At 44.5% G+C, this 249,751-nt stretch overlaps 1 protein-coding gene and 1 pseudogene across 1 annotated transcript; one reads left to right on the top strand and one right to left on the bottom strand.

Moving 5' to 3' along the window:
• Window positions 1–52,242: 52,242 nt before the first annotated feature.
• LOC134958766 (calcium-activated chloride channel regulator 1-like) lies at window positions 52,243–170,269 on the bottom strand. Its single transcript, XM_063941502.1, has 16 exons — window positions 170,086–170,269; window positions 169,973–169,984; window positions 147,678–147,793; window positions 126,339–126,479; window positions 103,534–103,684; window positions 101,874–101,982; window positions 101,442–101,625; window positions 88,582–88,806; window positions 80,166–80,390; window positions 76,763–76,943; window positions 73,415–73,521; window positions 68,692–68,913; window positions 66,253–66,523; window positions 61,347–61,511; window positions 58,355–58,591; window positions 52,243–53,206 (listed from the first exon to the last, which is right to left on the bottom strand). The coding sequence occupies exons 1-16, from the start codon at window positions 170,267–170,269 to the stop codon at window positions 52,725–52,727; spliced, it is 3,012 nt and encodes a 1,003-aa protein (XP_063797572.1). The 3' UTR covers window positions 52,243–52,724.
• On the top strand, window positions 128,799–128,917 carry LOC134963802 (5S ribosomal RNA; annotated as a pseudogene).
• Window positions 170,270–249,751: the final 79,482 nt, after the last annotated feature.

The following is a 249,751-nucleotide window of genomic DNA, read 5'->3' on the forward strand; positions in this document are numbered from 1 at the left end:
GGGAAGCAAAGCGCAGTCGCTCGGCGGAGGGGGGCCAGCGGGTAGCGGCGGGAGAGGACCCCCAATGGAGGGGGGTGAAATGGAGTGGGGGAAGGCAGACCCGACCCCTGACGCGCCACCAACGGTGTAGGCAGGACACCACGCGGGAGGTGGAAAGTAACTGACCGCCCCCGGAAATCCCGACGAAACAGGATGGAACGGGGTAGGTGACGGGGGCGGCTGCCAAAAGTGGGCCAACGGGTTCGCCCCAGCCGGGGAGGACCCGGCATACGAGCCCGTAAAGGCAGGAAGGGGGGGGACCGTAACCCGGGGGCCGCTGACCGACCACGTGGGTTGGACGCCAACGGCCGAGCCAGTAAAGTACGGTGAAAATTGTGGCGAGGATGGAACCGTGAGGCCTAGGAAAGGCGCTCCGGAAGACGCGGGAAATGGCCAGGGAAGGCCGCCGGCAAAACCGTGAGGCGCGGCAAACGACAGAGGCGGGCCAGGCAAGTGGAAAGCCGCAGCAATGGACGACTGGGTCGCCACCAGCTGCACCACCCCCACCGCCCGGGGGAGGAGCCTGGAGCCCGACGCCCAGGGACGCCGACGCGGGAAGATGCGCAACGGGTGACCGAGAGCCAAGCAAAAAGGCTCCCGCTGTGGGACCCCCAGCCAGGGACCCCAGCCCCGAAAATGCATGAGGGGCAGGCACCACGGAATTCCCAGCAATACCAACCCCCCTGAACACCCCAGGGCCTGTCCCAACCACCCCATCCCCAATCCTATATGCGGGCAAATACGGCCCCCCCGCAGGGAGGGGCCCCTCTGCATCCGCCCCGGCCTGTTGAGCAGAGGGCCCAGGAGCACCCTGCAGCCCCACACTGATACCACCCCCCTGCATGAGATGCCCCCCCTTCCCCGCCGCAGCCCGGCCGCGGACGCCCGGCACCACGTGGGCGCCCGCGCCGCAGTTTGGCGCCACCGGCGGGGAGAGAAGGGGAGACGCAGCGCTGACCAACGCGTCGGGCGAGGGAGCCGCCCGGCACACAGAGGCCGCCGGGGACGCCTGCGACCGCGTCCCGGCCGAGCCGCGCACCTCAACGGCAAGTGCAGAGCGGCCGCCTGCCGCACGATCCCCGCTGGCAGGGGCGCGGGCCACAGCGGCCCGACCCTGCCGCGAACCAGCCACCGCCAGAAGCAACCTCCGGGGGGCCGCACTACGGGAGCGGAAGCGAGGGGTGCCCACGGCCTCCACGAGGCGGCGGGAGGAGGGGGCGGAGCGGCGTGGACGCAGCATCGTTGGGCAGCAGCAGCAACAAACCAAACGGGGTGAGAATGAATAAGGAAGGGAGAACAAGGGAGGGGACAGCACAGCACAATATAATGAACAAAAGGAAAACAGTACCAAATAACCTATGGCAAGATACTCAGCCTTCCAGGGCCATACAATAAATGGCAAGAGGAAGTCTGAGGCACATGACCATGCACTATATACTATCCTTAGACCAACCCCTTAAAGCTTGACGGACAACCCTCTGATCCTATAGGAAAAAACCACCGGAAACATTATCTACCTAGCAACTGCTTAGTCATAAAACAACCAATCACAAAAAGTTGGGCTCTTATATGGCTTCAGGCTTATGCAGCCTTCAGCTAATCTTATTATTATTATATGGCAGCTGTGGACATATAGCAGCAGCGTATACCACTGTGACTGCCTGGTCACTGGAATGACTGATGGCCAGGAACACTACCATTGGTCTGATGCAGCACAACACAGCAACACTGTGAGGGACTTGTTGTTGTTGTTGTTGTTGTTGTTATTATTATTATTATAAATCTGTAGCAGTGGACATTTAGCAGCAATGTATACCACTGTGACTGTCTGGTCACTGGAATGACTGATGGCCAGGACACTACCACTGGTCTGATGCAGCACAACATAGCAACACTGTAAGAGACTTGTTGTTGTTATTATTATTATTATTATTATTATTATTATAATATGGCAGCAGCGGACATATAGCAGCAGCTTATACCACTGTGACTGCCTGGTCACTGGAATGACTGATGGCCAGGAACACTACCATTGGTCTGATGCAGCACAACACAGCAACACTGTGATGGACTTGTTGTTGTTGTTATTATTATTATAATGCTGTAGCAGTTGACATTTAGCAGCAATGTATACCACTGTATACCTGTCTGATGCAGGGACTTGATGATGTTGTTGTTGTTATTATTATTAGTATTTTCTGCTGCGGGGTACACTGGGCTCCACAAGGATAGACATAGGGGGGTATAGAGTAGGATCTTGATCCGAGTCACCAACAGGTTGAAAAGCTTTGACTCTTCCCAGAATGCATAGCGCCGCCTCCTCTATAACCCCGCCTCCCTGCACAGGAGCTCAGTTTTGTAGTTGGTGCCGCACATAGCAGGCACATAACAGAGGGGCTGCTCTGGGCAGCCCTAAGAAGAGCTTTTTGAGAAGAAAAGTGAAGACTTCAAGGGCTGCAGCAGTGTGTACATGTCTAGTGACATTCACTACTGCAGCTCCATCTCTCCCCAGTGGTGCTGTACACTCCCGAGCCCTGGTTGCCAGGTAACTACAGCAGGAGGCTCTGGTTTTCTTTCATGGTCAGGCACACACGACGGGGGCTCTCCGGGATCGCATGGCCGCGCTTCGGGAGGTGGTAAGTGGGTCCCGCTTGCGGGACCCGTACTTTATCACGATCCGGCGCGGTCAGTGGGAGGCAGGCCGAGCGCGCTGGCGGTGGACACTGTGGCAGTACTAGATCACCAGGGCATGGGTGCAGGTCAGGTTTTCCCTTAAAACCAGTTTAATAGTAACCCACAGTACCCGGTGGTTTTGCCAGCAGGGGGATAAGGCTTAGACCTGGAGCCCCTCCGCCAGCCCCAGGGCACCATTTCCCGCAAATGTTCCCGCCCTGGAGCTGCATATCTGTCCCTCCCTCACTCCCTGTCAGTGTCTGGGCGACATTTCTCTCAGCTACACTGTTCCTGGGACTGCTTGGGCAAATCCGCCTGTGTAAAGCCGCCTGGTTGTCAGCGCTGTGACTTTACATGACACTTAAGTATTACACCTGCCTTTTTTAGTCAGTGTTAGTTAAGAAAGAGTGCATTTAGTCAGGGTTTTTTTTAGCACAATTACCCTGTGATATACACCCAGTTCTTACTGTGCAGTGTTATATCTATTGACTACATAGCTATATAAGCTGGTCCAGTGCAGTATTATTGTTATTAATAACCTCTGCATTGTACAACTGTGACTATGGGGGTAATTCCAAGTTGATCGCAGCAGGAAATTTTTTAGCAGTTGGGCAAAACCATGTGCACTGCAGGGGAGGCAGATACAACATGTGCAGAGAGAGATAGATTTGGGTGTGGTGAGTTCTATCTGCAATCTAAATTGCAGTGTAAAAATAAAGCAGCCAGTATTTACGCTGCACAGAAACAAAATAACCCACCCAAATCTAACTCTCTCTGCACATGTTATGTCTGCCACACCTGCAGTGCATATGGTTTTGCCCAACTGCTAAAAAATTTCCTGCTGCGATCAACTTGGAATTACCCCCTATATGTGTGTGCATTAGCTTGCTGAGTGGTTTCCATTTCGTGTCTCTCACTCAACTTGCTATCCCTATATTCTATAACCTGAGGGGGCTTGGTGCGTCAGGTTTTATATTTATGTAGGATTTTCACAAGATATACCTCAATACGTATTTTTCTCTGTGATTTTAGTTACCATATCTCTCCTATATCTCTGCTTGTGCTGACTACACTGCGCAGGGGTTTGGGTAAGAGGTATTGTGCTGCTGCCAAATGTACTGTGTTACCTGATACTGCAAGTTATATCATGTCTGCTTCTGAGGGTAACGGTTCTTGGGCGGAACACACTGCAGGTGTTGCTGAAGCCACAGATCCATATGAAGAGAATATAGCAGCTGTGGGCTATGGTTCTGGGGGCTCTTTGCCCCCAGTGGGACTGTGGCAATGGAGGTACATAATGACCCACCGTGGGCTGCTTTTTCCATGATTCTGCATATGCTAGTTAATAAACTAACACCCCCTATGGGACCCCCTATGTCGGTGCAACCGTATGTGGTCCCTGCAGCTAACCCGCCGTGTGCGGACAATTTATCTGCTCAATTGAAGAAGTTGAACCAGTCCCTGACTACTAAAAAGTCTGACCCTCGCTCGCCCAAGCCCAAGGGGTCCTCTAAGCGAGCTCTTATCTCCTCACAATCCACTGCTGTCACTGACACCTCGTCTGATGAAGATGGCACTTACACTGACCCCACAGATTCTGACACAGATACTGCTGATGGGGAGGGTAGTTCACATGTGGATGTTCCTGATCTTTTGGAGGCTATTAAGTTGATTTTACAGATTACGGATGATCCCGAGCCATCCGTCCCTCCTAAGAAACCAGATAGGTTCAAGCGTCAGAAGGTGGTTAAACAAGTTTTACCTCACTCTGACCACCTAGTGGATATATGTCAGGAACCCTGGGAAAACCCGGGTAAGAAGTTTGTGCCTCAAAAGAAGATGCTGGCTCGCTATCCCCTCTCACCAGAGCTGTCTAAAAATTGGAAACGTCTCCTCTAGTAGACTCACATGTGGCTAGGATGGTGGTTTCCTCAGCTGTACCTGTCACTACCGTCACGTCTCTAAAAGAGCCTACGGATAAAAGTGTGGAGGGTTGTCTGAAAGCGATTTACACCCTCACGGGTGCTGCACAAAGGCCCACTTTTGCAGCAACATGGGCTGCAGAGGCTATTGAAGCATGGGCCTTGGAGTTAGAAGCTGAAATCTCTTCTGAACATGCTAGACAATGCTTGTCATATATTGTCACAGCTTCTCACTATATTAAAGAGGCGGCTTCTGATACCGGTATCCTAGCAGCCAAGGCCTCTACTACATCAGTCCTGGCTCGCCGGATATTGTGGCTGAGATCCTGGTCTGTGGATCTGGACTCTAGAAAAACCCTGGAGGTACTCCCTTTCAAGGGAGATATTCTGTTTGGGGAGGACTTAAAAAAGATTGTGGTTGACTTGGCTACTGCCAAAACTGCCTGTCTGCCAAGTACCGCTCCTTCTGTGTCGAAGGCTAAAGGTACTTCCTTTCGCCCCTTTCGTCCTTCAGGTAAAGCAAAAGGTTAGGCGTACAACAAGCAGGCCCGTACTTCCAACCTGGTAAGCCAAAGCTCAAAAGAGCCTGGGCGGCCCGTCAGCCAGCTTCCAAGACAGATAAGCCTGCCGCATGACGGGGCGGGCCTCCCCCTGGGGGATCCCAGGGTGGGAGGCCGGCTTCTAGGGTATACCCAGGAATGGTTGAAGACCACTTCAGATGCCTGGGTACGGGAAGTTGTCACTGGAGGTTACGCCATAGCCTTCAAAAACCGACCCCCTCATCGATTTTGCCGGACAGACGTCCCGTTGGACCAGACAAAGGCAAACACTCTACATTCGGTGGTACAGACCCTCCTGGATACAGGAGTCGTAATACAGGTGCCTATTGCGCAGAGGGGCGGGGGTACTATTCTCCGCTGTTTCTAGTCCCAAAACCGAATGGGTCCTCCCGGCCCATTCTCAACCTCAAGGCATTGAACAGGTTTGTGAAGGTTTCCAAGTTCCGTATGGAAACCCTTCGCTCTTTAGTTCTGGCCTTGGAACCTGGGGACTACATGGTCTCCCAGGACATACAGGATGCTTACCTGTATATTCCTATAGCAGCGTCACATCAGCAATACCTGGGGTTTGCGATTGGCAACCTCCATTACCAGTTTCGGGCATTACCTTTTGGTTTAACAACGTCTCCGCGAGTCTTCACCAAAGTTATGGTGGTGATGACGGTGGTACTCCGCCGTCAAGGGGTCAGGATACTGTCGTATCTGGACAACTTGTTAATCCTGGCAAATTCCCCAGAACTTTTCCTACGTCATCTGGATATGACTGTCCGGTTTCTACAAGCCCATGGGTGGCTCATCAACTGGAAGAAATCCTCCCTGGTCCCTGCTCATAGCATGGTGCACCTGGGAGCGCTATTGGACACTCACAACCAGAGGTTGTTCTTGTCTCAGGAGAAAGTCCTGAAGCTTCAGGACAGGATTCGTTGCTTCCTCTCTCGAGCGCAAGTGTCGATACATTCGGCGATACAGGTGCTGGGCCTCATGGTATCAGCATTCGACATGGTGGAGTATGCTCAATTCCATTCTCGCCCCCTCCAGAAGCTGATTCTAGCCAAGTGGGACGGCCTGCCTCACCGGATCAGGTCTCACATGATCTCATTGACTCCGGAGGTCCGTCTGTCGCTGCTCTGGTGGCTCCAGGACCGACAATTGTGCAGCGGCCGTCTCTTCTGGATATCCAACTGGGTCCTGTTGACAGATGCCAGTCTAAGAGGTTGGGGCGCGGTGCTAGAGCAACACTCCCTTTAGGGTCGGTGGACCAAGGAGGAATCACTCCTCTCGATCAACATTCTGGAATTGCGGGCGGTCTTCAATGCGTTGAACCTGGCCCAGCATTTAAATCAGAACCGTCCTGTTCAGGTACAGTCGGACAACGCCACCACAGTGACTTACATAAATCATCAAGGCAGCACTCGAAGCCGTTTGGCAGTGAAGGAAGTCTCACGGATTCTACATTGGGCGGAACGCCATCTACCGGCCATATCGGCAATATTCATTCCGGGAGTCCTGAATTGGGAAGCGGACTTTCTCAGTCGTCAGGACGTACATGCTGGCGAGTGGGGCCTCCATCCAGAAGTGTTTCAACTCCTAGTGGAAAAGTGGGGCCTTCCAGACGTAGATCTGATGGCGTCTCGACACAATCACAAGGTTCCGGTCTTCGGAACAAGGACAAGGGATCCTCAAGCAGCATTCGTGGATGCGCTGGCGGTGCCGTGGAGGTTTCGGCTGCGGTACGTGTTCCCTCCGGTGTCACTCCTGCCCAAGGTAATTCGGAAGTTCAAGCAAGAAAAAGGAATTATGCTCCTCATAGCTCCAGCGTGGCCCAGACTGCACTGGTTCTCAGACCTGCAAGGCCTATCGTCAGAGCATCCAATTCTACTTCCACAATGCCCAGACCTCCTCGTTCAGGGCCCCTGTGTCTACCAGAACCTAGCCCGGCTGTCTTTGATGGCGTGACTCTTGAAGCTTCCGTCTTAAGGGCTAAAGGGTTTTCTGAGGCGGTCATTCAAACTATGTTGCGGGCCCGGAAACCGGCTTCGGCTCGGATTTACTATAGGGTCTGGCATTCTTACATTGTTTGGTGTGCATCTAACGATTATGACGCTTCCAAGTTTAGTATAGCCAAGTTGTTGGCTTTTCTTCAGCAGGGCCTGGACTTAGTCCTGTGTCTGGCCTCCCTCAAGGTTCAAATATCTGCCTTGTCGGTGTGGTTTCAGAGAAAAATTGCGCCCTTACCATATGTGCATACCTTTACTCTTGGTGTGTTGCGTATCCAACCTCCCTATGTCCCGTCTGTGGTTTCTTGGGACTTGTCGGTGGTTTTGGAGGCATTACAAGAGTCTCCGTTTGATCCTCTTGGTTCAGCTGATCTTAAGTGGCTTTCCCTTAAGGTGGTGTTTCTGCTGGCTATTGCTTCAGCTAGAAGAGTGTCGGATTTGGGTGCCTTGTCCTGTAGTTCCCCATATCTGATATTTCACCGTGACCGGGCGGTCCTTAGGACTCGTCCTGGATATTTACCTAAGGTGGTTTCTTCGTTCCACCTTAACCAGGAGATTGTGGTTCCGGCACTTGTTTCTCCTGATCTGTCTCCCAAAGAGCGGTCTTTGGATGTGGTACGGGCTTCTCCGTATCTATATGAAGAGAACTGCTTCTATTAGAAAATATGATTCTCTCTTTGTGCCGTTTGGATTTCACAAATGGGGCTGGCCTGCTCACAAGCAAACTTTGGCCAGATGGATTAGAATGGTGATTGCACTTGCTTATGTGAGGGCTGGTCTCTCGGCTCCTGCTCACATTACGGCCCATTCTACTCGGTCTGTGGGACCTTCTTGGGCGGCCCTGCCGTGGTGCGACCCTTGAACAATTGTGCAAGGCGGCTACGTGGTCCTCTGTGAACACGTTCATAAGGTTCTATGCCTTCGATACTGCCGCTTCCCAGGATGCTTCCTTTGGACGCAGGGTTCTTGTGCCCGCTACAGTGCGTCCCCTCCCATAAGGAACTGCTTTAGGACATCCCCTATGTCTATCCTTGTGGAGCCCAGTGTACCCCGCAGCAGAAAACAAGTTTTATGGTAAGGACTTACCTTTGTTAAAACTCTTTCTGCGAGGTACACTGGGCTCCACAAGGCGCCCACCCTGACGCACTTAGCTTCTTTGGGTTGGTATGGCATTAGCCGCTGACACTTCTCCTGTCGTGAGAGTGTGGTGTATGTGGCTACTAACCGTTGTTGTCTCTTTTCCTGCTACTGCATTGGGCTGGTTAACTAAAAACTGAGCTCCTGTGCAGGGAGGCGGGATTATAGAGGAGGCGGCACTATGCATTCTGGGAACAGTCAAAGCTTTTCAACCTGTTGGTGCCTCGGATCAAGATCCTACTCTACACCCCCCTATGTCTATCCTTGTGGAGCCCAGTGTACCTCGCAGAAAGAGTTTTAACAAAGGTAAGTTCTTACCATAAAACTCATTATTATTATTATTATTATTATTATTATTATAATATGGCAGCAGTGGACATATAGCAGCAGCATATACCACTGTGACTGCCTGGTCACTGGAATGACTGATGGCCAGGACGCTACCACTGGTCTGAGGCAGCACAATACAGCAACACTGTAAGGGACTTGTTGTTGTTATTATTAATATTATTATTATTATTATTATTATTATTATTATTATTATATGGCATCAGTGGACATATAGCAGCAGCATATACTACTGTGACTGCCTGGTTACTGGAATGACTGATGACCAGGACACTACCACTGGTCTGATGCAGCACAACGCAGCAACACTGTAAGGGACTTGTTGTCATTATTATTATTATTATTATTATTATTATTATACGGCAGCAGTGGACATATAGCAGCAGCGTACACCACTGTGACTGCCTGGTCACTGGAATGACTGATGGCCAGGACACTACCACTGGTCTGATGCAGCACAACACAGCAACACTGTAAGGGACTTCTTGTTATTATTATTATTATTATTATTATTATTATTTTCTCTAACGTCCTAAGTGGATGCTGGGGACTCCGTAAGGACCATGGGGAATAGCGGCTCCGCAGGAGACTGGGCACATCTAAAGAAAGCTTTAGGACTATCTGGTGTGCACTGGCTCCTCCCCCTATGACCCTCCTCCAAGCCTCAGTTAGATCTCTGTGCCCGAACGAGAAGGGTGCACACTAGGGGCTCTCCTGAGCTTCTTAGTGAAAGTTTTAGATTAGGTTTTTTTATTTTCAGTGAGACCTGCTGGCAACAGGCTCACTGCATCGAGGGACTAAGGGGAGAAGAAGCGAACTCACCTGCGTGCAGTGTGGATTGGGCTTCTTCGGCTACTGGACATTAGCTCCAGAGGGACGATCACAGGCCCAGCTTGGATGGGTCCCAGAGCCGCGGCGCCGGCCCCCTTACAGAGCCAGAAGGCAGAAGAGGTCCGGAAAATCGGCGGCAGAAGACGTCCTGTCTTCAACAAGGTAGCGCACAGCACTGCAGCTGTGCGCCATTGCTCTCAGCACACTTCACACTTCGGTCACTGAGGGTGCAGGGCGCTGGGGGGGGGCGCCCTGAGACGCAATAAAAACACCTTGGATGGCAAAAAAAATGCATCACATATAGCTCCTGGGCTATATGGATGCATTTAACCCCTGCCAGAATACATAGAAAAACGGGAGATAAGGCCGCCGATAAGGGGGCGGAGCCTATCTCCTCAGCACACTGGCGCCATTTTCCCTCACAGCTCCGTTGGAGGGAAGCTCCCTGGCTCTCCCCTGCAGTCACTACACTACAGAAAGGGTTAAAAAAGAGAGGGGGGCACTAATTAGGCGCAGTATTAACTATACAGCAGCTATAAGGGGAAAAACACTTATATAAGGTTATCCCTGTATATATATAGCGCTCTGGTGTGTGCTGGCAAACTCTCCCTCTGTCTCCCCAAAGGGCTAGTGGGGTCCTGTCCTCTATCAGAGCATTCCCTGTGTGTGTGCTGTATGTCGGTACTTTTGTGTCGACATGTATGAGGAGAAAAATAATGTGGAGACGGAGCAGATTGCCTGTAATAGTGATGTCACCCCCTAGGGGGTCGACACCTGAGTGGATGAACTGTTGGAAGAAATTACGTGACAGTGTCAGCTCTGTATAAAAGACAGTGGTTGACATGAGACAGCCGGCTACTCAGCTTGTGCCTGTCCAAACGTCTCATAGGCCGTCAGGGGCTCTAAAGCGCCCGTTACCTCAGATGGCAGATATAGACGCCGACACGGATACTGACTCCAGTGTCGACGGTGAAGAGACAAATGTGACTTCCAGTAGGGCCACAAGTTACATGATTGAGGCAATGAAAAATGTTTTACACATTTCGGATAATACGAGTACCACCAAAAAGGGGTATTATGTTCGGTGAGGAAAAACTACCTGTAGTTTTCCTGAATCTGAGAAATTAAATGAGGTGTGTGATGATGCGTGGGTTTCCCCCGATAACAACTGATAATTTCTAAAATGTTATTGGCATTATATCCTTTCCCGCCAGAGGTTAGGGTGCGTTGGGAAACACCCCCTAGGGTGGATAAAGCGCTCACACGCTTGTAAGGGCTCTACCCTCGCCTGAGATGGCCGCCCTTAAGGATCCTGCTAATAGAAAGCAGGAGGGTATCCTAAAAGGTATTTACACACATACTGGTGTTATACTGCGACCAGCAATCGCCTCAGCCTGGATGTGCAGTGCTGGGTTGGCGTGGTCGGATTCCCTGACTGAAAATATTGATACCCTAGATAGGGACAGTATATTTTTGCCTATAGAGCATTTAAAAGATGCATTTCTATATATGCGTGATGCACAGCGGAATATTTGCCGACTGGCATCAAGTCTAAGTGCGTTGTCCATTTCTACCAGTAGAGGGTTATGGACACGTCAGTGGTCAGGTGATGCGTATTCCAAACGGCATTTGGAAGTATTGCTTTATTAAGGGGAGGAGTTATTTGGGGTCGGTCTTTCAGACCTGGTGGCCACGGCAACAGCTGGGAAATCCACGTTTGTACCCCAGGTCGCCTCTCAACATGAGAAGACGCCGTATTATCAGGCGCAGTCTTTTCGTGGACAAGCGGGCAAAAGGTTCCTCATTTCTGCCCCGTGACAGAGGGAGAGGAAAAAGGCTGCAGAAATCAGCCAGTTCCCAGGAACAGAAACCCTCTCCCGCCTCTGCCAAGCCCTCAGTATACGCTGTGGCTTTACAAGCAGAATCAGGCACGTTGGGGGGCCCGTCTCAATGAATTTCAGCGCGCAGTGGGCTCACTCGCAAGTAGACCCCTGGATCCTTCAGGTGATATCTCAGGGGTACAAATTAGAATTCGAGACGTCTCCCCCTCGCCGTTTCCTAAAGTCGGCTTTACCGATGTCTCCTTCTGACAGGGAGACAGTTTTGGAAGCCATTCGCAAGCTGTATTCCCAGCAGGTGATAATCAAGATACCCCTCCTGCAACAGGGAACGGGGTATTATTCCACACTGTTGTGGTACCGAAGCCGGACGGCTCGGTGAGACCGATTCTAAATCTAAAATCTTTGAACACTTACATACAGAGGTTCAAATTCAAGATTGAGTCACTCAGAGCAGTGATTGCGAACCTGGAAGAAGGGGACTACATGATGTCTCGGGACATCAAGGATGCTTACCTTCATGTCAAAATTTACCCTTCTCACCAAGGGTACCTCAGGTTTATGGTACAGAACTGTCACTATCAGTTCAGACGCTGCCGTATGGATGGTCCACGGCACCCCGGGTCTTTACCAAGGTAATGGCCGAAATGATGATATTCCTTCGAAGGAAGGGAATTTTAGTTATCCCTTACTTGGACAATTCCCTGATAAGGGTAAGATCCAGGGAACAGTTGGAGGTCGGTGTAGCACTATCTCAGGTAGTGTTGCGGCAGCACGATTGGATTCTCAATATTCCAAAATCGCAGCTGGTTCCGACGACGTGTCTTCTGTTCCTAGGGATGATCCTGGACACAGTCCAGAAAAAGGTGTTTCTCCCGGAGGAGAAAGCCAGGGAGTTATCCGAGCTAGTCAGGAACCTCCTAAAACCGAGCCAAGTCTCAGTGCATCAATGCACAAGGGTTCTGGGTAAAATGGTGGCTTCCTACGAAGCAATCCCATTCGGCAGATTCCACGCAAGAACTTTCCAGTGGGACCTGCTGGACAAATGGTCCGGGTCGCATCTTCAGATGCATCAGCGGATAACCCTGTCACCAAGGACAAGGGTGTCCCTCCTGTGGTGGTTGCAGAGTGCTCATCTTCTAGAGGGCCGCAGATTAGGCATTCAGGACTGGGTCCTGGTGACCACGGATGCCAGCCTGCGAGGCTGGAGAGCAGTCACACAGGGAAGGAATATCCAGGGCTTATGGTCAAGCCTGGAGACATCACTTCACATAAATATCCTGAAGCTAAGGGACATTTACAATGCTCTAAGCTTAGCAAGACCTCTGCTTCAAGGTCAGCCGGTGTTGATCCAGTCGGACAACATCACGGCAGTCACCCACGTAAACAGACAGGGTGGCACAAGAAGCAGGAGGGCAATGGCAGAAGCTGCAAGGATTCTTCGCTGGGCGGAAAATCATGTGATAGCACTGTCAGCAGTATTCATTCCGGGAGTGGACAACTGGGAAGCAGACTTCCTCAGCACGACCTCCACCCGGGAGAGTGGGGACTTCACCCAGAAGTCTTCCACATGATTAAAAACTCGACAGGTATTGCGCCAGGTCCAGGGACCCTCAGGCAATAAGCTGTAGACGCTCTGGTAACACCGTGGGTGTACCAGTCAGGGTATGTGTTCCCTCCTCTGCCTCTCATACCCAAGGTACTGAGATTGATAAGATGGAGAGGAGTAAGCACTATATTCGTGGCTCCGGATTGGCCAAGAAGGACTTGGTAACCGGAACTTCAAGAGATGCTCACGGAGGATCCGTGGCCTCTACCTCTAAGAAGGGACCTGCTCCAGCAAGGACCCTGTCTGTTCCGAGACTTACCGCGGCTGCGTTTGACGGCATGGCGGTTGAACGCCGGATCCTGAAGGAAAAAAGGCATTCCGGATGAAGTCATCCCTATCCTGATCAAAGCCAGGAAGGATGTAACCGCAAAAACATTATCACCGCAATTGGCGAAAATATGTTGCGTGGTGCGAGGCCAGTAAGGCCCGACGGAGGAAATTCAACTGGGTTGATTCCTACATTTCCTGCAAACAGGAGTGTCTATGGGCCTGAAATTGGGGTCCATTAAGGTTCAAATTTCGGCCCTGTCAATTTTCTTCCAAAAAGAACTAGCTTCAGTCCCTGAAGTTCAGACGTTTGTAAAAGGGGTACTGCATATACAGCCTCCTTTTGTGCCTCCAGTGGCACTTTGGGATCTCAATGTAGTTTTGGGTTCCAAAAGTCACATTGGTTTGAACCACTTAAATCTGTGGAGTTAAAATATCTCACATGGAAAGTGGTCATGCTGTTGGCCCTGGCCTGGGCCAGGCGCGTGTCAGAATTGGCGGCTTTATCCTGAAAAAGCCCTTATCTGATTTTCCATTCGGACAGGGCGGAATTGAGGACTCGTCCTCAGTTTCTCCCTAAGGTGGTTTTCAGCGTTTCACCTGAACCAACCTATTTGTGGTGCCTGCGGCTACTAGGGACTTGGAGGACTCCAAGTTGCTAGACGTTGTCAGGGCCCTGAAAATATATGTTTCCAGGATGGCTGGAGTCAGGAAATCTGACTCGCTGTTTATCCTGTATGCACCCAACAAGCTGGGTGCTCCTGCTTCTAAGCAGACTATTGCTCGTTGGATTTGTAGTACAATTCAGCTTGCACATTCTGTGGCAGGCCTGCCACAGCCAAAAATCTGTAAATGCCCACTCCACAAGGAAGGTGGGCTCATCTTGGGCGGCTGCCCGAGGGGTCTCGGCTTTACAACTTTGCCGAGCAGCTACTTGGTCAGGAGCAAATACGTTTGTAAAATTCTACAAAATTGATATCCTGGCTGAGGAGGACCTGGAGTTCTCTCATTTGGTGCTGCAGAGTCATCCGCACTCTCCCGCCCGTTTGGGAGCTTTGGTATAATCCCCATGGTCCTTACGGAGTCCCCAGCATCCACTTAGGACGTTAGAGAAAATAAGAATTTACTTACCGATAATTCTATTTCTCATAGTCCGTAGTGGATGCTGGGCGCCCATCCCAAGTGCGGATTGTCTGCAATACTTGTACATAGTTATTGTTACAAAAATCGGGTTATTATTGTTGTGAGCCATCTTTCAGAGGCTCCTCTGTTATCATGCTGTTAACTGGGTTCAGATCACAGGTTATACGGTGTGATTGGTGTGGCTGGTATGAGTCTTACCCGGGATTCAAAATCCTTCCTTATTGTGTACGCTCGTCCGGGCACAGTATCCTAACTGAGACTTGGAGGAGGGTCATAGGGGGAGGAGCCAGTGCACACCAGATAGTCCTAAAGCTTTCTTTAGATGTGCCCAGTCTCCTGCGGAGCCGCTATTCCCCATGGTCCTTACGGAGTCCCCAGCATCCACTACGGACTATGAGAAATAGAATTATCGGTAAGTAAATTCTTATTATTATAATACTGTAGCAGTGGACATATAGCAGCAACGTATACCACTGTGACTGCCTGGTCACTGGAATGACTGATGGCCAGGACACTACCACTGGTCTGATGCAGCACAACACAGCAACACTGTGAGGGCTTGTTGTTGTTATTATTATTATTATTATTATTATTATTATTATAATACTGTAGCAGTGGCCATATAGCAGCAGCGTATACCACTGTGACTGCCTGGTCACTGGAATGACTGACGGCCAGGACACTACCACTGATCTGATGCAGCACAACACAGTAACACCGTGATGGACCTATTGTTGTGATTATTATAATACTGTAGCAGTGGACATATAGTAGCATCGTATACCACTGTGACTGCCTGGTCACTGGAATGACTGATGGCCAGGACACTACCACTGGTCTGATGCAGCACAACACAGCAACACTATAAGGGACTTATTATACAGCAGCACTGGACATATGGCAGCAGAGGACACCACCACTGTGAATGGTCTCTGGACTGACTGATTCACAGGACACTAGCACTGGTCTGATGCAGGACAACACAGCAACACTGTAAGGGACTTATTATACAGCAGCACTGGACATATGGCAGCAAAGGACACCACCACTGTGACTGATGCAGCACAACACACCACCACTGAACTGATGCAGCACAAAACAGCACCACTGGACAGCACTGGACATATGGCAGCAGAGGACACCACCACTGTGACTGATGCAGCACAACACACCACCACTGAACTGATGCAGCACAACAAAGCACCACTGGACAGCACTGGACATATAGCAGCATAGGACACAAGCACTGTGACTGGACAGATTCAGCACAAGACAAGTTCTGGTTTCCGAGTCAGGCGGGAAAACCCGACCCTGGCTCGGAACCGAACTCGAATGGTGAAGTTTGGTACTGTTCGGTTCTCTGAGAACCGTACCCGCTCATCTCTCCTTCAAAGGCGGGCTTTTTATTGACTGTGTTATGCAAGCTCTGCCCAGCAGTGCCTGTCAAAGCTATTATACCTGTGTGCTTACTATTATAAGGCAGATTTATTATTGACTGTTCTATGCAAGCTCAGCCCAGCAGTGCCTGATATAGCTGATACACATGTGTGTTTACTATTACAAAGGCGGGTTAATTAATGACTGTGTTATGCAAGCTCCACCCAGCAGTGCCTGTTAAAGCTATTATACCTGTTCCCGCAATTCATCTGCCTATTATTATTGTGGTTATAAGAGACTGTGCTATTGTAAAGACAGCGCCAGCTTGCTTACCTGTTCCCGCAACTCACCTGCCTATTGTTATTGCTGGTTATACGAGACTGTGCTATTGTAAAGACAGCGCCAGCTTGCTTACCTCTTCCCGCAACTCACCTGCCTATTATTATTGCTGGTTATATGAGACTGTGCTATTATAAAGACAACGCCAGCTTGCTTACCTGTTCCCGCAACTTACCTGCCTATTGTTATTGCTGGTTATATGAGACTATGCTATTAATAAGACAACGCCAGCTTATTTCAAGGTTTCCTTCTGTTGTGTACTCCAACAAAGAGTTCTAAATCTAATTGTTACTTATTCTGTCACTGTCACCATTAACATATAATAATAAAATGGAGTTGGATCCTGATTTTTGTATTTTATTGTGACTGAAGGGTAAAGCAGGTCTGCCTCTCTGATCTTAACTGAACCAGGTTTATTTAATTACCCACATGTAGTTTAAGTTCCGGCACCAGGTTTTTGGGCATTACACAAGGAAGTGGGGCAGCTGCAGTCAAGAGCACCTGGATAGGAAGCAACCTCCCATCCTGGTAAGTATGAGGCTGCCATCTGTAAGGAGCATTAGGGTGCGGTGCATAATAATGTGCAAGGTGCATTACGGTGTGGTACATAGTGTGTAATAGGCATTATGGGGCGGTGCATAATGTGTAAGGGGCATTACAGTTTGGTGCATAATGCGTAAGGGGCATTACGGTGGGGTGCATACTGTGTAAGGGGCATTACCGTGGGGTGCATACTGTGTAAGGGGCATTATGGTGGGGTGCATAATGTGTTAGGAGCATTATGGGTCTGTGTATAATGTGTAAGGGGTATTACAGTGTTGTGCATAATGAGTAAGGGGTATTACGGTGTGGTGCATAATATGTAAGGGGCATTATGGTGCTGTGCATAATGTGTAAGAGGTATTACGGTGTGGTGCATAATGTGTAAGGGGCATTATGGTAAAGATCTGTCAGGAATCGAAGAGAGAGAAACGTTCAGATACAGGCAGACTGCATTGCTTTTCTGCCACTGTATCACAGTCTGTCTTTGACAGTATCAAGGAAAAATGTAAGGCAGTATTTAACTTTTAATTAAGCAATTACATTTAAATTAAAGGCACCGGGTCGTGTGTGTATGTGTGTGTGTGTGTGTGTGTGTGTGTGTATATATATATATATATATATATATATATATACATATACTAGGTGATTCATCGCGCCCTATGGGCGGTCTTCACACCGTCGAAAGGAGCGCGGTTTTCTGCCATTTATACTGACAATGGCCACAGGTAGCAGAGCCGCTTATACACACAATACCCACAGGTAGCAGAGTCGCTTATACGCACAATGGCCATAGGTAGCAGAGCCGCTTATACACACAATACCCACAGGTAGCAGAGTCGCTTATACGCACAATGGCCACAGGTAGCAGAGCCGCTTATACACACAATGGCCACAGGTAGCAGAGTCGCTTATACACACAATGGCCACAGGTAGCAGTGCCGCTTATACACACACAATATCCACAGGTAGCAGAGCCACTTATACACACAATACCCACAGGTAGCAGAGCCACTTATACACACAATACCCACAGGTATCAGAGCCGCTTATACACACAATACCCACAGGTAGCAGAGCCGCTTATAGACACAATGGGCACAGGTAGCCGAGACGCTTATACATACAATGGGCACAGGCAGCCGAGCCCCTTATACACACAATGGCCACAGGTAGCTGAGCCGCTTATACACACAATGGCCACAGGTAGCAGAGCCACTTATACACACAATGACCACAGGTAGCAGAGCCACTTATACACACAATACGCACAGGTAGCAGAGCCGCTTATACATGCAATACACACAGGTAGCAGAGCTGCTTATACACACAATGCCCATAGGTAGCAGTGGCGCCTATACACACAATGGCCACAGGTAGCAGCGCCAATTATACATACAATGGCCACTGGTAGCAGCACCGCTTATACACACAATGCCCACTGGTAGCAGTGGCGCTTATACACACAATAGGCACAGGTAGCAGAGTCGCAGTGGCCACAGGTGACAGTGTGACTTATACACAATGCCCACAGGTAGCTGTTTCACATATACACGATGCCCACAGGTAGCAGCGTCACTTATACACATAATGGCCACAGTATTCGTGTTTCTTATTAAACAGTGGATGGGGGAAGGGGTCTGGAGGTGCTGTGGGTGGGGGAGGGGTGGGTGCAGAAGGGGTGCTGCGGATGGGGGAGGGGGTCAAGAGGTGCTGCGGGTGGGGGAGGGGCAGGTGTGGGAGGTCAGCGGATGGGGGAGGGTGTCTGTAGATGCTGCTGGTGGGGGGTGGGTCAGATGGGGGAGTGGGTCGGAGGTGCTGTGATTGGGGGTGTGGTGGGTGCGGGGTTACCGCGGGTGGGGTAGGGGGTCCGGATGCGCTGCAGCCAAGAGGGGCGAGTGCAGGGGTACCGTGGATGGAGGAGGGGGTCCGTGGGCGTTATGGGTGGGTCAGGGTCGTGGGTGGGTGCGGGAGGGGCAGGTTCTGGGGTGCCATGGTTGGGGGAGCAGTGCAGTTGGTGGGGGAGGGGAGTGTGCGGTGGTGGTGCGGGTAGGGGAGGGTGCTAGGGTGCTGCATTGGGGGGGCGATGCAGGCGTGCAGCTGGTGGGGGAGGTGCAGATGCGGGGGTGCCGCGGGTGGGGGAGGGGTGGGTGCACGGGGCAGGATGGAATTAGAGTCTGCTACACTACAGTGAGCTGATGTTATGGTGGTCACTGTGTAAGACAAACAATGATTCTGCAACTCTAATACTGCTGAGTATACAGGTATTTGCATTTCTCCTCATTGCACTGACAGCTCTCCTATCTGGTAACCCCATCACCCGAGGTCACCCATTCCAGCAGTCACTGAACTATTCCCAGTCCCAGCAGCACGGAGTCTCCTGTGTGTCACAAATCACCCATTGGCGGCTGTAGCAGGTCTCCTGTACAGGCTCTCATCCCAGGTAGCGGGAGCAAGGCTTCCGAGACGTCACTACTGGCTGCACACAGCATTCAGAATACTGAGCCGGCGTGCACACAGGAGGAGGGGGGCTGTTACTGCTGTCGGGTGGGGGTGATAACGCTGCACTGTGTGAAGGGGGAGAGGGTAATCTATCTCCGGGACTGCTGGCGCCCCCTCTGTCCCTGCGGCCAGAGCACGCACCCTGCTCGCCCCGCCTTTGTCTTACACCACTGGGCGAGAGTTATTCTACTAGGGGAGGGGGAGAGAGCTGGAGGCTGAGATGCACATCCCGGGCAGAGAACCAGTGCAGGTGGCTTGTCAGAGCAGGTGCTAGCCGCGGCCCTGCGGAGTGTCACTTTGCTGCCTATGGGAGAACGGGCAGCAGGCAATATCAGCAGTAGCGGGCGATATGAGTGGCCCGGGTCCTCACTCTCCCCCTTGATGGCGGCCCTGTCCAGATCTGTGTCTCTGACTCCTCCCAGCGTTACGCCAGATCTGGGCTATTATATAGGAGATATATATATACAGTTGGCATTCCGACCATAGGACCAGCCGTGGCAGGTTAAATTTAGGGACAAGAAGGGGGGTTAGGGTTACGTGGCACCTGGGGGGTTAGGGTTATGCTGCGGGGGGAGGGGGGAGGTTAGAGCTAGGCTACGGGAAGAGAGGGCAAGGGTTAAAGGGATTTTATGGTCAGGCTACAGGGGAGAGATTGTTAGGTTTAGGCAGCAGGGAGGTGGGTTAGGTTTAGGCACCTCCAGGGTGTGGTTAGTGTCAGGCACTAAAGGGGGAGGTTAGGTTTAGGCTACAGGACCGGAGGTTTAGGGGGTAGGGAAGAGGGGGGAATATATATGTTTATATATTTCACCTTCCTGCCTCTTTAATAGGGCCCCCCCTGCCTGAAGTGCTCCAGGTCCCCTGTAGCCTTAATCCAGCTCTGGGTAGAGCTACAGTGTTTAAGGTATGTCTTGTTATGTCAGCACTTGTTATGTGTACTGCCTGATGACGGGCTAATAAAGGCCCAAAACGTTGCAATCACGGCGTGGTAGGTGCCTTATTATACAGTTGTTTGGTCCACTGAGTGCCATTACTTGACCTGTATATTACTACTTCTGGCACCGTGAAAGCTGCAGGACTTAATCGGATGCCGGCTATTCGTCGATAGATAGAAATATTGCAGATGTATTCCTTGTATGGGCTGTATGTGCCATAGTGATACAAAGAAACACAGGCGGCACTCCTTGGGCTTTGAGAAAATGTACTAAGAAAAGTGCATCATGTAGTCCAACATTTCAACACTGTGCAAGGTGTTTTTTTAAGGACAAATACTGTGGAACAACCAGAATTAGTGCAGTGCTTACCTTAAATAGGGTGAAAAGTGTGCCCGCTGAATCCACAAGCTGGATGCGATGGGCGGGGAGTCGCAGCAATGCCATTTAGCAGTAACCCTGCAACCAGCATACACCTGTCGCGACACATCCAGATTGAGTGCAATGGGCACTGTAACAAGGGAGTGATTAAAAACTGATACAGAATGTTTAAGGGAAACTAATCTACATACAAGGGGTATATTTACTAAGGTCCCGATTTTATTAGAATTGGGTTTTATTTTCTAAGTGTGATCTCGGGAATTTACTAAACACAAATCTTAGCAGTGTTCTGGGTATTCGTATTTCTCTGACGTCCTAAGTGGATGCTGGGACTCCGTAAGGACCATGGGACTCCGTAAGGACCATGGGGAATAGCGGCTCCGCAGGAGACTGGGCACAACTAAAGAAAGCTTTAGGACTACCTGGTGTGCACTGGCTCCACTATGACCCTCCTCCAGACCTCAGTTAGAATCTTGTGCCCGGCTGAGCTGGATGCACACTAGGGGCTCTCCTGAGCTCCTAGAAAAGAAAGTATACTTTTAGGTTTTTTATTTTCAGTGAGATCTGCTGGCAACAGACTCACTGCTACGAGGGACTAAGGGGAGAAGAAGCGAACCTACCTGCTTGCAGCTAGCTTGGGCTTCTTAGGCTACTGGACACCATTAGCTCCAGAGGGATCGAACACAGGACCCGACCTCGACCGTCCGGTCCCGGAGCCGCGCCGCCGTCCCCCTTACAGAGCCAGAAGCAAGAAGATGGTCCTGAAAATCGTCGGCAGAAGACTTCGGTCTTCAACAAGGTAGCGCACAGCACTGCAGCTGTGCGCCATTGCTCCTCATGCACACCTCACACTCCGGTCACTGATGGGTGCAGGGCGCTGGGGGGGGGGGGGCGCCCTGAGCAGCAATATTAACACCTTGGCTGGCAAAAAAAAATCACAATATATAGTCCTAGAGGCTATATATGTGAAAAATACCCCTGCCAGAGATCCATAAAAAAGTGGGAGAAAGTCCGCCGAAAAAGGGGCGGGGCTATCTCCCTCAGCACACTGGCGCTATTTTCTCTTCACAGTGCAGCTGGAAGACAGCTCCCCAGGCTCTCCCCTGTAGTTTTCGGGCTCAAAGGGTTAAAAAGAGAGGGGGGGCACTAAATTTAGGCGCAAAATTGTGTATTATAGCAGCTATAAGGGAAAAATCACTGTGGGTAGTGTGAATCCCTGTATTATATAGCGCTTTGGTGTGTGCTGGCATACTCTCTCTCTGTCTCCCCAAAGGACTTTGTGGGGTCCTGTCCTCAATCAGAGCATTCCCTGTGTGTGTGCGGTGTGTCGGTACGGCTGTGTCGACATGTTTGATGAGGAAGGTTACGTGGAAGGCGGAGCAGATGCCGGTAAAATGTGATGTCGCCCCCTGTGGGGCCGACACCAGAGTGGTTGGATAGGTGGAAGGTATTAACCGACAGTGTCAACTCCTTACATAAAAGGCTGGATGACGTAACAGCTGTGGGACAGCCGGCTTCTCAGCCCGCGCCTGCCCAGGCGTCTCAAAGGCCATCAGGGGCTCAAAAAAACCCGCCCGCTACCTCAGATGGCAGACACAGATGTCGACAAGGAGTCTGACTCCAGTGTCGACGAGGTTGAGACATATACACAATCCACTAGGAACATCCGTTGCATGATCTCGGCAATGAAAAATGTGTTACACATTTCTGACATTAACCCAAGTACCACAAAAAAGGGGTTTTATGTTTGGGGAGAAAAAGCAGCCTGTGTTTTGTTCCCCCATCAGATGAGTGAATGAAGTGTGTGAAGAGGCGTGGGTTTCCCCGATAAGAAACTGGTAATTTCTAAAAAGTTACTGATGGCGTACCCTTTCCCGCCAGAGGATAGGTCACGTTGGGAGATATCCCCTAGGGTGGATAAGGCACTCACACGTTTGTCAAAAAAGGTGGCACTGCCGTCTTAAGATACCGCCACTTTGAAGGAGCCTGCTGATAAAAAGCAGGAGGCTATCCTGAAGTCTGTATATACACACTCAGGTACTATACTGAGACCTGCAATTGCCTCAGCATGGATACTGCTGCAGCAGCATGGTCTGTTACCCTGTCAGGACAGGGATACTATTTTGCTAACCATAGAGCATATTAAAGACGTAGTCTTATATATGAGGGATGCACAGAGGGATATTTGCCGGCTGGCATCCAGAATTAATGCAATGTCCATTCTGCCAGGAGGGTATTAGGGACCCGGCAGTGGACAGGTGATGCTGACTTTAAAAGGCACATCTGCCTTATAAGGGTGAGGAATTGTTGGGGATGGTCTCTGGGACCTCGTATCCACAGCAACAGCTGGGAAGAAAATTTTTTACCTCAGGTTTCCTCACAGCCTAAGAAAGCACTGTATTATCAGGTACCGTCCTTTCGGCTTCAGAAAAGCAAGCGGGTCAAAGGCGTTTCCTTTCTGCACAGAGTCAAGGGAAGAGGGAAAAAAGCTGCACCAGACAGCCAGTTCCCAGGATCAAAAATCTTCCCCCGCTTCCTCTGAGTCCACCGCATGACGCTGGGGCTCCACAGGTGGAGCCAGGTGCGGTGGGGGCGCGTTTCGAGAACTTCAGCGACCAGTGGGCTTGCTCACAGGTGGATCCCTGGGTTCTGCAAGTAGTATCACAGGGATACAAGCTTGAGTTCGAGGCGACTCCCCCTCGCCGTTACCTCAAATCAGCCTTGCCTGCTGCCCTCGGAGAAAGGGGAGGTAGTACTGGCGGCAATTCACAAGCTGTACTTCCAGGAGGTGATAATCAAGGTACCCCTCCTTCAACAAGGCCGGGGTTACTATTCCACAATGTTTGTGGTACCGAAACCAGACGGTTCGTGAGACCCATTCTAAAATTGAAATCCTTCAACCGCTCAGGGCGGTTATTACAAGCCTGGACGAAGGGGATTACATGGTATCACTGGACATCAAAGATGCTTACCTGCATGTCCCCATTTACCCTCCTCACCAGGAGTATCTCAGAATTGTGGTACAGGACTGTCATTACCAATTCCAGACGTTGCCGTTGGTCTGTCCCCGGCACAGAGGGTATTTACCAAGGTAATGGCCGAAATGATGATACTCCTTCAAAAAAAAAAAAAGGGAGTTATAATTATCCCTACTTGGACGATCTCCTTATAAAGGCGAGGTCCAGGGAGCAGTTGTTGGTCGGAGTAGCACTATCTCGGGAAGTGCTACAACAGCACGGCTGGATTCTGAATATTCCAAAGTCGCAGCTGGTTCCTACGACGCGTCTACTGTTCCTGGGTATGGTTCTGGACACAGAACAAGAAAAAGTGTTTCTCCCGGAGGAGAAGGCCAAGGAGTTGTCATCTCTAGTCAGAGACCTCCTAAAACAAATACAGGTGTCGGTGCATCAATGCACGCGAGTCCTGGGAAAGATGGTAGCTTCTTACGAAGAAATTCCATCCGGCAGGTTCCATGCAAGGATCTTCCAGTGGGATCTGTTGGACAAGTGGTCCGGGTCGCATCTTCAGATGCATCGGCTGATAACCCTGTCTCCAAGGGCCAGGGTGTCGCTGTTGTGGTGGCTGCAGAGTGCTCATCTTCTAGAGGGCCGCAGATTCGGCATACAGGACTGGGTCCTGGTGACCACGGATGCCAGCCTTCGAGGCTGGGGGGCAGTCACACAGGGAGAAGCTTCCAAGGACTATGGTCGAGTCAGGAGACTTCCCTACACATAAATATTCTGGAACTAAGGGCCATTTACAATGCCCTAAGTTAGGCTAGACCCCTGCTTCAACACCAGCCGGTGCTGATCCAGTCAGACAACATCACGGCGGTCGCCCATGTATACCAACAGGGCGGCACAAGAAGCAGGATGGCGATGGCAGAAGCCAAAAGGATTTTCCGATGGGCGGAAAATCATGTGTTAGCACTGTCAGCAGTGTTCATTTCCGGAGTGGACAACTGGGAAGCAGACTTTCTCAGCTGGCACGACTTCCACCCGGGAGAGTGGGGATTTCATCCAGAAGTCTTCCAAATGATTGTACACCGTTGGGAAAGGCCACAGGTGGACATGATGGCGTCCCGCCTCAACAAAAAGCTAAAAAGATATTGCGCCAGGTCAAGGGACCCTCAGGCGATAGCTGTGGACGCTCTGGTGACACCGTGGGTGTACCAGTCGGTTTATGTGTTCCCTCCTCTTCCTCTCATACCCAAGGTACTGAGGATAATAAGAAAAAGAGGAGTAAGAACTATACTCATTGTTCCGGATTGTCCAAGAAGAGTTTGGTACCCGGAACTTCAAGAACTGATCTCAGAGGACCCATGGCCCCTGCCGCTCAGACAGGACCTGCTGCAGCAGGGGCCCTGTCTGTTCCAAGACTTACCGCGGCTGCGTTTGACGGCATGGCGGTTGAACGCCGGATCCTGAAGGAAAAGGGCATTCCGAAGGAAGTCATCCCTACGCTGATTAAAGCTAGGAAAGAAGTGACCGCAAACCATTATCACCGCATATGGCGAAAATATGTTGCGTGGTGTGAGGCCAGGAAGGCCCCAACAGAGGAATTTCAGCTGGGCCGTTTTCTGCACTTCCTACAGTCAGGGGTGACTATGGGCCTAAAATTGGGTTCCATTAAGGTCCAGATTTCGACTCTGTCGATTTTCTTCCAGAAAGAACTGGCTTCACTGCCTGAAGTTCAGACATTTGTTAAGGGAGTGCTGCATATTCAGCCCCTTTTTGTGCCTCCAGTGGCACCTGGGGATCTCAACGTGGTGTTGGATTTCCTAAAGTCGCATTGGTTTGAGCCACTTAAAACCATGGATTTGAAATATCTCACGTGGAAAGTGGTCATGCTGTTGGTCTTGGCTTCGGCCAGGCGTGTGTCAGAATTGGCGGCTTTGTCATGTAAAAGCCCTTATCTGATTTTCATATGGATAGGGCAGAATTGAGGACTCGTCCCCAGTTTCTCCCTACGGTGGTATCAGCTTTTCATTTGAACCAACCTATTGTAGTGCCTGCGGCTACTAAAGACTTGGAGGATTCCAAGTTGTTGGATGTAGTCAGGGCCCTGAAAATTTATGTTCCAGGACAGCTAGTGTCAGGAAAACTGACTCGCTATTTATCCTGTATGCACCCAACAAGCTGGGTGCTCCTGCTTCAAAGCAGACTATTGCTCTCTGGCTCTGTAGTATGATTCAGCTTACACATTCTGCGGCTGGACTGCCGCATCCTAGATCAGTGAAGCCCATTCCACGAGGAAGGTGGACTCTTCTTGGGCGGCTGCCCGAGGGGTCTCGGCTTTACAACTTTGCCGAGCAGCTACTTGGTCGGGGTCAAACACATTTGCAAAATTCTACAAGTTTGATACCCTGGCTGAGGAGGACCTAGAGTTTGCTCATTCGGTGCTGCAGTCATCCGCACTCTCCCGCCCGTTTGGGAGCTTTGGTATAATCCCCATGGTCCTTACGGAGTCCCAGCATCCACTTAGGACGTCAGAGAAAATAAGATTTTACTCACCGGTAAATCTATTTCTCGTAGTCCGTAGTGGATGCTGGGCGCCCATCCCAAGTGCGGATTGTCTGCAATACTTGTATATAGTTATTGTTTAACTAAAGGGTTATTGTTGAGCCATCTGTTGAGAGGCTCAGTTATATGTCATACTGTTAACTGGGTATAGTATCACGAGTTATACGGTGTGATTGGTGTGGCTGGTATGAGTCTTACCCGGGATTCAAAATCCTTCCTTATTGTGTCAGCTCTTCCGGGCACAGTATCCTAACTGAGGTCTGGAGGAGGGTCATAGTGGGAGGAGCCAGTGCACACCAGGTAGTCCTAAAGCTTTCTTTAGTTGTGCCCAGTCTCCTGCGGAGCCGCTATTCCCCATGGTCCTTACGGAGTCCCATGGTCCTTACGGAGTCCCAGCATCCACTACGGACTACGAGAAATAGATTTACCGGTGAGTAAAATCTTATTTTTTTTTCTCCCGGTTGAGTTCACAAATACGAATGACTAGACCATTGGTCAAATGCAGCTGTTACTTTATACAACTCGGTAATTTACCAAAAAAGTTTGATTAGTAAATAAACGGAGCTTTCAAATTGACCTGCTTTGGGCTGGCATGTTTACATGTGTTTCAACTTACCCATGCCTTTAAAAGGGGCCTAGGCTCATTACTCACAACCCTCACATAGAAATGGCTTTTATGCTGTGTTGCCGTGATTTGCTGGGTGCTGTGGGATTCCCGAGACTGTGCCATCAGTCTTGGAGAAACCAGGGGCAGGAAACATGGTTAGCAGCATATACAGGTGTCGGTATTTTGACCTTGTCAGTATTTTAAATGTCGGTATTTTGTCCATGTCGGGATTTTGACCTTGTCGGGACTTTGACCGTCGGTCAATTGCTGTTGGGATTTCGACCGTCGGGATTTTGATTGGAGGTATTTCATACCGATCCCCCTGAGACAGCATTCTCTCGTTCTGTCTCAGGCCTGCACAAACTCCTGGATGTGTTGCACTTTCTGGCTTCTGACAGCTTTCAGGCTGTGTCTGGTGCTGTTATTGGGATGTCACAGCCCACCTTTTCGAAATTTCTAAACCAGGTGATGTATACCATACTTACTCATATATTTGTAATTTGCTTAACAGTAATGTTACATTACACAGTGTTTATGTTAGTAATAGTCCTCTCACTCCCTGCCTTTTTTCAATTTAACACACAGTTGTCGGATGTTTTGCAACCCCACATAGATGCCTCTATCTCCTTCCCTACCCAGGAGTCTCAGTGTCATGCAGTCAGGGTAGCTTTCTATGGCATCGCTGGCATGCCCAATGTGCATGGTGCCATAGATTGCACACATGTTCAGCTGAGACCACCAAGGGGCCGCCAGCACATTTACACCAATAGACATTTAGATCAGTCAACTAATATGCAGGTGGTTTGTGATGCAAAACTTAAAATAATGAGTGTTGTGGCTGGTTACCCTGGCGGCTGTCATGACTCCTTCATCCTCAGCCAGTCATCCTTCTTTGATAAAATTGAGGCCAGACAAATGCCAGATAGATGGCTGCTAGGTATGTAACTATATATGTGTAAAATTGTGTGTTGTAAACATTTCGCCACTATGCACCCAATGTGTAGACGTATGCCTACTTTATAGTCTATGATATATCTGTTTTTCAGGTGATGGGGGATATGGCTGTTTCTCTTGGCTTCTGACTCCATTGTCATGCCCTGATTCCCCTGCTGAACATATGAGGACGATGAAGGAAACAGTCAACAAGTAGGGGAGTTATCTGGTGACACTTGGAGTAGAGGTGTAGGGAGGCAGGTAGGGCAGGAACTCATTGAGCAACATTTTTCAGGTAAGTTTTTTTGTGTCAGTATGTGGTTTTTGTGTTGAATGGAGGACACTTTTAAAAGTGAAATTTTCAATATTTGGACAGTGCATTAGTGGCATACATTTGCTGTATGTCTAATATATGTGTGTATTTTTGGGCTAAAGGTTACATTATGTGTGCTGGTAATGGCTGAATAAGGTAGAGAAGAAACAAATTCACCAAAAAAAAAAATATTGTGGTGCTTTCTTTTGTAAAGGCCACATGATTGTGTGCCCAAACCACATAATAATGAAACATGCCATTTACTCTGACCTTTGTATTTCTGGTTGGTTCAAAACAGCATAATAGTGCGACAAATTAACATAATGAAAAAGCATATTATTTGCGAAATGTGTATACATTGCATTGGCTGATTGAAAACACATGGCCTTCTAATAATCTTAAATCAAGGCATTGTAATTCAGAAAAATCATGTTGTTGTTGTTTTTTCATTGTAAACTCATGACATTCTCATAATGAAAAAACATGGCCTGATAAGAATGAGACTGATTGTTACTGTAAATAAATTCGATTATGGCCTGGTAAGAATGAGACTGATTGATACTGTAAAGAACTGAGATTATGGCTTGGTAAGAATGAGACTGATGGATACTGTAAAGAAATGAGATTATGTCTTGGTAAGAATAAGACTGATTGATACTGTAAAGAAATGAGATTATGGCCTGGTAAGAATGAGACTGATTGATACTGTAAATGAGATTATGGCCTGGTAAGAATGAATCAACATGACATTTTGTGTGTCCTTGATACAGTGTAACTAAACATGATTTTGTTTTTCCAACAGAATGAACGGCCACCATTTTTTTATTTTTTTATCCTATCTTTTGAGGAAGCTGTGCCTTTCCCAGTGACGTGTGGCCGTGTCCGTGTGAAGTGCCTTGGTGGGGAGGTAACTGGGGAAATTATTGGAGTTGGGGTTCCTGAGCTGTTGCTTGGTTGTTCACCTTGTTGTGTTGTGAGGTGTTGGCTCAGGTTGCTCAGTGTAGCATTGAGGTCTCTAGTAGCTGCAGTGTGACTCTCCATAATGCGGCTGATGCTTTGCAGTAGCATTTGGTTTCTTTCCAAAATGTGGAGGTAGTTTTGGTGCTGCCTCTGATGTTTATCCATTACTCTTTGGAATGTGTCCATCATATGTGTGTTGTCTGCTCACATTAATTCAAGTGTGTTTGCAATTCTAGTCACTTGAACATTTACTCTGCTGATATTGTGGCTATTTCTGGGTAGATGATGTGCCAGACTTCCTATAAATTGCGTCTGTCTTCGCAGACAATCCAGGTTATTTGCCTGCTGAGTTATCCAAGAACTCCAAAATACCTGATCCTGTGTCTGCACCTGTGGTGTGGGGGGACTGATTTGTGGTGCAAGTGTGGTTGATCTTGGAGGCGTACTCACATGTGGTGTTGATGTTATGGCTTGCTCTATTCGCTCTAACTGTAATACAAATGATTCCTCCATTTGTGTGTCATGATGGGGGTCCTGTTGACTGTTATCCTCATTTGTAGGGTCTGTAATGAAAGAGCATTTGTGGTTATGTTGAGAAATAATGTCATAATGTCTTCTTGACCAATTGTAGACTAAAGACATTTAAATGATTACTAAAAATCGTGCTTGCGCCAACAACAAAAATAGTCCATTTACATGAAGGCCAAGCCTCTATAGTCTATTAGATGTGATGCTTTATAATGGCTTATTAAGCATAACACGTAACACAAATACAACACATCAAAGCACTGTTCAATGATGCCTAAAAATGCTTCATAAATAACCAACCGTACACATATTTTGGTGAGGTAAGGCACCAACAATACACAAATTCAAACTACATCACTACACACAAAATGTTGGAGGGCTTCTCACAGTAAAGATAGGCCTTGTGTTTTAGGTGCTTCACCTTCATGTTAATATGTTACTCTATGGCTGTAGTGGGCACCCATATATTTAGTGTACACCTGTAGTAGAGAAAGACCACCTTTCTGTCAAACTGACAGTTGCTCCACCCCTTTCTCCAGGGTAACGCCTCCTTTAATATTAAATTATAGTGTTTGATATCGCTTTAATATAAAATTTAATATAAAATTTATAGAGTTCGATATTAAACTGTATTAAAAGATAATTGCTTTGAAAAGAATGTCACATATGACACACACAAAAAAAAAAGATATATTTTAAAGTAACACAAAATGTTCTTACATTCCAGCAGATGAAACTTCATGCAAATATGGTACTATTTAAAAATCATACTATGTCACACATGATACTGGTTTAAAAAGCATATTGATTTTAATGACCGTGTCCATTTTCTTAGATGCACGGAAGCATCACACCTGGTACTGATTTAAAAAGCGTATTGATTTTAATGGCCATGCATGATTAATGATGACAGCACAAATTTCAAAATGACATTCTCACACGTTATTTTCTGCAAACATATGTAGAAACAGCGTATTTGGTTTTAAATTGAAGAATATTTAAAAAGCTTAACTGTATATTACAACCTATATATCGTTGCATACATGACATATGTTACTGTGTGTTAAATAGCACTAAGAAGTTTATCTTTATTGTGGCCGATCGCTGAACTTTGATTGCAAGCAGACATGACCAGACTTGTCGGTATTACAGCGTGACATGTCCATACCTGTATATTAACGAAAAAAGATTTACACCAAATACCACATATTACTGTGTATTAAACCATTTATATTGATGCATACAGACCACATATTACAGTGTATTAAAGAGCATATAGCACTGTATACAGACCACATGTTACAGTGTATTACAACGTGTATAACGCTGCAAGCATACCACATATTACTGTGTATTAAACCGTTTATATCGCTGCATACAAGCCATATGTTACTGTGTATTAAACAGTGTGTATATTGCTGCATACATGCCATATATTACTGTGTATTACAGAGTGTATAGCACTGTATAGAGACCACATATTACTGGGTATTACAACGTGTATAACGCTGCAAGCATACCACATATTACTGTGTATTAAACCGTTTATATAGCTGAGCACCATATATTACTGTATATTACATCGTGACATGTCCAGACCTCATACAGCTCGAGGACTGAGGGCTCACCTCCCCATGTTTTAACGATGATCTAAGAACTAATGACCACAATGAGCCATGAGGTACTACATGCCTCTGTGGCATAACTAGTTAAAAATTTGATGGGCGAATTGTAAATGATCTAGGAACTAATGACCACAATGAGCCATGAGGCACTACATGGCTCTGTGGCATAACTAGTTAACAAATTGATGGCCGAATATTAGAATTCTGCCTTGCCATTATCTAGGAACTAATGACCTCAATGAGCCATGAGGCACTACATGCCTCTGTGGCATAACTAGTTAACAAATTGATGGGCGGCCGAATATTAGTTTCTGTTTATAATGATTAAAACATATCATTTAGAGGGTTACTTACCTTTTGGTAAATTGGGCTGAACAGGGTTATCCCTGATTAGTGAATACATACCAAGATGCTTACACAAACAATGATGCAAAACTTTTGCAGGGCATAATTCTATATATATATATATATATATATATATATATATATACATATACTTGCCCCTGAGAATCGGAAAAAAATAGCAAAACTATATAGATATTTTGATTTTATTACGAATTAAACAGCATTTAGAAAATTCTAATTTATATTATACAACAGCGGGGTAGCAAATATTTTAGTATACACTTTATCAGAACCCCATAGATTTTTAATTATCCTTGAAATGACATACCTTGAGCTTTGTTGCTGTAAAATCACAAATGACATGTTTAAAATAAGGTCATTTTCAGGCCTGTTTCCTATATGTATACATATATATTTACAATTTCTTTATTATTAAAATGTACCTTTTGGCTGTGCATGGCAGCTGCCATTATCTCTGCTCTACCAATATAGATAAGAATTCAGCCTTTCCATTATCTAGGAACTAATGATATAACAAAATGCTTACATCAACAATGAAGCAAAACAGTTGCAGGGCATGCAGGTATGTGTAGTTCAACAACAGCTCGAGGACTGAAGGTTCAACTCCCCATGTTTTAAAGATGATCTAGGAACTAATGACCACAATGAGCCATGAGGCACTACATGCCTCTGTGGCATAACTAGTTAACAAATTCATGGGCGAATTGGATATGATCTAGGAACTAATGACCACAATGAGCCATGAGGCACCACATGGCTCTGTGGCATAACTAGTTAACAAATTGATGGTCGAATATTAGAATTCTGCCTATCCATTATCTAGGAACTAATGACCTCAATAAGCCATGAGGCACTACACGCCTCTGTGGCATAACTAGTTAACACATTGATATAGCAAAATGCTTACATCAACAATGTAGCAAAACTGTTGCAGGGCATGCTGGTATGTGCAGTTCAACAACAGCTCGAGGACTGAAGGTTCACTTCCCCACGTTTTAAGGCTGATCTAGGAACTAATGACCACAATGAGCCATGAGGCACTACATGCCTCTGTGGCATAACTAGTTAACAAATTGATGGGCGAAATCATTCATTTTTGGTCGACGCGGGCTGCGTTTGTTCGGGTTGATACAGCCGTGATGTATCCACATAGCCAACGGACTAGCATTCTTCTTTATGCTGTTATGTCCGATCGAGGGCGTTGCAAATTGTTCGTTCGCCGTTTCAGCGACGGTTGTGCGAATTGTTGTTTTGCCCAATTATGCTAGGACAGTGCATTAGCGCATCTGTAACATTGCAACTTGGTAAGCTAATGGGACTGATATATATGAATGGTATTGAATGTGAATTAAAACAAAACAAAACAAATCAATTCTAGGGAACAGGCTATATAATAGGTAGCATGTATCACCATCCCAAGTTTGTGATAATCCCCAGTGCAATTCCACTGGATATTTATCCTATAATTTTGGTATAATTTTTAAACAAATAATACTATGTGATCATGTGCAATCTGACTATCTGCACCAGTATTATGTGTTCCAGAATCATAATATATATGATAAATATATAGCGTTTAAATAAGATACCGTATTCTCACACTGACATACATATGAAAACCAATAATAAATTGCCCAATTATGCTAGGACAGTGCATTAGCGCATTTGTAACATTGCAACTTGGTAAACTAATGGGATTGATATATATGAATGGTATTGAATGTGAATTAAAAAAACAAAACAAATCAACTCTAGGTAACAGACGATAATAGGTAGCATGTATCACCATCCCAAGTTTGTGATAAACCCCAGGGCAATTCCACTGGATATTTATCCTATAATTTTGGTATAATTTTTAAACAAATAATACTATGTGATCATGTGCAATCTGACTATCTGCACCAGTATTATGTGTTCCAGAATCATAATATATATGATAAATATATAGCGCTTAAATAAGCGCTATATATTTATCATATATATTATACATTAAACTCCTGGCAACGTGCATGAAACCCCTGGCAACGTGCAGGAGACCCCTGGCAACTCGCAGGACACGCCTGACAATGTGCATGAAACCCCTGGCAATGTGCTGGAGACCCCTGGCAACGTGCAGGAGACCCTGGCGAGCATGGAACCCTGAACATGAAACCCTTAGCAACGAGCATGAGATCCCTGACAACAGGCAGGTAATTTAAAAGTAATTAGAAGCATTACTGTGTGGCATCATTTGTAAGGTACATTATTTTGTGTGGGGCATAAAATGGTTTCAGACCATAACTGTGTGGAGCATAACATTTAATAGACATTACGATGTGTGGCATAATGTGTAATAGGCATTACGGTGTATGGCATTGTGCATAATGGGCATTACGGTGTGTGGCATAATGTGTAATAGGCATTACAGTGTATGGCATATTGCTTAATGGGCATTACGGTGTGTGGTATAATGTGTAATTGGCATAATAGTGTATGGCATAATGTGTAATGGGCATTACGGTGTGTTGCATAATGTGTAATAGGCATCTTCGGTAGAAGTTAGCAAACCACAGGAATCGTTGAATTCCTTTAAGGGTAGCTGGAAGTGCCCAATCCTGAATCGCCTGGACTTTAGCGGGGTCCATCTGTAACCTCTGCCTCTGCCCGGAAAGAATTAAACCAAGGAATGGAATCGTGGGTACTTCAAAGGTGCACTTCTCTAACTTACAGAATAACTGATTCCTTCGTAAACGAGTTAACACTTCTTTGACTTGTTCCCGATGGGTCTTCAGATCCCTAGAAAAAATGAGGATGTCATCCAGATACACTACCAAGCAGTCATAGAGGAGATCTCTGAATATTTCGTTAACAAACTCTTGAAAGACGGCTGGGGCATTACATAGGGCAAAAGGCATTACCAGGTATTCGTAATGGCCGTCGCGGGTATGAAATTCCGTCTTCCATTCGTCCCCTGGGCGAATACGTATAAGATTGTAGGCCCCCCGTAAGTCCAATTTAGTAAATACAGTAGCTCCTTTAACACGATTGAACAGTTCTGGACTCAGAGGTAACGGATATCTGTTCTTAAGTGTTATGTCATTGAGACCTCTATAGTCAATACAGGGCCACAACCCCCATCCTTCTTTTTGACGAAGAAAAACCCCGCTCCGGCCGGAGATGTAGAAGACCTGATAAACCCTTTCTCCAAGTTCTCCCATATATACTCCGACATGGCCTGTGTCTCGGGAAGTGAGAGAGGGTAAATTCGACCTCAGGGAGGAGTCTTACCGGGTACTAGCTCAATGGGACAATCCCAAATACGATGCGGAGGCAAGGTGTCCGCCCCATGCTTACTGAAAACATCTTGAAAAGCTTGGTACTCCACAGGAAGGCTGGAAGGGCTGGAAGAACAGAGAGGTATAACTGAAGGTAAACAGGTCTGAAAGCAGTCTTGTCCCCAAGAGAGAACATCCATAGTTTTCCAATCTATGTGGGGATTGTGTCTGATTAACCATGGAAACCCTAGGATTAGTACATGAGAGACTTTAGGAATTACAAGGAAAGAGATTTCTTCTGAATGGAGAACTCCGACCTTCATCTTGAGAGGAATAGTACGAAAGGATATAATACCCTCAGGGATATAACTTCCATACACTGCGGTAACAGAAATGGTACGATCCAAATGAACCGTTTGTATTCCAGATCATTTGACCAGAGCTGACGTAATGAAGCTTTCGGCGGTTCCGGAGTCGAGTAGTGCAGGGATGAGAAGAGAAGAAGAAGGGAGCTTCAATTGGGTTAACAGGACAGACTCTTTCTTGGTATGTAATTCTGAGAATTCTCCTAGCTTGACCTCTCCAGCACAAACTAGGAGCGGGCGTTTCCCGGACGTAGATTGCAAGTTTTAACAAAGTGATCAGATGCACCACAATACAGGCAGAGGTTCCCTTGTCGCCATCTCTAACGTTCTTTATTGGAGAGGTGGGAGCGATTAATCTGCATGGGTTCTTCCGCAATTGGTGATGATGGTGTTGGTGGAAGAACAACTCTAGGCTTAGGGCGATCTGACCGCAACCTCTCCATACAGCGTTCTCTGTACCTCAGGTCTAACTTATTGCATAAAGAAATTAGTTTATCCAACTTATCAGGTACGTCCTGAGTTGCGAGGTCATCTTTGATCTTTTCGGAGAGACCGCTCCAGAAAGCTGCAATGAGAGCCTCCTCGTTCCAGTTCAGTTCTGGGGAAAGGGTGCGAAACTGGATCACGTACTGACTGACCGTACGCGTGCCCTGACGCAGGCGCAGGATCTCCAATGAGGCGGCAGATGTCCTGCCCGGTTCGTCGAAGATTCTATGAAAGGTGGCCACGAATTCTGGATAGTTAGATAAGATGGGATCCATCCTCTCCCACAAAGGTGAAGCCCATTCCTACGCTTGCCCGGTAAGTTCAGAAATTATATAGGCTACTTTGGTTCGTGCTGATGGGAAGTTGGCTGACTGTAGTTCGAACTGGATTTCGCACTGGTTAAGAAACCCGCGGCATTGTTTAGGATTCCCATCGAATTTACTGGGAGGTGGCAAATGCAACCGTGGAAGTGGTACTGGTACAGGAGGAAGCAGGACCAGAGGTGCTAATGTGGGAGCAGCTGTAGATACTTGAGGGGCCGTCATGGCAACACAGAGAGAATCGAGACGTTCGGACATACTCTGCATGAACTGCACGTTTTGAGATTGTGTGGCCTCCTGCTTACTTAAGCAAGACCAGATATCTGCAGTTGAATCCCGTCCTGAGGCCTGATCACCCGTCGAATCCATTGGGCCAGTGTTTACTGTCACGTCTAGCAAAGTTTGACGATCCGGCAGCTGAGATTTGCCCGAGGAGGTAGCAGGCTGTGAATGAACCAGATGAGGGGGCTGGATATAGTTCCTTTGCATGGGACACGGAGCAATGAAGAACGTAGGCAGGGTTGGAGAGTCAATGGAAAGTATTTATTATGTACAGGGCTGAGGTAGAGAACCAAGGTTGGAGCACGATGGTTAAAGACGTGGCTGGAGGCGAAGAACTGTGGACTGTGATTTGAAAGACGAGACTGTAGATGATGAACTGTGGAACTGTGGCTGGTGGTTGAAGACGTGGCTGGAGACAAGGACTGTGGTTTGGAAAATGAGGCTGAAGATAATCTGCAGGCTATGGTCGGGGGTACAAAAAGAATAAGTTTACAGTTAAAGGAGTATTTCCCAGCCGTAGTTAAATGGAACAAAATATTCTCCATTAAACAGAAGGAGTCAGAAACAGCTGCAGAGTATTTTCACAGAGCATTATCAGAAATGGCAAAATACACAGGCATAGAGGACATTAAAACAAACATAAACCATCGAGAAGTAGCAGTATCGGTACTGATGGATGGTTTAAAAGAGTCATTAAAGACTAGGGTACAGACCACACAACCATGTTGGCGAGGTCTGTCTGTGGCTACTTTGAGAGAGGCTGCTATTGATCACGACCGGAATATCACCAGACACAGGGAGTCACAAGGTGATAAGTTAATGTCAGTAAGTATACAGGCCCTGACCACAAAACAGCCTGTGTTAATATCACCAAACCCTGTGGGTAAGTCAAATGTGGTAACATGTTATTTTTGTCACAAACAAGGACACTTTGCACGAGACTGTAGATCGAGAAATGTACAAAAATCTTATCAACCCCCTAGACAACGACACGACACACGACATTGGGATCAGGGTCCACAGAGACGGAGTTATGAGCCACATACAGGGGAAACAAAAAGATACCCCCCGAACAGAGACTGGCACGCCTCTGGTAGTTCCCAGCTAACTCCCTCACAAGTAGTTGCTGCCAGCGGGATTCAGGGAGGTCACCATACCCAATAGGGGTGTGGCCATACCTGTAATCTGCAGCCAGTAAAATTGATTGCAAGCCTTGGAAGTGAACCCGAAGTTGCAATTAATGTAGCTGGTAAATCATTAAACTTTCTTGTAGATACGGGGGCGGCCAAATCAGTGATAAATTCGACAGTGGGCATGAGAACCACTGGTAGGACAATTCCAGCCATGGGAGTAACAGGAGTAGTCCAGCATTACCCTGTTAGCAAACCAGCCGAGATTACAATAGGGCCTTTACATACCAAGCATTCCTTTTTGCTGGCTGCATCGGCACCGACTAATCTCCTGGGAAGAGACTTACTGTGTAAAATGGGGTGCGTCATTTATTGTACTCCTGAAGGTGTATTCTTGGACATACCTGAGAATCACGCTCAGGAAGTGCGAGACATGTTAGACTCCCCATCAAAATTAATGTCACATACCATTATGACAAATAGGACTCCCTCCCAAGTAGAAGAAATGACATCTCAGATACCAGAGTCACTTTGGACTAAAGATGGACAGGACACTGGATTAATGGCAAACGTAGCTCCGGTAGTTGTACAAGTAAAAGATGGTAGGATAGCTCCAAAAATCCCACAGTACCCTCTGAAGCCAGAGGTGGAGTTAGGAGTTTACCCAGTAATAGAGCGCTTGCTACAACAGGGCATTCTGGTAAGAACGTCCAGCACTGCCAATAGTCCCATCTTCCCTGTGAAAAAGAGTGGGGGGAGGGGTTACCGGCTAGTGCAGGATCTAAGGGGGATTAACAAAATAGTTGAGAGTCAGTTCCCCATAGTGCCAAATCCAGCTGTCATCCTAATGCAAATCCCTCCCACTGCGAAATTTTTCACTGTTATTGACCTCTGCTCCGCTTTCTTTTCGGTACCTCTGCACCCTGACAGCCAATATTTGTTTGCATTTACATACAGAGGAGTCCAATACACATGGACTCGATTACCACAAGGATTCATAGATAGTCCAAGTATATTTTCCCAGGCTTTGCATGATTGTTTACAGTCTTTCCAACCAGAGAGTGGATCAGTATTAATACAGTACGTGGATGATCTACTACTGTGTTCTGATTCATTGGAAGCATCCTTGAAGGATACGAAACAGCTCCTGTTTCATCTTTCAGACACAGGACACAAGGTTTCCAAAGACAAGTTGCAATTATGCCAAACTAAGGTAAATATTTGGGACACTGTCTAACACAAGGACTGAGACACCTGACCGCTGATAGAATTCAAGCAATTAGAGACATGACTCTGCCACAAACCCAGCAACAGATCAGAACGTTTTTAGGAATGTGTGGGTATTGCCGTAACTGGATCCCAGGATTTTCCATTCTAGCGTTACCTTTGCAGGAGATGGTCTCCTCAAACAAACCTGATCGGATTTCGCATACAGACGAGTCTGAGACGGCATTTGAGAGACTTAAACAGTGCCTAACGCAGGCACCAGCATTAGGTATGCCAGACTATGGGAAACCCTTTGAGCTGTACGGAACAGAAAGTGCTGGTTGCGCGGCAGGCGTACTAACCCAAAAGCACGGTGATGCCAGCAGGCCAGTAGCATATTACAGCGCTCAGCTAGACACGGTAGCGCGATCCCTCCCCACATGCTTGCGAAGCGTTGCTGCGATAGCATTGCTAGTAACGAAAAGCGAAGATGTAGTGCTAGGTCACAACCTCACAATTCATACACCACATGCAGTGTCAGCCTTGCTGAATTCTGCCCAAACCAGGCACGTCTCATCAGCGCGGTTTACAAGATGGGAATTGGCACTAATGGCCCCCGTAAACATCACCATAAGGAGATGCAGTGCATTAAATCCTGCAACATATCTCCCAGGTGTGCCTGGACAGGCACAAAGGGTGGAGGATGAGAGTGGTGGGGAAGGAGGATTTAATACAAAGGAAGACACACATGATTGTATGGAATATTTGACCCAAAATTTTACCGCAAGGCCTGACATCAGTGACAACCCACTGGAAGATGTAGAACTTACGTTCTACACGGACGGTAGTTGTCATAGACAGTCAGACTCGGGAGACTTGTGTACTGGATACGCAGTCGTAGATGACCAAGGCACCATAGAAGCGGAACCGCTAGGCCCACCTCACTCAGCCCAGGTTGCTGAACTGGTCGCCCTAACCAGAGCATGTGAATTGGCTAAGGGCAAATCAGCCAATATCTACACCGACTCTAGATACGCATTCGGGGTAGTCCATGATTTCGGAGCCCTATGGCGCCTCAGAAATTTCATGACGGCAGCTGGTACACCGATAGCGCATGCAGCTCACATAAAAAGGCTTCTAACAGCGATACAGGAACCCGACAGAGTGGCTGTTATCAAATGTAAAGCACACACATATAGCCAAGACCCAGTATCACTTGGTAACAGCCGAGCAGACGAAGCTGCTAAGTTAGCAGCTGGTACCCCCAGACAGACAGACACCACACAACTGATGGTATTTAATACCATCAACACACAGAAGTTGTGTGAGATGCAAAATTTGTGTTCCACACAGGAAAAGGCAGTCTGGAAGGCAAAAGGATATGGCCAGGAGTCCTCAGGACTCTGGACGGATGGACACGGTAAACCAGTGGCCCCCAGAGCATACCTTCCATGTTTAGCTGAGGCAGCTCACGGGCTGACTCATCTGGGCAAGGAAGGGATGTGCAAGTTGGTAAGAGCATATTGGTGTGCCCCAGGATTTTCATCTCATGCGAGTAAAAGAGCAATGTCATGCCTTACCTGTTTGAGAAAGAACATCGGAAAGGCAATACCTACAGAACCATCTCATATCCCACCTGCCGGCGGCCCTTTCCAGGTAATACAGATTGACTTTATTCAATTACCCCCTTGTCGAAATTTGAAATATGTACTTGTTTGTATAGATGTTTTCTCAAATTGGGTCGAAGCATTTCCGGCGGCCACAAATACCGCTATGTTTACTGCTAAGAAAATTGTGCAGGAATTTGTATGTAGATACGGTATCCCTAGAATAATTGAGAGCGATAGGGGTACCCATTTTACAGGTGATGTCTTTCAAGGAATGTGTAAGTTGATGGGAATTGATAGCAAGCTGCACACTCCATACCGTCCACAGGCGAGTGCGAAAGTGGAAAGAGTGAACAGCACTATTAAAAATAAACTGAGTAAAGTGATGGCAGAGACAGGATTGACATGGCCAGAAGCTTTACCCATTGTACTGTACAGCATCAGAACCACTCCCAGGTCCCCTCTTAATCTGTCTCCCTTTGAAATCTTGTTTGGTCGACAACCGCATGTTATGATTAACCCTCAGGATGATTTGAAGTGTAACAATGAAGTGACTGTAAAATACTTGATTAACATGAGTAAACAGTTAAGGAATCAAAATGATAATCTGAAGTTGGTGATTCCTGATTTACCAGATAGTAATTGTCATGACATTGAACCTGGGGATTATGTAATGATACGGAATTTTCTACGCTCAGGTTGCCTTATTGACAGATGGGAAGGACCATACCAGGTCTTATTGACTAGCACTACAGCATTGAAGGTTGCTGAGAGAGAGACTTGGGTTCATTCGTCCCACTGTAAGAAGGTTGCTGATCCAGAGAGGTCCCGTGATAAGGAACAGACGGTAGAGGTTGTATCACTGGAGTGTCTGTTCCAGGAGGATTGAGGCGGCACCTGAGCATTGAAAATCACAAGACCAAAAGCAGTTGTCGATCCCCTGTTCCCTTTTATTGTTTTTCTCCAACTTCCCATCCCCTCTCCCTCAAATTATTTTTTCCCCCTTCTCATTCTTCTCCGTTTCCTCCTACAAGATGGACTTGCCCCAAGAGACTGTGATCCGGATTTTCCTGTTGACCATGATGTTGACCAGAGCAGTCTGTTCCGGCGAGAGTACCATGGAGGTCGAGAGAGGTTCTGGAATGGGTTCTGATGATAAAGATGGAGGCGTAATTTTCCAAGAACAACTTAACCAACAAGTAAAGGCGAGTATCAGAAAACGATCCGATAGCATTGACAATAGAAGGAATTGTGAAGGATTGTTAGCTGAAGAAAACTGTATCTGTAGGCTCTGTGACAACGTAGTGGAGGATGGGTGCATTAAGAAATGCCAATCAAGTTTTAATATCCATATGGACCGGCATCCATTGAGTGACTATCACTCCTTAGTGGGTAGTGTGTTAAATAAAACAGATTGTTGGGTATGCTCTCAAGTACCTCAAGGTCATAGCAAATCAGGGCTAGTACCATTTCCTTTAACGTTAGGGGAGGTACTTGAGTTAAGTGGTGGGAGACCGGTGGACAGGAGGTTTAATATCTCCAGCCCTCCTAGTTTGAAGCTCCACCAATACCATGTGGATAGGTCCCTATTATGTTTTAACATCTCCAATCCCCGAAAGCCAGGAAATTGGGAAGTGTCATGGAGTAACCAAACCATGACCTTTTCGCATAGAGCAGATAGAATGCCTACAGATACAGAGCTTATACGCCACATAGCCAGTAGAGGAAAATCTTTCCGATATAGGTATACCTTAGGAAATAGGATTACGAGAGTTGGAGAGGTATCACCAGGATACTGTGCACATATCGTACAACCTGATACGTGTACTAAGCAGATGGAAGAATTAGGGTTAGGAGATTTCACATGGAAGGTGTGTAATATGGTTATGTCCTACTCCGTCCCATATGTTCTCCCCGATGATGCATATTTCATATGCGGGAGAAAGGCGTATAAGTGGCTTGCCCCAAACTCTGAAGGATTGTGTTATATTGGAAAAGTACTGCCTGAAGTAATGACTGTATCACATGACAAAATGAAAGACATACACCGTGTTGCCCAAACTCCTTATACTCACACCCATTACGAGCACGTAGTTAAACGGCACCTGATAGAAAGAACAGAGCATCCGGCCTCTGACATGATCCATGAATCCACCGGGATTCAGTTTCTAATCGCGTTAGACATCACTCGCACCGCCAGAGGAGTGTTGAATCATAAATACATATCTGCGCTTGCAAATTTGTTAGATAATATCACTGAAATGTATGATGACACGTTTAGGTATACTGGAAGAGAACTTCAAGCTTATAAAACAGAACTGGTACAGCATAGAATGGTTCTTAATTACCTCACAGCAGTAACAGGCGGATATTGTGTCACACTGGCAACACAATACGGCGTGAAATGTTGCATATATATTACGAATAGCACCGAGGACCCGGTCGAGGTCATAGACCAAAAGATGGACGATATTCTCCAACTGAAGTGGGAATTTCGCAGGAGACACAATCTCACTCTCGCTGCTGTAGGTAATGAGCTGACTGGTTGGGTGTCATGGTTGAACCCACGAAATTGGTTCTCTGGTTTAGGAGACTGGGCTCAAGGAGTCATAATGGATGTTGGGAAGTTTCTTCTATGTATCTTAGGTGTTGTCATATCAATTGGTTTGATATTTAGATGCGGTCAGGCTTTAATGAAGTGCAATCGTCGTACTAGGGTAATGAGTCTGAGGAGTGAGGAAACTGTAATTCCAATGGATTTGATTTATGACCCAAATGTAGAAACAATGATGTGATGAAAATGCGATTTCTACGGTCCGTTTCTTTCACCTGTTTTTCCGTTTCCTCCAAGGTAAAAAGACCCACTTGGACGAGGAATTTGATGAGCCGATATACAGACAACAGATGGATTAAAGAAGAAGCTTTGACAACCTGATACACAGATTTTTGATGAACTTTGCCATAGATCCCCAGTTTCCCTAGAAATTTTAAAATTACGCTAGCCCAACACTTTTGTAAATCTATGGACATTGACAAAGCTTTTGCTCGCACCTTATGGGCAAAAGCACAAAGAAGACTGCATTCAACAGACACCGAACAAGACTTCAACCGACAAATGTTCATTTACCTGACATAGAATACCACTGCATTTACCGTAATTATGTCTTTTCTTCATCTCTACAACCTTCAGGTAATTACACACATAGTATAGGGAATACAGGCACAGATATCAGCAATCACATATTCCCCCATTCATGTATCATCAACTAAAATGTGCTCCCCCATTTTGTTACAACCAAAAGCCGAAAAGAGCTCGGTAAAGTTTGACAGGCCATCCACAGACCCGTACCACGGGATAAGAAGGAATTCAAATGTATACTTCGCAATGCCTCGAAGCTTGATGTACAACACGTACGGCACGATGATACATGACCCCCCCCAAACATGGATTCATACACACATGCTTCTACTATCTCACTAGGTCATACCCTCTTCACACCCTCTCCACTCTCCTCCCTTACCCAACCATGGAAATGTATTAACCCCTGACATATATTTTTCTCTTTTTGAAATGTTTTAGAAGGTGGCAGTTATTGTTGACTGCCAAAGGGTGGACTGTCAAAGTCAGAAAAATATCTCTATACACACTGCCATATTTGCACCTCATACACGTCCGCGCTGCGCATGCGTACGCTCTCCCGTGCGTGCGCATACTCACAGTCGCGGGCACCCGCAGGCGCACGGTATGCATATTTACGGTAGAGTTTATGTGATCGTAGCGTGCGACTCAATCGTTACATATTTTAACTATATAATGTATTTGGTAGATCATGGTCCCTTTGATAGATTCTGAAAGTTTAGTTAATATAGCATGTTCCTGGACAGAGGGATCCCTCTTTGTATTGTACGAAGGGTCTAACAGGAGTCATACAGTGGTGTTTAGTACCCATCGGAAGAGTATTTAATTAGCAATATTCCGGTGTTGGTTTGGAGCGAATTAATCGCTCGTGCGAATAGTTATGGACATAAGAAGTTTATGTCCATTTACTATTATTTGCTCTTACTTAGCCATGCGGCGGGAAACCCAGTATCCCACCCACCTGAGCTGTTGGAAATCGTCACAGCCCACCTGTATGAATCAACCTATGACCTTTTGTTATAATGCGAAGCCGAATTCCTGTGTCCAATGAACAATGAGATTGTAGGGACCATTGAATTGTATTGTGTGTGGGGCATAAATAGACAAGCCGATCACATCCAGCTCACTCTTCAACGGTTATCATTGCTGAAAATCGGGAGCTGGATGTCCAGAGGCGCATGCGATCGTTCCCGTTGTGCGTAAGTGTTTCTCCGCAATCATATTGTTCTTACTGTTATTGTGAGCCATTTCTCTCTATTTCTCTCTCTTCTCCTCTTTCTCTCTTATTTTCCCTTAAAACATAATTGTATTGTATTGTATTTCCTGTGTAGTTATCTGGTTAGGTAGTCTATGTTATATTGTAGTGTATGACTTGTATTGTGTTAATTCTTTTGCAAGTATATCATTCATAATATATATATATATTAGGCGTTGGACCCTAAGCCCAGGTATCTGTGTATTTCTTGTAGTGTTAAGTATTCACAGAGCGTCGGTGACGCTCAAACAGCTTTTAAGTTAATAAGGTTACACTAGGTTGCATCTACACCCTATCTCTACACTAAGGCTTTACAGCATATTACATTGTTTATGGTTTAGATATAAAGGTTTAACATTGTGAGCGTCAGCGCCGCTGGTGATCTCCTCGTGGTCCCGAGCGTCCGCTACGCTATAGCGAATCATTACGTTAGACGGCAGCCAATAGCGTGCCTGCCTGTGATCTCTTGGCCGTGAGCGAACGTGACGCTTGAGCGTCTCGACTACGGCTTAGCGATTGCTACGCAACGAGCGTACCCTTACGGTACTCCATACGTGAATAACGTACAGTGTTCTTAGACCTCATAAAGGGTTTTATATAAGATAAATATTTAGCTTTATCACTATGATCGCAATATGCGCAATAACGGAGATCATTTTAGAAAGGAAATTGGGCGTGATATATCATTTGAATCCCACCTAATGACTTAATTGCCGATTTGTGTCTTGAGTTGTGTGAACGATAATGCCCAATGGACAATTGGATGAAAATTTGGATTGTACCTCCAGTGTGTAGAATTTCAATAAACTACAAAATGCGGAAGCCCTCACTCACTCATCACTAATTCTCTTACTTTTCTACTTTTCTTTACTTTGCTCTTCTTTGATCCTTTCAATGTTCTAGATTATTGATTGTTTTCTTAGGATTTACTATCCCTTCTATTCTGTCTATAAAATGAGAAACTTTTGTTACTTTTATTGAAACAGTTTATATGTCGATTACATTTTTGTCTTGAACTATATGTTTACGTACTGTTGTATTCTTTGTATCCCCCTGTTCAAGTTTCTCAACTACTTTAATAAAAACTGATTGTACATCCCGATATGTTAGGAAGATGAAATTTAACATAGATATTCTGTAGGTGTGAAATAGGAAAACGACATAATTATAATTTTAATAAACCTCCCCTAAGAGGATAAAAATGGGGTTGACATAATGATATCATTACCGATACGTTACTTGCGTTGCCTGAACGATAACACCCAAACGGATAACTGAATAAAAATAAGGATTGCACCTCCATTGGGTAGAATTTAATAAGCTACGAAAATGGTCCTGTCACTTTTTACTGTATCTGCTAGGGGTGCTCCTCGGGCAACGCCAAGACTATTTATTTACATTAAGACGTCTCAAATTTGCATCTCTATAGATTTACCACATTTTTAACATTCAGATATATTTACAACTGTGAAAATCATAAACTCCGTGCAAATAAAGGGTAGAACAGCTAGTGTGTGTGTGTGTATATATATATATATATATATATATATAAATCCGAATGACCCGGTACTCAAGCAGTCCCTCCCTGCCACATTCCTTGCTACCGGTACCTTCCTAATTTGGGGTTTCCCCCTCGGTAGTATAGCAGTACAGTAAGGCGGTACTCGGAGGCTTGTAAAGCAATAAGGTGCAGTGTTTAATGTCAAAACATCTACGTTTCAGGGTCGCAGCCCGTCGTCAGGACAAGTAACTTATACAGATAAAGTGTTTAAATACCTTTCAGTGTGTGATCTCCCCCGCTGCCTCCAACAGAGTGGCCCTGTTTCCGGTCATGTCTCCCCGGCGCTTCCGGAATGACATAACGCTGGTCCGTCCAGCACACTTGTTGAGGGTGTAACAAAGTAGCCATGGATACATGTAAACATTACTTCTACCAGCGCTGTCAGTGCCCAATACATAGTGTTCTAAAACGTATTAACACACCATTGCCTACACATTAATAGTATAATCACAAACGGCAAGATCTAAACTAGTGCTCAATAATGTATATATATAAAAATATAAAAATGTTCAGCATTGTCTATTTTACTGCTGGGGGCTTTGTATATCTGTCACTGCTGGGTGGCATTGTGTATGTACTGCTCTGCTGGGGGGCATTGTGTATCTGTCACTGCTGGGGGCATTGTGTATCTGGCACTGTTGAGGGCATTGTATATATATGGCACTCCTGGGGTGCATTGAATATCTGTCACTGCTGGTGTGGCATTGTGTATATACAGCACTGCTGGGGCATTGTATATATATGGCACTGCTGGGGGGCATTGTTTATATGCGGCACTGCTGGGGGCATTGTGTATACATACGGCACTGCTGTGTGGCATTGTGTATCTGTCACTGCTGGGGGCATTGTGTATCTGTAACTGCTTGGCGGCATTATGTATATGCGGCACTGCTGGGGGTATTGTGTATCTGGCACTGCTGAGGGCATTGTGTATATATGGCACTGCTGGGGGTATTGTGTATCTGGCACTGCTGAGGGCATTGTGTATATACGTAACTGCTGGGGGCATTGTGTATCTGTCACTGCTGGGGGGTATTGTGTACGTACGGCACTGCTGGGGGGCATTGTGTATATGTCACTGCTGGGGGGTAGTGTGTATCTGGCACAGCTGGGGTGCATTGTGTATGTACGGCACTGCTGGGGGCATTGTATATCTGTCACTGCTGGGGTCATTGTGTATCTGTCACTGCAGGGGGTGTTGTGTATATACATCACTGCTGAGGGCATTGCGTATATACGTCACTGCTGGGGTCATTGTGTATATACGGCACTGCTGGGTGGCATTGTGTATCTGTCACTGCTGGGGGGAATTGTGTATATACAGCACTGCTGGGGGTATTGTGTATCTGGCACTGCTGAGGGCATTGTGTATATACGGCAGAGCCGGCCATAGGCATAGGCAAACTAGGCAATTGCCTAGGGCAATTGATATGCCTAGGGGCATCAGCAGCTTCTGCTGATTAAAATGATATGCGGCATGCCTATATTCTGTGCGTAGCATTTCATATGCAGATACAGCCACAGTCTCACACAGTATATAGGCATGCTGCATATCATTTTAATCAGCAGAAACTGCTGTGCATCCTAGCCACATAGCAATGCAAATAAGATGCATTTTCATTAAAAAAAAAAAAAAGTGCCCGACGTTAGCATTGAGGCAAGATTTATGAGGACACATCTGTATCCAAGCAGAGGCAGAGGTCACAGTGTTAGTGGCAGTGTGAGTGCTATGTGCATGTGAGTGGGTTGGTTGTGCAGTAGTGTTCGGAATATGTGTAAGGAGCATTATGTGTGTCATGTAAAAATGCATTAATAATGTGCAACATATGTGTAAGGGGCACTATGTGTGTCATCATGTGTATAAGGGCATTAATAATGTGCGCCATATGTGTAACAGGGTACTACTGTATGTACTGTATGTATCATTATGTGTATATGGGCACTAATAATGTGCAGCAAATGTGTAGGGGGCACTATGTGTGTCATTATGTGTATAAGGGCATTAATAATGTGCGTCATATGTGTAAGGGACATTATGTGTAAAAGGACATTAATAAAGGTTGTCATAATGTGTAAGGCGCATTATGTTTATAAGGACATTAATAATGTGTCTCATATGTGTTAGGGAGATTACTGTGTGGCATTATGTGTTTAAGGTGCTCTACTATGTTGCGTTGCGTATAGAAAGGGCACTACTGTGTCGTCTAATGTGAATAAAGAGTAATAAGGTGTGGTGTAATGTGAATAACGAGCAATTCAGTGTGATGTAATGTGAATAAGGGGCTCTACTGTGAGGAGTAACGTTTATAAGGTAAAGTGATACTACTGTGGGATGTAATATGAATTATGGACACTATCACATGATCAAATGGGAATAAAGTTGCAGTACTGTGTGGCGTAATTGGAATTGGGGTTACTATTGTGTGGCCATGCCCCTTGACAGCAAAAACACACCCCTTTTTGGGCTGTGCGCCAAATGTGCGAACTGTTCCTATTTAAAATATAGGGGGTACAAACACCAAAATAAGGACTGCTATGGATGAGGGGTAATGGTGCTGGGAAAATAGTGCAGGGTCAGAGGCGGAACCAGCGGTGGTGCTAGGGGGCACCAGCCAAAATCTTGCCTAGGGCATCATATTGGTTAGGGCCGGCTCTGATATACGGCACAGCTGGGGGGGCATTGTCTATGTTACTGCTGGGGGCTTTGTGTATCTGTCACTGCTGGGTGGCATTGTGTATGTACGGCTCTGCTGGGGGGCATTGTGTATCTGTCACTGCTGGGGGGCATTGTGTATCTGGCACTGCTGGTGTGGCATTGTATATATACGGCACTCCTGAGGTGCATTGTGTATCTGTCACTGCTGGTGTGGCATTGTGTATATGCAGCACTGCTGGGTGGCATTGTGTATATACGGCACTGCTGGGGGACATTGTGTATATACGGCACTGCTGGTGGGCATTGTGTATCTGTTCCATAGCACTGCCCACTTCTGCCCTTCCCACAGTTCTTGAACCTATTTTCCTACAAAAATAGCACTGGTACACACATATCCTCCTAATCCTGTCCCACTTCCACACACGAATCCTCAATTTGTATCGTGTCCTTCACATCAGATTCATCACCCTCCTCATCAGATTTATCATCATCTTTACTTGTACTGCTCCCCACATGTGCAGATGGTTCAGAAATGGTCGAAGGAAGTAAAAGAGGCTTTTCTATAAGGACAGTGTGAGAAATTCCTCAAGAATGTCTGATGGTTCTGATTCTGAATGCGCAGTTTGTCTTACTTTCTCTGCAGCTAACGTTCCTTTTTTTCCCCTTACCACTCCAAAATTAGATGATTTTACATACCCTTGCCTAAGCCCTCTTTGTCCCTAAGCATCTGCCTTAGAAGATGATGTTGATGGACTTGCATTGTCAATGTCATGACTAGTGGCAGCAGGTTCAGCACTGGTAGTAGCCTCCATTTCTATCAACACAAAGGGGGGTTGATCTTCACTGACAGCGTCGCACAAATGAGTCAGAAATTTATATAATAATATTTACACACTGCGGTTGACTTCACTGACAGCATCGCACAAATAAGTCAGAAATGTATATAATAATTACACACTACGGTTGACTTCACCGACAGTGTCACACAATACATGTATGAGTAGAAAATAATATACTGTGGTCTGACCAACAGTGTCATAACACTTACGCAAATAAAATACATTTTATATAGTACACTGGGGTACAGCACAAACTATTTTTTTTTTCAAAATATATATTTTAGAATTATAATTTTAGGCTTTTATTTTTAGCGTTTATTATTTTCATTTTACACTGGGGGCAGAGCCCTGGATGGATGGACAGATCACCCCTTTCAGATACACCCCTTTTTTAGATACAGCTGACAGACAGCACCCCTTTCAAATACAGCAGAGAGCACCCCTTTTTCATATACAGCTGCCAGAGAGAGCACGCCTTTTTCAGATACAGCTGACAGAGGGAGCACCCCTTTTTCAAATACAGCTTACAGAGAGAAAGCACCCCTTTACAGATACAGCTGACAGAGAGAGCGAGCACCCCTTTACAGATACAGCTGACAGAGAGATAGAGCTCCCCTTTACAGATACAGCTTACAGAGAGAGAGCATCCCTTTACAGATATAGCTGACAGAGAGAGAGAGCACCCCTTTACAGATACAGCTGACAGAGAGAGAGCACCCCTTTACAGATACAGCTGACAGGGAAAAAGCACCACATTACAGATACAGCTGACAGAGAGAGAGCACCCCTTTACAGATACAGCTGACAGAGAGAGAGCACCCCTTTCAAATACAGCAAAGATCACCCCTTTTTCAGATACAGCTGACAGAGAGAGAGCACCCTTTTAAAGATACAGCTGACAGAGAGAGATCACCCCTTTCAAATACAGCAGACAGAGCACCCCTTTTTCAGATACAGCTGACAGAGAGAGCACCCCTTTACAGATACAGCTGACAGAGAGAGAGCACCCCTTTACAGATACAGCTGACAGAGAGAGAGAGCACCCCTTTACAGATACAGCTGACAGGGAGAGAGAGCACCCCTTTACAGATACAGCTGACAGAGAGAGAGCACCCCTTTACAGATACAGCTGACAGAGAGAGAGAGCACCCCTTTCAAATACAGCAGAGATCACCCCTTTTTCAGATACAGCTGACAGAGAGAGAACACCCCTTTAAAGATACAGCTGACAGAGAGATATCACCCCTTCCAAATACAGCAGAGCACCCCTTTTTCAGATACAGCACACAGGCCCCCCCACCTGCCACACAGTACGGAGACGGAAACGTCCGTCCAGTATACTCTCCAATGCCAGAGTGAAGATGGTGCCAATGCACGAGGACTTATATAGAATCCAAAACCCACGAGAATCCGACAGCAGGATGATAACGTTTTGCCTCGATCACAAAGTTTGGGGGGTTTGGTTCCCGGGGAACCAAACCCGCTCATCTCCAACATACGAGGTACATACATACATACATATATATACACACACACACACACACAAGATTTTTGTTAAGGGAAGAGGGGGGGGGGTGCTATCAGTGCGTAATGCTGCTATGATTATAGTGCTCAGCGCTGCTGCTGGCGGTGGCCAAACGGGGTGGATGCTGATGGTGCACCATCCGCCCACACCTAGGTACGGCCCTGGTCATCAAGGATCTTCATCTTAGCTATTCAGTAACAACATACACAATAAGTATTACCTTTATTCTCTCCTCTCTGCTCTGTAGCTGTGCATAGGCTGGCTGGAGCAGTGTTCATTCCACCTAACAGTTTTTCTTGAGGATGAGGCATTATGACACTGAGGCTCATTCATGTGCGTTTGGAGTTGCTATCACATAGCGCTGTATGGTAATGCAGCAGGAGGCATCTATTACAATCAGTTTGTTACAAGCAGATACCTCCTGCTGCAGTAGTACATGTTACTTTGCACATGATAGCGCAGGTGCAATCGCACCTGAATGACCCCCATTGTGATATCAGACATTTCATTACCATGTGCCAGTACTACTAGTGATACCCAAACACAAGAGGAGGGGAGCCGGAGAAACCTGGATATGCCACTCGCATAGTGGGGGTCATTCCGAGTTGTTTGCTCGCTAGCTGCTTTTAGCAGCATTGCACACGCTAGGCCGCCGCCCTCTGGGAGTGTATCTTAGCATAGCAGAATTGCGAACGAAAGATTAGCAATTCTGCTATTAAGTATTTCTTTGCAGTTTCTGAGTAGCTCCCGACCTACTCCTAGATTGCGATCAGCTCAGTCCGTTAAGTTCCTGGTTTGACGTCACAAACACGCCCTGCGTTCGTCCAGCCACTCCCCCGTTTCTCCAGCCACTCCCGCATTTTTCCCTGACACGCCTGCATTTTTTAGCAAACGCCATGAAAATGCTGAGTTGCCGCCCAGAAACACCCACTTCCTGTCAATCACTCACCGATCAGCAGTGCGACTGAAAAGTGTCGCTCAAGCAACAGCAAAACTACTAAGTTTTTAGTAAAATAACTAAGCGCATGCGCACTGCGCACCATGCGCATGTGCATTTAGCAACAAATCGCAACATAGCGAAAATCGTCAACGAGCGAACAACTCGGAATGACCCCCAGTATACCTAGCTGCAGGTGTCCAGCCGTTCATTGCGGGCTGTCAGCAGCATTGTGCTGTAGGCGACAACACAACTGCATCAATCTCACTACAGCCCTCTGAAGCTAGGCAGCCTCCATCCCTTTATAAGTACAACCCACAGTTCTAGGGGTACATTACATTGTCTGTGTCTGAAGTTTTGAAAGGAAAAGACAACTGGTGGCCACAGTCTTAGATAGGATGCATGAGAAGTTGTATTTTCATTGGCAGCAACAACACACACCATTGGCGCTTTTCAAATGGCAAGCAATAAATATACAATCAACACAGATAGACAATTGGAGTTAACTGAAACACCAAGAACAACAAATGGGGTTTGCAAAATACTTTGATATCTTCTTTTGTGACATCACGCGCTAACTTTGTGCTTGTCAATGGCTGCTTCTGCAGACACTCATGGAATTTCATTTTTGTGATGGTAAAACAGACAATTTGCGAATGCCTCAAATTTGAATGTGTTCATTGGTAGACAGAGAACACTGTAAGGAGTTCATTTGTCATCTAATGCAGTGTCCAGAAAGAGCTTTGCCACCTGATCAGGGATGGCCGCCACAGGTTTATGCCCCTGAAGCTGTGAGCGCTTCTGGTGAGGATGCACAAATAATTAGTTATTAGCAGATCATGCACAAGTTTACAACCACTGTGTTTCTCAAATCTATTAACAACATACTTTCTTCTTTTGGCAGGTAATACAAATAATAATACATACAATTAAACAAACTAGAACTGCTGCGGAACATATTATCAGAGTTATTGCTAAAGAGTTCAGTCCACCAGAGTCGTTGGAGGATGCATTTCCAGCAGGCATGGTCAGTTTAGTAGATAAAGAAGTAGTGGTCAGTGTAGTAGATAAAGAAGTAGTGGTGGGTGCACTAGTAGTAGGTAGCAGTGGAACATTATAGAAAGCGACGTGTGCAATATTCGACATATCTGATTTCAGAGAAACTTTGTCAATAGCAATTATGGCAAAATACAGGAGCGTGCCATTTTGTATATTCATATTCTGAGGTGCGAATGTGAAGGTTTCCCTGGATCCAGCTGGCTGAGGGATGAGGTTATCAGTGTTAACCAGTGTGCTAGAGTCAAAGCTGTGTTTTATTTTCTTTATATCAGTGTTCATTCTTAGTTCATATCTTGAAGCTGAAACAATAAGAGACAAAAGTGCATATTTTTAATTGTTTCTTTATATTCAAAACTGTTTTATGTTATAGTTCCCTTATGAAGTGCACAACATGTAGACCCAGAATTGCATCCAGTTATCTGCTAAGGAGTATGCCCACTAACTGCTCCCTGCAAATGCTCATGTAAGAGCAGAGCCGGATTAAGGCAGGGGTGACAGGGGCGGCCGTCCCGGAGCCCCCCACACACTTCATTTTGAATTGCAGATGTCACCCAATTACTCTGGCCTGTCAGCAGGCATTAACTCCACGGCTGGGGACCATGCTGATGCTGCTGGGGGCAGGGATGGGAGTAGACTCCAGGGCGGAGCGGATGGGCTTACTGCTCGGGGTAAAGGTACGCGGCAGCTATGAGGCAGGAGACCCCGCTGGCAGCAGCGCACTAATGGCTCTGCTCCCACTTTCACTGTACAGGAGTACCTTGGCGGCTCAGCTGTTTAGTAACAGCGGCCGCCGAGGTACTCCTGCACAGTGAAACTGCTGGCGGATGGTTGGTTTGGGGGCCCCCACAACCTACATTGCCCTAAGAGGTGAATGTGTTCGCACATGTAATCGAAGGAAACATTAAAAACATTGCTACAAAGCCCACCCTAATAACATTTTAAGAACACCATTAAATTGGTTTAAGCTTTTATGGCTTTATCCTACAATCAGTGCTGACGAAAGTGGGGATGGCCAAGATACTAGCGGAAGGCGTGGGCATGCCCCCTACAAAAACGTAAAAATATATGTCATGCACTGCTAAGGGGGGTGCAGTCTGCTGCAAAGGGGACATTTGTCCACCTCAGCAGCACCACAAAGAGGGATAATGCTTCCCTCAGCAACTGACCCTTCCAACAAGGTACTCTAACCCCCACCCCCTCTCGGCGCCACAACCTACAATACGACTTGGTTGAGCTACATTTATCTTTTAATTATGAGAGTGAAAATGTATCAGTACTGTCTTTATATCTCACTTTTATGTGTTTAAAGGTCATTGCTTCATTTGTACATTAAAATTAGTTTTTTCTTCAAAGTACAAAATGCCATCCATTAACGTATATATTGAGTCTTGGGGTATACCACCTCTGAGCAGGCTGGAATATATATTCCTTTGTGGAGAGACAAATGGTGCAGACTCACCTGTAAAATTGGGAATACCTCCTAAAATGCACCATCTCATCTCCTAGCAACTTAAAAATGTCATACAACGGGACTCGGTCAGGAACCCGGCAGCCGAAATGCCGATGCCAGAATCCCGACAGTGATCGGAATGCCAGTGCTGGCAACCCAACTAGGATTACAATGCCGACACTGGAATCCAGACCGCTGGGATCCCAAACGAATGTTTGCTGAGCCGCCGGAGTCGTAAGCTACAGAAGGGGTGGGTAGGTTTAGACTGTGGTGGGGAGGGTTAGGGTTAGGCTGCAGGGAGTGGAGGGTTAGGGTTAGGCTGCAGGGAGTGGAGGGTTAGGGTTAGGCTGAAGGGAGTGGAGGGTTAGGGTTAGGCTGCAGGGAGGGGGGTTTAGGCTCCACCGGGGATGGTTAGGGTTAGGCTACATGGGGGGGGGGGGGTTAAGTCTAGGCTGCTGGAAGAGGGTGGGTTTAGGTTTAGGCTCCCCCGGGGACGGTTAGGGTTAGGCTGCATGGGAGGAAGGAGGGTTAGGTTTAGGCTGCTGGAAGGGGGAGGGTTTAGGTTTAGACACCACTGCAGAGGGTTAGGCTGTGGAGGGGGTAGGTTTATGCTGTCGGAGGGTAGGGTTAGGATTAGGGGGGCATTGTTGGGATTCTTGCCATTGGGATGCCACGGTCGGTGTTCTGACCACCGGCATTCCATCCGCCGGCATATCATACCAATCCCCATACAACAAAACAATATCATCCGTTTTCTATTTTATTGCAAAGCTACAGCATATCTAAATAACAATGTTTGGTATCCTTGGTATCCTTCTCAGAAATACATTTTAACATTTAATATTCCTGTAACTAACCCCTATGTATTGTATGTATGTCACCTTAGTATTAAAATGATAAACTGCATACAGTACTACAGTAGAAGATATGTTGCTCTAAATTTCATTGCAATTTCAATACATGTTACAATGTGGCTACGGTACAGAGGTGAAAGTGCTACAGCGAGGAACTGATGATGTGCGCACGGCCATTCAGCTGTGATTATAGGACTAAAATAGGTTGCAACTGTCCCAAAAATTGGCAATATCTATTCAATATTGGCAGTACTGTATTTTGTCTCCACTATGGCAGTGACATTTTTCATTTTTGTGAGCCTGAATTCTAATGTAGTTTAGTACAGTGCTGAAATCTTAATGTAAGTCTTAATTTAGTAGCTGCTATCATGGGCACATCCATATTGGTGAGTTCTCTGCTCAGGGGTTCAGATGGAAACATCACATTAAGTACGAGTTGATTCAGTTAGGAGCGAGTTTGACAGAACTGCGATCTCACACCGTCTATTGGGGGTCATTCCGAGTTGATCGCTCACTAGCAGTTCTTAGCAGCCGTACAAACGCATTGTCGTTGCCCACTGGTGAGTGTATTTTTGCTTTGCAGAAGTGCGAACGCTTGTGCAGCAGAGCGCCTGCAAAATATTTTTGTGCAAAACAAGATGAGCCCTGTAGTTACTCTTCGTGTGCGTTGATTCTAATGATGGAGGGACGGCTTTTGACGTCACACACCCGCCCAGCGAACACCCAGCCATGCCTGCGTTTTTTCTGCTACGCCTGCGTTTTTCTAAGCACTCCCTGAAGACGGTCAGTTGACACCCATAAATGCCCACTTCATGTCAATCTTCCTGCGTTCGGCTGTGTGACTGGAATGTTTGTTACACTCTGTGCAAACCCATGATGCTCATTGTACCCGTACGATGCGCCTGCACATTGCGGTGCATACGCATGCGCAGAAATTCAGATTTTTAGCCTGATCGCTGCACTGCGAACAATGGCAACTAGCGATCAACTCGGTATGACCCCCATTGTCTTTTCTGTGGAATTTTGCATTATTTGTGTGCAGCCCCCTAAGCAGGTGAAAGGAAGAGAAAATCTTCAAGGTACAAATGCCAGGACACAAGACCCTATTCTGTAAGGATTGCAGTTTCTGCTAAAAAGTAGTTTCTGCGATCGAATAGTTGCTGCCCAGAAAAAGAGAAAAAACACCCACTGTAAAAATTATGAATGCATAGCAATATGAGGGCTGATCGTAAAACCATATGCAATTACCGGACCATCGAAAAATAATTCCTATCTGCACCAGTCAAAGTTGTCCACAATTTTGCTACACAAGAGGCTGGAAGTGGTCATCGCTGACATCAGAGGCCCTCCTTAAAAATGCCTGGGTACGCCTGCATTTTTTCAGACACACCCAGAAAACGGCTGATTTCCACACAGAAACGCTGGTTTCTTGTCGGTCAAACAGCAGCTGCATTGCAGTCCCAATCTGTACGCAATTATCCCGCCTCTCTACAAGTTCAGCTGCATCCTCTGAAGCCGCTGAACTCGTAGAGAGGCGGAGAAACGCGTTAAGGGAACAAAATTATTGTACCAGCTGCTTGCAGTCCATGGCAACTGTTTACTCTGCACAAGGGATGTGGACACTCCAGAAAAGGCTGCAATAAAAAGGTTTAAAGCACCAGCAGTCGGGAGCTACCTGCCCACAGCAGGGCATTTGAGTAATCTGCTTTATACCATTGGGAACTTTTTACCAACCATCATCTACTATGCATTGTGCAATCCAGAGTACTACACACAGGAGGTGAATACTAACTGCCTCTATTTACTGCTAGACCAGCAAGCTGCATAAATTGCCTTGGAGTAATATAACCCAGGAGATGCAAGTACCTGCTTTTAATATTTAAAAGCCTTTAACAATGCTAATTGAATAAACTGCTTCCAATGCATGAAATGCTACTAACAATAGCCCACTGAGTACAAACAATCATTGTGTGCTTTATAGCATTGCTTTTATAATTTTATTTCATTGTATCAACCGGCAGGTGCTAACTTGTAAGCTATCTACTAGATATATTTTATTAAAACTGATAAACTCTTTAAAAGAGAGCACCTGTATCCTGAGCACCCTTTATTTCTGTGTTTTTGCTGATAGGGGCTTGGAAACTAATGGGCTTTAAAATGACAGTCAGAAACGATGCCTACTAAATGTTCTATTTGTAGACCAGAAACTGCTAGCGTTGCTCATCAGTTTGCAATTGAATGTGAAGCCAATGCTTAGTAAACTTTCCCCAGAGTTGGAATGTAGTTTAATTGTTTGCACGTGATATATGCTGTTGACAGTTAAAATATCTCAACAGTTTAAGGTCGAAGGGATGATGCAGATGTGTTAATAATGTGATTTTAAGCATGTTAACTGTATTGCCATTATAACTTTAAACATTATGTTTTGCTATCATGTTTGACGTTACTTTAAATCACATATTTACTGCATCTGCAGTCTCCCATTACTATTATGCCGTCAACATTTGCTGTCGACAGCATAAAAATGTCAACAAATTGTATATATCCTCCACAGTTTTCTGAAGAAAACAAGGTATCATTTAAGTGGGTATTGCATAAAAAGTTAGCGATATTGATATTTTAATATGACAAATGCAAATGTCAAAAAACGGTTCCAGCGAAGGGGTGAGAAAACCAGCAGCAGTGAAGGCTAATACATACGTACATTATGCATGATAAGATTTTTTTCCCTAAGAGGTGGAATTCAAAAGAGCTAATTGTATGGGGTAGAAAATAAGTGGGGATGCAAAATACTGTAATTGTATACATGTATAGACTGCATTAGTTTGTCTCCTGTTGGTTGTGACTCCCGTTTTGTTTGTAATAAGCAAAATACATACATTTTTCACCTGTTTTATTTCACAAAGTGTGAAATTAATCATGTTAGACCAGTGATGGCTAACCTTGACACTCCAGCTGTTATTGAACTACATATCCCAGTATGCCCTGCTACAGTTTTGTTATTTGGCTATGCTAAAACTGATGCTGGGCATGCTGGGATGTGTAGTTCAACAACAGCTGGAGTGTCAAGGTTAGCCATCACTGTGTTAGACTATATTTGGCAGGTAATTCGTAGAGTCCAGAATTTTAATGATGTACTTTACCTTGTCCTTGGTCCAGATCATCACCAGTTGCTGTCCAAGACAACACAGTCCTGTAATTTACTAGTCTTGCTTCCAAGTCAGATATTTTCTCAGGTTGCAGGATATCCGGTTGCTCGCCAGAAGGTACATTGGATACCAGGAACGAGCCGCCAGGGGCTGTCCTACTAAATGCTCCAAAATTAATCTGAAGATCATCATCATTAACAGTGGGTCTTGGAGGATTTAAAGTTATTTTACCTAGAGTAAAAATGCAACTAGTTATTTATGAATTTTACTACATTATAAGTACTGCATAAGTAAATTTTATGCAATAGAATTCCTGATATTTTACAATTAAAAAATGACTGACTTGGAGTATATTTAGTAATGGTAGCAAATCCACAATAATAAATGTAGTTTATCCATGTGTTTTCAGCTAAAAGTACTTATACTACACTAAAAATATTTGTTTTGAATTGAAGACCAAGCAGTGACGTCACTAGGGTTGGTGTCACTCTGTCACTCCCATTGCAGGACTTCTTGTGCATGCCCACTAAAGGGAACATGGCCATATGTCTGGAAAGAATACTTGATCTTTTACTTCACCTTAATGATGCCTTTTGAAGACATGGCCAAACCCTGTTTTCATCATACTACAGGTTTGCCCGGCACCCCAGGAGCAGCCCTCGGCCTTTCCCCAGTCTCACTGCTGTTCGGTGAGACCATCCTAGGAGATAGTTCCCCCTAGGATGGTGTCACTTGGTGCGATTCACTCCCCCACCCCCTCATGCGACAGCACTGAGGCTAGGTATAGATTTACTAAATACCAGCGGTGCAAGTGGGCAGGTACGGGTGGGTACGACGTACCCTTAAGAATTTAGCCGTGGGTACAACGTACCCACTGCCGACGGGCTGCTGCTCCTTGGAGCTCCCTCCCTCCACTGCTCACCTCTGCTGCTGCGAAGGGAGGAGAGCACAGCGTTCACCTCTACTGCCCATCAGTGCCTTCCTTCAATTCAGCGCTGGCCCGTGAGCCAATCAGAGCTCGCAGACTGGCAGCCAAGGTTGCAGGACCGCGAGCTTTGATTGGCTCACGGATCGGCGCTGAAATGAAGGAAGACACCTGCACCGCAGCCGGAGACTGAGGAGCAGGAGAGGAGCAGGCTGCACTCTCCTCACCTCACACACACACAGGACAGCAGCAGCAGCGGTGAGCAGCAGGGGAAGGGGGCATGTGTACCTGGCACTGGGGGCATATCTGGCACTGCGGGGACATGCGTATCTGGCACTGGGGGTATATCTGGCACTGTGGTGGCATTTCTGTATCTGGCACTGGGGGGCATATCTGGCACTGAGGGACATCTGGCACTGGGGGGACATGTGCATCTGACACTGGGGGCATATCTGGCACTGCAGGGACATGTGTATCTGGCACTGGGGGCATATCTGGCACTGTGGGGACATGTGTATCTGGCACTGGGGGCATATCTGGCAGTGGGGGGACATGTGTATCTGGCACTAGGGGCATATCTGGCACTGTGGGGGCATATCTGTATCTGGCACTGGGGGCATATCTGGCGCTGGGGGGACATGTGTATCTGGCACTGGGGGTATATCTGGCACTGGGGAAGACATGTGTATCTGGCACTGGGGGCATATCAGGCACTGCGGGAACATGTGTTTCTGGCACTGGGAGCATATCTGGCACTGTGGTGGCATTTCTGTATCTGGCACTGGGGGGCATATCTGGCACTGAGGGACATCTAGCACTGGGGTGACATGTGCATCTGACACTGGGGGCATATCTGGCACTGCAGGGACATGTGTATATGGCACTGGGGGCATATCTGGCACTGGGGGGACATGTGTATCTGGCACTGGGGGCATATCTGGCAGTGGGGGGACATGTGTATCTGGCACTAGGGGCATATCTGGCACTGTGGGGGCATATCTGTATCTGGCACTGGGGGCATATCTGGTGCTGGGGGGACATGTGTATCTGGCACTGGGGGTATATCTGGCACTGGGGAAGACATGTGTATCTGGCACTGGGGGCATATCAGGCACTGCGGGGACATGTGTTTCTGGCACTGGGAGCATATCTGGCATTGTGGGGGTATTTCTGTATCTGGCACTGAGGGCATATCTGGCACTGGGGGGACATATGTATCTGGCACTGGGGACATATCTGACACTTGGGGCATATCTGGCACTGTGGGGGCATTTCTGTATCTGGCATTGGGGGGCAATGTATATCTGACACAGTGGGGGCATTTGTGTATCTGGCACTGTGAGGCAATGTATATCTGGCACTCTGAGGGCATTTGTGTATCTGGCACTGTGGGGCATGTGTATCTGGCACTGTGGGGCAATGTATATCTGGCACTCTGGGGGCATTTGCGTATCTGGCACTGTGGGGCAATGTATATCTGGCACTGTGGGGCAACGTGTATCTGGCACTATTGGGTTCATATGTGTATCTGCCCCTCCCCCCATATGTGTATAACGCCCCCATTTTCATTGGCCACTCCCCATGTGGCAAGGGGCCACACATATTTTAGGGGGGCGCGCGCACATAGTACTTGTAAGACATTTTTTCTACTTGCACCACTGCTAAATAGATTATTTTCAAATTAGTATTGCTTAGTATTTATTTCTGTTCGCATTTGAAGTTAAACTGTCAAAGCCATCGATGATCTCAGAAGCAAGGATATGATACTGTATAAGCATATTATAGAGTGTTCCGCATAGGTGATTTTCTCATCTCCATCATGATGAGAAATTGAGAACATTATCATTCTTATGGAGCTACCAAACTGGATTAAGTGGAAGTTGTTAGTCACCCATAATTGGCAGAGAAGATAAGAGGAGTATATGGAAAGACAAAGGGTACATGTCTCCTATCTTAGCACATATGTAATACATACTGTATAATATAACTATATTAAATTATACATTTTCTAACGCACAGTAATATTTCATATGCAATGGAAAATGGGTTCTAACTTCTCACCATTATCAACAAAGCCAGGTATGTAGAAAACACGACTCTTGGGCAATGTGAGTCGACTTTTCTTATCTTCACTTATAGCTCGTACTTTTAAGCTGTATCTTCCATTGGTACTGAAAGTAGTGAAATATCTTGAGTAGATTCCGTCATCCTTGGCAATGTCAGCGCCTTAATAAAGTAAACAAAATATTAAAGTTATGAATAAAATGTCTAACGATACAAGTAGCCTAAAGTGGCAGCACTGGAGATCAATTGCATTGCTTTTGTCTTTTCCTCTATGTTATAGCAAGCCATTCTCTGTGCCACCTTACATTGACATATCACTCTATGAGCCACGATGAAGCTGCCAATTGTCTTCAAGGAGAGCTAATCAGGAGTCTCTTTCCTAAAGGAGTCAGCTAAATTACAACCTAGCTGCTCATCTTTTACAGTCTAATTTCTTTATAGTGTTACCCAGGGGCGGATTGGGAACAAAAAGCGGCCCTGGAAAAATTTGTACTAGTGGCCCCACATGGGCAGTACCAGAGGTGTAAGGTCTAGCCATGGGCCATGGCAGCAGCTCCCTCCCCACAAGACTTTCCAGATAGTGGGCATGTCCAGCATCAAGGGGGAAGTTAAAAAGAAATAAAATAAAATTTTATGAGCACATTATATGATACACCTTCAGAATTTAGGAAACTATATAATTCTTTAGAAAGATATATTTTCTTGCTTATTACACCAACCGTATCCCAATCACTATTCACTCAATCTTATATGTCAGCCAAGCAGGCAGACAGAGCATACACTAGATCATCTGAAATCACAGGCTAAGTGGCAAAGTAATTTTCATATATGCAAATAATTTTGCATCTTATTCATTATGTCTATAAATAGGACCACATGTCCTCAAACAAAACAGGCCCCACTGGTGCGCCGGCCCACCGGGAATCTTCCCTGTGAATCCTATGACCAATCCGCCTCTGGTGTTACCTATGGAGAAGCACTGAGTACAGCCCTCGCATTGGTTATAATCTAAACCTCAAGGATCATGGAAGGGCAACTTATCCAATTTTGTAAGGTGAGAATGTTGTTTCCGGTGTGACTAATCCAGGGGTAACAGAAATTAGGTTCTTACCTCACTTCCTTCACTCCTGCCTACTTTTGTTGCACCAGAGGGTGAAGGCAGTAAAGGTGCATACACACTTGCCGATAAAATGAACAACATCGCTCATTTTCTCCCTTTCTGAGCGACGTCGTTCACTTTCTCGGCAACTGCGTATGCCGGCGACCAATGCGCGATACAGAGGGTCGTTAACGACCCTTGGTGTCAGCAGTGCATGCATGCTCAATCTGGACTGTCATCCAGGAGCTGCCTGGACAGCCTGACCGATGCGTGACATCACTGAGCAATATCAGTGCCAGATTAATTCCCACATGTGCCTAGAGCTGAAATTTTTAAAGGGCCTTGTGTGCCGATGCAGGGGGTGTGATCAGCACCGCAAAGTAGTTCTCCTAGGTGGGCAGGGGTGATGTTGAGGCACGCTATATCACTGCAGTACCTCCCCACACAGCATCCACGGACACTGTCGGACTAGGGCATTAAGGGCCCACCGGGGAAATGCAGTGGTAGGGGCCCATACTTAGTGGTGTGGCTAGGCTCCAGAGAGGGTGTGGTAAGCCACCACATTGATTTGTCTAACCATTAGATCTGAGCCCCCTTGATAAATATAAATAGTAAATACTGCTAGTGCATGCATGATAATGCACCACATTAATCACAGCAATGTACTGTAGAATCTACACCATAGTTCTATGCATTATTAGGCAAAATATGTATAATGTTTAATTCAATTGCACTATCAGTCTGAGACCTAATCGCTAAAGGAGGAGATGAGACCCAGGCAGTGGGGCCCACCAGGGGTTTTCCCTATGCCCCTATGGGCCAGTACACCACTGTCCACAGACTATGGGGCCAATTTACTAATGATCAGGTTTTGACCTGATATTTATAATTGTTCTGCTGAACGTGGTTTGCAGCTCCACACCCACGGTTCTCTTCCGGCACACCTGAGTGACAGTGGCTGCATGTTTCTTCATCCAGGACTCTCACTCCACCTCCCACATATGCTCTTGACTTTCCTACTGTACATCCTGTTCTCTCCTAAAGCTCCCTCTTTTTCCCACTTACAGTTAAGTTCTCCACCCACCCTCTAACTATTCCCCTCTGTTGACCATATACCCCCTTGCTGCTGTAGGGATGGCCATCGACCATCAGTGATTTGAAATCGATGGTCTATAGCCAATGTTGAATACTTTCACCATCAATGGGGGAGAACCAGATGGTTTCCCACCATCGATGGTCTAGTGCTACCAATTTTTTTTCTCTTCAAAGTGTCAGGGCACGGAGCTCAGCACCACCCCTGACACCCGTGAAGCTTACTTTAATGCAGGGGTGACCATTGATGGCTTTCACAACCCACCAATGGCCATCCCTATGCTGCTGTCCTACCCTCCCCAGCTTTATTCCTCTCTGTTCTCCTGTAACCCCCCTGCTGCTGCCCTACCTCAGCTATTCCTCTCTGTTCTCCTTTAATACCCCCTCCTGCTGTCCCCCCTCCCCAACTATTCCCCTCTGTTCTCCTGTAAACCCCCCCTGCTGTCCTTCCCTCCCCAGCTTTTCCTCTCTGTTCTCCTGTAAACCCCCCTGCTGCTGCCCCCCCTTCCTCAACTATTCCTCTCTGTTCTCCTGTAACCCTCCCTGCTGCTGCCCCCCCCTCCCCAGCTATTCCTCTTTGTTCTCCTGTAATACTCTCTGCTGTCACCCCCAGCTTTATCTCTCTGTTCTCCTGAAACCCCCCCTGCTGCTGTCCCCCTCCCCAGCTATTCCTCTCTGTTCTCCTGTAACACCCCCCTGCTGCTGCCCCCCCCCAGCTTTTTCTCTCTGCTCTCCTGAATCCCCCCTGTGCTGCAGCCCCCCCCCCCTCTCCCCAGCTATTCCTTTATGTTCTCCTGTAACCACCTCCCCTCTTGCTGATGTTCCCATTACCAGCCATTCCTTTCTGTTCTCCTATACCCCTCCCTCCCCCATTGCTGATGTCCCACTGCTCCGAGACAGCAAGCCAATAATCAGCCCCTGCAGATGAGCAAGTTCAAAATGCAAGCTCAAACTCATTGGGTGCAGTGTTTCTGCCTGCTTCAAATGACTGGTCCTGCCTCTGTAGCAGCCCAACTGCGGCTGCTGTCATTGTGCTAAACAGATGCAGTTGTTTTTTGTTCAGGGGTGTGTGTAGCTGAGGCCATCCCTGTATGCTGCTGCTGCAGCTGCAGCATTGACATGATTCCTGACTCCGGCTGCCTGTCCACCCACCTGCACCCAATAATCTTCCAGCCTGACCCGCCGCTACTCATTAAGTCAGAGGCCACAACAGTTGCAGCCCGCCCCCACTACTCATCCAGCCCACTGCCACTATTCTTGCAGCCCGCTGCACTACTCATTCAGCCTGCCCTCATTACTGTGTCGGCTCACCCCTAACACCTCAGACGGTGACCACCCCCACTCCTAGTCCTGCCTTCACTCGTTTGGCACTGGCAGGCAGGGAGTGGGACAGCTTCTAAATACACCCTCATCCTTAACCTGACTCTGGATACAGGCAGCCGAGCAGAGCCTCAAGAACATCACTCCCCACCACCTGTGCGCACGCGACATGCCAATGACAGCAGGGTCAGGCAGCAAGGTTGGCAGGAAAACGGCAACAGGGCGGGTGAAAGGTGGGCACAGTGACTCTACCAGCGGCGGCACCTAGTCCTGCTGTGAGTCTACTTTTATGGGCAGGCCTGGAAATACAGCTCCACCCGCCCTATTGTTAATCCGGCCCTGAGCAACATGAACGGTCACATCGTTCAGTGTGTACGGCCGGCCGCCAACCGCCTGGCCCGGGAGGGGATACGAGCGACGTCGTCTAGTGTGTATGCACCTTAAAATAAGCACCTCATTTCTGGAAACTCATTTCTTGAACCAGAACAAGGATCCCGAATCCCTGACTGGCTGCAAAGGAAGCACAGTGTAATATCAGCAGCTGTGCTTTCTCTTGAGGTCAATGTATTGGGCTCTAGAACTGAGATTAGAAGAAGAAAAGACATACATGGGTGGATACTTTTTCCCAGACATCATGGAATTGGAGAGATGTACTCAACCTTGGAGAGTGATAAAGTGGAGAGAGATAAAGTACCAGCCAGACAGCTCCTAACTGTTATTTTACAAGCTGGATTTGAAACTAGGAGTTGATTGGTTGGTACTTTATCTATCTCCAAGGCTAAGAACATCTGCCCCTATGTTCCTGTACTCGTGCTATTAATTATATGAGCCCTGCACTGCAGCTCTACTATTTTGAAAGCTAGCTTCATTATTAGAAGGTAACTGATATTACTGAGGGTCAGAGTAAACAGCAATCATGTCGCTTCTATATCCCCTAGTGCAGAAAAAAAAAGTGGAGGCAGATTTTATCCAATTTTAAAGTGAGAATATCAAAATATGAAACAAAAAAAATTCAGTCAGAAAAATAAAGAAGATAAAAAAAAACAAAAAAGTCAGCCCATATTGTATGATGTGTAGGCACATGTTCATCATATTATAATGGCATATAAAGCAACATATAATTTTTTATTCACTTTTCAGTTTGGCAACCAGTCTTGACATGGGGGAAAATCTCCGGTCATCAAGTAGTTAAAAAGAAAACTGAATAGCTTATAATTGTGAAGTCAACTCCCATGATTCTGTGCTACCAACTTGGTGCCATGCTAAGCACCATGGGAGATTTTGTTGAAAAAGCCATAAGTAGAATTTCTTACATATTTGTGATTTTGTGAAAATATATTGCAAATACTATAGTGACAACATATCCCTTCATGGCAGCCTTTGCAAAGTTACCTGCTCCGTTGTCTAAAAGATCTACAGACACAGAGTTCCCACTCTCTGGTTCGATGATGGCCACCACTTTCACTCCTGTCACAGGGAGAAGGCCCTGGCTTACAGATGCATAGATAACCATAGGGTCTGGGTAATTATTTGTCATGGTATTCATGTGGCAGCTTGCAATAATTGGTGGTACATTTTCATCTGCGGCTTTGGTAGTCACGGTTATACCTATGACTTGGTATGATGTAAATGAATTGCAAAAGCTGTAATCCCAGCGGCCTCTCTAAAAGCAAAACAGGCAGTCAGTATTGCAGTTGACAAGCTATTGCATATCAAAAGACATATTTACCCATGCATATCCTCCAACTGTACCTTTTTGCCCGGTACAGTACCATTTTTTTATGGTCTGTACCGGCCAAAAAGGGCTTTGTACTGATTTTTTACTCACTAAATCTCCATAGAAAGTACAGGAAAGGGTGTGTGGCCAAGCCCCCTTTACCCGTGGCCACACCCCTTCCCCTAATTTGTACTGGTTTTCGAGGGTACAATGTTGGAGGGTATGCCGACGTAAACATTCCCTAATGTGAATTAACTTTACATGCAGGTAGTGGACAAAAAAAATTAAACTGGTTAAATGGGGGAACAACAAGCCTATTACATCCCAACATGGTCAGGTTATGAATAAAATGCTGGACTATGCTGGCTGCCTCTGATTATTACCAACATGGCAGAAAGGTTTTACCCATTGACACATCTGTAAGGGCTATACACATATATCTATCTCTTGACTCGATACATTGGTTAGTTGAATAAAATTTGTATTCTGAATATTAATAAACTTAATAAACTTCAAGCAGACTCTAAATTTCTATTCTGAAAATGTTGTAAATGTTCATAATTCTTATCAAAATATACATTGTTTTGACTTATTTTTTATTTACAATATATTAGACCAATGTATTTATATAGGAGAGATATTGAAATACAAGGGGACACTGAGGCTCATTCAGGTGCGCTTGTTCTTGCTGCTGCCGTTCCTGTCTATTGCCGTATGCAGTTGTGATTATATTGTAAATGGTAGACAGATCAAAAGGTCGACATGACAATGGTTAACACACATGGGTTACGGTCGTTAGGTCGACACAACTTAGGTCGACACTCATTAGGTCGACCACTGAAGTTCGACAATGCCATTAGGTCGATATGCATTAGGTCGACATGGCCGTTAGGTCAACAGGTCAAAAGGTTGACATGAGTTTTTAAAAAATGTTTTAATTTTTTGGATTTTTTCATACTAAACGATCCACGTGGACTACAATTGGAACGGTAATCTGTGCCGAGCGCAGCGGTAGCAGAGCGAGCCACCTTGCCCGAAGCATGGCGAGCACTGATTTGGGTTCCCCGTCACTTTACGGAGAAAACAACACCAAAAACAGTCAAAAACCTCATGTCGACCTTTTGACCCGTCAACCCAGTACATGTCGACCAAACGCTCATGTCGACCTAATGCATGTCAACCTAATGGTAATGTCGACCTTCAGTGGTTGACCTAATGAGTGTCGACCTAAGTTGGGTTGACCCAACGACCCATACCCACACACATATGCCGGCAAAACTTTTTTTTTTTCATTTGTTTAACCTCTGTCTGTACAGTTGTTTTCGTAGCCATTATCATAATTGGTGTGCACTATCACCAACCCTATCGAAGGTGCAAAAGAGCAAATTGAATAAAGGCATAATGACACATATGCCCCCATAGCCTGCCCTGCGTTTTACCCATATGAGAATGCCCAATTATAAACCAGTTATGCCTCTTCAGTTGGAAGTGGAGATGTGTTTGGTTTGCGCTTGTGTACACTTGGTTACATCGCTTGCCGAAAGTGAAAACAGGCAAGCTATGCTCCGCACATGGACTTGCATTCCGATCTGCATCAGCCTATTTGAGTTATTTTCTGCAAACGCAGGTAGTTTATGAGAAGACCGCAGGCCTATAGCGCACTTATTGTTTTTCTATACCGTAAAATCAGACTGTTGACCACGTTCATAAATTGGATGTGTTACGGATGTGTCTATGTTACCTTCATGCTCAGGACCTGGAAGTGACAAAACGAGAGGGCAGGAGAGAACTTCCGCCCTTACTGCACCAAAATGTTTGCTTCGTTCTCCGTTCGTTTGGGGTATTTTTTTTTTTCTATGCAGCATTGGACCCTCGCGGGCTTGCTTCGCTCACCACGCTTCGGGCTCGGTGTCTCGCTCCGCTTCGCTCGCCACACTTTACTATTCCAAATAGATTGTGACATGGACCCAGGGGGTTATGGGAAAGGTCCTCTCCACGAAGGTAAACTAGACACTACCCTGGTGTTACTGGCAGTGAAACAGGTTCCCCTGAATTTCATCTGAATTTTAGTAATATTACATAAAATAGCAGGTGTGCATTTAATATAATGTTACCTCTGCTGTTCCTGGGATTTGAAGTCTCGATAATTTAGAAGTTACATCAGTAGTGAATTGCAAAGCATCATATGTATTTCCCTTTGGATCTTGTACATTAATACTTGGTACCGCAGTTTGCCACGTGATTAGGAAAAATGTGTCATTCCCCACTGAGCCGTCGATGAAAACTGCACCATTCAAACATGCTGTTGGTTGAAGAGTTTCACCCTTGCTTTCTAGCTATGAGAAATAAAATGTACAGTTATTGTGTTGGCACACAGAATACAGAATGAATGGTTACAGTATGTAACGTTACAACAACAAGCTACGGTGGGCTTATGGTTTCAGTTGATAGAAGGATAAGCAAGCAGTGGAAAAAATTGTATAATACTGGGGGTCATTCCGAGTTGATCGCTAGCTGCCGTTGTTTGCAGCACAGCGATCAGGCTAAAAGTCGCCATTTATGCGCATGCATATGCACCGCAATGCGCACGCACGTCGTACGGGTACAAAGGCATTTGTTGTTTTGCACAGGTTCTAGTGAAGTTTTCAGTCGCACTGACGACCGCAAGAAGATTGACAGGAATGGGGCATTTCTGGGTGTCAACTGACCGTTTTCAGGGAGTGTTTGCAAAAATGCAGGCGTGGCTGGGCGTTTGCTGGGCGGGTGTATGATGTCAAATCCGGACACGAATAGGCTGAAGTGATTGCAAGCGCTGAGTAGGTTCAGAGCTACTCTGAAACTTCACAAACTGTTTTTGCAGGGCTCGGCTGCACATGCGTTCGCACTTCTGCTAAGCTAAAATGCACTCCCCAGTGGGCGGCGGCATAGTGTTTGCACGGCTGCTAAAATTAGCTAGCGAGCGATAAACTCGGAATGACCCCCACTGTACATAGAGATGTGCGCAGAGCCCTGTGTTTTGGTTTTGGTTCTAAATCATTTTCATGTTTTAGTTTTGCAAAATCACCCTCAAGTGTTTTGGTTACAGGTTTCATTAAAAATCAATATAAATTGATAAAAACTGTGACAAAGGCATATCCAATACTTGGAGCTAGAAAGAGGAATGGTGTACAAGGAAGCTGGTGGGGCCTGGCCATGAAGTGGAACTGGTTGGCCAGAAAGTGAGATTGGCGTGGGGTGTGTGAACTTGGAGGATCATTCCGAGTTGTTTGCTCGTTATTTTTTTGTCGCAACGGAGCGATTAGTCGCTAATGCGCATGCGCAATGTCCGCAGTGCGACTGCGCCAAGTAAATTTGCTATGCAGTTAGGTATTTTACTCACGGCATTACGAGGTTTTTTCTTCGTTCTGGTGATCGTAATGTGATTGACAGGAAGTGGGTGTTTCTGGGCGGAAACTGGCCGTTTTATGGGTGTGTGCGAAAAAACGCTACCATTTCTGGGAAAAACGCGGGAGTGGCTGGAGAAACGGAGGAGTGTCTGGGCGAACGCTGGGTGTGTTTGTGACGTCAAACCAGGAACGAAACTGACTGAACTGATCGCAGATGCCGAGTAAGTGTGGAGCTACTCAGAAACTGCTAAGAAGTGTCTATTCGCAATTCTGCTAATCTTTCGTTCGCAATTTTGATAAGCTAAGATTCACTCCCAGTAGGCGGCGGCTTAGCGTGTGCAAAGCTGCTAAAAGCAGCTTGCGAGCGAACAACTCGGAATGACCCCCTTGGTGTGAGGCTTGGATAGGATGGGATGGGGCTTATTGTGTACAGGTTTTTACAAATAAACATTACATTCACCAATCCAGTAAGGATAATTAAATTAACATCAAGGCAACTTGGGAATTAGTAAAAGATATTAATAGCATGTTTTATTTTAGTAATATCCAAACAATATAGAATGGTAACCTCCTAACAATAAACACACAACTGATATTTGTTTCGAAGATAATATAAACAGATACTACCACAATTATTCTAGCAAACTGTAGCGTAACACAATCCTATTAACTAAGATGATGTTTTTCATGTCAATATGTATAATATGTATAATAAATGCATTTGCAGGTATAATGTACTAGGCACTGTGGAAGCAGGTGTGGTCCCTACAAATGTGTATCTGAAACAAATTTCACTCGGTGTATTGTTCTGTAAAGATTATGGTTATTGGATAATGTTGGCTAATGTTGATGTCCAAACTTAAGCAGCCAAAAAAATTATAATTTTGCCCTGGGAGGGGTGGGGATCTTTTGGGGGTTCACAAATTAGGGGAATAAGGTATAGGGGTCAGTGTTTAAGGCTGCTGGGGGCCCAGGGGTACCAATGTTGTGGGGCCCCCACTAGTAAAATTACTGGCAAACCATGAGCATCCCCTTCCCAAGTACAGTTAAACACACCCGTGAGACTGACTGTAGATGGAGGCGCTCCCAGGCAACCGCTGTTAATAAACAGCTGAGCCACCATAGGGGACTACTCTGCTTGAAACAGCAGTGTGTGTGGGCCCCTAGTGTGTGGGGGCCCTGGGACAACCGCCCCTGTCTCCCCTCCCTTAATTTGGCCCCAGTGTTGGTATTAAAAAGATGAGACTGGGGATTGCTATTCCTGTTCTGTAGGACTATCCAGGAATTGTAGCGGCTCTGTCTGGCTATTAGGCTGGGTCATTACTTTAGGTCATTCTTACCTACTTTTCTATTCTCCTCTCAAGGTGAAGCCCAGAGAGGAGATGCAAGCAGCAGCTGATGGGGGCGGGACTGGTCTTGTTGCATTATTAGGACCCTCCCCTCACAGCAATATGCCATGAATCACGAATCCGAGAAGAGGGGAAGGAGAAATGACACAGTTTTCATAGAAAGGCATAATAATGGCCCAAATCTTCCCCGCAGACTTGATTACTGGCATTATTCTCCCCATCCTGCCCGCTTCATTAGGAAGTGGGCTGGATGTGGGAGGACTTCCAATTCTTCTTGGAGCCCAGGGGACTGTGAGAGTAGGTAAGTATGCCTTAGGTACATAATGAAGCCTTTATAAAGCAGGGATATTTCATAATCTGTTACCTGCTGGAATCTAGCAGTATTGAAAAAATGACTTTTGTCTGAGTAACCAAGCTCCCACTTAGTTACAGAAACCAAGAGCACTGGTCCCAATTTATATTTTTGCTGGTGGGTGCTCAAGCCTATGACGCCCACCCGTGAGGGGGCGTAGCCTTGCTTAATGGGCATGGTCTCACTAAAATGGGTGTGGTCTTGCAGAAAAAGACTACCTTACACCCCAGTTTTTGATCTTGCACCTACAGACCTCGGCCACCACAGGGAAAAAAATAAATTCCACTATATTAAGCCCCACACAGTAATGCCCCTTGCACCATATTATGCCACACACCACAATGCCCGTGATACGTTATGCATTACAGTAAAGCTTATAATTACTTTAAATTACCTGCTCATTGCCAGGGGTTTCATGGGCTGGGTGTCTTACTCGTTGCCTGGCATTTCATGCTCTGGGATCCATGCTCATTGCCAGGGGTTTTATGCTCTGGGACGGGTGTCATGCTCATTGCCAGGGGTAATGCTCGTTGTCAGGGGTGTGTAAAGCTAGTTGCCAGGGTTAATGCTAGTGGCCAGGGGTGTGTAATTCTACTTGCCTGGGTTAATGCTCATTGCTAGGGGTGTGTAATGCTAGTTGCCAGGGGTGTAATGCTAGTTGCCAGGGATAATGCTAGTTGCCAGGGGAGTTTAATGCTAATTGCCAGGGGGGTGTAATGCTAGTTGCTAGGGGTTGCTAGGGGTGTGTAATGCTATTTGCCGGGGGTAATGCTCATTCTCAGGGGTGTGTACAGCCAGCCACAGTCACCAGACCGCCCGCCAGCTCCCATGCCCACCTGCTCGCTTCCTCTCCTCTCTGTCATAGTAATCCGCTCTAGAGGGACATAGTTTCACAAAATGACGTTATGGGTCACGTCATTCTGCAAAATTCTGCCCCCAAGTGGAGTACTTTCACAGGAAGGAGGGGGAACAGTCGGGACAGGGGAAAAGTGCTGCAGTGGGCATAAACGGCACTGCCTGTGCACACGCCTATGGTTCCAGGACCGGCCGTGGGTGCTCTTCATTTTCCGTGGGTGCTCGGGCCCAGGAGCACACACGAAATTGGTGTCTAGGACCAAGAGCTATAGTACTTAATAGCAGTGAGAATATTCAGCAAAGTTCCTCGACTACCCAGTGTTAGTACGAGTGCTTCTTATGTAGTGTGTTAAATAGCTCTCTTTAAGGTGTTTATTTCTAAAAGCAATAAAAACATTTTTCCTGCTTTTCAGCAGCAGTACAGGTAGGTGTACACAACCTATAAATCTCAAAAACAGTGAGAAACACTCAGTTATCTGCTATTTCACTTCACTTACAATGGAGTCCAGGCACTTCAGCACATCAAATAACACAAAGTTTACAATGCTTTGTAAAGGAATATAATGCATCTGAAGAAGATGTTACAATACTGTATGTCTACTCATGCTGGATAAAATCAGAAGAGACAGATCTCTTTCTCTGTCCTTCCTGTGCTCACAGTTTTTGCAAATTTCTATGTTTCCGAGACAGTAATTATTTTAATTTGATCAACATAAGAAAACTGAAGTAAGTACACACAATGGGGCTTGGTGATTACGGAAATGATTTATGGCCACTTTGGCAACACATAGAAATTCTAGGCAACCACAGTAACTCTTACCAGTTAAACAAAAAATATAATTATCTTTTGATTTAGAGAGTACATTATCACTGAAAGCATATTCAGATACATCACCTGGATCGTCTGTTGTGAAACATTCTCATCTGCAGAAATAATCCCACTGAAGGCATCAATCAAGCCATTAGAATTCCGATTATCTGATGCAGCAAACTGGAGTCCTCCTAGAATGATTGATTATAAGTTATACTGTACCACTAAATATGGTAAATTTTTTCAGTGTTGACACCTGCTTATAGATGACATAAACAAATTAAGAAGCTATGCCCCACAACACACATCCAATATTTGGGTTTTCTAGATTATGAAAAGGTCACACACCACCCATAAAGATGGCGTGGCTGCAAACATGTACTGTAAATTGGGACAAATGTCCTAGTTGCTGGAATGTCAGGCCTCCCAGACAAAAAAAAAATATATATTATAAAAAAATCTTGGGACATTTTAAAGGTAAGCCACTGCTCGAGGGCCCAGCCTTCCTGTAAGGATCAGGTTCAGATTGTGCACTTGAATAAAACATTATACTGTATAGGACTATGATATATTTTCTACAGTGTATTGCTGTTATTAATGTAAATTATTATTATGCATGGACTAGTAGTATTTACTATAGGCCTATATATATTTATCAAGGGGCTCAGACCATGCACTCTCTAATGGTTAGACAAGCCTCATTGGAATTAGCCACACTCCCTCTGGAGGCTGGCCACAACCCTAAGCATGGGCATGTACGTCTGTTGTACAATTATAACATGCAGGGTTGGACTGGCCCACAAAGGTACAGGGAAAACCACCGGTGGGTTAATTCCTGGGGGCTCATTGCCTCCTCAAGGGATCAGGTTTCTGACTGTGCACAAATTATACATTATACATATGTTACCTTATACTGCACAGGACAGTGGTGTATTTTCTACAGTGCATTGATGTTACTAATCTGGTACATTATCCTGCATGCACTAGCAGTATTTACTATATATAGTTATAAAGTGGCCCAGACTATGCATTCGGTAACGATTAGCCAAGCCTAAATGCATGGCCCCCTACCACTGCACCCCCCCCCCCCCCCCTCGGTGGGCCCTTCACACCCCTGTCCGACACTGATAACATGTTGACAGGTTGAGTACCACACACTCTTACTATTGTGTAAACATGACTTTTGTTTGTGTACCATTACTTATGTAATATGGCAGGTATCCAATTAGCTGCGGTTAATTACCGCTGCTAATTGTCTCACCGGGGGCTATCCTATTAGCCCTGATGTTTGCGCTTATCAGGGGTTCTGTTTTGCCTGCCTCAGACAGGTGAAACCAAATACATGATAAGCGGGCTTTTTTTCAGCGATTGTGGACACGAAAGTACATAGGTCTATGGCCTTTTGCGGACCCAATGTATTTAAGCATGAAGAATGGGTGTTTCTCTATGTAACAATAGAATAGGTACAATAAAAATAGTTGAAACCCCCCTGTTCACAGATGGTGTTTGCCTATAAAAGGTATGTAACATGTTTTTAATGTTTAATAAAACCTGACAACAGTTGGAGAGACAACTGAAACGTTGTTAACCCCTAATTGGAAGGATTGACTCTTATTTTAAAGCCATGAGTGCCGCATCCGCATGTCTATTATCCTTTTTATGAGGGCATTGGCTAATTTGTCTATTTGCTTTTGGAGTGCCAAACCCGTTGGAGAATAAATAGGAATGATCACAATTAGTGAGCATTCTAGTTGGGGGACTCGGCATCATATAAGCATCTTATTGCCATCAGGTGATTCTAACCACTATAAGTTTACATTACTTATTTTTAACAGCTTCTTTTGCAACAAAGTAGCACTTTGGACATTCAAGCATTTTCAGTTACTAAACTGTTGAAAAGCATCTAGTCAGATTTAGACCCAAGACATTTCATAATTTAACATGGAGGACCAGGAGGAACAGATTGGTCATTTTAAGTTTCCCATTGGAGATATATTAACCTTTTCGGAATCAGAGGCCATTGTTTTTGACAAGGGGATAGTGGAAGTAAGGAAAGGCACATGAGGAAAGAAGTCCCTGCTCTTGTGAGCTTACAATCTAAAAGATGAAGGGCTAACAGACTGGGGTAGACAGTGAGCATAGACAAGAGGGTTAGGAGGAGAGTTAGCTAGGTTTGGTGAAGAAGTGGGTCTTGAGAGTACATTTAAAGTTTTGTAAAGAGGTGGATAGTCGGATGGGCAGAGGTAGAGAATTCCAGAGATAGGGAGCAGCACATGCAAAATCTTGTAGGTAGGAGTGGGAGGAGGTAATCAGTTGACAGGAGAGACGGCGTGCATTGGCAGAGCGAAGAGGACAAGTGAGAATGTAAAGAGAGATAAGGTCAGAGATGTAAGAGGGAGAAGAGTGGGTGAGGGCTTTGTAGGTGAATGTGAGAAGCTTGAATTGGATTCTGATTGGGAAAGGTAGTCAGTGAAGGTCCTGCAAGAGAGGGAATGTGGATGTAGTACGTTTGGTAAGGAAGATGAGACGGGCAGCAGCATGCAGCAATGAGGATAGATTGGAGTGGAGAGAGGCATTTTTGAGGGAGGCCACATAGAAGGAGATTGCAGTAGTTCAATCTGGAGATGACCAGTCAGTGGTTGAGGGTCTTAGTAGCATCCTGGGTGAGAAAGGGTCTGATCCTGGAGATGTTTTTGAGATAAAAATGGCAGGTTTGTGAAAGGTACTGAATGTGTGGTTTGAAGCAGAGGGAGGAGTCAAGGATTACTCCAAGACATCACACTTGGGAGCTAGAGGAGATAGTTGTGCCATCAATGGATAATGAAATTGTGGGTCTGAGGTTATGCGGTAGGGAGGGAAGATGATCAGCTCAGTCTTTTTAAGTTTAAGAAAGTGCTGGGAGATCCAGGAGGAGATAGCAGAGAGACAGTTGAGATACGAGTACGGACAGCAGGGTAGAGGTCAGGGGAGAAAAGGTAGATTTGAGTATCGTCAGTGTAGAGATGACATTGTAAGTCAAAAGAGCTAGTAAGAGGCCCAAGAACAGAACCTTGGGGGAAACCTACTGGTAGAGGAAGTGTGTGGGGGAGGGGGGAGGTGGAGTCACGAGAGGAGACAGAGAAGGAACGGTCAGAAAGGTAGGAGGAACCAGGAGAGAGCATTATTATGCAAACCAAGGGAGTAAAGGATTTGCAGGAGGAGAAGGTGGTCTACTGTCAAAAGCAGCAGAGAGGTCAAGGAGAATAAACAGGTAGTCGTGGCCCCTGGATTTAGCAGCAAGGAGGTCATTGCAGACTTTAGTGAGGGCAGTTTCAATGGAGTGCAGAGGACGGAAACCAGACTGGAAAGGGCAATCAGTGAGTGGGAAGAAAGGGAGACAGTGAGGCGGTTGTAGACAATACGCCTTAATAGATTTCATTTTTAAAAACTTACCAGTCATTTCTGCAATGCTTTCAAGTTCTTTTTCTGCATATGGCCCAAGTGCTATAACATGTATAATTGCACCACTTGCTATTATGTTAGGGAAACAAAGTCTTGTATCATAATTGTCTTCTCCATCTGTCAATAACACTATTTCAGTCCCAGATGCTGAACCATCAAGACGTCTGTTCACCTTAATTTGTGAATAAGAAGAAATGTAATATAAAACCCAAAAAATAAACATTCTCATGAAGTACACAAGACTAGAGCTTCCACTCTATTAATAATGCAATTGATTTTTCACATAAAAGACATCTTAATCACTATTCATTCTTGTTTGTTTTATTTGATTTTATTCTACTATATTCTTCTAACTTAAATGTCAATTTAGCAATTTTTTCATATCCATTCCTCTAGCTCACTCCACTGTTTCAAATTAATCGGAGTCTCATGCAATAATCCTTCCAATCATGGGTGTAACTATAGTGAGTAGAGGGGGTGCCATTGGTTTAGGGCCCAAAGGCTTAGGGGTCCCTGGACACAGTATATATTGTTGTCTACCAAGTTTCTAGAATTGCCCACTAATCAATTGTGTCTAGTCCATTGCCAGTCCTGAAGAGGGGAACTCTACAGCGCTCACATAGGTGGCATTGTCTATCTCTTTCTCTCAGTTAAGCTCCACATTCATATGGTCTCATATTTTAGTTCACCTTCACAGACATAGCTGATATACAGTAATTAGTGAGCTTGGCAATGTCAGACAATAGGCTTCTCCTTGATTACAGACTTTGTATAGTGAGCCGGGAATGTAGTGAGCAGTGTGGCATAATAAGAACTGGGGCAGTACAATGTGGTCTAATGTGAATTGTGGGCACTTTGATGTGCCATACTATATACTGGCGACATTGCTTCCAGCTGGGAATTCAAATCTAATACTTGTATAATAAAGTTATTTATTTTATTCTTCCACACCTTCGTGCCAGTCACTGCTAGAGCACTAACAATTCCACTCACCTACAATTCCTCCTACGGATTCTCCAGCTTTAGTTTCCAACTGCTGCTCCTCGTCTTAATCTATCTTCTCCTGACCCAGGAATTTCAGAGGCTTCTTGAATCAATGGGAAATTAATTTTGAGCTTCAGCCAAGTAACTTCTCTATTGACCACACCCTAGACGGCATTCATCATTTCACTTCTGTCGGGTTCAGCCCTGGATTTGGCATTAGCCCTCTGATTGAGATCATATTCCATACTGTCTTCATATAAAGACTTTGAATCAGCATTTTGTTGTATCTTCGATGAACCTGGGAGAGTTCTATCAGCTTCTTCTAATATCGTACAGCTATGACAAGTGACTCCTTCTGTCAGCCAATACCAGGTGCAGTTTCAAATATTATCTATGCAGCTTTATAAAGCAGTTTACCCAAAAGAATTAAGGATGAACTCACTCCTCAAGATCTACCAGTGAAATTGGAGGAACTCATCTCCTTGTGTACTAAGGGGGAACGGCGCTTCAGAAAAAGAGTAATTGACAGAGGGAGATCTACTTATTCCAAGCTTCAGGCTGTAGTTTTTCCTTGACAAGTCTCAAGGAAGATCCAATGTAAATTTAAGTCAGGTGAGGAGAGGCCAGGCTAGAACTTGTTAAATCCTCTCTACAAAAAGCTGATTGCATTCTCTCTCTGAAAGTTGCCCAGCACTTCAAGAATGTTCCTGCCCTACTTGATTTTGGAGCAGCTGAGAATGTTATTACCACTGCATTGGTCCAGCTGTAGTCTCTTCCCACTGAGAGACTCTCCCAACCTGTGTATCTTACTGCAGTAGATGGCAGCCACATTCTAGGGGGTACGATTACCCTTCAGACCCAAACTCTGTGAGTCAAGGTAGGATCCCTGCACTCTGAACTTTTACATTTTCTTGTCATACCCAGGGCATTGCATTCCATAGTTCTGGATCTGCCCTGGCTTTGCCAGCATAATCCCCTAATTGATTGGAGATCTTCTTGCTTCAGCTCTTCCCTCCAACTAGTCCTGCCTGCACATTATTTAGTACCATCTCATTCGGATATTCCTCCTTATCCAAATGAAGAATTTACTGATGTATTTAGCAAAGCTGGTGCTGATGTCCTTCCTCCTCATCGTGAATGGGACTGCCCATTTCATTTGACTGTAGGAAGTCTCCAGCGAAAGGGTGAACTTACCCTCTCTCTCTTCCAGAAACCAAAGCTATGGCAGAATATATGAAAGAGAATTTGGAGAAATTATTCTTCTGGCCCTCTACTTGGTGCAGGTTTTTTCTTTGTCAAAAAGAAGGATGGAGTTTTATGACCCTGTATGGAATATTGGGGCTTGAATGACATCACTATCAAGAATTGTTATACACTGCCCCTGATAACTGAGCTCTTTAATCATGTCAGTGTGCCACTATCTTTACAAAGCTGGATTTAGAAGGAGCCTATAACCTTATATGCATGTGAGGGTGACGAGTGGATGAGGTTTACAATACATTGTTATAATAAACCATAGAAAGCAGAGTACACTGTTAACCAATCATAAGCTTCCTTTTGGTTATTATGACAATACCTAAAGACTTGAGAAAGCTTTATTAAATTAGAAGAAGAGGTGAGAAATGATCTGCAGATTTCTGACTTAAAAAGAGAACTCCTCTCATATACACAGGCACATCACTGATTAGGAGGCTTCCTCACACCCCTTGCTGCCACATCACATTCACAATTTAAATGCTCTATATGTTTTATTAGCATGTAGTACAGTAGTTAGACCTGCTGCTAGGTTCATTAAATACCTGCAGTCCCAGGATATAGATAAAATTCACCCGGACCACAGAATTCTTACTTTAAAAATAAAACTTTCCCCCTCATAGACACATGCTCATTAGGAGGCTTCATCTCACCCTTTGCTACCACATCAAATCCACTGTTTAAAGGCTCACTGGGCGGGATGTACTAAGACTTAAATGTTTATTCAACTTGTACTTGTTAGATCTGCTGCTAAGTTCATTAAATAACCTTAACTGGTGTTCTAGTCTCGCAATGATCTCTTTACAGTATTGGTAGCTATAAATCAATATTAAAAAAATAAAAAATACAAAAAACAAGGAAATAGGTCACTGTGCTTTTGACTTGGAGTCTGTTCTTGGACATAATAATAACTGTCAGGGTTAATATTAACCTCATACCATTAGTATCTGTAAAGACTTGAATTTTGTCATTGCAATTTTCTACCATGGAATACCCCCTCATATACACAGTAATACAGCATAAAATATAAGTTTCTGAAACCTTCACATTTATAATAGTGTTACTAGTACATGTTTCATATGTAAAACAAGTACTGTAGCGCTTAGTAGTCATCTTTATGTCAAAAGCCCTTACTCAAAATTCAGCACTACAGTACCTCAAGTGCAGCGAGAATTCCAGAGCAGATGTTTGTCCCTTCCTCCGTTGCTGAATTTGGAACCAGCGATTTCAGCTTCTCGTGTTGCAGCTCATTGATTCTCTCCAGTGAAGAAATGACTGATGCAGAACTTGAGAATTGGACAATCCCAACATAAGCTGAGGTTTCAACGACCTCTGTAAGGAGAATGTCAACCGCCTGGTGTAGTCGTTCTATACGGTCATTCTACAGTTGAAGACGTACTCATTATATAGTGTTTTATGAGTTAGAGAATGAATAAAAATTTTTTTTTTTACAAGAGATGTATATTTAAAAGCTAGAACTATATGGTTGTGTACAGAAAAGGTATTTGTGCATTTATTTATCTAATCAGAATTGATTTACTGAATATCTTACTACCATTATCAAACTGTTGAAATTTGTATTTTGTTTACAGTTTACATCTTGTTTGGGGTTTTTATAATATATCTTTATTTTCCTTTTGTATATTAATTTGCTTGTAGAAACAATTACTGCTGTAAAGTCCAAATATGAAAGTAAGAGATATAAGTAAATAACCATATATGATATGTAATAACTATTCAAACTAACTAACTCATATACAGTAAATAAATCTGTATTTCTTCTGCAGGGATAATAGGGTGCCACAGGGAAACATGGGGTGTATTGTTGGATGAGAGTCCGGGCACCAAACAGTTAAAGCTTTTAGCATGTCCCAGGATGCCTAGTACTATAATCCCACCTCCATGCTCAGGCCTTCAGTTTTTTTGTTGGTGCTTGCAGAAAGCAGGTGCACCGCTAAACAGGGGGCTGCTTAAGCAACCTCAAAGCTTTTTAATTTTTACTATTTCTACTCTGGGCTGACAGCACTGTAGCTCCATCATCATCACCAACCCCCAACCCCTCCCCACGACGGTGCTGAAACTCCTGAAACTCCTGCATGGCCTATGCCTCAGATGGGGATTTGCGGCAAGGGACACCACACACACGACGACTAGCACCACTTGAGCTGATGGGACCCCTGGGACTGTGTGGCCGGCATTGGGGGGCAGGTTACAGGGTCTCCTCTCAAACTCACGGTCCGCCGCTCGTCCAGGGAGTCGGACGCACGGCGCTGGCATGGACACTGTCTCCGGGCAGGGACTCCACTAGACCACTAGGGCATTTAGGGGTACAGGTTATAGGGTATATTACACCCATTTAAAAGGCCAGCATTGTACCTGGCGTAGAAGACCAGCACAGGAGAGGGGCGCTTAACCTGTAGCCCCTCCCACATCTTTGGGCACCAGTCTATAACAGATTTCCCACCCTTGAGCTACCTTACTCTCCCTCCTTCCCTCAAGAGAACCGGGCATCCATTTTAGAGAGGCAGCAAGCAGGTCTCCAGAAACACTGGGCTCTAAAGTCTCCCTGTAAAAATGCCTGCAGCAAGCCAGATTTTTACAAACACTTACATCTTACCTGCTTCATATACAAGGTGAGTAGTTTATGCAAATGCTCATTGCAGTGTAATTGTACATTCCTCTGCATTGTATGTGACTGTGTGCTAGTTCTGCTGTCTGCTTTTCTTTTCAGCTTTACATTATATACCTATCACTATTATGAGCACAGGTGCTTTAAGGGGCATTATTCACAGCAATTTAGCTGTGTTTAGTCACATACCACACTCTGTGTACAGTAGCTGTATAACATACTGTATCAGAGTGTAAGGGCACCAGGCTCTGACTGGGCCACCGGGGAGCTGAGGAGATCACCGGTAGGCCCTACTGGTTCTTAGCCATGGCCTCTTTTGTGTGAGAGCGGGGCCTACCAAAGTTGGACCGAGGGGCAGGAGAGACGCACTGCGCTCTCCTTCCCTGGCCCTCAAACGGAGTAGGGCGCCAGGAGCAGCAGCAGAGCCCGGGCGGTGGCGGTGACTGCCCCGGGCGCCCTGTACATGCAGCTACATGGGAAGAGCAGCCACCGGCTGGAGCCACACGAGAGGCTGGTGCGGAACGACTTCCTCTTCCAGCTGTGATTCAGGGACCTGTGCTGGGTGCTGGAGGGGGGCATGGAGCCGGAGATCGGCTGTCTCATCTGCTTCTACACAGGCAAGGAGTCATGTGTGACCACCTATGTGCTGCTAGCACTGTGAATCCCCATATAGCTTAGAGAGCACCTGACAGGTAACACTTGGCTGGTGGCTGTTGTCTGTATCCAGCATACATAGTGTAGGCTTCAGGCTGTTGTATCATCATCAGGGACTATTTTGAGCTTTACCATTTGGATACTGGCATTGCCAAACACCTAACCATGGGTCCAGTTATATGTCTGGAACTAACAATTTCGGACCATGCTTGATGTTGCTGCATCCTAATCACTATACACCACTCTATGGGGTAAATGTATTATCTGCCCCATAACGTGCCTTATGTGCCTGGACCCTCTTCTCTTCTGGATCATGTGTAAGCGGGTCCACGTATCATCACCATATATTATCCCTGTTGTTCCCGATGTGAAAGAGCAGTAAATCCTCCTTACTGAGTTGTGTGCTCTCCTACTATCGGCTGCCCATACCGGCTCTCCAGTGTGTACAGCGCATGCATCTACTGCATGTCCCAGCGGCCCCTGTGTCTCCCCCAACTCCCTCTCCCCACACCTCCTCGGTTGGCTACTCTGGGCATGCGGGAGATCTCGCTACTCACGTGAGATCTCACACGGATCTGGCAGCTGATGCAGCGCTGTCCCTGGCAGTGGTGTATGGGCATCGACACCTGCGCTTGTCGATAGCAACAGCTGCAGGCATCGGAATGGTGAGCGCTGCTGACCGATCATACATTGCCTTACATATTGGCGTGCTATCTTTTAGATAGCAGCACCGATAAAGACTGGGGCGCACAGCGCTCCTGTCACTGAGCAAGCACAGCTGCTGTAATGCCTGGGGGAGAAGCGGTATCAGTGCACATAACGTGTGCTGATACCACTTTCCCCCTATATCGACTTTAATAAATTTACCTCAATGGCCCAAATGTATGAAGCCTTAAAAAGTGATAAAGTGGAGACGGATATAAATGACCAGCAAACCAGATCCTGTCATTTTTCAAACACAGTCTGTAACATGACAGTTAGGAGCTGATTGGCTGGTCATTTATCACTCCTTATCACTCTCCACTTTGTCCCCTTTTAAGGTTTAATACATTTGGGCCTATGTTCTATGGTTGCTAGATAACACACACAAAATACATTGCTTCGGTGTATGCAGATTCTGACTGAGGGGCTGCGCTCTCCTCCCTGGCCCTCAGACACAGGAGCAGCAGCAGAGCTTGGGCATAACTAGTAAGCAGTACCGTGGGAGCATATGTGTATCTGGCACTCTAGAAGGGGCAGTATGTGTAACTGGCACAGTTGGGGCAGTATGTGTAACTGGTACAGTTGGGGCAGTATGTGTATCTGGCACTCTACTGGGGTCATTATTCGTATCTACTGTTCTCCCCTGGTGTAACCCAGGCACATATACTACTGTTCTCTTCCCCGGTGTAACCCAGGCACATATAATACTGTTCTCTCCCCGTATAACCCAGGCGCATATACTACTGCTCTCTACTGATGTAACCCAGGCGCATATTCTACTGCTCTCTCCTGATGTAACCCAGTCGCATATACTACTGCTCTCTCCTGGTGTAACCCAGTCGCATATACTACTGCTCTCTCCTGGTGTAGCCCAGGCACATATACTACTGCTCTCTTCTGATGTAACCCAGTCGCATATACTACTGCTCTCTCCTGGTGTAACCCAGGCGCACACACTACTGCTCTCTCCCTGTATAACCCAGGCGCATATACTACTGTTCTCTCCTGGTGTAACCCAGGCGCATATACTAGTGTTCTCTCCTGGTGTAACCCAGGGACATATACTATTGTTCTCTCTCGGTGTAACCCAGGCACATACCCAACAGCTTGAAGTGGGCAGCGAGGTAGAGCTCTTTTTCTTTATATACTATACTAGGTGGCGCCTATAATGGCTGGCCACTCCTCTCTGGTCATGTGGCCACACCCCTTCCAGCATATGGCAATGCCGCTTAGTGGGCCCCTGTGATTGTATTTCCCTGGTGGGCCCTTCATGCCCCAGTCCGACACTGAAGGGCCCACAATGTCTAACAAAAAGGGTCGTTAACAAGCAGATTCCCCCCTGCTACTCTCCTGTAGAGTTTGCTCTGCATGGTTATCTGCAGAGGATGTTATACAGGGTGGCCTCTGTGTTAACTGTTTTACACCTCCTGGTTAGTCTACAACTCCTGCTCCCAAGCAAGAGCCTCCCTGAGCTGCCCTTTCACAAATGTTAGGTATTTTAGTGGACCGACTTACTCCTGCTATAGGACCCCAATTTAGTACCGATTGCAAATCCACCCTGGGTGGATACACTCTCTACTCAGGTTCAGCAGTTAAAGGCTCTACCTTGCATACTTTTCGTCCTCAAGGAAAAGCGAAAGGACAATTGTTTCCCAAATACATGTCATATAGAGCTCTAAGCCCAAGGCCAAGCAATCCTGTGTTGAATGTCAACCTACCACAAAACCTGACAAGCCTGGAGCCTGACGGTGCAGGCCTCTCTCTAGGGGACCACAGAGTCGGAGGCCGCCTTTTGCATTTTGCTCGGGTATAGACAGGGACTCGACAGATGCTTGGGTGCAAGAAGAAGTCTCTCGCAGGTACACCATCTCATTCAAAAAGCGTCCACCTCACAAATACTTTACAATGGGCCTTCCATCAGATCAAAGCAAGGCCCTGATACTACAAACCGTGGTCGATTCCCCTCTTCACTCAGGTGTGATAGTAAATGTACCTCAGCGAGGCAGAGGCTATTTCTCCACCCTGTTCCTAGTACCAAAGCCAAATTTGTCACACCGAACAATATTCGATCTCAAATCGTTGAACAAAGTTATGAAAGTTTCAAAGTTTTCGTATGGAAACCCTGCGATCTATAGTTTTGGCCATGGAACTTTGGGACTTTATGGTATCCCTGGACATACAGGACGCATACCTTCACATGTGAAAGCAAAAAAATTATATAACAAGTATATAATGGACAGGCGCCGAAATGAGTAGTTCCTCCTAGCTGCTGTAAATTGGAGATAGTCAATCTCCTATACAAAGAATATGGAAAAAGAATAGATTACAGCGCTAATACAACTGGTGCTAATAATGTGTAAATTTATTCATTTAAAACAGACTGATATATCAAATATCAATAAAATTCATGTAAGAAATAAAAAATGCTCATAGACCAATTCATGGATGTGTAATAAGCTCCTCAGCGATAGATTTTTTATACCTTCACATTCCTATTGCACTCTCACACCAGCAATTCCTGCGGTTTGCTACTTTTCAACCAACATAATCAGTCCTGGTCTCTGCCATTTGGTCTAGCTATGGCACCCAGGTTATTTACCAAAGTCATTCTGTTATGACAGCACATCATCATCAGAGAGTCAGAATCTTACCATACCTAGATGACCTCCTGCTTCTGGCGAACTTCTCCTCAATCATATCCAACTTGCAGTAGCCTTTCAACAACGTCACGGCTGGCTGATAAATTGGAAGAAGGCCTCCCTGGTACCGTGGATGATACACCTTGGAGCACTCCTGGACTCTCAATGTGAACAGCTTTTTCGATCACCAATAGACAAGATTTTGAAACTGAGGCACAAAATATGCCAGTTCCTTCACCAACCTCGATTATCCCTTCATGCGGCAAAGCAGGTTCTCGGTCTGATGGTATCAACATTCGACATGGTCGAATATGCTTAGTTTCATTCTCGCACTCTGCAGCAACTGATTCTCTCCAAATGAAATGAACCACATCGCATCAAGTCACAGATGATAACTCTAACTCTGGAGGTTCAATTTTCCATAACTTGGTGGCTCCAGGATCACCAACGAAGCAGGGGACGACCATTCTGGATCTCCAACTGGGTGTTACTCATGACGGATGCCAGTCTTCTCGGCTGGGGAGCGGTAACCGTACAATCCAAGGGAGATGGAGCATAACAGAATTTCAGCTGCCAATCAACGTGTTGGAATTGAGGGCAGTGTACAATGCAATGGTTCTAGGTCAGACCATTCTTCAGGGCAGACCTGTTCAGGTGCAGTCAGACAACACCACGACAGTGGCATATATCAACCTTAAGAACATCGCTTGCAGCAAAATGGCGATGCAAGAGGTGACCAAGATTCTTCAGTGGGCCAAACAGCATCTTCCGGCTTTCTCAGCAGTGTTCATTCCAGGTGGGAAGCGGACTTCCTTGTCGTCAGGAAGCTCACGACAGAGAATGGGCTCTACACCCAGAAGTCTTCCAGCTCCTAGTGGACAGATGGGGTCTTCCAGATGTGGATTTCATGGCCTCACGTCACAACCACAAGGTTCCTGTGTTCAGATCCCGGTCCAGGGATCCTCATGCAGCGTTTTAGATGCCCTGTAAATTCAGTGGAATGAGTTCTATGAAAATTCAAACAAAAAGGAGGAAACTTTATTCTGGTCGCCCCTGAGAGGCACAGGAGGCATTGGTTCTCCGATCTCCAGGGTCTTTCTGTAGGACGTCCCCTTCTACTTCTGCAATGATGAGTACAGTACTTCTATCTCATGGTCCTTGTCTCCATCCAGTACTGGGCCGCCTGTCTTGACAGCGAGGCTCTTGGGTTATTGATCCTGAGAATGAAAGGATTTTCGGATGCTGATATTCAAACCATGCTCAAGGCACGTAAACCTGCCTCAGCGTGCATCTATTATAGAGTATGGCATACCTACTTTGTTTGGTGTACTGACAAGCATTATGATGCTACTTTCTTTAAAACCACAAGAATACTTGCCTACAATGTGATTTGGATCTAGGCTTATGACTTGCCTCTCTCAAAGTGCATGATTCTGCATTATCTGTTTGGTTCCAATGCAGAATTGCCTCACTTGCAGATGTACGCACTTTCCTTTAGGGGGTCATACGCATACAACCATCTTATGTCCCTCTTGTTGCTCCATGAGATCTGTCTGTTGTGCTGGACGCTCTACAAGAGCCCCCCTTTGAACCGTTGGAAACGGCACTGTTTTTGCTCACCACTGCATCAACTAGGAGGGTGTCCGACTTGGGAGCTCTCTCCTGTCATCTTCCCTTTCTGATATTTCATCATGACAGAGCTGTTCTCCGGACTAGGCCAGGTTACCTCTCTAAATTGGTTTCTAAGTTCCATCTAAATCAAGAGATTGTGGTTCGAACCTTTGTTTCCACAGACCTATTACCAAAAGAACGTTCTTTGGATGTGGTTCATGCTCTGCGTGTCTATGTTGACTGTACTAGTTCTACCAGACAGTCTGATGCTCTGTTCATTCTTTTTGGTTGTCACAAGCGTGGCTGGCCTGCTAATAAGCAAATGCTGGCCAGACAGATTAGAATGGTCATTGCACATGCCAACCATCAAGCTGGACTGCCTGTCCCAGCTTCGATTTCGATCCATTCTGTTGGACCCTCATGGGCGGCACGCCATGTGGCGCCTGCCAAACAATTGTGCAAGGCGGCAATGTGGTCTTCGGTCCACATGTTTCTTAGGTTTTATGCCTTTGATACATTTGCCTCCCAGGATGCTTCCTTTGGATGCCGGATTCTCTTATTTATTACCAGTTATTTATATAGCGCACACATATTCCACAGCGCTTTACAGAGAATATTTGGCCATTTACATCAGTCCCTGCCCCAGTGGAGCTTACAATCTATATTCCCTACCACATGTATACACACACACACAAACATTCACGCTAGGGTTAACTTTGTTAGGAGCCAATTAACCTACCAGTATATTTTTGGTTTGTGGGAGGAAATCTGAGTACCCGAAGGAAACCCACGCAAGTACGGGGAGAATATACAAACTTCACACAGTTAGGGCCATGGTGGGAATTGAACCCATGACTTCAGTGCTATGAGGCAGTAATGCTAACCATTACACCATCCGTACTGCCCAATCCTCTTAGGCGCGTGCTCATCCTTAACGTACTGCTTTAGGACATCCCCAATGTTTACCGTTGGCACCCTGTGAACCCTGCAGAAGAAAACGAGAGTTATGGTAGACTTACTTTTGTTAACTCTCTTACTTCTATGTTCATAGAGTCCACAGGACGCACACCATGACGCCTCTCTGGGTTTGCACGGCCTTGGCCTCTGGTTCCCTTCTACTGTCCATGAGAATGTGTTCTTATTAGCCTAACATCTTCCTTTCTCCTTTTTCTGCTTTCTGCTCTGAGCTTGTTACAAAACTGAAGGCCTGAGCATGGAGGCAGGGTTATAGGTGGGAAGTACTAGGCATCCTGGGACATGCTAAAAGCTTTAACTATTTTGTGCCCGGACTCTCATCCATGAGAGTTTTCAGCTGCATCCTGCCCATCAGTACTCACCAGAGACATGCTTCCAGACACATCAATTACAAGAGTGATCACTCTGTCCCTGTACTGCGATAGTGAAAATGTGGGGGCAGTAATATTGGTGTCAGTTCTCGGTGGAGTTGAGCTTATATCAGTGGAGTTCATGATAACATCCCACGTACTGCGAAAGTTACACATTCTGTTCTGGAGATTTGGTGCTTCTGTGTTATGGTTACTGGAATCACAAAATTCAGTTATCTGGAAACAAGATGTCAGTAATGATAATATGTGAGTTCAAATTTCTAACACGTATACAAAGATAATTGATGTTACACCAAAATATAATTTAAAACAAATTATGCTTCAGTTTTCTACCTTGATTGTCATTGTACAGCTATCTTACTGTAATATGCAAACAATTATATATTGTGTGTACGGAAAAGATATCAGCGCCACAGATGCAATATCTAATATGTGTAACACTAGGATGGGAACCTTGCAAAAATTGTGTAATAACTGCTTGTTATGTTGGCACTCCCTTTTATTAAATCAGGGTGTCAGCTCGTTACCTCAAATAAATATAGGTATTGGTATCTTTACCTATGAAAGTGGTTATGTGGACAAAGGATGAGGTGGTAAAGAGCGACCAAAGGTGCCAAATGATACTTAAAAGCAGAATGGTAATATAAAAAGAGTGTACAAATTTATTGCAATGAAACGCACTACACAAAAATGGTTGTAAAAACACACAAGCTCATATAAAAAGATATATATATGACCCAAAAAGTACAAAGTTAAAAAATAAAAAATTTAAAAATGAAAACAGAGCATAGTATCATAGAACTTAAAAACCTTTGGAGTATCACTTTAGCATATCGGATAAAAATATATACTAAAAAAAGTTTCTTAAAGCCATAAAAGAATATAAGGCATTCATAAGGATATAAAAGAGGAATCGAATAGCTTAACTTATTGATGAGGTTAGACCAAAGAGAAGCACCCAACGCGTTTCGTCCTATCTGGACTTCATCAAGGGGTGATTTGAAACCAGAGACAGATCATACTTATATACCCAGACTAAAAAGGAAGTGATGTACGCATCACTTCCTGTAATTAATTAACATAATTGTTCTGATATTGTCTGAAACCTGTATATTACATAGCATATGCTTTTAGATAATGGTCAGAGCTTAAGAGAAGAGAAAACGAGTGAGAAATGCTGAAGGAAATGTTTTAAATCATAAGAGATTATTGTGACCTGTACTTTGTGCTGTAGATCAAAAGGATTTTCAAAGTGTGAAAATGTCTATAAAGGTCATAGAATGTCATGGTGACTTCTAATATGCTTAGAATTAAAATAGTCCATGTTACAGTATTCATTATAATAACACAATTAAACTCTTCAATCATTTGGAATAATAGCACAGGGAAATACAGTATATTAACTATAGTAAATCTCCCTGCACGCTGGACTATGTATATGGTGCTCACATTATTACGTGAAAAGTTTAGTATTTCTGTGTAAAGCAAATGCGGAGGTGACGCCTGGAAGGGGTGACACCAAACTGTGGGCTCCTCTGCAGTGACCGGAGCCAGGTGCTGTAGTGTGATAGTATGCTACAGCACCAGGCTCCTGTCATAGAAGAGGAGCGGACAGCGCTGGGATACAGTCTCCGGGGGCAGCCCATTGCAGCCGGAGATGCTGGCCACACCCCTGGAGTGACGATCCCGCGAGGCCACGCCCTCTTTATTTGCAGCCATGCCCCCTTTTTTGCTGTGAGCGAGCACACGCCGTGCTGGGATTTAAAGTGTGCGCACTGGGTGTCACCACACCCGGTGATACCTCTGTGTGTAATAATGCACACTGCACCACTTAGGATCTATTGCCTATGCACAGGAGTGACTTTTATATCAGGGGCAATTGCAGGATTTGTACGGGTGTGGTATAGAAGATCTTCAGTAATAGGTAGAAAGTCATTAGGTCGACCCTATTTTGTCAACATGCATTAGGTTGAAGGTATCAAAAGGTCAACATGGTCAAAATGTCGACGTGGAAAAGGTCGACCGGTACACAAGTTTGACAGGGTCAAAAGGTCGACATGGCAATGGTCGACACATTTTTGAGTGTTATTTTGTACTATATGTTTAACCATCAGGGGCGGATTTAGGCATGTGGCGCCTCTAGGCACAACAGTAATGGCTGCCCCCTGCCTGCCTAATTTTAGTATTTTTATTGATCCGTTATAAGCTTTCTTTTGATAATAGCCAGTTTAATAGATTAATAAAGAAAAAGCCACTAACTATGAATTTTTTTATTGTTCATTTTGTATACATATTTACTAAGTAGGACAGATTACAGGGGCAGTATGTTCATGTCCTACCCGCTTACACTCCATTCAAGGTGGCATACAGTACAGTGGAAATATTTTGCAGCTACTGGTAATTTTTGGGCTGACAGTAACAACACAAGCATACAAGTGCTGCCCCCAAAGAAGTGCCACCCCTAAGCACGTGCCTCACGTCAGGGCCGTTTTAACAGCAGTGTAGGCCCCTGGGCACAGCAATGCACTGTGGCCCCTACCCATCATCCAGCAGTAGGGGTGGGGGGTGCTATCAGCGGCAGCTTTGATGACCCGCGGGCGGTAGTGGGTGTTCTATCTTCCACTCAGTATGTAGGACCTGGAGCAGTAATTTCTGCTAATTACTCCTTTACTGCACAGATGGTGGGAGATGCGGTGAGAGGGAGAACACTAAACTGTAGAAGGGGCATAGCACTGAATGAAAGGGCCCCAGTACTTGACTTGCAGGTGGTAGGGGTGTTTAATACGCAGGGGAGGGGTAGATAGTGGAGTGGGCTTAATATTCATAATTTTCTGGTGAGAGGGCAGCTTGCTTGATTGCAGATATCTCAAATTCCTGGAAATAGATTTCTTAGCTTTCAATGGAATATAAAAGTAGAGAGTCCAACCTTTCAGGAAGTTCTGGGGACTTGGGGATCAGAGATCAGGAGCCAGAGCAATCCACCAACAAAATTATAAAACTACATACCAGGCATGTGGAGCTGGAGCAGGGACCAGCCGCTGGAAGGCTGATATCTCTGGTTCTGGGCGTAGTAGAGACAAGCTGCCAGTGTCCAGTGAAAGGGGAGAGTCCCAGCTTTTGTAGTATACCCTCAGAACTACTCTATGTCAGACAGAGCCCGATATATCTGGGGGGGAAGAGCAATTAACAGGCTCGGATGGGGACCAAAGCTTTGAAGTTGGATATGTCTGGTTCCCCAGGGCCGATTTTCAAAAATCTGGTACCCCTGGAAAGAGTGGACCCTCAGCTATCAGCATAGGGCCCTTATACTACTGGGGCCCTTGGGCAAGTGCCCATTGAGCCCATACGAAAAGACAGCCCTGCCTCACGTGCCTAATGGGAAATTTAACACTGTTAACCCAATTATGGAAACATGAACCCTCATGGACTCACTTTCCTCACCACGCTTCAGGCAAGGTGGCTTCCCAGTCTTAGTCTGCATGGATAGTAAATCAAGCCAAACATTGACCATATGTGTGTCTTCAATTGTCAAATCGACCATTTGAGCCTATCGACTTTAAGCACTGTATACCTTTCTCTAACGTCCTAGTGGATGCTGGGACTCCGTCAGGACCATGGGGAATAGCGGGCTCCGCAGGAGACAGGGCACATCTAAAAAAGCTTTTAGGTCACATGGTGCGTACTGGCTCCTCCCCCTATGACCCTCCTCCAAGCCTCAGTTAGGTTTTTGTGCCCGTCCGAGAGGGTGCAATCTAGGTGGCTCTCCTAAAGAGCTGTTTAGAAAAGTTTTTTTTTAGGTTTCAATCTCAGTGATTCCTGCTGGCAACAGGATCACTGCATCGAGGGACTTAGGGGAGAGATTTCCAACTCACCTGCGTGCAGGATGGATTGGAGTCTTAGGCTACTGGACACTTAGCTCCAGAGGGAGTCGGAACACAGGTCAGCCTGGGGTTCGTCCCGGAGCCGCGCCGCCGATCCCCCTTACAGACGCTGAAGAGACGGCAGAACGGAGGTCCGGAAAGCAGGCGGCAGAAGACTCCTCAGTCTTCTTGAAGGTAGCACACAGCACGGCAGCTGTGCGCCATTGTTGTCACACGGCTCACTGACTCAGTCACGGAGGGTGCAGGGCGCTGCTGGGGGCGCCCTGGGCAGCAATATAATTACCTTTAGTGGCAAAATAAATACATCACATATAGCCATTAAGGCTATATGTATGTATTTTAACCCAGGCCAGTTTCTTAAAAACCGGGGAAAAGCCCGCCGAAAAAGGGGCGGAGCTTATTCTCCTCAGCACTCAGCGCCATTTTCCTGCTCAGCTCCGCTGGTGAGGAAGGCTCCGAGGTCTCTCCCCTGCACTGCACTACAGAAACAGGGTAACAAAGAGAAGGGGGGCATAAATTGGCGATATTTATATATTAAGAGCGCATATATAGTAAACAACACCTTCTAGGGTTGTTTATATACATTTATAGCGCTTTTGGTGTGTGCTGGCAAACTCTCCCTCTGTCTCCCCAAAGGGCTAGGGGGTCCTGTCTTCGATTAGAGCATTCCCTGTGTGGCTGCTGTGTGTCGGTACGTGTGTGTCGACATGTATGAGGACGATGTTGGTGTGGAGGCAGAGCAATTGCCGATGATGGTAATGTCACCCCCTAGGGAGTCGACACCGGAATGGATGGCTTTAGTTATGGAATTACGTGATAATGTCAGCACATTACAAAGACACCGTCAGGGGCTGTAAAACGTCCTTTACCTCAGTCAGTCGACACGGGTACCGACACAGATGAATCTAGTGTCGACGGTGAAGAAACAAACGTATTTTCCAATAGGGCCACACGTTATATGATCACGGCAATGAAGGAGGCTTTGCAGATCTCTGATACTGCTGGTACCTCAAAAAGGGGTATTATGTGGGGGGTGAAAAAACTACCTGTATTTTTTCCAGAATCAGAGGAATTGAATGACGTGTGTGATGAAGCGTGGGTTAACCCCGATAGAAAACTGCTAATTTCCAAGAAGTTATTGGCATTATACCCTTTCCCACCAGAGGTTAGGGCGCGCTGGGAAACACCCCCTAGGGTGGATAAGGCGCTCACACGTTTATCAAAGCAAGTGGCGTTGCCGTCTCCTGATACGGCCGCCCTCAAGGATCCAGCAGATAGGAGGCTGGAAACTACACTGAAGAGTATATACACACATACTGGTGTTATACTGCGACCGGCAATAGCCTCAGCCTGGATGTGCAGTGCTGGGGTAGTGTGGTTGGATTCTCTGACTGAAAATATTGATACCCTGGATAGGGACAGTATTTTATTGACTCTAGAGCAATTAAAGGATGCTTTCCTTTATATGCGAGATGCTCAGAGGGATGTTTGTACTCTAGCATCAAGAGTAAGCGCGATGTCCATATCTGCCAGAAGAAGTTTATGGACGCGACAGTGGTCAGGTGATGCGGATTCCAAGAGGCATATGGAAGTATTGCCATATAAAGGAGAGGAATTGTTTGGGGTCGGTCTTTCGGACCTGGTGGCCACGGCAACTGCCGGCAAATCCACTTTTTTACCTCAGACCCCCTCCCAACAGAAAAAGACACCGTCTTTTCAGCCGCAGTCCTTTCGCTCCTATAAAAAGCGACCAAAAGGACAGTCTTATCTGCCGCGAGGCAGAGGAAAGGGTAAGAAAGGGCAGCAAGCAGCCCCTGCCCAGGAACAGAAGCCCGCCCCGGCTTCTACAAAGCCATCAGCATGACGCTGGGGCTTTACAAGCGGACTCAGGAACGGTGGGGGGTCGACTCAAGATTTTCAGCAATCAATGGGTTCACTCACAAGTGGACCCGTGGGTCCTGCAGATAGTATCTCAGGGTTACATGCTGGAGTTCGAAAGGTCTCCCCCTCGCCGGTTCCTAAAGTCTGCTTTACCAACGTCTCCCTCAGAAAGGACGTCGGTTTTGGAAGCCATTCACAAGCTGTATTCTCAGCAGGTGATAGTCAAGGTACCCCTCCTACAACAGGGAAAGGGGTATTATTCCACACTATTTGTGGTACCGAAACCGGACGGTTCGGTAAGGCCTATTCTAAATCTGAAATCCTTGAACCTGTACATAAAGAAATTCAAGTTCAAGATGGAGTCACTCAGAGCAGTGATAGCGAATCTGGAAGAAGGAGACTTCATGGTGTCCTTGGACATAAAAGATGCTTATCTACATGTCCCGATTTACCCCTCACACCAAGGGTATCTCAGGTTCGTGATACAAGACTGTCATTATCAGTTTCAAACGCTGCCGTTTGGGTTGTCCACGGCCCCTCGGGTCTTTACCAAGGTAATGACCGAAATGATGGTTCTTCTACGAAGAAAAGGCGTATTAATTATCCCTTACTTGGACGATCTCCTGATAAGGGCAAAGTCCAGAGAACAGCTGGAAGTCGGTGTAGCGCTAACACAAGTAGTGCTTCAGCAACACGGGTGGATTCTAAATCTTCCAAAATCTCAATTGACCCCGACAACACATCTGCTGTTCCTGGGCATGATTCTGGACACGGTTCAGAAAAAGGTATTTCTCCCGGAAGAGAAAGCAAGGGAGTTATCCGAACTTGTCAAGAACCTCCTAAAACCAGGAACTGTGTCAGTACATCAATGCACAAGAGTCCTGGGAAAGATGGTGGCTTCGTACGAAGCGATTCCATTCGGCAGATTCCATGCACGAACATTTCAGTGGGATCTGCTGGACAAATGGTCCGGATCGCATCTGCACATGCATCAGCGGATAACACTGTCACCGAGAACAAGGTGTCTCTCCTGTGGTGGTTGCAGACTGCCCATCTGTTAGTGGGCCGCAGATTCGGCATACAGGACTGGGTCCTGGTGACTACGGATGCCAGCCTACGAGGTTGGGGAGCAGTCACAAAGGGAAGAAACTTCCAGGGCGTGTGGTCAAACCTGGAGACGTCTCTTCACATAAATATACTCGAGCTAAGAGCGATCTACAATGCTCTAAGCCTGGCAAAATCGCTGCTTCAAGGTCAGCCGGTGTTGATCCAGTCCGACAACATCACGGCAGTCGCCCACGTAAACCGACAAGGCGGCACGAGAAGCAGGAGTGCAATGGCAGAAGCTGCAAGGATTCTGCGCTGGGCGGAGAATCATGTCGTAGCACTGTCAGCAGTGTTCATCCCGGGAGTGGACAACTGGGAAGCAGATTTCCTCAGCAGACACGACCTTCACCCAGGAGAGTGGGGACTTCATCCAGAAGTTTTCCACATGATTGTGAACCGTTGGGAAAAACCAAAGGTGGACATGATGGCGTCTCGCCTCAACAAAAAATTGGACAGGTATTGCGCCAGGTCAAGAGACCCTCAGGCAATAGCTGTGGACGCTCTGGTAACACCGTGGGTGTACCAGTCAGTGTATGTGTTCCCTCCTCTGCCTCTCATACCAAAGGTACTGAGAATTATACGGAAAAGAGGAGTAAGAACAATACTGGTAGCTCCGGACTGGCCAAGAAGAACTTGGTATCCGGAACTTCAAGAGATGCTCACGGAGGATCCGTGGCCTCTACCTCTAAGAAGGGATCTGCTTCAGCAGGGACCTTGTATGTTCCAAGACTTACCGCGGCTGCGTTTGACGGCATGGCGGTTGAACGCCGGATTCTAAAAGAGAAGGGCATTCCTGAGGAAGTTATTCCTACTTTAATTAAAGCCAGGAAAGAAGTGACCGCACAACATTATCACCGCATTTGGAGAAAATATGTTGCGTGGTGTGAGGCCAAGAAGGCTCCAACGGAAGAATTTCAATTGGGTCGATTCTTACATTTCCTGCAAGCAGGATTGTCTATGGGCCTCAAATTGGGGTCCATTAAAGTTCAAATTTCGGCCTTATCAATTTTCTTCCAGAAGGAATTGGCGTCAGTGCCTGAAGTACAAACTTTTGTCAAAGGTGTACTACATATACAACCCCCAATAGTGCCTCCAGTGGCACCGTGGGATTTGAACGTGGTTCTAAATTTTCTCAAATCTCATTGGTTTGAGCCTTTAAAATCGGTAGATTTAAAATACCTTACATGGAAGGTAACCATGCTGTTGGCCCTGGCTTCAGCCAGGAGAGTTTCGGAGTTGGCAGCTTTGTCATACAAAAGCCCATATCTGATATTCCATTCGGACAGGGCAGAATTGAGGACACGTCCTCAATTTCTCCCTAAGGTGGTTTCGGCATTTCACTTGAACCAGCCTATTGTGGTGCCTGCGGCTACTAGCGACTTGGAGGACTCCAAGTTACTGGACGTTGTCAGAGCATTAAAAAATATATATTTCAAGGACAGCTGGAGTCAGAAAATCTGACTCGTTGTTTACATTGTATGCACCCAACAAGTTGGGTGCTCCTGCGTCTAAACAGACGATTGCACATTGGATATGTAGTACAATCCAACTTGCACATTCTGTGGCAGGCCTGCCACAGCCTAAATCTGTAAAGGCCCATTCCACAAGGAAAGTGGGCTCATCCTGGGCGGCGGCCCGAGGAGTCTCGGCATTACAACTTTGCCGAGCAGCTACGTGGTCAGGGGAGAACACGTTTGTAAAATTTTACAAATTTGATACTCTGGCTAAAGAGGACCTGGAGTTCTCTCATTCGGTGCTGCAGAGTCATCCGCACTCTCCCGCCCGTTTGGGAGCTTTGGTATAATCCCCATGGTCCTGACGGAGTCCCAGCATCCACTAGGACGTTAGAGAAAATAAGAATTTACTTACCGATAATTCTATTTCTCATAGTCCGTAGTGGATGCTGGGCGCCCATCCCAAGTGCGGATTGTCTGCAATGCTTGTACATAGTTATTGTTACAAAAATCGGGTTATTACTGTTGTTGTGAGCCATCTGTTCAGAGGCTACTTCGTTTGTGTTATCATACTGTTAACTGGGTTCAGATCACAAGTTGTACGGTGTGATTGGTGTGGCTGGTATGAGTCTTACCCGGGATTCAAGATCCTTCCTTATTGTGTACGCTCGTCCGGGCACAGTACCTAACTGAGGCTTGGAGGAGGGTCATAGGGGGAGGAGCCAGTACGCACCATGTGACCTAAAAGCTTTTTTAGATGTGCCCTGTCTCCTGCGGAGCCCGCTATTCCCCATGGTCCTGACGGAGTCCCAGCATCCACTACGGACTATGAGAAATAGAATTATCGGTAAGTAAATTCTTATTTTTACCTGTTGACCTTTTGACCATGTCAACCTTTTGTATCTGTCAACCTAATGCATGTTGACCATATTGTGTCAACCACGTTACAGATGATCTATAGGGTAGCCTGACCTCTAGGGAAGACAGTCTAAAAACTAACTTTCTGTATCAAACATATTTACTGTTTCTCATATTAATAAATAAATGGTCAGGGAAAGGTTAAACATCCCATAATAAACAGACATGCATAATATAATCAATAGGAGACAGGACTAAGCTTTCTAAACACACATTGTCCAGCGACGTGCGGTGGTGTGAGGTAGGTGAGGCGGAGCCTTTCCTGTCATACTAATGTTTGTGCCAGAGTTTTGACTGTATAAAGAATATGAAAAATGCAAAGAATTTGTTTGAAATATCTTCTTTTTATTATATGAATAATTTTCATAATCAAAACTTTGAAGATAATAGTCTATGGCAGGTGAGGCAGTGCATCTCAGACCAAAACTCACCAAATTTCCAGGAGTTTATACTGCTGCACATGTGTATAATGCCCAGATGTACCCTCTGGCTCATATGTTGCGTGTATATCTGGCTCTGGTGCTAGCCAGTGCCACCTGAGCCATTTAGCTGATCGCACATCCCTGACGTCCTCCCCATGCTAAGACGCTGTCTCTTCTTGCTTGCACCTGCTCTCTGGTCTCCCTTGTTTGGTGCACTGATTGAGAACTCAGATCCTCAGATCCATAGCGCTGCAGGGTAGGGGGCGCTGTTGGCGGCATTTGTCAATTATCTGTTTTAATTACTTTCACTTTTCACTGAATTTTTTTTACAAAGTACCAGTAGCGTCATATAGTGTTCATATGTTTTTAATGCAGGATCAAATAGTTCAATGAGTAGGGTGTTTGATTGGAATTCAACAGGGTATAGGTTTAAATCCTGGGTATGGCAGTATATTGAAATGTGCTTTTTAATATAGGGTATTGTAACTGGATGCAGTGAGCTCTCAAGTTAAGTGCATGAATGTGGTATAAATAGAATTTGTGTCCAAATCCATTTTTTTGCAGTGGACTATAAATGTGTGTGTGTGTGTGTGTGTATATATATATATATATATATATATAAAGGAATAAAAATCATAAACCGATGTGGCTTAACAAAAAGATTAAGGAACTTATGGGCAAGAAAAGGCGAGCATTTAAAAAATACAAATCTGACGGGGAAGCAGAGTCATTTCAGCACTATAAGGAATGTAACAAAATATGCAAAAAGGAAATAAGAGCGGCTAAAGTAGAAACTGAAAAACTAGTAGCAAAGGAAAGCAAAGCGAATCCCAAAAAATTATTTAAATACATTAATAGCAAGAGATTAAAAAAGGAGAGTATAGGCCCTTTAAAAGACAAGTTGGGAGTCTTAAGCAAAAATGATAATGACATAGCGGACACACTAAATGAGTTTTTTTCAACAGTATTTACTAGAGAGGACCCAATTCAGGGACTAACATATAATCTCAATAATGAGAATATCCTACTGATAGGTACTTATCTAAGCGAGGAAGTAGTCTGTGACCGATTAAAACATTTAAAGATTAATAAGTCACCAGGTCCCGATGGTATTCACCCAAGGGTTCTAATGGAGCTTCATTCTGAACTTGCAAAACCGCTATTTTTGATCTTTAAGGATTCAGTAATATCAGGTATGGTTCCCAAAGACTGGCGTATAGCGGAAGTAGTGCCTATATTCAAAAAGGGAAGTAAAGCTGAACCAGGTAATTAGAGACCAGTTAGTCTTACATCTATAGTGGGGAAAGTATTGGAAGATATTCTAAGAGATAGTATTCAGAAGTTCCTTGAAGTCAATAAGGTCATTAAAAGGAATCAACATGGGTTTATGATGGACAGATCCTGTCAAACCAACTTACTTGGCTTTTATGAAACAGTAAGCGCAAACCTAGATCAGGGTAAAGAGGTGGATGTAATCTTTTTAGATTTTGCCAAAGCGTTCGATACTGTACCACACATGAGACTTATCTACAAGCTACAAGGATCAGGGCTAGGAAGCACAATATGCACTTGGGTCAAAAACTGGTTAGATAATAGGGAGCAGCGCGTTGTGGTTAATGGATATTTTTCAACTTGGACTGAAGTGCTAAGTGGTGTGCCGCAAGGCTCAGTATTAGGACCGCTATTGTTCAATATTTTCATTAACGATCTAACAGAAGGTCTAGAGAGCATGGTGGCAATTTTTGCAGATGATACCAAATTGTGTAAAGTTATAAATGCGGAGGGGGATGCTGAGTCGCTTCAGAATGACTTAGTTAAATTAGAAGCTTGGGCAGCGAAATGGAGAATGCGCTTCAATACAGACAAGTGTAAGGTAATGCACTGTGGTAACAAGAACAAAAATAACACCTACCTACTAAATGGGGTAAAATTAGGGGATTCTGTACTGGAAAAGGACTTAGGTGTCCTCATAGATAGCAAACTAAGCAGTAGTACCCAAAGTAGGACTGCAGCAAAGAAGGCTAATAAGATATTAGCATGCACAAAACGGGGAATTGATGCTAGGGACGAGAGTATTATACTCCCGTTATATAAATCACTTGTGAGGCCACACCTTGAATACTGTGTACAATTCTGGGCACCTTGCTACAAAAAGGATATCCTGGAGCTAGAAAAGGTTCAAAGGCGGGCGACCAAACTAATTAAGGGTATGGAGACGCTGGAATACGAGGAAAGGCTTGCAAGACTAGGCATGTTTACACTGGAAAAGAGGAGATTAAGAGGGGACATGATCAACATTTACAAATATATAAGGGGACAATATACAGATCTTGCGCAGGACCTGTTTTTGGTTAGATCAACACAGAGAACTCGTGGACACTCGCTCAGGTTAGAGGAGAGGAGATTCCACACAATACGGCGTAAAGGCTTTTTTACGGTAAGGATGATACGTGTTTGGAATTCCCTGCCTGAGGGAGTTGTAATGGCCAACTCAGTCAACACCTTTAAGAATGGGTTAGATTAATTCCTAATGGATAAGGATATCCAGGGTTACGGGGCATAGTGACGCACTGTGGTTATTATAAAAAAGAGGAGTTAATCGGAACGGCAGTCAGCAACTTCAGTCAAAATTTTATACAAAATAATCGTGCATAGGAGACCACAAATAGGTTGAACCCGATGGACAATTGTCTTTTTTCAACCTTAGATACTATGTTACTATTGAAAAAAATTGGGGGGAGGGGGAAGCGCCAATTCTCTTTCTGGCACAGGGCACCCAAATGTCTAGTTACAGCTCTGCTCAGATTCACAAACATACAGCAGACTTGATAATTCAAGCAGCTGCTACTAGGCATGCATAGCAGCTCCGTTTAGCTCCTTCTAGTGCATGTTGTGCCCCCAGCTCTAGTAAATTTGCATGATAAACAGTAGTACTGCTATTTTGAGCACAATTCCAGTTGATGGCCATGATGTGGTTTACACAAGCAACTGGACCCCCCTGCATTAGCCTATACATTTGGTAGGCTGAACCAAAATTCCTGAGGGTGTGGTTTAGGTACCAGTAATAAATCAGCTCTGGTGAATTTATAGTTGTGTATATTGGCTCAGTGCACAGAAAGGGTGTGTCCACTGTGGCGTATTGACATCACTGGTTTCTAGTAGTAAGAATTTATAGGCTGCATACATACCAGGGACTGCGCCTGTGAATGCATTATAGAACTGTGGACAAACTGGAATTTGTCATGCAAAAATACACAGCCCTCTTCATAAAGGCCAGTGTTCGGATCAAAGCTGCAAGCTTGTGTTGGACAGTCCACTCCATAGCATTGACCTGTTCGGATTATGTTGATCCCAAAGATATCCACAGAACACCTAGCATACACAAACAAGCTAGTATTACAGTAAGTGTTATATCTAATACACATACATTTTATAATAGAAAAGTGACTCATCTAGATCATAATGTCATAATGCAATTAAGGTCCAATTACATGACCATCTTGGGGACTTTCCCACTAAAAACTGCTACAGTAGCAAACGCACTAATTGTTGCCCCATCCCTGGAATGTTAAGCTGACAGACCTATCCTCAGAGAGCATATACATAACAGTACTGCATACCTTGTGGCTTCTATTTTTTGGTTTTCTGCAAAATAGTAAGGTTTGTCATCATTGTATTCATCATACACCCCCCAACGAAGGTGAGCCCATTCATGGACAAATACTCTTCCTAGAAAACAAAATGAGTCAGAAGACAAGGATCGTTCACTATCTTATGTGCATACAAATACAATTCCATGTGTCTTCTTCTTTGTCAGCTGTATAGTGTCTGTATAGTGTCTGTAGTGAAGCACTGTATCTGTATTTATCAGTGTGACACAAGAGTATTTCTATAATGGAGGCGGTACATGCATCTGCTGAGGGGCCTATAAATATGTGCGTGCTACAGGTTGGGAGCAGAAGACTGAAGTTTTTCCTAGGGTGTCGAGAAACCTCGCACCGTCCCTCCATGTGCGGTAGAGAAATACAGGAGCATGCTGCAGGCACCATACTCCCGGAGATCTGCGCATGCTCTGTAGACCCTGGCACAATGCCAGATTCTACTGCACTGAGGATATCAGGGATACCACACGGAGCTTACACATGGGCCCCCTCCTTGCTTATACTGCCACTGGTCACAAAGCAAGACCTTGTGGGCTCCTAAGTTTTGTTATTGGACCCAAAAAGTTATAATTACACAAAGATACATATTATATACTGTAGGCACTCCAAATGTATTAGTAAAAGAAAAAAGATACATGTGAATAGCAATAATGAAATACTGTAGCATTTTAAACAGTAATATCTTAAAGAGATTAAAATGATACAGTATATAAAAATATTTAAACCTTTACAGAGACCTAAGCGGTTTTGATCCCAATCTTTTAATGAACGTGTTTTTAATATAGGTTACACTTAATATAGGGGTACCTCTTGATCTTGCTCTTACACACTAAGCTATGTAATACAGTGGTTTAGATTGATAAAGACGTGGTTATTGTGTTACAGTTATGGTTACTGGTTGGGACCTAAATGTGGCACTGGCAACAGTAAATCAGAGTGTATAAGAGTGTAGCAATTGTGCCATAGTTGGGGTGTGGCTGGCAGGGGAAGGGAAATAATAAAAATGTTTAGGGAGTTACAGTACATGGCAGTTAATATGTGTTTTCTTTCGTTTATTGAGTAAATTGAAAAAACTTCAGTTGCTAGTACTCAAGTAAATTTATTTTTCATTGAACCATTTAATTTCAAATCTATCACACTATGGTAGAGTTTACGAAAAAGGACTTAGAGCCAATTGGATCTACAAATAGCAATGTGACAGCATGTGCTGGCATTTGAAGGCAGGTATATAAAGACTTAGGAGTATATTTACTATGGTGCGGGTTTATAGAAGTGAAGATGTTGCCCAAAGCGACCACTCAGATCCTACTTATCATTTATCTAGCACCTTCTACAAGATAATAGCTATAATCTGGTTGCTGTGGGTAACATTTCCAGTTCTAGAAACCCACACCTTAGTAAATATATCCCTAAGGAGTATATTTAGCAAGGTGCTGGTTTCTAGAAGTGGAAATGTGGCCCATAGCAACCTATCAGATCCTACTTCTCATTTATCTAGCACCTTCTAGAAGATAATAGCTAAAATCTGAGTGGTTGCTATAGGCAACTTATCCACTTTTATAAACCCACACCTTAGTAAATATACTCCTTACAGTATATGAATGAAAACAAATTTCACCTCTAGGTCCATACACTGAGAGTAGATTGTCATCCAGTAAGAAATTGGGTGTCAAATGAATGTATCTTCCTGGTTCTCCACAAAGTCCATACTGTAACGTGTAAGGGTCATCTCCATATTGCAGGTAGGGGTTAGCAATAATTATGTCTGCCTAGTGAATTGAAACACATATACACAACATTCAGTTAAAACATATGTTTCCTTCACCTCCTCCAACCCTAACATGCTACAGGGAGCAAATCCGGCTTCAAAAGCCATAGATACATTACTCAAGGCCCTTCAGGTTCGCCACCTCAAAATGAAATGCATTTACTCCATTCTTCTCTCGACTTCAAGAGAACGGAGGACATTTTATATGGCTGTAGTGACATAAAATTCTGAATAGCAGGCTGAATGAAGCAGCTGGAGAAGTGGTAGTATCCATGGTAACGATGGGCCTATGAGGTGACTGAGGAGTCTGTTGATGGGAGGGGCTTAGGCCTTATAAGGAGAGGACTGATTAGGTTCTCCCTCCTTTTTCCTCAGTGAAAATTGAACAGTGAAGTGCTCTGCATTTGTTTTGTACTAACTGTGTATTATTTGTGATTTTGTGGTGTTTTTCTTCTCATTTCCTTTCCATCTTTACTAATCTTTAAGCTTTTCATCCTCCTTTTATTCTTGAACTTTCTCTTATTTATCTTTCCTATCTTTTAACATGCCGAGGCCCAGTCGTGCTGTGCGGCCCCCTGTTCGTTTTATCGACAGTGGGGTAAGGGATGCTGCTGGCTTAGTGTCAGGTAGTGGACAGCAGCGGTCATTACAGACAAGAAGTCAGGCTGGGAATAATGTTCGTAATGCCGCCACCAGGGGTCGGGCTCGACAGCCTGAGAGAATTTTGGCGGGCGAAGGTGCGTCACACAGAGGCCGGGTCAGTAACGCGTTGGTGACACGAGCTGCTGTTGTGAGTGACAATTCTAGAAACTTCTCAAAGGAACCGGTTTCCGTGAATAACATGTCGCGAAGTGTGGGGGCTATGGCGGAGTCGCCGAGCGGGGTGTTAAGGAGAATTTTAACATCCCGAGGTGTTACCTCAGGAGTTCATGTGCCGGAGGTACGCCGCGGTCGCCCCGTGGGCCCGCGGGGGTCCGTGGCTGCCAGAGGTGGTCGAAGAAGTTCGATTCTTACTAGAGGTGAGCACATTGGGAGATGTACAAGATTACAAGAGTCGGTGCAAGGAGAGGGGGCACCCAACAGTGGTATTACAATGGGTTCGGTTAGTAATATAAACAACAGCGCTGACACGATTGTAGCGGGACAGGGCGCGAGCACATTGGGTATTAGTAATGCTGGAAGACAGCTTGTAAGGCCCGCCACGTGTAATATTAGGAGAAAAAGAGGAACTAGGGAGCTACGTGGTATGAGGGGCACAGTACCGGGGAGATCTGATGCTGATGCGGTATGCTTTGGAGGTAATGGAGCTGGATTCAATTCGTCTGAGGTAGCGTCTATATGCACCTCGGTCATATCAGCGCTGGTCCCGGTGCTGACTGCCAATAACGCTGAAAGGAATTTTTTGTGGTGGCAGAATTCTGCCGATTTGCAGAGGGATGGCGTTGATGAATCAGGGGCGGCTGTTTTACAGGCCAGATCGGGTGGAGGTAATAGGGGCAATAGGAATGTTAATGAATTTTTGGTAGATGTTTCTCCTTGCTTTTCTACAGAGGAGTCCCTTGCAGCCCCTGAGGTGCAGGACGATTCTGGGGAATCAGCTGCGGTGGTAGAGTGTGCCCTGGACGAGGGTGGTCGTTATGGTGAGTCGATGGTGCACCCGGCAGCGCGCCAGAATGATTCAGCGGTGGGGTCAGGTAACAGGGGCGCAGTCACAGATAAAGTATGTGGTAAAAAAGCGTCAAAAAAGCGTAAGCATAGGCGCAGAGGGCACAGGGACTCATCTACTTCTTCCTCTGAGTCCCCGGGTTCATGTGATAGCAGATGCAGGGGTTGCAATGGAAAAAATAAAAGGAAGCGTAGACATAGTAGCTCCAGCATGTCCTCGGAGGAGGGTCCTGAGGATTCTTTGCAATGCGCTAATACTGCAGTATTGAGAGGAGTTCGACCTAGAATTAGGGAGCGTATTAGACAAGGAAAATTCGTTAATATATTTGCTTTAACCAGCAAAGGGAGGAAAGCATTAGAAGAGGCGAAAAAGAAATCAGGTATAGGTGAGGAGGCTTATAAGTCTTACTCTAACTGGCAGAAGGGCATGCTTATCTTTGCAGCCTGTTATTTGGAATCCAGGCCTCAGGAGCACATGAACATAATTAAATATATGTATTTGCTACACGAATGGGCCAGATCCGGGCGCGGGACAGCTTGGAGGTCCTATGATGAGGAGTTTCGGAGAAAACAAAATGGGAAGGAGATTGTGGATTTTGGTAAAAAAGATGTGGAGATCTTTGTAGATGTTACCCAGCCTCTTAAGAGTGGTTTAGAGGGTCTGGTGGACAAACAAGGTAATTCCAGCAATAAATGGTTGTTGGGTAAGAATAGGACAGGCAAGTGCTATGCCTTCAATAATAGTCAATGTACCCTAGGGTTCAAGTGTCGTTTTCGTCATGCTTGTATCCGCTGTGAAGGAACACATCCCATAAAAAACTGCCAGCAAACAGTTAGTGGAAGAGGTAGTGGGCAAAAGCAGGATCAACGAATCCCAGCTGCGGCAGTGTCCAAGTAGGGCACTTGCTCCAGTTAAGTTAACAGGTTTACAATTTACGTGTGGCTTGCAGTTTACAGTTTATAAAAAAAAAAAAAAAAAATTTATAAAGAAGTTGCATTGGGTAGGATGGTAGGTCTTTTTAGTTGCCCTCCATTGCCTTATTTAATTTTTTTCACAGTTGGGGTTGTTCTTAAAAAGATTCCAGGTAAATTCCGGCTAATTTAGCATTCATCATTTCCAGTAGCATGTTTTAGGTAGGTTGTTCTCTGCCCCATGGCAAAAAATTTTGGGTGGAAAGGGGTCTCATTAGTAACTTGCGCTAAGCATGTTCCGGGCATTGGAAACGGAGTGGCAGATGCGCTATCGCGTTCTAGTGTCACAGGTTTAGGGTGCTAGCTCCGGATGCGAAGGTATCTGGTGACCCTTGCCCGTCTTATGCCTGGCAGGTTATACGCCCGGATTGGAGGGCTTAGCTTTTCGAGCCCTGGCTCCCTCCACTCTTCGAGGGTACAAAAATGCCATGGGAGAGTGGGAAAGATATGTGCGCCTGCATCAAGATCAAGGTAAGACCGATTACGCAATGTTATTGGATTATGTGTGGGAATGTTTTAGAGCAGGCAGACCAAGAGGGTTCGTAACACGTTTACTGTCTGCTCTTTCTTATTTCTTGAGACTTTATGGCCGGCATGATTTTACTAAATCTTTCTTTCTAGCAAAGATTCTTACAGGTTGGGCTCGAGTTATGCCCCCTGTACAAGATGCACGTAGACCAATAACTATTTCAATATTGCGGCGCATGGCGGTCGTGTTGCAGGATGTCTGTGCATCTGATTACGAAACACTTTTATTTACATTGTGTTTCGTCATGGCCTTTTTTGGGGCCTTTAGAGTCAGTGAACTGGTGGCTGCTTCGAAATCAGCAAGGTCACCTATGCTTCGTGAACACGTGTCATTGGAAGAGGGAGGCTTATGGTGCAAAGTACAACGTTCCAAAACGGACCAATTGGGCAAAGGTTGTTGGGTTGTTTTGAATTGTGTTGATGACATAGAGATTTGTCCTGTGTCTTTGGCGAGGATTTATTTGAAGACAAGGTCTGATGTGCCAGGTCCATGGTTGCAGCATTTGGATGGTATGCCGGTGACTCAATTTCAATTTAGATGGGTGATGGAACGTTGTATTTGCACGATGGGTTTGCCGGTATCGAGATATGGTACCCATTCGTTTCGAATAGGTGCGGCGACAACAGCAGCTGCGGAAGGCTGTTCGAGCGGGCAAATTAGAGCCTTGGGAAGGTGGAAGTCTGATGTATTTCGGAAATATATCAGGTTTTGACCTGTTTTAAAAAAAAAAAAAATCAGACTTGAGGTTTCAGCCACTCGCCATATTTGGGGGTCTTGAGGAATTTTTTATCCTGTCAGGTGCCTTAAGCCTGGGGGTTCAAACCCGCCTGGCAGGTGTGTTTTTCGCCTCTCGTCAAGTCTGATCCCCCCCCCCCCCCCTTATCTAACTCCCTTTGTAAAAGGAGAACAATTCTCTTCAAAAATTATCACATTAGAGGCCAAATTAAAATATGTAATAAATAAATGTTAAACCATTTTAGCAAGATTTTAAAGGGATGTTTTTGGGGTAATGTTGTTGCAAGATTTTTGTTTTAGGGGTTTTTTGTTCAATAAGTTTTGTGAATGTTTTTGTATTTTCAGATTTGCGCTTGGATGAGTGTCCGATTTGGATCATGGGGCACTCATACATTTATTATGGTGAAAGGTCTGGTGTTGAGTGCCTTCAGTCCCCGGAAGCTAATCTGGTCAGATGGATTGGAGTGAGGGGACTTCGGTGGGAGCAAGTCATCCCGCTTTTTTGGCAGCAAGTGGAGAGGTCGGGATACCCCCTGAGGGTGGTGTTCCATGTTGCTGGAAATGATCTGACCAGGAGGTCTGGTTTAGATCTTCGGAAAACCATAGTTAGGGATGTAGTTAGTCTACAGAACAGGCTGTGTTTTTTGAGTGTAGGTTGGTCGGAGATAATCCCTCGTTTAGTGTGGAGGGGTGCAGACAGACCCGCTGCCATTGAGTTGATCCGGCGCCGGATCAATTCTGTGGTTGGCAGAGCTGTTAGCGAAAATTGGGGGTTTGTGGTCCCACATCCCTCAATTTCAGTTTCTGCTCCTCATCTTTATATGGCCGATGGTGTCCATCTGAATTTGAGGGGTATTGAAATTTTTATGGGTGATTTGTGGTTAGCAATTTTTTCTCAGGAGTTTTATTGATAGGTTGAAGGGTTTTAGGAGTAGTTAGGGTTAGTTTGTAAGGTAGAGGTATGGTGGTGGGGTTTCGTTGAAACTGTGGCGGGTTGGGACGGCCTTAAATTGTGGCTGTAATTTAAAGAGTTTTATAGGTGCTCAGGAGATGTGAAGGTGGTGGAGTTTGATACATTACGGGGCCGGAGTTCCATCGGACCAGGTGGGCTTCGGTCTCCGGTGGAGTTTGTACACACCTGAGCACCTTTGGGTGGAAGTTGGGGAATACCTTGAGTGGAGAGTTGGCCACGGTATTCCCGATAAGGAGAAAGAACACAAGGGGTGGCAAATGGCCCATGGTGGCCCCTTGTGATGAGTGGGGGGCTGGGCTGAAATTGGGCCCCTTAAGAGCCTCCCCTTGGGATGTATGGGGGCTGGGCTGAAATTGGGCCCTTAATAACCCCCATTTGTTATGCGATGGAGGCCGGGCTGAAGTTGGGCCCTTGCCTCCTCTTGTGTTGTTATCAGCCACAGTTAAAAGGGTAGAATAAATAGGGACATTTAAATAGGCCGTCCCTCCTTGCCACCATACCATTTGGTTAATAAAAGCTGACAATTTTATTGGCAAACATATCCTGGTGTCAGTGTCAGTTATTTCTTTATGGATTTTGGTGTATGCGCATGAATGAAGAACAGTCTATGATAGACATTTTAAGAGAACGGAGGACATTTTATATGGCTGTAGTGACATAAAATTCTGAATAGCAGGCTGAATGAAGCAGCTGGAGAAGTGGTAGTATCCATGGTAACGATGGGCCTATGAGGTGACTGAGGAGTCTGTTGATGGGAGGGGCTTAGGCCTTATAAGGAGAGGACTGATTAGGTTCTCCCTCCTTTTTCCTCAGTGAAAATTGACCCACCCACCCGCCCTTGAGGAGTTTATTATTGGTGTCGGCTTGGCGGGTTGGGACGGCCTTAAATTGTGGCTGTAATTTAAAGAGTTTTATAGGTGCTCAGGAGATGTGAAGGTGGTGGAGTTTGATACATTACGGGGCCGGAGTTCCATCGGACCAGGTGGGCTTCGGTCTCCGGTGGAGTTTGTACACACCTGAGCACCTTTGGGTGGAAGTTGGGGAATACCTTGAGTGGAGAGTTGGCCACGGTATTCCCGATAAGGAGAAAGAACACAAGGGGTGGCAAATGGCCCATGGTGGCCCCTTGTGATGAGTGGGGGGCTGGGCTGAAATTGGGCCCCTTAAGAGCCTCCCCTTGGGATGTATGGGGGCTGGGCTGAAATTGGGCCCTTAATAACCCCCATTTGTTATGCGATGGAGGCCGGGCTGAAGTTGGGCCCTTGCCTCCTCTTGTGTTGTTATCAGCCACAGTTAAAAGGGTAGAATAAATAGGGACATTTAAATAGGCCGTCCCTCCTTGCCACCATACCATTTGGTTAATAAAAGCTGACAATTTTATTGGCAAACATATCCTGGTGTCAGTGTCAGTTATTTCTTTATGGATGTTGGTGTATGCGCATGAATGAAGAACAGTCTATGATAGACATTTTAACCACATCACAATGGGAAACACTATTTTCGAAGTGGAAAACCGATTTACCTGCTTTAATGGATTTAACTGATATTACTGACTCTCGTGAAAGATCTTTCAAACTCCTATATTCTTAGTATCTACAGGAAGTACTGTACATCTGCGTACCATTCGCAGGACATATATCACCCCTTTACAACGTAAGCACATGTTTCAAAAAGAATCTGGTGATTGTATTAAGTGTGGAATGTCCTCTGCCTCATTCATGCATTGCATGTGGGACTGCAGAAAACGTAAACGATTTTGGGTTAAACTTTTAGCATATGTCAGTCAATTATTTTCACTTCGATTGAACCCTGATCCATTAGCTTGCCTATACTTAAACTTCAAAGGCTGGTCCTTAGAACCTAACAAACATGTTATACTACCACTACTTTGTACTGTATCAACGCTTGGTAAAAAATGTATTTTGATTCACTGGGTAAAACGTTCCGCTCCTTCCTTGTCGGAGGTGAAACACAAGCTACTTCAACTCTTCTATTATGATAGGAAAACCCTCTGCATAGACTCTGAAAATGGGACACATCAATTATTTTCTAAATGGAGTGTCTATATTGATACCCTAGACCCCGTACCAAATCACATATCTTGAAAGTTTTAGATTGTAACATGCAACTTACCAGACATATATCTGTGATAGAATGTAATGACTGATTTCGCCCATTCTTCAATTTATGCTTCTTTTTATTGAATGAAAAGGTCAGGTATCTGCACCCATATGACAAAAGTCTAATGCTCCTCCTAATATCCCCCTACCCCCCTCTCCTATTTCCCTCCCTCATGTTCTTCCCGTTTGTATACCTTCCCCATCCCCTTTATTTTCTCTTTTACTTGTGAAGTGTTGTTACTATTGCGGTCATATTGTGATATAAACATAATAAACATAAAAGAAGATCACTGAACAAACTGCCACAGCCTTGAGTGTTTATAAGCAGCCTAGGCTTCATTGGAACAATTTTTGTCTTCTTTCTTGGCATTACAAAAGCCTACTAGTCTGCGTAACCTCTGTACTCTCTTGGATGGATGAACTCTTAACACAGGAAGTGTGACTAATTCTACCTCAGTTGCATAATACCGGTGACTCCACAGTTAACAATCTTAAGAGTCATGATTCTACATTCTCTTGCTTGTCACTATATACTGAACCTTACATATATTGTCCAACATATCTCATTTAATATTGTCCTATTATCCCATACTTATGTTTGGAGATTTTTGAACCGTATATTTCTCTGCTTTATACCGCACCTTGGTGGTCATTCCGAGTAGTTCTCTAGCTGTTTTCGTTCGCAGTGCAACGATTAGGTAAAAAAGCGGCACTTCTGCGCATGCGTATGCGGCGCAATGCACATGCACGACGTACTTTCACAACAGCCGAAGTAGTTTCACACAAGGTCTAGCAACGCTTTTCAGTCGCACTGCTGGCCGCAGAGTGATTGACAGGAAGTGGGTGTTTCTTGGAGGTAACTGACCATTTTCAGGGAGTGTGTGGAAAAACGCAGGCGTGTCCGATACAAACGCAGGCGTGCCTGGGGAAACGCAGGCGTGGCTGGCCGAACGCAGGGCGTGTACGTGACGTCAAAACAGGAACTAAACAGTCTGTAGTGATCGCAAGCTAGGAGTAAGTCTCGAGCTGCTCAGAAACTGCACAATCTTTTTTTGTAGCAGCGCTGCGATCCTTTCGTTCGCACTTCTGCTAAGCTCAGATACACTCGCAGGGGGCGGCGGCTTAGCGTTTGCACGGCTGCTAAAAGCAGCTAGCGAGCGAACAACTCGGAATGAGGGCCCTTGTTTCACTCTGCTTTTTCTTTATTGAAAAAATCCCAACAAATGTATTTAAAAAAACCAAAAACATGTTTCCTTATCCATAAATAATATCTTTAACGTTCTGCTATATGGTTACTATTTATTAGATATGTGCTGACATTAGTAAAATGGACTAAGGCCTAATACAGAGACATATACCAGTTCGCATAGTGTATGTTTACATATACTCGCTCTGCTTATGGCAGGAAAAAGGGCTCACCTAGAGATGTGCACCGGAAATTTTTCGGGTTTTGGTTTTGGGTTCGGTTCCGTGGCCGTGTTTTGGGTTCGAACGCGTTTTGGCAAAACCTCACCGAATTTTTTTTGTCGGATTCGGGTGTGTTTTGGATTCGGGTGTTTTTTTCAAAAAACCCTAAAAAACAGCTTAAATCATAGAACTTGGGGGTCATTTTGATCCCAAAGTATTATTAACCTCAATAACCATAATTTCCACTCATTTTCAGTCTATTCTGAACACCTCACACCTCACAATATTATTTTTAGTCCTAAAATTTGCACCGAGGTCGCTGGATGACTAAGCTCAGCGACCCAAGTGGCCGACACAAACACCTGGCCCATCTAGGAGTGGCACTGCAGTGTCACGCAGGATGGCCCTTCCAAAAAACACTCCCCAAACAGCACATGACGCAAAGAAAAAAAGAGGCGCAATGAGATAGCTGTGTGAGTAAGCTAAGCGACCCTAGTGGCCGACACAAACACCTGGCCCATCTAGGAGTGGCACTGCAGTGTCAGGCCGGATGGCCCTTCCAAAAAATACTCCCCAAACAGCACATAACGCAAAGAAGAAAAAAAAGAGGCGCAATGAGGTAGCTGTGTGACTAAGATAAGTGACCCTAGTGGCCGACACAAACACCTGGCCCATCTAGGAGTGGCACTGCAGTGTCACGCAGGATGGCCCTTCCAAAAACACTCCCCAAACAGCACATGACGCAAAGAAAAAAAGAGGCGCAATGAGGTAGCTGTGTGAGTAAGCTAAGCGACCCTAGTGGCCGACACAAACACCTGGCCCATCTAGGAGTGGCACTGCAGTGTCAGGCCGGATGGCCCTTCCAAAAAATACTCCCCAAACAGCACATGACGCAAAGAAGAAAAAAAAGAGGCGCAATGAGGTAGCTGTGTGACTAAGATAAGTGACCCTAGTGGCCGACACAAACACCTGGCCCATCTAGGAGTGGCACTGCAGTGTCAGGCAGGATGGCCCTTCCAAAAAACACTCCCCAAACAGCACATGACGCAAAGAAAAATGAAAGAAAAAAGAGGTGCAAGATGGAATTGTCCTTGGGCCCTCCCACCCACCCTTATGTTGTATAAACAGGACATGCACACTTTAACCAACCCATCATTTCAGTGACAGGGTCTGCCACACGACTGTGACTGAAATGACGGGTTGGTTTGGACCCCCACCAAAAAAGAAGCAATTAATGTCTCCTTGCACAAACTGGCTCTACAGAGGCAAGATGTCCACCTCATCATCATCCTCCGATTCATCACCGTGTACATCCCCCTCCTCACAGATTATCAATTCGTCCCCACTGGAATCCACCATCACAGCTCCCTGTGTACTTTGTGGAGGCAATTGCTGCTGGTGAATGTCTCCATGGAGGAATTGATTATAATTAATTTTAATGAACATCATCTTCTCCACATTTTCTGGAAGTAACCTCGTACGCCGATTGCTGACAAGGTGAGCGGCGGCACTAAACACTCTTTCGGAGTACACACTTGTGGGAGGGCAACTTAGGTAGAATACAGCCAGTTTGTGCAAGGGCCTCCAAATTGCCTCTTTTTCCTGCCAGTATACGTACGGACTGTCTGACGTGCCTACTTGGATGCGGTCACTCATATAATCCTCCACCATTCTTTCAATGGTGAGAGAATCATATGCAGTGACAGTAGACGACATGTCCGTAATCGTTGTCAGGTCCTTCAGTCCGGACCAGATGTCAGCATCAGCAGTCGCTCCAGACTGCCCTGCATCACCGCCAGCGGTTGGGCTCGGAATTCGTTTCCTCGCACCCCCAGTTGCGGGAGAATGTGAAGGAGGAGATGTTGACAGGTCGCGTTCCGCTTGACTTGACAATTTTCTCACCAGCAGTTCTTTGAACCCCTGCAGACTTGTGTCTGCCGGAAAGAGAGATACAACGTAGGTTTTAAATCTAGGATCGAGCACGGTGGCCAAAATGTAGTGCTCTGATTTCAACAGATTGACCACCCGTGAATCCTTGTTAAGCGAATTAAGGGCTCCATCCACAAGTCCCACATGCCTAGCGGAATCGCTCAGTGTTAGCTCCTCCTTCAATGTCTCCAGCTTCTTCTGCAAAAGCCTGATGAGGGGAATGACCTGACTCAGGCTGGCAGTGTCTGAACTGACTTCACGTGTGGCAAGTTCAAAAGGTTGCAGAACCTTGCACAACGTTGAAATCATTCTCCACTGCGCTTGAGACAGGTGCATTCCACCTCCTATATCGTGGTCAGTTGTATAGGCTTGAATGGCCTTTTGCTGCTCCTCCAACCTCTGAAGCATATAGAGGGTTGAATTCCACCTCGTTACCACTTCTTGCTTCAGATGATGGCAGGGCAGGTTCAGGCGTTTTTGGTGTTGCTCCAGTCTTCTGTACGTGGTGCCTGTACGCCGAAAGTGTCCCGCAATTCTTCTGGCCACCGACAGCATCTCTTGCACGCCCCTCTCGTTTTTTAAATAATTCTGCACCACCAAATTCAAGGTATGTGCAAAACATGGGACGTGCTGGAATTTGCCCATATTTAATGCACACACAATATTGCTGGCGTTGTCCGATGCCACAAATCCACAGGAGAGTCCAATTGGGGTAAGCCATTCTGCGATGATCTTCCTCAGTTGCCGTAAGAGGTTTTCAGCTGTGTGCGTATTCTGGAAAGCGGTGATACAAAGCGTAGCCTGCCTAGGAAAGAGTTGGCGTTTGCGAGATGCTGCTACTGGTGCCGCCGCTGCTGTTCTTGCGGCGGGAGTCAATACATCTACCCAGTGGGCTGTCACAGTCATATAGTCCTGAGTCTGCCCTGCTCCACTTGTCCACATGTCCGTGGTTAAGTGGACATTGGGTACAACTGCATTTTTTAGGACACTGGTGAGTCTTTTTCTGAGGTCTGTGTACATTTTCGGTATCGCCTGCCTAGAGAAATGGAACCTAGATGGTATTTGGTACCGGGGACACAGTACCTCAATCAAGTCTATAGTTGGCTCTGCAGTAATGATGGATACCGGAACCACCATGCATTGGAGGAATCCCAGGCAGGAGAGGACTCGTCAGAATTGCCAGTGACATGGCCTGCAGGACTATTGGCATTCCTGGGGAAGGAGGAAATTGACACTGAGGGAGTTGGTGGGGTGGTTTGCGTGAGCTTGGTTACAAGAGGAAGGGATTTACTGGTCAGTGGACTGCTTCCGCTGTCGCCCAAAGTTTTTGAACTTGTCACTGACTTATGATGAATGCGCTGCAGGTGACGTATAAGGGAGGATGTTCCGAGGTAGTTAACGTCCTTACCCCTACTTATTACAGCTTGATAAAGGCAACACACGGCTTGACAAATGTTGTCCGCATTTCTGTTGAAATACTTCCACACCGAAGAGCTGATTTTTTTTGTATTTTCACCAGGCATGTCAATGGCCATATTCCTCCCACGGACAACAGGTGTCTCCCCGGGTGCCTGACTTAAACAAACCACCTCACCATCAGAATCCTCCTTGTCAATTTCCTCCCCAGCGCCAGCAACACCCATATCCTCCTCATCCTGGTGTACTTCAACACTGACATCTTCAATCTGACTATCAGGAACTGGACTGCGGGTGCTCCTTCCAGCACTTGCAGGGGGCGTGCAAATGGTGGAAGGCGCATGCTCTTCACGTCCAGTGTTGGGAAGGTCAGGCATCGCAACCGACACAATTGGACTCTCCTTGTGGATTTGTGATTTCGAAGAACGCACAGTTCTTTACTGTGCTTTTGCCAGCTTAAGTCTTTTCATTTTTCTAGCGAGAGGCTGAGTGCTTCCATCCTCATGTGAAGCTGAACCACTAGCCATGAACATAGGCCAGGGCCTCAGCCGTTCCTTGCCACTCCGTGTGGTAAATGGCATATTGGCAAGTTTACGCTTCTCCGACGATTTTATTTTAGATTTTTGAGTCCTTTTTTTACTGATATTTGGTGTTTTGGATTTTACATGCTCTGTACTATGACATTGGGCATCGGCCTTGGCAGACGACGTTGATGGAATTTCATCGTCTCGGCCATGACTAGTGGCAGCAGCTTCAGCACGAGGTGGAAGTGGATCTTGATCTTTCCCTATTTTTGGAACCTCAACATTTTTGTTCTCCATATTTTAATAGGCACAACTAAAAGGCACCTCAGGTAAACAATGGAGATGGATGGATACTAGTATACTTATGGATGACGAGTGACTGACGACACAGAGGTAGCTACAGCCGTGGACTACCGTACTGCGTCTGCTAGTATAGAGATGATAATGATATAAAAAATATATATATATCACTTCTGCAGGTATATATAATATAATGACGGACCTGCTGGACACTGTCAGCAGACTCCTAAACTACTAGTATGAAGAAGATAGAAAAAAAAACCCCACCACAGGTAGGTATACAATTATGGACGAGCACTGACGACACAGAGGTAGCTGCAGCCGTGGACTACCGTACTGCGTCTGCTAGTATAGAGATGATAATGATATAAAAAATATATATATATCACTACTGCAGGTATATATAATATAATGACGGACCTGCTGGACACTGTCAGCAGACTCCTAAACTACTAGTATGAAGAAGATAGAAAAAAAAAACCCCACCACAGGTAGGTATACAATTATGGACGAGCACTGACGACACAGAGGTAGCCACAGCCGTGGACTACCATACTGCGTCTGATAATATAGAGATGATAAAGATGATAGAGATGAACAAAAAAAATATAACACTACTGCAGGTAAATATTTATATAATATAATGAATGACGGACTTGCTGGACACTATCAGCAGAATGCGTTTATAGAATAAAAAAGAAAAAACACCACAGGAGTGTTTAACTTTTTCAGGCAGACAATATACTGGTGGTCACTGGTCAGTCACACTGGCAGCAAAAGTGTGCACTGTACTCCTGCTATAACTGCACCCCAGTCTCCCCCACAATTCAGCTGTGTGAGCAGTGAGCACTCAGCACAGTCAGATATACATAGATGATATTATCATGCAGCACACTGAGGCTGAGCACAGATATGGTATGTGACTGTGTATCGTTTTTTTTCAGGCAGAGAACGGATTATATTAAATAATAAATAAAACTGGTGGTGGTCACTAGTAACTATCAGCAAAACTCTGCACTCTGAGTACTCCCTAATGCTCCCCAAAATTACTAAGTAATCAACTCAAGTGTCTCTATCTATTCTAACGGAGAGGACGCCAGCCACGTCCTCTCCCTATCAATCTCAATGCACGTGTGAAAATGGCGGCGACGCGCGGCTCCTTTTATAGAATCCGAGTCTCGCGATAGAATACGAGCCTCGCGAGAATCCGACAGCGGGATGATGACGTTCGGGCGCGCTCGGGTTAGCCGAGCAAGGCGGGAAGATCCGAGTCTGCCTCGGACCCGTGCAAAAAGGCTGAAGTTCGGGGGGGTTCGGATTCCGAGGAACCGAACCCGCTCATCTCTAACTCATATACGCCTTTGCAGATTACAAATAAAAGAACAAGATGTACATCTGCACAGATCACAAATAAACCATCTCTTCATGGTATGTTGTATTATACTTAATAATATAAATTATTGCAGTGCTACATAAAGAATATACGTAGTCAGGGGTGTAGCGAGGGTGGCTCCAGTGGAGCGTGAGCTCCGGGCACCAAAAAGTTAGAGGGCTCTCTGCCGCCCACCACCCCCCATTCCTTTGGGCCACTGTACTGGCAACCGCAGTGCAGGAGGAGGGGAAGCAGAGGGGGTACACACTGACTCGGAAACTAGGTAGGGGACAGGGCAGGCCAGAGGCGATAGCGGGAGAGGCTGACAGCTTTGGCCACCTTTATAGTGCTGTGAGGCAGTAATACTAACCATTAAACCGTCCGTACTGCCATGCCCCTATATTGTTGTTGCAAGCCTTCAGCACGCACTGAGCCTATTTTAAACATGGGGGAAACCCAAAGGAAACTTTTGCCCTGAGCTCCACAAGGTCTGGAATCGGCCCTGTCACCAATTTAGGATTTTAAAATATTGTTTCTTTTCAAATGTAACATGCCACCACATGTTGATGTTGGCTAGGCCCCCAATTCAGTACAGGGGAAGGGGGAGCCAAAACATGCCCTTGCTCCGGGTACCATGGTGCCTAGCTACACCTCTGTACGTAGTAGAACTAAGTAAAAGCAGACAAAGTATTCTATTACTGTCTACTCATAGACTGCTCTATATGATGTAATAACTGTCACAATAATAATCTTCTTGCGATCCTCCATTTGTATTAAAATTTACTTTTATTATGTTTATTTTAAAATTCAATCTTAACGCATGTAACGCATATGTGAGAATGCGAATAGATGTTAAAATAAAATAAAAATGTATAACTTCTGTCTCCTTTATTTCTCCTGTTTACTCACATCTGATCTTACGTTTATTGTTACTCACTAAAACAGTATATTGACTTGAGTAATGCAACCCATGCATCTATTGGATGAATCCCTTATTACCTTATGCTGTCTCTGGCGCCAATTCGCTGGACGGCAGATTCTGATGATCTGCAATTTCTTGGGGGATCAGCAAAATATAACATGTTAAAATTCCCTGATTCAAGAAATTCCAGTAATGTTTGCATTGGAATTGGCAAATTGAGAGATTGTCCAACATGTTAGATTTTGCCGATCACCCGACCCAGTCATCGCAGAACTAGGAATTACCCTAATTAATTGCTGATGTATGGGCCCTTTATAACTAATTTATATTGTTGTCTAACAGAGGAACGTCTTCTTATAATCTCTTTAGTGTACTGCAGATGTATAGGCAACTGTTATGATGTTAATATACAGCAATACTTTTCTGTAATAAACTCTTACAATGAGAATATATCTAGGGACTTATAATTATATGTAGTAGGATACTCTTCTTCTAAGTTCTGGATATAAGCATAGTATAACGCGTGAGAGAGCAGAAAGCGCAGTATGGCGCCTGAGAGAGGAGAAAGTGCAGTATGGTGTGTGAGAAAGCAGAAAGCGAAGTATGGTATCTGAGAACCGAAAAAGCACAGAACAGGGCCGCAACTAGGTGTGGGTGGATGGTGCTTCGCTCACAGCGCATTTGTGCTGTTGGCCTACCATCCACATCCTCTCTGATTGGCTACCCCCAGCTGCAGCGCTGGCTACTATAACAGGAGCGTTGCGCCCGGCTCCTCTGCTGGATGCACAGCTGCTATAGCTTGCTCCGTTACTCAGCCTCCCCATGTGCTCCACACTGCTCCTCCCCTCACTTGCAGCATTATCCCTGCACCAGTACCTGCTGGAGCAGAGAACCACACAGGGGATGTCAGGAGATGCACAGGGGATTCCGGGAGGACAGCTCTGATTCCATAGTGTGCTATAGCTGTCACCAGCACAGGGACATCCCCACGCCTCCGCCATGGCTGCCTGCACTCCAGCCATCATCACATAGGTACCGCTGTGTTTGTCTCTCTCCCCTCTCTCTCTCTCTCTCTCTCTCTCTCTCTCTCTCTCTCCTCTCTCCACTCCCCCCCTCCCACCCCTCCCTCTCTGTCTCCTTCCCACCACTCTTTCTGTCTCTCTACCTGCCACCTTTCTTTCTCCCTCCCAAGGTTATCTCTCACTCCCTCCCTCTCATTACTCTACATGGCGTAATGTGTAAAAGGGAACTCTACCTGCAATAATGAGTAAAAGGGACTCTTACCAGCCGTAATGAGTAAAAGGGGACTCTTACCTGCCGTAATGAGTAAAAGGTGACTCTTACCTGCCATAATGTGTAAAAGGAAGCTCTACCTGCTGTAATGTGTGATAGGGGACTTTACCTGGTGTAATGTGTGATAGGGGACTCTACCTGCTGTACTATGTAAAAGAGGACTCTACCTGGTGTAATGTGTAACAGGGGCTCTACCTAGAATAATGTGTAAAATGGGGATCTACCTGGTGTAATGTGTGAAAGGGGCTCTAGCTGGTGTAATGTGTAAAAGGGGCTCTACCTGGTGTAATGTGTAAAAGGGGCTGTACCTGGTGTAATGTGTGTAATTGGCGCTACTGTGTGGCATAATTTGAATAATGGAGGCTATTGTCCAGCGTAATATGAATGATATTATTTTGTGGCCATGCCCCTTCCTCATATGCCCCTATATATATTTTCACGCACCAAAGGCATGCACTGGCTATATTTTAAATATGTGGATATATGGTACTACAAGTTAACTCCAGCTGTACCGGTCTATTTAGCTACAAGCTATACCAGTCTCTGCACGTCTGCTATGAACTCCCCTGGGTTATTGAGAAACCACAATTGACTGGCGATGGCAGTGAACATAAAATTAAGTTTATATAGGGAATCACAAGAAACAGGGGTGTGCAGATAAACCAGTGATACAAAATGATACTTGACAAACAGATGGTCACGGGAGCAGGAATACTTGAAATGCAGATGCTGATGATGTAAATCAGGGGTCTTCAACCCGTGGCCCGCGGGCCACAGGTGGCCCGCTGCTATGGTTTCCATGGCCCGCCGACGCGCCCGCCCGCAGCGCACATATGAACACAAAAAAATTTTTTTTCCCTTTCCCGGAGTCATGTGACTCCCCCGCACTGTCACTGGTTGCCTGTGAAGAAGGGGAGTAGCTCCTCTTAGGCTGGTCAGTGGTCTGGTCACCCTTACTGTGTCTCCCTCCCTGTGTCTCCCTCCGCCTGCAGTGTTGAATAGGTGGGTGAGAGCGGCGGGGACCCGGCTGGGGGGGTGCGGCAAGTTACCATTGAGAGCAGGGGGCAGTGCGGGAACCCGGCGGGCGGGAGCGGAGGGGGTGCGGCAGCATGTATGCAGCCTGAGCATGGCTGTGTGCGGCGGGGACCCGGCGCGGGGGGGGGGGGGGGGGCTGCGGCAGGAGAATAAAAGTGTATAAGTGTTGAGGGCAGGGGGCAGTGCAGGAACCCGGCGTGCGGGAGCGGCGGGGACGGGGGTGCGGCAGCCTGAGCATGGCAGTGAATAAATTAGTATTGAGGGCAGGGGGCGTGGCGGGGGACCCAGCAGGGGGTGTATTAAGTATTAAGAGCAGAGATGGCAGGGAGCATGCTTTGACAATGCTGCTGTCTGTCTGTGATGGGGAGGAGGGAGGGTATGATAGCACCTATGTCTTGACATAGGCGCTATCATACCCTCCCTCCCCCCATCACAGACAGACAGCAGCAATATTGTGAAAGCATGCCCACATTATACCCACCAGTCCAGTGATACTGCCGTATGAGTCCAGTTCAGTGCTTACAGACCAACATCTTGAGAATACTCTGCGCATAGCGACTTCTAACATTGATGCCAACATCGACAAGCTGGCCAAGCAAAAACAATGCCAAGTTTCCCACTGATATGAACTTATTATAATAACAAAGGTAAAGTAGACCATGTTTCATTCATTAAATTACAATAATTATCTTTTGAAGTCTTTTTTATGGTCTTATGAGTCTAGAAAAGGTCTCATTACAATCATAAATTAAAATTTAGATTCTAAATACCGCAGTATAGCTTAGTGGCCCTCGGCTTCGTTTCATTTTTTTATGTGGCCCACACTGTCTTAAAGGTTGAAGACCCCTGATGTAAATGAATCACCAATTGGGCAGGTAACTAGTATGAATTATAAGCAAATAAAAGTCCAGAATCATAGCAGAATGCGAACAAGCTTGTATATACAGGGATGTCACATGCAGATAAACAGGAGTCTTGACATGAGTACAGAGTAAATAAATATCCTGAAAACATAAGATTATCCTGAACAGGTGAAGAAGTTCTTTAAGAGTTGCAGACCCGTAGCCAATACTGGTGGCCAAAATGAATAACAAATTAAGGAACCAGACTGAAAACATAAGAATGACATCCACATGACTAAAGGGCCGTACTGATGGGGAGATTACCCCAGAGATTTGTGCTGAGCGGTCTAGCACAGACCGCTCAGCACACATCTCTCCCTCCGCTCAGCCCAGCACGATGTGCTGAGTGAGGAAGGGGCGGATACGGGGGGGGCGCTCATTTCACCCAGCGGTGAAATGAGCGACCTGCTAGATTGTGCCTGCATGCAGGCCAATCTAGGGGGTAATTCCAAGTTGATCGCAGCAGGATTTTTGATAGCAATTGGGCAAAACCAAACCATGTGCACTGCAGGGGAGGCAGATATAACATGTGCAGAAAGAGTTAGATTTGGGTGGGTTATTTTATTTCTGTGCAGGGTAAATACTGGCTGCTTTATTTTTACACTACAAATTAGATTGCAGACTGAACACACCACACCCAAATCTAACTCTCTCTGCACATGTTATATCTGCCTCCCCTGCTGTGCACATGGTTTTGCCCAATTGCTAACTAACATCCTGCTGCGATCAACTTGGAATTACCCCCCTAGTACCGGCGAGAGCGACGTGTGGGACCGCGCATCGCTGTCGCCAGCACCCCTACACACAGAGCGATGTTCAGCTAATTTCTAAGCAATCTAGTTAGATTGCTTAGAAATTAGCTGAACATCGCTCCGTGTGTACCCCCCTTAACACAGACACCCAGATCTGAGGCAGTCAACATTAATGACCCAGCACTGAATGCTGGGCCCAGGGGGATTAAATAGAACAGGGACCAGGTGTTTTCATGCTGGTTATTAAATCAGAATACCTGATACCTGACCACAATTCCAAGACAGAACTGCAGTGTCTTAGGCAGAATCCAGAACTGCAGCACACAAACAAGCTCCATGGTGACACCTAGTGGTAGGGGAACACACTGCTGGGGAACAAAGCAAAATAACAGACAGAACAACATAACAACATCTTGCTGTTCCTGTCTGCTACTACTAGGCAACTCCAGTCTCCAGTGCTGTTCCTGTCTCCAGTGTTCTACAAGCTTCAAGTCTGTTCAGTTATTATATTTTGCAAGTTTTTGTATATTCCTGCTGTAGCTGATAGCTTCCCCAGTTTGCTTCTGTTTTGTGCAATACAGATTTCCTGTTGCCAGTCTCTGCCAGGGAAGTCTACAGTTATACTGCATTGCAGTGGCAAGTGTTCATCCCTCTGAGCTTAAGACTGGCCCTCATTCCGAGTTGTTCGCTCGCTAGCTGCTTTTAGCAGCATTGTACACGCTAGGCCTCCGCCCTCTAGGAGTGTATCTTAGCTTAGCAGAATAGCGAACGAAAGAGTGCATTTTTTGGCACACTCCCGGAAAACGCTCACTTACCACCCAGAAATGCCCCTTTCCTGTCAACCATTCACCGATCAGCAGTGCGACTGAAAAGCGTCGTACGAACACCAGCAAATCTACTAAGTTTTGTGTTAAATAACTTAGCGCATGCACGCTGTGTACCATGCGCATGCGCATTTAGCAACAGATCGCAGCATAGCGAAAATCGTCAACGAGTGGACAACTCGGAATGACCACCACTGTCTTTAGTTTCTTCTCTAATGTGGGTAAAAATCTTCTGCTCAGCTATCATATTCGATTGCTCTAAATTATATCTTCTACTGGCTCTAACATTGCATCATTAATTCTTTTGTACACTATCTATTCATAGGTTTCCACCTATCTTACCTGTGGACACTCCAAAACCACTTTGTGTAAACTCTCAGAGTCAATCTGAAATTAATATAAATTCACTCCAAATCCATTATAAACGCTCTATCGGCCGATACACCCACACTCCACTCACATGATCTTAACTAAATAAATGTAAGCTCTCATAAGCACTCCCTCTCCCTTCATGTGCTTTTCCCTCTTTAGACTCTCTTCAACTCCAATTGGTTTCTACCCCCCCTGGTGATTATTTAAGTGTCCTGTCCCTGATGCAGCAATGTTAATATGCCATGTATTTGTCCTACATTGTCCTGTACTGTTAGACGCTGCGGAACCCATTTTTCAAGCCTTGGAGAGTGATAAAGTTCCAACCAATAAGCTCATAACTTCCATGTCACAGGCTGTGTTTAAAAAATTACAGTTAGGAGCTGGTTGACTGGTACTTTATCACCGTGCTATTTATCACTCTCCAAGTGTTGATAAATCTGGGCCTTAATTTTAGATTAAATTTAAATAAACTAAAGTATTGTGGTAGAGGGAAAAGAACGGCATAACAATAAGCAAAAACTTTAACAAACGGAAATTCAAACAAGGGCCAACTTCCCACCTCACCAAGGATGAGGCCTTCTGCAGCCATCCTTGCCTAAACGACTTGCAAGGGAAGGATCGACTGCCCAACCCTTACAGGGACATAACCACCAATCGATGAGGCCATCCGCCCACATCGACTTGAGGCGGCAGCCCATCCATGGCAAAGGGCTCCACCTTGGCCGGTGGTGGCCCCTGCCCAATACTGGAATCCATGCCTAACCTTTACCATGAATGGAACTGCCCCCAGGGAAACAACCAAAAATTATTATAAAACCACCAACAGCCTGACACCAGCCACCAAAAAAAGCTGACACAAACTTAACCCCAAGAAAAATTCCAAGTAACGACCACAGCAGGAAGGACGGGTCGGTAAACATCCAAAAGAGAAGAGAGTCCCACACTTACAAATCAACTAACAAAAACCCACAGAACCTCCCATAACAACTGTTGGGACCAATCAAAACCTCACCATCTAAAACCAATGACTCCACACAAAAAACGTAACCCCTCAGTGTCGGAGTGCAAGTGAACAGGCCTGAAGGTTTTGACACTACTGTCATATATCATTCCCTCCTTGTTCTTTCTGAAATGCATTATATTGTAAATCGAAATTGTAAATCGAAACACTTAATCTGGCCCGAAAGAAATACTATGAAATTCACACACAATGTCACTTGGAAATTACATGAAATAGCTAGATACTGTATCAATATAAAATCACAATAAAATGAAAATAAAATAAAACCATTACAAAATATTATATAACACTTGGTAATCAAAATGGGTGTAGTATGGTATGCCGGCGGCCAGCATACCGACGCCGGAATCCCGACCGCCGGCATAACGACAGCTGGGTGAGCGCAAATGAGCCCCTTGCCACCCATCAAAATAAATAATGATATCACTGTGACATAATTAACATAAAATGCATTTCCTAAAAACTCATGTTATTATTATAGTATTCATAGCCAGGAGATCATGGTATAATCAATGTGAAATCATTATGAAAGTCATTATTGTAGTCTTAAAGTACTAATTCTGGAATACCAATATTGTTTATTCAAAACAAAATTGTTCTAAAATAAATTTTAGAATAGCTACTAATGCACTATGAAATGAATGTGAATATTCTATTATATTTAACATTTATGTCATTCATGGTTTTACATTTTTTTAGTATTTGAAAAGGATTTCTGTTTTACTGCCTTCTGAAACAGTATAACTCATTTCGCCACTTTCATTCATCTGCTAAATCCCCCCCAACCCTGGATATAATTGCAGGCAGTGTATTTTGAAGGGGTCTACTACCTTATGCCAGCTGTCGGGATATCGGCGCCCACATACCGGTGCCGGGATCCTGACCGCCGGCATGCCAGCAGCGGGGCGAGCGCAAAAGAGCCCCTTGCGGGCTCGCTGCGGGCATGGTGCATGCTATTTATTCTCCCTTCAGGGGTGTCATGGACCTCCAAAAGGGAGAATAGTTGTCAGTATGCCGGCTGTCGGGATACCGGAGCCAGAATACTGAGCACCGGGGTCCCGACAGCCGGCACATCAAATGCCTGCCATTTATAAATGTTACTCTATTCTCCACGTCTTGGACCAGTCTTGCAAATTAGAAATACGTAAGCCTACATGGAGGCAGAATATCTGAAAATACCCACTGTGTATTACTGTACAGTATGACACATCAAAGTAATGTAACAAAAAGGTTTATTTGCTTTCAACCTAAGAACCGCTCTTCACAGAATTATTAAACCTTTCTTTTAAAATACTACTCAGGTGATTCTCCTTTTTTAGCTTAAATTAATAATGTTAATGAGGAGATTCAGGGCTGCATTTATCACATGGGGCAATTTTGTGTGTTTAAAGCTTTTTTTTAAATAAATTTCATAGAAATATGCTTATCTGCAGAGGAGCAACATTATGGAGCAAAATATGCTCCTTTATAAGTTAAGGCGACAAGACCAGAAGTATATAGCTCTGTGCTTGTACAAAAATAAACCATGTTTTTGCCCTACATCACAAACTTAGGTGCAACAGTGTACAGTACCTACTTTACCAATGACCTACCGTGCCATACGTTTCTGTTGTTGGCTTTGTATAATTATTTACTTGTGTCCAAGTAGATGGCAGAAGGATTTTAACGCTTTTTATGAAAAGTCTTTTCCTGGTTGCCAGAAATAAATAATTTGTTGCTTCTTTTACCATATTCTAGAAATGAAAAAAGATAAATAAACAGATTCAACAGGAATGTTACATGTATGAAGTTCATTGTACTCACTGCACAATTGATATCTGGCCCCCTCAAAGCCCCCATGATCGCCTACATTTAAATTTTTATATATATATATATATATATATATATATACACATATACATACAGTAGTGCCGAGAGAGAGGGGGGAGAGGGTACAAATTACCCAGGCCCAGGTCTGATGGCTGGGCAAAGTGGGGGCACTGGGTTTCCTCCTCCTTAACTGGAAGCAGCAGGAATAGCTCTTCTCCTAAACCCAGCACACGCTGCTGACTGCTGGGTTGGAGTGTGGTCGTGGTGGCGCTTAAAATACAGATAAAAAATTCAAATAGGGGAGGTCACACCAACTGCAACCACAAACATCGCTGTCCGTGACTCATGGGCAGTTAGAGTGGCTCTCCTATTTGAAGTTTGGACTGTGCTGTAGCCCCATCTCTGCAACTGCCACAGGCAAGGAAGTCCAAGAGCAGAACATTTTGTACCTCATGGAATGGGTCATGTTAGAGGGTATGGGAATCACCTACCTTGCCGCCGGTATAGTACACCCGTCGGGATTCTGGCGACAGTGTTGTGACAGCCGGGATCCCGACAGGTGGTATGTTAACCGCATACCAACATGACACCCACACAGTAATTCTACAGTGCGTGACTTGGGGGAACTGCATGAAAAAGTGGAGAGATCTCAGAACGGTGGCAAATAACACTGGATAACGGTACAGAAGGCTGTTAGTAGCAATAAGCAAAGTACTTGAGGTTCTTAATAAGTGCCAATGGTAGATTAATACCTTTTTGACATCATCATGTCTGACTTTTGTGAGGAGTATGGTGAGAGGAGCTGCTCAGCCGCACTTCAGCATCCTCAGCCACTGTGAGTAAGGTAACTGTATGAATCTTAACAACAAGATATAAATCTGCACAGGATATAACAATTGTGATTCTATGAATTGATAATATTATAGAAACAACGTAAAAGCCTACTATAATAATAAGTTTGGCAAATGGTTGGTGGTGCTCCCGGGAAATAGTTATAACAACTATGAAACAACGGGTGTGGTCCTTTGAAGAGAAAAGGACAGAAAGACAACTGTATGCCTTTTCCAGGGCACACTTGAAATGATTTGAAAAAATGAAATTATTAAAATATAACTTTTATTATTATATACTTCCGGAACCGGAAGTGACGCGCGTTTCGCTCCGAGAGCTTGGTCACTCGGAGCGAAACGCGAGTCACTTCCGGTCCCGGCACCCGAACTTCTGGTCGCACGGACCGCGGCCGCCGGCACCTCACTCCTCGGCTCCTGCCTTGTCTCCTTGTTCACAGACATCCTCCCGAGGTTGGGTAAGACACCCACCGGCTATAGGCCGGAAAACAGGTTCCCTCACCCACCCGCAGTTCCTCCCCCTTTTTTTCAGCTGTAGGACCTACCACGTTTTTTTCCCGCTTAGCAGGGGACGTGGTAGGAGCTTTAGATTTTGGAATTATTCATATAATTTTTGCTCTGTATATCCTACATCAATTTTGATATATGATCAAAATACAAGGGTGGATAAAGAGGAATCTATATACAAGGGACTTATGCATGCACAAAACAATTACTCTCAGATTTCATAATATTGGATAACATACTAAACCTTATCACTTGGTATTGACACACTGCCTCACTCCCAAAACATTTGTTGTCATTGGCAGACCTCTCTTCTCTCCCTTTCTTTATTATCTCATCATAAATTGTTTAAAATATCTTCTACATGCTTATGACTGTATGGGAAGCAGAGAGATCTTTTACATCAAGCTAATATTGTTACCAATTTAAATGGGGTGCACTCATCTATGGGAGAATATGTAATTGCTAGTGAATGTAATACAATTTTCAGTGAATATACCGACAAATGATATTTTGTGGTTACCATCTCCCCTCCCTTTATAGAGTGTCATCTACTAGATTCATTATTAACAGTCTGGTAGCTTGATTTTTGAACCACCTAGAAACCCGATATTTATTCTGTGATTTCTATCTTGGGTCCCATATGTGGTGCATCCATCTATGGGAGAATATGCAATTTTCAGTGAATGTAATACAATTGTCAGTGAGTGGAATGACAAATGATATCTTGTGGCTACCATCTCTATTTTTATAGATTGTCATCTACTAGGTTTATTACCAATAACCTGGTAGTCTGATTTTTGAACCACAAAAAAATCCAATATCTATTCTGTGATTTATACTTTGGGCCCCAATACAATCGGAAAAACGGTGCACTCAGGAGACAGATTTACCTACGGTCAGACCGCACTGAGTATGCCCAAACTCGTCTGATCTTGGAAGCAAAGCACTGCAGGGCCTGGTCAGTACCTGGATGGGGAACCACCAGGGAATACTAGGTACCGTAGATATTTTACTCTCCAACGCCTAAGACAATTTTGGGACCCACGGCAGGAACTTGATCTCAGGTTCCTGCTCTTATTGATCACACCAGACCCGAGGTAGTGACCTCATTCTACTAAAATCTCTATTATAGAGATTATAAGTAGTGAGTATTATCTCATTGAATGAGGAATCATTTATTTTCGCCCACCCACACCACTATTTCGCCTGTAATCCAGTACATTAGTACATGTGGACATAAATGTTCCTTAAAAGTAGATGCTTGCTCTCGTTTCTTTTCTAAGTATATAATAATAAAAGTTATATTTTAATAATTTCATTTTTTCAAATCATTTCAAGTGTGCCCTGGAAAAGGCATATAGTTGTCTTTCTGTCCTTTTCTCTTCAAAGGACCACACCCGTTGTTTCATAACTGTATGAATCTGTCATTTAAAAGTGACTGAGTTCCAGCTGGAGACTCAGCACGCCTGCCTCATGTACCGCAGTGACAGTGGCTGTTCAGAGCTGCACCTGCTGGCTGGTCTTACTGACTGAGAGTGTCAGTCTGATTGCTGCTATGTCTGACAGCAGTGTGTTGTGGTGTGTGACACTCACTCTTGGACATACCAGCAGCTTTCATTAATTTACAGGTGAGAACTGGGAAGGGGAGGGTAAGGGAGGTATATATACTGTAGTATCGGATTAGTAAAAGAGAACAGTCTGTTTTTATTTATTTATTTATTGTGTAAGTACCATCACATAGACTCGTGGTTCCAGGACCAGAGAAAACTGGTGCCTATTTGCTTAATTTTGGGGGGGTCATTCCAACCTGATCGCTCGCTGCAGTTTATCGCAGTGCAGTGATCAGGTCAGAACTGCGCATGCGCCGGGGCCGCAGTGCGCTGGCGCATGCCAGCCGTCGTTGACTAGCAATCGCCTCTGAGGCAGAGGCGGTCGCTGGGCGGGCGGGGGATGGACGGTATAGGGGGCGCGGTCCAGCCAACGCAGGCGTGGACAGACCGTTGGAGGGCGGGCCGCGGTGGCTGCGTGACGTCACATGCAGCCGCTGTGACCCGGGGCAGCGAAGAGTTTCTCCCGGCCAGCCGCAGGAGCTGCGCTGACCGGGAGTAACTCCAGCGATGCAAAAACATTGCCGCTGTGCGATGCTTTTGCATTTCTGCGGGGGGGAGGTGCCGGCACTGACATGCGGAGTGGACTAGCCCTGTGCTGGGTGCCCCCCACATGTCTGAGTGCCTGATCGTAGGTGTGCTAAATTTAGCACAGCTACCATCAACTCGGAATAAACCCCCTTGGTTGGGTAGGCAGGGTGATGAAGTGCTACAAAAGAAATTGTAGGCTCCACATGGTCCAATTTAGTTGCCTGTAAAAAAAATACATTATCTCCCGAAAACACACAGGTTCAGTGAAACCTGTGTGGTTTTGGTAGAAACAGCACAGTTTTTTCAGATGTAAATGGGGCTATATCCGGGGATTTGGTTTTGCCTGCCTGAAGCAAGTAAAACAAATCCCTGATAACTCTGCGCGAACCTCAGCTTTACCGGGCTAACTAGCCAGCCCCTGGCTGGACAATTAGCCATGGTAATTAACCGCGGCTAATTGGATACCCCCATTATTCGGCCTATTGCATTGTGGAGGGGTGGGGGGGGTGGGGGAGTGTCTTTGAGTTTATTAAAAGTCCGGGGCTGTGGGACAAGGTCTCATTATTTCAGTCTTATGACAGAACTAAATGTACTCCAGTGACTGCTGTCTTTTTGCATTGTATAGTTCTTCTGCTCCCTCTCTTTTAACTTTCTTTGTTTTCCTTTATAGGCTTTTACCCCTTCTCTCACCTTATTCTTCCCTAATCTTTTTAACTTTCTTTTTTCTCACCTTTATCATTATCTTTATTTCCTTTTTGGTTATTTTTCACATTGATTGTATTTATGATTGCCTGTCCCTACCACATACTAGAATTAACCAGGTTGGGTATGCCATACCGGCGCTGGCATCCTGGAATCGAGATGGCCGGCTGGGGGGCGAGCGTAAGAAGCGCCTTGCGGGCTCGCTGTGCTCGCCATGCTGCGGGCTCGGTGGCAGGTTCTATTCCTACTCTGTGGATGTCATGGACACCCACGAGTGGGAATAGTCCCTGCTAGTCAGCATGCCGACTGTCGGGATCTAAGGGGGCGTGATGTAGGGGGAGGTATTAACTACATCCCAAAATAACCCTACCCCATGTAACAGGGTAGTTACAAGGTGCACAGATCAAGTTAAATTATAATAAAACATAATTTTTATTGACTTGATAAAATGTTGATCCAATATTTTATCAAGCCAATAAAAGTTCTGTTTTATTATACTATATTATCTTGATCTGTGCACCTTGTAACTACCTTGTTCTTAGTTCTTTCGATCAAGCACCAATTTTCTTTGGCTTGCAGAAATTATTGCTTTGAGCAAATGGAAATTGGGCAGTTATAAATGTTATATTAGGTCTTTTCATTGAAAATGGTTTATACTTCTGGTGCATTTGTTTTAGTTTACATGTTTATATGTTTGTGTGCATTTTTCCTTGTCTGTAGTGTCATGTGTTTTGTCTTGTTAGGTCTCTCTTACTCAGGGATTAGATACTGCCATGGTTGACAATGGTAATCATGAGGGATTTTTTATATTTAACCTGAACTGGGCCTAATTCGGCAATTTGGCATTGCATTATAAAATAATATTTTCAGTCCTTCAGCCGTTTTTTTTATTTATTTTTTTATTTCTCTACAAGTTCACTTGATTTTTATTTTCTTGATTTTTCTTTCTCCCCTATACTTTTTCCACTTAGGTGTCTTTCTATTCGTCTATAACATCTTCCCTTACCTAACCCTGGGTCTGGCATTATCCAGGCAGGGCATTTGTTTTCTAATCAAAACGTATGGCTATGGACCATTAGGCCCATTTCTTAATTAGCTAGACACCACATGGGGAGAGCAAGTGGAGTGTGGATGTATTATGTAGCCTGCACTGCATCATTTGTCAAACCTTGGTGACATCTGTGACAGTGAGCTGCTTTGAAACATGCTTATATAACATCTGATGTCTGGTAGGAAGTCATTTCTGATGAAAGTGTTGCGTGTCTTTGAGTCTGTTAGGAAATTAGGAGGTCAATTTACTAAGCCCAATAAACTCAGTTGAGAACAGTGGTTGTAATATCAATAACACATGTCTAACAAGGGGAGGCATTTGATATGCCGGCTGTCGGGATCACGACGCTCAGCATGCCGGTGCCGGGATCTCGACAGCCGGCATACTGACACCTATTCTCCTTCTTGGGGGGACACCCCTGGAGGGAGAATAAATAGCATGGGGAGCGTAGTGTGCCACTGTACCGCAGCGAGCCTGCAAGGGGCTCTTTTGCGGTCGCCCCACTGCCGGCATGGGGGTAATTCAGATATGATCGTAGATGAGCTAAATTTAGAACATCTATGATCAATTTCTCTGACATGTGGGGGGACGCCCAGCATAGGGCTAGTCTGTCCCGCATGTCTGTCCATACTGCCCTCCCCTCCCCCGCACAGGGTGCAAAAGCATTGCACAGCGGTAATGCTTTTGCACCTGCTGAGTAGCTCCCTGCCAGCGCAGCCCCTGCATGCTGGCAGGCCGCTACTGGCCGCGTTCCGGGTCACAGCAGCTGCGTGTGACATCACGTAGCCCCCGCGGCCCACCCCTGCAATGGTCTGGACATGCCTCCATTGTCCAAACCGCACCACACCAACGGCTTTCTATGGCACTGTCTCACCACCCTTCAGAAGCTGGCCCAGAAGGCACATGCCCTAGGAGCACCCCAAAGCCACCATTGGGTTTTTATTGAGTAGCGATAACATCAGCGATGCAATCACATTTTGCTGATTTTCGGCCCAGTGCACACGCGCAGGGTCCTTTCTGCGAGTACACAGGCCAAGCAATTCAATCACATGGCAGTGATGGATGCAAACGCCTCTGCCTGATTGACAGGCACTCACTGTGCGGTCGGGGGTGGCGACACGGTGTTGCTGGGGCATGGCAGCAAAAATGGGAGCGGGTCTGGGCATTCTTGGGGCAGCCTGTGATGTCACACATGGCCGCTGCAATGGATAAGATGGCGGTGGTCTTCGCAGCCAGGCTGTGCAGGCAGGGGTCTACGCCTATATTGCTGGGTCTGCAATGCGATCTCAATATGGTTTAGTTCACTGAAGGTTTTCCTTAAATAAGTGAGCAGTCCCTCCTGCAAAGTCCAGGACACAATGTAATGTAACAGAACTAACAAAGTAGCTTTCCTACTTTTAATTTGAGTTGTTTTGCAGATAATCATGTGCACAGTTTGAGCTTTTGGATACTTGCATACTACTGTATAAGATCTGTCTTTCAATTGTATTGTTACAGTGCTGTTATACATATTAGGAGCAATGTCTTGCAGAAAAAGTAAATCTGGTGAGTGCATATAAGACATGGGTTGTCTCTCACCAAGGGGGAGAGTATCAAACCTTGGAGAGAGAGATAAAGTGGAGATATAGAGGCCTATACATCATTGGTGACCGGACAGCCCCCTATAATTAAGTATCCAACTTGTTGCGGAGGATACTTATCACCAAAACAATTCAGCATTGCTCCGTTATGGGAACAGCTGCTCTGCAAAGCAGCACTCCCTGCGATCAGTAACACTGCTACTTTAGTAACAGTGATACATACCATTCCCGTAGCTGGCTTCATGCACGTATGACCTGAGGTCATGCAAGTGTAGAGCAGCTGGTCACATGTCACACAGTGAGGAAGCGGCAGAGGGATCTACTTGGATACCTCTTTGCATCCCCAGAACTCCTTCCCACAAGCAGGAGCGGGACTCCAAGAACAAGTGTCATCTGAAGATGGCATTTCTTCCGCAGGCAAACTCCAAAATATGTAAGAATTTGGAATTTGTACAATATAACAGATGGTCTTATCGGGCCCCAAATGATGAATAACCATTACATAAAATATGTGGAAACTAGTGTTTCCGTATGTGTGACAGGCCATTTAGTGACAATAAATAGGCCCCAAAGTACCAATCAACCAGCTTCTGTCATATTTCAAATACTAAATGGCAGTTAGAAGCTGTTTGTTGGGTAGTTTATTTCTTGCCAAAGTTTGATACATCTCAGTTGGTACTTTATGGTCTATTTACTAAGCCTTAGAGTGCATGGAGATAAAGTACCAGCCAACCAGCTCATAACTGTCATTTTTCAAACCCAGCCTGTGGCATGGTAGTTTGGAGCTGATTGGTTAGTACTTTATCTCCGTCCACTTTATCTCCGTTTAAGGCTTAGTTAATAGACCACTTTATCTCTATCCAAGGTTTGACACATTCTCCCTCCGTCCCCAATCAGTGGAGCATTGAGGCAACGACTTCCCTCCTGTTCAGGGCAATCTGGAATGACTGGAAGCTTCTGTTCCACTGGGATGTTTGGTCTAGCTGTAGCACTACAAGTCTCAGCAATGCAGATTGTCTTTCTGAACACTGTCTTTCACTTGCAGCAGAAGCTGGTTTAAGGTAGAGATGAGCGGATTCGGTTTTACTCGGTTTTACTCGGTTCTCAAAACCGAATCTTATTGGCTATCCAAAACACGTGACATCCGTGAGCCAATAAGATTCGGTTTTGAGAACCGAGTAAAACCGAGTAAAACCGAATCCGCTCATCTCTAGTTTAAGGGCTACTTGGCCATGGGGCTGAAAATGTTCAAGGGCCTATACTCATTCTCTGTGTGAGTTCCCTGACTCCCCTCAACTGCTTCTTTTTATCCCTCCTGCTGCTGTTTGGTCCGCCTCTGACTCATTGTCTGCAGTCTCTCACTTGCCTGAGGTCTCCTGGTAACAGCCAGCCTAGGGATGGCCATCAGTGATGCAGTGATCCCGACCGCCACAATGCCGGCAGGGGGCCCAGGGCTATTCCACAGACCAACAGAACTGTGCTGAGTGAAAATCTGCTTCTTCCTGATATATTCTGACACTGCTAGAATTGTGGTACAAACAGCTCTACAGTACCTGCCTCCTGGCTCTCCTTAAATTCCAGGAAGAAATTGATTGTTGATGTTGCCACTACCCTCCCTCTGGTATCACAACTTAGCAAGTATTGAAACTGAATTGTGAGCACTTCTGTACCTGTAACACTTTAATAACCCAATCTGCTCCCAGCAGAGGTAGTAATATACTAAACAAAAGAGGAAATACAGTACGTGTACCATTTTATCAAAATCCCAGCATGTTATCTCCTAAATTAATACAAATATTTATTTTCAAATCTATCTATCTATCTATCTATCTATCTATCTATCTATCTATCTATCTATCTATCTATCTATCTATCTATCTATCTATCAATCTATCTATCTATCTATCTATCTATCTATCTATCTATCTATCTATCTACTGTATATGCAAAATCCCTCACTCACTCACTAACTCACTCACTCACTCACTCACTCATCACTAATTCTCTCACTTCCCGATATGTTAGGAAGATGAAATTTAACATAGGGATTCTTCAGGTGGGAAATAGGAAAACTATGTAATTTGGAATTTTAATAAACCTCCCTAAAGGGGATGAAAAGGGGGTTGACATAACTTAATAAAGTACAAAAATGCGAAAGCCCTCAATGACTGCTTACTCATCACTAAGGGGCATATGGCCAACTTCTCCACTGGCTCACTTCTCCACTCTTTTCACTGCTTCATGAATAGACCCCTTATTCTCTTACTTCCCTATACGTTAGGAAGATGAAATTTAACATAGGTATTCTTCAGGTGGGAAGTAGGAAAACTGCGTAAATAGAATTTAAAAAAACCTCCCCTAAGGGGATGACATGGGTGGTGACATAATGACATCATTACCGATGCGTGGCTTGTGTTGCATGAATGATAGCACCCACACAGACAATGGGATCAAAATTTGGATAACACCTCCAGTGTGTAGAATTTAATAAACTACAAACATGGTTCTGTCGCTTTTTACCATATTTGCTACGGGTGCTCCTAAGGTAATGTCAAGAACCGTGGATTAATATTTACTTACATTATGATGTCTCAAATTTATAGCTCTATAGATTTACCAAATTTTTAACACTTATTTATATTTACAACTATGTAAATCAGAAACCCCCGTGCGAAGAACAGGTAGAATAAACAGCTAGTTATTGTTATGAGTTGCTGCTGTTGCTCTTTTCTGGATGCATTTCTGGATGCCTCCTAGCAACCTTGAAACTTGCTACTATATGTAGCAGCACACCTGTTTGGGAATGCTTCGTTACCTGCCTCCAGCCTGTTGTCTCTTGTGGAAGTCAGGCGGCTATTGGATGTGAGAGTTGGTAATTGGGGGAAGCTGGCTTGCTGTGACTCTCATTAGCTTTTGTCTACTTTATATGTGCTGTCTGTCTTTCACTCCCTGCTGGTCATAGTTATTGGTTGCATCAGGAGGCCTTGCCTCTAGGTTCTAGTACTAGCCGTGAAGTCTTTTGTCTAGTTATTCTTCTACTGTCCTCTATAGCAGTGGTTCTCAAACTCGGTCCTCAGGACCCCACACAGTGCATGTTTTGCAGGTAACCTAGCAGGTGCACAGGTGTATTAATTACTCACTGACACATTTTAAAAGGTCCACAGGTGGAGCTAATTATGTCACTTGTGATTCTGTGAGGAGACCTGCAAAACATGCACTGTGTGGGGTCCTGAGGACCGAGTTTGAGAACCTGTGCTCTATAGTATTCCTGTGTCCAGTGCATAATTATCAGCATCCAACTCTGCAGTATTCCTGTGTCCAGCCCTTTGTCAGTACTTAATTATCAGTGTCAGTTACATTATCTGTCTTGTTGCTTTTGTTATTTCTGCTTATAGTACTCCTTATCTTGCTATAGAGTCTTGTGTTTCCTCAGTTATATATCTCTCCTGTATACCCTCAGTACTCCCACTGCCATTGGCTCTGTCTCTTCATTGTTTTGTCTAATTTCTTTCTTTAGTGTATTGTCTGTTTATGTACTTTATGATCTCACTCACTTGAAAGCTTTCCAGAGACTGAGAAAGTACTGTGTTTAGGTGTGTATTGTCTCTTGTCTTAGAGCAGCTCCAATCCTGTCTTTCACTCCATTGGCATTGACTGGGGTCACTCTGGGGTTAAGCTCGCACTACCACCAGTCGTGTAAGTCCTGGTAGCATCCCAGTAACGGTAGGCACATTACACCTTAAGGAAAAAGCAGATATTATAGGCAAGAAAACCTGCTTGTGGGTTCTGCAAGTCTTAACCTGGGGTGTACAAGGGTCACTGCCCAGAAGACCTCCATGAGTTCCACCCTCCTTGGAAGGAGAACTGTGGCTAGCTGTTACAATTACTCATATTTACAATTTCAAAGTACTGTATTATATTTGATATTATTTTCTAGGCAGAGTATCAAGGTACAGCGTCCCCTACTTTTTAATTGTGTACTAGATTCTCTTTTAAGATGCCTAAATAAGGTAGAATGGAAGAAAACAACAGATAGCCAATGCAGAATTCACAATCTCTGCATCTGCAGATAATGGGACTAGTTCACATGCAGATTCCCGATTATCAGGAATTTGCGGCAGCTGAACGTCCGTTCTGCATATGTACAGAATGGGTCTTGTGATCTCGCCTGAGTAACCAGAAACGGAGGCATGTCATTCCCAGGGCTCACCAGGATGATTCCTGGTGGGCCAATGTGTTTGTGTGGCCTGTTTTGTGTGTCATGTGGGTCGACCCCCCCACATGACAGGCAGCCCACCGCACTCAGTACACTGCATTTTCCCCATTCATTATTCTATTCCATCTCTGCAGTACAGCAACTCTGTCATTTAGTGATGCTGCCATGGCTACACGGTATGTTATACCTCTTGTGCTGCCCATGTCGGACCACTCTGCAAAATTTTACAGGGCTAGTTTTAGTTCCCAATCTGCCCCTGGTCTCAGACACAACAGCAGCAAAAGATGCAAAGAAGGCCACATTTGCATACAATCAGACCCTATGAGGAGTGATCCTGCCCCCCTCAACAGAGCCCACCCCTCAACAGACCGCAACCCCATTAGGGCTGCTTCCTAAAATTTCCCGTGCTGGTTTTCCATACCAATCCACCCCTGGTCACCTCCATTTTTGCTGAGATTGCAGCAACATGCAGGAGGCGTCTCTTCTACTGAGATAGCTCCTGCATGTCCCTCCTTCAGATTGGACGGAAATACATTGCTGCATGCACAGCGGCGATGCTTTTGTACTTTAGGAGTAGCTCCCTGCCAGCGCAGCTCCTGAACGCTGGCAGGAGCTACTCGTCGCTGTGAGGGTCGCAGCGGCTGCATGTCATGTCACGCAGCCGCCGCGGTTCGCCCCCCTTACGGTCCGGGAAATGCAGCTGGCCCGCCCCCTCCTACCCAGCAACTGCCTCTGCCTTTCAATCAGGCAGAGGCGATCGCACGGCTGAGACAGCCACTGGCTGTCTGGCATGCGCCGGCGCACTGTGGTGCTGGCGCATGCTCAGTTCAGACCTGATCAGCTGCAGTGTGAAAATGCACAGCAGCGATCAGGTCTGAATTAGGCCCAAGGTGCACTGTGATTCTGTTCGCAATGAGGATTTCATGGGAAACTGATTGACAGGAAGTGACCATTTGGAGGTGATAATGGGGAGTGGTTGCAAAAACGCAGGAGTGCAATGGCCGGTTTTGGGTTATGTAACTGCCATCAGCTGCGTGTACATACAAAAACATGGCACCTGTGTCGCTACTGTCATGTCCACTCTGCGTAGCCATAGGCCAACCTTTAGTCCCAATGTTCTTCGTTTTTTTTATAGGCTGCGAACGTGTGCACAATTGCGAATGAATTCGTGATAGTCCTGGTGGACACCTCTTTTCATTTCTGGGAGGCAGCTTCACTTGCTAATATCAGCAGTTACGAAGCAGAGAAAATCACACATGCTAAAGCTAAAGATTGGACGTATAAACATGATTTAGGCCCTGTGTTTGAGAATGCCAATGCCCAAATAAATATACTTCAAAGACTCAGATGTTATTGCGTTTTATTATAATATATAATTATAATCTCCTTTAATGTGTAGTATGGTAAATCCAGCCCCTAAATTCGGGGTGTGGTGCCAATAAGCCAGTCAGATAGCCATATAGCTCCCGATAGGTTCAGTGTCACTATCCCTGGTAGGTATATGTACAATTTTTGGGGCCCTCTGAAAAGTCAATGTTGAACAGGGCCTGGATTACCAGAAAAAATAAAAAAATAATAAAATATATATATAGAGAGAGAGAGAGAAAGAGAGAGAGAGAGAGAGCTGGCTCAGCAGATCCTGCAGGGAGGCTTTGGGCTGAAGAGGTGCTCTCCCTGCTCTGCAGCATACTCTGCTGTTGCTGACGGCAGCGTGAAGAGCGGCTCCTGTGTGGTCAGTTTCCCCCAGCTCCCTCCCTCCTCTCTCTTGAGTCTCCTACCCCATCTCCCCAGCACTTTTACCAGCGGCGCCGGCAGTTTAAGGTGCGCTGCCTCCACGGGGGAAATCTCATCTGCCACTGCACTGATAGGACTTGCCTCCCCTGGACGTCCTATTGCTGTGCTCACACCATGCACATACAAGCAGCAGTGGGAACTGGAAGGATCAGTCTGCAGTGACCTTCAGTCCTGGTGCACTGCGGGCCGGGCATACACATAGGGGAGCTCAGTTTCATTGAGAGCTCTAAACTGTACTGCTATAGTTAGTCTATTGCCCATACTGTACTGCACTACTGTAAATAGACAATCTATTGCTGCATACTGTGCTGTACTGCTATAGAAAGACCCTCTGTTACCCATACTGTACTGTACTCTACCACTCCATACATTGTGCTGATTCCCATCTCAGGATCACTCCAGCTGTTCCCAGAGACCTTTTCCCTCCATTGTGCTCCCAGCCACACACTGCCTTCTGCAGCCACATATACTGTTGGCAGTGTGTATTGGAATTGCCTGGTGCAGTGACGTCAGTTCACACACTTAATGACTTAAACAGTAATGCAGGTTTATTCAGTGAACACAGGTGACTCAGATGTAATACTGATACAGGCAATTAGGGACCCTTATATCATTCAAGGTAACAGCAGTGGTAGCGGTGCTTATCAGGAGTTATCTCTGGTGGTGAGGGATAGAGGACTGCACAGCCATGCAGTCTGACTCCCGCTGTTGAGAAGATGCGGCACCTGGCTCAGTATCGGCTCTGGAACCACAATAAATGCATAGAACACTGTGAGTCTCTGTAACTGAGATCCACTCCCGGTCTCAGCTCTGCACGCTTGCACACAATAGGACTCAGTCTCTCTTACTCTCTCACTCTAAGATGGAGGAGCAGGGATTACATCACATATCTCTGCCTCAGAGTGACTCTTGGCACTAGGGAATTAACACTAGGGGATGCGCCCATAGACTGCTCTGTAGAAGGAGACAGGCACAGAGCGCACCATGGCCCTCATTCCGAGTTGTTCGCTCGTTGCCGAGTTTCGCTATATTGCGATTAGTCGCTTACTGCGCATGCGCAAGGTTCGCAGAGCGCATGCGGTTAGTTATTTTACACAAAAGTTAGGTATTTTACTCACGGCATAACAAGGATTTTTCATCGTTCTGGTGATCGGAGTGTGATTGACAGGAAGTGGGTGTTTCTGGGCGGAAACTGCCCGTTTTATGGGTGTGTGCGGAAAAACGCTGCCGTTTCTGGGAAAAACGCGGGAGTGGCTGGAGAAACGGGGGAGTGTCTGGGCGATCGCTGGGTGTGTTTGTGACGTCAAACCAGGAACTAAACTGATTTAAATGATCGCAGTGGCAGAGTAAGTCCCGAGCTACTCAGAAGCTGCAAAGAAATTTCTATTCGCAATTATGCGAATCTTTCGTTCGCAATTCTGTAAAGCTAAGATTCACTCCCAGTAGGTGGCGGCTTAGCGTGTGCAAAGCTGCTGAAAGCAGCTAGCGAGCGAACAACTCGGAATGAGGGCCCATATCCTAACACTCCCCCTCGCTTAAGACTGTCTCCGGTCACAAATTTAAAGAACATGACATTTTATCAAACAATTTCAATAAAGTCATTCCTGTAACTGAAAACATATAAATGTGAAGCAAAACAGTAAGAATAAATTAATATTAACCATATTCCAGTCCACATTCCATCAGGAATACATGTAAGAAGTGTGATGACAGTCCTTTTGTCAACATGTCGGCAATATTTTCTTCACTTGCAACATATTCCACATTGACGGACTTGTTTTCCACCAACTCATACATGAAGTGATTTCTTATAGCAATCTGCCTAGATCGTCCATGATGCTTTGTGCTACAAGAAAGATCAATTGCTCCCTTGTTATCACACTTTATGTTGATGATCTCACTGTGGTAAAGAAAACCTAATCATAAAGTCTCTCTTATCCAAAGCGCTTCTTTTGAGCGCCATGTACTCTGCCTCTGTTGTAGAAAGAGCAATTGTGGGTTGTTTCCTACTTGCCCAGCTTACGGATGCACCTGCCAGTGCAAACAGGTATCCAGTATAAGAATGTCTATCATCCTTATCTGATACCCTGTCGGTTTCACAGCATACTTTTAAGCTGGTATCTGTTGATCTTGTAAATCTCAGCTTTAGTGAACTTGTTCCTTTGAGGTACCTTAGTATTCTCTTTACTCCAATCCAGTGTTGTCTCCCAGGATTATTTGTGAACTGGATTGCCTGACTCACTGCATGTGTGATGTCAGGTCGTGTCCCAATGCTTGCAAACATCAAACATTTTGATAAGGGATTTCTTGCATTTCTTATATCAAGTTATATAAGTTTTATGTTCTATTTTGTGATATACAAAACATTTGAATTTGTGCTTTTTGGACTTTGGGGTTAATTCAGACCTGATCCTAGCAGCAAATTTGTTATCATTTGTGCAAAACCATGTGCACTGCAGGTGTGGCAGATATAACGTGCGGAGAGAGTTAGATTAGGGTGGGTTATATTGTTTCTGTGCAGGGTAAATACTGGCTGCTTTATTTTTACACTGCAATTTAGATTTCAGTTTGAACACACCCCACCCAAATATAAATCTCTCTGCATATGTTATATCTACACCCCTCCTGCAGTGCACATGGTTTTGCCCAACTGCTAACAAATTTGCTGCTGCTGCCCTTCGTGCCCAAGGCAGAACCCTCAGCTATGGTCTTGACAGGAATACGTTCTTGTAACTGCAGCAACTTGGCCCTTACAAACTTCGTTGTCAGCTTAGTGTCATTTGACTCTAAAGCAACCACCAAAAAAATTAAATTCTGGTGTCAGATTCTGTAACACAGCCATTGCCACCTCTTCAACGTCCACCTGTGCCTCCACAGATGCCACCTGCTGAGCTATGCATTTTGCAGGGCTGCCCACGTGTCCTTAGCTGACACTTTCCCACTGACTATTGAATAGACATGCTGCTCCACAGCTAAAGCTATCATCACGATGGCTCTGTCTACGTCATCTGGGTTGGATCTGCTCCTGGGCTTATAGTGACCTTCCACAACTTTTCCCGCTTAAGCTACATCTCCATGGCAAACTTCCATGTAGCATAGTTCTCTGAACCTTTCAACTTAGCAAAGTTCATGCTGTGTCCTGTGTTAAATGTCCTTTCTGCACTTGTATAAAATGTCACTTTAAACTTTGTCAGTGTGATTATTTAAAAGCACTCAGGGGGTTAATCTTCAGGCACACGCGGGTCTGAGGCGCGGGACTGGGCCCATAACCTGTTGGCAGAGTGTATTGGAGTTGCCTGGTGCAGTGATGTCAGTTCACACACTTAATGACTTAAACAGTAATGCAGGTTTATTCAGTGAACACAGGTGACTCAGATGTAATACTGATATAGGAAATTAGGGACCCTTATATCATACAAGGTGACAGCAGTGATAGCGGTATTTATCAGAAGTTGTCTCCGGTGGTGAGGGACAGAGGACTGCACAGCCGTGCAGTCTGACTCCCGCTGTAGAGAAGATGCGGTGCCAGGCTCAGCGTCAGCTCCGGAGCCGCGATACATGCAATGGAACACTGTAAGTCTCTGTAGCTGAGATCCGATCCTGGTCTCAGCTCTGCATACTTGCACACACCAGGACTCAGTTTCTCTTTCTCTCTCACTCTAAGATGGAGGAGCAGGGATTACATCACATAGCTTCACCTCCTTGTGACTCTTGGCACTAGGGAATTAACACTAGGGGATGCTCCCATAGTAACATAGTAATTGAGGTTGAATAGAGGCAAAATGCCCATCGTGTTCAACCTGAATTTTGTATTAAGTTGAGTTACACCCGAATTAACAACGTCAATATTTTAAATGTTGTAACCTTTATATATCCTTTTCAGTCAGAAATTCATCCAATCCCCTTTTAAATGCATTTACGGAGTTCACCATTACCACCTTCCCAGGCAAGGAATTCCAAATCCTTATTTACCCTAACAGTGAAGAACCCTTTCTTTCGTTGCATACAGAATTTTCTCTCCTCCAGCCTCAGCGAGTGCCCACATGTCCTAAACAGAGTTCTTTTAATAAATAATTTCTCTGATAACTCCATAGACTGCTGTGTAGAAGGAGACAGGCACAGAGTGCACCATATCCTAACATATACTACTCTCATACCACCCCATATAGACCTGCGTAGGACTCCTATCACCTAGTGTAGTCCCTTACTCAGCCTCCCCCAGCCCATTACCCATATAGTACCTTCCACACTGCAGCAGCTTCTCTCATCCCCCTTCTCCCCGAACATCCACTTGGCACAGCTGTGCTATTATTACCAGCTCCCTGACTCTGCCCCCCTCTCCTGCTGCACTGCCAGGGCTGGCCTATCTGCAGGGACCCTCAGGATGGATATGTACAGCTGGACATGGAGTGCATTGCTGGCTACCACCCTGTACTCAACTGTTGTGTACTCATTGCTCCACAGCCGGGATTCTGAGGAAAAGAGCTCTGTACCTGAAAGTCTGGGGTACCTTAGAATTGGGGGGCTGCATACCTCGCTAGGTGCCTCTATTGCTGTCCTTCTGTCTGTGCTGTTTGCTCATACTTCATTTATGTATTGGCAGCACAGGGGTTAAATAAAGTCTTGTTCTCTCATGCCTGAGGTGACTAACAATTGGGTGGGACACCTGCGCGCAAGTTCTTGTATCGTACTTATCACCTACTGCAGGACGTGTGTGTAATAATGCACTGCAAAATGCAGTGACCGGCACTGCGCATCCAGTCCCATATGACCGTTGGGTGAATGCAGTGAGAGCTGCACAATGGGAAGGGATAGTATAGCTGAGGGTTTATCTGTATAGCTTAGTGTTGGGCACGGTATATCCCATCAACCTGCTGTGGCGCCCTGTATGTGCGGTGTTAGGCTCTGTTACTGCAGCTCAGTGACATGCTCCTGGACAGCAGACAGGACATAGTGCTATTAGCTGCTGCTGTACCTCCTGCTTATTACATGGGTTCAGTATGTGTGATCGTCGGACGGGTTATAGGCAGTCACGATACTGACGCCGGCATCCTGATGTTTAAAATCTCGACAGGGGGAGGTAAGTATGCTATCCCGTCTCCCCTAACCCTCCCTTCCCGCAGCCTAACCCTAACCTCCCCCCATAGTGCCTAACCCTAATCACCCCCCCCCCAGTTGTGCATAGCTTCCACCTTCCCACAGCATAACCCCCTCCACCCAAGCCTAACCCTAACCCCCCAGGGTGGCATCTAAATCCTACCCACTATCCCCCAACCCCCACTGGGCTCTAACCAATCCGCTATACTTACGGACAGGATTCTGGCATCTGTATTCTGACTGCTGGGACCCCGACAGCTGATATATTATTAACTGAGTCCCCATTACACAGTGATAGCTCTGCTATAGTGGGTCTGCCATTCAGTTCCCCAGCCACTGGATGAGACCACAGCACAGTAGCAGAGTTGTTACTGTTAGTAATCATTTTATCATCATAATAATAATAATAATAATAATAACAGCAGCATAGTGCAGCATTGCTTTAATAAATGTTAATAAAGCGTTTTGTTTTATGCATTTGCAACACATATTCACCAAATACAGATGGGTCCACGGTTATCTTGGCTAGTTTGCTGCACCTAGGCACAACATGGTTTATTAACATAAACCCTTCATCTATTGTTCTCAGCTGCAACACAATACAGAGAACAATACAGCAGGGGATTAAGTCATTACAGCAGCGGATTAAGTCCAATTGCCCAGTCTCAGTTAATCCTATTAAAGGTCAAGATAAACATGGACCCATCTGTATCACTGTCAACGCCGCCCACTGTCACTGCCGCCTCCTCCGGCTCACCTAACCCGATGTGTGCCGGCGCCGCACAGGGAGATGCCGGGCACCCGCTGTGATTGTGTTATCAGCGGCGCCCGGCTCTCCCTGCACAGCTGGCGGCAGGAGCTCACTACTGTGCTCCTGCTTCCGGCTCCCAGCTCAGTGCGCGCTATGAAGAGAGACGTCATGACGTCTCTCTCATAGTGCTTGGGAGCGGAGTGAAGCGGACGTCAGGAGATCACAGCGGGTGCGGGGATTCGTAAGTATGTTTTTTTTCTAATGTGTGACTACTACTGGGGGCATAACTACAGGGGGGCTAAACTACAGGGGCTAACTACAAGGGGGCAAGCTACTGGGGGCATTACTACTTGGGGCAAACTACTGGGGGCAAACTACATGGGGCAAATCTACAGGGGCACATTACTACTGAGGGCATAACTACAGTGGCACATTACTAGTGGGGGCATAACTACAGGGGCGCAATACTACTAGGGGTATAACTACAGGGGCATTACCACTGGGGGTATAACTACAGGGGCATTACTAGTGGGGATATAACTACAGGGGCATTGCTACTGGGGGCATTAGTAATGGGGGCATAACTACAGGGGCTAAACTACTGGGGGCATTACTACTTGTGTGGCATATGCCCCTTCCTTTTTCGACCACGCTTCCTTTTTGGGTCGTGGTATACGGCGCGCACAATACCTTTATTGCATGGGCGCCAGGGGAAGGGGGAGTCTGAGTTCCACCACCTCTCTACGACCACTTTAAGCACTGCTGCCGCCGATAGTTCTCCCCTCTCCCCTCCCTCAGTCATTACAGCCGACAGTGACAGACCCCTTCCCCCTCCCACACATCCACACAACCGCCACCCATAAAGGCCCCTGTGCATTGCTTTACCCGGGGGCCTACTCTGCTGTAAAGATGACCCTGGAGGCCGCAGCTCTTTAATCTCTCAGAGATCACCTGTGTAAGCACCACACTCCCCCCTCTCTCCTCTCCCCTCCTGTGGACATACTGTAAGTGTAAGGGGCACTACAACTTTGTCCATTATGTGTGACACTACTTCCGTGGGCGTTATGTGTATAAGGGGCACTATTCTATGCGGTAATTACATATAGTGTAATGTGAATAAGATTGTGTTGCTGTGTGGTATCATTTGAATTGGGGTACTATTGTGTTACCACGCCCCATTCTAGTTAGACTACACCCCTTTTGTGGCATGTGCCTATACCTTTATTGTGTATGAGAGGGCGCAAATTTATCTTTAGCAGGGTGATGCCCAACCTTCTTATATATATACAGTTGCATGTCATACTGCCTTAAGAGGGGCGAAGATCAGGTGCACATCGCAGGGGCGTATCTAGAGAGTTTTTAAAAACTTTTTTAAACAAATTAAAAAAGTTAATTTTTATTCCTATGTGTACCACACCAAGACAAATCTTTTTCTTCTGTGTTGTATAAATATTGGGCCTTATTCAGTATGGATTACATCATCGATACGATCGCATACTGACGAATATGTGCCCAGTGCGTACACGCAGGAGCCATACTGTGCATCTTATAAATGCGAACGCCACTGCCTCATTGACAAGCAGAGGCATTCAGTGGTTGGTCCGGGGGGCGGCGACTACCCACTTTGAGATTATGGTGGCATTCAGTTAGCAAAATCTAAAATTTAGACAGTTATACAACATTACCTTTTTTTACACAGCGATTTAAATAAGTTTTAAGGTGTTAGTTCACCTTTAAAATCTAAAATAAAAATCCTATATCCTATATACATGTTTTTAAAAATATACCATAATCCTCATGATCCTTTTCCAGGATTAATTCACTTATGTAATTATTACAGCATACTGTAATGGCACCTCCATGGTAATAATAAGAGGCAAAATATAGTCCAGTGATTCCCCACATAAGAGAAGACATATATACTGGCACATGGATGTAATATGGTTTGCCAGCGCCGGGTTCCCGACCGCCGGCATACTGACAGCAGGGCTAGCGCAAATGAGCCCCTTTTGGGCTCGCTATGCTCGCCGCGCTGCGGGAACGGTGGCGCGCTACACGCCACACTATTTATTCTGCCTCCAGGGGGGTCGTAGACCCCCGAGAGGAAGAATAGGTGTCAGTATGCCGGGTGTCGGGATTCCGGGCCGGCATACTGAGCGCCGGGATCCCAAAAGCCGACAAACTGAATACCACCCCTGGCACATAAATATGGTTATTTTTTAAAACCTAAGTATATATTTAAACTTACAGAAAGTTTGAATATATAATTAGCACTAAATGGATCAATACTGTATATAAAAAAATTTTTTTGTTTGCATTAAATTTTTATTTTTTCAGTAAATATATAGATATATATAGATATATATAAAATCTTTACATTTTAAATTAATCCCTGAAGAGGTTAAGAAGTTATCTAGCTTTTATTATTGTAGTCCTACCTGTATATTTTCAATAATTCTGATATCCTCCTTCACTTCTGGATTAATTGCAATCACAATATCTTCATATCCACCGTTGATAACCTTTACTAAAGACGCTTCACCTGTATACATCACTGTATAGATAAATACTAAAAGAAATACATGGCGGAGAGCCATTGTCCAGCTTACACGGGCAAAAAGTGAAATAACCTCATTGCAAGCAATATAAATGTCTTATGACTTGACCTTTGCTACATACTGTGTTATTCAAATGTATGAGAACATCTTTCATTCCCAGACAAGAGCATGTAACAATGAGGAAATGGTAAATTAACAGCCGTAGGATTATTGTTTGCTTTGCATAGATTTCCAATTCCTTCCCCCAGATGGAGCAAAGAACTGCAACATCTTACTGATTCAGACAGAAAGCAGGAAATAACTGCAACAATTGCAGCACGTTTACAACTTGTAGGATTGCTGTGTAGCAATAAAAGTAATCAGTTATATATTCACGTATACAGCTTGCTGAGTGCCCTCACCCACTGGTGATTAAATGCTGTACTCGGCTTGTCCAGCACGGGTTGGGATTGAAATGCTGGTTGTCAGGATGTTGGCAGCCAGAATACTGACTCTGGCATCCCGATGTTGAGAATCACGACAGAGGGAAGGTAATGGCCCCATAGCCCTAACCCTCCTTTTTATCAGCCTAAACCTAAACCAGATCCCGTCCAGCACATCAACTGCAGATATACCACATATAAAATGCATGTGAGAGCACATTGTGTTGATTCTGAGTTGTATGCAGACAATGGTGAACGATTGTTTGCAACTGCGCATGCACGAAATATTCTGAAAATGGCGCGTGCATTACCCACAACAGTGCATTTGTGACAGGGACAGATATGGAGCAGCAAGGTGATGAACGTTACTGGGTGGTGACTGGAAGGTGGCCTGAAGTGAACACAAAGAAGTTCTTTTCATGGGTATGGTACAGGAGTGTCCTAGGCTTGCAGTGAAAGCAGCTGTGTTCCCAGATGCACAGCCACTGCCACAGTGGCCATATTCAGATTGGGCAGCTACACCTGTCATAGGTGCAAGTGTCAATGGTGCACACAATGGTGGCATGTCAACAAACACCGGCGGTGTTACAGTGGGTGTCTCAAGGTGCACACCAATACACCAGCAGTAGGCTGAAACCAGCATTTTGCATATTTGCATATAATTGCGCCGTCAACTCCGGCAACCAAAGCCAACTGGTCCAGCAGCATCCACCTTTGAATCATTGTATTTCTTTTAGTTGCATGTGGGTTTTGCATTAGTTTTTTTTATGTAACAGCAATATCCGTGGCCAAAGGACCTAATATTTGTTACAGTGAGACAGAATTTCTGTTATAAGGTTCATTAGTGACAATAAGAGCATCTCTAGCCCACTGAGGATCAACGTCACCTATCCCCAAAGTGTAGATTCCTGCTTCTTCACAGACCCACAAACAGGACTGCTGTCCTCAAGGCCATGGGGTATTTTCCTAATGGGAAGAAAAAAACGCATAGCGCACTAAATAAATAAATACTCTTTCAGTTTTAGTGGAACCATATAGTACAACAAAGAGAAGGTAAGTATTCTGATATAGGGCACTCATAGATTTCTATGTATCTACAAATACACTAGGTAAAAACTAATGTTTTTGATAAAACTTTACTTTTATTAATAAGGTGAAATATACATTAAAAAATGTGAACAATTATTTATATGACACAGTGTGAATTAAAATCTTGTACACTAAGTCCTATTGTTCTGTTTTAATATTTTTTGTATAGAATTTACTACAGAATAATGTGGCATAATGTGTATAAAGGGCTCTACCTGGCAGAGTGTGTATAAAAAGCTCTACTGTGGTGTAATGTGTGTAAGGGGATGTACCTGGAATAATGTGTATAAGGGGCTCTACCTGGAATAATGTATAAGGGCTCTATCTGGATTAATGTGTACAGTGTAAGGGGCTTTACCAAGCATAGTGTGTATATGGGCTCTACTGTGGTGTAATGTGTATAAGGGGTTCTATCTACCATAGCATAATGTGTATAAGGGGCTCTAATGTGGCGCAACCTTAAAAGTCAGCTCTACAGTTGTGTAACGTGTAAGAGGGGCTCTACTGTGTGGTGGAATGGCGCATACCTGGCATGTGTATAAGGAGCTGTACCTGACATAATGTATAAGGTCTTTACCTGGCATAATGTGTATAAGTGACTCTACTTGGCATAATGTGTAGGGGCTCAACCTGGCATGATGTACAAGAGCTCTACCTGGCATAATGGGTAAATGGGTTCTATCTGAATAATGTGTATAAGGGGTTCTATCTGGAATAATGTGTATAACCGGTTCTATCTGGCATAATATATAAGGGGCTCTAGCTGGCATAATGTGTACATTATAAGGGGCTTTACCTGGAATAGTGTGTAAAAGGGGCTCTACTGTGGTGTAATGTGTATAAAGAGTTCTACCTGGCATAATGTGTGTAAGGAGCTCTATCATGGCATATTGTGGATAAGGGGCTCAACTGTGGCACAATGTTTAAAATTGGCTCTAAAGTTGTGTGATGTGTATAAGGAGCTCTACTGTGTAACGGAATATGACTAATGGACACCACTGTGTGGTGTATTGTGAATTAATACTATTCTGTTGCCATGCACTTTCCCCATATAGCCACACCCCTATATTGTGGCATGCACTTTCGGTGTCCACTGTCCATGTATTGAGTTGGGGAAGAGGGGGCATCAGTTCTCTTACTGGCACAGGGCACAAAAAATGTAGATATGGCACTGGTACATAGACGCTTTAATTCATACCTTAATCAATTTCATTCAACCAGCCTGGGAAACTCTGATATAACACAGTCCCTATACTGCAACAGCTGTAGTCAGGGCTGGTGTAAGCGTGTTCGGTGCCTCCCTGCAAACTATAAATTTGTGCCCACCCCCCAATACTTAATAAAGGGACAGTGCGCGCCAAAGTCACACGCTGCAAAAAAATGGGTGGGGCATGGCCACACAATAGTCCCAATTCTAATGACTCCACACAGTAGCAGAATCTTGTTCACATTACAGCTCACATAAAGGGTACTCAATGCGACGCCGTTGGTATTCCGGCATTGGTCTCCTGACTGCTGGGATCCCGAACATCGCTATATTATACCAAATCCATTTTGTCCCCCCCGGCCATCCCCAATTGTCTTCACTCTATCCCTTCTACAATAAAACAAATGTGGCAAGCTGGCAAGTGGCAGCAGGGAGTGCAGTACTTATCTTACCTTACTGCTGGACGCAGACCTGCTCTGCCTCCGACGTGCGCAGCATCACTGGTGTGAGTGGTGGAGCTCCCTTTCTGCTAGGTGGAGGCATGTAGCCTCTTCTTGCTCTAATAGCTGTGCCAGAGGGCTTTCTGTAATGCAAGAAAGCTGTGATGGGTAATCCGCTTAGGGGGATGGTGCCACAGGTGACAAGTGTCCCCACAGAGAATCTTTCACTATAGGTGACCTGCCAGTGCTCGAGAAATAGATAGATAGAGAGATAAAATGGAAATTCACCCCCACATATATATATAGATTGATATAGACAAACAGATACAGATAGGTAGGAAGAAAGAAAGAAAGAAAGAAAGAAAGAAAGAAAGAAAGAAAGAAAGAAAGAAAGAAAGAAAGAAAGATACTGTAGATAGATAATCACACATAAAAAGAAAACTTACTTAGTTCCTCAGTCTGTAGGGTCCCCAGCTATCTCTCTATTGATGTGGAGTCCTGGCAGGCGATGAGATGGCTCCATGGAGATGGGGACATCTAGTGGCTTCTGGCAGTACTGCAGTCAACAGTAACTGCAGCTCTCTGCTCCCGGAGCCATCCTTTTCTGGTCCATTCCTCTCAACACCCCCTCCCACCTCCTCCTGCTAGCACCACTGTGCTGACACAGGAGGAGATTACATCAGCTGCGTGGCTGGAGTGGGGACTAGAAGAGCAAGCTCCCGGCACTGCTGCTTATACAGTGATAGGTGCAGTGGCAGCCGGCAGTAACAATGCACAGCACAGGGATGCAGACTAGGGAGAGCACCTTTCTAGCCTGGCGCCTCCGTGCTTTGCATACCTTTTCTGAGCGGGATCTGCCGGCTCTGGCTCTATAAATGACTTGTAACAACACAATATGACTCAATAGTGTAGTTTTAAAAGATTCACTGAACAATGGCATTGGTTAGTGCCATATAAAAAAGATAAAATAAATGTATCGAATGGCAACTCTCTCTCTCTCTCTCTCTCTCTCTCTCTCTCTCAAAAGAAAAAGTAGTGACAGTTGTTTGATTCATAACATATATGTTAGGCATTTATAGGGCGGGGTACAATTCATTTCACCCCTTTCCACACCCGTTCTGTTTCTGCCCTCAGGGGTGTGGTATCATTATTTCAGCTTGCTACCCCTGGAGTAAGGAGGAACTCAACCCTTTAAACATCTAAACCTGATCACTATGGGTGCAATATGCGTGATAACGGAGATCATTTTAGAAAGGACATTGGGCGTGTTGTATCATTTGAATCCCACCCATAATGTGAATATCAACATGGCAGTAGTGTCAGTGTTGAACATGTTCACATGTTCATGATGTTGGCAATGACCATGTTGACATTCAGAAGTTTGACACTGATGTTATAGCAAAATTATTAGAATATCGAGATACTGTTTTTTTTTTGTCATTCTGTCCCTGACCCTAACAGTAAACGGAATGGCAACTCTTAATCTTAAGACTGATGGACATGTCCACATGACAATTTGCAATTGTCAATATTAATGATGTATACAATTTAATGATGTTGACATCATCAATGTCGATCTTCAGCTTTTGACATTGTGAATGTCAAGATGGTGAACTGAGACATGGTGACTGCATGCCACAGTTAATACCATTGAATAACACTGATATAGGTAGAGAAGGTTTCTAGGCATTCAGAACAGGTTTACAGATAATTCATCAACATTCGGAATGTGTACAGTCTGAGGTGTAAATGTAATAGAGTCCGAAATTATTCTGCAGGACAAACTCATACTTTCTTCTCTACATTTGAAGGTGTGAGTCTGTCCCACAACTGAAATGTAATAGCCTGCGAGTTTGAGGCTATTTCATCCTGAGAGTCCATGCAAGTTTTTTTGTATGTAAAATCGCACTTTGTAATGCGAGTTTCATTACAAGGCGCGAGTTTAACAGAAGCATGCACAGATCAGTGAGATCGTGCATACTACTGGCTGTATAAGTGAAGAAATAGTTAAAATGAAGAAAAAAAATATGTGGGGTCAATCCCATCCCCCCACAAAGCATAACGAGCCGGTCCTGGTTCCAAAAAATACTGGTGGGGGCTTTTGGACTGGGGCTGGTTTCAAAATGATGGGGGCAAAAACATGTAGGGCTCCCCAGGATTAACCCGCCTCCAGTCATCCAAAGCCAGGGCTGAAGCCCGGGGATATCCCTGGCAGCCCTGGGCTGTGGGTGCTGAGTTGATAGTCCATTAGTTTAGTTGAGTTGTAAATAAAATAGTCTTTTACAGGAGGGACTACTGGTCCCAGCAAGTCTCCCCCACATGCTGGTACTTGGAGAACCACAAGTATCAGCATTTGGGGCATTAAGGGCCGGCTGGTACTTATAGTCCCCTTGTAAAATAAATATTTAAAAAACATAGAACGCGCACATCGTAAAAATATAACTTTAATAAGCATCCTTGCGCACTCACACTAATACATACTTGTAAACAAGCAAAAAGAATACCAAAGAAATCAGTTAAGGGTTGAGTGCATACAAACCCTTACTAAATAATTAAAATATCCTTTTATTAAATATATTTTAAAAGGGTTGGGTACGCATTACCGCTGCTGGGTTTCCCGGCGGTCAGCGTATCGACCGTGGGATCCCAGCAGCGGATTTAGAGATTGTCGGGATTTAGAGGGGTGCAGGATGTAGCCATTGGTAATGTGACCTCCGGTCACATAACAACATCCCCTTTAAAAGAGGTATCAAATTCCTACTTAAGATTTATTATATTTCATTCAATATCTATGTAACTTACTGTGGTTCAACCACAAATATATGTGCTCCCAAATTGGGCCAAAACTTTAAACGGGCTCTCAAGATCCATTTCTTCATCAAACCTAGTCATCTCTCATCCTAACCCCCTGTTACATGGCTCACTTCTTCCCCATCTGTGTCACCCCTGTCTGTCTGCCCCTCCCCTCTCACGAGCAGGGCCCTCTCCCCTCATGTGCTTTTCCCTCTCTTAGACTATTTTCTACATCATACTCCCTACAGCAGCAGCTAACCCTCGGTTTCTGCCACTCTGATTATTTCAGTGTCCTGCAATGTTAATATACCATGTATTTGTCCTACATTGTCTTGTACCGTAAGTCATTGTTTTTTGTTTTGCTTATTTGTTGATGTACTTTGTTATGCCGGAACCCTTGTGGCGCCATATAAATAAAAGATGATAATAATAATAATAATAATAATAATAATATACAGTATCTGCTATAAAATGGGTAGATCTTCAGGTGCTTTTTTTATTCATTCTTCAGGTCTGAAGATTGACAGTGTCAAGGTCAACAATGCTTAGGTCGACCACTATAGGTCGACAGTCACTAGGTCGACATGTTTTCAAGGTCGACAGGGTTTCTAGGTCAACATGTTCTAGGTCGACAGGTCAAAAGGACAAAATTAGTTTTTCACATTTTTTTCTGTTTTTTAACTTTTTCATACTTTACGATCCACGTGGACCATGATTGTAACAGTAACCTGTGCCGAGCACAGCGGTAGCGGAGCGAGGCATGTTGCCTGAAGCATGGCGAGCAATGAGAGCCATGCAAGGGGACACGGTGAACTAATTGGGCTTCCCGGTCACTGTACGGAGAAAACGACACCAAAAAAACATGAAAAACTCATGTCGACCTTTTGACCTGTCGACCTAGAACATGGCGACCTAGAAACCCTGTCGACCTTCAAACCCTGTCAACCTAGTGACTGTCGACCTATAGTGGTTGACCTAAACATTGTCGACGTAGACACTGTCGATCTAATGATTCACACCCTCTTCAGGTGCATTTTTTAAATTAATTTATACAATTATTCCACTGCTATCTTCCTTTTTCTGGAACTAGTTATAACTAGTTATAAGGTGTCATTACTTTATACCACAAAGTACAACTGGAAAAAAAAACCATGGCTGATATTGAATTTGAAATACAAAAATATACAAAATAGTCTCAGCACAGGGGTGAGAAAAGCCTCAGTTACACAGGGGCTAAATTATGGCTATAATAAAATAAAGTACGTAATAACCATTGCCATAAAAGCCAAAGAACATGATGCATAATATAATGTACAATTCCAGAAATAAATGCAGGAGGATTAGCAATTTCCTGCCAAGCTGCTTATGTCACATTGTTTCTTCATTCCTCTATTGATTTTTTTTATTGTGAGCAAAAGGCACTAATGACTGTTTACAGTATCTTGCTTATCATATAATCTTTATACTTGCTCAAGTACTTGCAAATATTGAAAAAGAGCAGAACACATTTAAAAAAAAAAAGAGAACTGACATCAGGGCCCATTTGTATTAGCATGCGAGTTGCAAGAACCAGTGCAATTCCGTAGATCTAAAGCAGCATATATGGCAAAGCCAGGACCAGGTTTTTACTATGGAATTTAAAGCAACAATTTCATTAAGTACAAAACTAGCCAAGTGTAACCTTTTAATGAAATCACCCCTTTAAATTCTGCCACAAAATGCATTAAAAATGTTATATTTTGCTAATTTGAAGTTCATTTAATTTTTTGTTCGTGTTCTTTTACATCTGGTAATTGTAATAAATCAGCCTTATATTGCAGGATCTTATAGCCAATAACAATTTAGACAGGATAATAAGGAAGCTTGTGTGCACCCTAAAAGCAGATACTTAGTGTGTTCCATAGTAAAGACAAAGTTCAAGGCTAACACAGGTGATAGGAAGGAAAATGTAATTTGTAGTATAAGAGCTAAAAATAAACATTTACAGTCAGGTTTAATCATAAATAGTATAATATGGTAGTTATTATTTAATGGGCAGCTGTGGTGTATAATTAACCAAAAGCCATGTGCCATCGCTTTGGACTCCAAATAAAGTTGTTATTATAAGGTTAGTTACCTTTAACTAAAAGTAACACTTATTTGTCTTTGACCCCACGCTGACAGATGAGGAAACACATGTTGAAGACCAAGTTAAATCATTTGTAGTCTGCTCATAAATTGTTGACATATGCAATTGAGCAATGACATTTTTAGATGCAGAGACCACAGTGCACACATTTGTGTCTTTATCTTTCCACAGAACTTTGTTACACAAATCAGCAGCTATCAAATTAATTTCCCATTAAGTAGTACCCATGCTCTTATTTAAATTGTAGGAAAATAAAATAAACATTGAATATCTAAAAGAAATGTCAGCTTGCCCCCTTGCTGAATGGTGTATGGATTCCATTGCGACAGTTGTCAGGGCAACCACATTAGTATCCTCCTTTTGTAAGAGCCATTCTTCTCTACCTGGGTGCAGCAGTTAAGAGTGGATTGCTAGTTGGTTATGGCAAGCTTAAATCACTGGCACAGTATGTTATACAGGCAATATTTAATGCTATGTACTGTAGTAGTAACTTGTACTGTACTGATTTACATTATGGTTGCTGATCCCCATACTGTATATTGCTTTCTTGGTGCAGACTTTGAAAATCCATTTTGACTGACTGCCAGCCCGTGACCTTGGAATGTTTAATAGTTATTTTGTTTATCTCCAACTCTGACAATAGTCAATAGTATACTGGATTTCAATTAATTTATAAACTGCGCAATATCTAACATCAATGCTAGTGATTACACTATTATTATATGTACAGTATGTGCCAGCTAGTAAGCTGCATAATGCCTCTGTGCTTCACTAGCAGTGGGACTATGGCTTTTGTATTTCCTCAGCATAGGGTATTATATGATTACTAGTAAATTGGACAGAATATATGCAGGGTCACTTCAGTCCGCCCCCTGCCTATACCGATAGCTGAATATTGGTAAATGTGATCAGCTTTAAGGGAAAATTGTCTACTATAGATAAAGAACCCCTTAGAGTGGGCTGTATCATTATTGGTAAAAGAGGCTTGTAAATTGGTCACAGTAGGTTGACCATCAGGAAAATGTACAAATTTGGTTTTGTATTTTGGCCATAACTGGTTTTGGATTTATTCCAAAAATTGTCAAAAAAAAGCTAAAATCACATAATTTAGGCTTTTTTTTGTTCCAAGACTATTATTAACCTCAAAAACATTAATTTCTTATCATTTTCAGTCAATTTTGACAACCTCACAGCTCATGATATTGCTTTCATCCACTTTAGGCCACAGGCTGCAGCAAGCTGGCTGGTTATTAAGCGATAGAGCAGCAGCACAAACACGCACGTTTAAAGTACATCTAAGAAACATTGTTACACAGCAGTGGCAGAAATGAAAAGTGGTGCAAGATGGAATTGTCCTTGGGCCTTCCCACCCACTATTATGTTGGCTATTACAAAGGACATGCACAGTTTAACAAACCAAGTACTTCATCGACAGGAACTGCTACTTTTGTTCCTAAAGTGCCTGGTTTGTTTGGGCTCCCATAAAAAAATGCTAACAATGGTCTTAAGGCAACTATGCTAACAGCTCTGCAGATGTAAGATGTCATCGTCACTACCATCCTCATCCTCATCAGTGTGTACATCATCCTCACACAATAAAAACTCATCCCCAGAGGAATCCACCATTACAGAAGTCTCTGTACTTCGATGTAATTGCCGGTAAAGGTCTTCCCCATGGAATTTGTAATTCATTTTTATGAACAACGTCTTTTCCACATTTTGAGGAAGTAGCCTCCTACACCGATCGCTGATAAGGTTCCCAGCTGTGCAGAAAACTCCTTCTGAGTACACACTGGAGGGTAAACAGATTCAGTAATGCAAAGTCAGTTTGCAAAAGGGCCTCTAAATTGCCTTTTTTTTCCTTCCAGTAGTTAAAGGGACTCTATTTGTAGTGTCATGAAAATAATCCTCCACCATTCTTTGGAAGGTGACCATATCAGATGGAGTTACAGTAGAGGTGTAACTAATTTTAAGCAATCAGACCACTCTTCTTCACGTGACTGGGGTCCAGAATGTACTTAGGTGCAGTGTACTGGGGTGCAGTGCACAGAACAGTACAAACAAATTATAAAACTCTCTCTCTCTCTCTCTATATATATATATATATATATATATTAAGTGGCAGCTCGGCTCACACTGTGCGGAGTCAGATCACTGTTATGTATGTGCACTTGGATACAGAGCATTCTATGCACAGTGTGCAAAACAGTACAAACTATTTGTACAACAATATATATATATATATATATATATATATATTTTTTTTTTTTTTTTTTGACTGGCAGCTTGGCTCAAACTGTGTGGAGTCAGACCACTTTTCCACACATGCACTGGGGTACAGAACGTACTGGGGGGTGAAGCGTACCGGGGTGCAGTGCTCATAACAGTAGAAAACAAATTATACAATTAAAAAAAAAAAAACTTTTTTGTAAACTTTATTTAATGTTTTTTAACTCACTGTTTATGTGAATGTAACACCTTGGGGGTTGGTGGGTATATTTAAGTGGTTGAGACAGGTAACACAGGTGTTGGGTGGTTATGTGACATACCTTACCCCTGAAATGTTTCTCCCCATACCTTGTTCTGTAGTTCCTTGCTCAGAGAGGTAGGATAGATTGATATGAAACAGGAGTAGGTTAGCACGATCTCTGGATTGAGGATGATGATTGGCACAAAGTATTAAATAATCACAAACAGAATAGGGCATGAAAAAAAGATAAAGAGAGAACAATTGAATACACATCACATTGAATCATTAAAAAATGCAAAAGACAATCAATTGAATCACATATTGGTATATTATAATCACAAGGTATAATGTGGTAACGAGAAGAGTAATGTAACATACACTTTTTCAATAACGGCTGCTAAATTTCTAGCTTTCCCTAAGCAAGTTATAATAGTCTTAACCGGCAAATAACATTGGAGCTCTTTATAAATCCTGTGCTGCAACAGCATTGCAATGATGGGGAATATCACACATGTACACTAGTAATCCGGGGTTTTAAGAATGTCACTGTATCTCAGTCTTATTCCAAAGAGGATGTAGCTAGCGAATGGATTGTAGTGTCTCTTAACAAATATAGCTTATTTGTAATAAGGGTTTCTTGGGCAAATAAACTCTCTGGGGGAGATTCAAATGTTTGAAAAGTCAGTTGGGAGTCTGTTTTTTCCTATCCAATAGACAGGAAAAAACAGACACCTAACCAACTTTTCAAACATTTGAATTCCACCCTCTGTCTCCAGATAAAGAAACTAATTTTCACTTGCATAAATAACTCTGGGGCAGATTTATTAAAACTGGTGAAGTGATAAACTGGAAGGTGATAAAGCACCAGCCAATCAGCTCCTCACTTACATGTTATAGGCTGAGTTTAAAAAATGACAGGAGCTGACTGGCTGGTGCGTTATCACCTTCCACTTTATCACTACACCAGGCTTAATAAATCTGCTCCTCAGTCTTTTCCAGATAAAGTAACTCACTTTCACTTGCATGAATAACTCAGTCCTTTGTTTCCCAACAGTGTTTAAGCATGAGGTGGTTGTCTTTGCTATTCTCCAACAGGGACTGACTTATAAAATATTGCACTATTCTGTTTGTACCCGTTACACTGCACAGAATGTAACAAATTGGATACTTGGGCTGGGTGCTTGGTTTGCGTGATTCATGTCAATACCAGTCTCAATGTACTCACTCAGAACTCTGTAGTAGATGTGTTAACTATCTGGACCTGTTTCAGCAGTTCCTCACTGCACATGATGGCCACAGCATCCACACCTTTCACTAGGCCTGGCGATGCCTGGTCTCCCACTGCGACGACTCACACTTACTCAGCTTCCCAGTAGCACACTGATGCTTCTGCTTTGCAGCGATTGTTTCACCACCCAGCTGACCATGTGGTTGGCATCTGTTACTCAGCTCTAGCTCTGCTCCTCAATCAGCGTGTCCAGCACCTCCAATCACTTCCATCAGCCCCCTCCTACTTCTTCCCACAAGGCTCCTTTCCTCGCAGACTGCCATGTGTAATCCACAATTAGTATCAGGACCACCTGATCGGACCAGGGTCTGTCCTGCTGTACCTGCGCTTCACCTTCACTGCTGTGGACACTGTAAGCAAACTTTTAATGTACACACACCATTTTCCAGGGTGCCACATGAACACAATGGGTGGGCCCTGTGGAGTCAGTGTATTACCACTAAGATGGACACTGCACAGCCACTGACATGGACACCGCACAGCAGTGGCGTCTCAAGGGGAATGACAGCAAATGATGGCTCCTGCGAACTGAAAGGAGCCAGGTGCTGTACTATAGCGTTACATTCAGCACCTGGCTCCTGTTACAGTGTAGTAGCTGGCAATGCAGCCATAGCAGTCTCCGGGGGCAGCCCACATCTCCCAAACCCCTGGATTGACGAAAACAGGGGTCAGGACATGAAGACACACCCTCTCCCGGGAAGCCATGCTTCTTTTTTATGACACACACCTATGGCAAGGACTCTGAAGTACCGCACCCGGTGTCATTTTGGTGACGCCTCTGCTACACAGCCACTCTGAGATGGACACAACACAGCCACTCTGAGTTGGACAACAAGCAGCCACTTAAAGCAGAGTAGAGTGCAGCATAGAGCAGCATGCCTGGACTGGAATGAAATAGTGCAGAGTCGAATCCAAAACATGCAAGAATCTGACGCAGTGAGGATGATGTTTTGCTTCAATTTGGAATCTGAGCCTAGCGGGAAAACCCAAGCCAGGGCTCAGAAAAACTCGGATCCCAGAAGTTCAAGGTGGCTTGAATTTTACAAAATCCGAGCCAATCATCTCTAGTTTTCATACATATATGGAGAACGCTGCAAACTGTTTTGACCAAGTTTTACCCTTAGTACAGACTGCCTTTAAACCAGGGGTGGGGAACCTTTTTTATACCAAGGGCCATTTAGATATTTCTAAAATCCTTCGGGGGCCATGCAAAAATTATCAACTGGGATGCCGGCCGAACTCTAACATTTTATTAAAGGGGCAATCACGTGGGCAATCACGTACTAGGCTAAACCATGTCTTGTACATGATTGCCCCTTTAAAAAAAACATCCAAATTCTGACAGCATCCCACACGTCCGCTGAACTCGGACCTCAGTAAATCCCACCCTATGTCATTATTATTGATGAGCGGGTTCGGTTTCTCGGAAACCGAACCCCCCCGAACTTCACCCTTTTTACACAGGTCCGAGCCATACTCGGATTCTCCCATATGGCTCGGGTAACCCGAGCGCGCCCGAACGTCATCATCCCGCTGTCGGATTCTCGCGAGATTCGGATTCTATATAAGCAGCCGCGCGTCGCCGCCATTTTTACTCGTGCATTGGAAATGTTAGGGAGAGGACGTGGCTGGCGTCCTCTCCGTTATTGTTGAACTTGATTGTGCTGTGCACTATTGCTTAATTGTGGGGAGGGCTGGGGAGCAGCTGTATATAGGAGGAGTACAGTGCAGAGTTTTGCTGATCAGTGACCACCAGTTATCCGTTCTCTGCCTGAAAAAAACGCTTCATATCTGTGCTCAGTGTGCTGCATATATCTTTGCTCACACTGCTTAATTGTGGGGACTGGGGAGCAGCTGTATTATATAGCAGGAGTACAGTGCAGAGTTTTGCTGACAGTGACCACCAGTATACGTTGTCTGCCTGAAAAACACTCCATATCTGTGCTCAGTGTGCTGCTTTATTGTGGGGACTGGGGACCACCAGTATAATATTATATAGGAGGAGTACAGTGCAGAGTTTTGCTGACCAGTGACCACCAGTATATAATATATAGCATTACGGTACAGTAGGCCACTGCTGTACCTACCTCTGTGTTGTCATTAAGTATACTATCCATCTACATTCTATACCTGTGGTGCATTTTAGTTTTGCAGTTTGCTAACACAGTGAGCACCAGTATACTATATATAGCAGTACGGAAGGCCACTGCTGTACCTACCTCTGTGTCGTCATTCATTAAGTATACTATCCATCTACATTCTAAACCTGTGGTGCATTTTAGTTTTGCAGTTTGCTGACACAGTGACCACCAGTATACTATATATAGCAGTACGGAAGGCCACTACTGTACTTACCTCTGTGTCGTCATTAAGTATACTATCCATCTACATTCTATACCTGTGGTGCGCCTCTTTTTTTTCTTTGCATCATGTGCTGTTTGGGGACTATTTTTTTGAAGTGCCATCCTGCCTGACACTGCAGTGCCACTCCTAGATGGGCCAGGTGTTTGTGTCGGCCACTTGTGTCGCTTAGCTTAGTCACACAGCGACCTTGGTGCGCCTCTTTTTTTCTTTGCATCATGTGCTGTTTGGGGACAATTTTTTTGAAGTGCCATCCTGCCTGACACTGCAGTGCCACTCCTAGATGGGCCAGGTGTTTGTGTCGGCCACTTGTGTCGCTTAGCTTAGCCATCCAGCGACCTCGGTGCAAATTTTAGGACTAAAAATAATATTGTGAGGTGTTCAGAATAGACTGGAAATGAGTGGAAATTATGGTTATTGAGGTTAATAAAACTATGGGATCAAAATGACCCCCAAATTCTATGATTTAAGCTGTTTTTTAGGGGTTTTTTTGTAAAAAAACACCCGAATCCAAAACACACCCGAATCCGCCAAAAAAATTTCGGTGAGGTTTTGCCAAAACGCGTCCGAATCCAAAACACGGCCGCGGAACCGAATCCAAAACCAAAACACAAAACCTGAAAAATGTCCGGTGCACATCACTAGTCATTATATGATCTTGGAATTCCGCAATGTCTTACACCATATATGTTTCAGTAGGAGTGCACTATACCATATATCTTGAGATTTTAGAACCAAAGTTGAAATTTTGAAGGTTTGCTACTACAAGCCTGAACAAAATGTTTAGTGGCCCAGTCTGTCTTTTTAAGATTTTTATATAGTTTATTTTATTCATTCTAAGGATAACTTCCATAAAACACATGGCGCAGAGTCAGTTATACACAATGTTCTGTTGCAACCCGCACTATGCAGATTTCCTGACGTCATGGTACAGAAATCTTACTATAGGGCATTCTTGGCTACTTTTGAAAAAGCATTTCAGGGAGATTGTGAAAGTGACACCTATCAGTGCGGACATGTACTGCTACATCTGAGACGCGTGTCATGAAAATGAGTTACAGTACATCCAAATGTAAATGAGCCCCAACGTTAAGTATACACTATATAATTATCTGGTAAATTATCTGTCAGATCTGGCTGGTTGGAATAAATATATGGTAATGGTTGAGAGCAGATTACAATTAACCATTTGCATCCAAACACTGGAAAATGGACAAAACCTGTCATTCAGCCAAATTGGTTAAATCACGGCTTTAACCAGTTTGCATGAACAACAGTTTTTGTCTGTTTTCCAGTGTTTGGGAGCAAATGGTCAATTATCATTTGCTCTCATCCATTACCAGATTTTCATTCCAACCAGCCAGATCTGACAGATAATTTACCAGACAATTGTATAGTGTATGCCCAGCTTTAGTAAGATCTACTTGTTGAAGAAAAGACATTGATATTTTTCTGGATTTATTTGTGTTTTACAAGAGGTTCCATATACCGTATGTGGGCATGATATACCTTATTTAAAATGCATGTAGCCATAGGGATCATTGTAACTTATAAATAACTAGGTGGCTCATCGTGCCCTACGGGCGCTCTTCACACCGTCGCAAGGGGCTACGCCTCCTTTACCCTTACACGCCATTCGGCCTTGCAATATTTAGATTATATGGAGTATTACTTCCAATCATAATATTGTGAGTGGTTACATATTGGACGAACAAAGGGCGTGCGATGGTTAAGGGGCCGTAGCCCCTTGTGACGGCGTGAGCAGCGCACGTAGGAGACGATGAATAGTAGGTGCTGTGGTTGGGGGAGTGGTGGGTGCGGGGAGAGAGGCAGCTGGGGGAGGGAGTCCAGGGGGTGCCGTGCGTGGGGGAGGGGGTCCGGAGGTGCCACGGGTGTGGGGGTGCCGCGGAGGGGGGAGGTATGGTGTGCAGTGTATGTATGGTATGTAGTAATGCAGTGTATGTATAGTAATGCAGTGTATGTATAGTAATGCAGTGTATGATGTATGTATGTATGTATGTATGTATGTGTATATGTGCAAAGTGTGCAATGTATATGTATGTATATATATACTGTAGTGATGTGCACCGGAAATTTTTCGGGTTTTGTGTTTTGGTTTTGGATTCGTTTCCACGGCCGTGTTTTGGATTCGGACGCGTTTTGGCAAAACCTCACCGAAAATTTTTTGGCGGATTCGGGTGTATTTTGGATTCGAGTGTTTTTTTACAAAAAACCCTCAAAAACAGCTTAAATCATAGAATTTGGGGGTCATTTTGATCCCATAGTATTATTAACCTCAATAACCATAATTTCCACTCATTTCCAGTCTATTCTGAACACCTCACACCTCACAATATTATTTTTAGTCCTAAAATTTGCACCGACGTCGCTGCATGGCTAAGCTAAGCGACCCAAGTGGCTGACACAAACACCTGGCCCATCTAGGAGTGGCACTGCAGTGTCAGGCAGGATGGCAGATTTAAAAAATAGTCCCCAAACAGCACATGATGCAAAGAAAAAAAGAGGTGCAATGAGGTAGCTGTGTGACTAAGCTAAGCGACCCAAGTGGCCGACACAAACACCTGGCCCATCTAGGACTGGCACTGCAGTTTTCTAGCGAGAGGATGAGTGCTTCCATCCTCATGTGAATTTGAACCATTAGCCATGAACATAGGCCAGGGCCTCAGCCGTTCCTTGCCAATCCGTGTCGTAAATGGCATATTGGCAAGTTTACGCTTCTCATCAGACGCTTTTAATTTTGATACTTGGGTCATTTTACTGAACTTTTGTAGTATACTTGACGACACAGAGGTAGAGCAGTGGACTACTGTACCGTACTGCTATATATATACTGGTGGTCACAACAAAATTCTGCACTGTCCCCTCCTACTATATACTGCGCACAACTAAAATGCAGCACAGGTATGGATGGATAGTATACTTGATGACACAGAGGTAGGTAGAGCAGTGGACTACTGTACCGTACTGCTATATATACTGGTGGTCAGCAAAATTCTGCACTGTCCTCCTACTATATATACTGCGCACAACTAAAATGCAGCACATGTATGGATGCATAGTATACTTGACGACACAGAGGTAGGTAGAGCAGTGGACTACTGTACCGTTCTGCTATATATATACTGGTGGTCACAGCAACATTCTGCACTGTCCCCTCCTACTATATACTGCGCACAACTAAAGTGTAGCACAGGTATGGATGCATAGTATACTTGATGACACAGAGGTAGGTAGAGCAGTGGACTACTGTACCGTACTGCTATATATATACTGGTGGTCACAGCAACATTCTGCACTGTCCCCTCCTACTATATACTGCGCACAACTAAAATGCAGCACAGGTATGGATGCATAGTATACTTGACGACACAGAGGTAAAGCAGTGGACTACTGTACCGTACTGCTATATATATACTGGTGGTCAGCAAAATTCTGCACTGACCTCCTACTATATATACTGCGCACAACTAAAATGCAGCACAGGTATGGATGCATAGTATACTTGATGACACAGAGGTAGGTAGAGCAGTGGACTGCTGTACCGTACCGCTATATATATACTGGTGGTCACAGCAACATTCTGCACTGTCCCCTCCTACTATATACTGAGCACAACTAAAATGCAGCACAGGTATGGATGCATAGTATACTTGATGACACAGAGGTAGGTAGAGCATTGGACTACTGTACCATACTGCTATATATATACTGGTGGTCACAGCAACATTCTGCACTGTCCCCTCCTACTATATACTGCGCTCAACTAAAATGCAGCACAAGTATGGATGCATAGTATACTTGACGACACAGAGGTAGGTAGAGCAGTGGACTACTGTACCGTACTGCTATATATATACTGGTGGTCACAGCAACATTCTGCACTGTCCCCTCCTACTATATACTGCGCACAACTAAAATGCAGCACAGGTATGGATGCATAGTATACTTGACAACACAGAGGTAGAGCAGTGGACTACTGTACCGTACTGCTATATATATACTGGTGGTCAGCAAAATTCTGCACTGTCCTCCTACTATATATACTGCGCACAACTAAAATGCAGCACAGGTATGGATGCATAGTATACTTGACGACACAGAGGTAGTTAGAGCAGTGGACTACTGTACCGTACTGGTATATATACTGGTGGTCACAGAAACATTATGCACTGCCCCCACCTACTATATACTGCACACAACTAAAATGCAGCACAGGTATGGATGCGTAGTATAGTTGATGACACAGAGGTACAGCAGTGGACTACTGTACCGTACTGCTATATATAAACTGGTGGTCACAGCAACATTCTGCACTGTCCCCTCCTACTATATACTGCACACAACTAAAATGCAGCACAGGTATGGATGCATAGTATGCTTGACAACACAGAGGTAGGTAGAGCAGTGGACTACTGTACCGTACCGCTATATATATACTGGTGGTCACAGCAACATTCTGCACTGTCCACTCCTACTATATTCTGCGCACAACTAAAATGCAGCACAGGTATGGATGGCAATACCGATGTGAACAAGCTTTAGTGAAACGTACGTCATCGGCATACCAGACGTACACGGTTTCCGGGGGCGTGGAATCTTCAGCCCGACCCGGCGTCTGGTCACACGAGCGGTTTCTATTTATTGTCTGCAAACACAGGAACGGTAGATTATATGTGTCTCCTTATTTCAGAGCGGCTCTCTCATCCAGAATAGTTCCCTTGCGTTCCCTGCACTGTGGCGACATAACAGGGAAGCAGGGGCTCTCTTTCGGGACAGCAGAAGCAACTCGCACTTCTTTCTTCTATCCCGGCATCAGATATACCCCGAACTCTCATCGTTCTCATTCACTGCATCTTTTTGCACATGAGACGACAGCAGAAAGGGGAATCAGTCTGTTACTGTCGGGCAGTGCTGTCTCTCTATCCTACCGTTTTTTGACACAGATGACCCACATAGATTTATAATTTATTGATTTTTACATACTACATTGATAGACGATATATTATTATTATCGTTTCATGCTTAAAACTGTTTTATGTGGGCACTGAAAATTAGGCAACTGTCGACCTGATGGTTCTTGTCTGTATATCATGTCATAATGGTTGATAGAATAATGATGGGACTATGATCATGATGCCATGTATATTATGAACTGATTCCCATGTGCAAAAATATCGATAGTGGACTATTTCGTTCTATGTCCTTCATTATATCAACTATTGAATGCCTGGGAAAAAAAAGGGACATATATATGAGTATGAATTCATGATCCAGATCATTACCAATTCCGTGATGCACCAATTAGTGATTCTAATTACCACATAGATTCCAAGTGTGCATCTATACCAATCCGTTCCTTTGGGAGGATCATTACTGCCTCTCAACAGAAGGGAAACTTCATAGCAGCCTTATTAGTTACCGCTTATTGGGTATATGCCTTCAGAATGAGATTCATTATTTATTGAGAGAAATCTCTTCAACAATTTTTTGGCTACCCGGATTAATGAATTATTACATTAATATTTTCACCTTTTGTTTCACATCTTTATAATTATTTGATGATTAATTGTTCATATCATTCAAATAATTTTTACAAATTCATAAATTGTTCATAAATTGTGTTTTTTGTTACATTAGCAGATACGTGGTTATATCATAAATTTATCCACTGTGAAATTTTATTTATTCACAGGATACATTATAGATAGAAATATATACCACGTAAAAGCCATTTTATGATTTAGAGTCATTAATATGACCAATTTTGATTAACCTATTCTTGATTGTATATCTTATTGACCTTTATATTAATTAATTGTAATAAATGTTAAGTTTTAATTTTATAAATTTTCTCATATATATTTAAAAGAGTGCGCCACCAAGTAAGCCTTCTTTGGGTCAACGACCACTTTATGGTCGTTCTCTCATTTGTGTCCTTCTAATATTGTATTTTGCTTATTGGTGCACCTCCAGCCCCCTTAATTATAATCAAGGTATGTACCTTTCTAAATGACTTTTCTCAAAATAGGCTGGTTCCTACATTGTTTTCACTCATATTACTGATCAGCTTGTGCGGGGCCTTTTGAGACTATATGTCTTTTTTCCCCTTTTATGGATGCATAGTATACTTGACGACACAGAGGTAGGTAGAGCAGTGGACTACTGTACCATACTGCTATATATATACTGGTGGTCACAGCAACATTCTACACTGTCTCCTCCTACTATATACTGCGCACAACTAAAATGCAGCACAGGTATGTATGCAAAGTATACTTGACGACACAGAGGTAGGTAGAGCAGTGGACTACTGTACCGTACTGCTATATATATACTGGTGGTCAGCAAAATTCTGCACTGTCCTCCTACTATATACTAAAATGCAACACAGATATGTAGCGTTTTTCAGTCAGAAAACGTAGATATTTTCAGCACACTGAGCACAGATGTTTGCAAGCACACTGAGCACAGATATTTGAAGCACACTGAGCACAGATATTTGCAGCACACTGAACACAGAAACTGAGAGAACGCTGCACGTCCTCTCGCTATCATCTCCAATGCACGAGTGAAAATGGCGGCGACGCGCGGCTCTTTATATAGAATACGAATCTCGCGAGAATCCGACAGCGGAATGATGACGTTCGGGCGCGCTCGGGTGAAACCGAGCAAGGCGGGAAGATCCGAGTCTGCCTCGGAACCATGTAAAATGGGTGAAGTTCTGGGGGGTTCGGATCCCGAGGAACCGAACCTGCTCATCACTAATATACTGTATGTAATGTGTGCAGTGTATGTATGTAGTGCAGCAGTGCAGGGTATGTATATATGTATATATTATATATATACAACAGTCCTCACCATAAGGCTCCAGCCGGGGCTATGGTTAAGTAGAACCAGCACTCCATATAACGAGATAAGATAGCATTTATTCTCTTTGTTCTTTGGTAAACAGCATATGAGCAAGCATGAATGTAAACAGATACTTATCAGTATTGAAGCTCAACATGACCTGGGGAATAATTTCCTGACCAGGGGTGACTCCCAACGGCCGTTTCGGGCAACGCCGTCATCAGGGGAGAATCCAACATAATAGCCACATACACATCCTTATCTACCCTTACTAATTACACCCACAGTGTGATCACCTGTTAACTGGCGCTCCAAACCTTCCCACCATCGAACTTTCCACTCGTCATCCACGGCCGCCTGCAGCCCCGGGGCGCATCATGATGATGTCACTAATGCGCGACGCTCATGACGATATCCCCGCATTGCTAGTAAGCAAGTGGTGAGTCTCCTATCTGCCCTCAGCATCACGGCGTCCGGCCCTGCCGTCATCACACTGTGACGCGGCGGCATCAGCACCCGCGCTGCCAGGCAACAGGCTCGCTCAGTACGAAGTGGAGCGTCACATATGTAAACAGTAACAGAGAGTTGCCTCCTCTTGTTGCCTAGTAACGAGAACTCGCTCCCCCCTGTCGATGTTAAAGAGAGAATCAGAGCAAACCAGCAACATAACAAAACTACAAAAGATTTTTAAAAAACAAGATACAACATAATATATACACACACCACCAGATTCCCCCTTCCACCACATAATTTAAAGAGCATTCATTTTAATGTTCTACCTGATGGCCCCTTATCAACCATCAATAACAAGAGCAAATCGGGGTATGTATATAATGTCTGAGTCTAACCAGAGATACATTGTGATGTATAAAAAATTATCATCTAATTTATCCAAAAGTATCACAACAGTATCAATTGATACTGTGTAGCTCTGGTACCAACTCAAGACATATCTATTATACTGAGCAAACACAACATATAAAGACAACAAATAATGAAATTCATAACTGCATGACAACCAGATAAGGAAACTGAAATAATATTTATAATGGGCTACATACAGTAAACTCTTCATTACGCTGGACCAGGATCAATTAAAGCACCTACCATGCTGTTTTCCTATAAATAAGATGTCAACAGAAATTCTTAATTTAAACCTTCTGGAGCATGTGACTTCAATTGATAAATCCATCTACTTTCTTGCCTCAGCAAGATCTTGCCTCTATCACCTCCTCTCCTCAAAGGCGGAACATGGTCCAGAGGTATGCATTTGAAATCTTTCACAGTATGTCCACTCAAAGCAAAGTGTTTAGCTACCGGAGGAGTGCTTGGTTCCATTTTTAGCATTGCCTTCTTGATCGAGGACCGATGCATTGATGTTCTCTCCTTGAGCATGCGTATCATCTTGCCGACATACAATTTCTTACAAGGGCATAAAATAGCATATGTGACAAATTTAGTCTCACAGGTCATTATGTGCTGCAACAGGTATACATCACCCATGGTCGGATGAACAAAGCTCTTTCCCGTCATCATATAGCAGCAATTGGCACAAGAACCGCACTTATATGCTCCTGCTTGTAAATTGAGCCAACCCACATTAGTTGCCACCCTTGGGCTAATATCGGAATATGCTATTCGTTCCTTGAGGTTCTTACTCCTCTTGTAACTGAATAATGGAGTCCTCTCACATATTCCGCTCAGTGAGGGATCAGTTCGCAGGATGTGCCAGTGCTTCAATATTGACTTCTTAACCAACCCGGATGTAATAGCATACGTACTGGAAAATACCAGTCGGTCCGTTTCCTCATCCCTCTTACGAGGTAACAACAGGTCCTCACGCTTCTGTTTTAGGCATCTCGAGACAGCACAATGTACTTCCTGTTGATCATAGCCCGATCAATGAAGTTCTGCCCCATCTTTGCCAGAGCCTCAGGTAACTTGGTGACATCAGATGTAATACGTACCACTCTCATTAATTGAGAAAATGGCAATCCCTTTTTCAAAGGTTGTGGATGGAAGCTAGATGCAAGCAAATCTGTGGTAAATCTATCATTAACAATTCCCACTAATACATCCAGATAATCAATTTGCTTATCGCTGTATTTATGAGTAAATTTGATTGATCCAGGACCAGCATTGAGCTTATTAACAAATTCATTTAGTAGCTTCTCACCACCAGTCCACAACAAAAACAGATCATCTATGAATCGATGGGCTATGGTTAAGTAGAACCAGCACTCCATATAACGAGATAAGGTAGCATTTATTCTATTTGTTCTTTGGTAAACAGCATGTGAGCAAGCATGAATGTAAACAGATACTTATCAGTATTGAAGCTCAACATGACCTGGGGAATAATTTCCTGACCAGGGGTGACTCCCAACGTCCGTTTCGGGCAACGCTGTCATCAGGGGAGAATCCAACATAATAGCCACATACACATCCTTATCTACCCTTACTAATTACACCCACAGCGTGATCACCTGTTAACTGGTGCTCCAAACCTTCCCGCCATCGAACTTTCCACTCTTCATCCACGGCCGCCTGCAGCCCCGGGGAGCATCATGATGACGTCACTAATGCGCGACGCTCGTGACGATATCCCCGCGTTGCTAGGCAGCAAGTGGTGAGTCTCCTATCTGCCCTCAGCATCACGGCGTCCGGCCCCGCCGTCATCACACTGTGACGCGGCAGCGTCAGCACCCACGCTGCCAGGCAACAGGCTCGCTCAGTACGAAGTGGAGCGTCACATATGTAAACAGTGACGCTGGGGGTTGCCTCCTCTTGTTGCCTAGCAACGAGGACTCGCTCCCCCATGTCGATGTTACGGAGAGAATCAGAGCAAACCAGCAACATAACAAAGAGGGACGAGGAAATGGACCAACTGGTATTTTCCAGTACGTATGCTATTACGTCCGGGTTGGTTAAGAAGTCAATATTGAAGCACTGGCACATCCTGCGAACTGATGCCGCACTGAGTGGAATATGTGAGAGGACTCCATTATTCAGTTACAAGAGGAGTAAGACCCTCAAGGAACGAATAGCATATTCCGATATTAGCCCAAGGGTGGCAACTAATGTGGGTTGGCTCAATTTACAAGCAGGTGCATATAAGTGCGGTTCTTGTGCCAATTGCTGCTATATGATGACGGGAAAGAGCTTTGTTCATCCGACCAGGGGTGATGTATACCCGTTGCGGCACATAATGACCTGTGAGACTAAATTTGTCACATATGCTATTGAATGCCTTTGTAAGAAATTGTATGTCTGCAAGACGATACGCATGCTCAAGGAGAGAACATCAATGCATCGGTCCTCGATCAAGAAGGCAATGCTAAAAATGGAACCAAGCACTCCTCCGGTAGCTAAACACTTTGCTTTGAGAGGACATACTGTGAAAGATTTCAAATGCATACCTCTGGACCATGTTCCGCCTTTGAGGAGAGGAGATGATAGAGGCAAGATCTTGCTGAGGCAAGAAAGTAGATGGATTTATCAATTGAAGTCACTTGCTCCGGAAGGTTTAAATGAAGAACTTCTGTTGACATCTTATTTATAGGAAAACAGCGTGGTGGGTGCTTTGATTGATCCTGGTCCAGCATAATGAAGAGTTTACTGTATGTAGCCCATTATAAATATTATTTCATTTTCCTTATCTGGTTGTCATGCAGTTATGAATTTCATTATTTGTTGTCTTTATATGTTTTGTTTGCTCAGTATAATAGATATGTCTTGCGTTGGTACCAGAGCTACACAGTATCAATTGATACTGTTGTGATACTTTTGGATAAATTAGATGATAATTTTTTATACATCACAATGTATCTCTGGTTAGACTCAGACATTATATACATACCCCGATTTGCTCTTGTTATTGATGGTTGATAAGGGGCCATCAGGTAGAACATTAAAATTAATGCTCTTTAAATTATGTGGTGGAAGGGGGAATCTGGTGGTGTGTGTATATATTATGTTGTATCTTGTTTTTAAAATTTTTTTTGTAGTTTTGTTATGTTGCTGGTTTGCTCTGATTCTCTCTTTAACATCGACAGGGGGGAGCGAGTTCTCATTGCTAGGCAACAAGAGGAGGCAACCCCCAGCGTTACTGTTTACATATGTGACGCTCCACATCGTACTGAGTGAGCCTGTTGCCTGGCAGCGCGGGTGCTGACGCCGCCGCGTCACAGTGTGATGACGGCGGGGCCGGACGCCGTGATGCTGAGGGCAGATAGGAGGCTCACCACTTGCTGCCTAGCAACGCGGGGATATCGTCATGAGCGTCGCGCATTAGTGACGTCATCATGATGCGCCCCGGGGCTGTAGGCGGCCGTGGATGATGAGTGGAAAGTTCGATGGCGGGAAGGTTTGGAGCACCAGTTAACAGGTGATCACACTGTGGGTGTAATTAGTAAGTGTAGAAAAAGGATGTGTATGTGGCTATTATGTTGGATTCTCCCCTGATAACGGCGTTGCCCGAAACGGCCGTTGGGAGTCACCCCTGGTCAGGAAATTATTCCCCAGGTCATGTTGAGCTTCAATACTGATATACTTGCTCATATGCTGTTTACCAAAGAACAAAGAGAATAAATGCTATTTTATCTCGTTATATGGAGTGCTGGTTCTACTTAACCATAGCCCCGGCTGGAGCCTTATGGTGATGACTGTTGTATATCTATTTGTGCTGACCGAGCACCCACGGATGAATAGAAAGGTGTTTGTGCGGTTTATTTACGTATATATATATATATACAAATGCGGTTCAATCCGGCACTCAGTATATTATGGTCTCCTTATATGCTCGCTCTGGTGCCCTCCCTGGGTTAGCAACCCTATTATAGTAGGCAAGAAGGATGGGCGGCACTCTCCAGACTTTAAAGTTTCAAATAATGTCCTTTAATCCTACGTTTCGGGCTCGCGCCCGTCGTCAGGGACAATCATACACCAAGTAACATACATGAATACAAACATTTATACCCTATCTAACATGTACACAGATTGCATAAGTTACCTCACCTGTTCCACGCCGCTCGGTGCAGCCGGGTCCGTGCGCTCATAATTGACGTCACTGGTTCCCGACGTCACCAGGCGGCGCCGAGTCGCGGTCTCACATATTCTCAGTTGCCTAGCAACCTGACAACACAACAAAGTACGAACATTTAAAAAGCAATCCGCATGATAAAAACTGGAAATATTCATCACATATAGGATGTAGGGATGATTTATGATCTTTCTTTGATTAGTATTAGGTGCAATATTCTTTTTTCTACCGCGTAACATTACCAACATATAGGGAACTAGATCACTACGTTTGTCCCGTATAATGAGGCAGTCCATATGTTATGTATCCAAGTATTGTCTTATACCACTTTACTATATTATTGCACTGGTTATTATTTACCCCCCTACAAGTAGCACTGTAAGCCCAAATTTTCGTTTAACCCTTTAGGTGCCAGCGTATTCAGCATGAAGATCCACCTACATTCCCTTCTAAGTAAGATTTTAGCACGGTTACCACCCCTGGGTAGTGCTGGTATGTGGTCAATGATGATGCTCCTCAGTGTTGCCATGCTATGTTTCGCTAAGGCAAAGTGCCTGGCCACAGGCTGATCGCTATTACCTGATTCTATTGCCTGTCTTATTGCCATACGGTGCATCGCCATGCGCTCCCGAAATTGGCGCTGTGTTTTGCCCACATATGATAGCCCACAAGGGCACGTTAGAAGGTAAATTACATATGTGGTCGTACACGTGACCGCATGCCTTATCTGGAATTTCTTTCCAGTGTGTGGATGAGGGAATGTGGGGCTAGCTACCATGGATCTGCATGTTGTACAACCGAGGCATCTAAAACACCCCGGTTTCCTGGTCAAGAAGTGTGTTGGCTTTTTCTTGTCCATGCCCGTTATGTCTAACTTGACAACCTTGTCTTTTAGATTACGGTTCCTCATATAACTGGGCATGAGTTTTGAACCCTGAAGTGTTGGCAGGTCTTTATCAGAATTAATAATGGGCCACCAATTCTTGGCCCTTTTTGTGAGATTCTCACTATGTATATTATACCGATTGGGCCATGGTATGCTTGTCCCACTTTGTATTTGTTTGGGCTTAGGTTGTAATAGTGTGGATCTGGGGATGTCCATCACTCTATTTTTAATTTGTGTTAGTTGATCTTTATTATATCCCCTCTGTCTGAACCTCTCAACCATTGTGTTGAGTGCTGGTTCCACATGCTCGGGTTTAGATGTTATTCTTTTTGCTCTCAGTAGCTGCGAATAGGGCAGGCTTTTTCTTAAAGGCAAAGGGTGAAAACTCTCATATTGCAGGAGAGTATTTCTATCAGTGCTTTTTCTATAAAGGGACGTGGTGAGTTCTTTCCCCACAATGTGTATATCCACATCTAAATATTGAATTTCAGTGGTGCTTGTTTTATACGTGAATTTAACATTACTTGGAGAGTTGTTATGTAAATCTAACAACTCCTTTAAGTTCTCCTCAGAACCTATCCAGAAGATTATTAAATCATCTATGAATCTACGATACATTAGTATCTGAGGATTTAACTCATTCCCAACATTAAACAATAATTTCTCCACTGCGTACATATACGCATTGGCGTACGATGGGGCCACTGAGGACCCCATCGCACAGCCAGTGCGTTGTAAGAAGAATTGACCATTATAATAAAAATAGTTTTTTGTCAGTACCAATTTTAGGAGTTGCAGCACAAAATGAACAGACGGTCCTTTGTATAAAGGGTTATCAGATATAAGATCCCTGACCGCCTGCACACCTGCATCATGGGGGATGCAGGTGTAGAGGCTTGTCACATCTGCACTACACATGATAATTTCTTCAGTTGGCAATGCTAAAGAATTCAAGGTAAGCAACAACATATTAGTGTCCCTCAAGTAGGACGGTATGCCCTGTATGCATGGGTTAATCAGTGAGTCCAGATAAATAGATATCGGTTCAAAGAGGGATCCACATGCCGATATTATCGGCCTCCCTGGGGGGGTTTGAAGGCTCTTGTGGATCTTTGGGACCACATAATAGAGGGGGGCAATGGGGAATTCCACCATTAATGCTCTTTGTAATTCTGTGGAGATAATGTCCTGCTGTTGAGCATCTGTTAACACCTCATCCACTTCCCGCTTGTATATTTCTGTTGGGTCTCGGGGTAGTGGTTCATATGTTACGTTATCCCTCAGTTGGCGTTCACATTCGGTTTTATAGTCCGCCAGGTCCTGTAACACCACCGCTCCCCCCTTATCCGCTGGGCGAATTATGATGTCCGAGCGTTGCGACAGGGATTTGAGTGCCTGTCTTTCTTCGTAAGAAAGGTTATTATGTGTGGTTTTTACATTTGCCACTCGTGCACCTTCATTCTCCAATAATCTGGTGAATGTCTTTATTGATGGATTTTGTGTAATAGGGTCAAACTTTGACCTAGGTAAAATTCTTTTAAGCTGTTCCGGTATATCTTCACCCCTTGTTCCAGGGACATGCGGGGTTCTAGAGAAATGATCTTTTAATCTCAATGTCCTGTTTAATTTATAGACATCCAGCTTCCATTGGAAGGCATCCATTTTAGCTGTAGGTACAAAAGTCAGACCTCTTGATAGTACTTTATTTTCAATCTCTGTCAATGGAGTTGTGGATAGGTTGAAAACCAGATTCTCTACCGGCGTGGCGGTCGCCTGCTTGTGGCCCCTCTCGTTCTGCCTCGCCCTCCTTGTCGGCCTCTTCCTTTTGTCGGTGGGGCATATAGAGTGGTTCGGGTCTGTAGCCCTAAAGGGCGGCCCTCCTCATTAGTTGGTTGTTGCTCATTCTCATTCTGTGAGGCACTAGAGTCCTCTGACTCTCCTTGTCTGAACGGTTGTCCTCGCTTCCTGAAGTATTTAATTCTTTCCCTGTAGGGTTTGTTATTACTTGCCTCACAGAATGAGAATGAGCAACAACCAACTAATGAGGAGGGCCGCCCTTTAGGGCTACAGACCCGAACCACTCTATATGCCCCACCGACAAAAGGAAGAGGCCGACAAGGAGGGCGAGGCAGAACGAGAGGGGCCACAAGCAGGCGACCGCCACGCCGGTAGAGAATCTGGTTTTCAACCTATCCACAACTCCATTGACAGAGATTGAAAATAAAGTACTATCAAGAGGTCTGACTTTTGTACCTACAGCTAAAATGGATGCCTTCCAATGGAAGCTGGATGTCTATAAATTAAACAGGACATTGAGATTAAAAGATCATTTCTCTAGAACCCCGCATGTCCCTGGAACAAGGGGTGAAGATATACCGGAACAGCTTAAAAGAATTTTACCTAGGTCAAAGTTTGACCCTATTACACAAAATCCATCAATAAAGACATTCACCAGATTATTGGAGAATGAAGGTGCACGAGTGGCAAATGTAAAAACCACACATAATAACCTTTCTTACGAAGAAAGACAGGCACTCAAATCCCTGTCGCAACGCTCGGACATCATAATTCGCCCAGCGGATAAGGGGGGAGCGGTGGTGTTACAGGACCTGGCGGACTATAAAACCGAATGTGAACGCCAACTGAGGGATAACGTAACATATGAACCACTACCCCGAGACCCAACAGAAATATACAAGCGGGAAGTGGATGAGGTGTTAACAGATGCTCAACAGCAGGACATTATCTCCACAGAATTACAAAGAGCATTAATGGTGGAATTCCCCATTGCCCCCCTCTATTATGTGGTCCCAAAGATCCACAAGAGCCTTCAAACCCCCCCAGGGAGGCCGATAATATCGGCATGTGGATCCCTCTTTGAACCGATATCTATTTATCTGGACTCACTGATTAACCCATGCATACAGGGCATACCGTCCTACTTGAGGGACACTAATATGTTGTTGCTTACCTTGAATTCTTTAGCATTGCCAACTGAAGAAATTATCATGTGTAGTGCAGATGTGACAAGCCTCTACACCTGCATCCCCCATGATGCAGGTGTGCAGGCGGTCAGGGATCTTATATCTGATAACCCTTTATACAAAGGACCGTCTGTTCATTTTGTGCTGCAACTCCTAAAATTGGTACTGACAAAAAACTATTTTTATTATAATGGTCAATTCTTCTTACAACGCACTGGCTGTGCGATGGGGTCCTCAGTGGCCCCATCGTACGCCAATGCGTATATGTACGCAGTGGAGAAATTATTGTTTAATGTTGGGAATGAGTTAAATCCTCAGATACTAATGTATCGTAGATTCATAGATGATTTAATAATCTTCTGGATAGGTTCTGAGGAGAACTTAAAGGAGTTGTTAGATTTACATAACAACTCTCCAAGTAATGTTAAATTCACGTATAAAACAAGCACCACTGAAATTCAATATTTAGATGTGGATATACACATTGTGGGGAAAGAACTCACCACGTCCCTTTATAGAAAAAGCACTGATAGAAATACTCTCCTGCAATATGAGAGTTTTCACCCTTTGCCTTTAAGAAAAAGCCTGCCCTATTCGCAGCTACTGAGAGCAAAAAGAATAACATCTAAACCCGAGCATGTGGAACCAGCACTCAACACAATGGTTGAGAGGTTCAGACAGAGGGGATATAATAAAGATCAACTAACACAAATTAAAAATAGAGTGATGGACATCCCCAGATCCACACTATTACAACCTAAGCCCAAACAAATACAAAGTGGGACAAGCATACCATGGCCCAATCGGTATAATATACATAGTGAGAATCTCACAAAAAGGGCCAAGAATTGGTGGCCCATTATTAATTCTGATAAAGACCTGCCAACACTTCAGGGTTCAAAACTCATGCCCAGTTATATGAGGAACCGTAATCTAAAAGACAAGGTTGTCAAGTTAGACATAACGGGCATGGACAAGAAAAAGCCAACACACTTCTTGACCAGGAAACCGGGGTGTTTTAGATGCCTCGGTTGTACAACATGCAGATCCATGGTAGCTAGCCCCACATTCCCTCATCCACACACTGGAAAGAAATTCCAGATAAGGCATGCGGTCACGTGTACGACCACATATGTAATTTACCTTCTAACGTGCCCTTGTGGGCTATCATATGTGGGCAAAACACAGCGCCAATTTCGGGAGCGCATGGCGATGCACCGTATGGCAATAAGACAGGCAATAGAATCAGGTAATAGCGATCAGCCTGTGGCCAGGCACTTTGCCTTAGCGAAACATAGCATGGCAACACTGAGGAGCATCATCATTGACCACATACCAGCACTACCCAGGGGTGGTAACCGTGCTAAAATCTTACTTAGAAGGGAATGTAGGTGGATCTTCATGCTGAATACGCTGGCACCTAAAGGGTTAAACGAAAATTTGGGCTTACAGTGCTACTTGTAGGGGGGTAAATAATAACCAGTGCAATAATATAGTAAAGTGGTATAAGACAATACTTGGATACATAACATATGGACTGCCTCATTATACGGGACAAACGTAGTGATCTAGTTCCCTATATGTTGGTAATGTTACGCGGTAGAAAAAAGAATATTGCACCTAATACTAATCAAAGAAAGATCATAAATCATCCCTACATCCTATATGTGATGAATATTTCCAGTTTTTATCATGCGGATTGCTTTTTAAATGTTCGTACTTTGTTGTGTTGTCAGGTTGCTAGGCAACTGAGAATATGTGAGACCGCGACTCGGCGCCGCCTGGTGACGTCGGGAACCAGTGACGTCAATTATGAGCGCACGGACCCGGCTGCACCGAGCGGCGTGGAACAGGTGAGGTAACTTATGCAATCTGTGTACATGTTAGATAGGGTATAAATGTTTGTATTCATGTATGTTACTTGGTGTATGATTGTCCCTGACGACGGGCGCGAGCCCGAAACGTAGGATTAAAGGACATTATTTGAAACTTTAAAGTCTGGAGAGTGCCGCCCATCCTTCTTGCCTACTATATATATATATATATATATATATATATATATATTAGTGATGTGCACTGGAAATTTTTCGGGTTTTGCGTTTTGGTTTTGGGTTCGGTTCCGCGGCCGTGTTTTGGATTCGGACGCGTTTTGGCAAAACCTCACCGAAAATTTTTTGTCGGATTCGGGTGTATTTTGGATTCGGGTGTTTTTTTTCAAAAAACACTAAAAAACAGCTTAAATCATAGAATTTGGGGGTCATTTTGATCCCATAGTATTATTAACCTCAATAACCATAATTTCCACTCATTTTCAGTCTATTCTGAACACCTCACACCTCACAATATTATTTTTAGTCCTAAAATTTGCACCGAGGTTGCTGGATGGCTAAGCTAAGCGACACAAGTGGCCGACACAAACACCTGGCCCATCTAGGAGTTGCACTGCAGTGTCAGGCAGGATGGCCCTTCAAAAAAATACTCCCCAAACAGCACATGATGCAAAGAAAAATGAAAGAAAAAAGAGGTGCAAGATGGAATTGTCCTTGAGCCCTCCCACCCACCCTTATGTTGTATAAACAGGACATGCACACTTTAACCAACCCATCATTTCAGTGACAGGGTCTGCCACACGACTGTGACTGAAATGACTGGTTGGTTTGGGCCCCCACCAAAAAAGAAGCAATCAATCTCTCCTTGCACAAACTGGCTCTACAGAGGCAAGATGACCACCTCATCATCATCCTCCGATTCCTCACCCCTTTCACTGTGTACATCCCCCTCCTCACAGATTATTAATTCGTCCCCAATGGAATCCACCATCTCAGGTCCCCGTGTACTTTCTGGAGGCAATTGCTGCTGGTGAATGTCTCCACGGAGGAATTGATTATAATTCATTTTAATGAACATCATCTCCACATTTTCTGGAAGTAACCTCGTACGCCGATTGCTGACAAGGTGAGCGGCTGCACTAAACACTCTTTCGGAGTACACACTGGAGGGAGGGCAACTTAGGTAGAATAAAGCCAGTTTCTGCAAGGGCCTCCAAATTGCCTCTTTTTCCTGCCAGTATACGTACGGACTGTCTGACGTGCCTACTTGGATGCGGTCACTCATATAATCCTCCACCATTCTTTCAATGGTGAGAGAACCATATGCAGTGACAGTAGACGACATGTCAGTAATCGTTGGCAGGTCCTTCAGTCCGGACCAGATGTCAGCAGTCGCTCCAGACTGCCCTGCATCACCGCCAGCGGGTGGGCTCGGAATTCTTAGCCTTTTCCTCGCACCCCCAGTTGCGGGAGAATGTGAAGGAGGAGATGGTGACGGGTCACGTTCCGCTTGACTTGACAATTTTCTCACCAGCAGGTCTTTGAACCTCTGCAGACTTGTGTCTGCCGGAAAGAGAGATACAAAGTAGGTTTTAAATCTAGGATCGAGCACGGTGGCCAAAATGTAGTGCTCTGATTTCAACAGATTGACCACCCGTGAATCCTGGTTAAGCGAATTAAGGGCTCCATCCACAAGTGCCACATGCCTAGCGGAATTGCTCTGTTTTAGCTCCTCCTTCAATGTCTCCAGCTTCTTCTGCAAAAGCCTGATGAGGGGAATGACCTGACTCAGGCTGGCAGTGTCTGAACTGACTTCACGTGTGGCAAGTTCAAAGGGTTGCAGGACCTTGCACAACGTTGAAATCATTCTCCACTGCGCTTGAGTCAGGTGCATTCCCCCTCCTTTGCCTATATTGTGGGCAGATGTATAGGCTTGAATGGCCTTTTGCTGCTCCTCCATCCTCTGAAGCATATAGAGGGTTGAATTCCACCTCGTTACCACCTCTTGCTTCAGATGATGGCAGGGCAGGTTCAGGAATGTTTGGTGGTGCTCCAGTCTTCTGTACGCAGTGCCTGAATGCCGAAAGTGGGCCGCAATTCTTCGGGCCACCGACAGCATCTCTTGCATGCCCCTGTCATTTTTTAAATAATTATGCACCACCAAATTCAAGGTATGTGCAAAACATGGGACGTGCTGGAATTTGCCCAGATGTAATGCACGCACAATATTGCTGGCGTTGTCCGATGTCACAAATCCCCAGGAGAGTCCAATTGGGGTAAGCCATTCTGCGATGATCTTCCTCAGTTGCCGTAAGAGGTTTTCAGCTGTGTGCCTATTCTGGAAAGCGGTGATACAAAGCGTAGCTTGCCTAGGAACGAGTTGGCGTTTGCGAGATGCTGCTACTGGTGCCGCCGCTGCTGTTCTTGCAGCGGGAGGCAATACATCTACCCAGTGGGCTGTCACAGTCATATAGTCCTGAGTCTGCCCTGCTCCACGAGGTTTGAAACATATAAAGGTTTCTTTGGAATACAGGTACTAAATTGGTTGGCGTACCTAACTTACAATGTGAGATAGAGATAAAAACACATCAAGGTATCTTTATAGGCCGAGATGCGTAACGGTACTCACTGGTAGAGGCGTGTTCCATCTGCGCATCAAGGTTTCTTTATCCAGAAAGCATTCATGAATGGCCACCCGTATAAAAAAGGGAATTTATTGGATAAAAACACATAAAAAGATTTTTTCTACAGGGGGAGTGTTGGCCACGAGGAAGGGGAGCTGCCAGGCAGGGAAAACTGCAGGACCATCAAAATTAAGTCCAAAAAGGTCCGGTACCGATAGGACTTAAAAGTGAATTAAGAGAGTTGCACCTTTCCCCTACCGTGCAGGTGACAATCTAAGTGAGCAAGAGTCCTCCTCCCAGCCAAGGCGTTTCGAGATAACTCTCTTTATCAAGGCTGGTGCTACATTGCTGATGATACATGTTTATAGTAAATCTAGAAAATCCTCCAAGTGCATCACTTCCGGTCCCGGAGCCGACCGGAAGTGAAAGTCCGTTCGATAAAGCTATCTTTCCACTGTATTAAGGTGACCTGAAAATGAATATCAAGGTCTCCTAATCTCAGTGGTCTTGGATCTCTATAGATAATAGTCGTAGGAAGGTTGTAAAGTCCTGAATCGAAAATGTTCACGATCGCCACCGGAAGTGGCCGCCGGGCGTTGTGGGTGATGTAGTCCGGAAGTCCCGTCGGCGGCTTGGAGTGTGCCGCGGCCGGAAGTTGTCATCTAGCTCCGAGGATGTAGATGTGAATAGCAGGAGAGTTCTTGACCGGAAGAAGTCCCATAGGCTTATGGGAGATGTAATCTTGTAGTACATGCTTGAGGTTAATACTGTAGATAGATTCCTTATGAACTTAACCGCAAGAAGGCCCCAGAGACTTGTGGGAAATGTAGTCTTATGACGATTTCTTTAGTTTGATGCTGTAAATAAATAAAAATAAAAATAAAAAAAGGGGATTTCTATGTGTCCTTAGTTAATGATCTTAAAAAATAAAAGGAGCTGAAAAAAACAAAACGTAAATCGTGAGGAAAATAAATGTGAACAAATAATACTAAAAAACTATTCAAAGGAAGTGAATTTTAAAGGAACCATTTTAGTTCAAAATCATGGTTGAGTCCCTGTGGACTTAGCGTCTTTAATTCAAAGATGGTTCGCATTTCGGTTTGTGCTAGTTTTTTTTCTATGTTTTTATCTTTCCATGTTGTTTTCACATGTTTCAAACCTACAAATCTCTTTATTTGGTTGGTGGAACAATTATGAACATTTTTAAAGTGATTGGAGAGATGGTGGGTGGTGAGTCCTTTTTTTATGTTCCTTAAATGTTCCGATATTCGTGTTTTTAATGGTCTTGAAGTTCTTCCCACATATGAGAGACCACAGGAACATTCCACTAAGTAGATTACATTGGATGTGTTACAAGTGATGAAATCTCTGATCTTAATTTTATTGTTATTGATATGTATTTCTGTATGTTTGCTGGTAGTGTCACTGATGTTTCTGCAGCCTATACACATCCCACATCTGTAGAACCCCTTACTACGTACTAAATTCTTGGTGGGTATGGGTAGTGCACTTCTGACCAATTGATTTTTTAGGTTTTTGGATTTGCGGTATATAAAGGTGGGTTTTTCCGGGATAATCTCTTTCAATATTGGATCACGTTGTAATAGATGCCAATTTTTCCGGATGATACGTTCTACCTGGGAGTGTTGGGCATCGAATTCCGGTCAAGAACTCTCCTGCTATTTACATCTACATCCTCGGAGCTAGATGACAACTTCCGGCCGCGGCACACTCCAAGCCGCCGACGGGACTTCCGGACTACATCACCCACAACGCCCGGCGGCCACTTCCGGTGGCGATCGTGAACATTTTCGATTCAGGACTGTACAACCTTCCTACGACTATTATCTATAGAGATCCAAGACCACTGAGATTAAGAGACCTTGATATTCATTTTCAGGTCACCTTAATACAGTGGAAAGATAGCTTTATCGAACGGACTTTCACTTCCGGTCGGCTCCGGGACCGGAAGTGATGCACTTGGAGGATTTTCTAGATTTACTATAAATATGTATCATCAGCAATGTAGCACCAGCCTTGATAAAGAGAGTTATCTCGAAACGCCTTGGCTGGGAGGAGGACTCTTGCTCACTTGGATTGTCACCTGCACGGTAGGGGAAAGGTGCAACCCTCTTAATTCACGTTTTAGTCCTATCGGTACCGGACCTTTTTGGACTTAATTTTGATGGTCCTGCAGTTTCCCCTGCCTGGCAGCTCCCCTTCCTCGTGGCCAACACTCCCCCTGTAGAAAAAATCTTTTTATGTGTCTTTATCCAATAAATTCCCTTTTTTATACGGGTGGCCATTCATGAATGCTTTCTGGATAAAGAAACCTTGATGCGCAGACGGAACACGCCTCTACCAGTGAGTACCGGTACGCAGCTCGGCCTATAAAGATACCTTGATGTGTTTTTATCTCTATCTCACATTGTAAGTTAGGTACGCCAACCAATTTAGTACCTGTATATGTTTCAAACCTTGCTCACTTACTGTAAGTGAGGTACGACTACCTTTCCTGAACTACGTCTCTTCTTGAAGAATCAGGATTTCATCAAAAATCCTACAGACTTCATGATACCACCATTTCCTGGAGGAAAAATGTCGCCTCTTTAAGAATCAGGATTTCATCAAAAATCCTACAGATAAGTATTATTATTTTTTCCATCATTTCAAACCATAACCTCCCAACTGACTCATCAGTTTTATTCCCCCATCCCCTTCCAGCGCCAACCCCTTTCACCCATACACCTCCTTTAGAGCAATGCGGGAAGGTTCGAACCTGCCTCGGACCCGTGTAAAAAGGGTAAAGTTCGGGGGGGGTTCGGTTTCTCGGAAACCGAACCCGCTCATCACTAATATATATACACAGTCACACTGCTCAAAAAAATAAAGGGAACACAAACAACACAATGTAACTCCAAGTCAATCACACTTCTGTGAAATCAAACTGTCCACTTAGGAAGCAACACTGATTGACAATCAATTTCACATGCTGTTGTGCAAATGGAATAGACTACAGGTGGGAATTATAGGCAATTAGCAAGACACCCCCGATAAAGGATTTGTTCTGCAGGTGGTGGCCACAGACCACTTCTCAGCTCCTATGCTTTCTGTCTGATGTTTTGGTCACTTTTGAAAGCTGGCGGTGCTTTCACTCTAGTGGTAGCATGAGACGGAGTCTACAACCCACACAAGTGGCTCAGGTAGTGCAGCTCATCCAGGATGGCACATCAATGCGAGCTGTGGCAAGAAGGTTTGCTGTGTCTGTCAGCGTAGTGTCCAGAGCATGGAGGTGCTACCAGGAGACAGGCCAGTACATCAGGAGTTGTGGAGGAGGCCGTAGGAGGGCAACAACCCAGCAGCAGGACCGCTACCTCCACTTTTGTGCAAGGAGGAACAGGAGGAGCACTGCCAGAGCCCTGCAAAATGACCTCCAGCAAGCCACAAATGTGCATGTGTCTACTCAAACGATCAGAAACAGACTCCATGAGGGTGGTATGAGGGCCCGACGTCCACAGGTGGGGGTTGTGCTTACAGCCCAACGCCGTGCAGGACATTTGGCATTTGCCAGAGAACACCAAGATTGGCAAATTCACCACTAGCGCCCTGTGCTCTTCACAGATGAAAGCAGGTTCTCACTGAGCACATGTGACAGACGTGACAGAGTCTGGAGATGCCAAGGAGAATGTTCTGCTGCCTGCAACATCCTCCAGCATGACCGGTTTGGCAGTGGGTCAGTAATGGTGTGGGGTGGCATTTCTTTGGGGGGGCCGCACAGCCCTCCACGTGCTCGCCAGAGGTAGCCTGACTGCCATTAGGTACCGAGATGAGATCCTCAGACCCCTTGTGAGACCATATTCTGTTGCGGTTAGCACTGAGTTCCTCCTAATGCAAGACAATGCTACACCTCATGTGGCTGGAGTGTGTCAGCAGTTCCTGCAAGACAAAGGCATTTATGCTATGGACTGGCCTGCCCGTTCCCCAGACCTGAATCCAATTGAGCATATCTGGGACATCATGTCTCGCTCCATCCACCAACGCCACGTTGCACCACAGACTGTCCAGGAGTTGGTGGATGCTTTAGTCCAGGTCTGGGAGGAGATCCCTCAGGAGACCATCCGCCACCTCATCAGGAGCAAGCCCAGGCATAGTAGGGAGGTCATACAGGCACGTGGAGGCCACACACCCTACTGAGCCTAATTTTGACTTGTTTTAAGGACATTACATCAAAGTTGGATCAGCCTATAGTGTGTTTTTCCACTTTAGTTTTGAGTGTGACTCCAAATCCAGACCTCCATGGGTTAATAAATTTGATTTCCATTGATAATTTTTGTGTGATTTAGTGGTCAGCACATTCAGCTATGTAAAGAACAAAGTATTTAATAAGAATATCTAGGATGTATTATTTTAGTGTTCCTTTTATTTTTTTGAGCAGTATATATATATATATATATATATATATATGTGTGTGTGTGTAATGTGTGTATTTAGTGCAGCAGTGCAGTGTATGTATGTGTATATATATATTAGTGATGTGCACCGGAAATTTTTCGGGTTTTGTGTTTTGGTTTTGGATTCGGTTCCGCGGCCGTGTTTTGGATTCGGACGCGTTTTGGTAAAACCTCCCTGAAAATTTTTTATCGGATTCGGGTGTTTTTTTTTTACAAAAACCCCTCAAAAACAGGTTAAATCATAGAATTTGGGGGTCATTTTGATCCCATAGTATTATTAACCTCAATAACCATAATTTCCACTCATTTCCAGTCTATTCTGAACACCTCACACCTCACAATATTATTTGTAGTCCTAAGATTTGCACCGAGGTTGCTGGATGGCTAAGCTAAGCGACCCAAGTGGCCGACACAAACACCTGGCCCATCTAGGAGTGGCACTGCAGTCTCAGACAGGGTGGCAGATTTAAAAAATAGTCCCCAAACAGCACATGATGCAAAGAAAAAAAGAGGTGCAATGAGGTAGCTGTGTGACTAAGCTAAGTGACCCAAGTGGCCGACACAAACACCTGACCCATCTAGGAGTGGCACTGCAGTTTCAGACAGGATGATAGATTTAAAAAATAGTCCCCAAACAGCACATGATGCAATGAAAAAAAGAGGTGCAATGAGGTAGCTGTGTGACTAAGCTAAGCGACCCAAGTGGCCGACACAAACAGCTGGCCCATCTAGGAGCGGCACTGCAGTGTCAGACAGGATGGCAGATTTAAAAAACAGTCCCCAAACAGCACATGATGCAAAGAAAAAAAGAGGTGCACCAAGGTCGCTGGATGGCTAAGCTAAGCGACCCAAGTGGCCGACACAAACACCTGGCCCATCTAGGAGTGGCACTGCAGTTTTCTAGCGAGAGGATGAGTGCTTCCATCCTCATGTGAATCTGAACCACTAGCCATGAACATAAGCCAGGGCCTCAGCCGTTCCTTGCCACTCCGTGACGTAAATGGCATATTGGCAAGTTTACGCTTCTCGTCAGACGCTTTTAATTTTGATATTTCGGTCATTTTACTGAACTTTTGTAGTATACTTGACGACACAGAGGTAGAGCAGTGGACTACTGTACCATACTGCTATATATATACTGGTGGTCACAGCAAAATTCTGCACTGTCCTCCTACTATATACTGCGCACAACTAAAATGCAGCACAGGTATGGATGCATAGTATACTTGACGACACAGAGGTAGAGCAATGGACTACTGTACCATACTGCTATATATATAAATATACTGGTGGTCACAGCAAAATTCTGCACTGTCCTCCTACTATATACTACAATGCAGCACAGATTTGGAGCTTTTTTCAAGCAGAGAATGTAGATATTTTCAGCACACTGAGCACAGATATTTGCAAGCACACTGAGCACAGATATTTGCAGCACACTGAGCACAGATATTTGCAGCACACTGAACACAGAAACTTAGAGAACGCAGCCACGTCCTCTCGCTATCATCTCCAAAGCATGAGTGAAAATGGTGGCAACGCGCGGCTCCTTATATAGAATACGAATCTCGCGGGAATCCGACAGCGGGATGATGAAGTTTCGGCGCACTCGGGTTAACCGAGCAAGGCGGGAAGATTCGAGTCTGCCTCGGAACCGTGTAAAATGGGTGAAGTTCGGGGGGGTTCGGATCCCGATGAACCGAACCCGCTCATCACTGATAGATATATATATTAGAGATGAGCGCCTGAAATTTTTCGGGTTTTGTGTTTTGGTTTTGGGTTCGGTTCCGCGGCCGTGTTTTGGGTTCGAATGCGTTTTGGCAAAACCTCACCGAATTTTTTTTGTCGGATTCGGGTGTGTTTTGGATTCGGGTGTTTTTTTCCAAAAACACTAAAAAACAGCTTAAATCAAAGAATTTGGGGGTCATTTTGATCCCAAAGTATTATTAACCTCAAAAACCATAATTTACACTCATTTTCAGTCTATTCTGAATACCTCACACCTCACAATATTATTTTTAGTCCTAAAATTTGCACCGAGGTCGCTGTGTGAGTAAGATAAGCGACCCTAGTGGCCGACACAAACACCGGGCCCATCTAGGAGTGGCACTGCAGTGTCACGCAGGATGTCCCTTCCAAAAAACCCTCCCCAAACAGCACATGACGCAAAGAAAAAAAGAGGCGCAATGAGGTAGCTGTGTGAGTAAGATTAGCGACCCTAGTGGCCGACACAAACACCGGGCCCATCTAGGAGTGGCACTGCAGTGTCACGCAGGATGGCCCTTCCAAAAAACCCTCCCCAAACAGCACATGACGCAAAGAAAAAAAGAGGCGCAATGAGGTAGCTGTGTGAGTAAGATTAGCGACCCTAGTGGCCGACACAAACACCGGGCACATCTAGGAGTGGCACTGCAGTGTCACGCAGGATGTCCCTTCCAAAAAACCCTCCCCAAACAGCACATGACGCAAAGAAAAAAAGAGGCGCAATGAGGTAGCTGACTGTGTGAGTAAGATTAGCGACCCTAGTGGCCGACACAAACACCGGGCCCATCTAGGAGTGGCACTGCAGTGTCACGCAGGATGTCCCTTCCAAAAAACCCTCCCCAAACAGCACATGACGCAAAGAAAAAAAGAGGCGCAATGAGGTAGCTGACTGTGTGAGTAAGATTAGCGACCCTAGTGGCCGACACAAACACCGGGCCCATCTAGGAGTGGCACTGCAGTGTCACGCAGGATGTCCCTTCCAAAAAACCCTCCCCAAACAGCACATGACGCAAAGAAAAAAAGAGGCGCAATGAGGTAGCTGACTGTGTGAGTAAGATTAGCGACCCTAGTGGCCGACACAAACACCGGGCCCATCTAGGAGTGGCACTGCAGTGTCACGCAGGATGTCCCTTCCAAAAAACCCTCCCCAATCAGCACATGATGCAAAGAAAAAGAAAAGAAAAAAGAGGTGCAAGATGGAATTGTCCTTGGGCCCTCCCACCCACCCTTATGTTGTATAAACAAAACAGGACATGCACACTTTAACCAACCCATCATTTCAGTGACAGGGTCTGCCACACGACTGTGACTGATATGACGGGTTGGTTTGGACCCCCCCCAAAAAAGAAGCAATTAATCTCTCCTTGCACAAACTGGCTCTACAGAGGCAAGATGTCCACCTCATCTTCACCCTCCGATATATCACCGTGTACATCCCCCTCCTCACAGATTATCAATTCGTCCCCACTGGAATCCACCATCTCAGCTCCCTGTGTACTTTGTGGAGGCAATTGCTGCTGGTCAATGTCTCCGCGGAGGAATTGATTATAATTCATTTTAATGAACATCATCTTCTCCACATTTTGTGGATGTAACCTCGTACGCCGATTGCTGACAAGGTGAGCGGCGGCACTAAACACTCTTTCGGAGTACACACTTGTGGGAGGGCAACTTAGGTAGAATAAAGCCAGTTTGTGCAAGGGCCTCCAAATTGCCTCTTTTTCCTGCCAGTATAAGTACGGACTGTGTGACGTGCCTACTTGGATGCGGTCACTCATATAATCCTCCACCATTCTATCAATGTTGAGAGAATCATATGCAGTGACAGTAGACGACATGTCCGTAATCGTTGTCAGGTCCTTCAGTCCGGACCAGATGTCAGCATCAGCAGTCGCTCCAGACTGCCCTGCATCACCGCCAGCGGGTGGGCTCGGAATTCTGAGCCTTTTCCTCGCACCCCCAGTTGCGGGAGAATGTGAAGGAGGAGATGTTGACAGGTCGCGTTCCGCTTGACTTGACAATTTTGTCACCAGCAGGTCTTTCAACCCCAGCAGACCTGTGTCTGCCGGAAAGAGAGATCCAAGGTAGGCTTTAAATCTAGGATCGAGCACGGTGGCCAAAATGTAGTGCTCTGATTTCAACAGATTGACCACCCGTGAATCCTTGTTAAGCGAATTAAGGGCTGCATCCACAAGTCCCACATGCCTAGCGGAATCGCTCCCTTTTAGCTCCTTCTTCAATGCCTCCAGCTTCTTCTGCAAAAGCCTGATGAGGGGAATGACCTGACTCAGGCTGGCAGTGTCTGGACTGACTTCACGTGTGGCAAGTTCAAAGGGCATCAGAACCTTGCACAACGTTGAAATCATTCTCCTCTGCACTTGAGACAGGTGCATTCCACCTACTATATCGTGCTCAATTGTATAGGCTTGAATGGCCTTTTGCTGCTCCTCCAACCTCTGAAGCATATAGAGGGTTGAATTCCACCTCGTTACCACTTCTTGCTTCAGATGATGGCAGGGCAGGTTCAGTAGTTTTTGGTGGTGCTCCAGTCTTCTGTACGTGGTGCCTGTACGCCGAAAGTGTCCCGCAATTTTTCTGGCCACCGACAGCATCTCTTGCACGCCCCTGTCGTTTTTTAAAAAATTCTGCACCACCAAATTCAAGGTATGTGCAAAACATGGGACGTGCTGGAATTTGCCCATATTTAATGCACACACAATATTGCTGGCGTTGTCCGATGCCACAAATCCACAGGAGAGTCCAATTGGGGTAAGCCATTCCGCGATGATCTTCCTCAGTTGCCGTAAGAGGTTTTCAGCTGTGTGCGTATTCTGGAAAGCGGTGATACAAAGCGTAGCCTGCCTAGGAAAGAGTTGGCGTTTGCGAGATGCTGCTACTGGTGCCGCCGCTGCTGTTCTTGCGGCGGGAGTCCATACATCTACCCAGTGGGCTGTCACAGTCATATAGTCCTGACCCTGCCCTGCTCCACTTGTCCACATGTCCGTGGTTAAGTGGACATTGGGTACAACTGCATTTTTTAGGACACTGGTGAGTCTTTTTCTGACGTCCGTGTACATTCTCGGTATCGCCTGCCTAGAGAAGTGGAACCTAGATGGTATTTGGTAACGGGGGCACACTGCCTCAATAAATTGTCTAGTTCCCTGTGAACTAACGGCGGATACCGGACGCACGTCTAACACCAACATAGTTGTCAAGGACTCAGTTATCCGCTTTGCAGTAGGATGACTGCTGTGATATTTCATCTTCCTCGCAAAGGACTGTTGAACAGTCAATTGCTTACTGGAAGTAGTACAAGTGGGCTTACGACTTCCCCTCTGGGATGACCATCGACTCCCAGCGGCAACAACAGCAGCGCCAGCAGCAGTAGGCGTTACACGCAAGGATGCATCGGAGGAATCCCAGGCAGGAGAGGACTCGTCAGAATTGCCAGTGACATGGCCTGCAGGACTATTGGCATTCCTGGGGAAGGAGGAAATTGACACTGAGGGAGTTGGTGGGGTGGTTTGCGTGAGCTTGGTTACAAGAGGAAGGGATTTACTGGTCAGTGGACTGCTTCCGCTGTCACCCAAAGTTTTTGAACTTGTCACTGACTTATTATGAATGCGCTGCAGGTGACGTATAAGGGAGGATGTTCCGAGGTGGTTAACGTCCTTACCCCTACTTATTACAGCTTGACAAAGGGAACACACGGCTTGACACCTGTTGTCCGCATTTCTGGTGAAATACCTCCACACCGAAGAGCTGATTTTTTTGGTATTATCACCTGGCATGTCAACGGCCATATTCCTCCCACGGACAACAGGTGTCTCCCCGGGTGCCTGACTTAAACAAACCACCTCACCATCAGAATCCTCCTGGTCAATTTCCTCCCCAGCGCCAGCAACACCCATATCCTCCTCATCCTGGTGTACTTCAACACTGACATCTTCAATCTGACTATCAGGAACTGGACTGCGGGTGCTCCTTCCAGCACTTGCAGGGGGCGTGCAAATGGTGGAAGGCGCATGCTCTTCACGTCCAGTGTTGGGAAGGTCAGGCATCGCAACCGACACAATTGGACTCTCCTTGTGGATTTGGGATTTCAAAGAACGCACAGTTCTTTGCGGTGCTTTTGCCAGCTTGAGTCTTTTCAGTTTTCTAGCGAGAGGCTGAGTGCTTCCATCCTCATGTGAAGCTGAACCACTAGCCATGAACATAGGCCAGGGCCTCAGCCGTTCCTTGCCACTCCGTGTGGTAAATGGCATATTGGCAAGTTTACGCTTCTCCTCCGACAATTTTATTTTAGGTTTTGGAGTCCTTTTTTTACTGATATTTGGTGTTTTGGTTTTGACATGCTCTGTACTATGCCATTGGGCATCGGCCTTGGCAGACGACGTTGCTGGCATTTCATCGTCTCGGCCATGACTAGTGGCAGCAGCTTCAGCACGAGGTGGAAGTGGATCTTGATCTTTCCCTAATTTTGGAACCTCAACATTTTTGTTCTCCATATTTTAATAGGCACAACTAAAAGGCACCTCAGGTAAACAATGGAGATGGATGGATTGGATACTAGTATACAATTATGGACGGGCTGCCGAGTGCCGACACAGAGGTAGCCACAGCCGTGAACTACCGCACTGTACTGTGTCTGCTGCTAATATATAGACTGGTTGATAAAGAGATAGTATACTCGTAACTAGTATGTATGTATAAAGAAAGAAAAAAAAACCACGGTTAGGTGGTATATACAATTATGGACGGGCTGCCGAGTGCCGACACAGAGGTAGCCACAGCCGTGAACTACCGCACTGTACTGTGTCTGCTGCTAATATATAGACTGGTTGATAAAGAGATAGTATACTCGTAACTAGTATGTATGTATAAAGAAAGAAAAAAAAAACACGGTTAGGTGGTATATACAATTATGGACGGGCTGCCGAGTGCCGACACAGAGGTAGCCACAGCCGTGAACTACCGCACTGTACTGTGTCTGCTGCTAATATATAGACTGGTTGATAAAGAGATAGTATACTCGTAACTAGTATGTATGTATAAAGAAAGAAAAAAAAACCACGGTTAGGTGGTATATACAATTATGGACGGGCTGCCGAGTGCCGACACAGAGGTAGCCACAGCCGTGAACTACCGCACTGTACTGTGTCTGCTGCTAATATATAGACTGGTTGATAAAGAGATAGTATACTCGTAACTAGTATGTATGTATAAAGAAAGAAAAAAAAACCACGGTTAGGTGGTATATACAATTATGGACGGGCTGCCGAGTGCCGACACAGAGGTAGCCACAGCCGTGAACTACCGCACTGTACTGTGTCTGCTGCTAATATATAGACTGGTTGATAAAGAGATAGTATACTCGTAACTAGTATGTATGTATAAAGAAAGAAAAAAAAACCACGGTTAGGTGGTATATACAATTATGGACGGGCTGCCGAGTGCCGACACAGAGGTAGCCACAGCCGTGAACTACCGCACTGTACTGTGTCTGCTGCTAATATATAGACTGGTTGATAAAGAGATAGTATACTCGTAACTAGTATGTATGTATAAAGAAAGAAAAAAAAACCACGGTTAGGTGGTATATACAATTATGGACGGGCTGCCGAGTGCCGACACAGAGGTAGCCACAGCCGTGAACTACCGCACTGTACTGTGTCTGCTGCTAATATATAGACTGGTTGATAAAGAGATAGTATACTCGTAACTAGTATGTATGTATAAAGAAAGAAAAAAAAACCACGGTTAGGTGGTATATACAATTATGGACGGGCTGCCGAGTGCCGACACAGAGGTAGCCACAGCCGTGAACTACCGCACTGTACTGTGTCTGCTGCTAATATATAGACTGGTTGATAAAGAGATAGTATACTCGTAACTAGTATGTATGTATAAAGAAAGAAAAAAAAACCACGGTTAGGTGGTATATACAATTATGGACGGGCTGCCGAGTGCCGACACAGAGGTAGCCACAGCCGTGAACTACCGCACTGTACTGTGTCTGCTGCTAATATATAGACTGGTTGATAAAGAGATAGTATACTCGTAACTAGTATGTATGTATAAAGAAAGAAAAAAAAACCACGGTTAGGTCACTGGTATATACAATTATGGACGGGCTGCCGAGTGCCGACACAGAGGTAGCCACAGCCGTGAACTACCGCACTGTACTGTGTCTGCTGCTAATATAGACTGGTTGATAAAGAGATAGTATACTACTAATATTATATACTGGTGGTCAGGTCACTGGTCACTAGTCACACAGGCAGTGGCACTCCTGCAGCAAAAGTGTGCACTGTTTAATTTTAATATAATATTATGTACTCCTGGCTCCTGCTATAACCTATAACTGGCACTGCAGTAGTGCTCCCCAGTCTCCCCCACAATTATAAGCTGTGTGAGCTGAGCAGTCAGACAGATATATAATATATATAGATGATGCAGCACACTGGCCTGAGCCTGAGCAGTGCACACAGATATGGTATGTGACTGAGTCACTGTGTGCTGTGTATCGCTTTTTTCAGGCAGAGAACGGATTATAAATAAAAGTGGTGGTCACTGGTCACTATCAGCAAAACTCTGCACTGTACACTACTGAGTACTCCTAATGCTCCCCAAAATTATTAAATCAAGTGTCTCTCTAATCTATTCTAATTCTAAACGGAGAGGACGCCAGCCACGTCCTCTCCCTATCAATCTTAATGCACGTGTGAAAATGGCGGCGACGCGCGGCTCCTTATATAGAATCCGAGTCTCGCGATAGAATCCGAGCCTCGCGAGAATCCGACAGCGTCATGATGACGTTCGGGCGCGCTCGGGTTAACCGAGCAAGGCGGGAAGATCCGAGTCGCTCGGACCCGTGAAAAAAAACATGAAGTTCTGGCGGGTTCGGATTCAGAGAAACCGAACCCGCTCATCTCTAATATATATATATATATAATGTGTGCAGTGTATGTATGTAGTGCAGCAGTGCAGTGTATGTATGTGTATATATATATATATATAAATAAACACAAATTCCCAAGTGCGCTAAGATGGAATGTATTTACACACTTCTTCAGGCGTTAATTTCGTCAGAATGTAGACTGGAGGATATTTAAATCTGGGGACCTGTAACCGCCACCCCTCACCAGAATAGTCACCCAAACAAGAGGCCAACCAGCCAATTAGTAAAAAGTTTTTTTAATAACGTATAATTGAACATATGAGTTTTTACACAGTTCACAATATAAAATTATATGAATAAAATACAACCAAAAGAATACACAGCCAACACGTTTGTAAGATGGATCCTAGATACTCCCTCACCTTTTGCAAGGTGCGAGCTCGACAGGGAGTATCTTCACAAACTAGATTGTGATCCTATGACTGACAAACCCAATGCGTTTCGTCTTATCGACTTCATCAGGGGTAACTTGTTTGGGAGATAATAAAAATAATGATCTATTAAGGAAAAAACTGCTATTGAAAATTGGGAGGATTGTATGTACGTAGTATAAAAACAGTACCTACCGAGTATAGGAAAAGGACTAATTTGCTCTCGATGGATTTGTATAAGTGATCCTATCCTAAAATATGGATATAAACAACACATTCTCAGATGTGTTCATTTGATGGAACTAATGAAACATTATTAATATTATTATAATTGTAATTGTCAACTAGACATACCTCAAAAATAAAAGGTTATTCGAAGTTTTTCTATGTCGGGGCTTAATGAGTGGAGCTCTTATATCCGGGCTCCTAATAGATGTTTCTTCTAAAAAGTATAATCGATTAAGTGGTGATGTTTTATATGGACTACCTAATAAAGAGAAAAAAAGAAAAAAAATATATATATTAGAGATGTGCACTGGAAAGTTTTCGGGTTTTGTGATTTGGTTTTGGATTTGGTTCCGCGGCCGTGTTTTGGATTCGGACGCGTTTTGGCAAAACCTCCCTGAAATTTTTTTGTCGGATTCGGGTGTTTTTTTTTTTAAAAAAACCTCAAAAACAGCTTAAATCATAGAATTTGGGGGTAATTTTGATCCTTTAGTATTATCAACCTCGATAACCACAATTTCCACTCATTTCCAGTCTATTCTGAACACCTCACACCTCACAATACTATTTTTAGCCCTAAAATTTACACCAAGGTCGCTGGATGACTAAGCAAAGTGATCCAAGAGGGCGGCACAAACACCTGGCCCATCTAGGAGTGGCACTGCAGTGTCAGACAGGATGGCACTTCAAAAAATTGGCCCCAAACAGCACATGATGCAAAGAAAAGAGAAAAAGAGGTACACTGTGGTCGCTGGACGGCTAAGCTAAGCAACACTAACACCTCAATATCACAGGAATTATTCATTCTAATCAATGATATTATTGGTCCAAATCACTGGAAGAAAATGACAAAATCACTGGAATTATTCGTTCTAATCAATGGTATTATTGGTCCAAATCACTGGAAGAAAATGACAAAATCACTGGAATTATTCGTTCTAATCAATGGTATTATTGGTCCAAATCACTGGAAGAAAATGACAAAATCACTGGAATTATTCGAAAACATTTGTAGAAAGTCGCTGCTTTCTGATTACAGAAATGCTCAGATATTCCTGTGAATCCACAATCCCTTCCCAGAGGAAAAAGAAATTGAGAAACCGTTGTTTGAGAACGTTTGTTCTCTTTCCCTTTCAAAGGAACAAACCACTTTCCAAGAAGACTGACGTTTTTGGGATTATGGAGACATAATGTTTTTGAATATTAATCCTAAAGCAGGTGGTGTATTAGAGCAAAAGAGTGCAAGAGACCAGCCATGCAGTTTCTGAAATATTATGACAAAATGTTACTGTATTTCATAAGCACTCATTCCTAACTCTGCTAAGTACTGTTTGGTATACTGTATCTGGCTTTCATGAGGTAGTTGTCCATTATTTCAGCTTCCATTGACCTTTTTGAAAGCGGTAGAAGTTATCGATTCTTTTTTTTTTTTCCCCTATTTTTAATTTTCTCCTGCATTGCCCAGTAAAATGTTGCAATGTTAAGTATTGACTTGTGCCTTCTGGGGGTCCACTTCTTCACCAAACCCAGCCAAATCTCATCCTAACCCTCTGTTCCACGTTCTCTATGTACCCCATCTGTGTCACCCATGTCTGTCTACCCCTCCCCTTTAGATTGTAAGCTCTCACGAGCAGGGCCCTCTTCCCTCATGTGCTTATCCTTTGTCTTACTTTAATAATCTTCAACTGTACCACATCCAGCAGTCTTCTGCCATCTGATACTTATTCCAGTGTCATCTGCTGATGTAACTATGTGTATTTACCCTGTACTTGTCCTATACTGTCATCAACTGTAAATTGCTGTTTTCCTGTTTGATTATTTATGTACTCTGTAATTGGGCACTGCCGAACCCTTGTGGCGCAATATAAATAAAGGATAATAATAATAATAATATAGGGTGTATAATCCCCAGGTGTATCTCACACATCACACAGTACAGTATATAGGGTGTATAATCCCCAGGTGTATCTCACACATCAAAGCACAAGAAAATGAGGAATCCCCTCTGCGCTCATCCAACAACAATAAACAGTGATAAAGTTCTCAATCAATCAGTCCATGACAAAGTTCTGGTTTCTGTTTCAATTCTTTTTCAAAACAGAAGTGCTGGGTACAAGAAGACTCAATGCGTACCGTACTCACATAGAGTCGTGCTATGTCCCTCGTATAAAGGTATCTTTAATTTCTTAGTTCTTTTTTCTTTTTTCTCCCACTTCTCCGAGGTAGGGAGTTCTTATCCTCGCAGTTGGAGAAAGGGAAAGAAAAATGGGACAGAGGAGCAACTTATAGTATAGTAAGTTCGTGAAGGCAGGAGATCACTGGATAAAATTAAGTGATGGAGTACATTCAACGTGGCTCTAGGGATTAGTGATCCGGAATTTTCATCCTTTCTACAGGTGATAGTTTAGAAGTGAAGGTGCTCGGAATGGGTGGTGATTTGATGCGTACCTAACTTACGTAAAGTCAGGGTCGGTCTTGCATGTAAAGGTATCTTTGATCCTTCGTTGTTCGTCCTTCTTCTTTCTTCCCTTTATCACAGAGATAGTGCTGGATCGATGTTGTATTCTCAGCGATGAAGAAAAAGAGAACGACTGGAACTGCTACGGCCCTCGGGGTCTAGGCCGGCAAACATGGATGTCGTTGTCATAACTCGAATACGCAGCAATTGTGTTCACACAATTGTCCACACAATTGCTGCGTATTCGAGTTATGACAACGACATCCATGTTTTCCGGCCTAGACCCCGAGGGCCGTAGCAGTTCCAGTCGTTCTCTTTTTCTTCATCGCTGAGAATACAACATCGATCCAGCACTATCTCTGTGATAAAGGGAAGAAAGAAGAAGGACGAACAACGAAGGATCAAAGATACCTTTACATGCAAGACCGACCCTGACTTTACGTAAGTTAGGTACGCATCAAATCACCACCCATTCCGAGCACCTTCACTTCTAAACTATCACCTGTAGAAAGGATGAAAATTCCGGATCACTAATCCCTAGAGCCACGTAGAGATGAGCGGGTTCGGTTTCTTTGAATCCGAACCCGCACGAACTTCACTTTTTTTTTCACGGGTCCGAGCGACTCGGATCTTCCCGCCTTGCTCGGTTAACCCGAGCGCGCCCGAACGTCATCATGACGCTGTCGGATTCTCGCGAGACTCGGATTCTATATAAGGAGCCGCGCGTCGCCGCCATTTTCACACGTGCATTGAGATTGATAGGGAGAGGACGTGGCTGGCGTCCTCTCCATTAGAATAGATTAGAAGAGAGAGAGAGAGAGAGAGATTGTGCAGACAGAGTTTACCACAGTGACCAGTGCAGTTGTTGTTAAGTTAACTTTTATTTAATATATCCGTTCTCTGCTATATCCGTTCTCTGCCTGAAAAAAACGATACACAGCAGTCACACAGTGTGACTCAGTCTGTGTGCACTCAGCTCAGCCCAGTGTGCTGCACATCAATGTATAAAAGCTTATAATAATTGTGGGGGAGACTGGGGAGCACTGCAGGTTGTTATAGCAGGAGCCAGGAGTACATAATATTATATTAATTTAAAATTAAACAGTGCACACTTTTGCTGCAGGAGTGCCACTGCCAGTGTGACTAGTGGTGACCAGTGCCTGACCACCAGTATAGTAGTATATTGTTGTATACTATCTCTTTATCAACCAGTCTATATTAGCAGCAGACACAGTACAGTGCGGTAGTTCACGGCTGTGGCTACCTCTGTGTCGGCAGTCGGCACTCGGCAGGCAGTCCGTCCATCCATAATTGTATAATTATATACCACCTAACCGTGGTATTTTTTTTTCTTTCTTTATACCGTCGTCATAGTCATACTAGTTGTTACGAGTATACTACTATCTCTTTATCAACCAGTGTACAGTGCGGTAGTTCACGGCTGTGGCTACCTCTGTGTCGGCAGTCGGCAGGCAGTCCGTCCATCCATAATTGTATTATTATAATATATACCACCTAACCGTGGTTTTTTTTTCATTCTTTATACCGTCATAGTGTCATACTAGTTGTTACGAGTATACTACTATCTCTTTATCAACCAGTGTACAGTGCGGTAGTTCACGGCTGTGGCTACCTCTGTGTCGGCAGTCGGCAGGCAGTCCGTCCATCCATAATTGTATTATAATATATACCACCTAACCGTGTTTTTTTTTTCATTCTTTATACCGTCATAGTGTCATACTAGTTGTTACGAGTATACTACTATCTCTTTATCAACCAGTGTACAGTGCGGTAGTTCACGGCTGTGGCTACCTCTGTGTCGGCAGTCGGCAGGCAGTCCGTCCATCCATAATTGTATTATAATATATACCACCTAACCGTGGTTTTTTTTTCATTCTTTATACCGTCATAGTCAGTCATACTAGTTGTTACGAGTATACTACTATCTCTTTATCAACCAGTGTACAGTGCGGTAGTTCACGGCTGTGGCTACCTCTGTGTCGGCACTCGGCAGGCAGTCCGTCCATCCATAATTGTATTATAATATATACCACCTAACCGTGGTTTTTTTTTCATTCTTTATACCGTCATAGTGTCATACTAGTTGTTACGAGTATACTACTATCTCTTTATCAACCAGTGTACAGTGCGGTAGTTCACGGCTGTGGCTACCTCTGTGTCGGCAGTCGGCAGGCAGTCCGTCCATCCATAATTGTATTATAATATATACCACCTAACCGTGGTTTTTTTTTCATTCTTTATACCGTCATAGTGTCATACTAGTTGTTACGAGTATACTACTATCTCTTTATCAACCAGTGTACAGTGCGGTAGTTCACGGCTGTGGCTACCTCTGTGTCGGCAGTCGGCAGGCAGTCCGTCCATCCATAATTGTATTATAATATATACCACCTAACCGTGGTTTTTTTTTCATTCTTTATACCGTCATAGTCAGTCATACTAGTTGTTACGAGTATACTACTATCTCTTTATCAACCAGTGTACAGTGCGGTAGTTCACGGCTGTGGCTACCTCTGTGTCGGAACTCGGCAGGCAGTCCGTCCATCCATAATTGTATTACAATATATACCACCTAACCGTGGTTTTTTTTTCATTCTTTATACCGTCATAGTCAGTCATACTAGTTGTTACGAGTATACTACTATCTCTTTATCAACCAGTGTACAGTGCGGTAGTTCACGGCTGTGGCTACCTCTGTGTCGGAACTCGGCAGGCAGTCCGTCCATCCATAATTGTATTACAATATATACCACCTAACCGTGGTTTTTTTTTCATTCTTTATACCGTCATAGTCAGTCATACTAGTTGTTACGAGTATACTACTATCTCTTTATCAACCAGTGTACAGTGCGGTAGTTCACGGCTGTGGCTACCTCTGTGTCGGAACTCGGCAGGCAGTCCGTCCATCCATAATTGTATTATTATAATATATACCACCTAACCGTGGTTTTTTTTTCATTCTTTATACCGTCATAGTGTCATACTAGTTGTTACGAGTATACTACTATCTCTTTATCAACCAGTGTACAGTGCGGTAGTTCACGGCTGTGGCTACCTCTGTGTCGGCAGTCGGCAGGCAGTCCGTCCATCCATAATTGTATTATAATATATACCACCTAACCGTGGTTTTTTTTTCATTCTTTATACCGTCATAGTCAGTCATACTAGTTGTTACGAGTATACTACTATCTCTTTATCAACCAGTGTACAGTGCGGTAGTTCACGGCTGTGGCTACCTCTGTGTCGGAACTCGGCAGGCAGTCCGTCCATCCATAATTGTATTACAATATATACCACCTAACCGTGGGTTTTTTTTCATTCTTTATACCGTCATAGTCAGTCATACTAGTTGTTACGAGTATACTACTATCTCTTTATCAACCAGTGTACAGTGCGGTAGTTCACGGCTGTGGCTACCTCTGTGTCGGCACTCGGCAGGCAGTCCGTCCATCCATAATTGTATTACAATATATACCACCTAACCGTGGTTTTTTTATACCACCTAACCGTGGCAGTCCGTCCATAATTGTATACTAGTATCCAATCCATCCATCTCCATTGTTTACCTGAGGTGCCTTTTAGTTCTGCCTATAAAATATGGAGAACAAAAAAGTTGAGGTTCCAAAATTAGGGAAAGATCAAGATCCACTTCCACCTCGTGCTGAAGCTGCTGCCACTAGTCATGGCCGAGACGATGAAATGCCAGCAACGTCGTCTGCCAAGGCCGATGCCCAATGTCATAGTACAGAGCATGTCAAATCCAAAACACCAAATATCAGAAAAAAAAGGACTCCAAAACCTAAAATAAAATTGTCGGAGGAGAAGCGTAAACTTGCCAATATGCCATTTACCACACGGAGTGGCAAGGAACGGCTGAGGCCCTGGCCTATGTTCATGGCTAGTGGTTCAGCTTCACATGAGGATGGAAGCACTCAGCCTCTCGCTAGAAAACTGAAAAGACTCAAGCTGGCAAAAGCACCGCAAAGAACTGTGCGTTCTTTGAAATCCCAAATCCACAAGGAGAGTCCAATTGTGTCGTTTGCGATGCCTGACCTTCCCAACACTGGACGTGAAGAGCATGCGCCTTCCACTATTTGCATGCCCCCTGCAAGTGCTGGAAGGAGCACCCGCAGTCCAGTTCCTGATAGTCAGATTGAAGATGTCAGTGTTGAAGTACACCAGGATGAGGAGGATATGGGTGTTGCTGGCGCTGGGGAGGAAATTGACCAGAAGGATTCTGATGGTGAGGTGGTTTGTTTAAGTCAGGCACCCAGGGAGACACCTGTTGTCCGTGGGAGGAATATGGCCGTTGACATGCCAGGTGAAAATACCAAAAAAATCAGCTCTTCGGTGTGGAGGTATTTCACCAGAAATGCGGACAACAGGTGTCAAGCCGTGTGTTCCCTTTGTCAAGCTGTAATAAGTAGGGGTAAGGACGTTAACCACCTCGGAACATCCTCCCTTATACGTCACCTGCAGCGCATTCATAATAAGTCAGTGACAAGTTCAAAAACTTTGGGTGACAGCGGAAGCAGTCCACTGACCAGTAAATCCCTTCCTCTTGTAACCAAGCTCACGCAAACCACCCCACCAACTCCCTCAGTGTCAATTTCCTCCTTCCCCAGGAATGCCAATAGTCCTGCAGGCCATGTCACTGGCAAGTCTGACGAGTCCTCTCCTGCCTGGGATTCCTCCGATGCATCCTTGCAGGTAACGCCTACTGCTGCTGGCGCTGCTGTTGTTGCCGCTGGGAGTCGATGGTCATCCCAGAGGGGAAGTCGTAAGCCCACTTGTACTACTTCCAGTAAGCAATTGACTGTTCAACAGTCCTTTGCGAGGAAGATGAAATATCACAGCAGTCATCCTACTGCAAAGCGGATAACTGAGGCCTTGGCATCCTGGGTGGTGAGAAACGTGGTTCCGGTATCCATCATTACTGCAGAGCCAACTAGAGACTTGTTGGAGGTACTGTGTCCCCGGTACCAAATACCATCTAGGTTCCATTTCTCTAGGCAGGCGATACCGAAAATGTACACAGACCTCAGAAAAAGAGTCACCAGTGTCCTAAAAAATGCAGCTGTACCCAATGTCCACTTAACCACGGACATGTGGACAAGTGGAGCAGGGCAGGGTCAGGACTATATGACTGTGACAGCCCACTGGGTAGATGTATGGACTCCCGCCGCAAGAACAGCAGCGGCGGCACCAGTAGCAGCATCTCGCAAACGCCAACTCTTTCCTAGGCAGGCTACGCTTTGTATCACCGCTTTCCAGAATACGCACACAGCTGAAAACCTCTTACGGCAACTGAGGAAGATCATCGCGGAATGGCTTACCCCAATTGGACTCTCCTGTGGATTTGTGGCATCGGACAACGCCAGCAATATTGTGTGTGCATTAAATCTGGGCCAATTCCAGCACGTCCCATGTTTTGCACATACCTTGAATTTGGTGGTGCAGAATTTTTTAAAAAACGACAGGGGCGTGCAAGAGATGCTGTCGGTGGCCAGAAGAATTGCGGGACACTTTCGGCGTACAGGCACCACGTACAGAAAACTGGAGCACCACCAAAAACTACTGAACCTGCCCTGCCATCATCTGAAGCAAGAAGTGGTAACGAGGTGGAATTCAACCCTCTATATGCTTCAGAGGTTGGAGGAGCAGCAAAAGGCCATTCAAGCCTATACAATTGAGCACGATATAGTAGGTGGAATGCACCTGTCTCAAGTGCAGTGGAGAATGATTTCAACGTTGTGCAAGGTTCTGATGCCCTTTGAACTTGCCACACGTGAAGTCAGTTCAGACACTGCCAGCCTGAGTCAGGTCATTCCCCTCATCAGGCTTTTGCAGAAGAAGCTGGAGGCATTGAAGGAGGAGCTAACACGGAGCGATTCCGCTAGGCATGTGGGACTTGTGGATGCAGCCCTTAATTCGCTTAACAAGGATTCACGGGTGGTCAATCTGTTGAAATCAGAGCACTACATTTTGGCCACCGTGCTCGATCCTAGATTTAAAGCCTACCTTGGATCTCTCTTTCCGGCAGACACAGGTCTGCTGGGGTTGAAAGACCTGCTGGTGACAAAATTGTCAAGTCAAGCGGAACGCGACCTGTCAACATCTCCTCCTTCACATTCTCCCGCAACTGGGGGTGCGAGGAAAAGGCTCAGAATTCCGAGCCCACCCGCTGGCGGTGATGCAGGGCAGTCTGGAGCGACTGCTGATGCTGACATCTGGTCCGGACTGAAGGACCTGACAACGATTACGGACATGTCGTCTACTGTCACTGCATATGATTCTCTCAACATTGATAGAATGGTGGAGGATTATATGAGTGACCGCATCCAAGTAGGCACGTCACACAGTCCGTACTTATACTGGCAGGAAAAAGAGGCAATTTGGAGGCCCTTGCACAAACTGGCTTTATTCTACCTAAGTTGCCCTCCCACAAGTGTGTACTCCGAAAGAGTGTTTAGTGCCGCCGCTCACCTTGTCAGCAATCGGCGTACGAGGTTACATCCAGAAAATGTGGAGAAGATGATGTTCATTAAAATGAATTATAATCAATTCCTCCGCGGAGACATTGACCAGCAGCAATTGCCTCCACAAAGTACACAGGGAGCTGAGATGGTGGATTCCAGTGGGGACGAATTGATAATCTGTGAGGAGGGGGATGTACACGGTGATATATCGGAGGGTGAAGATGAGGTGGACATCTTGCCTCTGTAGAGCCAGTTTGTGCAAGGAGAGATTAATTGCTTCTTTTTTGGGGGGGGTCCAAACCAACCCGTCATATCAGTCACAGTCGTGTGGCAGACCCTGTCACTGAAATGATGGGTTGGTTAAAGTGTGCATGTCCTGTTTTGTTTATACAACATAAGGGTGGGTGGGAGGGCCCAAGGATAATTCCATCTTGCACCTCTTTTTTCTTTTCTTTTTCTTTGCATCATGTGCTGATTGGGGAGGGTTTTTTGGAAGGGACATCCTGCGTGACACTGCAGTGCCACTCCTAGATGGGCCGGTGTTTGTGTCGGCCACTAGGGTCGCTAATCTTACTCACACAGCTACCTCATTGCGCCTCTTTTTTTCTTTGCGTCATGTGCTGTTTGGGGAGGGTTTTTTGGAAGGGACATCCTGCGTGACACTGCAGTGCCACTCCTAGATGTGCCCGGTGTTTGTGTCGGCCACTAGGGTCGCTAATCTTACTCACACAGTCAGCTACCTCATTGCGCCTCTTTTTTTCTTTGCGTCATGTGCTGTTTGGGGAGGGTTTTTTGGAAGGGCCATCCTGCGTGACACTGCAGTGCCACTCCTAGATGGGCCCGGTGTTTGTGTCGGCCACTAGGGTCGCTAATCTTACTCACACAGCTACCTCATTGCGCCTCTTTTTTTCTTTGCGTCATGTGCTGTTTGGGGAGGGTTTTTTGGAAGGGACATCCTGCGTGACACTGCAGTGCCACTCCTAGATGGGCCCGGTGTTTGTGTCGGCCACTAGGGTCGCTTATCTTACTCACACAGCGACCTCGGTGCAAATTTTAGGACTAAAAATAATATTGTGAGGTGTGAGGTATTCAGAATAGACTGAAAATGAGTGTAAATTATGGTTTTTTGAGGTTAATAATACTTTGGGATCAAAATGACCCCCAAATTCTATGATTTAAGCTGTTTTTTAGTGTTTTTGGAAAAAAACACCCGAATCCAAAACACACCCGAATCCGACAAAAATAATTCGGTGAGGTTTTGCCAAAACGCGTTCGAACCCAAAACACGGCCGCGGAACCGAACCCAAAACCAAAACACAAAACCCGAAAAATTTCAGGCGCTCATCTCTAGAGCCACGTTGAATGTACTCCATCACTTAATTTTATCCAGTGATCTCCTGCCTTCACGAACTTACTATACTATAAGTTGCTCCTCTGTCCTATTTTTCTTTCCCTTTCTCCAACTGCGAGGATAAGAACTCCCTACCTCGGAGAAGTGGGAGAAAAAAGAAAAAAGAACTAAGAAATTAAAGATACCTTTATACGAGGGACATAGCACGACTCTATGTGAGTACGGTATGCATTGAGTCTTCTTGTACCCAGCACTTCTGTTTTGAAAAAGAATTGAAACAGAAACCAGAACTTTGTCATGGACTGATTAATTGAGAACTTTATCACTGTTTATTGTTGTTGGATGAGCGCAGAGGGGATTCCTCATTTTCTTGTGCTTTATTGTTTTAGGGTGATTGAGTGATCACCCGTGGGTTTCCCCACTGCAGCTCTCTGAGGCGCAGCAGTCCTCTATCGCCCCTTTTTTTAGAGTATCTCACACATCGCTCAGTATAGATTACAGGATGTGTAATCACCAGGTGTATAACACAAGTCGCACAGTACAGCATACATACTGGTTACAACAATGCAGCAGATATTGAGCACTGATCAGGATACTAAAAGTGACACAGAGCTGCAACATAGAGCAATGGCCTACTGTACTGTACTATATATGTATACTGCTGGTCACCAAAATGCTGCACTGTCCTACTATATGCTGCTCACAATAATGCATACAGATATGGAATGGATACTTGCAGTGACACAGAGCTGCAAGATACAGCAATGGCCTACTGTACACAACTATATATACTGTTCGGTCACCAAAATGCTGCACTGTAATACTATATATACTGCTCACAAAAATGCAGCACAGATATGGAATGGATACTTGCAGTGACACAGAGCTGCAAGATACAGCAATGGCCTACTGTACTGTACTGCTATAAGTATAATTATATACTGGTGGTCCCCAGTCCCCACAATAAAGCACACTGAGCACAGATATTTGCAGCACACTGAGCACAGATATGGAGCGTTTTCAGGCAGAGAACGTAGATATTTTCAGCACACTGAGCACAGATATTTGCAAGCACACTGAGCACAGATATTTGCAGCACACTGAGCACAGATTACGGAGCTTTTCAGGGAGAGAACGCAGCCACGTCCTCTCCGTTCAATCTCCAATGCACGAGTGAAAATGGCGGCGACGCGCGGCTCTTTATATAGAATACGAATCTCGCGAGAATCCGACAGCGGGATGATGACGTTCGGGAGCGTTCAGGTTAACCGAGCAAGGCGGGAAGATCCGAGGCTGCCTAGGACCCGTGTAAAATAGGTGAAGTTTGGGGGGGTTCGGATCTCGGAGAACCGAACCCGCTCATCTCTAATATATATATATATATATATATATATGAACGGATAGTATGAGCGCAAACAACAAAGGTAATAAACTTTTCTTTCATATATATATATATATATATATATATATATATATATAAAGTCCCGTTGAACTAAAAGAAGCAGTGTTCCTCAAACTCGTTGACAGCCAATATCGTTTGGAAAAGAAGTTTTGTCAGTGTGCACTTCTGGAATTTCCAGCTGTCGCTTCCCCAATGTTACCCGATCCCGAACGGGTGGTAGTCCTGCCAAAAGATTAAAGAAGCAGGGAGCGCCAATGGTGCATTAAAAGAGTACAATGATTTTTATTTTAAAAAATCCTGATCGGTCACAAGTAAAAAACCCGTACCATAAAAGGCGGTCAAACCACCGCTTGTATAACCAGCATAAGAATTTTACCCCGCTGTGCAAAGCAGTATTCTCAGTTTCAAATCCACAACGTCAGACCACGCCCATACGCATTTCGTCATTCGACTTCGTCAGTAGGCTTGGTCTTTAAACCACAGGTTCTCAAACTCAGTCCTCAGGAGCCCACACGGTGCATGTTTTGCAGGTCTCCTCACAGAATCACATGAGACCTGCAAAACATGCACCGTGTGGGCTCCTGAGGACTGAGTTTGAGAACCTGTGGTTTAAAGACCAAGCCTACTGACGAAGTCGAATGACGAAACGCGTATGGGCGTGGTCTGACGTTGTGGATTTGAAACTGAGAATACTGCTTTGCACAGCGGGGTAAAATTCTTATGCTGGTTATACAAGCGGTGGTTTGACCGCCTTTTATGGTACGGGTTTTTTACTTGTGACCGATCTGGATTTTTTAAAATAAAAATCATTGTACTCTTTTAATGCACCATTGGCGCTCCCTGCTTCTTTAATCTTTTGGCATATATATATATATATATATATATATTTTTTTTTTTTTTTTTAATATATATATATATATATATATATATATATCGCTTGTGGCCCGGCACTCTCAGCATAGCAGGATTACTCTGTCTGTTGCCTTCCGTAATTAGGAGAGTGGAGCAACTCCCCAAATATGCAAGTCTTGAACGGCGGCACTCAGAACAAAAAGACACGACACTGCAAGTTGTTGCCAACGTTTCAAAGCAGACAGCTTTTATGTCAGGGCATGACGAAAAAGCTGTCTGCTTTGAAACGTTGGCAACAACTTGCAGTGTCGTGTCTTTTTGTTCTGTGTGCCGCCGTTCAAGACTTGTATATATATATATATATATATATATATATATATGCAATGTGTGCAGTGTATGTATGTAGTGCAGCAGTGCAGTGTATGTATGCATATATATATATATATATATATATATATGTAATGTGTGCAGTATATGTATGTAGTGCAGTGTATGTATGTATATATATATATATATATATATATATACACGTAATGTGTGCAGTGTATGTATGTAGTGTAGCAGTGCAGTGTATGTATATATATATATATATATATATGTAATGTGTGCAGTGTATGTATGTAGTGTAGCAGTGCAGTGTATCAGGGGAGCTTGTGGTCCACGGCAGCAGTGAGAGCTGTCCACGGGTTGAGGTCAGTGGTGATTGGCGGCCTTCGGCTGACAGCTGACCGCAGATTTCTGTGGAGCGACAGGCTGCGGCAGCGAGAGCGACCGCGGCTGGGCACTGGGTGGACGCTCTCCACCTCAGCCTGGGAGTCTCGGATGGCTGGGGAGGGGGAGATGGAGCCGGGGAGAGAGGAGATGCGGATTTCAGGGGAGCGGCGGGCGGCCAGCGGCGGCAGTGAGAGTGGCCGCGGCTGGGTGCTGGGCGGCCGCTCTCCGCCTCAGCCTGGGAGTCTCAGCTCCTTTGTCCTTGCTGTGTGACTCTGTGACTGTGACTCCACCCAGCGTTAGCCACACATTCACAGAGTGACAGATCTTGGCAATTATATAGAAGATGCAGGGAAATGGCACTGATGAGCCCATTTGAATGTATGTATCTCTGATTTTTCCCCCCAAGAATGTAACAGGTGCATAATGGGGATAAGGTGCAATCAGGGAAATTGCTGGTCAATTCAGGGAGTCAGGGAGATTGCTGCTATTTCAGGGAGTCTCCTGCAGAATGCAGGAGAGTAGGCAACTATGCCTAGGTGGTGGGCGCTGAAAAAAGTGCGATTCTCTGACAGGCAATCCCAAGTGGCAAATTGAATCAGCGCCATGAAACTGCTGTAAAACTTTTAAATGTAGATAACTACAATCTTATTAATATTTGTGGCTTAATTACTAATTTAAGGGATTTGGTTTATCCATTAATTACAGCATAGCTACTTGTTTGCAGAAGAAAGATGTTATGTATCTATGGTACATGCATTCTTAATGGAAATATTTCTCAGACGCTTGATGATCATTAGGGCAGCAGAGTTAATGGTTCACAAACATCCATTCAAGTGTCAGTATGTACTGATACCATGTTTCTCTAATGGAGATCAATTATCACAAACAGAAGCTGCAGTATCTGCAGAGAGAGACTGAGCATACTGTACACAGGACCGGCGACAGGGGGGGTCAAAGGGGACACCTGTACCGGGCCTCATGGATCAGAGGGGCCCAAAGGATATGCCACTTAGTGTCCGGTAGGGATGTGACCCATCTTGTCCAAATAGGGAAGTGAGCTGTAAGCGGTGTGGGCACAGCCTCAGAGTGACAGGAGCCTCTCACACAGAGGCGTCACCGGATGTGGTGACACCCGGTGCGCACCCCTGACCTCCTGCCGCGATTCTCGTCAAAAAGGGGGCGTGGTCTTACACTTTGGGGGTCGTGGCTTCGTAGAATCCTGGAATCGTTACTCTGGGGGCGTGCCCAGCATCTCCGGAGATGCTGGGCTTCCCCCCAGAGACAGTCTCCGTGCGCTGTTGGCTCCTCTTCTATGACAGGAGCCGGGTGCTGTAGGAGACTTTCTCACTGTAGCACCTGGCTCCTGTCACTGCGGAGGAGCTGACATTTGGTGCCACCCCCTCCAGGTGTCACACCTGGGTTCGGACTGCACCCCCCACACCCGCCTTGTGACGCCACTGCTCTCACATATAGAGACTGTGTGGCGTGACTGTGTGCCTGTTCTTCCGGGTCCAGCTCTGTTGCAGGCAGATACAGAACATGGCAGCAGCTCCGCTGGCCAGGATTCCCATGCCCTGCACTAGTCTCTCTTCTGGTGGGGTGTGAGGGCCGCATGGTACCTGCTGTGTGGTGTGAGGGTCTGGATACTAGGGAGTGCAGCGCAGGTGAGTCTTCCCCCGGGGTAAGAGTGGATTGGTGAGGAGATACAGTGCTATGGGATGGGGTGTGGGAAATGGAAATGCAGCATGGAGTCATTGGGGAGAGACAGACTGTGGGGTGTGTGGGGGAGGATGGAGAGATATACATATTTATATATGTGTGTATATATATATATATATATATATATTTATTTATTTATGTATTTATTTATTTAGATTTACTATCAGCTTCTTATAAACCACAGCAAATTTCATTGCACTTTAATATAAATATAAGCAAGTGCCCAAGATTTCTGTTGCCAGCCCTGACTGTACAATCATCATAAAAAGGCCTAATTCAGAGATGTACATAAACCCAAGGGGGTAAATTTACTAAGATGGGAGTTCCATTTAATATGGGATGTTGCCTATAGCAACCAATCAGATTCTATTTCTAATTTCTCTAGCACCTTCTAGAAGATAATACCTGGAATCTGATTGGTTTGCTATGGGCAACATCCCATCTTAAATTGAACTCCCATCTTATTAAATTTACCCCAATGTTTCTGCACATCTCCTATGTATTTAGGGTCTGTTAGGGTCTGATTCAGACCTGATCGCTGTGCTGCAAATTACACTGTCCTGCGATCAGATAGTCACCGCCCAGGGGGAGTGAAAATTTGCCCCATACAAGTGTGCGATTGCATGTGTACAATGGCCCTCATTCCAAGTTGTTCGCTCGCAAGCTGCTTTTAGCAGCATTGCACACGCTAAGCCGCCGCCTACTGGGAGTGAATCTTAGCTTAGCAGAATTGCGAACGAAAGATTCGCAATATTGCGAAAAGATTTCTCTGTGCAGTTTCTGAGTAGCTCGAGACTTACTCTTCCAGTGCAATCAGTTCAGTGCTTGTCGTTCCTGGTTTGACGTCACAAACACACCCAGCGTTCGCCCAGACACTCCCCCGTTTCTCCAGCCACTCCCGCGTTTTTCCCAGAAACGGCAGCGTTTTTTCACACACACCCATAAAACGGTCAGTTTCCGCCCAGAAACACCCACTTCCTCTCAATCACACTCAGATCACCAGAACGAAGAAAAAACCTCGTAATGCCGTGAGTAAAATACCTAACTTCTTAGCAAATTTACTTGGCGCAGCCACAGTGCGAACATTGCGCATGCGCAGTTAGTGGAAAATCGCTGCGATGCGAAAAAAATTAATGAGCGAACAACTCGGAATGAGGGCAAATGTGAAAAAAATTCCCTTAGTCAGCGGACAGCTGCAAAACCGTTCGTATCACACTCACCATCAAATGTTTTTCCCATTCTGTGCAGTGTGTGCAGTCTGTGCGTAGCTCAGTACTTACTCCTCCAGTGCGAAGAAATCAGGCTGATCGAGGCCAGAGCTGACATCACACACCCGCCCTGAAAACACTTGGGAACACCTGCATTTTCCTTACACTCCCAGAAAACGACCAGTTACCACCACAAACGTCCTCTTCCTGTCACCTTGTGAACAGCTGTGAGATCCAGAGCCGGCCCTAACTAATATGATGCCCTAGGCAAGATTTTGGCTGGTGCCCCCTAGTACCACCGCTAGTTCCGCCTCTGACCCTGCACCCCTTTCCCAGCACCATCACCCCCCACCCATAGCAGTCCTTTTTTTTTGTTTTTCTACCCCCTGTAATTTAAATAAGAACAGTGTGCACATTCGGCGTACAACCCAAAAAGGTATGTGTGTTTGCTGGCAAGGGGCATGGCCACACTATAGTACCCCCGATTCAACTTATGCCTCACAGTAGTTCAACTTTATTCACAATTTATAATGCGATAGTGTCCCTTATTCACATTACATCACACAGTAGTACCACTTTACCTTATATACGCTACTCCTCACAGTAGTGCCCCTCATTCACATAACATCATACTGAATTGCTCCTTATTCACATTACACCACATCATATTGCTCTTTATTCTCATTACCCCACACCATATTGCTCCTTATTCACATTAGACCACACAGTAGTGCCCTTTCTATACGTTACGCCACACAGTAGAGCACCTTATACACATAATGCTACACATTGGTAATGCATTTATACACATAATACCACACAGTAATGCCCCTTACACATATGACACACATTATTAATGTCCTTATAACATAATGCGCCTTACACATTATGCCAACCCTTATAAATGCCCTTATGCACATAATTTCCCTTACACATATGCCGCATATTGTTAATGCCCATAATGACACACATAATGTGCCTTACACATATGCCGCACATTATTAGTTCCCTTATACACTTAATGACACACATAGTGCCCCTTACACATATGTTACACATTACTAATGCCCTTATACACATAATGACACATATAGTTCCGTGCGTGAGTCAACTGGCAGCTCTGCTAACGTTGGGTGCACATTTTTTATGAAAATGCATCTTATTTGAATTTCCAGTTTCTGCTGATTAAAATGATATGTGGCATGCCTATATACTGTGTGCATCTGTGGCTGTATCTGCATACAAAATGCTACACACAGAATATAGGCATGCCACATATCATTTTAATCAGCAGAAGCTGCTTGTGCCCCATGGCATACCAGATGCCCTAGGCAATTGCCTAGTTTGCCTATACCTAAGGCCGGCTCTGGTGAGATCGAAAATGTTCGCACTATCCTGTCGCTGTTTGCTGATGCGCCTGCGTATTATGGTGCATACGCATGCACATTAGTTTGACAATCGCCCACTATGCGGAAACGGACAGCAGCGATCAGGTCTAGATCAGGTCCTTAGATCTGTGCATGCGCAGACACAGCATCTGGGGCTGCAATGTTGCTCGCAGTGTCCCAAACGCTGTAGCATGATTGACATGTTGTAGGCGTTTGGGGTTAGTGGTAGGCAGCATTCTACGCCATTTTCTCGGCATGTTGTAGCCGGTAGCCACGTCCTTGGATGCACCTTCACAGGCTCTGGCAGCATTATTTATCCAGATATCCTGAGTAACCTGAGAGTTAATCATGTGTCTGATGGTCCTGCAGCTAATCCGATGCTGCATCCTCAGACACAGAAGCCGGCAGTGGGCACCTTTTAACTCAAAGGCACCTCCTGCGACTATTGCATGTTTAAGCACAACCTCTGCGTACAAAGACGTAACAGCTGTGCTAACTGCGTCCATCTCTGAAACGGGCCCATAGAGCCTTAGCTGTTAAGTTCTGGTAAGAGTGGCTCACAGACCCTGTTTTTTACCGCAGCAATATCAATGTAATGCTGCCAAAACGAACCTTTTGTTGTTATATAGTCGTGACTAGTGGGAGATTAAAAAAGTTAATCAGTAGAGTTTATGGAGACTTGACTTGCCATTCACAAATATTTCACAATAAAAAGTTTTAAAACATGTAATAATATACAACATTTAAACGATCCTATTGTTGGATCACCTCTTCACCAACTTTAGACGTCATCCTCTAAGTGTGAGGAAATGTCGTTTATCTTCTTACAACTGGTATAACTGCCTTCACAGCATTAATCATGTGACTCAGAGCAATTTCTTATACCTGGAGATAGGCCACTCATTCATGTTCAGAATCCAAAGTTCAGGTCCGTCCAGAACGGGTGTGGTATGGAAGGTCGACCACACTTCGACAGTGTCTAGATCGACCAGTATTGGTCGACAGTAACTAGGTCAACAGGGATTCTTGGTCGACGGGGTTTCTAGGTTTACATGTTCTAGGTCGACATGAGTTTTTTTATTTTTTTGGTGTTGTTTTCTCCGTACAGTGACCGGACACCCCAATTAGTGCACCGTGTCAGCTCCCATGGCTTGCGGCTTCAGGCAAGGTGCCTCGCTCTGCTACTGCTGCACTCGGCACAGGTTAATATTCCCAATCGTAGTTCACATGGATCGTAAAGTATGAGAAACTTCCAAAAAAGAAAAAAATTGTGAAAAACGCATGTCGACCTTTGACCAGTTGACCTAGAACGTGTCGACCTAGAAACCCTGTCGACCTAGAAACCCTTTTGACCTAGTTACTGTCGACCAATAGTCATTGTCGACCTAGAGACAGGATACTGTCCAGCACACCATTAACTACAATTTCCTTAACTGATTGTATATCCTTGTTCCAAAAGGGAACCAGTAACACCAAATATGTAATGTGGAGCCCTTATTACATCTCTAGCTGAGGCATCTATAGAGAGGAGGGGACCCGTGTGCAGTCTCCGTGTGTGGGCCCCCTCCTCTCCCGTAGCCGGCAGCACCTCTGTTAGTGCTCTGACCACTGAGACTCTGGCACAGTGCCAGAGTCTACAGTGCATACGCAGGACCCCAAAAAATGGCAGCCGCACCAGAGTTTCTAGTGCTCAGTGCGCTAGCAACGGCGGTGCCGGCTATGTGAGAGGAGAGTGCCCACACACGGTCACCGATAGACGCTGGAAAGGTAAGTATAGAAGAAATGGGTGCAGTGTGTTCGGTGTGGGCCCCCTCTGGACCCAGGGGCCTGTGTGCTGCACCCATTATAGGTACGCCACTGATCTGTAACTTGTATAAACTAGTAGACCTGGAAACTGTTACTGGCAGAGCCGGATTAACAATGGGGCGGGTGGAGCTGCAGCTCCAGGCCGACCCCATCAAAATAGGCCCACAGAGTCTGCGTTTCAGCTGCTGCTGTAGACAGGAAAAAACATATTTTCCTGCTAAGGCCAGCGGCCATCCGAGGCCCTGCAGTGCTCACTGAAACTTGGCAGTGTGGAAGGCTTCACTAGCGGTCCCCTGCGCCGCACGAGATAGGTGCCACCTCCACCACAGCTCTAAAAAGAAGCCAAGACCGTGCAGCCGGGTGACTGATCCTGAGGTGTCAGTGTCAGTGCTGCTGTACTGGCTGCTGCTGCTGAGAATCGGATTGCAGTAAATTCTGGCTGCTTTTGACCACTGATCAGGGACGGTCCCTTCCCTGCAGTCAGAGCCTGAGACAGTGTCTCTGTCACAGGTATTGCAGGCACTTACAGAATATTTTACCAAATATATTTTTGAAACGCGTTTCATACACTTCTAATTGTGATATATATATATATATATATGTGTGTGTCTGTGTGTGTGTGTGTGTGTGTGTGTGTGTATGTATATATATATATATATATATATACATATACATATGTGTGTGTGTATAAATATATATATATATATATATATATATACATATATATCCACAGAATGTCCTGCACTCTCATCAGTACATAAAAGTAAGTATGCGGGTGCTCCTAATGACCATATATGGCCACCAATATACCGCAACTACCACCAAAGTGGAAGGTGCACTCTCGCCAAAATCAGTCTCTGAGTCCACTTGATGAGTCAACTTGGTTTAATCAGGTTCAAAAGTGATGCCGTCAATCATCAACGTTTCGGTCCATATGTGGACCTTTATCAAGATAGGCACTTCAAAACATCTAAACAATAAACATTAAAAACAGTTAAAATCAAGATAGTGTGAAAACACACCAAATCACCTACACCATCACCACCAGTGCCTCCCAGGCCCTAATGGCAGTCAAAGAATGGCAGGAGAATACGACTAGACAGCATTAGATGTGCTTAAAGTGCATCATAAGCCCATGCTCCAATAATCAAGGAAAACCTTCACCCACACCTCATGCCTCAACGAGGTACAAATACACCTAATGGGTGAGATTACCTGGGTAAAACACCAATATCAGTATGACCTGATGTATGGTTCCATTTAGATAGGACACACTGTAATTGGAATCAAACATGTGGCCTGTCACACAACCAACCAGGAACAACAAAGGTATAGGAAACAACTAAGGAGATATAAAACATGTATATAAGACAACATTTAGCAGCTATTACTCAATCAACAAGGGTCAGCATGTCATCTATAACCAAAAAGAAGAAGAGTACTTACAGACTATTCAAAGAACAAACATCACGGGTAGCAGCGGAGGTAGCATACTTACAGCTCCGGTGCCATGAGCCTAATGATAGCTGCATGCTACATGGAGCCAAGGCTAGGCTATTTAAGGCACTCAAACAGGAAGTGCCTATTACAACTACAAAAGTGAATTCTCACTGCTATAAAAGAAACCAACATGCCTGATCAATAACCCTGTGTACTAGAATAAGTGGTATAGTGGCCGGATCAATTGTAGGACACAAAAAACACCATAAATGTATAAAACGCTTTCAAATTACATTTAAATTAGCCGCGCGCCGGGAACGCGACTTCCGCATTCCACCAACCGGAAGTAGATGCGTTCCATTAACCGGACGTGACGCGGGCCGGCGCCGCCGAGCGGAGAAGCCGCTAAAACTACACAAACCCAAGAAACAGGGTATAAACAAATGGAGCAATCAGGCAACTATTCAAAAATCAAGTGAAATGAAACCTATGGTGTCCTAACTGTAATCAAACTATCGATCATTGCAAGGTCCCGCCCCGCCGGAAGTGACATCAGTGCTCAGCAGGCTCTCGAGTAATCAGTAAAGCTGTCAATCACAGGGGAAGTCTCAGTGTCAAAACACTGATCCTATAATGTTATATGGGTGAATAACGTATGGGCAAACAGAAAGCCGAGGAGTGCAGCGGCCACGGGGGGAAGGAGGAGGAGGGAGGTGGAGGAGGGAGACGCAGCAGTGCTGTGTAATTGGTGGAGGCGCTGCTGCAGCTGTCCCTCTCCTTCACCATAGGCTGTCCTCCACCGCTGGGAAGCGCATCCCAGCATTCACAGCGGCGGAGGACAGCCTATGGTGAAGTAGAGGGACAGCTGCAGCAGCGCCTCCACCAATTACACAGCGCTGCTGCGGCTCCCGAGTCCCCCTCCCTCCTCCTCCTTCCCCCCTGCCCGGGATCTGCCAGAAACTGCTGAACCGAGGAGACTGCCAGTGGAGACAGTAAGTATCATCTATTTATTTTTTCTTTCTTTCTATTCTGTCTGCCTAAATGTGTAAAAAGGGGACGCTGTCTGCCGTTATGTGTCAAAAGGGGACGCTGTCTGCTGTTATGTGTCAAAAGTAGGCGCTGTCTGTCGCTATGTGTAAAAAAGGGGATGCTGTCTGCCGTAATGTGTAAAAAAGGGGACGCTGTCTGGCATAATGTGTAAAAAAGAGGACGCTGTCCGCCTTAATGTGTAAAGAAGAGGACGCTGTCTGCCGTAATGTGTAAAAAAGGGGACGCTGTCTGCCATAATGTGTAAAAAAGGGGACGCTGTCTGCCGTAATGTGTAAAATAGGGGACGCTGTCTGCCGTAATGTGTAAAAAGGGGATGCTGTCTGATGTAATGTGTAAAAAAGGGATGCTGTCTGCCGTAATTTGTAAAAAGGGGACTCTGTCTGCCGTAATGTGTAAAAAAGGGGGCGCTGTCTGCCGTAATTTGTAAAAAAGGGAATGCTGTCTGCCGTAATGTGCAAAAAAGGGGACGCTGCCTGCCGTAATGTGTAAAATAGGGGACGCTGTCTGCCGTAATGTGTAAAAAGGGGATGCTGTCTGATGTAATGTGTAAAAAAGGGACGCTGTCTGCCGTAATTTGTAAAAAGGGGACTCTGCCGTAATGTGTAAAAAAGGAGGCGCTGTCTGCCGTAATTTGTAAAAAAGGGGATGCTGTCTGCCGTAATGTGTAAAAAAGGGGACGCTGTCTGCCGTAATGTGTAAAAAGGGGATGCTGTCTGCCGTAATGTATAAAAAGGGGACGCTGTCTGATGTAATGTGTAAAAAAGGGATGCTGTCTGCCGTAATTTGTAAAAAGGGGACTCTGTCTGCCGTAATGTGTAAAAAAGGGGGCGCTGTCTGCCGTAATGTGTAAAAAAGGGGGCGCTGTCTGCCGTAATTTGTAAAAAAGGAGATGCTGTCTGCCGTAATGTGTAAAAAAGAGAGCGCTGTCTGCCGTAATGTGTAAAAAGGGGACGCTGTCTGTCGTAATGTGTAAAAAGGGAAATCTGTCCACCGTAAGGTGTAAAAGGGGCTCTACCTGGTGTAGTGGTGCTACATGACAGCGTAATTTGAATAATGGAGACTACTGTGCACCGTTATATGAATTGGTATTATTTTTGTGGCCACACCCCTTTCCCGCGAAGCCACGCCCTATATTTTTTTTGTGCGCCTACGGCGCACACTGCCCCTGTTTTACACAGAGGGGTTAGCTCCGATGCCGTTTCTTGCACACAGCGATAAAATGTCTAGTTACAGCACTGTTGCTAGGTATCCATTTCTCTGACCCTGAGCAGGTCCCCCTCACCAGATCCTCTACAGGGGTGAGGGACTGGACTTGGATGGGATTGGGGGGAAACCAAAGCATTTTGTCGCACCTGGGTCCACCACTCGCTAGTTCCGCCACTGCCGCAATATGTCCAGGTGCCTTCGGATGTGATTAAAATGGACCCAACACTAGCGGCGAGATATGATAGCCTCCGAGATCGTCAGAGCTACAGGATGACGACTGAACTTGGACCTTTTTTAAAAGGCCAATCACTTACAAGGCGTGGTTTTGCCTTGTAAGTGATTGGCCCATTAAAAAATGTCTAAGATCGGCTTGCATCCCGCACCTCCGGCGATCTCAGACGCAACTACATCCCGCCGTAGGTGTTTGACATCAGTTTATTTATATGTGAACTCTGTAAAGTCCGCTGAGTGCCACGTCTTCTGCTCAGTTTATGTGTATAAGCGGCTCTGATACTGTGGGCATTATTATGTGTATAAACAGCACTGATACCGGGGACATGTGTATAAACGGCACTGCTACCATGGGCATTATTATCTGTATAAGCAGCACTGCTACAGTTGGCATTATTATGTGTATAAGCAGCACTGCTACCGTGTGCATTGTGTATAAGCGGCACTGCTACCACGGGCATTATTATGTGTATAAGCAGCACTGATACTGTGGGCATTATTACGTGTATAAGCAGCACTAATACCATGGACATTATCATGTGTATAAGCAGCACTGATACTGTGGGCATTTTTATGTGTATAAGCAGCACTGATACCGTGGGCATTCTTATGTGTATAAGCAACACTGATACTGTGGGCATTATTATGTATATAAGTAGCACTGATACTGTGGGCATTATTATGTCTATAAGCGGCACTATTACTGTGGACATGTGTATAAGCGGCACAACTACCATGGGCATTATTATGTGTATAAGCAGCACTGTTATTGTGGGCATGTGTATAAGAGGCACTGTTACCGTGGGCATTATTATGTGTATGAGCAGTACTGCTACCGTGTGCAATATGATGTGTATAAGCGGCACTGTTACCATGGGCATTATTGTGTGTATAAGCAGTACTGATACTGTGGACATTATTATGTGTATAAGCAGCACTGATACCGTGGGCATTATTGTGTGTATAAGCAGCACTGATATTGTGGGCATTATTATGTGTATAAGCAGCACTGATACTGTGGGCATTATTATGTGGATGAGCAGCACTGATACTGTGGGCATTATTATGTGTATAAGCAGCACTTATACCGTGGGCATTATGCATATAAACGTCACTGATACTGTGGGCATTATTATGTTTATAAGCGGCACTGTTACTGTGAACATGTTTGTAAGCGGCACAACTACCATGGGCATTATTATGTGTATAAGCAGCACTGCTACCGTTGGCATTATTATGTGTATAAGCAGCACTGCTACCGTGTGCATTGTGTATAAGCAGCACTGCTACCATGGGCATTTTTATGTGTATAAGCAGCACTAATACTGTGAGCAGTATTATGTGTATAAGCAGCACTGATGCTGTGGGCATTATTATGCGTGTAAGCGTCACTGATACTGTGGGCATTATTATGTTTATAAGCGTTACTGTGGACATATGTATAATCGGCACTGATACCGTGGGCATTATTATGTGTATAAGCGGCACTGTTAATGTGTGCATTATTATGTGTATAAGCGGCACTGCTACCATGGGCATTATTATTTGTATAAGCAGCACTGATACTGTGGGCATTATTATGTGTATAAGCAAGACTGATACCGTGGGCTTTATTATGTGTATAAGCAGCACTGATACTGTGGGCAATATTATGTGTATAAGCAGCACTGATACCGTGGGCATTATTATGTGTATAAGCAGCACTGATGCTGTGGGCAATATTATTCGTGTAAGCGTCACTGATACTGTGGGCATTATTATGTCTATAAGCATTACTGTGGACATGTGTATAAGCAGCACTTATACCATGGGCATTATTAGGTGTATAAGCAGTACTGATGCTGTGGGCCTTATTATGCGTATAATCGTCACTGATACTGTGGGCATTATTATGTCTATAAGCGTTACTGTGGACGTGTATAAGCAGCACTGATACCGTGGACATTATTATGCGTATAAGCAGCACTGATGCTGTGGGCATTATTATGCGTGTAAGCGTCACTGATACTGTGGGCATTATTGTGTCTATAAGCGTTACTGTGGACATATGTATAATTGACACTGATACCGCGGGCATTATTATGTGTATAAGCAGCACTGATACTGCGGGCATTAGTATGTGTATAAGCAGCACTGATACCATGGGCATTATTATGTGTATAAGCAGCACTGATACTGTGGGCATTATTATGTGTATAAGCAGCACTGATACTGTGGGCATTATTATGCGTGTAAGCGTCACTGATACTGTGGACATTATTATGCCTATAAGCGGCACTGTTACTGTGGACATGTATATAAGCAGCACTGTTACTATGGGCATGTGTATAAGAGGCACTGTTACAGTGGGCATAATTATGTGTATGAGCATCACTGCTACCATGGGCATTATTATGTGTATAAGCAGCACTGATACCGTGGACATTATTATGTGTATAAGGAGCACTGATAACATGGGCATTATTGTGTGTATAAGCAGCAGTGATACGTGGGCATTATTATGTGTATAAGCAGCACTGATACCGTGGGTATTATTACGTGTATAAGCAGCACTGATACTGTGGGCATTATTATGTGTATAAGCAGCACTGGTACTGTGGGCATTATGTGTATAAGCAGCACTGATACTGTGGGCATTATTATGTCTATAAGCTTTACTGTGGACACATGTATAATCGGCACTGATACCGTGGGCATTATTATGTGTATAAGCGGCACTGTTACTGTGTGCATTATTATGTGTATAAGCGGCACTGCTACCATGGGCATTATTATTTGTATAAGCAGCACTGATACTGTGGGCATTAATATGTGTATAAGTAGCACTGATACTTTGGGCATTATTATGTGTATAAGCAGCACTGATACCGTGGGCATTATTATGTGTATAAGCAGCACTGATACTGTGGGCATTAATATGTGTATAAGTTGCACTGATACTGTGGGCATTATTATGTGTATAAGCAGCACTGATACCGTGGGCATTATTATGTGTATAAGCAGCACTGATGCTGTGGGCAATATTATTCGTGTAAGCGTCACTGATACTGTGGGCATTATTATGTCTATAAGCATTACTGTGGACATGTGTATAAGCAGCACTTATACCATGGGTATTATTAGGTGTATAAGCAGTACTGATGCTGTGGGCATTATTATGCGTGTAAGCGTCACTGATACTGTGGGCATTATTGTGTCTATAAGCGTTACTGTGGACATATGTATTATTACGTGTATAAGCAGCACTGATACTGTGGGCATTATTATGTTTATAAGCGGCACTGTTACTGTGAACATGTTTGTAAGCGGCACAACTACCATGGGCATTATTATGTGTTTAAGCAGCACTGCTACCGTTGGCATTATTATGTGTATAAGCAGCACTGCTACCGTGTGCATTGTGTATAAGCAGCACTGCTACCATGGGCATTTTTATGTGTATAAGCAGCACTAATACTGTGAGCAGTATTATGTGTATAAGCAGCACTGATGCTGTGGGCATTATTATGCGAGTAAGCGTCACTGATACTGTGGGCATTATTATGTCTATAAGCGTTACTGTGGACATATGTATAATCGGCACTGATACCGTGGGCATTATTATGTGTATAAGCGGCACTGTTAATGTGTGCATTATTATGTGTATAAGCGGCACTGCTACCATGGGCATTATTATTTGTATAAGCAGCACTGATACTGTGGGCATTATTATGTGAATAAGCAAGACTGATACCGTGGGCTTTATTATGTGTATAAGCAGCACTGATACTGTGGGCAATATTATGTGCATAAGCAGCACTGATACTGTGGGCATTAATATGTGTATAAGTTGCACTGATACTGTGGGCATTATTATGTGTATAAGCAGCACTGATACCGTGGGCATTATTATGTGTATAAGCAGCACTGATGCTGTGGGCAATATTATTCGTGTAAGCGTCACTGATACTGTGGGCATTATTATGTCTATAAGCATTACTGTGGACATGTGTATAAGCAGCACTTATACCATGGGCATTATTAGGTGTATAAGCAGTACTGATGCTGTGGGCCTTATTATGCGTATAATCGTCACTGATACTGTGGGCATTATTATGTCTATAAGCGTTACTGTGGACGTGTATAAGCAGCACTGATACCGTGGACATTATTATGCGTATAAGCAGCACTGATGCTGTGGGCATTATTATGCGTGTAAGCGTCACTGATACTGTGGGCATTATTGTGTCTATAAGCGTTACTGTGGACATATGTATTATTACGTGTATAAGCAGCACTGATACTGTGGGCATTATTATGTTTATAAGCGGCACTGTTACTGTGAACATGTTTGTAAGCGGCACAACTACCATGGGCATTATTATGTGTTTAAGCAGCACTGCTACCGTTGGCATTATTATGTGTATAAGCAGCACTGCTACCGTGTGCATTGTGTATAAGCAGCACTGCTACCATGGGCATTTTTATGTGTATAAGCAGCACTACTACTGTGAGCAGTATTATGTGTATAAGCAGCACTGATGCTGTGGGCATTATTATGCGTGTAAGCGTCACTGATACTGTGGGCATTATTATGTCTATAAGCGTTACTGTGGACATATGTATAATCGGCACTGATACCGTGGACATTATTATGTGTATAAGCGGCACTGTTAATGTGTGCATTATTATGTCTATAAGCATTACTGTGGACATGTGTATAAGCAGCACTTATACCATGGGCATTATTAGGTGTATAAGCAGTACTGATGCTGTGGGCCTTATTATGCGTATAATCGTCACTGATACTGTGGGCATTATTATGTCTATAAGCGTTACTGTGGACGTGTATAAGCAGCACTGATACCGTGGACATTATTATGCGTATAAGCAGCACTGATGCTGTGGGCATTATTATGCGTGTAAGCGTCACTGATACTGTGGGCATTATTGTGTCTATAAGCGTTACTGTGGACATATGTATAATTGACACTGATACCGCGGGCATTATTATGTGTATAAGCAGCACTGATACTGCGGGCATTAGTATGTGTATAAGCAGCACTGATACCATGGGCATTATTATGTGTATAAGCAGCACTGATACTGTGGGCATTATTATGTGTATAAGCAGCACTGATACTGTGGGCATTATTATGCGTGTAAGCGTCACTGATACTGTGGACATTATTATGCCTATAAGCGGCACTGTTACTGTGGACATGTATATAAGCAGCACTGTTACTATGGGCATGTGTATAAGAGGCACTGTTACAGTGGGCATAATTATGTGTATGAGCATCACTGCTACCATGGGCATTATTATGTGTATAAGCAGCACTGATACCGTGGACATTATTATGTGTATAAGGAGCACTGATAACATGGGCATTATTGTGTGTATAAGCAGCAGTGATACGTGGGCATTATTATGTGTATAAGCAGCACTGATACCGTGGGTATTATTACGTGTATAAGCAGCACTGATACTGTGGGCATTATTATGTGTATAAGCAGCACTGGTACTGTGGGCATTATGTGTATAAGCAGCACTGATACTGTGGGCATTATTATGTCTATAAGCTTTACTGTGGACACATGTATAATCGGCACTGATACCGTGGGCATTATTATGTGTATAAGCGGCACTGTTACTGTGTGCATTATTATGTGTATAAGCGGCACTGCTACCATGGGCATTATTATTTGTATAAGCAGCACTGATACTGTGGGCATTAATATGTGTATAAGTAGCACTGATACTTTGGGCATTATTATGTGTATAAGCAGCACTGATACCGTGGGCATTATTATGTGTATAAGCAGCACTGATACTGTGGGCATTAATATGTGTATAAGTTGCACTGATACTGTGGGCATTATTATGTGTATAAGCAGCACTGATACCGTGGGCATTATTATGTGTATAAGCAGCACTGATGCTGTGGGCAATATTATTCGTGTAAGCGTCACTGATACTGTGGGCATTATTATGTCTATAAGCATTACTGTGGACATGTGTATAAGCAGCACTTATACCATGGGTATTATTAGGTGTATAAGCAGTACTGATGCTGTGGGCATTATTATGCGTGTAAGCGTCACTGATACTGTGGGCATTATTGTGTCTATAAGCGTTACTGTGGACATATGTATTATTACGTGTATAAGCAGCACTGATACTGTGGGCATTATTATGTTTATAAGCGGCACTGTTACTGTGAACATGTTTGTAAGCGGCACAACTACCATGGGCATTATTATGTGTTTAAGCAGCACTGCTACCGTTGGCATTATTATGTGTATAAGCAGCACTGCTACCGTGTGCATTGTGTATAAGCAGCACTGCTACCATGGGCATTTTTATGTGTATAAGCAGCACTAATACTGTGAGCAGTATTATGTGTATAAGCAGCACTGATGCTGTGGGCATTATTATGCGAGTAAGCGTCACTGATACTGTGGGCATTATTATGTCTATAAGCGTTACTGTGGACATATGTATAATCGGCACTGATACCGTGGGCATTATTATGTGTATAAGCGGCACTGTTAATGTGTGCATTATTATGTGTATAAGCGGCACTGCTACCATGGGCATTATTATTTGTATAAGCAGCACTGATACTGTGGGCATTATTATGTGAATAAGCAAGACTGATACCGTGGGCTTTATTATGTGTATAAGCAGCACTGATACTGTGGGCAATATTATGTGCATAAGCAGCACTGATACTGTGGGCATTAATATGTGTATAAGTTGCACTGATACTGTGGGCATTATTATGTGTATAAGCAGCACTGATACCGTGGGCATTATTATGTGTATAAGCAGCACTGATGCTGTGGGCAATATTATTCGTGTAAGCGTCACTGATACTGTGGGCATTATTATGTCTATAAGCATTACTGTGGACATGTGTATAAGCAGCACTTATACCATGGGCATTATTAGGTGTATAAGCAGTACTGATGCTGTGGGCCTTATTATGCGTATAATCGTCACTGATACTGTGGGCATTATTATGTCTATAAGCGTTACTGTGGACGTGTATAAGCAGCACTGATACCGTGGACATTATTATGCGTATAAGCAGCACTGATGCTGTGGGCATTATTATGCGTGTAAGCGTCACTGATACTGTGGGCATTATTGTGTCTATAAGCGTTACTGTGGACATATGTATTATTACGTGTATAAGCAGCACTGATACTGTGGGCATTATTATGTTTATAAGCGGCACTGTTACTGTGAACATGTTTGTAAGCGGCACAACTACCATGGGCATTATTATGTGTTTAAGCAGCACTGCTACCGTTGGCATTATTATGTGTATAAGCAGCACTGCTACCGTGTGCATTGTGTATAAGCAGCACTGCTACCATGGGCATTTTTATGTGTATAAGCAGCACTAATACTGTGAGCAGTATTATGTGTATAAGCAGCACTGATGCTGTGGGCATTATTATGCGTGTAAGCGTCACTGATACTGTGGGCATTATTATGTCTATAAGCGTTACTGTGGACATATGTATAATCGGCACTGATACCGTGGACATTATTATGTGTATAAGCGGCACTGTTAATGTGTGCATTATTATGTGTATAAGCGGCACTGCTACCATGGGCATTATTATTTGTATAAGCAGCACTGATACTGTGGGCATTATTATGTGTATAAGCAAGACTGATACCGTGGGCTTTATTATGTGTATAAGCAGCACTGATACTGTGGGCAATATTATGTGCATAAGCAGCACTGATACCGTGGGCATTATTATGTGTATAAGCGGCACTTTTACTGTGTGCATTATTATGTGTATAAGCGGCACTGCTACCATGGGCATTATTATGTGTATAAGCAGCACTGATACTGTGGGCATTAATATGTGTATAAGTAGCACTGATACTGTGGGCATTATTATGTGTATAAGCAGCACTGATACCGTGGGCATTATTATGTGTATAAGCAGCACTGATGTTGTGGGCAATATTATTCGTGTAAGCGTCACTGATACTGTGGGCATTAATATGTCTATAGGCATTACTGTGGACATGTGTATAAGCAGCACTTATACCATGGGCATTATTAGGTGTATAAGCAGTATTGATGCTGTGGGCATTATTATGTGTATAATCGTCACTGATACTGTGGGCATTATTATGTCTATAAGCGTTACTGTGGACGTGTATAAGCAGCACTGATACCGTGGACATTATTATGCGTATAAGCAGCACTGATGCTGTGGGCATTATTATGCGTGTAAGCGTCACTGATACTGTGGGCATTATTGTGTCTATAAGCGTTACTGTGGACATATGTATTATTACGTGTATAAGCAGCACTGATACTGTGGGCATTATTATGTTTATAAGCGGCACTGTTACTGTGAACATGTTTGTAAGCGGCACAACTACCATGGGCATTATTATGTGTTTAAGCAGCACTGCTACCGTTGGCATTATTATGTGTATAAGCAGCACTGCTACCGTGTGCATTGTGTATAAGCAGCACTGCTACCATGGGCATTTTTATGTGTATAAGCAGCACTAATACTGTGAGCAGTATTATGTGTATAAGCAGCACTGATGCTGTGGGCATTATTATGCGTGTAAGCGTCACTGATACTGTGGGCATTATTATGTCTATAAGCGTTACTGTGGACATATGTATAATCGGCACTGATACCGTGGACATTATTATGTGTATAAGCGGCACTGTTAATGTGTGCATTATTATGTGTATAAGCGGCACTGCTACCATGGGCATTATTATTTGTATAAGCAGCACTGATACTGTGGGCATTATTATGTGTATAAGCAAGACTGATACCGTGGGCTTTATTATGTGTATAAGCAGCACTGATACTGTGGGCAATATTATGTGCATAAGCAGCACTGATACCGTGGGCATTATTATGTGTATAAGCGGCACTTTTACTGTGTGCATTATTATGTGTATAAGCGGCACTGCTACCATGGGCATTATTATGTGTATAAGCAGCACTGATACTGTGGGCATTAATATGTGTATAAGTAGCACTGATACTGTGGGCATTATTATGTGTATAAGCAGCACTGATACCGTGGGCATTATTATGTGTATAAGCAGCACTGATGTTGTGGGCAATATTATTCGTGTAAGCGTCACTGATACTGTGGGCATTAATATGTCTATAGGCATTACTGTGGACATGTGTATAAGCAGCACTTATACCATGGGCATTATTAGGTGTATAAGCAGTATTGATGCTGTGGGCATTATTATGTGTATAATCGTCACTGATACTGTGGGCATTATTATGTCTATAAGCGTTACTGTGGACGTGTATAAGCAGCACTGATACCGTGGACATTATTATGCGTATAAGCAGCACTGATGCTGTGGGCATTATTATGCGTGTAAGCGTCACTGATACTGTGGGCATTATTGTGTCTATAAGCGTTACTGTGGACATATGTATTATTACGTGTATAAGCAGCACTGATACTGTGGGCATTATTATGTTTATAAGCGGCACTGTTACTGTGAACATGTTTGTAAGCGCACAACTACCATGGGCATTATTATCTGTATAAGCAGCACTGCTACCGTTGGCATTATTATGTGTATAAGCAGCACTGCTACCGTTGGCATTATTATGTGTATAAGCAGCACTGCTACCGTGTGCATTGTGTATAAGCAGCACTTCTACCATGGGCATTTTTATGTGTATAAGCAGCACTAATACTGTGAGCAGTATTATGTGTATAAGCAGCACTGATGCTGTGGGCATTATTATGCGTGTAAGCGTCACAGATACTGTGGGCATTATTATGTCTATAAGCGTTACTGTGGACATATGTATAATCGGCACTGATACCGTGGGCATTATTATGTGTAAAAGCGGCACTGTTACTGTGTGCATTATTATGTGTATAAGCGGCACTGCTACCATGGGCATTATTATTTGTATAAGCAGCACTCATACTGTGGGCATTAATATGTGTATAAGTAGCACTGATACTGTGGGCATTATTATGTGTATAAGCAGCACTGATACCGTGGGCATTATTATGTGTATAAGCAGCACTGATACTGTGGGCATTAATATGTGTATAAGTAGCACTGATACTGTGGGCATTATTATGTGTATAAGCAGCACTGATACCTTTTGCATTATTAAGTGTATAAGCAGCACTGATGCTGTGGGCAATATTATTCGTGTAAGTGTCACTGATACTGTGGGCATTATTATGTCTATAAGCATTACTGTGGACATGTGTATAAGCAGCACTTATACCATGGGCATTATTAGGTGTATAAGCAGTACTGATGCTGTGGGCATTATTATGCGTATAATCGTCACTGATACTGTGGGCATTATTATGTCTATAAGCGTTGCTGTGGACGTGTATAAGCAGCACTGATACCGTGGACATTATTATGCGTATAAGCAGCACTGATGCTGTGGGCATTATTATGCGTGTAAGCAGCACTGATACTGTGGGCATTAGTATGTGTATAAGCAGCACTGATACCATGGGAATTATTATGTGTATAAGCAGCACTGATACTGTGGGCATTATTATGGGTATAAGCAGCACTGATACTGTGGGCATTATTATGCGTGTAAGCGTCACTGATACTGTGGACATTATTATGTCTATAAGCGGCACTGTTACTGTGGACATGTATATAAGCAGCACTGTTACTGTGGGCATGTGTATAAGAGGCACTGTTACCGTGGGCATAATTATGTGTATGAGCATCACTGCTACCATGGGCATTATTATGTGTATAAGCAGCACTGATACCGTGGACATTATTATGTGTATAAGGAGCACTGATAACATGGGCATTATTGTGTGTATAAGCAGCACTGATACGTGGGCATTATTATGTGTATAAGCAGCACTGATACCGTGGGTATTATTACGTGTATAAACAGCACTGATACTGTGGGCATTATTATGTGTATAAGCAGCACTGGTACTGTGGGCATTATGTGTATAAGCAGCACTGATACTGTGGGCATTATTATGTCTATAAGCGTTACTGTGGACATATGTATAATCGGCACTGATACCTTGGGCATTTTTATGTGTATAAGCGGCACTGTTACTGTGTGCATTATTATGTGTATAAGCGGCACTGCTACCATGGGCATTATTATTTGTATAAGCAGCACTGATACTGTGGGCATTAATATGTGTATAAGTAGCACTGATACTGTGGGCATTATTATGTGTATAAGCAGCACTGATACCGTGGGCATTATTATGTGTATAAGCAGCACTGATACTGTGGGCATTAATATGTGTATAAGTAGCACTGCTACTGTGGGCATTATTATGTGTATAAGCAGCACTGATACCGTGGGCATTATTATGTGTATAAGCAGCACTGATGCTGTGGGCAATATTATTCGTGTAAGCGTCACTGATACTGTGGGCATTATTATGTCTATAAGCATTACTGTGGACATGTGTATAAGCAGCACTTATACCATGGGCATTATTAGGTGTATAAGCAGTACTGATGCTGTGGGCATTATTATGCGTATAATCGTCACTGATACTGTGGGCATTATTATGTCTATAAGCGTTACTGTGGACGTGTATAAGCAGCACTGATACCATGGACATTATTATGCGTATAAGCAGCACTGATGCTGTGGGCATTATTATGCGTGTAAGCGTCACTGATACTGTGGGCATTATTGTGTCTATAAGCGTTACTGTGGACATATGTATTATTATGTGTATAAGCAGCACTGATACTGTGGGCATTATTATGTTTATAAGCGGCACTGTTACTGTGAACATGTTTGTAAGCGGCACAACTACCATGGGAATTATTATGTGTATAAGCAGCACTGCTACTGTTGGCATTATTATGTGTATAAGCAGCACTGCTACCGTGTGCATTGTGTATAAGCAGCACTGCTACCATGGGCATTTTTATGTGTATAAGCAGCACTAATACTGTGAGCAGTATTATGTGCATAAGCAGCACTGATGCTGTGGGCATTATTATGCGTGTAAGCGTCACTGATACTGTGGGCATTATTATGTCTATAAGCGTTACTGTGGACATATGTATAATCGGCACTGATACCGTGGGCATTATTATGTGTATAAGCGGCACTGTTACTGTGTGCATTATTATGTGTATAAGCGGCACTGCTACCATGGGCATTATTATTTGTATAAGCAGCACTGATACTGTGGGCATTATTATGTGTATAAGCAAGACTGATACCGTGGGCTTTATTATGTGTATAAGCAGCACTGATACTGTGGGCAATATTATGTGTATAAGCAGCACTGATACTGTGGGCATTATTATGTGTATAAGCAACACTGATACCGTGGGCATTATTATGTGTATAAGCAGCACTGATACTGTGGGCATTAATATGTGTATAAGTAGCACTGATACTGTGGGCATTATTATGTGTATAAGCAGCACTGATACCGTGGGCATTATTATGTGTATAAGCAGCACTGATGCTGTGGGCAATATTATTTGTGTAAGCGTCACTGATACTGTGGGCATTATTATGTCTATAAGCATTACTGTGGACATGTGTATAAGCAGCACTTATACCATGGGCATTATTAGGTGTATAAGCAGTACTGATGCTGTGGGCCTTATTATGCGTATAATCGTCACTGATACTGTGGGTATTATTATGTCTATAAGCGTTACTGTGGACGTGTATAAGCAGCACTGATACCGTGGACATTATTATGCGTATAAGCAGCATTGATGCTGTGGGCATTATTATGCGTGTAAGCGTCACTGATACTGTGGGCATTATTGTGTCTATAAGCGTTACTGTGGACATATGTATAATTGACACTGATACCGCGGGCATTATTATGTGTATAAGCAGCACTGATACTGTGGGCATTAGTATGTGTATAAGCAGCACTGATACCATGGGCATTATTATGTGTATAAGCAGCACTGATACTGTGGGTATTATTATGTGTATAAGCAGCACTGATACTGTGGGCATTATTATGCGTGTAAGCGTCACTGATACTGTGGACATTATTATGTCTATAAGCGGCACTGTTACTGTGGACATGTATATAAGCAGCACTGTTACTATGGGCATGTGTATAAGAGGCACTGTTACAGTGGGCATAATTATGTGTATGAGCATCACTGCTACCATGGGCATTATTATGTGTATAAGTAGCACTGATACCGTGGACATTATTATGTGTATAAGGAGCACTGATAACATGGGCATTATTGTGTGTATAAGCAGCACTGATACGTGGGCATTATTATGTGTATAAGCAGCACTGATACCGTGGGTATTATTACGTGTATAAGCAGCACTGATACTGTGGGCATTATTATGTGTATAAGCAGCACTGGTACTGTGGGCATTATGTGTATAAGCAGCACTGATACTGTGGGCATTATTATGTCTATAAGCGTTACTGTGGACATATGTATAATCGGCACTGATACCGTGGGCATTATTATGTGTATAAGCGGCACTGTTACTGTGTGCATTATTATGTGTATAAGCGGCACTGCTACCATGGGCATTATTATTTGTATAAGCAGCACTGATACTGTGGGCATTAATATGTGTTTAAGTAGCACTGATACTGTGGGCATTATTATGTGTATAAGCAGCACTGATACCGTGGGCATTATTATGTGTATAAGCAGCACTGATACTGTGGGCATTAATATGTGTATAAGTAGCACTGATACTGTGGCCATTATTATGTGTATAAGCAGCACTGATACCGTGGGCATTATTATGTGTATAAGCAGCACTGATGCTGTGGGCAATATTATTCGTGTAAGCGTCACTGATACTGTGGGCATTATTATGTCTATAAGCATTACTGTGGACATGTGTATAAGCAGCACTTATACCATGGGTATTATTAGGTGTATAAGCAGTACTGATGCTGTGGGCATTATTATGCGTGTAAGCGTCACTGATACTGTGGGCATTATTGTGTCTATAAGCGTTACTGTGGACATATGTATTATTACGTGTATAAGCAGCACTGATACTGTGGGCATTATTATGTTTATAAGCGGCACTGTTACTGTGAACATGTTTGTAAGCGGCACAACTACCATGGGCATTATTATGTGTTTAAGCAGCACTGCTACCGTTGGCATTATTATGTGTATAAGCAGCACTGCTACCGTGTGCATTGTGTATAAGCAGCACTGCTACCATGGGCATTTTTAAGTGTATAAGCAGCACTAATACTGTGAGCAGTATTATGTGTATAAGCAGCACTGATGCTGTGGGCATTATTATGCGTGTAAGCGTCACTGATACTGTGGGCATTATTATGTCTATAAGCGTTACTGTGGACATATGTATAATCGGCACTGATACCGTGGGCATTATTATGTGTATAAGCGGCACTTTTACTGTGTGCATTATTATGTGTATAAGCGGCACTGCTACCATGGACATTATTATGTGTATAAGCAGCACTGATACTGTGGGCATTAATATGTGTATAAGTAGCACTGATACTGTGGGCATTATTATGTGTATAAGCAGCACTGATACCGTGGGCATTATTATGTGTATAAGCAGCACTGATGCTGTGGGCAATATTATTCGTGTAAGCGTCACTGATACTGTGGGCATTAATATGTCTATAAGCATTACTGTGGACATGTGTATAAGCAGCACTTATACCATGGGCATTATTAGGTGTATAAGCAGTACTGATGCTGTGGGCATTATTATGTGTATAATCGTCACTGATACTGTGGGCATTATTATGTCTATAAGCGATACTGTGGACGTGTATAAGCAGCACTGATACCGTGGACATTATTATGCGTATAAGCAGCACTGATGCTGTGGGCATTATTATGCGTGTAAGCGTCACTGATACTGTGGGCATTATTGTGTCTATAAGCGTTACTGTGGACATATGTATTATTACGGGTATAAGCAGCACTGATACTGTGGGCATTATTATGTTTATAAGCGGCACTGTTACTGTGAACATGTTTGTAAGCAGCACAACTACCGTGGGCATTATTATGTGTATAAGCAGCACTGCTACCGTTGGCATTATTATGTGTATAAGCAGCACTGCTACTGTGTGCATTGTGTATAAGCAGCACTGCTACCATGGGCATTTTTATGTGTATAAGCAGCACTAATACTGTGAGCAGTATTATATGTATAAGCAGCACTGATGCTGTGGGCATTATTATGCGTGTAAGCGTCACTGATACTGTGGGCATTATTATGTCTATAAGCGTTACTGTGGACATATGTATAATCGGCACTGATACCGTGGGCATTATTATGTGTAAAAGCGGCACTGTTACTGTGTGCATTATTATGTGTATAAGCGGCACTGCTACCATGGGCATTATTATTTGTATAAGCAGCACTGATACTGTGGGCATTAATATGTGTATAAGTAGCACTGATACTGTGGGCATTATTATGTGTATAAGCAGCACTGATACCGTGGGCATTATTATGTGTATAAGCAGCACTGATACTGTGGGCATTAATATGTGTATAAGTAGCACTGATACTGTGGGCATTATTATGTGTATAAGCAGCACTGATACCGTGGGCATTATTATGTGTATAAGCAGCACTGATGCTGTGGGCAATATTATTCGTGTAAGCGTCACTGATACTGTGGGCATTATTATGTCTATAAGCATTACTGTGGACATGTGTATAAGCAGCACTTATACCATGGGCATTATTAGGTGTATAAGCAGTACTGATGCTGTGGGCATTATTATGCGTATAATCGTCACTGATACTGTGGGCATTATTATGTCTATAAGCGTTGCTGTGGACGTGTATAAGCAGCACTGATACCGTGGACATTATTATGCGTATAAGCAGCACTGATGCTGTGGGCATTATTATGCGTGTAAGCGTCACTGATACTGTGGGCATTATTGTGTCTATAAGCGTTACTGTGGACATATGTATAATTGACACTGATACCGCGGGCATTATTATGTGTATAAGCAGCACTGATACTGTGGGCATTAGTATGTGTATAAGCAGCACTGATACCATGGGCATTATTATGTGTATAAGCAGCACTGATACTGTGGGCATTATTATGTGTATAAGCAGCACTGATACTGTGGGCATTATTATGCGTGTAAGCGTCACTGATACTGTGGACATTATTACGTCTATAAGCGGCACTGTTACTGTGGACATGTATATAAGCAGCACTGTTACTGTGGGCATGTGTATAAGAGGCACTGTTACCGTGGGCATAATTATGTGTATGAGCATCACTGCTACCATGGGCATTATTATGTGTATAAGCAGCACTGATACCGTGGACATTATTATGTGTATAAGGAGCACTGATAACATGGGCATTATTGTGTGTATAAGCAGCACTGATACGTGGGCATTATTATGTGTATTAGCAGCACTGATACCGTGGGTATTTTTACGTGTATAAACAGCACTGATACTGTGGGCATTATTATGTGTATAAGCAGCACTGGAACTGTGGGCATTATGTATATAAGCAGCACTGATACTGTGGGCATTATTATGTCTATAAGCGTTACTGTGGACATATGTATAATCGGCACTGATACCTTGGGCATTTTTATGTGTATAAGCGGCACTGTTACTGTGTGCATTATTATGTGTATAAGCGGCACTGCTACCATGGGCATTATTATTTGTATAAGCAGCACTGATACTGTGGGCATTAATATGTGTATAAGTAGCACTGATACTGTGGGCATTATTATGTGTATAAGCAGCACTGATACCGTGGGCATTATTATGTGTATAAGCAGCACTGATACTGTGGGCATTAATATGTGTATAAGTAGCACTGCTACTGTGGGCATTATTATGTGTATAAGCAGCACTGATACCGTGGGCATTATTATGTGTATAAGCAGCACTAATGCTGTGGGCAATATTATTCGTGTAAGCGTCACTGATACTGTGGGCATTATTATGTCTATGAGCATTACTGTGGACATGTGTATAAGCAGCACTTATGCCATGGGCATTATTAGGTGTATAAGCAGTACTGATGCTGTGGGCATTATTATGCGTATAATCGTCACTGATACTGTGGGCATTATTATGTCTATAAGCGTTACTGTGGACGTTTATAAGCAGCACTGATACCGTGGACATTATTATGCGTATAAGCAGCACTGATGCTGTGGGCATTATTATGCGTGTAAGCGTCACTGATACTGTGGGCATTATTGTGTCTATAAGCGTTACTGTGGACATATGTATTATTATGTGTATAAGCAGCACTGATACTGTGGGCATTATTATGTTTATAAGCGGCACTGTTACTGTGAACATGTTTGTAAGCGGCACAACTACCATGGGCATTATTATGTGTATAAGCAGCACTGCTACTGTTGGCATTATTATGTGTATAAGCAGCACTGCTACCGTGTGCATTGTGTATAAGCAGCACTGCTACCATTGGCATTTTTATGTGTATAAGCAGTAATACTGTGAGCAGTATTATGTGTATAAGCAGCACTGATGCTGTGGGCATTATTATGCGTGTAAGCGTCACTGATACTGTGGGCATTATTATGTCTATAAGCGTTACTGTGGACATATGTATAATCGGCACTGATACCGTGGGCATTATTATTTGTATAAGCAGCACTGATACTGTGGGCATTATTATGTGTATAAGCAAGACTGATACCGTGGGCTTTATTATGTGTATAAGCAGCACTGATACTGTGGGCAATATTATGTGTATAAGCAGCACTGATACTGTTGGCATTATTATGTGTATAAGCAGCACTGCTACCGTGTGCATTGTGTATAAGCAGCACTGCTACCATGGGCATTTTTATGTGTATAAGCAGTAATACTGTGAGCAGTATTATGTGTATAAGCAGCACTGATGCTGTGGGCATTATTATGCGTGTAAGCGTCACTGATACTGTGGGCATTATTATGTCTATAAGCGTTACTGTGGACATATGTATAATCGGCACTGATACCGTGGGCATTATTATGTGTATAAGCAGCACTGATACTGTGGGCATTAATATGTGTATAAGTAGCACTGATACTGTGGGCATTATTATGTGTATAAGCAGCACTGATACCGTGGGCATTATTATGTGTATAAGCAGCACTGATACTGTGGGCATTAATATGTGTATAAGTAGCACTGATACTGTGGGCATTATTATGTGTATAAGCAGCACTGATACCGTGGGCATTATTATGTGTATAAGCAGCACTGATGCTGTGGGCAATATTATTCGTGTAAGCGTCACTGATACTGTGGGCATTATTATGTCTATAAGCATTACTGTGGACATGTGTATAAGCAGCACTTATACCATGGGCATTATTAGGTGTATAAGCAGTACTGATGCTGTGGGCATTATTATGCGTATAATCGTCACTGATACTGTGGGCATTATTATGTCTATAAGCGTTACTGTGGACGTGTATAAGCAGCACTGATACCGTGGACATTATTATGCGTATAAGCAGCACTGATGCTGTGGGCATTATTATGCGTGTAAGCGTCACTGATACTGTGGGCATTATTGTGTCTATAAGCGTTACTGTGGACATATGTATAATTGACACTGATACCGCGGGCATTATTATGTGTATAAGCAGCACTGATACTGTGGGCATTAGTATGTGTATAAGCAGCACTGATACCATGGGCATTATTATGTGTATAATCAGCACTGATACTGTGGGCATTATTATGTGTATAAGCAGCACTGATACTGTGGGCATTATTATGCGTGTAAGCGTCACTGATACTGTGGACATTATTACGTCTATAAGCGGCACTGTTACTGTGGACATGTATATAAGCAGCACTGTTACTGTGGGCATGTGTATAAGAGGCACTGTTACCGTGGGCATAATTATGTGTATGAGCATCACTGCTACCATGGGCATTATTATGTGTATAAGCAGCACTGATACCGTGGACATTATTATGTGTATAAGGAGCACTGATAACATGGGCATCATTGTGTGTATAAGCAGCACTGATACTGTGGGCATTAATATGTGTATAAGTAGCACTGATACTGTGGGCATTATTATGTGTATAAGCAGCACTGATACCGTGGGCATTATTATGTGTATAAGCAGCACTGATACTGTGGGCATTAATATGTGTATAAGTAGCACTGATACTGTGGGCATTATTATGTGTATAAGCAGCACTGATACCGTGGGCATTATTAAGTGTATAAGCAGCACTGATGCTGTGGGCAATATTATTCGTGTAAGCGTCACTGATACTGTGGGCATTATTATGTCTATAAGCATTACTGTGGACATGTGTATAAGCAGCACTTATACCATGGGCATTATTAGGTGTATAAGCAGTACTGATGCTGTGGGCATTATTATGCGTATAATCGTCACTGATACTGTGGGCATTATTATGTCTATAAGCGTTACTGTGGACGTGTATAAGCAGCACTGATACCGTGGACATTATTATGCGTATAAGCAGCACTGATGCTGTGGGCATTATTATGCGTGTAAGCGTCACTGATACTGTGGGCATTATTGTGTCTATAAGCGTCACTGTGGACATATGTATAATTGACACTGATACCGCGGGCATTATTATGTGTATAAGCAGCACTGATACTGTGGGCATTAGTATGTGTATAAGCAGCACTGATACCATGGGCATTATTATGTGTATAAGCAGCACTGATACTGTGGGCATTATTATGTGTATAAGCAGCACTGATACTGTGGGCATTATTATGCGTGTAAGCGTCACTGATACTGTGGACATTATTACGTCTATAAGCGGCACTGTTACTGTGGACATGTATATAAGCAGCACTGTTACTGTGGGCATGTGTATAAGAGGCACTGTTACCGTGGGCATAATTATGTGTATGAGCATCACTGCTACCATGGGCATTATTATGTGTATAAGCAGCACTGATACCGTGGACATTATTATGTGTATAAGGAGCACTGATAACATGGGCATTATTGTGTGTATAAGCAGCACTGATACGTGGGCATTATTATGTGTATAAGCAGCACTGATACCGTGGGTATTATTACGTGTATAAGCAGCACTGATACTGTGGGCATTATTATGTGTATAAGCAGCACTGGTACTGTGGGCATTATGTGTATAAGCAGCACTGATACTATGGGCATTATTATGTCTATAAGCGTTACTGTGGACATATGTATAATTGGCACTGATACCGTGGGCATTATTATGTGTATAAGCGGCACTGTTACTGTGTGCATTATTATGTGTATAAGCGGCACTGCTACCATGGGCATTATTATTTGTATAAGCAGCACTGATACTGTGGGCATTAATATGTGTATAAGTAGCACTGATACTGTGGGCATTATTATGTGTATAAGCAGCACTGATACCGTGGGCATTATTATGTGTATAAGCAGCACTGATACTGTGGGCATTAATATGTGTATAAGTAGCACTGCTACTGTGGGCATTATTATGTGTATAAGCAGCACTGATACCGTGGGCATTATTATGTGTATAAGCAGCACTGATGCTGTGGGCAATATTATTCGTGTAAGCGTCACTGATACTGTGGGCATTATTATGTCTATAAGCATTACTGTGGACATGTGTATAAGCAGCACTTATGCCATGGGCATTATTAGGTGTATAAGCAGTACTGATGCTGTGGGCATTATTATGCGTATAATCGTCACTGATACTGTGGGCATTATTATGTCTATAGGCGTTACTGTGGACGTGTATAAGCAGCACTGATACCGTGGACATTATTATGCGTATAAGCAGCACTGATGCTGTGGGCATTATTATGCGTGTAAGCGTCACTGATACTATGGGCATTATTGTGTCTATAAGCGTTACTGTGGACATATGTATTATTATGTGTATAAGCAGCACTGATACTGTGGGCATTATTATGTTTATAAGCGGCACTGTTACTGTGAACATGTTTGTAAGCGGCACAACTACCATGGGCATTATTATGTGTATAAGCAGCACTGCTACTGTTGGCATTATTATGTGTATAAGCAGCACTGCTACCGTGTGCATTGTGTATAAGCAGCACTGCTACCATGGGCATTTTTATGTGTATAAGCAGCACTAATACTGTGAGCAGTATTATGTGTATAAGCAGCACTGATGCTGTGGGCATTATTATGCGTGTAAGCGTCACTGATACTGTGGGCATTATTGTGTCTATAAGCGTTACTGTGGACATATGTATTATTATGTGTATAAGCAGCACTGATACTGTGGGCATTATTATGTTTATAAGCGGCACTGTTACTGTGAACATGTTTGTAAGCGGCACAACTACCATGGGCATTATTATGTGTATAAGCAGCACTGCTACTGTTGGCATTATTATGTGTATAAGCAGCACTGCTACCGTGTGCATTGTGTATAAGCAGCACTGCTACCATGGGCATTATTATGTGTATAAGCAGCACTGATACTGTGGGCATTATTATGTGTATAAGCAGCACTGATACTGTGGGCATTATTATGCGTGTAAGCGTCACTGATACTGTGGACATTATTACGTCTATAAGCGGCACTGTTACTGTGGACATGTATATAAGCAGCACTGTTACTGTGGGCATGTGTATAAGAGGCACTGTTACCGTGGGCATAATTATGTGTATGAGCATCACTGCTACCATGGGCATTATTATGTGTATAAGCAGCACTGATACCGTGGACATTATTATGTGTATAAGGAGCACTGATAACATGGGCATTATTGTGTGTATAAGCAGCACTGATACGTGGGCATTATTATGTGTATTAGCAGCACTGATACCGTGGGTATTTTTACGTGTATAAACAGCACTGATACTGTGGGCATTATTATGTGTATAAGCAGCACTGGAACTGTGGGCATTATGTATATAAGCAGCACTGATACTGTGGGCATTATTATGTCTATAAGCGTTACTGTGGATATATGTATAATCGGCACTGATACCTTGGGCATTTTTATGTGTATAAGCGGCACTGTTACTGTGTGCATTATTATGTGTATAAGCGGCACTGCTACCATGGGCATTATTATTTGTATAAGCAGCACTGATACTGTGGGCATTAATATGTGTATAAGTAGCACTGATACTGTGGGCATTATTATGTGTATAAGCAGCACTGATACCGTGGGCATTATTATGTGTATAAGCAGCACTGATACTGTGGGCATTAATATGTGTATAAGTAGCACTGCTACTGTGGGCATTATTATGTGTATAAGCAGCACTGATACCGTGGGCATTATTATGTGTATAAGCAGCACTAATGCTGTGGGCAATATTATTCGTGTAAGCGTCACTGATACTGTGGGCATTATTATGTCTATGAGCATTACTGTGGACATGTGTATAAGCAGCACTTATGCCATGGGCATTATTAGGTGTATAAGCAGTACTGATGCTGTGGGCATTATTATGCGTATAATCGTCACTGATACTGTGGGCATTATTATGTCTATAAGCGTTACTGTGGACGTTTATAAGCAGCACTGATACCGTGGACATTATTATGCGTATAAGCAGCACTGATGCTGTAGGCATTATTATGCGTGTAAGCGTCACTGATACTGTGGGCATTATTGTGTCTATAAGCGTTACTGTGGACATATGTATTATTATGTGTATAAGCAGCACTGATACTGTGGGCATTATTATGTTTATAAGCGGCACTGTTACTGTGAACATGTTTGTAAGCGGCACAACTACCATGGGCATTATTATGTGTATAAGCAGCACTGCTACTGTTGGCATTATTATGTGTATAAGCAGCACTGCTACCGTGTGCATTGTGTATAAGCAGCACTGCTACCATTGGCATTTTTATGTGTATAAGCAGTAATACTGTGAGCAGTATTATGTGTATAAGCAGCACTGATGCTGTGGGCATTATTATGCGTGTAAGCGTCACTGATACTGTGGGCATTATTATGTCTATAAGCGTTACTGTGGACATATGTATAATCAGCACTGATACCGTGGGCATTATTATGTGTATAAGCAGCACTGATACTGTGGGCATTAATATGTGTATAAGTAGCACTGATACTGTGGGCATTATTATGTGTATAAGCAGCACTGATACCGTGGGCATTATTATGTGTATAAGCAGCACTGATACTGTGGGCATTAATATGTGTATAAGTAGCACTGATACTGTGGGCATTATTATGTGTATAAGCAGCACTGATACCGTGGGCATTATTATGTGTATAAGCAGCACTGATGCTGTGGGCAATATTATTCGTGTAAGCGTCACTGATACTGTGGGCATTATTATGTCTATAAGCATTACTGTGGACATGTGTATAAGCAGCACTTATACCATGGGCATTATTAGGTGTATAAGCAGTACTGATGCTGTGGGCATTATTATGCGTATAATCGTCACTGATACTGTGGGCATTATTATGTCTATAAGCGTTACTGTGGACGTGTATAAGCAGCACTGATACCGTGGACATTATTATGCGTATAAGCAGCACTGATGCTGTGGGCATTATTATGCGTGTAAGCGTCACTGATACTGTGGGCATTATTGTGTCTATAAGCGTTACTGTGGACATATGTATAATTGACACTGATACCGCGGGCATTATTATGTGTATAAGCAGCACTGATACTGTGGGCATTAGTATGTGTATAAGCAGCACTGATACCATGGGCATTATTATGTGTATAATCAGCACTGATACTGTGGGCATTATTATGTGTATAAGCAGCACTGATACTGTGGGCATTATTATGCGTGTAAGCGTCACTGATACTGTGGACATTATTACGTCTATAAGCGGCACTGTTACTGTGGACATGTATATAAGCAGCACTGTTACTGTGGGCATGTGTATAAGAGGCACTGTTACCGTGGGCATAATTATGTGTATGAGCATCACTGCTACCATGGGCATTATTATGTGTATAAGCAGCACTGATACCGTGGACATTATTATGTGTATAAGGAGCACTGATAACATGGGCATCATTGTGTGTATAAGCAGCACTGATACTGTGGGCATTAATATGTGTATAAGTAGCACTGATACTGTGGGCATTATTATGTGTATAAGCAGCACTGATACTGTGGGCATTATTATGTGTATAAGCAGCACTGATACTGTGGGCATTAATATGTGTATAAGTAGCACTGATACTGTGGGCATTATTATGTGTATAAGCAGCACTGATACCGTGGGCATTATTAAGTGTATAAGCAGCACTGATGCTGTGGGCAATATTATTCGTGTAAGCGTCACTGATACTGTGGGCATTATTATGTCTATAAGCATTACTGTGGACATGTGTATAAGCAGCACTTATACCATGGGCATTATTAGGTGTATAAGCAGTACTGATGCTGTGGGCATTATTATGCGTATAATCGTCACTGATACTGTGGGCATTATTATGTCTATAAGCGTTACTGTGGACGTGTATAAGCAGCACTGATACCGTGGACATTATTATGCGTGTAAGCAGCACTGATGCTGTGGGCATTATTATGCGTGTAAGCGTCACTGATACTGTGGGCATTATTGTGTCTATAAGCGTTACTGTGGACATATGTATAATTGACACTGATACCGCGGGCATTATTATGTGTATAAGCAGCACTGATACTGTGGGCATTAGTATGTGTATAAGCAGCACTGATACCATGGGCATTATTATGTGTATAAGCAGCACTGATACTGTGGGCATTATTATGTGTATAAGCAGCACTGATACTGTGGGCATTATTATGCGTGTAAGCGTCACTGATACTGTGGACATTATTACGTCTATAAGCGGCACTGTTACTGTGGACATGTATATAAGCAGCACTGTTACTGTGGGCATGTGTATAAGAGGCACTGTTACCGTGGGCATAATTATGTGTATGAGCATCACTGCTACCATGGGCATTATTATGTGTATAAGCAGCACTGATACCGTGGACATTATTATGTGTATAAGGAGCACTGATAACATGGGCATTATTGTGTGTATAAGCAGCACTGATACGTGGGCATTATTATGTGTATAAGCAGCACTGATACCGTGGGTATTATTACGTGTATAAGCAGCACTGATACTGTGGGCATTATTATGTGTATAAGCAGCACTGGTACTGTGGGCATTATGTGTATAAGCAGCACTGATACTATGGGCATTATTATGTCTATAAGCGTTACTGTGGACATATGTATAATTGGCACTGATACCGTGGGCATTATTATGTGTATAAGCGGCACTGTTACTGTGTGCATTATTATGTGTATAAGCGGCACTGCTACCATGGGCATTATTATTTGTATAAGCAGCACTGATACTGTGGGCATTAATATGTGTATAAGTAGCACTGATACTGTGGGCATTATTATGTGTATAAGCAGCACTGATACCGTGGGCATTATTATGTGTATAAGCAGCACTGATACTGTGGGCATTAATATGTGTATAAGTAGCACTGCTACTGTGGGCATTATTATGTGTATAAGCAGCACTGATACCGTGGGCATTATTATGTGTATAAGCAGCACTGATGCTGTGGGCAATATTATTCGTGTAAGCGTCACTGATACTGTGGGCATTATTATGTCTATAAGCATTACTGTGGACATGTGTATAAGCAGCACTTATGCCATGGGCATTATTAGGTGTATAAGCAGTACTGATGCTGTGGGCATTATTATGCGTATAATCGTCACTGATACTGTGGGCATTATTATGTCTATAGGCGTTACTGTGGACGTGTATAAGCAGCACTGATACCGTGGACATTATTATGCGTATAAGCAGCACTGATGCTGTGGGCATTATTATGCGTGTAAGCGTCACTGATACTATGGGCATTATTGTGTCTATAAGCGTTACTGTGGACATATGTATTATTATGTGTATAAGCAGCACTGATACTGTGGGCATTATTATGTTTATAAGCGGCACTGTTACTGTGAACATGTTTGTAAGCGGCACAACTACCATGGGCATTATTATGTGTATAAGCAGCACTGCTACTGTTGGCATTATTATGTGTATAAGCAGCACTGCTACCGTGTGCATTGTGTATAAGCAGCACTGCTACCATGGGCATTTTTATGTGTATAAGCAGCACTAATACTGTGAGCAGTATTATGTGTATAAGCAGCACTGATGCTGTGGGCATTATTATGCGTGTAAGCATCACTGATACTGTGGGCATTATTATGTCTATAAGCGTTACTGTGGACATATGTATAATCGGCACTGATACCGTGGGCATTATTATGTGTATAAGCGGCACTGTTACTGTGTGCATTATTATGTGTATAAGCGGCACTGCTACCATGGGCATTATTATTTGTATAAGCAGCACTGATACTGTGGGCATTATTATGTGTATAAGCAAGACTGATACCGTGGGCTTTATTATGTGTATAAGCAGCACTGATACTGTGGGCAATATTATGTGTATAAGCAGCACTGATACTGTGGGCATTATTATGTGTATAAGCAACACTGATACCGTGGGCATTATTATGTGTATAAGCAGCACTGATACTGTGGGCATTAATATGTGTATAAGTAGCACTGATACTGTGGGCATTATTATGTGTATAAGCAGCACTGATACCGTGGGCATTATTATGTGTATAAGCAGCACTGATACTGTGGGCATTAATATGTGTATAAGTAGCACTGATACTGTGGGCATTATTATGTGTATAAGCAGCACTGATACCGTGGGCATTATTATGTGTATAAGCAGCACTGATGCTGTGGGCAATATTATTCGTGTAAGCGTCACTGATACTGTGGGCATTATTATGTCTATAAGCATTACTGTGGACATGTGTATAAGCAGCACTTATACCATGAGCATTATTAGGTGTATAAGCAGTACTGATGCTGTGGGCATTATTATGCGTATAATCGTCACTGATACTGTGGGCATTATTATGTCTATAAGCGTTACTGTGGACGTGTATAAGCAGCACTGATACCGTGGACATTATTATGCGTATAAGCAGCACTGATGCTGTGGGCATTATTATGCGTGTAAGCGTCACTGATACTGTGGGCATTATTGTGTCTATAAGCGTTACTGTGGACATATGTATAATTGACACTGATACAGCGGGCATTATTATGTGTATAAGCAGCACTGATACTGTGGGCATTAGTATGTGTATAAGCAGCACTAATACCATGGGCATTATTATGTGTATAAGCAGCACTGATACTGTGGGCATTATTATGTGTATAAGCAGCACTGATACTGTGGGCATTATTATGCGCGTAAGCGTCACTGATACTGTGGACATTATTACGTCTATAAGCGGCACTGTTACTGTGGACATGTATATAAGCAGCACTGTTACTGTGGGCATGTGTATAAGAGGCACTGTTACCGTGGGCATAATTATGTGTATGAGCATCACTGCTACCATGGGCATTATTATGTGTATAAGCAGCACTGATACCGTGGACATTATTATGTGTATAAGGAGCACTGATAACATGGGCATTATTGTGTGTATAAGCAGCACTGATACGTGGGCATTATTATGTGTATAAGCAGCACTGATACCGTGGGTATTATTACGTGTATAAGCAGCACTGATTCTGTGGGCATTATTATGTGTATAAGCAGCACTGGTACTGTGGGCATTATGTGTATAAGCAGCACTGATACTATGGGCATTATTATGTCTATAAGCGTTACTGTGGACATATGTTTAATTGGCACTGATACCGTGGGTATTATTATGTGTATAAGCGGCACTGTTACTGTGTGCATTATTATGTGTATAAGCGGCACTGCTACCATGGGCATTATTATTTGTATAAGCAGCACTGATGCTGTGGGCAATATTATTTGTGTAAGCGTCACTGATACTGTGGGCATTATTATGTGTATAAGCATTACTGTGGACATGTGTATAAGCAGCACTTATACCATGGGCATTATTAGGTGTATAAGCAGTACTGATGCTGTGGGCATTATTATGCGTATAATCGTCACTGATACTGTGGGCATTATTATGTCTATAAGCGTTACTGTGGACGTGTATAAGCAGCACTGATACCGTGGACATTATTATGCGTATAAGCAGCACTGATGCTGTGGGCATTATTATGCGTGTAAGCGTCACTGATACTGTGGGCATTATTGTGTCTATAAGCGTTACTGTGGACATATGTATTATTATGTGTATAAGCAGCACTGATACTGTGGGCATTATTATGTTTATAAGCGGCACTGTTACTGTGAACATGTTTGTAAGCGGCACAACTACCATGGGCATTATTATGTGTATAAGCAGCACTGCTACTGTTGGCATTATTATGTGTATAAGCAGCACTGCTACCGTGTGCATTGTGTATAAGCAGCACTGCTACCATGGGCATTTTTATGTGTATAAGCAGCACTAATACTGTGAGCAGTATTATGTGTATAAGCAGCACTGATGCTGTGGGCATTATTATGCGTGTAAGCGTCACTGATACTGTGGGCATTATTATGTCTATAAGCGTTACTGTGGACATATGTATAATCGGCACTGATACCGTGGGCATTATTATGTGTATAAGCGGCACTGTTACTGTGTGCATTATTATGTGTATAAGCGGCACTGCTACCATGGGCATTATTATTTGTATAAGCAGCACTGATACTGTGGGCATTATTATGTGTATAAGCAGCACTGATACCGTGGGCATTATTATGTGTATAAGCAGCACTGATGCTGTGGGCAATATTATTCGTGTAAGCGTCACTGATACTGTGGGCATTATTATGTCTATAAGCATTACTGTGGACATGTGTATAAGCAGCACTTATACCATGGGCATTATTAGGTGTATAAGCAGTACTGATGCTGTGGGCATTATTATGCGTATAATCGTCACTGATACTGTGGGCATTATTATGTCTATGAGCGTTACTGTGCACGTGTATGAGCAGCACTGATACCGTGGACATTATTATGCGTATAAGCAGCACTGATGCTGTGGGCATTATTATGCGTGTAAGCGTCACTGATACTGTGGGCATTATTGTGTCTATAAGCGTTACTGTGGACATATGTATAATTGACACTAATACCGCGGGCATTATTATGTGTATAAGCAGCACTGCTACCGTGTGCATTGTGTATAAGCAGCACTGCTACCATTGGCATTTTTATGTGTATAAGCAGCACTAATACTGTGAGCAGTATTATGTGTATAAGCAGCACTGATGCTGTGGGCATTATTATGCGTGTAAGCGTCACTGATACTGTGGGCATTATTATGTCTATAAGCGTTACTGTGGACATATGTATAATCGGCACTGATACCGTGGGCATTATTATGTGTATAAGCGGCACTGTCACTGTGTGCATTATTATGTGTATAAGCGGCACTGCTACCATGGGCATTATTATTTGTATAAGCAGCACTGATACTGTGGGCATTATTATGTGTAAAAGCAAGACTGATACCGTGGGCTTTATTATGTGTATAAGCAGCAATGATACTGTGGGCAATATTATGTGTATAAGCAGCACTGATACTGTGGGCATTATTATGTGTATAAGCAACACTGATACCGTGGGCATTATTATGTGTATAAGCAGCACTGATACTGTGGGCATTAATATGTGAATAAGTAGCACTGATACTGTGGGCATTATTATGTGTATAAGCAGCACTGATACCGTGGGCATTATTATGTGTATAAGCAGCACTGATACTGTGGGCATTAATATGTGTATAAGTAGCACTGATACTGTGGGCATTATTATGTGTATAAGCAGCACTGATACCGTGGGCATTATTATGTGTATAAGCAGCACTGATGCTGTGGGCAATATTATTCGTGTAAGCGTCACTGATACTGTGGGCATTATTATGTCTATAAGCATTACTGTGGACATGTGTATAAGCAGCACTTATACCATGGGCATTATTAGGTGTATAAGCAGTACTGATGCTGTGGGCATTATTATGCGTATAATCGTCACTGATACTGTGGGCATTATTATGTCTATAAGCGTTACTGTGGACGTGTATAAGCAGCACTGATACCGTGGACATTATTATGCGTATAAGCAGCACTGATGCTGTGGGCATTATTATGCGTGTAAGCGTCACTGATACTGTTGGCATTATTGTGTCTATAAGCGTTACTGTGGACATATGTATAATTGACACTGATACCGCGGGCATTATTATGTGTATAAGCAGCACTGATACTGTGGGCATTAGTATGTGTATAAGCAGCACTGATACCATGGGCATTATTATGTGTATAAGCAGCACTGATACTGTGGGCATTATTATGTGTATAAGCAGCACTGATACTGTGGGCATTATTATGCGTGTAAGCGTCACTGATACTCTGGACATTATTACGTCTATAAGCGGCACTGTTACTGTGGACATGTATATAAGCAGCACTG

This window comes from Pseudophryne corroboree, chromosome 9, assembly GCF_028390025.1.
Source record: "Pseudophryne corroboree isolate aPseCor3 chromosome 9, aPseCor3.hap2, whole genome shotgun sequence".
Classification (NCBI taxonomy): domain Eukaryota; kingdom Metazoa; phylum Chordata; class Amphibia; order Anura; family Myobatrachidae; genus Pseudophryne; species Pseudophryne corroboree.

Excerpts from the sequence above, each read along its gene's own strand:
- LOC134958766 (XM_063941502.1), bottom strand. The coding sequence starts at position 170,269 with ATGATACGCATGCTCAAGGAGAGAACATCAATGCATCGGTCCTCGATC. Across the intron at positions 103,685-126,338 it reads CAACAGAAACGTATGGCACG|GCAGACATAATTATTGCTAA; the intron begins GTAGGTCATTGG and ends TCAATTCACTAG. Across the intron at positions 66,524-68,691 it reads AAATCCCAGGAACAGCAGAG|AGAGGCCGCTGGGATTACAG; the intron begins GTAACATTATAT and ends TTTTGCTTTTAG.